Consider the following 288,358-nt stretch of genomic DNA (forward strand, 5'->3'; position numbering starts at 1 on the left):
GAAAATTTATTAAGTACATATATATGTTTATCACCTCATGTCCTGAACTTATAAAATATATCTACATATAAAGTGACTTTCAACCATTTTAGTAAGTCATTTTTAGCCCTATATATTTTTTGTTTACTGTAACCTAGTAACTCAGATCTGTGTTTCATAACAAACCATAATTTATTCTTTTGAAAATGTTCAAGTAGGGTACATGAATAGAATACATTAAATCCTTTGTTATACTCTCTATAGAAAATCTATAGTGGTGCATGCAAAATACCTACCATGATATGACACTGAATAAATTAAATAAACACTTATACAATGGATGCATAGTCATTAGTTGTTAGGAGAAGAAAAGGCTATTAGGTCACCGTATGTCAGGTTATAGGTCAATTGGTTCAGGTCAAATTTAAGCATCAATTTTGAATACACATGTGAGAGTCTGTGATATCATATGAGGCATAATTTTGATATTCTGTCTTTAACTGGATATATATCGAGAAGTGCATGGTGGATATACTAATATACCTTGGGATGTAAATGGTGAGTACAATTTAGAATGCCTAGTTGAGACGGATTTCACAAATAAATATAAAATAGTTACCAAAATCACAAAAGTTAAGCTTACGGAAAACTACCCAATATGGTTGTATAGGTGACAAGAAATACAATTTTTTCATCATTGCTGTAGTATGGTTGTTGTAACCTGTTACCTATGGCTTAATTAAGTTTCAGTGCAATAATGTCGCAAGTTAAAAATACAAAATATAGCTCAACATTGAAAATAGAAGCATTTTAACCAGTTCCTTTTTGATAGTTGTGGAGCACCAAGTTCATGAAGTCATAAAAGAAATCAGGAACCACTTATTCCCATTTTACATATCAACTTTATTTCCCTAATGTGTTAGCAACACATATCCAAAATTTTAACGAAATCCGTTGATAGTAAGCTTTCCAAAATGAAGTGAATTTAAATCATCAGTGATGTACCTCCTTTTGGCTTCTATCTGTAAAAGCATGTAAGCTACATTGATACCGATACCACCAATAAAACGAGAAGATATGCCCCTTCATTTTGCATACCACTTTGTCCAATTTTTTTTTGTAATTTCTTCACAAAATGCAAAAAAAAAAAAAAAAAAAATCAATGGGTGTAGTACCCCCTTAAGGGAAGAATTCATGAAACTGCGGTGCCCCCGGGTTGACATTTTCGGTGATATATAGCCCATAACACAGGTAACGTAAACAACTCGATCTGATCACAGATTTTGGAAGGTTGTCTGATTTTCAATACATTCATCACAGAAAACCCAATCTCCTTATTAAATCGACATTAGACCATAACAGGTAAACTTTTATTATTGAGATATCTAATCCGTTTATGCTTTTGTTATAATAGTTATAATTCATAATGCATTAGAGCGTTGGGGATAGGTTTAAGATAATTGGACCTTGTCCATTGTCATAGCGAAATTTTAAGCCCGTTGATCTCTTAAATATAGTTTACTTCAAACGAATGTAGAATATAATAATATAATAACACTTGTTATAATACAAACTTCAGTTGCTACCTTCGTTCATTATTGCATGATGTATTTCCGCTAGTCCATAATGTTTTGTTTTATACTGTGGTAGTTTCTGTAATAAAATAGATATTTTTTAAAGGTATAAAGGTAGTTTTTATTGCAAACATTGTATTTTCTTCTCAGAATACATATAACTTACGATGGCCAAGGAATTCCCTTCATATAACTACGTGGTAATAGGTGGCGGCAGTGCTGGATGCGTTGTAGCTGCTAGACTTAGCGAGGATCGAACCAAGACCGTGTTACTTCTGGAAGCGGGACCAACGGATTCGGACATGCGCATTGATATTCCTGCTGCTGCACCTGTGTTACATGGGACTCGCTTTGATTGGGCATATAAGGTAGGTATTCTGTTTTATTTATTTATTTATTTATTTATTTATTTATTTATTTATTTATTTATTTATTTATTTATTTATTTATTTATTTATTTATTTATTTATTTATTTATTTTTTTTTTTATTGGGGCTTACGCTGAAAAACCTAGACGAGGAGATTATCAAACTGATCAAAATATCACAGCAGGTACAATATGCCAAGGTCATATAAAAACAAAGCAAAAACACAATTTTCAGTAAATATGTAAACTAAGATCTGTAACGTACCTCGGGAAGACGCGGAACTCGGGAAGCTTGTTGCTGTTAGGCCGTATAAAATTAATGTTTTGGTTCTCGTCCAGAGGATTTTCATGAATTGATGAGGGAGGAGGTGTTTTTTTTTTTTTTTTTTTTTTCAATGTAAATTTAGCATTGTCAGTAGTTTTCGGTTTTCTCCAACAGTGCTCGTGGAATCGATGAGGCCCTTTTTTTTTTTTTCAAATGTGAGATTCTGAAGGATAAACCCCCTAGAGTACCACAAAAAGACTTGGAAGTGATGCTTGTTCTCTAATAAACTTATTTATATGTATGAAGATTTCATAAATCATTCCAAAGTCTAAAAAATTGAAAAATCTAAAAAAAAAAAAAAAATCTGACAAATCCCAGAAATTGAGGAGGGAGGGACGAGAACCAAAATATTAATTTTACACGGCCTTATTGTTGTTGTTCTTGTTGTGAGTTTTTTGATATACAAAATAAAAACATAACAAAGCAATTGAAGAAAATACCTCCAATACCAAATCGGAATCAACCACAACAAAAATACAAACATCCTTTCACAAAATGTATAACCATCAAATTTATTTGCCCTAAGGGATACATTTCATTGCAGAGAGGCGACCTGAAAACACACGACCTAGGAAGAAATTTAGTAGTAGCGAGTGATGATATTTTTATCAACACATGTTTTGATTTAATCGACTTGTTCAGTTAATATGTGTATCTTATATTACGTGTCATTCTCCTCTGTGTTAATTAAGGTGTCACTTAGTCTTAACGGTCATTTTGACAGCTTTTGAAATTATATGTCCCGTTCGCACAAAACCTAGAAATTATCGGCAGATCTACTTTTGAGATAAATGATGTATATCCTAAAAATGTCAAATTTCAGAAATTTAGTTCTTTTTTTAGATGTGATATCATATTACTTATCATATAATATACAGCCTTTAATATCACGAGTTTAACCCCAGACAAAATAATGAAATTGGAAGCAATGATTTGCGTCTTTGTCAGACGTTCAACAGACATATATGATTTATTTGCAATAAGTATGTAACACAAATATATAGCATGCATATAAGGAATCAGCACCCAAAACCTGGACTTATTAGCAAAACGATATTTAGATTTACAAAGGACCCTGATGACCTATCAAAAGTCACCACCCCAGTGACCTACACAGTAAGGGCTTATAAATATCTTAAAATAAACAAGAATATTTTAGAGGACCTAGATGAAACCTATCTTAAGTCACCACCCTCGTGACCCCTACAGAGGAGCTGAATAATATCTTGTTAATAGAAAATATAAATATAAAATAAGGAATATTTAATATAGCACCCCAGATGACCTATCTGCAATCACATCCCCAGTGAACTACAAAAAGGGGAGATTATAAATATCCAAACAAAGAGCACAGCCAGTAATATAAAATGATATGGGCTGAAACCTTTAACAATATTTGTGCATGCAAAATATATAATATATATTCCTGTAAGATGGTTTCCAGGAATCGTACATTCATATATATAGGGAAATCCCTGACAGGTTAAATTGGATACTTGATCCATACTAAAATGTCTACATACTTTAATTTGTGTGCATTTCTTATCCATACTTAAATAGATATATGTTTCAAATTAGAAAATCTCTGCCAGCGGATTTTAAATTTGTTTAAATTGATGCTAATGCTTTAGCATTGCTCACTTCAAATGACATGGTTAGACATGTGTGTATTTTTAATCAACTACAGCTATCTCGTCCTTTTCTTTTAAATTTTTGTTTGAAAAGCTATAACATATGAGATAACATTTAACTATATGCTTATTAGCCCAAGGAGAGAGATTCCGCCGAGATGTACATTTTACACGATGAAGTTCAACTATCCGCAGGAAGTTCTTGATTGATATAGCAAAGGAAGGCACCTATCAAGAGTTTCATGATTTGAGCAATTTACCGCTCTCAAAAGGAATTAGACGACTGCACCAAACCAATCATCAAATCACGAATATCGTGACCCAATCTTTGCTCTATCAATTACGTTAGAATTGCTTCTTTAACTTTAATATAGAAACTTAAAATTTTCTTTATACATTTTTCCGCACCACCACTACCATACTCTCAATATGAAAAATTGCAAAGGGAGTGGTGGGTGGGAAAGAAAGTTTTTAAACACAACCTAGTCTTGTTGAATCTGACAAAATAATGACGAAACAAGAAATGGTCGGAATGCAAAACATTGCCTGTGTACCACGTGACTTGGCAACAGTACACAAATTCACACAATAGGCCTTACCAACGGGCCGGACCACAGCATTTATTCTGCAGGGGTTAAATTGGTTTTCAATTGATGGGATTGAAAACGTTATTAACCCCAGACAAAATAATGAAATTGGAAGCAATGATTTGCGTCTTTGTCAGACGTTCAACAGACATATATGATTTATTTGCAATAAGTATGTAACACAAATATATAGCATGCATATAAGGAATCAGCACCCAAAACCTGGACTTATTAGCAAAACGATATTTAGATTTACAAAGGACCCTGATGACCTATCAAAAGTCACCACCCCAGTGACCTACACAGTAAGGGCTTATAAATATCTTAAAATAAACAAGAATATTTTAGAGGACCTAGATGAAACCTATCTTAAGTCACCACCCTCGTGACCCCTACAGAGGAGCTGAATAATATCTTGTTAATAGAAAATATAAATATAAAATAAGGAATATTTAATATAGCACCCCAGATGACCTATCTGCAATCACATCCCCAGTGAACTACAAAAGGGAGATTATAAATATCCAAACAAAGAGCACAGCCAGTAATATAAAATGATATGGGCTGAAACCTTTAACAATATTTGTGCATGCAAAATATATAATATATATTCCTGTAAGATGGTTTCCAGGAATCGTACATTCATATATATAGGGAAATCCCTGACAGGTTAAATTGGATACTTGATCCATACTAAAATGTCTACATACTTTAATTTGTGTGCATTTCTTATCCATACTTAAATAGATATATGTTTCAAATTAGAAAATCTCTGCCAAAGAAGTTAATGGATCATGCAAGAACTGAATGAGAAATAAACTTCCCAATCCCCCCCCCCCCAGATTTTTAAACATATTCTATTTATTCTTTAATTTTCATCAGTTAAGCCTGGGGGGTATGGGAAGCTCTCTGGATGTTCTTTTGCCTGATATATAGGAGACCAAACGGTGACTGTGAGTGTAATCCCCTACCCATAGTGGTTTTGTCAATATTACGCATATCTGTGGGTAATGACACGTTAACTCTGCTCTACAAATTTTGTGTGCCACTTGTTTATATTTCTGGTACATCTAAGCCCCGCACCATGTTTGTTATCATCAAACGAGAAGTGTGCCATGCTATAAAAGTGTACAGAGAACTAGGATAACATGCCTATTCCATAATACAATAGGTCAACATACTTTTTGAATCAACGTGATAACTAGGCGGCTGCGCAACCTCACGAAAAAACTTGAACACATTTTTTTTTTTTTTTTTTGAATTTTGTTGAACAAGAAAAATTTGAGGGCATAGTACTTGGCCCCTGCCTAGGCTATCCCATGCCAACCTGGAGTTGATTCCTTCCTTAGTATTAACAAACTTGACCGATCAAATCCCACATGCTAGACCGGCTTTCAATAAATATTTATTAAATAAAATACAATAGGGCAATTCATGGTTCTGAACAAGATGATCGTTTAAAACAATACAAAACAATACAAAACAAACATTCATGCTTCTGAAGCAGCAACTTGACACATTCCTTGCTTATTAACTTATACAATCTGACAATTGAATTCTTAAGTGTTCTTGTACTTAAATTTACATCTCCTTAATCCACTATATCATGTGCACATATTCAGTGTGCATTCCAAATGTTATGCATACTTTCATTAAACAATTTTGAGAACGTAACAACTGAAAGTATAATTGATGACGCTGTACAAGTGTACATACCTGTCAAATGTTCAGAATGTCAGAAGATTGATTGCAGCAACTGCAGGACTTTGGGAACAGAGGTCTATTGGTCAGATGACATTCAAAAACCAAATAGACTGTCCCTTGTGAATGCTCAACATCTTGGATGGACAGGCAGAGTTGAAACAACACTCTTAAATCACAATACCAGGTCAGTCATATTACTTAAGACCCACAAGACAACGACGACGTACAATTGTAACGGATTTGTGATTCTTACCAGATTGTACACCATTTTATGTTTTTTAAAGCACTTGACATGATTCTTCCATTTTACGTAGTTCGTAGATAGAGCAACGTGCAACATTCAGTGTTAATTCAAAATGTGCAAATATAAGTCATTGATTGCTGCAATGTAGCTGCTACGTGGCTCCATGTCTAACTGAAGTAAACCCATTATCATGATTATAGGTAAATGCTTGATGAAGAGATCACCGTCAAATATTATTGTGGTCATAAACAAATCTCCAGTCTCACGACAAGCAAGTTGAAGCAACACGTCTTTCATCCTGTTACCTGATATAATCTGCAATGAAGAAAACAGAAAAAGGGAAGCAAATTGTGCAAGCAAAGGCTTTTGCATATATATACAAGCCTGATTATTAATAAAACTACCTTACTATATACTAAGGAGTTAAAAATTGAATTGATCTTGAACATGATTGTTTTTCCATTTATTTTGTTTATTTATTTACCTCTTTATTTACTTTTCAACTTTTTAAATATGCCAGAAGGTCCAAGTGGAAAGGCAGTGTGCTCTGTTCCCACTATCTAGGCGAGCTTCACAAAGATGCTGCCAAGTAGTAAAACCAAATCTAGTAAAAACTATGCCGAGTTAATTTGGGCAAGTAAAAGGAATCGTACCAAGATCTACCAAACTTGTTTAGTTGTTTTACATCAGATGACTCTACAATTTTGCTTTCCTGATGATACATCTTCTATGAATTCCTTAAATGCCAAGACCTATGCATATGTCAGAAAAACCCATAAAACGATCTTCCAATTGTTAAATTATAGGGCTGCTACTCACTGTTAATATTTTCTGTAATTTACATACGAAGGACTCTTAACTTTGACCTTCACCGATTGCCTTGAATGACCAAAATGCAACAACCTTTGCATATGTCAGAAGAACGACCTCCTTTCATCAAAATCCAACCAAAATTTGACTTCCAGTAATTCAAGCTTTTCCAAGAGCCACTATCATTCTTTAATCAGACTAAATGATTCACGAATATCCCATTTGTAATATCAGGATATCATATACCGCGCATCACTAATGCACCGTAAGCGATGTTACTATATTGCATATCGCCCAACACTTGTTTACGATCTCTTGGCCATATCTTGGCTAGATTTTATCTTATTTTATTATTATTTTCAACTTCGGATGGGAATACAAACTGCTTGTAAATTTTCCCGACACTAACTACCGAAAATACGCCAACGCCCCAAAAGCGCGGCCTGTGAATGACTCCTGTCCCACGATTGGACAAAGCAGGGGCATTATGCAAAGCAGGAGTCACAGCACATCTCGCATGGTTCCGCCTCTTTACCTTTTCAGGACTGAAACCCTGGGATTATTTTATAATCCCTGCAATGCCCTGGAATTTATTGCAGCAACAACAATAGAGTTTGTTTTAAAACCCATATCCCATGGTTGCTGTTTCTGATCCATGTGTTTTTAACCAGGCATTGATCTTTCCCGTCCATGGATTCGATAAATCAAGCATGTCGAATTCTGCAACCTATACCACGCGCCTATTTCATCCTGCAGAAGTCCGATGTTTTTCTCTCAAATAAGTTGATACATTATGTGAACGATGCAAATTATATGTGAAAACCCATATAATTAAACTAAATAATAAACATTTTAATCATAACTGCTCCTTATTGGCACTCAAATTTCGTTTCGGACACAACTTGCACGAGCTTACGTTTCCATTGAGCAACCAGCGTCTTTATGAACGGCATTGTCCGTGTTTCATCGTTAGGAGGCGCTGCATATTCTATTTTTTCCCCTGGGCAATCGCGTCCCCCGAAATTGGCTTGGTCACGTGACTCAGTTGTTAAGGGAATTGGTAACTGATATTTGGACTCTATCGATGCGAATATAGGCGTGTTTTATTGCGTGAATGACAGCCTTGTTTCTAATCTAGACAACATTGAAGAAATCATGAAAATCGAGCAAGAAATGACCAAAATATGCCGTTTTTTCGAGGCGCCTATCAAAAGTTGTAGAATTTTCGGTCATCAAACTTGCACTCTTAGTAAAAAAATAATTTTGAGCTTAATAGACAAACAACCAAAGAAATTCAAACTAATTTAGGTATTTTGGATGTATTTCTAGGTGTAAAGTTTATTTATTTTGAAGAAAGTATTGATTAAATCACTACTTGAAGCAATCAAAATGTTGCTCCGGAGAAGCGAAATTTCGTCTTCGACGCCATTTTTGGTCAAAAACAGATGACGAACGAGTCGATTAAATTCCATTTTTCTGCATATTTGCGAGTCCTTTAACAAAATTAACAGTTTAAACCAGTAACTAATTTGGTATTTGTTTAAAAAAACAGAGCTTTAATAAATTTGGATCACCAGTTCATAACTTTTTTACCCCATTTGTTGGGTCTACTCTGCGACATGGACACGGCAGGAAAAAAACAACGTGGACCGGGCGAAATTAACCTGTTGTGAAAGTACGCGATCCGACACGCCCAATTAAAAAATTAATTAAAAAAAAACTAGATAAACAACCAACAAATCTTAGCCAGCAACCAAAACTACAATAAATTACCTTTCATATGATGTGTTCAAAATTGAATGAAGTATTGCCTAAATAGTATAAATTTGGGACACAAACATGGGAAATTTTTGTAAACAAACTTCCGGTACGAACTGGCGATCAACAGCGCCGGTGCAAAATTCTGCAGTTGTGCACTGCTGTTGTTGATTGCCCTATGTACATGTTACAGCACGGGACAATGGGGACATCAATGTTATTGATGCATATGCTATATTGTTAGTGGATATTTTCGAATTTTCTTTTGAGTTATTTTGAAAGGATAAAATAGAGATGTAAAACTTTGCATTTATATTTAGGAAATTTCATGATTATTTCTGATTTCATTCTGACAAAGCCCAGGAAATTATTGTTTTGACTGACACCATGATTGATGATTGCCCGAAACTTGCTCTTTTTTAATATTCCATTTTTCACCTGATGTGGCAGGGATGTTGGTGCACATTTCATTGGGAGTAGTCTGGTGTTCACTTCATGGCGTACACACGCTTATTAAAAGATGCCCGCATAAATGCGCAAGCGAAACGGTGGTAATGCATTGACGTCGCTGTCATATCGGGCTGAAAAATGGTTTAGTACTGGTATGTTTTGTTGAGCAAATCAAAATTTGATCATGGCACACTTTTCCTTGGGAGTCCTTACTTCTATCCCTCCCTTTCATTTGATTAAATAGAATACAATTCAAACATTGTGAAATCAAATGCATATTTATACGCTTGTACGATTGCTCTCTTAAAATGAATTGTGTCAAAACTAAAATCACACAGACACAAGAAGATTTACTATTGCAGGTAACTTATTTTTAATTTCATCACCATCAAATCATCAATGTTATTGTCACAGACCACCCAGCCATCATTACTAGTACATTCATTGACGTGTCCTAGTCTACTTATTGTCACTCGCTCCTGCCGAGACTCGAACCCACGATCATTGAAAACATCGTGGTAAAAAGGCGAGTGACAAATACCCATGCGTCACACAGCGTGCTCGCCTTTTCACCATGAGGTTGTTAATGATTGTGGGTTCAAGTCTCAGCAGGAGCAATTGACTGGAAGATAACACAGAATATTTCAACAAATTAACAGACGCAGTCCATGACATTATTTACAATATTGGTACGAGTGAACATAGGTCAAACAATTGGTATGCCAGTGACAATCTTTATCACACACAATGTAAATCGTATTCATTATTTCATTATAATTGAAGACCGAATTAAAAAGACTAGTTCGCGTATGACGTCCTGTCAAGTAGACCAAAAATGCTGTACTGTGCAGGTCAGCAATCAATCACGTTGCGCCTTTGCTCTGCCGTCAGACGCAAACTAGTCTTTTTAATTCGGTCTTTAATTATAACAATATTGGTATATAGATGGACGACCGACAAAAACACAATTTGGTATCGCCGGTGATCACAAGTCATCACACAAAATGAAAATTGCATTTAAAATCTGCCGTCTAATTATTTTATTAACAAAATAAGCAGTTTTTGGCACAGACGAACGATATATACAGGTGATAACAAGTCATCACACAGGATGTAAATTCATTTCAAATCTGCCGTCTAATTATTTTATTTACAATATTGGTAATAGACGGACAATATTTAAGCAAATAATTTGGTACGCCGGTGATCACAAGTCATCTTACATTGTAATTCATTTTAAATCTGCCGTCTAATTATTTTATTTACAATATTGGTATAGACAGATGATAAAAAGCAAACGATTTGGTATCGGCGGCGAGTCATCACACAGAGTGTAAATTGAAATTCATTTCAAATCTGCCGTGTAATTGTTTTATTTACAATATTGGTAATAGACGGACAATATTTAAGCAAATAATTTGGTACGCCGGTGATCACAAGTCATCTTACATTGTAATTCATTTTAAATCTGCCGTCTAATTATTTTATTTACAATATTGGTATAGACGGATGATAAAAAGCAAACGAGTTGGTATCGGCGGCGAGTCATCACACAGAGTGTAAATTGAAATTCATTTCAAATCTGCCATGTAATTGTTTATTTACAATATTGGTAATAGACGGACAATATTTAAGCAAATAATATGGTACGCCGGTAATCACAAGTCATCTTACATTGCAATTCATTTTAAATCTGCCGTCTAAATATTTTATTTACAATATTGGTATAGACTGATGATAAAAAGCAAACGATTTGGTATCGGCGGCGAGTCATCACACAGAGTGTAAATTGAAATTCATTTCAAATCTGCCGTGTAATTGTTTTATTTACAATATTGGTAATAGACGGACAATATTTAAGCAAATAATTTGGTACGCCGGTGATCACAAGTCATCTTACATTGTAATTCATTTTAAATCTGCCGTCTAATTATTTTATTTACAATATTGGTATAGACGGATGATAAAAAGCAAACGAGTTGGTATCGGCGGCGAGTCATCTTACATTGAAATTCATTTCAAATCTGCCATGTAATTGTTTATTTACAATATTGGTAATAGACGGACAATATTTAAGCAAATAATATGGTACGCCGGTAATCACAAGTCATCTTACATTGCAATTCATTTTAAATCTGCCGTCTAAATATTTTATTTACAATATTGGTATAGACTGATGATAAAAAGCAAACGATTTGGTATCGGCGGCGAGTCATCACACAGAGTGTAAATTGAAATTCATTTCAAATCTGCCGTGTAATTGTTTTATTTACAATATCCATGAGGCAGCTATTTCTATCAACTTTCTTTGTACATAAAAATAATAGCTGCCATGTGACTTCCATGTGTTCTGATAGCTTACAATCTGCATCAGAGAATATATACACCAAAAATGTCCATAAGGCAGCTATTTCTATCAACTTACTTTGTACATTAAATAATAGCTGACATGTGACTTCCATGTGTTTTGATAGCTTACAATCTGCATCAGAGAATATATAAACCAAAATGTCCATGAGGCAGCAATTTCTATCAACTAACTTTGTACATTAAATAATAGCTGCCATGTGACTTCCATGTGTTTTGATAAGCTTATAATCTGCATCAGAGAATATATACACCAAAATGTCCATGAGGCAGCTATTTCTATCAACTAATCAAGTAAATTTTTAACATGTTTAAGTTTCATCGGTTCAAACAGGTGGTGGCCGCATTGCATTCTCTAAATTCAGTAAATTTTCATTGTCAACCGTGTAATTGAATGGGATTATTTTGAAATTTTAAAACGCTTGAAATATCACAGACAAATGGGCCTATGTTAATAAGCTTGTATATAAATACAAGCTAAAACTGTTGGGGTTCGATAATGAACCCCACAAAACTAACCAAGTATATTGAAAATGCCATACGGCCGGGCGGTTTCACAAGTTGCCGGCTCGATCATGTCATCCACCACCTGGGTTCAAACAAACATGTCAAGATTGTACAAAATGTATTTACATTTTGAATTAACTGAATAAATGCATTCTCGACCGGAGTCACAGGCGTACTTTTATGTCAACATTTTGTCAACAAGTCGATAGTTCTTTCTGACATGTCGACAAGTAAAAACATTCAATGACAGCTCTAGTATTATTGCTATTTCATCATGTAAAGACTAAAAAATCAAACACAGTAAATATGTGGAAATTTTTGCACAACAGTAATTTTCACACTGCAAGCTGTGCAGCTACTGTAAAATAGAAACATAAATAATGAAATAATAGCTGCCATGTGACTTGTTTTGAGTTGATCAGTACTAGTGAATATGTGCACCAAAATGTCCACAAGGCAGCTACTTTTATCAACCAAATTTGTGTATGAATTAATAGCTGCCTTTTGTTACCCATGTAATGTGGCAGCAATTACATGAACGGAATCAAACAAGTAAATTTTTGGTACGTTTGGTCTGTACCAAAAAAAAGAAAAAATTTCCACATCTGCAGTACATGCTACATCACACATTATGACATTATAATAAATAATAATTGCAGCATGATAAAGAGTCAATATTGCATTGTACCTTACACTTTAGCTCATTAAAGTCAAAATTGCAATCGTTCCATGGGTCGATACGCAGCAGTGAGACTTGGGAGTTTGTTAAAAGCTATTTTAGCTGTGGAAGAGTTGGAGCGCTGAATATATTGTGCTGACGACAAATAAGTTTTGCTTTTGCAGTTTTGTTTTGCACAGTACAAAACATGCGGTCTAACTTATTAATGTACGGATGGAGCGATTCTATCGCCTGTTCAGTCAGCATGCCTATAGTAAGCAGTCGCTTACTTGTCGCGAACTTCAACTGTAAGATTGTGTAGCTTGCGTTCATGTTCGCTTGTGGAAAATTAACCGGAAACCAGTTTCCGTAACTAACACATCGCATCACGAGTATTTCCACCTCATGTGCACAGAGAGTTCTGTTCTTGTTATAAAGCTCATAACACTGTCCAAACTTTGTCAGCAGAGTTATCATCTTGACTCGTAGACTATCCGAACTGAATTTCTTTGCACCATTTGGAGTGTCTATCTCAGTTACTTTGAAGATGGATGCAAATTTGTGCACATTATGATAGGATGCAAGTTTTTTGACATCCGGTCCAATAAGACACCCACTGTGATACACAGCTCGCTTCAAAGAAAGACTATCCAGGACTTCATCGAACTTTGTCTTAAAGGGTCCTTTTATGCGATCCAACTCAGCCGTCGTTGCCTGCAACTCTTTCTCCTGTTTTTTCAGAGTCTGTTTTGTTTTGGCTATGTCAGCTTCATGATCTTTGATGGTTTTGCCGAGTTTCTCAAACTGGTCTCTGACACCCTTGGCGAGATCACTTCCGTACGTATATGAACCGTTGGAATTCTTCTTGAAGAATTTGGCACGTTCCTTTATGATGTCAATCTTGTTCTTCTTGGCTACTGAAATCTTTTCCTGAATTCCTTCAATCTTGTTATTGAGATTCTGACACTTCTTAAGAATGACTTTTTCATGATTAAAAACAGTTTCAAATGGAGAATAGTCTCCATGCGCTTCTTTAACTTCTTGATCCAGAGCTATTGCAGTATTTTCTACAATGTTCAAAACCTGAAGGCCAAGGCCAAGGCTGATGTGAAGGGACTAGTGCTGATGGTATCTACCGTGAATTCTGGTCCTCTAATGAGCGGCGGATGGATGCAATTATTAAACTTCTGGGCATGCTTTTTGTTTTCACCAGCCGCGACATACTCCTCGTATTTGACATGACATGCATCGAAAGTCCTCAGAAAGTCACTGTCATCTGGTAGGACTTTGCTTCTACCTTGAGTCTTATCCTGATATTTGGGAAATATGTGCATAGCATGTGGTACACTCTTGGGCATGTCTGTGGTAACAGCAAGACATGAGTTACAGAAGTATTTCCCATTCGGCCCACTGACGCCTAGAAACTTCGCCACCCATTCCCAGTCTCCGCCAACAGTTAATCTACCTTTGGTGAAAATCAGATCTATAAATAGGGAAACAGAAACAGAACATACAAAATAAGCTTTACATGGAAATTACAATTTAAAAAGAAGTTATAGGCCCTATAAATTACTTGTTATTCAAGGTTGGAAACCGGAGAAATACTGCTACCAAAAAAATGCTATTTTTGGATCAAGTTGTACATTATTAATGGACAGGAACTTGGATACTCTATGTGCTATCAGTAATCACGCTTCAAGTTTTTAAAAAAAAAGTCAGAAAAAAATCATCGACCGACCTTATTTTTGTCCAAGAAAAAAAGACAAACTTTCTTGTTAGTGGCATATTCTCAGGTAGGACAGGTGACAGGTGACGAAAAAAATTAACCCTGTTCTACGGGCCCGACCGCCCCAGACTTTGAACTAATGGGGAAACAAATTTTTCCTGTATAATGAATGCCGACCCAAATTTTTGAAATTTCAGGAACAATTTTTTTTGTATTTTCTGAAATTGCAAATTATTTACAGATTGTGGTGATTTTTAGGGTTATTAAAAAAAACAAAAACGACCGACCCTACTTGAAAGGTCCGTCCACCTGTAGAACAGGGTTTCTTTTTTCCTTCGCCTTACTGTCGATTAGCCATTACATCTGTTAACATGGTTAATACACAGGGTGCAACAGGAATGGAATGCTATGTGCTACAAGTCTAACATCTATAATGATCACTGAATTTCTAATGTTAATAATTTTGTACTGTGCATGTACATGTATGGTACTATAAGCTATTATATCCACCAGATTTTGAAATCGGGATCTTTAAAACAGTCGATATTAAACATGAAACTTCTAGTATCTCAATTTTGACTCACAATCACAAATGTCGTAAACACAAATTCCTGAAAAATAATAGCTTATTTTACCATACATGTACAATGCATCACAAACACACTGTACCTTTTTCTGTATGGTACCCCCAACATGATGATGAATTTGAGGGTAATTTGAATTCACAACTCCAAAGTAGAAGAATCAACTCATTGGTATCCATTTTAAAACATTAAAGGCTACAATACAACAAGATATGTGAACAAAAAATGGTTTAAACACTAATTACAAATTACATGAATAATGTACAAGATTTGTTATCTGTGCAATGTTTATCTGTGCAAACTTTACAATGTGTAGTATTATTTTTTTTTTAATGTAAACCTTACAACCCAAACAGGTGATAAATTTAGGCGTAAAAAAGTATTTTTGCCGTAACTTTACCAACCCTTCAAAGTAAAAAAACAAAAGAAAAATTCATCCCAGTTTTCAAAGAATTTTTTGGCCAGTTACGTCAAACAAATCTTTTTTTACGCCTTACGGTGTACCAAAATAACAAGATCATAGTGAAATTATCCCGGAAATTATACAATGAGCACAGTTTTTGACAATTTACAATTAAATGACGGTGCTGTATTACTGTACTTTTCCCCTTGCAGTGCCGCCGAGAGCCATTACGGGGCCTCTTTTAAGATAAACAAGCAGGATAAAATAATAAATACTAGTAATCAAAAATGAAATCCCACCTGATGGTTCAGTAATGGCTGCAGAGGGTACACATTCCACATCACACTCTGTTGGTTTCTCTCGTGTGCCATGTTGACTTGCTCCATCTGCATTAGAAAATGAATATTTTTATTTTAAATAAAGTTTATGATAGTGCACTCTTTCATGTTAAAGTCTAAATCTCAATTTACTTCATCACAATTCAGATTTTATGCAATGCAGAATTTACAAAAACAATTAAATATTGTTCATGTTGTTCAAAACTGTAAGAAATGTTTCAAAGTGCCTAAGTTTAATTTGTACAGAACATGTAAAGTAAATGCAAAAAATAATGTTAAGCATGAACTGTTTGCGTGCACGAACAATTTACAAATTACGCGAGTGCAGGTGATGTGGGAATTTTCATGCACGCTTAGGTAACAAATTTCTTCTTACTTCACTAAATAACCGTCAAATAGTGAGTTTACTTTTGGTTTTGTTTCAATGAAATCTTCTATAATAATAATAATAATAAAATTTCTTCTTATAGACCTGTAAGGAAATAATTCACATTAGGCCTAAAAAAATTGTTTGATTGGTATATCGTAACATAAAAAAATATAGGGTAGGTCAGTCGGCAATTTTTTTTTTTTTTTTTTTTTTTTTTTTAAAGACCTTTTTTTTTTTCTTTTTTATTTTAATTTTTTTTAAATGTTTTTTTTAAATATTTTTTGCAAAAAAAATAAGAAAAAAGTATTGAGTCGGGCCTATTTTTAGGGTCGTTGGGTTACACCAATCAAACAATTTTTTTAGGCCTTAGCAAAAATGTCGCAGAAACATGAAATGTCAAAGCATGAAATTTCAATGCCACGAAAACATCATGTATATAATGTCATACCTGTGCCATCCTGTTCATGATGTGGAGTTTTTCCTGCTTCCTGATGCTTCGTCAGCCTTCTTGCACACAGTCGCCTCTTTTTCTTGGGCCCTGGTGATGTCATGTTTTTCTTGCAGTGCTGGCATTCAGAGCTTACTTTGTCATTCTTCACATTTAGTGGCTGCAGTGGAGTGAAGTTCAGGTCATCTGATTGAAATAAAAGCAAAACAGGGAGCAACAGTTTAGTAAGGACTTCATTCTTTTCATTTTTGTACAAAGTCTGATGGTAACAGTGAACCGTTGACAAAGATACTAGTACTATTTAAGGCTGTGGTCTTGTTTTGAAAATATTTTTAAAAAATGACCAGCCCTATTTTAAAGGGTTTTTTTTCCCTCGGATAGGATGGGTAACTATTAAAACAACATAATTATTGTCGAGTATAAAGGCAAAAAAAAAAAAAAAAAAACAAAACCTTGACTGACTGACTTGATTTTTTAGCCCATTACGGTAAACAAACAAGTTTTGTTTACTCCTAACATGCGGATGGACATTTTAAGTAGGGTCAGTCATTTTCTGTTTTTTTTTAATAATTATTATTAAATTTCTCGTTGATTGTCCATGATTTTAGCAAAAAATAAAACACCATTATCAAAAATGCAAATTCTGGAAATTTTGGTCGGCGGGCCCGTAGTAGTTTACTGTGTGACGCCTTTTTTTGACATTTACTGGAAACATTATTGTTAGGCCCTGAAGCGACAAAAAAACAAAAACATGTTCTATAAAGCGGACAGAAGTACATAATTTCTGGAGGCTAAAATCCGCTAAAATAACCCTAAAATTATCGCCAAAATCTCGAAAGAATTTTTACAAATATTTACCAAAAATTTCAGCCAAAAAAACAGCCCATTTCACATGATTTTTGAAAAATTAAAAAAAAAATTCTCAAGTCAAAAACAGAAATTCTGGGTCGGTCGGGACTGTAGAACAACAAAAAAACCTGTCCTATGTGCGAACAAAAGTACATACACATGTAGGGGGTTGTTTTGGTTTTATTTTGGTTTTTTCCTGGAGGCTAAAATATCACTAAAATCTGGAAAAAATCTGACGAATTTTTACAAGCATATTTTCCAAAAATAAAAAACCAGCTGATTTTAAATGATATTTGACAAATAGAAAAAAAAAAAACATTTTCAAAAATGGAAATTCTGGGTCAGTCCAACAATCGGGCCTATAGCGCGTAGAATTTTTTTTCCATCACATACAGGGCTAAGGATAGAATTTTATTGCAGACTTAACAAAAAAGTTTGCTTACCTGGAGCAGGTTTCCGTTTTGATGGCAGTTGGGTGAAGTTAGGGCGATGTAGTTTCAGCTCTCCTATTTTGCTGCACATTTCATTCAGTTGCTGTAAAATGGGTCCAAACACTTCTTCTATATTTTGACGATTGTCTTTTCCTTCAAAAAATGCTAAGAGTTTACATTGTTTTATGGAATGCCTGCTTCCCTCACCAACGTTTATAACTTGCAATATGAGTTTTGTGCTTTTCCCCCTTGTCAGCTGATATGTGGAGCCAGAGCGTGTCCTGCGGCACATTTTCAAGCAGCTTGAGTAACCCAGCACTATGTAAATCATTTACTGTTTTCTTCACCACTTCCTCAATATTAGCAACACGCACAAACTGGATTTCATCCCCTGATGATGACGTAAAAGTACCACATTCATATTCAACTCCATGTTCAATTTCTTGTTTTAACTGTCCTTCAGTCATGAAGACGTCGTGGCCTACTTCTACTTTTTAAAGTTTTGGATTAACCTCCACATAGTTTGAGTCATCATTGACCGCCAAAGCGAGTACCGTTTCTTTATTGAAGCGTCCAATTATGTTAAGTCCAGCTTCTTTTGCCGCTTCAGTAAATCCAGCCTTATCGCGTTTTATGACGGCCACATTTTGTGAATGTACATCTTTGTTATAATTATCGGCACTTAAATTAGTAGCAGGTGCTGTATCGCCACGTACCTCGGCTAAAATTTTAACGAGTCTCTCAATGAGCTTTGCTCGTCTTGCCTTTGTGGATTCTGCGGCCTTCGAGCTTGATGTTTGGGTGCTTGGAACCTCAAGCAGTTTGGTGGGTTTCCCACGAGGATGGTTGACTATGAGTAGTCCATCTTTGTCAACATTTGATTGCTTATTCCGTACAAGTTTACTAAACAGTTCCTTTTGCGGCTGGGACAGTGGTCCACTCAACGGCACATCAAATCTTTTTTCAAGATTGTCCAATTTTCCTTGTATTTGGTCATACTTGAACGACAAGTCATTTATGAAGAGTTTAAAGTCTGTACGTCCCAGCGTATGTGCATGCATTAAATTAATTACACTTTCCTTTCCACAATATCGCAATATTTTAACAACTACTATTTTGGGCAGCTTGTGATTCAGGAAGTCAGTTGTATCAGTGGACTTGACATCAGCAGCTTTCTTTTTCTTTCGCTTTGCTAGGTATGTTCATAAAATTTTGAAGTTCAATATTTTTAGCTGAAAGTTCTTTCATTTGAAAGAGAATCAAATTACCTAAACAATAAGGGGTCAATCATGTTTCTAGTGCATATACTTTTGAAGTTACAGACAAAAATAGTGTCACCAAATTGTCCGAAATTTTGTGTGTGAAATTGTGACAGCAGGCACATGTACAATGTACACTACTGTATGTGACCCCAGATGACCTCCTATTCTTTACTGTAAGAAAGCTGTTTTGGATGGTCTTGATTTACACACAAATTGCTTTTGCGCTTTAACGAGCGTCCACTTGGTGGAACATAGATTGCACTATGTGATAGCTTATGAATCCATTATTATGCCAGTACCAACATAAGTCAACATCACTTAGGTTTTGGTTGTCAAAATTAATTTTTAGTAATTTTTTCCATTGAGCCCCACAGTAAAGCCATTTTTTGACTGTACAGGCACATTCCACTTCCCTATGGACGAATAGCGCCACCTATAATGTGTGATGTGAGCCTGACTAGCTTTGCCTTTGACGCTGTTGTTGGTATGCACGAATCTGACACTGACAGTCGTTTTCTAGTGTTTGAAAGAGTTGATGATCTCGGTCTAGCTGGCGTTTCATTTACTTGTACATTCATTGGCGCAACAATAGGGCGAAGTTGATTGTACGAGTGATCATGTCTATTGGCACTGGTGGTAGAGCTATATGGTGGTGGTGTAAATAGTACTGTACTTGCGTGCTTACCCTGCGAGTGCGATGATGGCGTAGAATAATTACATGATAGTGGTGAAAGTACCTTCTGATTCGGTCGAATACCGTGTTTTGAATGTCCCATGTGGCCTGTTTTTCCTTTACTATCAAGTAAATCATGAAACGTTTTGTCGCGATTGTTTCTGTATTTCGTTGCTACGGCATCCTTGCATGTTGGACAAAGCCAGCCTCGTCGATTTTCAGCGGCTGCACCGAAGCAACATTCAAAGTCCGATTCATATGGTATAGACTTTCGAAAGGAGCCTGGACTTTTCCTGGCACTACGACCGCATATACAACAAATTTTTGGAGCCATAATAAACCTAAAACTATTGCGATTTACGATCGAAAACAGGCCATTACTTGTACACTACGGCCGCGAAATCGTAGTCATGCGAGCCGCCATTTTCCAATCGATCATCGACAATACATCGATATCGCCGCCCACAATGCTTTGCGGGCGTTGGATTTTGGAGTTTGACCTTGGTGACCCCAATCATTGGCCGAAAATCGCCGTACGTGGCGACGTCAATAAGTGGAGGGTCCGTACGCTCGTGCTTGATATCGCAATTTCAACAATGTAAATATCTTTGTTTATGTGATACATGTTCGAATGACGTCATTCCATTAATAAATAACTTATGTAATTTCTCGTAAATGGGTTGATCAATAATCTGTTGATAGCACGCCACAGCAATTGGCTATTTGCAAAATCCCAGGACTGATTGACGGTAAACAATTTACGCAATCATCGAGACCGCCATTTAGTATTGCCAAACCCGCGATTTTGGTAGCCCAATTGGGCGAATTTCGATTTTTATTTATTTATTTATTTATTGCGACTTTTGACAATTTCCAAGCCTCAAAAAACCAATGATTAAGGAAACTGTTTGCAGCTTTTTAACATTTGGCTCCCATAAAGTTAAACCAAATTAAAACATTTTTGGAGACTTTTTGATTATTTGGCCAGCAATTCAAGCAGAAATTATTTGGCAACCTGGTTTTGCGTTCTGCTTGTGTGAATATCACAGTTTGAAAAACTTAAAACCGTGTCAAGTGAAATTATAAATAAATCGCACTCGACCCAATGTTATTTATACTTCCAATGCCCATTTTTTACAAACGTGTTCTACCTTTAGGCTTTAGGCCTAGGCCTGCTACTAAAACCCGGGAATGATTATAAAAGCAAATTTCTCACCGAATCAACTCATCATCTTGACTGCTCTCAACACCGCTGCCGGATAACGCCCGACGCTGGGTGACCCGTTCACGTAACATTCTGCATTTAAAATACCAGCAACTTCGCCTCTCTATCACTCGGGTTAGTTTTGTCCAACTATTTGTATTATTTTATAAAATATTTAAGAGAATCCCAGACAATGTCACAATTTCCACTTGCCGCAGTACCATCACTATGATAATATTGACGACTTTACTTGATTGCTGCAGCTAGTTGTTTCGTGCGTAAATTCAACAACGATTTTCCGTTCATGTAAAAAAGACTTTGGAATCGTAAGGGAACCAAACTGGAATTATATCATTAGCCTATGATCGCACTTGTACTTTCATAACTGATGAATTATCAGCTATGCACCTGGCGAGATGCTCTCGGTGATAGCGCAAATAGACATAAAATTCGATCCAGCTGGTGGTATAGGCTCCTTTTCTCCCAATGTTCCACTCAAAGTTCTTGAAATTCCAAACCGCCGCACATATTTTGTTGTATTTTTCCGACGAAAACCATCAATGAAAACATGGTCCACGCCACGAAATATTGTTGTAAATACACTTCCAAATTAATATATAAAGCTACTGGGATTACTACTTATGAACGATGGTTAAATTGTAAAATATGCAAACTAAAAAACTTCCGAAAGAAATTTTTTTAAACACAACCTAGTCTTGTTGAATCTGACAAAATAATGACGAAACAAGAAATGGTCGGAATGCAAAACATTGCCTGTGTACCACGTGACTTGGCAACAGTACACAAATTCACACAATAGGCCTTACCAACGGGCCGGACCACAGCATTTATTCTGCAGGGGTTAAATTGGTTTTCAATTGATGGGATTGAAAACGTTATTATATTAAAGAAAGAATGATATCTTGACTTTGTGTGTTTTCTTTGTGAAAATTTCCATCAAGTTAACTTAATTTGTATAATAACCTTACCCAACCGGTTTCTTACCCAGTGTTCTAACAGTGTAAAATGGGTTTGAGACAAAGTGGTGTCTTGGTTAGATGTGTAACAACGGCATTTCATGTTTATTCATTTTCTAGATAGAACCTCAGAAAAATGCGTGTTTAGGATTTGTCAACAACAGTTTCCCGTGGGTTAAAGGAAAGGTAGGTCGACTATTGTTTGGACACATAGATTTTAGCTCAATTGAAATGTATACAGTCTATCCACATAGAAGTACAAACCAAATTTGTGGCATCGGGGGTCGATGCTATGCGTCACACGCGAACGCGTCGCGTATAGAGCGCGGTGCGCTCGGCAAGTACAAATCGCGCAGCAGTTGGCGCGCCAAAGAAGCATTGAACTGAAATGACTATTCTCATACCTCTAGTTGCCGAGGTCTATTTACTTTGTACTTCTATGTGGACAGACTGTAGTATCTGCTTCGTTAAAGGCACTACCATATCAGTGATTAGTTAAGGGTGCACGATGTATTGTTGGTCGAAGCAGCCCCAAACAAAAATGGATTTTCATTAATTAAATCAATATATTATTGAAAAATAACACTTTGATGTTTTGCAAAAGTTCATTCTACAAATCATAATACTTTGAAAACTGGCTTGATTTATTGTTAATGTTGTTGTTATGTACGTTTTACAAAAGTGTTGTTGTTTCAGCTCTCTTTACAACAGAACTCAAGAACTACATGACCTACAAAAGTATATATGTTAAATTTGAATTCTTCTACACGCTCGCTATGAAATGACCGTTGTCATGGAAATGGAATATAACTCGCGGGTTGCAAATTTGGCAACATGGCAGAAAAGATTCTCCAGACTCTTCTGAACATTTTGATATATGATTTGTCCATTTGAAACTTCTGTCCAACGACACGGAAATTTCAGGGGTCTGACCCCTATAATACTGTATAGGCATAACACAGAATATATTGCACTATAGAAATCGTTATCATTTTTGTGGTTATATTTTAGGTTCTTGGTGGAAGTAGCAGTATCAATTATCAAGGCTACGTTCGAGGCCACGCTGCTGACTTTGACTCGTGGGAGTCTCAGGGATGTACAGGATGGGCATGGAAAGATGTACTACAACATTTTATCAAAAGCGAGAAAAATCAAAGGTTTGTTTAGTATCAATATAATCAATTCATATCTAACATGTCCAATTTAAGGAGAAAGGCGGATGTCGTCAAATGCACTATGAAGTCATTTTTTATTTTCTAGGAAAATATGTGGCTATGAATGTGTTCACAGATGGTTTCATACCAACAACGTCTTATGCATATACTCTTCCTATGATCTTTCATGGATAAATTCTTTTAACAGACAATTTAGACACAAAATATCATGAACGTGATCAAATATCACAAACATATTAGGTAAAAAATAAACCTAAGGACTTCTTTTAAAATGACGATAAGCCATAATGTAACTGAAATGCATTTGCATGTTCAGCGTTATATGTTGGCGCCACTACGTCCGAATCTACCTATATGCGGCACGAAGTCACCAACGTTACCAACGTTAAATTGATCCAAATACCATGAATACAGGGGCGTATACAAGCGGGTGGACACGGTGGACGAAGTCTAGGGGCCCAGACGGCTCATGGATTCCAAAATGATTAAGGAGATCATGTTAACGGGCCCCGCACTGTCTATGGGCCCCGAGGCTTTTGCTACGCCCTTGTCCAAATATTTCTGAATTTGATCATAACTTCCCAGCAAACACAAAAACGTTTTTAAAACATTTATATTTTGGATTTTGGTTTAGACAAAACGTTTTAATAACATTAAATGTCGGGTTATGTATAGGTCATGGAAACGTTTAAAAATGTTTTGTATGAAAACATACTAAAACAATATTTTAAAAATGTTTTAAAAATGTTATTTTAAAATATATTTTGCAAAAATTTTTTGCTAAATAATTTGTCAACACACAAATAACATTATGTTAGAATATTTGCAGTAGGTTATCAACAAATGCTTTTTAATGTTATGATAACGTTTTACTCTCTTTATATATCCTTTATATAACCCGGGCTTTTTTTTACCCGGCATTTAAACGTTTTCTGGCAACATTTTCTAACCTTTTGCGTATGATGCTGAACACGCTTTGCTGGTTGATACCCAAATATGCGACGGCATTTTAAAGCTCTAAATAATTACATACATGTAAATTATATTTTTACTACGTAACTTTCTTCTACTGAGTAGGCATGTTATTATTTTATTACATATTATATAATATTATATTTTAGTAGTCTTTCCTTCAGCGTTATTTTTCTTTCTGTCTTTCGTTTGTATTCAAAGACCAGAGTATTCAGAATCGAAATTCCACGGTACAGATGGACCACTTTCGGTGACCGACCAAATCGTACGAACTCCTTTTGCGAGAGCTTTCGTGGATGCCGGTACGTAAAGCACAAGTTTAATGAAGAAAAGTATTAGTATTATAATAATAAGTATTATTTAATATCATTAACACTAACACTAATAATAAAAATAATAATAATAATAATAATAATAATAATAATAATAATAATAATAATAATAATAATAATAATAATAATAATAATAATAAACAATAATAATAATAATAATAATAATAATAATAATAATAATAATAACACTAATAATAATAATAATAATAATAATAATAATAATAATAATAATAATAATAATAACACTAATAATAATAATAATAATAATAACACTAACACTAACAATAATAATAATAATAATAATAATAATAATAATAATAGCACTAACAATAATAATAATAATAATAATAATAATAATAATAATAATAATAATAACACTAACAATAATAATAATAATAATAATAACACTAATAATAATAATAATAACACTAACACTAATAATAATAATAATAACACTAATAATAATAATAATAATAATAATAATAATAATAATAATAATAATAATAATAATAATAATAATAAAAATAATAATAATAATAATAAATAAATAATAATAATAATCTTATTTTACCAAGCGTTCTGACATACATAACTACAAGACACGATATGTAAATGACCTAAATCTAACCAAAAATAAGAAAGTCTTTTCTGATCATGCCATACGTACAAGAGGTCCATTCTTTGGAATTCTTTAGATAAAAATCTGAAAGCTTCAAAATCTGTTAAACATTTCCTTAATCAATTCAAAACAAAACTGATCTCTATATATAATTAATCTTTTCCGTGAGCACCCCCCCCCCCTTCCCTTGTCTTTTGGCTATGTTATGTGATGTTGATTTATTTTGTTAATTTCATTTGATTTCAGGGAAAGGCTAACTTTCAGACCTTTTTGGTCTTCCAGCCTTTTCCTCCATATGTACCGTGTTTATATATTATTTTTTATGTAATGTCTTTGATTTTTATGGAAATAAAATATGAATGAATGAATGAATGAATGAATGAATAAAGGTGATAACAATAATTATAATGAAGGTGGCAAAACTTTCAACGAGTCTCCATATAAAATTTAAAGAAACACTAATGAATCGGAAGCAATTGTAAAACTCCAAATAAATTAATCATAACAAAATCTTTAGCAAAGCTTCAACGACTACCATAAAATTCTTTTATATAAATTCGTTTTATAGATGCATGTACATGTACGACTAACACGGCAAGTTATTAATGCAAATAATGTTTGGCCTTTTTTGGAGGGCGCACTTCATATTCGAGCTCATCGAGCTAAATTTGTCCGAGCAATTCGCTTATTTAACAGCCCTGCTTATAAACGATTTTTTACGGTACCGTAAAATTTCGTCTACAAGCTTATAGAGTAATTTTGTGAAAGATAAATTAATCCAGGTGCCATCCATAAACAAAATTATAACATTGTGGACTTTGAGCAAATAAATTACAAGTATTATTATAAGACATAGTATTGGCATATTAAGGCTCTTTCGTATTAATTTAGCTTTTACCAAAACCATTCTATATGCTTGCAGACGAGGTTTTACGGTAATGTTAAGATGATCGGAACATTATATATTTATATATTTATTTTCCCAGGAATAGAACTTGGATACAATGAGATTGACATCAACGACGGAAAAAGTGTAACGTATACAGTGAATCATTTTTCTCTTTAATAAACAGTCATACACTGTAAATCCAAGTGTTTAGGGTTTCTATAACACTTTTTAAACACTGCAAGGTGTTTAATTTTTCATTTACACAGTAAAGGTATAGGACACCTAAACACCAAAGTAAACACATAAACACAAAGAGTAAACACATGAGAGTATTTAGATTCTAAACATTCAACATGTTTACTTTCATATTGTTCGGAAAGTAAATGCACATGTGTTTACTTTGTAAACATTTGGTGCGTCTACTTTCTAAACTTACAAAGTAAACACATGTGCATTTACTTTCCGAACAATATGAAAGTAAACATGTTGAATGTTTAGAATCTAAATACTCGCATATGTTTACTCTTTGTGTTTATGTGTTTACTTTGTGTTTACTTTGGTGTTTAGGTGTCCTATACCTTTACTATGTAAATGAAAAATTAAACACCTTGCAGTGTTCAAAAAGTGTTATAGAAACCCTAAACACTTGGATTTACTGTGCATACATTGACAGCCCTTAACATTATTATTTGAATGGTTACCTAATTAGTTTTGATCAGTCTGGAACGAATATAATTATACCATATAGAGCGTAAAAGTTTCCTTTATCAATGACAATTCTCATATGCTTATCTCTCTTCACGCGGGTGTCGACTGCAGACGACATGTTTCAAATTTTTTTTTTAATTCAAAAATTTCAGAAATGTAAATTTTCGTGACCATATTTGGAATCAACATGCAAATTGCATTAAAATGAGGACAAACAAGCCTAGTATTAGTTGATAGCTCTTGATATTTTGAGAAAAAATTTCAAAACTTTAAATTTTTCCGTTGAAGCGCATGGCTAGCAGGCAGAGCATTTAACTAATACATACGACCTCGGCGTTTAACTTGAATTTGGTATCATGTTCTTATTCTAGACTGGCTTTGGATTCATGCAAGCGACAATTAACCAAGGAAAAAGATGCAGCACATCAAAGGCATTCCTAACACCTGCTAAGAAGAGGAAAAACTTGACCGTTAGAACTAACGCACTTGTTACAAAGGTTTGTTTTCATTTTTATGTATTTTTTGAAATAAGTGACGTATGTTTAATGTTCCTTATAAGTTATAGCATATACTTTAAATGAAACGGTTGTACGCCACCACTTTGTACGCAATTGAATATCAAATAACTGCATAGAGGGCGTTTTGAAGTTCGAAGCAAAAACAGACTCGAGTTAATACAAAATGCACCACAATTCAATGTCGATAGCAGTGTGCGTTTACCATATCATGCATTGTTTTGAATAAACGATTTTGAAGAATTTGAAGAACTTGAGAATTTGGAGCAGTTGTAAAAGTCGAAGAAGAATTTGAAGACGTAAAGACTCGAGTTAATACAAAATGCACCACATTCAAAGTCGATAGCAGTGTACGTTTACCATATCATGCATTGTTTTGAATGAACGATTTTGAAGAATTTGAAGAAGAATTTGGAGCAGTTGTAAAAGTTGAAGAAGAATTTGAAGAAGTAAAGACTCGAGTTAATACAAAATGCACCACATTCAAAGTCGATAGCAGTGTGCGTTTACCATATCATGCATTGTTTTGAATGAACGATTTTGAAGAATTTGAAGAACTTGAGAATTTGGAGCAGTTGTAAAAGTCGAAGAAGAATTTGAAGACGTAAAGAGTCGAGTTAATACAAAATGCACCACATTCAAAGTCGATAACAGTGTGCGTTTACCATATCATGCATTGTTTTGAATGAACGATTTTGAAGAAATTGAAGAAGAATTTGGAGCAGTTGTAAAAGTTCAAGAATTTGAAGAAGTAAAGACTCGAGTTAATACAAAATGCACCACAATTCAAAGTCTATAGCAATGTGCGTTTACCATATCATGCATGGTTTTGAATGAACGAATTTGAAGAATTTGAAGAAGAATTTGGAGCAGTTGTAAAAGTCGAAGAAGAATTTGAAGAAGTAAAGACTCGAGTTAATACAAAATGCACCACAATTCGAAGTCGATAGCAGTATGCGTTTACAATATCATGCATTGTTTTGAATGAACGATTTTGAAGAATTTGAAGAATTTGGAGCAGTTGTAAAAGTTGAAGTAGAATTTGAAGAAGTAAAGACTCGAGTTAATACAAAATGCACCACAATTCAAAGTCGATAGCAGTGTGCGTTTACCATATCATGCATTGTTTTGAATGAACGATTTTGAATAATTTGAAGAAGAATTTGGAGCAGTTGTAAAAGTTAAAGTAGAATTTGAAGAAGTAAAGACTCGAGCTAATACAAAATGCACCACAATTCGAAGTCGATAGCAGTATGCGTTTACAATATCATGCATGGTTTTGAATGAACGATTTTGAAGAATTTGAAGAATTTGGAGCAGTTGTAAAAGTCGAAGAAGAATTCGAAAAAGTAAAGACTCGAGTTAATACAAAATGCACCACAATTCAAAGTCGATAGCAGTGTGCGTTTACCATATCATGCATGGTTTTGAATGAACGAATTTGAAGAATTTGGAGCAGTTGTAAAAGTCGAAGAAGAATTTGAAGAAGTAAAGACTCGAGTTAATACAAAATGCACCACAATTCAAAGTCTATAGCAGTGTGCGTTTACCATATCATGCATTGTTTTGAATGAACGATTTTGAAGAATTTGGAGCAGTTGTAAAAGTTGAAGTAGAATTTGAAGAAGTAAAGACTCGAGTTAATACAAAATGCACCACAATTCGAAGTCGATAGCAGTGTGCGTTTACCATATCATGCATGGTTTTGAATGAACGAATTTGAAGAATTTGGAGCAGTTGTAAAAGTCGAAGAAGAATTTGAAAAAGTAAAGACTCGAGTTAATACAAAATGCACCACAATTCGAAGTCGATAGCAGTATGCGTTTACAATATCATGCATTGTTTTGAATGAACGATTTTGAAGAATTTGGAGCAGTTGTAAAAGTTGAAGTAGAATTTGAAGAAGTAAAGACTCGAGTTAATACAAAATGCACCACAATTCGAAGTCGATAGCAGTATGCGTTTACAATATCATGCATTGTTTTGAATGAACGATTTTGAAGAATTTGAAGAATTCGGAGCAGTTGTAAAAGTTGAAGTAGAATTTGAAGAAGTAAAGACTCGAGTTAATACAAAATGCACCACAATTCAAAGTCGATAGCAGTATGCGTTTACAATATCATGCATTGTTTTGAATGAACGATTTTGAAGAATTTGAAGAATTTGGAGCAGTTGTAAAAGTCGAAGAAGAATTCGAAAAGTAAAGACTCGAGTTAATACAAAATGCACCACAATTCAAAGTCGATAGCAGTGTGCGTTTACCATATCATGCATTGTTTTGAATGAACGATTTTGAAGAATTTGAAGAAGAATTCGGAGCAGTTGTAAAAGTTAAAGTAGAATTTGAAGAAGTAAAGACTCGAGTTAATACAAAATGCACCACAATTCAAAGTCGATAGCAGTGTGCGTTTACCGTATCATGCATTGCTAGGAGGGCGGGTTAGTGTAGTGGTCTTCTCACTAGCTTCTCACCACTGTGGCCCGGGTTCAATTCCCCGCGGTGCCACATGTGAGTTTGGTTGCCGATCCATGCTCGTCCTCGCAGGTTTTTCTCCGGGTGCTCCGGTTTTCCTCCTGCTTCTAAAATCGGACCTCTTCCCATATCCCTGTCCCGTCATATCTGGAGGCATCCCTTGAATTTAGTAGCCTCTGAGCACTATTGGGTTTAGCCTGGCTTCGGCCGAATGTTATAAATAAATAAATAAAAAAAGTTTTGAATGAACGATTTTGAAGAATTTGAAGAAGAATTTGGAGCAGTTGTAAAAGTTGAAGAAGAATTTGAAGAAGTAAAGACTCGAGTTAATACAAAATGCACCACAATTCAAAGTCGATAGCAGTGTGCGTTTACCATATCATGCATGGTTTTGAATGAACGAATTTGAAGAAGAATTTGGAGCAGTTGTAAAAGTTGAAGAAGAATTTGAAGAAGTAAAGACTCGAGCTAATACAAAATGCACCACAATTCAAAGTCGATAGCAGTGTGCGTTTACCATATCATGCATTGTTTTGAATGAACGATTTTGAAGAATTTGGAGCAGTTGTAAAAGTTCAAGAAGAATTTGAAGAAGTAAAGACTCGAGTTAATACAAAATGCACCACAATTCAAAGTCGATAGCAGTGTGCGTTTACCATATCATGCATGGTTTTGAATGAACGATTTTGAAGAATTTGAAGATGAATTTAAAGATGAATTTGAAGAAGGAGAAGAAGAAGAAGAAGAATTCGATGAAGAAAAAGAAAAGGAAAAGAAAAAGGAAGAAGAAGAAGAAGAAAGGAGGAGAATGAGGAGGTATAATAATACGAATACTTGTAATCACGACATGCTTTTTTTTAAATTTCATTAATATAAAAATGTTTTATTCAATTATAACAACAAATTACCAACAGATCGACATTGTTGACAAGAAAGCAGTCGGGGTGTACTTTCAACATCAAGGGAAAGAATACAGGGTGAAAGTTGAACGTGAAGTAATTCTATCAGCAGGAACGGTAGCATCGCCACAGGTAAACCACAGGGCCTACATAATAATATGACTTAATCTCATATGACTTAAGACGAGTCTGAAGGAACATGATCTAGCGGTGATGGCATGGGCTCAATAAAGGAGATCACAAGGCTTGAAAAAAAAGAGGTGTCATTTCCGCCCCATGTGCACGATTTTTCTCAAGAGGGGGAACACCTACAACGTTTGTTTTGATAATTATGTTATTAAACTTAACTCAAGAACCACAAGATCTATGGAAATTTATGCGATTATTGTCCTCCTTGACCCATTTTCTATACAATCAACCCAACAAACACAAAAATGTTCTTCATGTAAAATGTATATGTGACGTGGCATGTCACTTTTGAGCAGGTTATCAATTTTGAGGTTTTTACATATCTTAAATAATTAGATATTTTGCTCCACAACGCCGTTTTCCCCAATGAAATTGGACATTCCCAAGCGAAGATATTGAGTTCGTAAGTAATGGTATTATAAAATTGGAAATTGAGATATCGGTCCTTGAAAAATGTCTCAAAAAATACAAGATGCCATTTATATTCCGATCTGAAACTCAATATTTTAAACATTAATAACATCATAAATTCGCAACAAACCCAAATTGTGAAAAAGCATCCCCGGGCAGATTTTGGCTATTTCTTCATTTACGATCCTGCCCGAAAGTGTCTTCTTTTGACATGGGACGTCACATATTCAAAACGTTTTTTTAAATAGCATTTAAAGCTGGGAATATGAAGAAGTACACTGCTGTTTTTACCCGGTGTTTTTAGTTACAGTGTAAATTGCTAAAATTGCGACAATATGGCTCCTGACATCCCTCTCGCCTTATACGCTTAGTTTTAGTTAATCACACGCCGTGTAATATTTTGTATAGACGGTACGATGAAAAATGTTTCTGCATTAAAATGATATCCATGCCTTTTTTCCCTCTGCAGATTCTCTTGTTGTCCGGGATTGGTCCTAAGGAGCAATTGAAACAACACGGTATTGACTGCATTGCCGACCTTCCTGTCGGCAAAAATTTACAGGTACACCGTAATATGGCTTGATAAGCCCCCGGGGAAAGTATTGAACACACCCTAGTAGCGTAGCCAGCGGGGCGGCAGGGGGCAGACTGCCCCCTCGGACACCTAAAATGGGGACGAAGAAGCGGAAAAAATAGGGACGGGAAGAATGGGAGAAAAGAGAGAAAGAAGGGGAAGTAGAGGGAGAAAGAGAAGAGAAAGGGGCGGAGAGGAAGAAAGAGAGGGGGAAGGGGAGCTAAAACGAAAAGGGAAAGGGAGAAGAGGGAGAGTAAAAATAGGTACGATACTGACGTTCCCCCCCGAATGACAATGCTGGCTACGTGCCTGACACACCCCGTAAGATCCATGCATTTAGCATGACAGAGACCCTTGATTCTGATTATTTCGACTCTAAAAGACCTCAGTCTTGACATTTCTATTTTTAAATTTAACATAACATAACCCACCAAAAATAATTATTTGTTTGGTCTTATTTCTCACTTGTCATTTTTATAATGGTATATTACAACTGAAGGGTTAATTTTATTTGGCAAAACAAAACTATTGTTTTAAATCCCTGGAATTTTAAATTCTGGAATCAGGCCTAAGTCACATTATGATACTTTAGTATAATAACCCATATTTTCCTTTAGGATCATGTGTTTGCAATGATGAGTGCTAGATGTAAACCAGGCAGTGGTCTTTCTACACTCAAATCTGTCGGGTCTTTATTGGCAAAGATGAAGTATATATTCTTGAAGAAGGTAGGTGACATTATGTGTGGTGTGGTGGGTATGGTAATGGTATCATAGGACAATGAGTTCTCAAAAACTAATAACACAATGGTAACAAAAGTTATGTATATTATAGGGGCAAGGAATCCAATTACTACACTGGAATTTCAGTGACCCAAGACAAGCAGTTCGTTATTTATGATAAGAAATGAGGTACCGCTAGGATGTACCTCATTTACTATCATATCTACTGTACCGCTAGTATCGATTAACTGATTTTTCAGTGTAGTAATTGCTTTCCTTGCCCCAATAATATACATAACTTTTGTTACCAGTGTGTTATTATTTTTTGAGAAAATGCAAAACTAGTCACAAATTTACCACAGGGGTGTAGTACCCCCTTAATTAATCTTTACGATTAAATAGCGAAGGACTCGGTGAACTGAAGCCAAAAACGTCCAAAATTATAAAAGATAAGGCCGTGCTGGAAATTGAGAAAACATCAATGGAAAATGGTTACTTCTAAATATACAGGACCAAAATCTTTGACTTTTTTCAACTTTTTGTAAAATTATAGTTTTTGTTTTGTTTGTTTTAATTTTAGGGTCCATTATCTAGTAATGGATTAGAGGCAACAGCATTCATCACGGAGGAGGGGACCAAAGTAAGATGACAATTATACCTAAAACTCTTTTAGCATTTCAAAATAAATGTTGATCATTTATTATGTATTTTAGCATTATTTGTGAGTTGTATTAAATATGTTTTGTAATTTTATTTTTGGCAACCAAAATTTTATTTTTGATAAATTAATGTTCCTGTACTTAATTATTGTATGAACAACTGATCATCTGACTGAAACTGCCATATTTAAAACTTTAAAACCACATGTTTTGTTTTCTTGTTAGGATACCAGTGTAGTGCCTGATATTCAGATAATGTACTTACCATTTTTGATTCCAATGGACACTACCAAAGAAGAAATGGCGGGTTTCAAATCAGAAGAGTAAGCAAGTTATAATGAAAGACAGAGATAAAAAAAAGACTATTCCGGCAGGTCGGCAACCAATCACATCGCGCCTTTGCTATGACGTCAGACGCGATTTAGTGTAACAGTTTTTATCTCTGTCTTTCATTATGAAATAATGATCATTTTGGTAAATCCTGAAAGCATTACGTTTGTAATTTTAAATTTACGGATACGGTACTGCGTATACTGAACTGCGCAATAACGATATGCGCATCGGCATCAGGCGTAAATCGCAAAATAATGCTTTCCAGAGATACCGAATTGTCAATTTGATCATGTTGTTGATTCAGAAATGTTACAGAATCTGATCAGACGTTCAACTTCATTTTGCCCTCTCAATTAACTTTCTCCACGCGGGTAGACGACAATTTCCAATTTTCTAATTTTTTAAAAGTTTCAGAATTATAAATTTTCATGACCATATTTGGAATCAGCATGTAAAAAACGTCAGGTTGAAGCAACACTAATCTCATAAATCTTAGTTTCAAGTGACTCAAATAGTCCGTTGTGAGTGGTAAGTAGAACATGCAAATTGGAAAAAGTGTTCGAACACATTTCTGAGACGGTAAATCTTATCCAAAACATTTTGATTCCAGATTACAACGTTGCTTCCTCGGCTTGGACTCCATAACAGAGGATGTGACTGATGTTGAAGGTGTAACCTTGCTTCCAGTACTTCTGCATCCAAAGAGTCGAGGTGAAATCAGACTACGTAGCACCGATCCTGAAGACCATCCAATAATCGATCCTTCCTTCTTAGATGATCCATCGGATACTGATGTCCTGGTGAAGGTATCGTGTTAGAATGCAATTCTTGCTTGTGATTGTTTTGAAAGACATGAGGGGGTTCACAAACTTCGTGTGATATGATTTTACAGCATCTTTTTTCTATTTTTCCTATTCTTTAAGGGTCTACAACAACTGAGAAAGTTGATGGAAACCGAAGCTATGAGGCCTTTTGAGTAAGTATTGTTTTGTATTGTGTTTCGTGTTATAAAATCTGTCTTGAAAAAATAAAGTGACCATTATACAGAATAAAGAATACAGTATAATGTACTTGTATAAAATAAATATCGCCTGCCTTTGTTTGCTATCCAAATAAGAGCTCAGCAGGTTGCAAGGATGAATCATCCTAACCTCAAACCCTAATCATTAACCCTGCGTTTAACTCCTTACCTAACCCTTAATCACAGCATACTGGCATTAAGGTTATACGAGGTATTGTTGGTCGAAGCAGCGAAAAATCGATTTTCATTATCTGAATCAATATATTATTGAAAAATAACACTTTGGTGTTTTGCAAAAGTTCATTCTACAAATCATATACTTTGAAAACTTGCTTAATTTATTGTAGTTAATGAGTTATGTACGTTTTACAAAAGGTTTGTTGTTTCAGCCCTCTTTACAATATAACTCAAGAACCATAGGACCTACAAAAGTATATCTGAGATATTTGAATTCTTCTACACGCTCGCTATGAATTGAGCAATGCAATTTTTGCTAAAGCTCACTACCATTCGCAAGATGCTGTAAACTACATTTTTTTTGCTGCTTCGACCAACAATACAACGTATACCCTTAAAGTTATCATTGCCATACCTCATACGAGACATACAAGAATATACGTTAAGAGTGTCATTTTACAGGTTTTTTAGGCACAACATCGTATTTGGTCCTATAGCGCTATGGGTGCCGCGATATGTACCGAAGGCCTCTTTCTATCGTACCCTAAACATTTACACAGTGCCGTCTTTTTTAAATTTAAATCAAAAATAATAACATAAACAAATGTTAACTATTATCCTTAATACAATTTATTACATCACCAGGGTATGACAAAAAGAGTCATCGGCACCTATTCGGACACCGGTAGTGCTATAGGACCAAATAAGACGTGGTGCCTTAGTTTCTGATGTCGCTTATTTTTTCGAATAACTTTTTTTATTCCAAATATCAGGTTTAAGCTCCAAAATATGCAAATTCCTGGAGTTCCAAATGAAGAGATTGAAAATCTAGCAGAATACGTCCGTCATTTTACAACTTGTGTATATCATTGTGTTGGTACATGTAAAATGGGCGCTAAAGATGATCCAACGGCGGTTGTTGATCCGGACCTAAGGTGAGATTTCTTGATTTTTACAAGTTAAAAGCTTTGATTTACAGTGTGATACGTACAGACATAAACTCAAAAGCCTCAGCACACAAAGCCAAAAGTTCAAAACTGCAAACATTTGAAACGTTACCGATAATGATCCTAAGAAAATTATCATTCTAAATCATTAACACTAAGATCAAATTGAACTTTGTTTTCACAGAGTAAATGGTATTGACGGTTTACGAGTTATCGATGCATCGATTATGCCAACGATTACTTCCGGGAATACTAATGCTCCCACGATTATGATAGCAGAAAAAGGTGTGCACATGATTATCAATCAATAGCAAATACATCGGAAGATATCATTATTGTCAAGACATTTTTTAGTATCAAGCTTACAGCATTATGAACCCAGCAAACACAAAACGTTTTCGACATTCGCAAATGTCGGGTTATATAAAGGGTATAGAAAGGGTATAAAACGTTTTCATAACATTCAAAAGCGTTTTTTGATAACTGCAAATATTCTAATATAATGTTATTTAAGTGTTGACAAAATATTTGGCAAAAAATGTTTGCAAAAAATATCTTATTAAAACATTTTGAAAACATTTCAAAAACATATTTGTAGTGTGTTTTCATACAAAATGTTTAAAACGTTTTCATGACCTTTATATAACCCGACATTTAATGTTATTAAAACGTTTTTACTAAAACAAAAAAAACACTAAAATATAACCTGTTAAAAACGTTTGTGCTTGCTGGGAAGGAAGTGAACATGATAATCAATTGTCTATTTGTCGGATGCAGATATGACGTCTAATATGGCTTCAGACACTTCAGAAAGTGATACAGACAGACGTGGACCTATTACCTGCCAGCCACGCCACGTTGTTACGTAATCGATCAGCAACTCTATTTATTTAAACTAGTTCACCCGTAGCTGTGAGAGTAATTTCGCACATATATTCCCCTCATATCAAGGATTCCACCCACCAAGTTTGAGTCCAATTGGACAAAGTTTGAAATTTGAACCCTCCGTGATGATCTTTGACTTCGGTTGACCTCAATTTTATTTCGGGCATGTATTCCCCTCGTATCAATGATTCCACCCACCAAGTTTGAGCCCGATCGGAGAAAGTTTGAAATATGACCCTCCGTAATGACCTTTGACCTAGGTTGACCTCAAATTTTATTTCGCCCATATATTCCCCTCGTATCAAGGATTCCACCCACCAAGTTTGAGCCCGATCGGACAAAGTTTGAAATTTGAACCCTCCGTGATGACCTTTGACCTTGGTTGACCGCAATTTTATTTCGGGTATGTATTCCCCTCCTATCAAGGATTCCACCCACCAAGTTTGAGCCCGATCGGACAAAGTTTGAAATTTTGACCTTTGACCTTGACCGCCGATGACCACGAAAACCACACGGTCAACATGCTTTTTCTGATACCTATCCATATCCGAAATATCGGATCGATGCGTCGAAGCACGGTGAAACGCATAGCCGGACAGACAGAGAGACAGACACACACACAGACTTCGCTCATTATTTTAGTATAGTAGATGATGCACCTCAAGGGTGCACACCAGTAAATAGCCCCCATTGACTTTGTGTACAAACAGGGTCTGGGAAAACGTCATTTTCTTGACTCCAGAGCGTTTCAGTTCTTCAAAACTTCCCCTTTCTGCAAGTCGAAGGTCAGATGAAGACATCCACTGTAGAAATTATATACGGAGTCCAGCATTTTTTCGCAGAAAATGCCGACTAGATCACCCTATAGCCCAGACAGCTTACGCCACCTAACGAATAGCTTGGTGTTTCTGAAATGTAACACATTTTTTTAAGTTTAGCCAAATTTTCATAAAAAGTCAGATCCTGCTCATTTTTCACAGACAATCTATTTCCTAGGCCTAAATGAGGATTAACTATGAATCAGGGCCTAATAGTTGGGTTTTAAGCCTTTTCTAATGTATTAGATTAACTCGTGTTGCACGTTTCCTCGTTTGAAACACTGATTTTTTTCCTCCCAGGGTGTAGGAGACTTGTATTTACTGGTGTGCACTCTAAAATAAGATGGGTGGTTAATAACTGCACATCGACGGCTAAAGTGTGCCTCTTTATGCTTGCGACTACTCATCACATCCGTGGGCTGTATGAGAACAAAATGTACGGCAAATCAAATCGGCACAAAACAAAGGAACAATGCGTTACGTAATCTATTGGATCTGATTATTAAGTCCTCCATGGTTGACAGGATGTTATATCTGTAAATGATTTGTAAATCTGAATAGATGATATAATAATGTATGACAGGTCTTACGTAAGCTGACAAGCACAGTTGAAGTACATTGAATAGAATTACGATCTAAAACTAAATCAGACATTTGAACCGACCCATTGTCTCTGTTTGTAATATTCTTTTATTTTACTGTGTTTTGATATAAACCCATGGAGTTACCATCCAGAACCAACTAGTCCGTCGAGAGGGTCCAACGACTAAGGTTTAGCGTCGTCAGACGGCGCTACATGTCATATTAAACCTCCATTCATTGGATCTTCTGATCGGACTATAATCAACCGGTTACAAGGAAGACCATTGCCCTCCAAGGGAAAACTGGAAGTACTTTGAAATGATAAAAGTAATTCACGTTATGACTACACTCTTAAAAATACGGGGTCAAATATGCAAATATGCAAAAAACCACCCCACACAGGGCCAAAAAAAAACACACCCAAAAGTGGTTGTTTGCAATGACACGGGGTCAATATATTTTTAGTCGGTGCATATTTGACCCTGTATTTTTAAGTGTGTACAACTTGTCTTAGTTTCTTTTTTGTTTGTGGTTTGTATATATTTTGAGTTTGTATTTATTGTCTTTTTTTTTTGTCTGCTCTTTTTCTCTGATATTAAATAATTACACCTTGACACTTCTAATCTTTTTATTTTTGTTCGATGCTTTGAAACCTTGTAATGAAAAATATGGAAAGACAAGAATAAAACTTATGCCTACAAAAATAGAATAAGTGATGTCAGTGCGATTACAGAAAAAAGTGCTTTCTAAAATGTTTTTAGCATATCTTGGTTTCTATAATTTCCGGGTATGTTCTTATTTGTTCCTATTTTTTTATTGATCTGTGTTACATTATTGTCGCTACTCACAGCAATATTACTACTACTATTACTACTACTATTACTGGAACATATCCTCTGCCAAAAATGCACAATTTACAAATGAAAATGCATTATTAATATTACATTTTGGGTCTCATTGACTAAAATGCATGTACTCGTACATTGTAAAGAACCTGTGTATAGAAGTGATGCGCAGTAAATATTAGTCTTTTATCTATTCAATTAGCGCCCTCTGTTGTTTGTAAGTAGAGCGGCAGTAGTAGTAGTAGTAGTAGTAGTAGTAGTAGTAGTAGTAGTAGTAGTAGTAGTAGTAGTAGTAGTAGTAGTAGTAGTAGTAGTAGTAGTAGTAGTAGTAGTAGTAGTAGGTAGTAGTAGTAGTAGTAGTAGTAGGGTAGGTAATATGGGACAGCAGGTAATATGGGACACCTGTTTTCATTTTAACAAAAAGTAGCTTAGAGAAGGTAAACACTTTAAGTTGATTTGTTAAGTGTTTAGAGACATCAATTGTGCTTCTAGAAATGCAGTTTTGGAGTCTGTGGATCAAACTCTTGGAAATCAATGCCAAAAAGAGTGAAATTGCCCAAAAAATTATGTCGTTTTTTTGGCCTGATATAAAATCAATGACGTCACATTTTATGATTGTGTATCCAAAAACTCTGGTACTGATGGGGCATTTGTCATTTTTTATGATCTTTAGGTGATGGGTTAAGCTTATCAGCAGGTAAAATTCCACTGACAAGTGGCACTTTCCTTTTATAAATGATTATTTTCTCTGATTTTCAACTGAATGGGTGCAGGTAATATGGGACACATAGGAAACTGTGTGCATTGTCAATGCGAAAAGCAAAACTATTTAGAAAATTGAATTTTCTTGTAGAAATTTGCATTTAACATTCAAAATCATGTAACAAAAATGTTTTTAGAACAAAAGAGTGATTTTCTGAACTTTTTGATTTTCACCATAGAGATAACACAGTGTCCCATATTACCTGCACATGCAGGTAATATGGGACACTTGACGATGACGTCATTTTGACGTCATAGCGTCCAAACAAACATAAAAACAAGGTAACATTGCCTGTTTTATTAATCTTAAAGGACAGGTTGTTCATCATAACAATCTCTTGTGGGCATATCTTCTTTAGTTTTTATGCAAATAAGCTAAACGTCCTTAATGGTCCCATATTACCTGCAGGTACCCTAGTAGTAATAGCAGTAGCAGTAGCGGTAGTAGTAGTAACAACAACAACAAATCATAATAATAATAATAACGTTAAAATCCACTAAACATGTAAAAGGGGAAGTGTTAAAAACGCAGTATATGGCGAAGTTTTTGTTTGCTTGCTCATAAATCTGATGTTTATTGTTTTTATCTTATTGTCTATTTTAATTTAATTTAATGTATTTTTAAAGAGTTTTTTTACAATGTTTGATAGTATTTTGATTTACAAATGATCTTCTAAAACTCTTAGAAAAGAATAATCCGTATCGAATTAAATAAATATATCCCTTTTTGGCCTAATATTAACCAATTTTGTCATTTTGAAATAATAGAGACCCCAAAAAACAAATATTATTTACATCTGAGAATATTTATTAACTAGAAAATTTCAACCAAAAATTAAATAAATAAATAAATAAACATTATTTATACATTATGTACAAATAAACTAATACATTTACATGTATAACCAAATAAAAAGCAGTAACACTAAACGTGTTTTTACGGGTGTACTACACCCTTCGATAAACTTTTGACTATTTTTGCATTTTTCTCAAAAACTAATAACACACTGGTAAACAAAGGTTATGCATATCATAGGGGCAAGGAATCCATTTACTACACTGGAATTTCAGTGACCCAAGACAAGCGGTTCGTTATTTATGATAAGAAATGAGGTACCGCTAGGATGTACCTCATTTCCTATCATATATACTGAACCGCTTGTCTTGAGTAACTGAAATTTCAGTGTAGCAATTGGATTCCTTGCCCCAATAATATACATAACTTTTGTTACCAGTGTGTTATTCGTTTTTGAGAAAAATGCAAAAACAGTCACACATTTACCACAGGGGTGTAGTACCCCCTTAAAGCAATAATACAAGTAATGTCATATAAACATATAAAACATCAGTTCTCATGTCTTAAGAGCATTCTTAAAACAATAGATATGCAGTCAGGTGCAGCAGGTGCAAGAGACCGTTTTCCCCAATATCTATTAGTCCGTATTTCCGTGTAAAGAAGTTTATTATTTAATCTCATCAACTCGCGACTTGGTTGATATGGTCACGTCAGACAGATATATTGGACAAAAATCAATAGAATTGCGAAAAACTAACATTCAAAATTTGAAAACAATCATGTGTTTAATTGGTAACCAATTATTATGTAAACTCTCAAAATAGGTGTTTGTGTTCTCTGGGTTTTGTTCGTGTGCCAATTCCAGTACCAATGTTTTGTTAACGAGACAGGCGAATGATTTGTGTATCTGGTAAACCATTATGAAGACATTAAGTTATAAAGCATGAATAAGTTGTTCTGTAACATCTTTAGAAACACGTGTTCTAATGAGACCAATGTTGCGAAGATAAAGGGCTGATTTTGCAGATAGATAAGAGCATGATCATTGAGTGACATATCCGACATATCAAAATTTGTCCCAAGATTGCGTATATAATTTATTCTATTAGTTTTCCCGCAGTCATAACCATGTCCCGTGGTCAGGAGGGATAATGTCACTGTGTGCATTGGTATCCCTGGTATCGTCATTACTGATCTCAGATCTTGATGATTGGCTCACCGCAGAGACCACTGCGTCATACGAAGGAGGTGGTGGTTCCGATTCTTCAGATTCACGAGACTCTTGATTGGAAAACATCGATTCGTATGAAGGCGGTAGGTCATTACTTGGGGTTGGTGGTTTGCTGGCAGGTAAACTGTCTTTGCGGCATATTGCGCATCCAATACAACTAAGGATAGCAATCAACAGAACGATAAGAGTTAAGTAGCCAAATATTGATGCACAAAAACCACCACATGAAATAACTTCGGATTCATCATGTTCATTGCAGGTAATTCCCAAGCATCTTGAACAGAACTGTTTTTCGAAATTATCCATCATACAGTTACTGATGTCACCAGAGTATCCAATGCAAGATATATTAAACAATGAGACCATCTCGCTGGTTGTACACTCAGTATCGGATACCGATGACTCCAGATATACTGATTCATCGTACTTGTAGCCCGACTTGTAGCAAATAATATTACTATCTAGCAAAATTTCAAGTTCAGATTCATAACAAACACTACGCCAAGTACCATTATGGCACAATTTAACTTCATATTCGTCGTCCCGTGATATTAAACTGACTCTTTTTAGTTTTCTCCCAGTCATAACCATGTCCCGTAATCAGGAGGAATAATGTCACTGTGTGCATTGGTATCACTGGTATTGTCATTACTGATCTCAGATCTTGATGATTGGCTCACCGCAGAGACCACTGCGTCATACGAAGGAGGTGGTGGTTCCGATTCTTCAGATTCACGAGACTCTTGATTGGAAAATATTGATTCGTATGAAGGCGGTAGGTCATTATTTGGAGTTGGTGGTTTGCTGGCAGGTAAACTGTCTTTGCGGCATCTTGCGCATCCGATACAACTAAGGATAGCAAGCAACAGAACGATAAGAGTTAAGTAGCCAAATATTGATGCACAAAAACCACCACATGAAATAACTTCGGATTCATCATGTTCATTGCAAGTAATTCCCAAGCATCTTGAACAGAACTGTTTTCGAAATTATCCATCATACAGTTACTGATGTCACCAGAGTATCCAATGCAAGATATATTAAACAATGAGACCATCTCGCTGGTTGTACATTCAGTATCGGATACCGATGACTCCAGATATACTGATTCATCGTACTTGTAGCCCGACTTGTAGCAAATAATATTACTATCTAGCAAAATTTCAAGTTCAGATTCATAACAAACACTACGCCAGTTACCATTATGGTACAATTTAACTTCATATTCGTCGTCCCGTGATATTAAACTGACTCTTTTAGTTTTCTCCCAGTCATAACCATGTCCCGTAATCAGGAGGAATAATGTCACTGTGTGCATTGGTATCACTGGTATCGTCATTACTGATCTCAGATCGTGATGATTGGCTCACCGCAGAGACCACTGCGTCATACGAAGGAGGTGGTGGTTCCGATTCTTCAGATTCACGAGACTCTTGATTGGAAAACATTGATTCGTATGAAGGCGGTAGGTCATTATTTGGAGTTGGTGGTTTGCTGGCAGGTAAACTGTCTTTGCGGCATCTTGCGCATCCGATACAACTAAGGATAGCAAGCAACAGAACGATAAGAGTTAAGTAGCCAAATATTGATGCACAAAAACCACCACACGAAATAACTTCGGATTCATCATGTTCATTGCAGGTAATTCCCAAGCATCTTGAACAGAACTGTTTTTCGAAATAATCCATCATACAGTTACTGATGTCACCAGAGTATCCAATGCAAGTTATATTAAACAATGAGACCATCTCGCTGGTTGTACATTCAGTATCGGATACCGATGACTCCAGATATACTGATTCATCGTACTTGTAGCCCGACTTGTAGCAAATAATATTACTATCTAGCAAGCTTTCCAGTACATAGTCATAACAAACACTACGCCAAGTACCGTTATGATATAATTTAACTTCGTATTCATCGCCCCGTGATAACTGACGCTTTTTATCGAACCGATACTCGCCATTTTGTGGTTCGATTGTAGTCATTTTGTTTCCGTCTTCGTACATGTCGTAAGTATTAACAGTTGTACTTTCATTGCCGCTGCCGTAAACATTGACAGTTGCTGTCGAAAGAAGAGCCAATATGAGTAGTTCTTCACTCCGAATTAACTTCATCGTTGTAAGCATTCAGTGCTCTCGTATGGTTCTTGGACTATCGGGAACTAATTCTATAGTTAAAACCCAGACTTACATAGCTTTTTCTGTTAGCGTATACGCACTTACACATTTACAATTTGTTTTGGTACTACTACTACTAGTATTGTGCTGGCAATTGTTGCGGAACTATATACAGGTATAACAATACACTGACAAATTGAACACCAATGATAATGATATTGAGATCGGTGACCCGAAAATTTCCTAATTTAAATATTTACCTGGCCACATACCACGGTACGTTGCAGACGTGACAGAATATTGCCAATATTAAAAAGCATGTTTTCTGTACATGTATCGAAAAACGTTTATTAAATCGCGGTTTATACCAAGATAATAAACAGACGTTTATCAAAGATATATGTATAAGTTAACAAAATCCAAATCTTTTATGAAAAGTAGAAAATGACGAGACAATAATTTCTTGTAAATAAACAGGAATGCATATACACAATAATTAACCAAAAAGTTAACCAAATTTCAATCGTTTATAAAAAATATAGTATGATGTGACAATATTCTTGCATATAAACATAAAGTTTTTCTCCGAGTGCTCACGTTTTCCCCCTGTATCTAAAATCGGACCTCTTCCCATATCCCTGTCCCGTAAAGTCCGGTTGGCTTCCATTGAATTGAGTAGCCTCTGAGCATTATTTGGCTTTGGCTGGCTTCGACCGAATGTTATAAATAATAAAAAAAGTTATGTTGCACTCAATGTTCCCGACGGATAATATCCAGTTCCACCTTTGTAATTTTTGATTCAAACTTGTTAAGTGAACACCACTGTCAACTTACGTAGTATCACCAGGATCTGCGGTAATTATATCATTTGCGCATAATATCCTTGCACAGATGATAATTTCCAAAACTGTTTTCACCATTCAATCACTTCCTTCATCAGGATTATTTTAGGCTTTTTCCGCAAAGTGAAACTTAATTCATTGAGATGTGTTGTTTAATAAACCAGACTACCCCCTGGTAATATATATAATTTAACACAAATTAGTTTTACATTGTTTTCTTGCATGAATTGTGGACAAATTAATTTTTGCTTATTATTCCATCCTCACTTGTTTAAAATGTTTAAACCCGAAACGTGTTCCAAACATGTCAACATAAGGCCGAAAAATATTAATGTTTAGGTTCTCGTCCCATCCCTCCTCAATTTCTGGGATTTGTCAGATTTTATTCTTATTATTCAAAACAGACTTTGAAATGCTTTAGGAAAGCTTCATACATATTATATAAATAAGTTTATTAGGTCTTTTGTGGTACTCTAGGGGGTTTTATCTCCTAGAATCTCATATTTGGAAAAAAGAAAAGAAAAAAAGGCCACCTCCTTTCCTCGAGCACTGTTGGAAAAGACCAACAATGCTAATTTTACATTGAATAAAGAAATGCTACTAACATTGCTACTAACAATGTTAATTTTACATTGAAAAACACCTCCCTCTCATCAATCAAAACATTAATTTTATACGGCCTAATAGCACTGTACCTAAGATTGATTTTTACAACATTATTTCGCCGCTATTGATTTCAAAAGACAATGATAAATCCATTTTTATAAACACATTTTTCATTATGTCGTTTAAAATTTTATATTGCAGCAACCATTTTAATTAGAGCGAAACTGCTTATTGGTTCACTGATTAAATAATTAATAAATGAATCAATCATGGCTAGGGACATAAGCGAAGACTTTGACGGAATTTTAAAAAGCGGACGCCCTAACAAACCATCACACTTTGGGTGGTGCGTTTGGACAATATGCTCTAGCAATCCAGCACAACGCAGAAATTCAACTCGATAAAGGCATTTTAATCACACCATTGCCGTCTAAATGAAACCATCCAATACATGTATCGCAACCGATCTCACAGACGAGCTATATACTACAAACATTCAACAGTTGTGATGTCAAACAATTCCATCCAATATAGAGGGCATCTTGCAATTTGGCGCGCTTTATTACCGTCTGCCAGGCCATTTGATCACGACAGCGCGCGCTTTTTTTCTTCATCTCGATTGACTCATAAACCCACAACTTTTAAGTCTAGGACAGTGAAGGAACAATTTCACCATCCTCCGCTTTGCTTCCGGCAGTTGCCATCAAGTCATGCCTGTAACATTAGTGGAAAGTGAAGGTAGATACCGCGACTGACGGAGTCAGAGAACGATTTTTTTTTACTTATCACATCTCATAGAGCAGTACATCTGTCTTCGTGTAGACATAGACTCGTTGAGTGGTATTATATTGTTGGTTAGCGCAGTAAAGGAATGTCGGCTTTGCATTGGAAGTAGTGCTTTACGGGGAAAGAGATTATCGAGAGAGTTGGCGTAGTTTTTTTGGTATTTTTTGTATGGTGTTGATTCGAGAAGAACAGTGGAGTCTTAATTATTGCAAAAGATCTACAGATGAACAGGAGTTGTCATGTACTAATTGTTTCCCAAGTACTGGTTACAGGAATGAAAGGAATTTTCGTTGGATTATTTAGAAGTTAAACAGCTTTAGAACGGGTAAGTTTCGGTATCTGAATTATTTTGATCATTCTGATCTCTGTTTCTTAGGGCATATTGTTAATGAGACTTATGATGCATATAAAATAATATTATAAACAATAGATTAAAAATTGAGACCGTTCAAGACTGATGAACCAAAAAAATGTTTACACTATTATAACGGGTATTTTAAAGAAAACTTTAAAGAAAATGTTTCTCCGGGCTATTGCTAATGAGACTTATGATACATATAAAATTAAAATATAAACAAAAGATTAAAAATTGAGACAGTTAAAGATTGATGAAACCAAAAAAATGTTTACACTATTATAGGTATTTTAAACAAAAATTTTAAGAAAATGGAAGTATGGTAAGTGAAACAATACACTACTCATAGTTAGGATGGTCAAAAATGTGGATACAAGTTTGTCTCGTCTAATTTATAATCTTTCTAATATATTTGGTATTTAACTTTTCGCCTGTTGCTTAAAGATTTTAAAACCATTTTGGCATGCTTGTTTCAGCTGCTGCCATTTTTAGTTCTAACTCAGATGTCGAATGTAGCGATTTGACCGAGTATCTGTTACGGTGTAATCTGAAAAGTGAATTTGTAAATCACACCTAAGCTAAACTTGTCTAAGAAACTTTTGAAAGGCTATGGCTATTTTCTATTTCATTCGTCACGTTTCTCATGCAAAATCAAGAAAATAATGTTTTTGCTCAGAGATTGTTTTTAGTAAAGGGTCTCTTACGACATTTTTGTCGTCATCTTGGTTTATTTCAAGTTGTAAAAAGGCAACGATTCAGTGACACCTAACCGTAGAGCTCGGAATACAATTCTTTAATACGACTCGAAAATGACAACATTTAATATTTCTAAAAAAAGACAGCCATATACTGCAATATTTCTTAAGTTAAATGTTCTTAACCTCTGAACATTCTCAATCCCAGTGTCAACTTGTCAGTACTACGATTTAAAACTTATTTTTTTCGTTGAAATGTATGACATTGTCAACCTGTATACCTGTATTTTAACGTATCTTTATTCTCATGCTTACACAACACTGTTAAATTTGGTGGTAACATAGGTTATTTTCCAAAAACTAAAGAATTTTGCTCCAGTTTAACAGAATTATACCACGATTGTCCCAACAGTTACTGTATTTTACAATATTATGTCAGCTTTACAGATATTGGTAGGCAAATTACTTCCTAACATTTTAATGTCAAGTACGGTGAAGTACCTCTTTGTTTTTTAAAAATGTGCATTCCAAAACATATATATTCTTATTGTAAATTGACAAACAAATCTCCCTTAACAGATCATAACTTTACTCTTTCAGGAAGTTGATCCTCACATCAATACAAACATGACAATAAGTTAATGTTCTGCATGCTAGCCATAGGCTTTAACATAAAAAGTCCCAAGTTTGGAGATCTTTTCTCAAAATATCACGAGCTACCTTCAGAACCATTTCACCAATACCAGGCTTGTTTGTACTCATTTTAATGCATTTTTCATGCTGATTCCAAATATGGTCATGACAATTTACAATTCTGAAATTTTTGATTTTTTAAAAAATATTTGAAACTTGTCGCCTGTAGTCGACACCCGCATGGAGAGCTTTAACTTTGTATCATTGATCATCTAGAGAACATCAAGAGGAATAAACTCTGATTGATACCTGGCTTTCCCGCCATATTTTACCGCGCTTTTATTCAGGCGCCATTTTCTATATTAAATCATAATGAAATATTGATGCCTGTTATAGAGGAATGATTACAACGCATCTTTAGGTATGATAGAATGTAGAATGTTTTAAAAAATAATTGAAAGGGAGGTAAAACATAGAGAGGTCTGAATAATGTATACATCTGAACAATGTAACTGCCGTTCATGTTCGTTTTTTTGTAAGTAAAATGATTATGTTTTTCATTTGACCTTGAATTTCGCTTACACAATCAAGATGTTGTGGTCTAAAATATCTTCATTGTCTTTTATTTTACTTTGGTTACATTTTTGTTCGTTATTTTGTTAGTTTAAATAAATGTCACCATACTTTTCCGTGTCTTTATCATTGTTTTAAATTAATATAAGAATTGCTATATACCTCCTTTAATCTTAGGCGCAAAGCAAGTTTGTATCAAAATTTCAAGACTGTTTGATTATATTTCGCTTTTTATGTCCGTTATATAGACTACGTAGAATTTAGTATACAGTGGTGGCGCTACGGAGGTGGGGCAAGGAGGGAATTCCCCCCCCCAATATCTTTCTACCCCCCCCCCATTTCCCCCGCCACACACACACCCCACCCCCTTTTGAGGCAAAACCCTAAATATTTTCGATTTTGCCCCCCTAAAAATCACTTTTACCCCATGCCTCCCCCACCACCCCCCCCCCCCGAAAACAAATCCTGGTGCCGCCACTGCTAGTATAGCGTTACGGTACCAGGTTATTTATAGGTAAATCGTTATTTTATACCATTTTTATATTATTTCGATACAAATACTTACTAAATAATGTACAGATATTGTGTACATGATGCAGCAGCATCTGTACAGTGAGAGTGAGGCACTTTTCTCTATTCAATTATATGACTCTGTCTTAACAAAGAACGTGTCTTAATTGATTTAACTTAATGGCTAAAAATGGGAATAAAACACCGGGTTGGTGTTGTACAATTAGGTTTGCTGGTATGTCGTTGATGATATAAATAGCGTCCAAAAACATAGGAATGTATGTGAGCGTGTGAGGTGGTATGGGGGTGGAATGTGTGTGGGGTGTGTGGGGGTGTATCATGTTGGGGGTGTGGGGTGTGTTAGCGTGTCTTCAAGAACCGGTAACCGGTTTCGTTGTAGTTAATGGTTTTACTGAAAATGGTAAAACATTACTTCGGTTGCCACTTTATAAAGACATGAGGTACGATCGTTTTTAGTGATTTTGTGGGTTTTTAGTAAGTGGTTTTTTGTTGTTGTTGTTGTTTTTGTTGTTGTTGTTTTGTTTGTTTGTTTTTTCATTTCACTGCTTAAAAACTAGAAAACCTTCCTGCTAGTTGCAATACTTATTTTTGCCCAAGAATAACATAGTTACCTTTGACCGAAATGGTAACCTATATTATTATTATATTATATGGGGTGCATGTGGGTATGTATGGTGGTCTTACGCGTGTGTAAGCGAAGGTATGTAGGGATGGGGTGTTTGCACGCATTATGGACGGGGGTGTGGTGGTGGGGTGTGTATGCACGATTTGTGGAATTGTGTGCATATTCTTTATAGTTGGCGGTACTACCGTCCAGGTTATTAATATATGAGGACATTTTGCCTTTGGAATATTCATTTATTACGCATTATAGATTATATAACTCATCAATTATTTATAAAATTCTGCCAAAATAAACGTTAATAATGATATAAAGACGCATAGGGAATTAAGTTATTGCTAACCGTTTTGAATATTATTTTTTAAACCACGGACCATGGCGTTTCAATACACATCCAAATCTGCTAGACCTGACTTTGAAGATATATAAAAAGACATCCTTAAATTTTACTTTACCAATATTGTTTATTGTATTCCCGATAAAAAATTGTCAACATATATAATAATACGTGCGTATTGTTGGGCATACAATGCGCTCGGTTGAACGTGTCATTTTCTAAATTGAATTTATCCTTCTTCGTCGCTCACCACCCTACATCCTAGGTCGTTGTAAATAACCACAAAAGGAATATAACAAAATTAATTTTACGGCCACACTTATAATTTTATGTCACTCTTCATAATTTAACATAAAATTGTGAGAGCAAGAAAATACTTGTAAAAATGGAGCGAACCATGCAGCAAATATAATTTTATCACGCATATTTGGCTATTTAGATTATGGTGGAACTATCGATATGAAACATGCATGTAAGTTATTTATATATATATATTCTTTACAGTTGCCTAATCTAAGTGTTATTTTTTGTTTACATTATCTTTAGATATTAGAATTTAGCAGAACATTAATATCTTTTACGTAATGGTAAATTAAAAGATACTATGCTGCTCTTCGTCTGGTTATTTTTTCTGTTTTTTTTCATCCGGATTCTGTATCTTCATTGCTTTGTAATTCTGCTTTCATTGTTCGATCGCATTTTCTCTTTATTTCGACTCCCTCATATTATTATATACCCAAATAATTCTTAAAGTTCCCAATTGGAAAACCTCATTTCCCAGGGAAATATCGGACAGCAGTAAGAGAAAGAGTAAGGGTTTATTTGATCTTGAAGGCATGGGTAGTCTTGCAAATATGGGCTAACTTTCTCCTGGCCCATACCTATACGTACCACGAATGAATAGGACTACTACTGGTATCTACTGGTCACTTTATACTCTCATTTCCACCTCTCTTGTTTAAAGGTATATAAGTATTATAGCAAAGAGAATTCTGATGGCATGTGCTTAGAAAGATTACTACCGGTCTTGGTTTTTTTAGTCTAGTAATCCTTCTGATAACAGAAACTGCCTTTTAAAAGGAAGGAATATATTGACAATTAACCGAGGTAATACTTTTAACATTGGTGTGTCATCTTTTTTCAATTTGGCTAATTTTTTAGCCAAATTACGTATATCAACAGCTATACCTTTTAGATATAAATTATGCCCTACGACAAAAGGGCATAAGTGAGATTTTTTTCCGGAAGTGAGTGTCTTGTAAAATGGTTTCAGGTAGCTGGTATCTACCAAAATAACCCGTTAATTTGAAACCCTTTATAAATCAAACCACTTTAATTTGATGTCCATGAACAAAACAAACTAAGCATATTTGTTCAAACAAGGGAAGTGGCCTTCGCATCATACACTGGAACATAGAAACATTCAAACATTACAAACTAGCGCACGAGATTAAATAATTGATGCTTAATCGTTTTTCTTAATATATCAATATACATGGGAAAGAAGAATCACGCATCGCACACTAAAGTTGTTTTCTTTAAACTTCCGTGGTCGTGCCTGTGCGTATCGCGTACACGAGCGTAAACACAAAAGCAATAAACATTCACACTGATTGGCTGATCAATGCACTTGACAACAAGCCGGCTGACCCATTGGTCTTCGGCGCGGCGCGTAGTAGGCGACCTTGTCACTTCTACGCGATCGCAATTCACCAGCGCGTACCCGGACCACGGAAGTTTAAAGAAAACAACTTTAGCATAATTAAACATGAAATTACAAGTGCAAATACAACATACATAGGCAGATAAAGCAGAGTAAAAACTTCGGACATACCTGCCTGTGCGGGGACATGAACCCTCAACCTCTTGATTGCGGGGCGAGCGCTCTAACCAATGAGCTACGCAGACTGTCCGTGATAAACAGGACTCATGTCTGGTACTAATAATTAAGAGCAGTCAGGGTAAACAGTACAAACAACACATAGCACACCAGTGTATCAATTAATGATGCTTACCAGCCAGCTTCATATAATCATACAAACAAGGGAAGAGGCTTACTTAGTATGCATTTACACTGGAACATAAAAACATTCAAATATTTAAATTAAATTAAATTTTGAATTTTGAATATTACAAACTAGTAGAAACACAACATGCATAGGCAGATTAACCAGAGTAAAAACTCCGGACATACTTGTTCATTTTCTCATAATAATGTCAGGGTTTGTTCCCTTTCATTGTGCAGTGCATTGTGGGACGCCCTAAACCAATTTTTGTTCTTTTAAGGATACTGGTCATCCATCCATCAGAAACAATGGCGGTGATGTGTATACAAGCAGAATTACCCCAAAGCGGAATCTATTTACTGCATTTCAACAGACTTGTTCATTAAAATGCACACACAATACGGTGCACACAAATGCCGATGTTTATCTAAAATAGTGTTGTTAATACATGAACTTAATGCATTAAAGGTCTTTTAATGGAAGCCTTTTTGTGGCTACTACCGTAGTTTGAAATCACCGTGTAGTCTTGTCAGGCCATACAATACCATTGTGTCGAAGTAACCTACAGAAATGGTATCTTTTGATGGAGAGTTTTGGCCTATATTACTTGGGTTTGCCTGTGGCTCATTTGAACGAATATACACATACAATTCTAAACAAAGTCATGTTGGAAGTAAGATAGTAGTATGATGCATATCACAGGTACAAATACGAAGAATTCCATTGCATTTAATAATACGAAGGGGTGGGTGTAATAAAGTCCGAACCCACCTAAAACACATGTTACTGGTTTCGCGATAAGTTGTTTTTGATCAAGTACATGAGAATTTCCATAAGTAAAGTATACAAGCATAGAGTATAAGAGTTCTTCAACAGACTAACTGTTTTGTAGAAATCATTCGTACAATTTTTACACACAAACCGATCACTTACCGGCTAGGACTTTTTGTCCCCAAGAATTCCACACTAGTTTATAGAACTACTTATGAGATGGATATTTCTTTGGAAAAAATATCGAATCTAGTCGTTGTTGATGTAAGAAACACGTTCTCAATGATTCCAGATCAAAATTTTTGCTCATAAACCCCAGGTTTAAAGTCGGTGACAATATAGTGCTAACCCACATTTCTTTTTTGAAGAAAAATAGGAAACATAATACAGCTGTAATCATGCCAATAAGTTCATATTGGTGCAAAAATTACACATTATTTTAATAAGTTCAATATAATGATTACTTTTTATAAAAATGGATTTTAATCCATTGTAAATAAGGGTGGGTGTAATAAAGTCCTAACCCTCACCCTTTTTTTCGGTGCACTTGTTACTGGTTTCGAATCAATTGCAGTTAAAACATTTAGATTGACAACTAATTAAAAGTAGTTGTCCAATCTAAATGTTTTAAGTAGTTGTCCAATCTAAATGTTTTAACTGCAATTGATTCGAAACCAGTAACAAGTGCACCGAAAAAAAGGGTGAGGGTTAGGACTTTATTACACCCACCCTTATTTACAATAAGCTACAATAGGCATATGTTTCTTGAGTTATGGTCAAACGTACTTCCCTCCATTTTGACAAATAAAACAAGAACTACAAAACGTTAACCAGTGTTAACTACGGACAAAACCTCTGTACTTATATAACATTTCTTAACACCGCGAATCCGCGATTTGGATAAACGGACAGGTGATTTTATAGGCTGAAACTTGATTGAGTTATTCCAATTAAAATTCATACACCCCCTTATGGAAGACATAATCTTCCACAGAAGGAGTGTGAATTTCAAATTGGGTTACCTGAAAGGGGTGACCAAGGAGTAAGGCTCACTCACACACACTGAGCTCCCACGAGTCCGCTAGCAACATGAAATCAATCTGCATAGTCTGCACATTTTCATGTGCCATATCTAGCGCTCGACTGAATAACGTGGTTTTTTTTTACAAATTTTCGCATTACTTGCGTGCAGCATGGTCATCAATCAGAAACAATGGCGTTGATGCGTATAAAGGCTTTATAAGTATAATCTATCTACTGGATTTCAAACGAGACATGTTCATTAACATACACAAAGCGGTACACAGGAACGTCGATGTTTATCGAAAATAAAGTTGTATATACAAATGGATGAACTTTAAAATGTATTAATGGGTCTTTGGGCACGTAACTAAATGGGTAGACCCTCCCTCGGGTCCATGGAGAACGACTGGTAATGTAGATTACATAGCATTAAAAATCAACCCAATACATGGACCCTCCCAGTCTGTAAGCAATTTGACTTCCAGTTCCCACAAAATGCTGGGAGTTCACTTTTACGGATTTGGAGTCACGCAATCTTTCTATATACCACGTCCATGTTTTCACTACATTAACGTTTGTGTAAGCGACTAAACAACGATATTGTATCCGACCAATCAACGCAGCTTGGCAGCGCGGGGATATTTGAAAAGGCTTCCCTAGCTAAATAATGTGCAAACATTTGCAAACCGCACGCGATAATATACGCAATATGGACAATAGGCCTAAGTCCGAGTCGAGTGGTTGCCTTTTATTATTGCGAGTACCATGGGTCTATCAGACGCGTGCCACTTGAGCTCAATACCTCTCAGTTGTTGACAAGTGTCCCATCCGATCTTGCGTCACATCCCGCGGCATAGCTTTGTGCTACCATATTTGAATTGAAACTGGGGCGGGGCTTTCGTAATTGACATCGGAATCACCGTGCTTCGTTGAACGAATATTTGGAAGTGAGATCTCTAACAGATTGGACCAGTCTCGGAATCAGCGCTCAATGGACTTTCGCGTTCACTTATAATACGAGTATATTTCTATATTGCTGCATGGTTGACTGTGGTGGGTGTAATTAGTGGCGTCGATTTGTGGATGAAGAGGAATGGGTTTTGGCATTGAAGAAAATAAGGGGGGGTGGCATTTTTTTTCATAGGGCATTACGTAATTATTTATTGTTACATTATCCAGAGATGGAACCGAACCGAGACTGGGGGCCAGTCTACTAAATGGGTAGACCCTCCCTCGGGTCCATGGAGAACGACTGGTAATGTAGATTACATAGCATTAAAAATCAACCCAATACATGGACCCTCCCAGTCTGTAAGCAATTTGACTTCCAGTTCCCACAAAATGCTGGGAGTTCACTTTTACGGATTTGGAGTCACGCAATCTTTCTATATACCACGTCCATGTTTTCACTACATTAACGTTTGTGTAAGCGACTAAACAACGATATTGTATCCGACCAATCAACGCAGCTTGGCAGCGCGGGGATATTTGAAAAGGCTTCCCTAGCTAAATAATGTGCAAACATTTGCAAACCGCACGCGATAATATACGCAATATGGACAATAGGCCTAAGTCCGAGTCGAGTGGTTGCCTTTTATTATTGCGAGTACCATGGGTCTATCAGACGCGTGCCACTTGAGCTCAATACCTCTCAGTTGTTGACAAGTGTCCCATCCGATCTTGCGTCACATCCCGCGGCATAGCTTTGTGCTACCATATTTGAATTGAAACTGGGGCGGGGCTTTCGTAATTGACATCGGAATCACCGTGCTTCGTTGAACGAATATTTGGAAGTGAGATCTCTAACAGATTGGACCAGTCTCGGAATCAGCGCTCAATGGACTTTCGCGTTCACTTATAATACGAGTATATTTCTATATTGCTGCATGGTTGACTGTGGTGGGTGTAATTAGTGGCGTCGATTTGTGGATGAAGAGGAATGGGTTTTGGCATTGAAGAAAATAAGGGGGGGGGTGGCATTTTTTTTCATAGGGCATTACGTAATTATTTATTGTTACATTATCCAGAGATGGAACCGAACCGAGACTGGGGGCCAGTCTACTAAATGGGCAGCTAAATACTTCATAAATTGAACATATTTTGCAATGTAGGGGGCCTACCATTAAATTACAGTCAGTCTACTCTGAAGTACAAAGTAGCGACGCGGACGCACACATTGTGCCGACTTTGAAGGCACGCATACATGCAGCAGAGACGCATAACTGCGCACTGTTAACGCGCTGTATACGCTTGCGTTGTCACTTTGTACTTCAGAGTGGACAAACTGTATGTTGTGCTTCGTTTCAAGTTTGGACATTCCCTCGTCTTATTATTTTATTAATTTTATTACATTTTATTTTGACTGGGGAACAAAACTCAGTGGTCAACACTGTTGTCAAGTTTGGCCCAGTGGAGGTTTGTTCCAACTCCCTTACTTAACAGATTTTCCCAATCAAGGACCTTTCCTTGCGCTCATTTTAGCGGCTAAAAAATTCGTGCTAACCATAGACTTCAACATAAAAAGTCCAAGTTTTGAGATGTTTTCTCAAAATATCAAGAGCTATCTTAAGAACCACTGTACCAATACTAGCCTTGTTTGTACTCATTTTAATGCATTTTTCATGCTGATTCCAAATATAGTCGTGAAAATTTACAATTATGAAATTTTTGAATTTTTAAAAAAATGTTTGAAACTTGTCGTCTGCAGTCGACACCCGCGTGGACAGAGTTTACCACAATTAGAGTAGACAATCAAGGATATGGGTTTTGGTGATATTGATTTTTGTTCTTAAAGAAATACGGTATTATATTCGTCACGGTAATGTTTTACTTAATATTTAGATTAGATTAATGATTTCAGACAAATCACAAATATTCAGTAATTTCGACAAGAGAGCACAGGTGTTCGGTACAACAATTACCTGTTATTTAACCCCAAGTTATGTTGAAATAACTACCCCTACAAACGTCAACACGGGCGCAAACATAGTAACATTGAACTCCTCTTATTTCATTAGCAACGACCGTGTATATTTTTGCACCAATTTTTATCAATTTGAAGTTTTTTCAATAGCTGTATTGCATGCATGACTAACATAAATATTGATTAATTTAATTTTTTTTTAAATCTGTGATGTGTATTAAGAAAATAAATTGTCGCCACCCTTTGGTAAACGCTACCCAATTTGCAATTTCCGCCTATATATTAATACACGCATTTGGTTTTTCATAAATTGTAATGCTCGGATATTTTTCTAATGTAAATGTACCTTTCCTCAACATTAACTTAAAGGAGTATTTCGTGATCCTAGCATCCTCTATTTATGTCATTTTTCATTAGATATCCACAAAAAAACCTATTCCCAAAATTTCAGTTGATTCCGATTTTGCGTTCGCGAGTTATGCATGATTATGTGTATTACACTGCTCCATAGACAATGTGTTGTAATTTCGTTCTGGTGCACCAGAACGAAATTCAAATTTGGCGATATTTTTGCTAAACGAATTAATCTGCAAGAAATATTTGGTACATAAACATTATGTAGCCAGTGGTGTAAAAATCTTAACTTTTTTTGGGAATAGTGGGGGGATGAGGCTGTGGATCACGAAATGCCCCTTTAACTTACATATCAAAATCATTGGGCAAAATTGAGATATTTCGGTTGAAATGTGTATTATCTGCTTTGAACTTCTTCAAAAACACTGCCTATTACGTATTCTGTGTCTCTACTGTATAATGTCTTATGAAATGTCTAATTAAATTTTCAGGAGAGCCATTGTTTTTATCATGATCATCAATCAGAAACAATGGCGTTGATGCGTATAAAGGCCTTATAAGTATACTGCGCCAATAAAGTATCCTTACACTTGGAAATATAATCACAATTTCCAAACTGAACAATATCGGGGTAAATGTTATTTTAATAGATGCACTGTCTAATCCTGCACATTATGACACCACAATGAATCCAATGTGACTTCAAGAAGCAAAGTTACAAGCATTTGATTAGACGAAGGTCCGGTGACAAACTGGCCTATTCAAAACTCCACAGACTAGACATCTGTTTTGAGAGTAGTGAATGGCTAATTTATGCGTTTGGCTTTAATTTAAAACAAAAGGAACAAAAGAAAACTGAAACAAAAGAACTGAAAAATAAAATGAAAGTTATGAAAAGTACAGAGAAGCAAAACTTAAATAAAAACTGCTTTAAATAATGCTTCATTGAAGAAACTGTGTTGTCTCTTTGTTTCACTTGTTGGAATCTTTTTTGCACCTTGAATAGGCCAGTTTGTCACTTTTAAAACTGGACCTTCGTCTATTCAATTGCTTGTAACTTTACTTCTTGAGGTCACATTGGATTCAATGTGGTGTCATAATGTGCAGGATTATATAATATCTATTAACATTCCCCAATATTGTTCAGTTTTAAAATTGAGATTATTTTTCCAAGTGTAAGGATACTTTATTGGCGCAGTATATAATCTATATATCTACTGCTTTCAATGAGATTTATTCATTACAATGCACACACAAAGCGGTACACAGGAATGTCGATGTTTATCGAAAACAAAGTTGTACAAATGGATGAACTTAATGTATTAATGGGTCTTTGGAAGCGTAACTAAATAGGCTGCCTAGATAGGTCATAAATTGAACATATCTTGCTGTATACCGTGGAATATTATGTTGTGTTTTTAGACAATCCCTCCTCTTAAGGTTAGCCGAGAGTTTTTCATGCGCTTGATTTCAGAGGGGCGTAAGTTCATAACAGAAACAGCCATGCAGAAAATGAACAAGCGTACTGGGACGCAGGCCTACTTTACAATAGAATATTGATCCACGGTCAAGACATGAAACTTGGCTTAGCTCGTGCCCGGAGCTCGTGAGTCGGGGCGGGCGGGGGTGTCATGAGGGGCGGCATGCCGGGTCGGATGCCGAGGGAGGGGCACAAGCCGTTTTCGGCAATTTTCATAAGGATTTTATAAATTTTAAATATAACATCAACAACAGTATCAAAAAGCAATTATTTGCAAATCGAATTTGGGAAGAATATTCAAAAAGACAGACTTAGCAGGCCTACAAATTTCTGAATTATATAAAGTGAAAAACAATCAATCACGATTCACTGCAGTCAGCGAATCAATCAAATAAAACTAAAAAGAAAGGAGCAAGAAAGAATAAATAAATAGTGAAAAAGAGAAAGAAAGAGAGAGAGAGAGAAAGAAAAAGAACGACAAAGAAAGGAAGAAAGAGAGAAAGAAATTTAAAAAAATGAAAAAAAGAAAAGAGAAAGAAAAGAGGAAAGAAAGAAAGTAAAAATGAGAAAAGAGAAAAAAAGGAAAGAAAATTCAGCCACACGGGGACTCGAACCCACAAAAATTGTTCATAACAGATTCCCAGTCCAACGCCCTATCCACTCGACCATACATCAGCTTACGAAATTTCTTGTTCTCGAAGCGGATATGTAACTATTGATGCAATTACTTAATGATTACAATCGCGTCCGCACAATGGCTCTTAGAATAAACACGCATGTCGGCGCTGAAATTTTGAACGAAGTGATGGAGGAAAAACCTCGTTTTTTGTAATACTAGCTTCAATTTGGAGTGAAAATCAAATGGGATAGCAATTGGCAGAATGTTGAGAAATAATGTAGGTATTCAGATGTCTAAATTAACGCCCCGTTATCAAGATATCGATAATTTCACAAAACAGTTTTTTTTTTTTTAAGATTCTCGAAAATGTTCCCCAAAAACGGGCTTTTTAAATTTAATCGGTACTGTATTTGGTTCTTCCCCATGGCAACATTATTTCTTTAATCGATTTGTAGTACAATACAAAAAAAGAGAAAACAATCACTCGGCGTGGTTTTATACGGAGCGAACATTTGAAAAAAACTGCTTGGAACGTGTTTTTGATCTTGTGAAGATGGTGCGTAAAAATGATTTAAACGAAGGATTTTCAAACGGATTCTAAATTTTTTTATAAACACACAAAAATAATGTAAAGATACATCCATGCACCAACATTTGACTCACTGCGATATTTGATTGCTGAGAAAACGCGGTTTTAGAGAACAACTTTATACGTCTTTTATACGTTTTTTTATACGTTTCTTCGTGTAACCTTAATAGGGAATGATGTTCCAACTGACTTCCTAATAGATTTCTCGGTGCACTAACGCCCAAATAAACTAATATGACTATGGATAATCAAGGACCATTCCTTGCGCTACGTTTAGCAGTTAAAATATTCGACTGTACCTCTGCATGCTAGCCGTAAACTTCAACATAAAAAGTTTTGAGATATTTTGTCAAAATATCAAGAGCTATCTTAAGAACCACTGAACCAATACAAGGCTTGTTTGTACTCATTTTAATGCATTTTTCATGCTGATTCCAAATATGGTCATGAAAATTTACAATTCTGAAATTTTTGAGTTTTTAAAAAATTTTTGGAAACTTGTCGTCTGCAGTCGACACCCGCGTGGAAAGAGTTAATATTTAGATTAGATTAGTGATTTTGTTTCATATTCAGTCAATATACAGTGAAAATCGCATTTTGTACAATTTTTAAGTCATAAATCAATAATGTTAGTCTATGTTTTGTACTTGTTTTGTTTTGGGAGGGTGTGCTTACATTATTACTTCATATGGAAAGTGCCCTAACCGTATCAGGGGCGTTATTCTGACTTTTCTCAATTCGGAATAACCCCTTCGAAAATAACATGGAAAACGCTTTATGAGAACTTATTTGGTAATACTGGATAAAGGCGACCCATAGCTACCTATCCATTGGAACTTAGGGGATTAGTATATAAATCCAAGAATAATTGTACCACTATCAATGCAGACATTGCCTTGACAGAAAAATCCGCACTAGAAATGTGAGAAAAATAAAGCCAAAACATTTCAGCTCGTTGCTGTTCAGCCACTATGATTATGTTGATGGTTGATACCTGTGCAATGATGCAGTTCAAGACCTCATACATTGATATTGGTAAAGAAATAAAAACACGGTGATCCAATATCTCAAGGAAGATGCCAATTTAAATGCTACAGATTGGTCCATTGGATGCTCTTTTGATTTGTACAAAATCGTTCTCGAGCAAGAGAATTAACGCATGCTTTCCATTAACAAAATGATTGATATTAGAACACTTTAAAGCATTTGATTTCGTTCCTGTCCGGTGTTTTCGATCACCGTGTCTTAAATTCTAAACCGATTTCAACAAATTATATCTTAAATTAGAGCTGAAGGGTACAGGTATTGGCTGCTGCTGGTTTTACATATATATTTTTTAGGATGTACATGTACAGGGGTGACTATAACTGGGGTCTCCTCGTCAGTCCGAACCACCGCTAGTCCGATTTTAAGGGTTATTCTTGAGTTAGGGTTGTGTTTAGGGTTTTGTTTAGGGTTAGCATTAGGTTTAGGGTTAGTTTTAGGGTAAGGGTTAGCGTTAGGTAAGCTTAAAATGCGGACTAGCGGTGGTTCGGACTGACGGGGTTTCGGACTGACGGGGTGTGACACCTGAATTCTTTTGCTGTCTGCAGTTCAAAGAAAGATATATCAAGTTAAACATAAAATTGGGATTTTTTGGACCATTTCGTGTCCATCATATGCAGACAACAAATCACATCATGGACTACAATTAACATAGCGACAATCGTGATAACCTTATTATTCACAAAAATGATATGTTTACTTGTAACATCAGATCTCTCAATGTAAATGTGACGTGTCATGTCAAAAGGAGACACTTTTGGGCAGGTTATCAATTTCGAGGTTTTTACATATCTTAAATAAAGAGATATTTTGCTCCACAACGCCGTTTCCCCCAATGAAATCGGACATTCCTAAGCGAAGATATTGAGTTCGTAAGCTATATGGTATTATAAAATTGGAAATTGAGATATCTGCCTTTAAAAATATTATTGACAATGTTGAGAGTAGGAATTACCTTGAAAAATGTCTCAAAAAATGCAAGATGCCAGTTATATTCCGGTCTGAAACTATCAGACAATACTTTTAACATTAATAACATTACAAATTCACAACAAACCCAAATTGTTAAAAAATCACCCCGGCAGATTTTTGGCTATTCTCCATTTACGATCCTGCCCAAAAGTGTCTGCTTTTGACATGACAAAATGTCACAAATGTATTTGTACAGACCCAGCAAACACAAAAACGTTTTAAAAACGTTTTAAATAAGCTATATTTTGGCTTTTGGTTTAGGTAAAAACGTTTTAATAACATTAAAATGTCGGGTTATATAAAGGTCATGATAACGTTTTAAAACGTTTTGCATGAAAACACACTACAACAATATTTTTAGATGTTTTCAAAAAATGTTATTGCAAACTATTTTTGCAAAATATTGTGTCAATACTTAAATAACATTATGTTAAAATATTTGAACCCAGCAAACACAGAAATGTTCTTAAAATGTTTTTTTCAAAACCTTTTAATAACATTTCAATGTCGGGTTATATAAAGGTCATGAAAACGTTTTTAAAACGTTATTGAAAATATTTCGGGCAAACATTTTTCGCAAAATATTTTTCAACTCCCAAAATAACATTCTGTTTAGAATGTTTTGTATCAAGTTTTCAAGAATGTTTTTGGAATGTTATTAAAACGTTTTTATACCCTTTATATAACCCGACATTTAAACGTTTTCTGTAAAACATTTTTGTTTGCTGAGCAGTAGATTATCAAAAATGTTTTTAAGGTTATGAAAACGTTTTATACTCTTAATATACCCTTTATATAACCCGACATTTAAACGTTTTCTGACAACCTTTTATAACCTTTTGCGAATGATGTCGAAAACGTTTTGTGTTTGCTGGGAGTCTCTTTTCAGTTGTCCGTACCATATAAACTCAGAATTGGATACAATCATTTATAATTCAACAGCCACTTTATTCTTCAAGATATTGTAAGCACAGAACTACAAAATACAGAAGAGTATGATGATTGAATTGATTGATGTGTATGGTGGGAGAGACAGCAGTATCTGAAACAGCCATAAGATTTCGACAAGAGAACACAGGTGTTCGGTACAACCAATACCTGTTATTTAACCCCAAGTTATGTTGACATAACCAACCCCTACAAACGTCAACACGGGCGTCAACATAGTAACATTTAACTCCTTTTATTTCATTAGCAACGACCGTGTATATTTTTGCACCAATTTTACAAATTTTGACTTTTTTTTCTATATGATAGCTGCAACGACTAGCATATTGATTAATCTGAAAAGTAAAAAGGAACAATTAATTGTGATGTGTATTTTAAAGAACGTGTTTGGGGCTCAAGCACTGACTCGAATCTAAATATTTTGGTTGAAACATGTTGCTTTGAACTGCAACAAATTTAAAAGAATATTACAAATAGTCGTTACCCCTTGGTAAAGCAACTCAGTTTGCAAAACATTTAGTAACATTTCCGTCTTTACATTAATAAAGGCACTGTGTTTTTCATGATGCTCAGACATATGTAATACAATGTAAATTTACCTTTGCACAACAACATTGACTCAAATTTAACTATTTTTGTTGAAACGTGCTCCTTTGAACTACAGCGCCTCTTTCGTATTATGTATATCTTTATTTTATGTCGTCTAAGCGAAACATTTCCAGTGGAGCCATTCTTTTTAATGTGACTTATATTTTATTGATAATATCTGTTAATGAAGGGCGAGGATATAAAACATTTTCATAGTGAAATGCTTAGTTTGATCGATTGTGGTATCATTGGCTTTTGCTCCCACAAGTCAAATGCTAAACCCTATACCGGAATCTGATTTAAAGATAGACAACAGATTAAGGCTGTAACATGAGGACAGGTGCAGTCGGAGTATCCATATCCACATAACTAATAGCTGCCATTTTCTATTTTACTATGAACCAACTTCATTTTAATCCCGGGATTTTAATACAAACAAGGATCCACGAATTTATTTTCTCTTAGCGTATACAAACATTTCTACAACTAAAATGTTAGCTAAAAGTTACAACTTGGAATGTAGCCTAATACTTGCTGCAATCAGACATGAAGAAAGTCAACAGTGAGTGCACTGGGTGTGCAACAGAAAGAATGCATTTTATATGAAGCAGCTGTTCAAGTCAATTTTACATAACATGTTCTTACGCTCACAGGACTAAGTGAAAGTAGGTCAACTTGAGGTCATCTTTTAAGCTATGCATGTTGAATGATTGTTATTGAACTTTGCCATCTGTGATGAGTTCATGTTTACTCATAGTAATGTATAAACTAATAAACTTCAGACCATTCACCGACTGGCAAAGTCCCAACATCACCTGTTAATGAGGGCCAATTCGGAGTGCGACATACAAAACTATATTTACTGTCTTTCGCGTAAAACGCGAAGACACACAGCGCTCTATTGCATAAACGCGAAGGCAAGCAATACGTATGTATACGTGAGCGATTTTTTAGACAGTCAATCGAACGATCGGCCCTCATACGCGAAAACACAGTGACTTTGCTGGTTGGTGAATGGTCAGCATCTCTTTAGTATAGTGTGTTCCCATTATGATGTGCAAGAGCATACGCGAAACATCGCTTTATATCAGATTAAATCAGGAAATCACACCTGTGCATATGTTATATAATATTACTTACTTTTATTGCTATTTTGTGTTGTCATTGTTGTCGTTAAAATGTTTTGCCACGTCCTTTTTAAGTCATCGCGTATAGACCTTTTTCCCTCTATCCCACAATGCACTATTCCAGGGGGGTATGACGTAGTTCATCAACCTCATAGATCGTGTGCATCCGATGGTCTTTGCCAGGCCGTTGCAATTATTTTGTCTTAATATGGGCATACTGATTCCATATATGCGGATTATCGTAAAGACCATCGATGTTACTAATTATGCAATTATTGAATACACGAGTGCTGCAGTTACGAAGCGATGCAGAACATCTGTGTAAGAGATTTTGTGTTCGTTTTATTTTCAACTCCGAAAAAAAAGTGAAACGGATGCCGCCGGTAAAATACCACTGCGTGTCCCGTCATCAGTTTTTCACCATTAGGTCTATAAAATGTATACAAAGTTAGGTTTCAATAACGGGAAACTTTTTTGGGTGAATACACCATGTCCATAAGGCATAGAAATGTTGTTTTTTGCCCCCGAAAGGTATCAGTGATCGTGGCGCCATTGTCATCATTATCGGGGATTCCTTTTTTGTGATGAAGGCACCAGTCGAAATGTCCGTATTCCAGACTGTAATGAACATAACTCTGTACTCCCCCGGGGAGATGATGTATTTTGCGACACTCATACCCCCCTGGAATAGTGCATGATGGGAAAGAGGGAAAAAGGTCTATACATACAAGCGCGACGTCAAGGTTGAGCATAGGACCTTGTGCAAATTGAAACGCGCTGGATGGTAAGTAGTACGCTTATCTATAAAAAGAATTTGGCAAAATGTTGATGCCTATTTGTTCGGTTTTGTTGTAGAGCAATTTGCTATTTTCCCGCGCAATTCATTTTTATCGTAAATCACCTGACACTGTTTACACACTGTGAAACGGTTCTTATTTTCAATAGACCTACATCGGAGTAAAAATGCGTAAGTGGCTCGTCACGTACAACTGCGTATTAGTTGAAGCGGATCTAATCAGTCTAAATTAAAATGGATCTAAAAGGATAATGCCATTAGGAAAGCTAAAGGCTGCTGCAACTGTAACAGCAACCAATGCTTGCATGAGTTTGTTGGAATTACATAGGACTTTCAATTTTCGGAAGATAACCTTTTTATGTTTTTGTCCAAAAGGCTAAATGCGGTATATGCTGTATAAGTAATCTAAGAACTATTATCATCGATTGAAGACCTGAGCGCAAGAAGACCGTAAGTCCACTTGGTCCCTCAACATGTATACACTAAAGTTACGTATAGTTTCTTAGGGTTTTATAATGTTTAATACAATATTCCAGGGTGAAAACATCATGAAAGGTTGTGAAAGATTTGTTTTGGCCCATGAACGTGTATAAAATATTACCAAACCATACGCAACTTTAGTGTATACAGGTCTTCAATTACGTTTGCACTAATTTGAGTATACTGTCTCAGATTGCCAAATCAAAATAAAACGGCTCTAAGTATTAAAACAAAAAAGTAGCGAGTCTTTGGTTTGAGGGGTAATTAGATCAATATATAAATAAATAAACAAACGAACAAGCAAACAAACAAACAAATAAATAAATAAATAAATAAATAAATAAATAAATAAATAAATAAATAAATAAATAAATAAATATATATATATAACAGATTGATATTCACGGCTAGTAACTAGCACAAAATGTCATATAACCTTATCAAAACGTTGTCACAAAGTCGTTTAGTTGTAACATCGATCCTACAACGTTTGCACAACGTTGTCATGGTATACTTTGGTTGTAGTGTTAGCAGAAATATAGTCCATTTGCCTTTCTTGAGACAGCAGCGTCTGTGTGTGATGCACGTGCAATCAAAGGTTGTGCACAGATACACCGCCTTTGATCTCGCGTGTATCACACGCGGACGTTACCGTCTCGTGGAAGCCAAATGGGCTATATAATGCTTACTTTCTTTTTAGCATGGGCATATAAGGAAGAAAACAATACTCTACTGTTCCTCTGATCGTAACGGTCTTCAATGTAATCGTTTTTGTTTAGTTTGCTTTGGTTCAGTTTTAGTGCTCATGTAGCTCATTTGTTTGTTTGTTTTTAGGCTAATCAGTAATTTTACCTTAAAAAATTTGACAGAGAATTCGAAACGAGCTAATAAAATAGAATATAGTCATTAATGTTAAATATTAACCGTACACCACGAATGAGCCGTAAATGTCATAAACTCTGAGTTACAGTGTAAAATGTACATGAAAGTCGTATTCATAGGTAACTCATGTTAGTGCCACATGTATCTCATTTTGAAAGTCCTAGTTAAACACCTTTTAAACCAATCAATAATCCTATTGTTGAAGAGGATAATAAGCTTACCTATGTCTTTAGAATTTTTAAATATCTCTAGTCTTCGTTTGCTTTGGCTAAATCATGTTCAAGTGGTGGGTTACAAAGCATCGTATGTTGTCTAGGTATGTATAACCAACAATGATAGGACATTCCTGAATCTCGATGACTTGGGGATGATTTGAAATGACCGCCAATTATGACTGTTTGATATTTATTTCCAGCAATGTGGGAAAAGAGACACATGTAGAACCGAAAAAGGTATACCATTTTGTTGAAGGAGCAAAGTTCAACAAACCGTAACTTCTGGATATCGTTTGAAGTCAAATGATATACCATTTTAAAGCGTATGATATATATGTTTTAAACATGAAAACGAAATTGACCGGGCGGACTTTACGGCTCATTCGTGGTATAAATAAATAAATAAATAAATAAATAAATAAATAAATAAATAAATAAATAAATAACCAAACAAACAAACAAACAAACAAACAAACAAACAAACAAACAAATAAATAAATAAATAAATAAATAAATAAATAAATAAGAAAGATTGATATTCACGGCTAGTAACTAGCACAAAACGTCATATACCTTATTAAAACGTTGCCACAAAGTCGTTTAGTTGTAACATCGATCCTACAACGTTTGCACAACATCATGGTTGTGGTGTTAGCAGAAATATAGTCCATTTGTCTTTCTTAAGACGGTAGCGTCTGTGTGTGATGCACGTGCGATCAAAGGTGGTGCATCTGTGGCACGCAATGTGGTGCGAAGTGCCTGCGCGCTACAGATACACCGCCTTTGATCAGGCGTGTATCACACGCGGACGCTACCGTCTCGAGGTAGCCAAATGGGCTATATAATGCTTACTTTCTTTTTAGCATGGGCATGTACTCTACTGTTACTCTGATCGGTCGTATGATTTGGGTTAGTTTTCTTGCCAATGTAGTTCATTTGTTTGTTTGTTTGTTTGTTTGTTTTTAGGCTAATCAGTAACTTTACCGTGAAGAATTTGACAGAGAATTGGAAACAAGCTAATAAAAAAATATAGTCATTAATGCATGAAATATTTATGACCGTACACCACGAATGAGCCGTAAATGTCATAATTGTATTCTGAGCATTGTATTTTGTCTAGGTGTGTATAACCAACAATTAACAATGGGAAGACATTCCTGAAACTCGTCGACTTAGGGATGATTTGAAATGACCGCCAATTATGATTGTGTGATATTTATTACCAGCAATGTGGGAACAGAGACACATGTAGAACCGAAAAAGGTATACCATATTGTTGAAGAAGCAAAGTTTAACAAACCATAACTCCGCTTCTGGATATCGTTTGAAGTCAAATGATATATACCATTTTAAAGCTGATGATTATATGTTTTAAACACGGAAACAAAATTCACCGGGCATATGAACATATGAACCAAAATTAACTAAAATTAATAGCCTCATTTCCTATGGCAATAGTTTGATAACCCCATTCAACAATAATCGCTCAAAGTTTGACCTTAAGGTGTGGGTTATGAGTCTTTGTACCCTAGGTCGCTCTATGAATGTACACACATAGAACTGCTGGATCCTAGAAGATGCGCGTGTTTGAAATCCTAGTGCGACGTGATGGCTTGTTATGCGCTAGACAGTACAATCTATCATTCTATATTACATTAAAGGCACATTCAGTGATTTGCTCATTATGATGATCGTAAAAATTATCAAAATTCAGATTTTGGTACCTTTGTCATTGTCATAGATGTGTTAACATAACCTGTGAGTGGTTCAGCTGAAAGCTCTGTATTTAAGACAAAATAAGACATTTTACACAAATCTGTAATTTAGATACTGACAGTATCTAAATTAGCTACATGTATTTGAATGGGGCTTCAACTTCGTCAGTACTGCTGTTTTCTTCGTTTTTGCCAAATTTGTCATTTCAAAAATACCAAATGACAATTTAAATGACTTGTCCTTCACTTTAAAGCAATTTATAAACAATTTTAATTTTTACACTTGCGCTGGGATCACTGAATGGGTCTTTAATTACTTATTCATACACTTTTTTAATTGCAGCATAACTATAAAGATGATTAGATTAAGACGAAACCAAACCTGTATTTTTTATGAAAATCTCAGGTCATCGACTAGGCCTACTTTAAAAAAAATAGTCGTTAACATTTGAAATTAGGTCGTTGCAAACTAATTCGCGGTTTATTAAAAACATGACAAAGCGAATATGACAATGGGCATTAATGAAATTGAAAGTGGTAATAGAAAAAAGGCTGATTCATACTCCATATATTCGACGTCCAATATCCGTTCAACAAGTGTTCGTTGTTCAATATGTTTCAATTCGTTTTTATATTATAACGAATGTTTGTTGACGATTTACCTTTTCGGTAAATCCATAAACCTTTGCGAGTACACCTGAGATGTCGTCATTTGACGTCACGCCGATCTGCGCACATCGTTTAGCGAACATCGTTACTGCGCATTGCAAGTCGGCGTGACGTCATATGACGACTTCTCAGGTGTACTCGCAAAGGCTTATGGGATTTACCGAAAAGGTCAATTATATTGAATATTTCGTCGAATATCTGTTGGAAATACTTTATCGATTTTAAGTTACCAAACATCATTAGACGTAAAACATCACTCTAAATAGAATGGAATTTGGTTGAATAACGAAGTTTTACATTGAATATTCGACATTAAATAAAACCAATGCTCAGATTTGAATCGCAAATGTTTTGTATTTCATGATGGCATGACTATTATTGAATTCTAAACTTGCTAAACTTGTTCTACTGAAGAGATCAACAGCCCAAATCTATTAAAAACTGAATACATTACGCGCGAGCGTAAAATAGTTTGTCAAATCCGAATTTAATAACTGTTGATTTAATCTCATGCCATCACGCTAATGCGAACATTGTTACTGAGCACTTTTGAAATGTGCAGCACATCGGCGTGACGTCAAATGACGACATCTCGCAAAGGTTTATGGGATTTATCGAAAAGGCGAATTGTAAACCAGTATTTACTTGAAAGTCCTGTTGTGGGACACGGAATGCATTACAAAAAAAACTGTAATGCTTAAGTTATCGAACATTTGAACAGAGTCACTGCTTTGAACATGACTTTACCGCTCAAAAGTCCATAACATGGCTGACCTTGAATATCAAAAAACGATACATATAAAGCTCATGCTTGTGCAATATACCTAATCCAGTAATTGAATAATTTCTTTACAACCCAAGCAGTGTAAAAACTATCTGTACTCTCTACTATCTTCAAAATTTACTTTGACATCCGTGACCAATGCCCTGCTTATATCCAATTACGCACTGAAGAAGAAGAAGAAGAAGAAGAAGAAGAAGAAGAAGAAGAAGAAGAAGAAGAAGAAGAAGAAGAAGAAGAAGAAGAAGAAGAAGAAGAAGAAGAACAAGAAGAAGAAGAAGAAGAAGAAGAAGAAGAAGAGATAAAGAAGAAGAAAAAGGAAAAGAAGAAGAAGAAAAGGACGCAACGAAGAAAAAAAGGCGCTTTGCACAACGATAACGCTACAATACACTAATGCGATCAAAAATGAATATTACAACGTCAAAATGAATATTAGAACGTCAAAATTGAATATTACAACGTCAACAATTAATATTGCAACGTCAAAAATGAATATTACACCGTCAAATGAATATAACAACGTCAAAAATGAATATTACACCGTCAAATGAATATAACAACGTCAAAAATGAATATTACAACGTCAAAAATGAATATAACAACGTCAAAAATTAATATTACAACGTCAAAAATGATATTACAACGTCAAAAATGAATATTGCAACGTCAAAACTGACAATTATGGAAGAAAAAAAAAACATTGTGTTGATGCTGAAGTGCTTACACGGTAAATGTTTAATAGCATACTTTATTGTATATCTTAAAACATATCTTTGTAGACATTGTGCATTCAAATTTCTATCCTTTTAACATATGCTTGACCTACTTGAGATTGCTACGTAATAGCACTTAACTTGCTTACTTTCTCTGATACAGATCAAACGTAATGATAACAACTACAAATCTGCATCAATTCTGGCAAAATTTCTCTAAAAATATTTCTTAATAACCGTTGGGAGATCCGTGAACTGTTTTTCTCTTGGTTTTGGTTACACAGAAACTGCTCTGCTCATGTCGCAATTTGATCTGTTGCTCCTATAAGGTTGTTTTCTTTACCACCATTTTGTTATGTTGCATGTATGTTATTATGTATAAGGTCTTCCACCAAAATATTTATGACAGTATGGACCAAAACACAGCCACGGGTATGACTCGCCAATGAATATAAACTAAATGATGGTGGACACAAGAACACAAACTAGGCACATCAAAGTATAATATCTGTCACTGAGTGTTTTCACGGTCACGGTTCACGTATTTTTATGGATTGCGATTCAAAGTTGATAGCAGTGTGCGTTTACCATGCCATGCATTAACTTGAATGAACGATTTTTAAAATATTAAGCTCATTCTAACGGTTGTGGTTTTGAAAAATACTTGTTAAATTCCATTCAAGAAGACAAAGAAGAAGAAGAATATACTGTCTTATGCAAATGCTTCTAAGTGCGTAACACCACTTTATGACTAAAATACATTAATGCGATGAAGAATTTTAAAGATTAAAAGGAACAAAAATGAATATTGCAGCATCAAGACTGAAAATACTGTGTAAAAAAATACATCTTGAGACGTGATTTAAAGGTACTCAGCGACGAAACTTGACATAATTATGTGGAGACTATTCCAGAGCCGAGTTGCTGCAAAGCCATAAGATATATCTCCATAGAACTTTGTTGAAGAGTGGATAAGAATGTAAACTTAGCTCAAAAAGCAACTTATAATTTTTTACAACTTGTGAATCACAAGGTCATATCTTAAAATACTGTCAATTAAAATGAACCAAAATTACACACAGGATTACCTTAATACTCTACTCAAAACACATGTCAGTAACCAAGCAGTTGTCCAACTGACACAACAGCAAAATGCACTGTCATGGGATAGCTTCCTGGACTTCCTTCACTTTCAAAGCCCAACATTTGGCACCCAGGACAAAAAATCTGTAAGAATGCACAAAAGATCCTTGCACAGATGATAAAACAGTGCTGCTTTCTGCTTTTCATACACTTTTTTCATGAAACAGGGCTGGGCTGTGAATGTGGTCCAGGAAGCTGTCCCATGTCAGTCCATTTTGCTGTTGTGTCAGTTGGATAACTGCTTGGTTACTGACATGTGTTAAGAGTAGAGTATTGAAGTAAATCTGTGTGTAATTTTGGTTCAATTTGATGGACAGGATTTCAAGTTATGACCTTGTGAAAAATTATAAATTTCTTTTTGAGCTCAGTTTACTTCAATATGCGTGTTTGAGTGCTTGGGGTGTAAAGATTCATGTTCTACAACTGCTGGTCAACTTTTTAGCACTGATTGTTAAATAGGGATTATCAAACTATATCAATAGGAGTGAGACCATTTTCATTGACATATAGAGCATGTTTATTATAATAGTGGCTGTATATGGAAATATTATACTGCAATATCCATGATTTCGCAGTACTTATACGCTAATTTGCGGATAAACTGGCTCATTATAAACGCGCACTTTGATAGGGTATGATGTAACCACGAGATGACATAAGGATCTCAGACATGCTCATCAGTCACGACCCAGTTCGTTAACCCCAATATGCTTGCACACTCATAGAGTGACCTTTACATGCGTTAGGTACACAAATATCGTATACTATATTTCGGGTAAGCTTTTGAGTTACCATTGTTTTATAGAGGTTCATTGAGCTGTGCTATTGTATCATATGATATCATTTTGGCTCTTAGTGTAAGCTTTGGAAGCCCTGAAGCTTACCATTGTCGAAGTACCCGGCGCGGCAACAGATTTTATATACGACTTTATTTATTAAATATTAAGTAGAGGCTTTTGGTAGTCATATTTAACCCAACGCAGCACGTGCATTATAATTGTATACCAATATTAATTTTGTCTCAAAATTAATAATAATCGTTTTGGCATCTCGGTATGGATCAACAGTTATGCGTACTATTATAAATAAACTAAGGTCAATAATCCAGATTTGGATGTCCAAAATTGATAATAAACCAGCTGATTTACGCTCGTATTTGTATCATTTCGTTAGGCGATGCAAAACAGCAAAACAGGTATAGTGTGTACGTCTATGGGTTTTTGTGATCATGGGTCTTATCTACAGAGAATAATGAGGGAATATTCATTCATGCTTTGTGGCATATGATGGATGATGCATCCACTTATTCTTTCATAGGATCAACAGACTGTTGGCAATTGAGCTGGCACACTTTGCATGCTGGAGATAGGCATCAACTCGTTAAGTCCAACTTTTAATATATTTCTCAAAAAATATCAAGAGCTATATCAAGAACTACTGAACCAATACCGGGCTTGTTTGTACTCATTTTAATACATTTTTTATAATCATTCCAAATATGATCATGAAAATGTAAAATTCTGACATTTTTTTAAATTTTAAAGATATTTTTAACTTGTCGTCTGCAGTCAACACCCGTGTGAAATGGGTTAAGAAATTGCTGCTCGCCAAACAATTATACTACATTTTATATACACCACTCAACATATCCAATATAGAACCCATACTAATTCAAGAACTCCTGACCAAGACTAGGTATGTTTATACCAATACAAATGTATTATTTCAAGTAAATTCAAAACATATTCATATAATTTTATGAAAATCTTGAAAACAATTTTTCAGAGCGCGCCATTTTGCAAATGAAAATAGCGGATAAATGGTTAAAGAAGATGCACTTATTTTATGCTATGACGCTTACGGTTTAAACAAAATTATTTTACGTACGAAAATGGGTCGTCCTTTTGTGGTGTTGTAAATAGCATCCCAATCGATAACTTTTTGCTTTTTTTAATTATAGTTTTTCATATTTTTAGATGGGAAGTGCAAGAGAATTGCCTCCTTTGCTCTTGTTTCATACCCTATGCTTGTATATCGTGAAAGCTACTCGGGGTTAGTTTATTGTGGCAATAGACCGTCATCATCTGTACACAATCTATTTTATACATGGTAACTTTTCTCAGCGTTGTATCAAACTATATCATGTATTTTAGTTTTGTCTTTAAATCCAACTGATCAATCACTTCATTTATCTACTATTACTAAACCTATGTTTTATATCCAGATAATCCAAATATGCCAAAGCGTAATCTATAGGTATTCCTTAGCCCTACATCTCAATGAAGGATATCCTACTGTATAGTCTGGTGCTGTGTTAATGGTGTGTTAAGGTGATACAGACTTGGTCTCTAATTTTACCAAGTTATTCTATGTTTATACCACACATACTCTATTACGATTTCAATCATAATAGAAGTAATTTTGTATAAAAATCTTTAAATATTTTCATATTAATTTGAATGCAGTATTTGGAATCTGACATTCGAACGCATTTACGGCGGAAGTACCCTATAGAGTGGTGCATTGTAGGATATAGAAAAGTAAATTCTGTCCGTGATATATAAATAGCTGACAATGTTTAGTATTCGCCATAGAAGTGACGTAATTAATCGGATTAACTACCAAAGGAATACAATTTTGAATATATCGCCCTGCACTACAACATTTACGCGGTACCTATGCATTGAACCATAGATGTCAAAGAAAGGCTGATCACAGGTGATTAGTGCAATCTGCTTGTAGAGTGATCTACTCAAAAATTGTATTCCTCTATTGCTATGGTAGTTAATCTGATTATAACGTCACTTCTACGGTGAAGAGTTATTTGCCGTACGTCTAGCGTATAACGAGCATGTACGCCATCGTCTGCGACATTTTGTTCTTTTTCGTTTACAACGGGTACGTCACCGTATGTGTACGGACGTGTTGTACATGTACATCGCGCTTAAGGCACGCATTTGTGATTACAAAGCGCAGAATTCTGAACATTTGTGATACCGAGTTTACACTCCGTTTTGTTTCCATCCAAAATATTTTCTCACATGGTGTTTTGGAGATTTCCCGCCAAAAATCAACCCAGTCAGCGTAACCTGAAGTTGGTTATCAGTTCACATCTGAAAACACATGCATCTGCATAGCTTCTGTGTACTTGCTTACTGATTATTTCAATAGCTTTTCATGACTACTACTAAGTGTTCTTCTATGGTGATAATTGGTCGTTGATGAGTCTGCGATAAGTGGATAAATAAATCAATTGATAAAGAACTCTTAAATGACAACATGTGACAAACTGATGGTATAGCGTGTACAGTCATTGCTGCAGCTTACTATCGTTGTGTTAATTAGGGCAAAGTATGATCAGAGAGTCTAATAATAAACATCGTGAATTGTGCGCATTTCGCCATATCAAAAAGCACGCGAGTTTGAATTTTCAACAAAAAACAACAACGCAAAACGTTTTTCATCAGAAAGGATGCCAAATAATGTTTAAAATCGTTATCAAAGATATATAACAAATTTGAACTCAATTCTGAAAACATTTTAAAACTTGCTGAAAAACATTAACCTACTGTTATTTAAGCGATGACAAAATGTTTTAGTAAAATGTGTGCAAAATAAATACTTGGCTGGATTTCACTTGGAATGGCCCATTAGAATTGTCCATTAGAAATCTTATGTCACATCACATTCTATTGATTTCATATAATTATTTTGTATTCAGGTTAAATACTAATTGGTATAAACTACGTGTACGTGTACATCAAATTTTGGTATCGGAATTCAGAAGTTTAGAATCGAATCTTGTATTGAATTGTTTGATCACCGTTTCTCTACATTTCTCTTAATTTTGGTGTTGCTGCAGAATAAAAGACGAAAATCTAAGTATTTTGTTGATGCTGAAGTGCCTATAGACATGGTAAATAGTATATATCTAGCATACTTTGATGTGGTATCTTAAAACATACTCGTATCTTGGTATATACATTGTGCATTCAAATTTCTATCCTTTTAACATACGCTTGACCTACTTGAGATTGCTACGTAATAGCACTTAACTTGCTTACTTTCTCTGATACAGATCAAACGTAATGATAACAACTACAAATCTGCATCAATTCTGGCAAAATTTCTCAAAAAATATTTCTTAATAACCGTTGGGAGATCCGTGAACTGTTTTTCTCTTGGTTTTGGTTACACAGAAACTGCTCTGCTCATGTCGCAATTTGATCTGTTGCTCCTATAAGGTTGTTTTCTTTACCACCATTTTGTTATGTTGTATGTATGTTATTATGTATAAGGTCTTCCACCAAAATATTTATGACAGTATGGACCAAAACACAGCCACGGGTATGACTCGCCAATGAATATAAAATAAATGATAGTGGACGCAAGAACACAAACTAGGCACACCAAAGTATAATATCTGTATGTGAGTGTTTTCACGGGCACGGTTCACGTATTGTTATGGATTGCGATACAAAGTTGATAGCAGTGTGCGTTTACCATGTTATGCATTAACTTGAATGAACAATTTTTAAAATGTTAAGCTCATTCTAACGGTTGTGGTTTTGAAAAATACTTGTTAAATTCCATTCAAGAAGACAAAGAAGAAGAAGAATATACTGTCTTATGCAAATGCTTCTAAGTGCGTAACACCACTTTATGACTAAAATACATTAATGCGATGAAGAATTTTAAAGATTAAAAGGAACAAAAATGAATATTGCAGCATCAAGACTGAAAAAACTGTGTTAAAAAATACATCTTGAGACGTGATTTAAAGGTACTCAGCGACGAAACTTGACATAATTATGTGGAGACTATTCCAGAGCCGAGTTGCTGCAAAGCCATAAGATATATCTCCATAGAACTTTGTTGAAGAGTGGATAAGAATGTAAACTTAGCTCAAAAAGAAACTTATAATTTTTACAACTTGTGAATCAAAAGGTCATATCTTAAAATACTGTCAATTAAAATGAACCAAAATTACACACAGGATTACCTTAATACTCTACTCAAAACACATGTCAGTAACCAAGCAGTTGTCCAACTGACACAACAGCAAAATGCACTGTCATGGGATAGCTTCCTGGACTTCCTTCACTTTCAAAGCCCAACATTTGGCACCCAGGACAAAAAATCTGTAAGAATGCACAAAAGATCCTTGCACAGATGATAAAACAGTGCTGTTTTCTGCTTTTCATACACTTTTTTCATGAAACAGGGCTGGGCTGTGAATGTGGTCCAGGAAGCTGTCCCATGTCAGTCCATTTTGCTGTAGTGTCAGTTGGATAACTGCTTGGTTACTGACATGTGTTAAGAGTAGAGTATTGAAGTAAATCTGTGTGTAATTTTGGTTCAATTTGATGGACAGGATTTCAAGTTATGACCTTGTGAAAAATTATAAGTTTCTTTTTGAGCTCAGTTTACTTCAATATGCGTGTTTGAGTGCTTGGGGTGTAAAGATTCATGTTCTACAACTGCTGGTCAACTTTTTAGCACAAACTATATCAATAGGAGTGAGACCATTTTCATTGACATAGAGCATGTTTATTATAATAGTGGCTGTATACGGAAATAGTATACTGCAATATCCATGATTTCGCAGTACTTATACGCTAATTTGCGGATAAACTGGCTCATTATAAACGCGCACTTTGATAGGGTATGATGTAACCACGAGATGACATAAGGATCTCAGACGTGCTCATAAGTCACGACCCAGTTCGTTAACCCCAATATGCTTGCACACTCATAGAGTGACCTTTACATGCGTTAGGTACACAAATATCGTATACTATATTTCGGGTAAGCTTTTGAGTTACCATTGTTTTATAGAGGTTTATTCATGTGCTATTGTATCATATGATATCATTTTGGCTCTTAGTGTAAGCTTTGGAAGCCCTGAAGCTTACCATTGTCGAAGTACCCGGCGCGGCAACAGATTTTATATACGACTTTATTTATTAAATATTAAGTAGAGGCTTTTGGTAGTCATATTTAACCCAACGCAGCACGTGCATTATAATTGTATACCAATATTAATTTTGTCTCAAAATTAATAATAATCGTTTTGGCATCTCGGTATGGATCAACAGTTATGCGTACTATTATAAATAAACTAAGGTCAATAATCCTGATTTGGATGTCCAAAATTGATAATAAACCAGCTGATTTACGCTCGTATTTGTATCATTTCGTTAGGCGATGCAAAACAGCAAAACAGGTATAGTGTGTACGTCTATGGGTTTTTGTGATCATGGGTCTTATCTACAGAGAATAATGAGTGAATATTCATTCATGCTTTGTGGCATATGATGGATGATGCATCCACTTATTCTTTCATAGGATCAACAGACTGTTGGCAATTGAGCTGGCACACTTTGCATGCTGGAGATAGGCATCAACTCGTTAAGTCCAACTTTTAATATATTTCTCAAAAAATATCAAGAGCTACTGAACCAATACCGGGCTTGTTTGTACTCATTTTAATACATTTTTTATAATCATTCCAAATATGATCATGAAAATGTAAAATTCTGACATTTTTTTAAATTTTAAAGATATTTTTAACTTGTCGTCTGCAGTCAACACCCGTGTGAAATGGGTTAAGAAATTGCTGCTCGCCAAACAATTATACTACATTTTATATACACCACTCAACATATCCAATATAGAACCCATACTAATTCAAGAACTCCTGACCAAGACTAGGTATGTTTATACCAATACAAATGTATTATTTCAAGTAAATTCAAAACATATTCATATAATTTTATGAAAATCTTGAAAAACAATTTTTCAGAGCGCGCCATTTTGCAAATGAAAATAGCGGATAAATGGTTAAAGAAGATGCACTTATTTTATGCTATGACGCTTACGGTTTAAACAAAATTATTTTACGTACGAAAATGGGTCGTCCTTTTGTGGTGTTGTAAATAGCATCCCAATCGATAACTTTTTGCTTTTTTTTAATTATAGTTTTTCATATTTTTAGATGGGAAGTGCAAGAGAATTGCCTCCTTTGCTCTTGTTTCATACCCTATGCTTGTATATCGTGAAAGCTACGCGGGGTTAGTTTATTGTGGGAATAGACCGTCATCATTGGAACACAATCTATTTTATGCATTGTAACTTTTCTCAGTGTTGTATCAAACTATATCATGTATTTTAGTTTTGTCTTTAAATCCAACTGATCAATCACTTCATTTATCTACTATTACTAAACCTATGTTTTATATCCAGATAATCCAAATATGCCAAAGCGTAATCTATAGGTATTCCTTAGCCCTACATCTCAATGAAGGATATCCTACTGTAGTCTGGTGCTGTGTTAATGGTGTGTTAAGGTGATACAGACTTGGTCTCTAATCTTACCAAGTTATTCTATGTTTATACCACACATACTCTATTACGATTTCAATCATAATAGAAGTAATTTTGTATAAAAATCTTTAAATATTTTCATATTAATTTGAATGCAGTATTTGGAATCTGACATTCGAACGCATTTACGGCGGAAGTACCCTATAGAGTGGTGCATTGTAGGATATAGAAAAGTAAATTCTGTCCGTGATATATAAATAGCTGACAATGTTTGTATTCGCCATAGAAGTGACGTAATTAATCGGATTAACTACCAAAGGAATACAATTTTGAATATATCGCCCTGCACTACAACATTTACGCGGTACCTATGCATTGAACCATAGATGTCAAAGAAAGGCTGATCACTCGCACCTGTAAGACTAGTATCTTTGAAAAGAGCGGTATTGTATTCAATCTGTTTGGTTACATGCACAGGTGATTAGTGCAATCTGCTTGTAGGGTGAAATAAAAAAAAATTGTATTCCTCTATTGCTATGGTAGTTAATCTGATTATAACGTCACTTCTACGGCGAAGAGTTATTTGCCGTACGTCTAGCGTATAACGAGCATGTACGCGATCGTCTGCGACATTTTGTTCTTTTTCGTTTACAACGGGTACGTCACCGTACGTGTACGGACGTGTTGTACATGTACATCGCGCTTAAGGCACGCATTTGTGATTACAAAGCGCAGAATTCTGAACATTTGTGATACCGAGTTTACACTCTGTTTTGTTTCCATCCAAAATATTTTCTCACATGGTGTTATGGAGATTTCCCGCCAAAAATCAACCCAGTCAGCGTAACCTGAAGTTGGTTATCAGTTCACATCTGAAAACACATGCATCTGCATAGCTTCTGTGTACTTGCTTACTGATTATTTCAATAGCTTTTCATGACTACTACTAAGTGTTCTTCTATGGTGATAATTGGTCGTTGATGAGTCTGCGATAAGTGGATAAATAAATCAATTGATAAAGAACTCTTAAATGACAACATGTGACAAACTGAGGGTATAGCGTGTACAGTCATTGCTGCAGCTTACTATCGTTCTGTTAATTAGGGCAAAGTATGATCAGAGAGTTGTAATAATAAACATGGCGAATTGTGCGCATCTCGCCATATCAAAAAGCACGCGAGTTTGTTATTAAAATGCAAAATTTTCAACCAAAACGTTTTTCATAAGAAAGGTTGCCAGATAATGTTTAAATGTCATGTTATATCAAAGATATATTAAAAAAATTAAAAGTTGCTGAAAAATAGCATACTGTTATTTAAGTGATAACAAAATGTTTTGGTAAAACGTGTGCAAAATAAATACTTGGCTGGATTTCAATTGGAATGGCTCATTAGAACTGCCCATTCACTAGGATCCACAACATAAGCTCATCTATCAAGGCTCAGTTCTTTAACCCCAATACATTTGCACATTCATTGAATGGCCTTTGAAAATTTGGGTACAAAAATTCATACTCTGAAACTTGAGGACAAATTTTTGCACTATGATTGTTTAATTGAGGTTATTGGATGGACTATGCCATTGGGTTGAGGCCATTGTGGTCCATAGTGATTAGAAATCTTCTGACATATCGCAACGTGTTGATATTGCTGAATTGCATTATATTTTGTATTCAGGTAAATACTAAATGGTATAAATTACGTGTACGTGTTTAGAATCGAATCTAATATTGAATTGTTTGATCACCGTATATACGTTTCTCTACATTTCTCTTAATTTTAGTGTTTCTGCAGAAAAAAGGGAAGAAAATCTAAGTACTCTGTTGATGCTGAAGTGCTTATAGACATGGTAAATAGTAAATGTATCTAGCATACTTTGGTGTGGTATCTTAAAACATACTCGTATCTTAGTATACATTGTGCATTAAAATTTCTATCCTTTTAACACACGCTTGGCCTATTTGAGATAGCTAGGTAATAGCACTTAACTTGCTTACTTTCTCCGATACAGATCAAACGTAATAACACAAGAACTACAAATCTGCATCAATTCTGGCAACATTTCTCTAAAAATATTTCTTAATAACCTTTGGGAGAACCGTAAACTGTTATTCTCTTTGTTTTGGTTACACAGAAAATGCTCTGCTCATGTCGCAATTTGATCTGTTGCTCCTGTAAGGTTGTTTTCTTTACCACCATTTTGTTATGTTGCATGTATGTTATTATGTATAAGGTCTTCCACCAAAATATTTATGACAGTATGGACCAAAATACAGCCACGGGTATGAATCGCCAGTGAATATAAACTAAATGATGGTGGACGCAAGAACACAAACTAGGCACATCAAAGTATAATATCTGTCACTGAGCGTTTTCACGGGCACGGTTCACGTATTTTTATGGATTGCGATTCTAAGTTGATAGCAGTGTGCGTTTACCATGCCATGCATTAACTTGAATGAACGATTTTGTTAATATTAAGCTCATTCTAAGTGTAGGTTAACGGTTGTGGTTTTGAAAAATACTTGTTAAAATCCATTCAAGAAGACGACTAAGAAAAAGAATATACTGTCTAATGCAAATGCTTCTAAGCGCGTAACACCACTTTATGACTAAAATACATAATGCGATGAAGAATCTAAACGATTAAAATGAACAAAAATATATTATATTAATATTACAGCATCAAGACTGAAAATACTGTGTAAAAAGATACATCTTGAGATGTGGTTTAAAGGTACTCAGCGACAAAACTTTACATTTATGTGAAGGCTATTCCAGAGGTGAGTTCCTGCAAAACCAAAAGATCTCCATAGAACTTTGTTGAAGAGGGATAAGTAGGTACTTCAATGTGCGTGTTTGAATGCTTGGGGTACAAAGATTCATGTTCTACAACAGTTACTGCTGGTCAAATGTTTAGCACTGATTGTTAAATAGGGATTATCAAACTATATCAATAGGAGTGAGACCATTTTCATTGACATAGAGCGTGTTTATTATAACAGTGGCTGTATACGGAAATAGTATACTGCAATATCCACGATTTCGCAGTACTTATACGCTAATTTACGGATAAACTGGCTTATAAACGCGCTCTTTGGTAGGGTATGATGTAACCAAGAGATGACATAAGGATCTCAGACGCGCTCATAAGTCGCGACCCAGTTCGTTAACCCCAATATGCTTGCACACTCATAGAATGACCTTTACATGCGTTAGGTACACAAATATCGTATACTATATTTCGGGTAAGCTTTTGAGTTACTATTGTTTTATAGAGGTTTATTGAGCTGTGCTATTGTATCATATGATATCATTTTGGCTCTTAGTGCAAGCTTTGGAAGCCCTGAAGCTTACCATTGTCGAAGTACCCGGCGCGGCAACAGATTGTAGCCTATATACGACTTTATTTATTAAATATTAAGTAGAGGCTTTTGGTAGTCATATTTAACCCAACGCAGCACGTACATTATAATTGTATACCAATATTAATTGTGTCTCAAAATTAATAATAATCGTTTTGGCATCTCAGTATGGATCAACAGTTATGCGTACTATTATAAATAAACTAAGGTCAATTAATAATCCTGAGATGGATGTCCAAAATTGATAATAAACCAGCTGATTTATTTGTATCATTTCGTTAGGCGATGCAAGACAGCAAAACAGGTATAGTTTGTACGTCTATGGGTTTTTTGTGATCATGGGTCTTATCTACACTGAAAACATAATGTCGTAAGTTCTACTAAGTAAAAGTTAGTAAAAACGATGTCTCGTTCTACTAATCAATGATTTGTACGGCATGACAAGCGATGCTATATATTGGTTAGGCATGCTTAACTAACGTGCCTTACCAACGAAATGATTAGTACGGCATGGGTTTTACGAATTTCAAACCTGCCGTACTAACCTATAGGATCGTAAAAACGATGTCCCATCCTACTAATATTGGTTAGTTGGACAGGCTCAACTAACTAATATTGGTTAGTTGGACAGGCTCAACAAAGATTAGAACTCGTTTGACTGGCGGAACGAATCAGTTGTACAAATGTGATGTACGATGGTTGTGAAGGTGGAAAGAGTATGCATACAGGTAATATTTCAAGTTATTTCTCTCAAAATGAGCACTAGATATTGTATTGATGGTGTAAGCTTCTTTTCTGTATGATCAGAATGCTGTGCACATGTGCGTAGAGACTAAAAAGTCATAACTGCGTCACATCGCATGTAGCTTTAAGCTTACATGCGATGTGACACAGCATCGTGACTTTTAGTCTTTACGACCACAATGTACATGTGGCACAGCATTTCTGATCATACAGAAAAGAAGCTTACACCATCAATACAATATCTAGTGCTCATTTTGAAAGAAATACCTTGAAATATTACCTGTTAGCATAGTTTTTCACCTTCAAGTTTGTCGTTGCACAACCGCTACTCGGTCAGTCGTCTGCAAGCGTGGTCGAGTGCAGAACACATGATCGAAACAGCGGGAATGTTTAAAACATCGTAAAACCACCAGAGCTTTGTAAAACCAAATGGTACAACGAGTTCGTAAATGCTGCGATGACAGGGTTTACGAATTATCGATGCTGTACTAAATGTTGCATTGTCGTAGAACTTCCAAATCCAATTGGTAGGACCCACTCAACAACTATTATTCCTTCATTTACGAGTCTTGCATACGTCCGCTTAGTTACATATATCGTAAGACATCGTAAAAATTGGTAGAATGCGCTCAAGCAGTTTATTTTACTAATTTAAATTAGTAGAACACAACGAAAAACAAGCTTTTGTTTTCAGTGTACAGAGAATAATGAGGGAATATTCATTCATGCTTTGTGGCATATGATGGATGATGCATCCACTTATTCTTTCATAGCATCAACAGACTGTTGGCAATTGAGCTGGCACACTTTGCATGCTGGTGATAGGCATCAACTCATTAAGTTCAACTTTCAATATATTTCTCAAAATATCACGAGCTATATCAAGAACTACTGAACCAATACCGGGCTTGTTTGTACTCATTTTAATGCATTTTTCATAATCATTCAAAATATGGTCATGTTAATGTAAAATTATGACATTTTTGAAATTTGAAAGACGACACCCGTGTGAAATGGGTTAAGAAATTGCTGCGCGCCAAACAATTATACTACATTTTATATACACCACTCAACATATCCAATATAGAACCCATACTAATTCAAGAACTCCTGGCCAAGACTAGGTATGTTTATACCAATACAAATGTATTATTTCAAGTGAATTTAAAACATATTCATATAATTTTATGAAAGTCCTGAAAAACAATTTTTCAGAGCGCGCCATTTTGCAAATGAAAATAGCGGATAAATGGTTAAAGAAGATGCACTTATTTTATGCTATGACGCTTACGGTTTAAACAAAATTATTTTACGTAGGAAAATGGGTTGTCCTTTTGTGGTGTTGTAAATAGCATCCCAATCGATAACTTTTTGCTTTTTTTAATTATAGCTTTTCATATTTTTAGATGGGAAGTGCAAGAGAATTGCCTCCTTTGCTCTTGTTTCATACCCTATGCTTGTATATCGTGAAAGCTACGCGGGGTTAGTTTATTGTGGCAATAGACCGTCATCATTGGTACACAATCTATTTTATGCATTGTAACTTTTCTCAGTGTTGTATCAAACTATATCATGTATTTTAGTTTTGTCTTTAAATCCAACTGATCAATCACTTCATTTATCTACTATTACTAAACCTATGTTTTATATCCAGATAATCCAAATATGCCAAAGCGTAATCTATAGGTATTCCGTAGCCCTACATCTCAATGAAGGATATCCTACTGTAGTCTGGTGCTGTGTTAATGGTGTGTTAAGGTGATACAGACTTGGTCTCTAATTTTACCAAGTTATTCTATGTTTATACCACATATGTGACGTGTCATGTCAAAAGGAGACACTTTTGGGCAGGTCATCAATTTTGAGGTTTGTACATACCTTAAATACAGAGATATTTTGCTCCACAATGCCTTTTTCCCCAGTGGAATCGGACATTCCTAAGCGAAGATATTGAGTTCGTAAGTTATAGTATTTTAAAATTGGAAATTGAGATATCGGCCTTTAAAAATACCATTGACAATGTTGAGAGTAGGAATTACCTTGACAAATGTCTAAAAAAATACAAGATGCCAGTTTTATTCTGGTCTGAAACTATCAGACAATATTTTTAACATTAATAACATCACAAATTCGCAACAAACCCAAATTGTGAAAAAATCACCCCGGACAGATTTTTGGCTTTTTCTCCAATTACGATCCTGCCCAAAAGTGTCTCCTTTTGACATGACACGTCACATATACTCTATTACGATTTCAATCATAATAGAAGTAATTTTGTATAAAAATCTTTAAATATTTTCATATTAATTTGAATGCAGTATTTGGAATCTGACATTCGAACGCATTTACGGCGGAAGTACCCTATAGAGTGGTGCATTGTAGGATATAGAAAAGTAAATTCTGTCCGTGATATATAAATAGCTGACAATGTTTGTATTCGCCATAGAAGTGACGTAATTAATCGGATTAACTACCAAAGGAATACAATTTTGAATATATCGCCCTGCACTACAACATTTACGCGGTACCTATGCATTGAACCATAGATGTCAAAGAAAGGCTGATCACTCGCACCTGTAAGACTAGTATCTTTGAAAAGAGCGGTATTGTATTCAATCTGTTTGGTTACATGCACAGGTGATTAGTGCAATCTGCTTGTAGGGTGATCTACTCAAAAATTGTATTCCTCTATTGCTATGGTAGTTAATCTGATTATAACGTCACTTCTACGGCGAAGAGTTATTTGCCGTACGTCTAGCGTATAACGAGCATGTACGCGATCGTCTGCGACATTTTGTTCTTTTTCGTTTACAACGGGTACGTCACCGTACGTGTACGGACGTGTTGTACATGTACATCGCGCTTTTAAAGGCACGCATTTGTGATTACAAAGCGCAGAATTCTGAACATTTGTGATACCGAGTTTACACTCCGTTTTGTTTCCATCCAAAATATTTTCTCACATGGTGTTTTGGAGATTTCCCGCCAAAAATCAACCCAGTCAGCGTAACCTGAAGTTGGTTATCAGTTCACATCTGAAAACACATGCATCTGCATAGCTTCTGTGTACTTGCTTACTGATTGTTTCAATAGCTTTTCATGACTACTACTAAGTGTTCTTCTATGGTGATAATTGGCGGGGATAATTGGTCGTTGATGAGTCTGCGATAAGTGGATAAATAAATCAATTGATAAAGAACTCTTAAATGACAACATGTGACAAACTGATGGTATAGCGTGTACAGTCATTGCTGCAGCTTACTATCGTTGTGTTAATTAGGGCAAAGTATAATCAGAGAGTTGTAATAATAAACATGGCGAATTGTGCGCATCTCGCCATATCAAAAAGCACGCGAGTTTGTTATTAAAATGCAAAATTTTCAACCAAAAATTTTCAACGCGGCAAAACGTTTTTCATAAGAAAGGTTGCCAGATAATGTTTAAATGTCATGTTATATCAAAGATATATAAAAATTAAAAGTTGCTGAAAAATAGCAAAATGTTTTGGTAAAACGTGTGCAAAATAAATACTTGGCTGGATTTCACTTGGAATGGCTCATTAGAACTGCCCATTCACTAGGATCCACAACATGCTCATCTATCAAGGCTCAGTTCTTTAACCCCAATACATTTGCACATTCATTGAATGGCCTTTGAAAATTTGGGTACAAAAATTCATACTCTGAAACTTGAGGACAAATTTTGCACTATGATTGTTTAATTGAGGTTATTGGATGGACTATGCCATTGGGTTGAGGCCATTGTGGTCCATAGTGATTAGAAATCTTCTGACATATCGCATCCTGTTGATATTGCTGAATTGCATTATATTTTGTATTCAGGTAAATACTAAATGGTATAAATTACGTGTACGTGTTTAGAATCGAATCTAATATTGAATTATTTGATCACCGTATATACGTTTCTCTACATTTCTCTTAATTTTGGTGTTTCTGCAGAAAAAGTGAAGAAAATCTAAGTATTTTGTTGATGCTGAAGTGCCTATAGACATGGTAAATAGTATATATATCTAGCATACTTTGATGTGGTATCTTAAAACATACTCGTATCTTGGTATATACATTGTGCATTCAAATTTCTATCCTTTTAACATACGCTTGACCTACTTGAGATTGCTACGTAATAGCACTTAACTTGCTTACTTTCTGCGATACAGATCAAACGTAATAACACAACAACTACAAATCTGCATCAATTCTGGCAAAATTTCTCTAAAAATATTTCTTAATAACCTTTGGGAGAACCGTAAACTGTTATTCTCTTTGTTTTGGTTACACAGAAAATGCTCTGCTCATGTCGCAATTTGATATGTTGCTCCTGTAAGGTTGTTTTCTTTACCACCATTTTGTTATGTTGCATGTATGTTATTATGTATGAGGTCTTCCACCAAAATATTTATGACAGTATGGACCAAAACACAGCCACGGGTATGACTCGCCAATGAATATAAAATAAATGATGGTGGACGCAAGAACACAAACTAGGCACATCAAAGTATAATATCTGTCACTGAGCGTTTTCACGGGCACGGTTCACGTATTGTTATGGATTGCGATTCTAAGTTGATAGCAGTGTGCGTTTACCATGTCATGCATTAACTTGAATGAACGATTTTGTTAAATATTAAGTTCATTCTAAATGTGGGTTAATGAAGACGACGACGAAGAAGCAGAAGAAGAAGAATAAGAAGAAGAAGCAGAAGAAGAAGAAGAAGAAGAAGAAGAAGAAGAAGAAGAAGAAGAAAAAGAAGAAGAAGCACAGAAGTTTCGTCAGCGTTATCTCCTAAATATCAGTTGTTAATGCCTAGATATGCTCGACATAAAAAAAGAATGATAAGAAGGAGAAGAAGAAGGAGAAGAAGAAGAAGAAGAAGAAGAAGAAGAAGAAGAAGAAGAAAAAGATGATGAAGAAGAAGAAGAAGAAATAGAAGAAGAAGAAGTTTCGTCAGCGTTATGTCCTAGAAATCAGCTGTTAATGCCTAGATATGCTCGACATAAAAAGAAGGCGAAGAAGGAGCAGAAGAAAAAGAAGAAGAAGAAGAAGTTTCGTCAGCGTTATGTCCTAGATATCAGCTGTTAATGCCTAGATATGTTCGACATAAAAAAGAATGATAAAAAGGAGAAGAAGAAGAAGAAGAAAATAAAGAAGATTGTTAAGAAGCAAATAGAACAACAAGAAGAGTTGATGAAGAGGACAAGAAGAGGTGAAAGAAGATAATGATACTAGTATTTACTTGAGCAATTATAAAACTGCTAATCCAATCGACCCTATCTAATCTGATCAAACATCAACTTTATCGACTTCATAATCCTTGCAAATCCCCCCCAATAAACCCCAATAACCTCTGCCTGTGTCTTAACATTACAAATTAATACATTAAAACAACTGTCAAGCAGGTAATAATGACGTGTGGTGAATTTATTTTCCCTTGCCAACATACCGTCACTAAGCAGACGACATCAAAATATTGGCGGGAAGAAAAATTGGTAGAATTTAAATTTTCAACCCATATTTGATATCTTTATAAAAAAAATCACAAACAATTGAGTACAAACATGCCTAGTATTGATGATTTGTTAAGATATACTTTGTAATCTTAAGAGTAAAAGCATGTGTCAGGCGACTTTCATGTGGCTAAAACCAACACGCCGTGCGCACAGTATTAATTCACAGTCTCTTGCCAATAGGGATTATTCTACCATAGAGCAACAGTAAGCTATAACAAGGTTTATCAATAACGCCTATCTGTTATCATGGTTATACAAGTGTTCCTTGCGGATTCCCTCTTCACACTTGCCAGCATTTAACCGTGAAGGACATTTATTTCGTATTGACCTTAATACTGTGATAGAGTCTCTCTTGGTCTTTTAACCTTCTGAGAACTGCTGCCTTTTTTAAACAGCGTTTCTGATTGGTTCATTACGCAATTTATTCATCTGAGTGACCAATTAAAGTACAGCTTCTAAATATTTAAGCTAAATCCTCTTAGCCTCCTCTTTAGCTCTACCACCAGTCCTACTATACTATGTCGCTGATTGGGTTAATAAATCATGATGGTCTTCATGTAACCAGGGATACCCCACCAGCAGATAGTACTCATGGTGTTAATACTTTTCATAGCAAGCAAAGTATCAATATATTTTACCTGAAGATGTTCGTATTGATGTGTGTAGTTGGTAAGTTTTAACCCGCGTTTTCTAGCCAATACTGTCCCCGGGAAATATTTGATACTTGCCACGCCAGAAACAGCCCAAGGTATTCAAAACATCCAAAAAGCTTAAATTCCAATGCATTTTCTAGATTACTTTGGTTTAAAACAATGTCGCTTCATGGACAAGTGGCGCGAGTTGAACTGAATTAATATTTTCTTAGTTACAGCTACACATGTTTATACATTCCTATCTGGTTCTGGTTCTGGTAATATACTTCTCAACGCTTCCTACGAAGCCAGGCGAGAAGGATAATGACGCGCAGAACGTCAGATGCTTAGTTGTTTCGAGCTGTGTTTTGGTAGCGTCTTAAAACTTCTCTCTTGAATGCTTTGGTTTTTTTAATGTCAACAATGGTTTGTGGAAGATGGTTCCAGTTTCAAACAGTTCGAAAATATTAATTTTGTTTCAGCATCATACCGTAAAACCCCGTCTACAAGCATATATAGTGTCTTTGATGAAAGTTAAATTAATACGATACTTACGTAAATATACCAATACAATGGATTGGTCTTACAATAATACTTGCTTGTATGTGCTTGGATATATTAATTTATTTGCTCTAATTCCATAATTACACCTGGATTAATTTAGCTTTTATCAGAAGCACTATATATGCTTGTAGACGAGGTTTTACGGTATTGGCAATATTTGTGTTTCTTGTATACATCTCTGACATTTTCATGAATATTACTTTAATCTTTATTTGAAAGCATTTCAAATGCTTAGTGTTCTTGTTAATCTAAAAGGCCATAGTAATTCCGAACATACACTTGACCAATTGTCATCAATTTAATAAATGCATTCATAACCTCAACTACATTACTAGTTCATTTTGCATTATGCATGCCCATTTAGCTAAAAATCAAAAATGGTCATGAATTATTTTTAATATTGTGACAAGTAAAAACGAACTAATTGATGACTCAGTTTCATTCATGCTTTAGTGTTAATACGTAATTTCTATATCCATTGTTATCTCAAGGATAGAAGTTAGTACATGAAAGAAAAGTAGAGAACTAACTTAAAGCCATATTGTAACACTTCCATAACCCATAGAATTGTATTTTTTCCACAAAATGATAGTTTTTACTGTCAGATAATGTCCTCTTTTAATTTTGGCCCAAACAGATGAGGCAAAACAAAGAAAATTGCTATTAAATACCAGCCCATGTCGGTAATGCGAGCTACTCTGTCGAACATGGTTCAGGTCGGTTCTTTTGACGTTCTTTTGGATTTTGTCACAACTACAGCACAGCCTTGATTTTTGCAGGTTATATTAGTTTACTAAAGGACATTGCAATCGTGTAAAAAACGATTTTTAATCTACTAGTTTTAGTCTACAGAGGTAGAGCTTAGCATCTTTCTATTGAGAAGTTACAGGAATGTAAAAAAGGTTAAGCATTCCTAATCTAATTGTAATAATTATTCATACGTTATATTTTTTCCACAGATATAGAGTCTGTAAGGAATACAATGTTATACAATTTATCGTTCAAGTTAAGGGCTAAGCATATTGAAAAAAAACCTAACAAAACCCTGAAGATAAAAACAATCTTGAAGCAAAGTATCAAAAATATCAAGCAAATATGAGACAACTAATTCCTTACCAGAGTATAGACTGCGCACCAATCCCCTACTTGAACTCTAACTTGTGCCCACAAAATTATTTTAAAAAGATATGTTCTTACTAAAATAAAAGTAGTACATTAGCTCTCAAGATATCATACATTTTATTTAACTGTAAATTTACATACTTGAGATACATGAGCAATAAACATGCCTATCTTATGTGGTTCTTATTTTACACCGTGACATTATTTTGTGCGAGTAAATCTTGGTCCAACATTTTATAATTGTACGCATTTAAAAGGATATGACACCTGGCAGCTATTGGAGGTGGGTCATTCTTGTACTAATAAATATGACGCGTCGCGAAACCAACAACACCAATAGCGACGTACACAAAATATGGCACCTGGCAGCTATCGCAGATAGATCCTCCTTGCGCTAATAAACATGACGCATCGCGAAACCAACAACACTAACAGCGACGTACACAAAATATGGCACCTGGCAGCTATCAAAGATAGATCCTCCTTGCGCTAATAAACATGGCGCATCGCGAAACCAACAACACCAATAGCGACGTACACAAAATATGGCACCTGGCAGCTATCGCAGATAATGTAGATCCTCCTTGCGCTAATAAACATGGCGCATCACGAAACCAACAACACCAACAGCGACGTACACAAAATATGGCACCTGGCAGCTATCAAAGATAGATCCTCCTTGCGCTAATAAACATGGCGCATCGCGAAACCAACAACACCAACAGCGACGTACACAAAATATGGCACCTGGCAGATATCGCAGATAGATCCTCCTTGCGCTAATAAACATGACGCATCGCGAAACCAACAACAACACGCCGAGTAATAACCAAACGGGTTACCTCTTGAATGTAATTTTAGTTGTTAGTTTAATACACCGTGAAACACACAACATGTGGGTAAGCTGTCGAGGTAAAGTATATCTCTCCATCGTATCGTGAAACAGGATTGAAAAAAGAGGGGCTTTAAAGATCAGTAAAAATAAAAGAAAATGTGCTAATTCATCGCGGAACTTCTTCCGTATTTAACGAAGCTTTTATACGAAAAAAAAATCCATTAACTGAATATTGGTATCATCTTTACACTACATTGATTCTAAACACAGTTTTGTTTTTTATAGTTATTTTATGTGACTTATTATTTTTCATCAACCTTTTTTCTGATATTTGACGAACCTTGACTCAAACTTGAATCATCTAGTAAGTTTTGAAACGATGATTCAATAGCGGCTTCGCTAATTTGAACAGACTAGTTCCTATGACTAGTCATATCATGATATAGTTCAAACAATAGTGGTCATCCGTAACTTAAGGGTAGACGAGGTATTGTTGGTCGAAGCAACCTAAAAATCGATTTTCATTATCTAGATCAATATATTATTGAAAATTAACACCTTGATTGTTTGCACAAGTTCATTCTACAAATCGTATACTTTGCAAACTTGCTTAATTTATTGTTGTTAATGAGTTATGTACGTTTTACAAAAGTGTTGTTGTTTCAGTCCTCTTTACAACGTAACTCAAGAACCGCAGCACCTATAAAAGTATATCTGTGATATTTTAATCCTTCTACACGCTCGCTATGAATTGAGCACTGCAATTTTTGCCAAAGCTCACTACCATTCGTAAGATGCTGTGAACTACCAAATCACAACAGTTTAAAATAATTAATAATCTTAACTGTGCACTTTCATATACTTGGAACAATAACCATGATAACCTTAATCTCATCGTAGCATTCTCCAGTCTGCGATTAGTGTGTTCGCACTCCCTGTCCCCCATTGTGCTCAGTAGCGAGGTGACCGTATTTGATGGAACGGGTTATAGGATTAGAGTTAGGGCTAGGGTTAGTGCTAGGGTCAGGGTTAAAGTTTGTGCGGTTTATATAAGGCGGAAATTATTCGGCTTTTGTTACTGCGGGCGTCAATAAAGTCCCAACTCCCTTCCGACAAATACCCCGCCCGGCAAATACGGTCATCGTCACTCTCCATAATAGCTCATTTGGCATGTTTGTTACAGTGACTCTGCGCGTGTGCAGAAGTACCGCCTTTGATCTCACGTGTAAACACGCCAGGATTTGAGTCGCGCGCGATTTAATACTAGAGCAATATAGAGCATTTGCCGAGGTTACTGTGTCGAGGAATCCAAATGGACTTTAGTGTATTTGATCCTGACCTTGTGGTCGTAAAATGTAGAGTAATTAGTAGTGTATAATACTAAACTGAGTAATGTGCTTCTCATACAAGGCATATCACGCAATACAGCAAACTATGTGATCTTACTGTGTTACACATATCACTCACTTATTTCGGCCCAATAATTGAGCAATTTGTCCATCCCCATAAATATATCACGCAAAGAGCACTCCAATTTGAAGTGGTACAAATAAGCAAGCAGAGTGCTCACTGCACATACTATTTATGTAGAGCATCCGTTCTTTGTCGTTGTACAATTGAGCAAACAATGTGCTCTTGCCATGTTGCGTAATAGAACACCCGCATCTTCTGTTTAAATACAATTTTTTCTTGCGCAATAATACACCCACATTTTGTATAGTAGTCGTACAATCGAGCAACTTGAGCAAATTGTGCTTTTACCAATCAGACAATAGACCAACGCATCGTGTACTTGTACAAATAAGCAAGTAATGTGCTCTTACCATGTTACGCAATATACATGATAGAGCACTTTGTGGTTGTACAATAGAGCACGCAATGTGCTCTTACCGTGCTGTGCAATAGAGCTCTCATATAAGTGACCGTTCACCACAAACCAGCCGTAAAGTATGCCCGGTCAATTTTGTTTTATTTTGTGTTTAGAAAATATATATCATAAGCTTTAAAATGGTATATCATTTGACTTCAAGCGATATCCAGAAGCGGTGTTATGGTTTGTTGAACTTTGCTCCTTCAACAAAAATTTCCGTGTCTCTTTTTCCACATTGCTGGTAATAAATATCAAACCGTCATAATTGGCGGGCATTTCAAATCATCCCCGATCAACGAGGTTCAGGAATGTCCTCTCATTGTTAATTGTTGGTTATACATACCTAGAAAAAATAAAATGCTTTGTAACCCACCACTTGAACAGGATTTAGCCACAGCAAACCAAGACTAGAGCTATTTAAGAATTCTACAGACATGGGGCACCCCCTATAGGTAGAAGCTTATTATCCTCTTCAACAATAGGATTATTGATTCTTGGTTTAAAAGGTATTTGACTAGCTCTAGCAAAATGAGATAAATCCACCACCAACTTGACGTACCTATGAATACGACCTTCATGCACATTTTACACTGTAACTCAGAATACAATTTGCCAACTTTACGGCTGGTTTGTGGTGGACTACCAATCACATATTGTGATCTTGAGGTTGTACAGTACAGCAAGCAGTATGTTCTTGCCATATCAGGCAATAATCACACCTTATGGCTGTACAATCGAGCAAGCAATGTGCTCTTATAATAACATGTGTAGAGCACCTGAACTTTGTGGTGGTGTCAAACCATATTGTGCAATAATGATACACACATTTCGAGTAAACATTCAAGCAATGCATATCATAAAATATCATGTAATAGTCCAGCCATATTTTGAGGTCGCCCAACAGAGTGCTTTTAACCATATCATGCAATAGCTTGCAATATATAGCTCACTAACAACTTGTGTTTGTGCACTGGGGTGTGGTCTTAGTTGCGCAATAGAGCACCCATATCTTGTGGCCGTACAATTGAGCAAGCTCTGCTAGCTTACCAATTAATTTTGCAACAGTGCACTCACATCGGTTGAAAATAATTCAACAAGCAATTTACTTCTATCATATCAGAAAGCGAACCGACAAATTGTATGAATACAATGCAGCAAGTAATGTGCACGTATCACATTCAGTATATTGAATTAATTAAACGTATAAATATGAACATGCCTGGAACATTACAATTTCATTACAAATTTATATATGAATGCTTTTATGAAGTTTGAACATTATGTAACCAAATAAAATGACAATAGGATTATTAAGTTACTCCAAATCTTTTTGAAAACGTTCTATACAATGTGACAAGGTTCTTCTGTTACATTCTGGTATATTTATCTTTATGTTTTCTTCAGCATGCTTCTATATATATATCTATATATATTTACCTGAAACACATTGGGCTATTCCATGAAATACGTACACCCCTATGGAAAATATGACCTTAATCCTCCACACAGGGAGTGTGATTCATTCAAATGGGGTTATATGAATGAGTGACTCCATTTGAAATCTATACACCCCCTGTGTGGGATTAAGGTCATGTCTTCCATAGGGGTGTATGGATTCCAACTGGAATGTCCAGTTATAAAATCACTTTAGTACACCTCTATGGAATTACGTCATCGGATCCTGTCCTCGTTCTATCTCCCTTGTAGATCATCAATGCGTATAATTCACTGTGAGTCAAAATGGTCTCATCTCAGAGGCATAGTTCAGTGATTTCCAGTCAACATATCACAGCGTAAAAGTTAACCGTCAGTTGTTGGGTATGAGTTTTAATACCCAACATAATCAAAGGTCGTTCCGTGAATGTAAAAGCATATTGGGGTTAAAGAACTGTGTACTGACAGATGCACATGTTCATGATCTTAAGTACCAGCCGCTCTCTCTCCCTCTCCTCTCTCTGGTTTTCCGGTTTAATGTTCTAGGACTGTGCCAGATCGGGCGTTACAAAGATGGCTCTAGGACATGTAGGGAACCTTTATCAGCATTCTCTTGCATATCGGCTACAGATCACATAATGGTTAGTTGGAACTACTTGTTTGGTAAAAAGTGATGCTACAGGCTTTGTCAAAATGATTTATACCCATCTGATTTTTGTCATGTTTATTGTCTAATAAAAAAGAGTCTGCTTTTTCCACATTCGACATTTGATCCTTTTGAAATGATTACAAATCAGTTATTGTTTAATGACCATTTATGACATACATCTACAAATTAGGTGGCTGCTATGATGCATTTTGGTGTGGCAGTCTTAGCCATGTTCACTGGATATTGATGGGTACCAATCATTTTGATACACCCTATATAGGTGATTAGGTTCTTTTCGCTAGTGGGATGAACTCCACTTTTGTAATTATTTGTTCATGCCGTACATGGGGTAGCTGCCTTCATAGGGGCACGGGGGACAATCGATATTAAAAATTTAGAAAATCCCATAGGAAAATTGCAAAAAACCCGGCTTGTCCCCCGAGGCTCGCCCTATCAAGATTGATTGCTTGATTGATTGATTGCTTGATTGATTGATTGCTTGATTGATTGATTGATTGATTGATTGATTGATTGATTGATTGATTGATTGATTGATTGATTGATTGATTGATTGATTTTTAGTACCATTCAATCAACATAAGTTCCAAGACATTTTGTTTAAACATGCTTAGACACGTGGTGCAATTAAGTGTTTAAAATAGTGTTAGAGTAAAGACTGGTTTTTTTTACATTGTAAGCCAATATGACCATTGGTTCTGTTTCAATGTTAAAGTCTTAATGTACGATTTTGGTAAAATTTTAATTTAGTTATTCTTTGCCAAATACTATAAAATATATTGTTAGTAACATCTGTCAGGGAAGTTTTCTGGTCATTTTAAGCCAAACTAATGATGGGGAATTTAAGTGATAGGACTTGCTCTGTTGTCCTAAATAGTACAATGAATTTGGTTGAATCAATGTGTATGTTGGAACATGTGCAAGCATTACAAATACATGTAGGCTTATGCAAAAAAAAAATCAGGTTTGAAAAAATTGACCAAACTCATTTTAATGATCATACATTATGGCTACAATGTCGTAATATTGTACGTGCATCGGTAGAATTTTTCCTTCAAAAAGTCACCTATTTCAAATGTTACAATGCTTTGTGATCGACAATATAATGTACATGCATGAGAGACCCAATTACATTCAAATATGATTAACACTAAACTCGAATATTTCATTTTCATAATTCCAATTTTATCACCTTTATATGGGTCAATGCAATTAATGTGAAGAAGAAAATTCACAAGATATTTGGAAAAATATGTTAATTTTATTTTACTATGTTTCTACTTTAAATCAAAAATAATTCAGATGAGAACGAATAGGTTGCCCAACCCCCAATTTGGTAGCCCAATTGGGCGACTTTGGGAGATTTTCCCCACGACTTATAACCATTTCTTGCATGTCACATATTTAAACATGGAAACCAATGGTTATGAAAATAATCGGGAAACTTTTCACTAGTGGGTCCAGCGATGGGACACTTAACGCTCCGACTCATAATCGGAAGGTTGCGAGTTCGAGCCCCGGCGGTGCCATCGTGTTGTGCCCTTGAGCAAGGTACTTTATCTCGATTTCTCCTTTCCACTCAAACGTTATTGCATTTTCGACATGGAGACTCATGACCATGCACATTCAACAAATTTAGTAAAATACTCTAAACTACAAAGATCTTGTATACTTTGTTGTAATTTATAATTACTTTAGAAATTAATTTAAGCATACAAGCAATTTATTTTGATAAAATTAATTATATTTCTATGGTTAACTTCGCAGTGCTTTTTGAAACGTATAAAACCTGTACTTTCTGAATTTCTTTATTAAATACCGCCTTTTGAATTAATAATTCACAATATAAGTTTGCATGCAATCGTGAAAAAGCATTTCTCTTCACACCCGAATAAAAATCTTAAATTTTTATAATTCCAATTGCATCACCTTCATGTAGGTCAATGTCATTTGAGTAGAAATAATGCATTAATACGTGTGTGTTGAGTAGATTCGAAGCAAGGCTACGATACAACAATTATAAATATTTCAGAAAAAATGTTAAAAAAATTTTTAACCGTATTTGAAATTTTCCAGAAGAAATATATTAAAACGAGAGCATAAAAACTCAGTATTCATGATATTGGCTGGGTTGTTGTAATAATATTCGTTTGATTGTTTTGAGCGAGTATTGGTATTAAATCCTTATAACATACTTAAGTTACTGGTGGGGGATACGACCCGGATGTGACAAGGAGAATAACGGCCTATATCGCAATTTTGTTGAAATAGGGATTTACTACAGGGACCCTTCATAAACTTACGTCTTTGGGTATTTGTAACTTTACCAATGGTTATACTCGAGTTACAAAGGGTTTAGTTTAGTGAATCGAACCAAGGACCTCAGGTTTACAATACCTGTGCCACGGGAGCTTCATGATTAGGCTGGTTAAAAATTCGAACATATATGGGTCAATGCAATTAATGTGAAGAAGAAAATTCACAAGATATTTGGAAAAATATGTTAATTTTATTTTATTATGTTTCTACTTTAAATCAAAATTAATTCAGATGAGGTTGCCCAACCTCCAATTTGGTAGCCCAATTGGGCGACTTTGGGAGATTACGGTCACTTAAACGTACCTCTTTCACAAATATTTATTATATTATTTATATAATTCCCGTCGATCGTGCCACTGTTTTTCCATGTCTGACAACGTAAATTCATCAAAATTTAATTCGACTTCGTAACATGTTTAAATATAACAACGAAGACCAATTAATGAATTGGCATTTAATCGATGAACAAGGTCAGTATGTTCCATTTGCAAATCGTTCTGTTAAGGTTAAATACACATGGACTACATTTTATATTATTTTATTCACTTTAATTATTTTATTTTATTAGACTATTTGTCTTAGAGAATTTTAATGGACCATTTTTGGTAACGTATGTGACATATAAACGGGCTCGTCTAATTGTTGAGGATTTGCTGGTCTTTATCTATAACTGCATGGTATATTATTTTCGCTAATATGCCAAGTTATTATTTTAATTCTATACATAATAATACTGTTTCTATTTCACATAATTGTTTCAATATTTTGGGCCATGTGTGTGATATCAGACAAATTGTTACGTTTGATTGATTTACCACCAAAACTAAATTGGCCTGTTTCAGATGAAATTCATACATGGAAGACATGCCCTTAATCTCCCACACAGAGGGGAGTATAGATTTCAAATGGAGTCACCCATTCAGGTAACCCTATTTGAAATTCACCCTCCCTGTGTCAAAGATTAAGGTAATTTCTTCCATAGGGGGTATATGAATTTCAACGAGAGTAGCCCATTTATGGTATTGATCCAAATGTCATTCAAACAAAAGAATAACAAAATTTTCATGATATTTTCTATGGCCAATTTGATATCGATCACGTGTGTGACATTTTGGTTGGTCACGTGTATCACATTTTCCATTCAAATTTATACGACTGAAAAATACGAAATTTTGAAACTTGTGTGTGAAAAATTATGTCCTTACTTATAGTCAGAACATATCAGTGAATAGAATCTTTTTTATGAATCCAGTTCCTTTACTTTCCATCTTATTTGAATGATATTGTTTACTCCTCAACGTTGTCTGTCTCATGAGTCCTGTCCGGCCTTTGTCTGCACATAATTATGTCTTGATACGTCTTTTGATTGTGTTTCGTCCTGAATGTGTAACTTATTGTAGAGGGTGACCAAAATTGTTCTAACTCTGCTCTGTTAAGTCTGTTTGGCCTCCCACCACATGATTTTGCTTTACCGACGTAGAAGTTGTTTAATGGTGTAATAAACTAAATTAATGAATATACAGAAAGCTTATAATGTTGTTCAAGAAAATTCTTTAGATTCGATTACTAAAGAAGCTATATAACTCAAGAATTTAAAGACTATAGTGGAAAAATACCTTGTTATAAAACAGTTCTAAGAAACAGATTGTTTAATCTTTGATCTTTGAACCATTTCTAGAGGTATACATTAATGTTTTCAACCCGGCTTATTAATGAAAATGATGCACGAATCTAAGCTGTAATGTATAGCATATACTCATTAGGTGAACACTTATCTAAACGATTAATTGCACCATATTTCTAATCAAGTTAAAAAGCTATAGCCATGTTTGTTTAGGAATTTCATGGCTTTGTGTTTATGAATTAAACATGAAGTCTTGGAATTTGACATAAGCGTTTAGACATTAAACATGTTTATAAACGTGTTTAAAGTGCAAATACTGAATATAACCTGGGCCAATCATTCAATATCAGACACTGTTCTGAAGTCAAGTTCTCCCATGATGACCAGTGTAGAGTTGTTAATCAGTCAGGCGTTACCCTGAACCCCGGCCCTGAACGGAACCAGTTGCGAGGTTTTAGTTATTCACTGTATATGCCTTACTATTCAAATGCAGTAGTGGAGAAGGCAGAGAAGTAGTTTTTTATTTGCCTCCACCTTCAAAGTCGTCACTTAGACAGCTCTTCCAAGGTCACTTATCATGCTTATGTTATCCAAATTATATAATTATGCTTTCATCACGTTTACACCATGTTTTCTGTTTGTGTATGTTGCCAAATAGAGCTAAACAAAGTCACGAAACGGTCCCATGGAAAATCCCACGTTAAAAAAAAAACAATATTATGTTGATCTGAAACCCACCTTTGCATTGCATTTTTGAAAATGAGGAATGTCCTGATATCAAATATTTTTGATTTTTAAATTCGCGATATAATAAATAATTGTATGGTAAACTATTAAAAATGGATATTTTTGACATACAACAGTCCTCGATGGTAACTTCATGAGCCATGAGAATATTTTGACTAAACGTGATGAGAAAACATGGGAATCAGTTGTTTTTTAATTATTTAGCATCACTGCAGAGGATGATTTAAGCACTTCCCAGCACTCCACTGGGGTCAACTTGCGGTTAGCAGCTGTGTGAGTGAACATGACACCACTACCCGGGACCACTGCATAAACGTGTATGGTTAAATTTGAATTTGGACTGATATATTTACAATAAAAACACATTCAAAATGTCGGTCGATTTCACATTTTATTTTATCTACAGAAGGTGTGAATTATCCTTCATGCATACATCACTTTAGATCTGAAATCGACTGAGTAATAATGACACACGGGCAATTCTAAAACAACATCTTTTGCACAGACTTCAATGGGATTTGAGAAGTTAAGTGGCAGTTGAAACTCGCGTGATAACACTTTTACAGTGCATGATGGGGCTTCCTTAAATCATCCTCTGGCATCACTGTAATTATTTTGTAACTGATGGTACTGAATTAATGGATAACTTTTTGTGCAATTTGCACAACATTAGGATCCTAATATGTAACACGTACAAAATGAATCAAACGCGTAAACTATTAGTTGGCGCTGAACATGAAATTAGAAACTGAATATGATCACAACATAAAAAATAATCATTAATTTAAACTAGTTACACTACGTTCTTTTATAAAGTTTGAGTTTATGAGATAATGCACTGTTCGTTATTTTCCTTATGGTCACAGTGTTTTAAGTAAGTCAATTTTACGTTATTAAACACTGTAAAACTTTGACCGTATTTTTTAAGGTAGAATACCTGGCAACTCAGTTGCCAGCATTCTACCGTAAAAAAGACGATTTTACTCATATTTCGCCGTATAATTGGCATATACGGTATACGGGAAAGTGCCGTAAAATAACGGTAATATTTTACAGTGTATGTCTCAACAAAGTTGTTGATGTGTTTGAAATAAAATCAACCTTGAAGATACTTCAACGTAAATGATACAACATAAGAGAATAGATGTTTTGTTAGGAAACAATAAGTATTGTAACCCACATGCATGCATGGAATAAAAGTGTTGCCTTAAAATTTAACAACACTTCGTGTTTCTATTTATAATAAATTTCAATCAAAATTATGTTGTCCTTTGTGGTTCACTTTCTCTGTCATTGTTCTTCTAATTAAGGTTCATTACAAACACAGTGAAGGCGTGCAGTGAGTAATTTAAATGCACTTCAAAATAGCAACACGCAATGAAATATCTATTGATTTCTTGACTTCGGCACTGAGTGATCAATATGCTGAAATGCCCAATGGATAAATGGATATAAGAACCCAGGCAAGATGTCTATTGTTAGTCAAACTGGACATTAAAATTCATTACCTGTTTCTGTCTGAAGTGTAACCTAATTCAGGGTTGCCATAGGTGGTTGTTTAGTCTTACAATTGGGCTGTTTTGGAAATGAAAGTGGTGCTTTTCGCTGCCTGCATAAAACACATTTTCATTGATCATGTCTATTGCATCGCGCGACATATACATTTCTTATGCATCTTCTTCTTTCACTGTTTAAATATTAATAATTTTATATTATATTTCTCGCATTATCTTACGCCTCCTTCTTCATTGTTTAAATATTTGATATTTAATACAAAAACACACTGTAAAAACTGTTTAAACACTAAATTGCACGACGTTTTTAAATATGTTTAAGTGCCAAACATGTTTAGGAATTTGATAACTAAGCACATGAAAAGTCTCGACTTTGTAATGTCTCGAGAGTTAACATGTTTAGAAACGTGGTGTTATTAAGTGTTTTGAAAAGTACCAAATTTAAACGCTGTTTTTACAGCGTAGCGACAAAACATGTATTGAACTAAAATTGAATTTTATAGCTTACTAGCTTAGATCTTTTTTGTTGATTTTGTTATGTTAAGCGGATGAGTTTCTAAACAAGAAGTAATATATATGCAGTCTATAAGAACATTATATTAATAGTTCTAAGAACATTTAAGGTATGTTTTGAAATTAAAGGTTTGGATCAGAAACGTCACTCTTTTTCGTTTAAAAGTTGTGGTGTTTTCTGAACAGGAATAGAATGTACTACAGTCAAAGAACATCTTTTAGTTCTAAGAACATCTTTTAGTTTTAAGAACATCTTTTAGTTCTAAGAACATCTTTTAGTTCTAAGAGAACTACGAACATGGACGAAATGGACAAAATAGCTCAATAAACTTTATGTTGTTTTTTTGTTCTTCAAAGCCATTGGCAAATGCCCACTATTATATAAAAAGGTATGCATGGTTAACTAATACATAATAATAAATAAATAAATAAGCATTTATAATGCGCCATTTATCTAGAAAATTAAATCTAATCCAAGGCATTTATCTAAAAGAGTTTAAGAAAAAAAACCGGAGATCATTAAAAAACTGAATTGTGAAATTTAAGCAGCAGAATGGTTATGTTGAATTTTTAAGACAAAATGGGTCATCAGATAACGTATCTCAAATTTGATCAGGAATTCAGAAATGTTTTGAAAAGGTTATAGCAAAATGGTGTCACCCACTGGGTGAGTTATGGGTTTAAAATGGTGAATATCTCTGCAACTTATGGTTTTTTTTAACAAGCAATAATTTCTTCATTGTCATGTCAAAAGTGTATGGCTGTTGCGTAAAGTTCTGCTCATAATGACCCGTTTGCCGCGGCCAGTAGGCCTATGATGTTTGCCGCGCCCTGACCTGGTGAAATAATTGGCAACCATTATATTTATCATGTTTATTTAGTTTGAGGACTGCATGAGGTACGCCACCGAATCATGTTGTAGCCTAGACAGGTGTTTTCGTACCCACGCTTGCCCGTTTCTACACTTTTTTCTTTGAAAAAGTGCCAATAAAAAGGGTTTAACCATGCTCAATCGCTAGCCTATAATGGATTTGTCTTGGGTTACCATAGTAACCGGTGAATTTGTTTGAATAAGTTTTGTTGGAATAAAGACAAGCCGATGTTACCACATTCAAAGATGCCTACCGAGGACTATAACAACCCTGGGGTAAGAGGAAATCTATTTATTTATGGGATCTTTGATCTTGCTGATGTTGTTGTGCTTTGTGTTTTTTGTGTTGTTTTTTTTTGGGGGGGGGGTTTAATTTTTAATTTTTTCAGGTCTTCACTGCATGGGACAGCTTGGGAACAGTCAGAGGTTAACACCCTTATCTTCTCAAACTTCTCAAACAACATGTACATGTACGAGACTGGCAGTTTTATGTCCTCTCCGAGGGACGGGGTTCTCCCATGGTTCACATACCCAACTCTAAATACACGATGGGGAGAGCGGAATTCTAAATTCAATTTACAGATGTTGCCAATCATATTTTCTGGGTTAATATTCCAGCAGTTTCCATCTCCAGGAATTGAACCTGGGACCTCAAGCACCAGGTGCGAACGTATACCACTGGACCACGCTCTCCCTGTTACCCTTGGGTAATCTTGCCCATTTTAATTTAGCCTTTTTTACTTTCCTCAACATAACTGCATAATTTTGTCCGGATATGAAAGACCAACGAATTTCGAGTACATTCAATCACAGATCCTGTAGGACGGTGATTCAAGGGATTGCCGGCTCGTTTACCTCTTCATAACAAAAAAAAATGTTTAGATTTGATTTCGAAACGTTATATTTCGTTATCAACTCAATATAAGATTTCATTTTGTGTAAGATTCCAGATTCTACTTATTTCACGTTTTGTGCTTTGAATATTCCCAATCAAAAATTGATCACTATGTTTATCATTTTGCTTAGGCCTATATTACGCCAGGCCCAACAACGGGCCATGACACATGCAAGACATATCGATCTTCATTCTTATTTTTAGACGATTCTATTGAATTATTGGATATTTTAAACTACGTGCATACAGATTCCTATGACTGGACGAAACTGCAATACATCAATTACACTGTGCACTAAAAGTATCTTTACACTTGGAAAAGAGTCAATAGTTTTAACACTAAACAATAATTAGGCACCTTCGTGTGTTTTTAATAGATATTCGTACAATATCTTATTTTGCACATTTTGACATCTCTTTGGATCTGCTGAGGCATCTAGATGCCAAGTTACAAGCATCTAAATATTCGTGGGTCGAATTGTAAAAATGGCAAACTGGCCTATATACAACGAGCAAACGTAACAAAAAACGTAACAAAAAGACAACACATTTTGCTCGCTCAATTTTTATTTAGGAGATATCAGACGCATGCCATGTAAATGCCCGGTACATGCAACATCATCGATGTACTAGTACAGCAAATAATGGTGGCCACACAAAATACTGAAGGAACTAAAAGAACTTAAACAAAAAACTAAAGAAATCTGAAAATAAAAATCTGAAAAAAGTCGTTTTTCAAAATTGAAACCAAAATATACTGCTTCAATAAAGATTGACTAAAAAAATGTGTTATGTTTTTTTTCCGCGGGATTCTTTAACGCAAATTCAAATGCTTGCAACTTTACTTGTATACCGGTATGTCACCGCAGGTCCAAAGAGGTATCAAAATGTGCAGAATAAAATATATTGCATCTATTGAAAACATATTGTTTAGTTTGTAAATTATTGATATTTTTGTACGTAGTTCATATAGTTCCTTGTTGGATAACCTCTTTGGGTATATAAAAAAACAAAACAGGGATGCTTCGATGTCTGCTATATTACCATGGTTACTCTGTGACCAATATAGGACCCCGTTGAACATTTTACAACATTTGATGTAAAAAAAAGAACATTCTGCAAAAACAAACAAATACTAAACTGATGCCAGCAATGTAGCAGTTTTTCAATAATAATGTTAACAGTATCGTCAACAACCAATTGTGGCGTCACGATCGCCTAACCACCCGCTGGTCGCAAACTAGCGAATGTTTCATTATTTTTCATTAACGACTAGCTCGTTACAAGGCTTTTTTGTTTAGGGTAAAAAAGACAACGTATTTCCGTGGTGGAAATAAAGCCCTAAGGCTGTAAAGTGGAAATTAATTATTGTAGAAATGTTACATACAATATGGTGGATTTTAAATAAAATTATGATATACATGTATGCGTAGCTGGTAGCTACTGACATTAAAGTTGTAAACATGAAAAATGTACATTATTAGAATATTGTTTGTTGCTCCCTGTTAGCGATTTAGCCTGCACTGTTAAGGTTGGCCTTAACCATGGAATTAGGGAAACTTTTGGGCCTCGATAACTGCTAAATTGTTGGTCTAAATTATATAAAAGTATATATATTTGGAATGGAAAATATTTGACTAAACCATCTGTGAGGGCAAATGCGGGCAATATGAATTTGTGTTTCTTTGCCAATGAAAAATAAATATGTTGTGCTGTTTTATGAAGAATAAAAATTGGCTACCTGACAGCCGGAAAAAATGGGATAAAATGCTCAGTTTTGAAGAGTTTTCAACAAAGGGAGTGTACATTTTTAATTTGGTTACTTAAATGGGTTGTTCCATTTGACTATATACCCCTATGTATGAATTTGAAACATCGTGTGGAACAATATTTTTAATATTATAATAGATAACATTAACAAAGTGCCAACAGGACCACAAAATGCAAGGTCTATCCAGTAGGCTTTTAGACCTTCCACAATTATCTTTGCTATTATGCAATTCAACTTTTTTATACCTAATGCTTCTTGTTCATAGTTTTTAATTTAATATGGAAATAAATTTTGAATTTAATTTGAATTGAACCTGCACCGTGAATTGATTTTGAATCCGTACCATACACCGAATCCTACATTCCAATACAGGTACACGAGATGTTTCTCCGGAATGTCCAATTAAACGATGATATATCATTGTTGACGTGCTTATTCGTCAATACTTGCACATCCCCACACCCACTTAAGCCATACTGACTCGAGTCAACTATACTCATGTACATATAAATCTTCCAAAAATAAATCTGACATGTTATGTAAGCACAAACCTACACAAATTATTAACAGTTATCGTCTTTATTCAGTATTACTCGTTTGCAAAATACAATACTGGACTGGTCATCCCATGAAAGCGATAGTAATAAGTCTACTTAATTGGTGCAATTCAAAGTTGATAGTAGCCTGCGTTTACCATATCACGCATTACCGTGAATGAGATATTTATTAATTGCTCACGTTCTTTGCGCATTAAGCATAGGCCCTACATGTAGTGATGGTGAGTTTTGAGTATATGTTTTACACAAAATTAAAAATGCAGAAAAAGAAGATCAAGATACACACATGGGCCTCACCCACGTAGCCCACATATAATTAATTGGGGACCAATCGTTTTCGGTCGGGTGAATTTTTTCAGTGATTCTCAATCTTTTAGCGATTAAAGTTAGGGTAAATCTTTTTCGATTGAATTTTCAGTAGAAAGGATTGATCTTTATTACTTTTCAATCTTTTGCTGTCTCGAATTATAGGACAAATCTTTTCCAGATGTCTCATTCTTAGGTACTTTGTCCTGAAGAAGTCAGAGCTACTCCTGACGAAAGCTTGACAGTTATAAACTTGTCCGACGGCGAGCCCGCTAAAAACCCACTAATTGTTATGAATCCCCGTCGTAAAAGCCTATCCCACAATTTCATTATTCATAGTTGTTACTCAGTTACATAATATTTTTACTTTGATTGATTTTAAATATCATCTTTAATTCGTTGGAAGAAAATGCACAATCCGATATTTTCTGCACATGAGTATATTGGTACCCCATCATTTTCATGGTCTTACCATGAGGTAGTGATATGGGCTCCGTAATCACAGTATAACACTACACATGCATACAGCAGCTCGCTTGCAGCCCGGCTCAGTCTGCGCTGTGTTCAACGCCGAAAGAGGAAATGATATTGGAAGCGGAATTATTATCGCATGGCGAAGCTGGACTGCAATAATAGGCAACGGTCTGGAACGCTCTACAACGCTTTCCATCAATTTAACTAAATTTTATCCTTTTTTCAACCACCATTTAAACCCGCATTTAAAGGGGAAGTGCTTCGAATGATAAAACCCTTTAAAAAAAGTACCATTCCTTGAATGCGTGCGTATGACACGTGCATGCATCGTCGTGAAAATGTGATTATTTGATTCGCATTTTCTATACTTATAAACTGTTGAAAATAAATCACAATTTGTAATTGTTTCTCGAAATACAAATGGTTAAATACCACCAATTTTATTACACAGTTTTCAATGGAAAATGTGTGATTTCAAGCACAGTTTTGTTCTATTCTCTTAGTGAAAGACATTATTATCCATTAAAAGCACAAGGTTGAATCTCCAAATGACCAAAAGTTGAAGCCTATGGCTAGCATGCAGAGCATATCTGAAGTTGTCATCTTACAATCAGGACGCGCTCCAGTAGCTGTTACTCAAACCAAACTTTATCCGATTTGTTGCTAATAACAGGAATAAGGAAAAACAAAGCAAGAACATACATGTGCGTAATTCCATGATTAGATCTTAAAATTTAAGTTAAAGATACTTTAAGATACTTTCCGTTAAATGTTAGCTTTATTAGAATGACTAGTTCATACTTTCACAATCATGAAAAGTTTCAAATAAAAAAGTTCCGTTTTCTCTTGTCAATTTATTGTTAATGAAATGCTCAATGCAATCCACACACACACACAAAAAGGTGTTCGTCATGTTTTATACTTGCCTTTACCAATGTTTACCATGAGTTCTATTACGAAAGTTGAAGGCAAATTAAGTAATACAAACCTCCATTAATTAAAAGTAATTAATTCATAATCAATATAACGTAAATGTATTTAAATAGATATTACTTTAGCTCTATCCACGCTGGTATCGATTGCAGGCGATAAGTTTCTTAATGTTTTTAACAAATTCAAAAATTTCAGAATTGTAAATGTTCATGACCATATTTGGCATCAGCATGAATTATGCATTAAAATGAGTACAAACAAGCCTAGTATTGGTTCAGTGTATAGTTATTAAGATGGCTCTGGATATTTTGAGATAATGTCTCAAAAGTTATACATTTCACGTGCAAAAGTAAACTAAATTTCGTTTGGTACACTGTAAATTGGCCAGAACACATGGAACGCGTTCATTAATGTAACGGTTTTCTAACACATGACACGTGTTCAACTTATTTAGAGAACACTAGTGTTAATGTAGAGAACACATGTGTTATTACCTCAGAACACTAGTGTAACATGTTCTAATCCTTTAAACTCTGGTGTTCAAAATTACTATCTATGAACACCTCGGACACATGAAAGAAATGTAACGGTTTTTTAACACATGACACGTGTTCAAACATTGATTTTCAGAATGCTGGTGTTCAACCTTTATTTATACATTTTCAAAATCTCATTACTCGACAATAAACAAATGCATGGTAGTATAAACAAGATAATGGTGGTGTTCCGAAGAATTCCGATGAAATCGGAGAGTTTTCACCCAAGGCAAGCCCAAGGCTCGAACCCTCGCCGATCGTATCTCCCGGCTGACAGCGCAACGCATTTTAATGCGATTAAAATCGCTCGGCCATAGTCACCCGCTTGTGTCTCTCCTATGCTTGTTCATCGCTGTCAACAGATATACGGGCTCCGAGTCGCTCCCAAAGTTGCCCTGAATTTCATTCTTCTCTAAATCCTTCGAATTTACTCTCACTATCATCCCATTTGTCTTGGAAAAGACAGTTTGTTATAGCGTTTCCCGGAAGCGTTTTCACGTTGCATCGCCATTGTTGTTGTTGTTGTTACTTATATCCCTCCTTCAAAGGAGCACCGTGTATTTCTCGCTGACACGTCGCAGCTCTCCAACGCCTCTATCTGCTCATGCGTTCCATTTTTGAACACCAGTATTCAATATAATCATTCAGAACACTTGTGACACGTCTGATCAATACTATGTGTTCTACATTATACTAAAAGAACACTAATGTGCAAGGCTTATCATATTTTCAAATACACTAGTGTTCTAAAGAGACAATTATGAACACCTCGGACGCGTCTGAGAGGCGTCACGTGTTCGGGAACATTTGCAGTGTAGACACTTGTGCAATTTGATACATATTGGTGTCTAATAAAAAAAAAAACCCGCCAACAATTTTGATTTGAATGTTCGTATTTAGAATACATTTTTGTCCGATGATAATCACAACTCATTTTCCCGCCTTTTTTCATCTGCTTACATGTATACCAGCAGGACATGTCTTTCTTTACTCTATTTATTACTCTAAATATTAGTTGTACGCCGTGATGCCCGAAGACACCAAACGATAATGTTTTTTCTCAACAAAGCTATAAAACGTTTTTTCCTTCATATAAGTGTGTCGAACACATTTCCCATCTCGTTCCATATTATAAATTGCTTTCAATCCCACGCGTTTAAAACGTTGAAGGGAGTACCTAGTACCTTCGCGTGTTTTTTGTTCCGTCATCATTCATCCTCGTTCAATGTTAACTCGCCCACTCCCTAAAATCATGAAAATGTTATTTTCAAAATTTAAACATAATAAACTTGGATTCGCTTATTAAAAATCACCTAACAATTAGCCAACAAATTCAATTCTTCAGATCTATGGCATGTTTGTGTTCATTTTCCATATGACAGTATTCACGTTCGTCATACTAATTGAAAGTAGAATTGGACTATTCCAGTTGAAATCTATATAAACTCCTACAGAAGACATGACCTTAATTTTCCACAGACGGAGTGTAAATTTCAAATGGAGTCAGTGGCGTAGCGTCATAGGGGGCACGGGGGCATGTGCCCCCCCCCTCATTAATTAGAAAATGGCATGTGCCCTCCAATCAGGCCCGGTGCCCCCTATCAATCATGCCCCAGGATGACTCACGCTACGCCACGAAATGGAGTTCTGAATGGATGACTCCATTTTGAAATCTACACCCCATGTCTTCCACAGAGGGTATGTAGATTGTAACTGGAATAGCCCATTCCATCACAATTTAAACATAATTATGAAAAAAAAATGCGAAAGTGATCAAACTGTAAGTTTATGGAGTTAGACAAGCTAATTATAGGTATGCCTAACTCAACACTTGAATCTATTATTTAAAGCGAAACATCATCACCATCTTCTTCTTGATAGATTTTACGATAAGGTTTGCTCCACAAAACGTTCAACCGTCAACATTTGTTCATAACGACAGTAACTTGATCAAGATCGACTAGCATAATACATTGAAACTTCAAGCAAGACAACTGCTTAAATTACAAAGTTGTAACCCATGTACAATCGACAGTGTAAATTGAAAATAAAAAAAAGAGAGAAAGAAAGAAATTCACAGAATGACTCGTACTTTAATTCTCTTCACGCGGGTGTCGACTGCAGACGACATGTTTCAAAAAAAATTCAAAATTTCTGAATTATAAATTTTCTTGACCATATTTGAAATCAGCATGAAAAATGCATTAAAATGAGTACAAACAAGCCTAGTATTGGTTCAGTAGTTCTTAAGATAGCTCTTGATATTTTGAGAAAATATTTCGAAACTTGAACCTTTTCCGTTGAAGCGCATGGCGAGCACGCAGAGCATTAACACTCTCACAGCATGACTGTTGGATCATCGGGAAAATAGGCCCAATCACTGCCTCTCCTATCAAATGTGAATGTATTTATTCGCAAATTAAAGTAGACAGCTTTGCGTAGCCCAATATCGTAGTACTTAGTTGATTTACAGTTTGACAGAAACAAACGGAAACGGGACACTGGTTGGTCACGGTATCTGCTTATTGGTTTTTCTAGGCAGTTGATATACGGTACATGGACAAGAGCTTTACATGGACGTTCAATTTGAAATTTGAAGACAGTTGTAACAATAAAAATTATACAATTGCAATTTGGCTTTTTAGAACAAAATAAAAGGAACAATGACAACAATGTTATTCGCAGTGGAATCAGTAATATCTTGGCTAACAGAAAAACTTTGCTTAGTTTCTTTACTAGTTTGGTCTCAAACGCTATGTTCAATTAACTAAATCGTCCAGAAAACGAGTTGGGTCACTTCTGTCATTTTCACGCATGGTGGCGCAAAAATTATCTACTTTCATGATTAGCAATTACACTTTAATGTGTTTAAAAAGTGTGTAGATGTTTTAAAAGCGTATCAAAACATTACTTATAATATTTACGCCAAAGATCACTGGGTATATGACACATACACATGCATATGTTCCACTACATTGCTCGACGCGTCACAATCTCGACTCTTTGCACTAATTAAAACCGAAAGGACAATTTAAACACCAAATTAATCGCTCAAGGACAAAAACATCGCTCATTTATATTGCGAACAAATGGTAACCAATGAAATGTGGTTAAATATTGTGTAGCAACTGCTCATATCACAATTTTGGCTCAGCGCATACGGTATATCAAATGATCAACAAGGTAAGGGTAAAAAGAATCACATCAGTAAAACAAAATTACTTGAATTTTCGCGACTTCTTAAACTCCACACGAAAATGCATTTGAATCCATGTGAGGCTTTTGCTTTTCAAAAGTTGTGAGTTTAAAAACTCTCTGCTTTTGTTGCTAAAATGTGCTGTGTACTTCGAAACCTACTCCGCATTGAATCCTTAAAACTGTTCATAAACTGAAGAGCTTTGTTGCAAAACCCCTTACTTGCCCAATTTTGAGAACACGTCAAAAAAATCATTAAAAAAATCACTGATATATGAGGGTTTGCACCCGGGGGTTTGCAACAAAATCAGTTTTTGGCGGGATGCTTGGATAGGATGAACATCCCGCCAAAAACTTCTTTAGTTGAAAACTCTCATATAATAGTGATTTTTTGATGATTTTTGATGTGTTCTCAAAATTGGGCAAGTGGATGTAAGGGTTTTGCAACAAAGCTCTTCAACTGTTGAATGGACTATATCTACAGCAATATTGGCGGAATAAAATTATTATAATCATGAAAATACAAAATTCTTGTATTTTTTGTTCAAAATTTTAACGTACCGCCTGCTTTTTGCTATACATGTAAATGCAGACGAACAAACAGACATTTCTTCCAAATTTTGTTTTGCAGTTCTAGGTTGTTGAAAATGTGTATTAATGTTTAATGACTTTTGCGCGGGAAATCTTTAGACGTCTGCAAGGCATTATTTTTTACATAATTACAATATGTAAAATATTTACATAACTATTCGTTACTGACGTCATCATAAGTCGCCCTTGGGGCACATCCATTGACACATTGATTATTTGTTTATGTCATTGCAGCCGCAACCTATAAAATAGACCTTTCTGTGTTATATTGGACTATTCCAATTGAAATCCATACACCCCCTGTGGAAGACAGGTGTGTGAATTTCAAATGGAGTCACCTGTGTGGGAGATTAATAAGGTCATAAGGTCATGACTTCCATAGGGGGTGTATGGATTTCAACTAAAATAGCACATTTGTCTATTATTATATACCTTATCAATTATTTCTATTCATATCGTAATGGCACAATAATTATTATTGATTATAATGTTCTTGACTGTTACACGCACAATTTTGAATCGAAGGCTTTCGCGTCCTGGTTATAAAATGTTTTAAAATGTGTAATTTTCACCCATGCACACGATATAAATATTGATTTTGGACCTGTTGAGGCTTATAACTTGGTAACTCTATGTTCTATTCATTCATTCATCTTTATTTAGGGCACGGTGGCTCAGTGGATACGGCCTTGGACTCATAATCTGAGAGCTTGCTCGACGTGCGTGGGTTCGATTCCCCGTCCCACCACCGTGTTGCGCCCTTGGGCAAGGCGCTTTGCCCCGCTTGCCACACACCCAGGTGCAATGGGAAACTGTTTGCGCCACTTGTAGGCTGCAAACGTGGTTCCGACATAATGACGGCGGGATAAATGTAAAGCGCTTTGAGGCTGTTTACGGCATAAAGCGCTATATAAATATCTGCATTTATTTATTTTCATTCAAATATAAAATATAACAGCACAACAATTAAACACATACATTGAATGAGGAAGTTCTCGGAAGGCCGGATGGCCTGTATTAAGAACCCCCTGTCCTAACCTAAAAAAAAGTTTCAAAATAACAACAACAACAACAACAATATGGTAAATTTTTGTGATCCATTGATATGCTTTTTATTGAATTTGGAGCACGTTCAATTTTTAACCCCGTGTATGATCAGGGTTTTTGCATGGTTTTTGGTGGTCTTTTTTAGGGTCACGGTTTTCAAATACAACTTGGCAGACAAAATGTTTGAATTCAGCATACCCGAATTAACCAAAATAATTTGGTTGCCATCTTTTACGCAAACTTGGCGCTTGATGCTTAAATAAGCACATATTTCCAAAATCGAACTAGTCTATTGCATCGATGCTGAATTCAATGCAGACGATATGGTACAACGATGCGTACCAACCGAAACGATTTTTACAGGTTTGTCCCAAAAGGATTCAGAAAGCGAATAATGAATAGGCATAATATGGAAATAGTTTCAAAGATATAGACGTAGATGCAAACAAAAACAAACGTTGTTAAACTGTTGCATTGGATTATATTACATCTAGGAAGTTATGTGTCAAATGAATGGACACAATGTGTCACTGATGCATTCCATGTCAGAGTAAACATAATATTAAAACGTTATTGGAGTTTTCCCTCACGAAATGCATTGTGGGACAGTTTTGGTACAGCTTAAATTCCGACTTGTCGCCAGGGTCAGGAAAATTGCTTTAATAATTAAAGTATTGTAATATTATCATTAAAATATTATAAATAATCGATTTGCAAGATTATAATTAATTTTATTTTATGAACGTACCACAATGTATATCCAAAATAATTTTTAATTTGTCAAAACCAATCGAAGAAACTTACAATTTTCTTGCTGACAGTTTCGCCAGTGAACCACTGACATTTTACCAAAGCTTGTTGATGTTGTGATCCAACAGCTGATGACTGGCGGGAAGTTATGTCACTTCGGAAGTGACATCATACAAGCTTCGATAAAGTCAGTGGTTCACTGACGAAACTGATAGCAAGAAAATTGCCCGGGAAAATTGTAAGTTTCCCACCTATACATCGAACACACTGTACACACACCTACCCCCAAATGGCTAGTGCGCGTACACACCCCTACCCTGGTTCTACAGTGTTTCGGATGTAAACATGGTAAATGCATAAGATATAGGCTATCTTTAGCCATAAAATTCACGCAAGCGGCCTTGAAATTATAAAAAAATACATTCAAAACTGCGACTAATAAAATTGTTTGACATTCCGTTTTTGAATGGGATTGCTCTTGTCCTTCACTTCTGATTAGGCTACAATAATTGCAGTCATGCTTTTAGAAATTTGCAAAGACACTGCACGTAAAATATAGAATAAAATTACGAAGCTTTTATTTTACCATCGTAACGGCCATTTACTACATTAACTTGGGACCCTGGGGCAATTGTCTTCCTTTGGTGATTTATGACACACATATTCAAACAAAGGAATATAAAGGTCCTCTTGAGACCACAAAGACAATTGTGTTTTGAAACTGGTTTGAATGTATTGTTTCATAGATTCTGGCAAAAAAAATGATTTGGTTTAAAGCATTAACAATTGGGGCAATATATGATTTGGTTTAGACCATTAAAACATTTTTCAGGATAGTCTATAAAGAGGATTCTTTTCTTTCCGTAACCATGGTAACAAAGCGGTAGCTATAAAAAATAAGGGACATACCGTATAACTTGAAAATCGAGATTGTGTCTATCAAAATTATTTGTTTGTTTTTACAATTCGTCATTTATTTTAACTCTGAGCACTTTTGTAAAATATGAGTGAGGGCAAAGCATAGCTAGCTCATAGCTAGCCAACTCCCCGTGTTAATTGAATGGAGATTTGACCGAAAATATTGAGCTATATTGGTAACGGACCGCTCCGTTCTGAAGGATGCCACAAAAAACGGTACAAGCTACATTTAAACTATTCTAAATAGGTTCTAGAAAATATAGTTTTGTAACATGTCCTAAATTTTTAGCTAATTTAGATGTTTGTAGAGGGTCGCACTTTTGTGTTTTAGGAAGGATATGTAAACGACAGATAACACCAAAAATATGAAGAAATTATTTCCAAACCGTGTTAAGTCAACAATCATTATGTTGCTCATTTTGAAGAATGCTGGTTAACAAAAAGCAGGTCTTTGTCTCATTTTGTGAACAAAGGTACACATACCATTGTTTCCTTTCGTTTCCTTTATAATCGGTTACCCAACTGAAGCTATAATACCAGCTTTATTGCGATGTCGCACATGTAAAACAGACACTTGTGCACAACCAGAGAAGATCTGATTTAATCAGTTGAGCTGCTTCAATGAGTGTTATCTTGGTTTAATCGCTTTTAATGGGGTTTAAGTCCTGCAAAGGTCGAGATGAATTCTACAGTAGACATGACTGCATCATGATGACAACACTCGGGAGTTGCAACAATTTTACCTCAACTACAAGATATGCTGTTACAGAATATCTAAACTATGTGGAGCGCGTGCATCGTGTCCTTAAAGCATTGTGATCACAACCGTTTTAAAGTTCTTGATCCTCAAAAATAAATAAATAAATAAATCATAATAGACTTGTGTTGAAACAGTGATCATCCCTTTCAAACACAATTTTGCTCATGATAAAATGTTGAGGAGTTAAAAGCATCATAATATAACCTGCCTTGTTTTACGTTTGTTTTGAAATTTCAAAAGCTTATTTTGGGCAAAATGGACTATTCCAGTTGAAATCCATACACCCCCTATGGAAGGCATGATCTTTATCTCCCATACAGTGCACAGTGTGAATTTCAAATGGAGTTACTTGAATGTTTTGTGGTTTTTTTTATTTCAAAAGCTTAATATTTTGGACAAAGTGGGCTATTCCAGTTGAAATCCATACACCCCCTATAATGAAATGCATAAGCTTAATCTCTCACACAGGGAGGACGAATTTCAAATGGTGTTACCTGAATGGGTGACTTCGTTTGAAATCTACACCCCCTATGTTGGAGATTAAGGTCATGTCTTCCATAAAGGGTGCAAGGATTGCAACTGGAATACCTCAATGTTCAACTTTAGATTTCAACTGAACAATGTGCGGATTAACCTTCCCTGTGCGTATAGACAAAGAGGTTTAGAAGATATTAGAACTATAATCATGATTATCAATTATCTTTGCAGATTTGAATCTATAGTGAAGTTCGCATTCAAATAAGCACTAACCTAATGATATATCGGCATGTTTCATTTGAGTGCTTATGAATGAGAAAAGAAACATAATTATATTAACCCCTTTTTGTACAGTTGGCCGGCTCTGAGACTAGTATCTTTAGTTTGAAGAGATCAACACTTCCAAAGCTGTCATTAGGGAAGATATTTTTTTATTTAAGGAAAAGGTTGATGATTACATAAGTGACAATCTTTCCTCACAGCAGTAATTCCTGTGAAAATAACTTTTAACAAAAAAATGAAACTCTTGTGTAATGTATCGCACATACTGATCGCTATATCTGTGAAAATTTGTTCTTGCATTGACCTAGTTTGTCAGTTTTCATTAAAATACACTTCATTCAAAATGTGTAATGGTACTTCCGCTTTTAAATATTCAATCAATAACCCATAGCTTTTGCTAATGATGTTTGATAAAAGGGAGTAATCAATGAAATTTAACAAAGTATACGGTATATAATATAGGGAAAATTATTGGTTGATGATATCCAACTTTAAGAATTTTTGCCCACTGTGTGTATCATCGATTTTATGTGTACTTGTCGAATTTGTCATAGATAGCCTAAGTTTAGTGATAACGGAAATATACCTGTCGATGATGAGGGAATTAATTTTTGTACTATACAATACGATGAAATACACGAGAAAAATTACGCAGAACGGAGGCAGTATAATACTCAACCACTTGAATCAGTTTGTAAAATTATTTAGTGTCTTTAACCACAACTGTCCAGCAGACACTCCCATATACCATTCGTAGAGTTAAACGGACTCACTGTTGTACATATTATTTTTAAATTTTTGCCACAGATAATAAAATAGGTAATATTAAACTGTCAGCAAGTTAAAAGGTAGTACTTCTACTAGTACATACCAATAAAACTGTTGGTACTCATGAAGAAATATTTCAATATATACTTTTTGATCACTCAGTGAATGCTCCTGACACGAGTCCGGTTCAATTTTGTTACGTGTGGTATACGCGAGTGTCAGCTACACAGTGGTAGTTTATGTTACTAAATAGTTCTACAAAATTGTAAGTAACATACTCCCTCTCTTATATTTTCCACCTGAATAACTACAACCTACTTTGATGAACATGGAACGATATCAGTCTGTCTCAATTTTTTCAATTCCTATATTTTCGAAATAAAAACTAATTTTATCTTAGTGCGATTGGCAGTCCGTGCTAATTTCAGCGTCAAATACATTCATTAGTATTGTGTACAACCTCAGAAAAGATTTTATCTGTTGGTATATATCACAGTGTAGAATTAATACAAAACCATAACACAGTAGTTTAACCAGACTATGCAATCCTATAGACATTTCAAGTCGTGAATTTCTCCAGTGACAGTATAATTTGGTATAAATAAATTTGCACCAAACCTTGTCAACACTAAAAATAACCCTCCTTTCTACAAATGAACCAGTTAACATTAACAAGCATTTATTTACCTAAAATAGCACTATGTTAATCAAATGAGTTGGAATGCAACATAAAAGACGTTGAATCCAACTCTTTCGTGCACTTTTAAAAAATTTCCCCAACATTCACCTCGCACTTCTTGATTGTTTTAAACACTTGGCATGGCAATTTTAATTTGTGTACGTCATAATTGATAATTAAGAAAGGTCAGATGCGGTTACCTTATTTGGTACATTCGGTTGATTTCGTGTCTCGCAGCCCTGGTACCTTAAAACAAGGCTTTAAAATCTGATTATATGCCAAACATTTCTACTTGATTTGAGTTCACATTGTTCATTCAACTAGAGCGCACATCGCTGACACACATCTATGATTTTTACTTTGCAGACCAAATTATGAAAATTTCCAAGAAGTTCTGAAGAGAGCAAATATATTCAGTTTGTGCTAATAGGCCATGTGTTGTTTATTTATTTATTTATTCATTTATTCATTTATTCATTTATTTATTTATTTATTTGTTTGTTTGTTTGTTTGTTTATTTATTTATTTATTTATTTATTTATTTATTTATTTATTTATTTGTTTGTTTGTTTGTTTGTTTGTTTATTTGTTTGTTTGTTTATTTACTTATTTATTTATTTATTTATTTATTTATTTGTTTGTTTGTTTGTTTGTTTATTTATTTATTTATTTGTTTGTTTGTTTGTTTATTTATTTATTTATTTATTTATTTGTTTATTTATTTATTTATTTATTTATTTATTTATTTATTTATTTATTTGTTTGTTTGTTTGTTTGTTTATTTATTTATTCATTTATATGATATGATAATTTCTACAATGCATAACTACAGGATTTGTCAGAGAAAAACGGCACTTGTTTACATTTCAGGAGCATGCAGAGCGTAAACCCAGAAGTGGGGTTCTGATTGGCTGAATCAAGTCTGACAATCATAGCAAAAGACCGATACTCTGATTGGCCGATTATGCGTCAAATCGTCGTCGACGCAGATCCGCGCCCTTGAAGTGAACACAAAGCTCCGCGTATGTCGCTCATTAACAGGGCGCTCGCGTCAATCTGAGCAAGGGACTGCCGTTCTTCTCTGAAACCCAGTGTAAACCTTTGACCGTTTCCTTATTACCACTCTGAAAGTGCACTTGCTTTTAGTTTATTTCGTTACCCACTCTTCATAACATTTACCACAGTTTATGACCTGTGTTCTATTCCAAATTAACCATAGAAAGGTCAAGGTACTTCCGTGTAATATTGTTTGTATGAAAAGGCAGATTGCTTTTACAATAAATAAAACAATAGTGCAATACTACAGTATCAATATATTTTAAACGTTTGATATTACCTTATATTAATATTATGATCAAAATTCTGAACAAATTTAATGTATTGGTCAATGTTTTTGAAAATGTGTGATTTTGTTGTCTGCAACCAAAAATAATTATACAAACGCGGGAAATGACTAAGCGAATTGTTTGCTGCAAATTAAGAGCACACACCACGCCGCTTAAATTTATAATAAATAAACCAATAGTACAATAGTAATATTAGTACTTCTTTGAACGTTTGATTTTATATGATGATCAAAATTGTGAAAATGTAAACAGTTTTGGTCAATCTTTTGAAAATATAAGACACTGTCGTCTGCAACCAACAACTTACAAAGGCGGGAAAAGGATTAACACACTCGAGCGAGTTTTTTGAAGCAAAGAGCGCACACCACGCCGCTAATTGGAAGTACTATATGGTAGGAAGCTTACTTCCTTGGTCTATGACGTCATAGAGGAATGCTCTTCATCGTGTTAAATTTGCTGTGATTTGGTATGACTTGTGGTTGGCTCACCGAGTTGGCTCATTTGATTCGCCCATGACTAACTGATCTGCACAGACCTCTAAGTGATCGCAGACTTCTACTTTTTTTGTCTTAAGCTTGTTAAAGTGATTGCAGACTTTCTTCTGTGCATGCGTGTTAAGGGTAGCAGGAGAATAAGCGCCTTGTAAAAGGCAAACTGGAACATTATTGTGTGTTCATTGCCCGGGTTCATTGCATACACTGTTTTGATAGAACACTGGGTAAAAAACATTGGGTAAATTTTACCCAACATTGGGTTATTTTCAGTAATTTACCAACATTGGGTTACAATTCACCCAATATTGGGGAAAGACCCTTAATATGTGACCGTCCACCACAAACCAGCCGTAAAGTCAGCCAATTGTATTCTGAGTTACAATGTAAAATGTGCATGAAGGTCGTATTCATAAGTACCTCAAGTTGGTGCTACATGTATCTCATTTTGCTAGTGCCAGTCAAACACCTTTTAAACCAATCAGTAATCCTATTGTTGAAGAGGATAATAAGCTTCCTCCTTTGTCTATTGAATTCTAAATAGCTCTAGTCTTTAATGATTTTGATTTAAACTTTTGATCCAAACACAAGGAAATAATTCCTACCTCGGAATTTTCAGATAGTACTCCATCTTTCATCAGCGAGTGAGTGACTGTATCAGGTCGTGATTTTCTTGACCTTTGACCTGATAACAGACTCGTAGACTCCTGAAAGCTTGAACCGAAAGCTCTAGTCTTTGTTTGCTTTGGCTAAATCCTGTTCAAGTGGTGGGTTACAAAGCATTGTATTTTGTCTAGCTATGCATAACCAACAATTAACAATGAGAGGACATTCCTGAACCTCGTTGACTTGGGGATGATTTGAAATGACCGCCAATTATGACTGTTTGGTATTTATTACTAGCAATGTGGAAAAAGAGACACATGTAGAACCGAAATAAGGTACCATTTTGTTGAAGGAGCAAACTTCAACAATAACCCCGCTTCTGGATATCGTTTGAAGTCAAATGATATACCGTTTTAAAGCTTATATGATATATTTTCTAAACACGAAGCAAAACAACATTGACCGGGCCGACTTTACGGCTGGTTTGTGGTGGATGGTCACATTATGGTTGGGTAAAATGGTAATTTTACTCAATTTGGGTATATGTTAAATTGTGTAAAACCTTACCCAATCGGGTTTTTACCCATTGTTCTAACAACGTACAGTTCATGATATGTCGAAAAAGAAATCCATACACCCCCTATGGAAAACATGATCGTAATCTCCCACGCAGGGAGTGTATATTTCAAATGTAATCACCCACATGTAAACCCATTTGAAATTCACACCCCCTGTGTGGAAGATTCCCGTGGAAGATTTAGATGATATCTTACGTAGAGGGATTTCAACTGGAATAGCATATTTTGTATGTTATTTTCGATGTTCTTCGAAGTTGCCCGAAAATCTAGGAATAATTATCTGTCAATGTCACCTGTGGTAAAGAGGGTTGCAGTTACGATTCGAAATGAAAAATCATATTGCTCAGAATTGACACAAAGGGCTGTACTCCTCTATATCTTAGGTCAGTAAACATGAATATGATTTCTACAATATTTCCCCAGAGAAGTATATATCAGATGGTTACAGATCAGTATTTAGATATGACATCCACTCGGGAAAGATTAAAAACACACATAGATGGCATTATGTTTAAATTACATAAGACAGAAAATGATACCTATTGTTCAGAGGATGATTTAAGTACTACCCATCACCCTACTGGTTTTGCTATGCAGCAGGCGAGCAGTGTGAGTAACATGACACCACTGCTTTGCTATGCAGCATATAGTGCATGGTTAAATTTGAATTTGGACAGTTATATTTACATAAAAAACACTGTGAAGATGCTGGTCGTTTTCACATTTTATGTTATCTACAGAAGGTGTGAATTATCCTTTAAACACACATCACTTTTGTTCTGAAATCGACCAAGTCATAATGACACAGGCACAATTCTAAAACAACATCTTTTGCACTGTAGAATTCAATGGGATTTGAAAAGTAAAGTGGCCGTTGAAACTCTAGTGATAACACTTTCGCAGTGCATGATGGGGCTTCCTTAAATCATCCTCTGCCTATTGTTTGTGTATGGTAGAATAACTGTATTTGATACATCCTACTACCGATTCCAAAAACAAACAAAAAAACAGCACATTTTTTTGTGGATTAATAAAATATTATCATGTATTGCCATTACGTTATAACAGGCAATAAAAGCCCAATTTTAATATTTTGGCAATTTGATGGATTACTATGATTAGTCTCTGTATGTCTTTGGACTTGATTGCCACATACAAACACACTCTGAAAACGCATGTTTTTGGACCCCATTTCCAAAAACTGACCAAATATTAAACTTTGTTTTCATTGCCAGTTAGTTCTTACTAAAGGGTTAGATTATAGATGTATATTTCCTTTGACTGAATAGGGTAATGTTTTTTAATTTAAAAAAAATGATTGTTGTATTTATCTGGAATCTGGAAACTGTATGGGCTATAGAATCCTTGGATAAGTTAATTTATTTTCAACTTAAACAATAAAAATAAATAAACAGGTTACAACAATGTACATCTACACGATCTTACAGAATCTTATAAAGATATAGCTCTTTATGCATACTCATGCATAAACACTCATTCATAAACATGATAAACAAATCACCATGTCATACTTGCATTTTGCACAATAATAGGAAGGCTTATGGTTACATACCACTAATAGGCCTGGACGATACATGGAAATACGACGAGTAACTATCTATTTGCATGGCATCTGAAAAGACTGCATTAAAATCGCTGAAATTGATCAAGTTATATAGCCAAAAAAGTACTTTTTAGGGTTTGATGCTTCAAAATGGTATATTTTCTCTCATTATATGACATTTTTGTTGTAATAGTACCAAAATTCATACGCACGGCTTCGGTTTTTAGTAAATATTCGCCCTACCATATTGTAACTTTCAACTTCGAGGGCGCACTGTCATTTTAAGGTGTTTACGGTTCAGTGCGTTAAAACAAAAAAAGTCTCAGGTCAACCTATGTTGAGTTTTTGATCATTTGGCATCTAAATCATATAGTTTCACCTGATATTAGTGGCATTTAACTGTGAGAGTTCTGAATATGAGAAAATTCCACCCGAAATGCGCCATTTTCCCATTGAAACCCGTGTAATACATAATTAGTGGTATTTAACCTTATTATTACCTGAAATCATTGAAGAGCATGTTCTCCGAGAGTCACATCATATCTGTATGTTTTTTAAAAAGTACAATAACCACGTCATTTTATTAAAACCACTGCTCTTCTCCATCTGATTCATTAATTCAGCTGGTAGAGCATCGGTCCGGTGATCCGAAGGTCCCAGGTTCAAATCCTGGATGGTCAGTAACATTTTTCACTGGCTGTCATTTATGTATGTGGAGACTTGTGTTAAAAACCTTTTTCATGTGTCATTGTTTTAATTTATGCCTCTTACCATACAATATAGTTTAAAGACAGAAAGCGTTCGGAAAACTCTGTGCATACGCAAAGCACTTAACTACAAAGTAATCGATATTAGCAGCTTCTGTCGCTTAATTAATTTCAAGACAAAATAAAACTATCGTACAATCTCAACTTATTATATATACACAGTGCATTCAAAATTATTTTACGCGTTCCATAATTTACACATGCTCACACAGAAAGCCATCCATCTAAAAGCACAAATATCCCAATCTAAGCAATCACCTTTGGTGTGTTTCATCAGTACTTTATTAGTGACCCTGAGTCTGACTAAATTGCGTGATATTAATGCTCTGCGTGCTAATCATAAGCTTCAACATAAAAAGACCAAGTTTTGAGAAATTTTCTCAAAATATCAAAAGCTATCTTAAGAACCACTGAACCAATACTAGGCTTGTTTGTACTCATTTTAATGCATTTTTCATGCTGATTTCAAATATGGTCATGAAAATTTACAATTCTGAAATTTTTGAAAAATTCAAATAAAATTCGACAGTCGACACCCGCGTGGAGAGAGTTAAAGGGTGAATTCTGTCTGCCATTTTGTGACGCACTCTTGTTAACTTAATGTATTCCCGCTTAATGTTTAGTCACGTGATCAAGGTGAACACCACTATGTGTATGTCACACTTGATAATAGGAATCACCTTGATTGTTCCATCTACAATCTCTGGTTTGATATCAAACTCTTAAAATGTGGCTTTTTTTGGAAGTTTTTTTTAAAAAATTTACAATGATCATGCGCAGAATCCCTCTCTGTAATTTTTACTGCTAAATGATTTTAAAACTTTATAGTTTTTCAAAACAAATCAAGAAAATATTGCCTAAAAAGGAAAATGTAGAATACCATATCTGAAAGATAAGTTAAAAATTAGGTACGTGGGGCAGGGTTTTCTTTAAGCATTTTGCCAAAGAGGTATTTTTAAAAAATTTGGACATTTTCAATTGCGAATTTGTCCTTAAAAAACGCGTGTGTTTACCCCCAAATGGCCTAAGCTAATTGTAGATCCATCCTTTGCGCTAATTTCAGTAATAAAACCTTTACCCCAGCACCATACCCAAGGGTAGGACCGGCCATCAAAAATGACCATAGGGAGGTTGGTGAGGCCCACCATTGGTTTTTACAACAAATCCATGATTTTCATTTCGCTCTTGTAAAATTTCACCTTTGAGGGTTTATTGTTGCATGGGGTGTAGGGTGTGTTTGTGGGTGGGGTGTGTTTATCTTTGTACAACACTTACAAACTGCATTTATAATAACGGGAACTGGTATATTGTTCAGTAAAGTCAGTTACTAATGTGAATTGGAACGATTTGAAATTTGTTTTCTTTTCTATATAAAGAATGAAAAGTATGATAGATTCGTTTATTTTGCTTTGCAACAGTGGGCTTTAACAGGCCCCAAACCATACCAATAACACTGCGTTCAGTATCCGCGTACTTACATGTTTATCTCCCACAGCATATACCTTCGCTTACCCAACCACTAATAGGTCCATGGTCAAATGCATGTCGTGTAGATTGCAAAAAGGCCTGTTTAGAGTTCAAACGTCCCGTTTCATTAGTGACTCAGATCATCTGAAGACCCATTTATAATATCCCGAATTTCGCCCCTTATATTACTTGCTAAAATCGGAATTACGTAAGATTGAAATATCTTACACATACGCTCTCAAAAGATTATTCTATTAAAGTTTTAATACAATATTCGATTAATTGCATGACACAAGTCGTGTAAACCGGGTGTCACCTTTCAAGGCATACACACGGCATTTGCACAGGGGTGCACACGACTTACCACTTCCGAGGGAGGAAGAATTTTATTGCAAGATCCATTGACCAATATTTGGCATATTTGTACCAAATTGAAACTGAGTATCATGTAGATTTTAGTGTATCGCTGCATTCTGAAAATTTTGAAACTTGATAAACTTGAAATTCTTCTCATAATATCATCAGTATGAATTATGGTAAATTGCATCATAAATGGGATATTCCAATTAAAATCCATACACCCTATGGAAGACACGACCTTTAATACATGTATTCTTCCATATATACAACTTAGGAGTGTAAATTTCAAATGATGGGTGACTACAAATGAAATCTATATATGCCGGAGATCAAGGTCTGAAGGTCATGTCTTCCATTGGGGTGTATGGATTTCAACTGAATAGCCCACTGGACCTGTGTTAACACATTTTTTCTTAACGAAATGCGCCTTGAACAAATTTGGCGCATTCGTCGTATCAACAATTTTATTTCTCTTTTAACCCATATCATATTATTTCTCGCTATGAGACAAAATACTCTCAATGCCACTGGCACGGTTGGGTAACCTACAACCAACAGCCAAGCCTCACACTTTGACCTCAAGTTGTAGAGTATGAGTTTTTGTACCCATCAGAGCTAAAGGTCATTCTGCGCAATACAAATATATTGGTATATAGAACTGTGTACTGACAGTTGAGGATACTTAAGATCACAGTGTCTCGTAGAAACTCGAGTAGTATTGAATTTCGTCATAAATTGAACTCAGGTAAAATAGTAATGAATGATCACTCACGTTTTTTGGTAGAGTGCTACTCGATGCCCAATATACGACGCGTATTACTAAAGACTATAGCAATTTCAACGATGTGATGATAGTGACTTACAAACTATATCTTGTATTGGTTATTTTATCACCGTGTTTATAATATGAATTTATACATAAGGTTAATAATTTAATGGAATAAATATTTATTTCAACCATGACTTCTGCTTTTATTTATTTTCTTGAATTATTTGGAATAAAGAATGAATAAATTGACTTATAATTATTATACATTGATATGGTGTACGAGTGTACGTTGCTTGCCCGAGAGTCTAGTTGTCACATCACATATGCATAATATTATTTGGGTAAAATCTCACCTTAAGAGTAGACATTAATAGAACAACACTTTAATAATGATGTTTAATTGTTGGTATTATACGGGCAAGTTGAAGCGCCTGAGTGCTACTTGCAAAGTACATGAAACGGTCCAGTCTGAGCAAATGACCAAGTTGTTAAGTGTAAGCATTGCTATAGCAAGCTCCTAAAATATGAGGTGTTTTTAGGTTCGTTTTACAAATATACGCAATTTAGGTGGAAAATTAGGGTCATCTATATTGATGCTGCTGATTGGTTGGTCCTATTTTAGTCATCCTCTGTCATTTTTACTACTTTAAATGATTTTAAAACTAATACCCCAATACATTAGTACATGCATCGACTGACATTTGAAAATGTGAGCACAAAAACTCATACTCTGCAACTTGAGGTCAAATTTTGCCCTATGATTGTTTTATTGAGGTTGTTGACTTTGCCATAGGAGATGGGATCATTTGGCTCATAGTGCCTGTTTAGAGTTCATACGTCCCGTTTCATTAATGATTCAGATCATCTGAAGACCCATTTATAATATCCCAAATTTCGCCCCTTATATCACTTGCTAAAATTGGAATTACGTAAGATTGAAACATCTTACACTAAGTACGCTCTCAAAAGATTATTCTATTAAAGTTATAATGCAATATTCGATTAATTGCATGACACAAGTCGTGTAAAACCTGGTGTCACCTTACAAGACAACGCACGACATTTGCACACGGGTGTACACGACTTACCATTTCCGAGGGAGGAGGAATTTCATCGTAAGACCCACTGACCAATAAAATTGGATCGATTGAGCCCATATTTATTGGTCGAGCTATGCATTTAAAAATATTGGACGAGTAATAGTCGAGTCCAATATTTTTAATTCATAGCGAGACCAATAAATAATGGGCGTAAAGCATCCAATTTTATCGTTATTATGTGTTGGATCCAATATTTTCACACACTTGGATCCATCAAAACATAATAATGGGCATATTTGTACCAAATTGAAACTGAGTACATGCATAGATTTGAATGTATCGCTGTTCAGAAAATTTGTTAAACTTTAAATTCTTCTCATAATATCATCAGTATGAATTATGGTAAATTGCATAAATGGGATATTCCAATTTAAATCCATACTCCCTATGAAATTCACGACCTTATTCTTCCATACAACCTGGGAGTGTAAATTTCAAATGGGGTTTACAAGCTGTATCAAAATGATTAGTACATCAATTTTGATGGGTGACTGCATTTGAAATCTATATATTCCGGAGATCAAGGTCTGAAGGTCATGTCTTCCATTGGGGGTGTATGGATTTCAACTGGAATAGCCCACTGGACCTGTGTTAACACATTTTTTTCTTAACGAAATGCGCCTTGAACAAAATTGGCGCATTCGTCGTATCAACAATTTTATTTCTCTTTTAACCCATATCATATTATTTCTCGCTATGAGACAAAATACTCTCAATGCCACTGGCAAGGTTGGATAACCTACAACCAACAGCCAAGCCTCACATTTTGACCTCAAATTGTAGAGTATGAGTTTTTGTACCCATCAGATCTAAAGGTCATTCTGCGCAATACAAATATATTGGTATATAGAACTGTGTACTGACAGGTGAGGATGCTTACGATCATAGTGTCTCGTACAAACTCGAGTAGTATTGAATTTCGTCATAAATTGAACTCAGGTAAAATAGTAATGAATGATCACTCACGTTTTTTGGTAGAGTGCTACTCGATGCCCAATATACGATGCGTATTACTAAAGACTATAGCAATTTCAACGATGTGATGATAGTGACTTATAGACTATATCTTGTATTAGTTATTTTATCACCGTGTTTATAATATGAATTTATACATAAGGTTAATAATTTAATGGAATAAATATTTATTTCAACAATGACTTCTGCTTTTATTTATTTTCTTGAATTATTTGGAATAAAGAATGAATAAATTGACTTATAAATTATTATACATTGATATGGTGTACGAGTGTACGTTGCTTGCCCGAGAGTCTACTTGTCACATCACATATGCATAATATATTTGGGTAAAATCTCACCTTAAGAGTAGACATTAATAGAACAACACTTTAATAATGATGTTTACTTGTTGGTATTATACGGGCAAATTGAAGCGCTTGAGTGCTACTTGCAAAGTACATGAAACGGTCTAGCCTGAGCAAATGAACAAGTTGTTAAGTGTATACATTGCTATAGCAAGCTCCTAAAATATGAGGTGTTTTTAGGTTCGTTTTACAATTATACGCAATTTAGGTGGAAAATTAGGGTCATCTATATTGATGCTGCTGATTTGTTGGTCCTATTTTAGTCATCCTCTGTCATTTTTACTACTTTAAATGATTTTAAAACTATATATATTAATAAATCATGGAAAATTGTCTCAAAATGACGAATCATATCTGAAAGTTAAGTGAAATATTCAAGCGTGCATACGTGTTCACTAGGATCCACAACATGCTCATCTACTCATCTATCAGGGGCACAGACGGCACAGTTTTTTTAACCCCAATACATGCATTGCTTGACATTTGAAAATTTGAGTACAAAACCTCATACATGTGTCATACTCTGCAACTTGAGGTCAAATTTTGCCCTATGATTGTTTTATTGAGGTTGTTGACTTTGCCATAGGAGTTGAGATCATTTGGCTCATAGTGCCTGTTTAGAGTTCATACGTCCCGTTTCATTAATGATTCAGATCACCTGAAAACCCATTTATAATATCCCGAATTTCGCCCCTTATATCACTCACTAAAATCGGAATTACGTAAGATTGAAACATCTTACACTTGTACGCTCTCAAAAGATTATTCTATTAAAGTTATAATACAATATTCGATTAATTGCATGACACAAGTCGTGTAAACCAGGTGTCACCTTACAGGGCAAAGCACGACATTTGCACACGGGTGTACACGACTTACCACTTCCGAGGGAGGAAGAATTTTATTGCAAGACGCGTTAGACGGTTGTAAGACCCACTGACCAATAATACTGGGCCTATTTGTGCCAAATTGAAACTAAGTACCATGTAGATTTGAATGTATCGCTGTTCTGAAAATTTTGAAATTTGATAAACTTGAAATTCTTCTCCTAATATCATCAGTATGAATTATGGTAAATTGCACCATCAATGCCAATGGGATATTCCAATTAAAATCCATACACCCTATGGAAGACACGACCTTTAATATTCTTCCATATATACAACCTAGGAGTGTAAATTTCAAATGGGGTTTACAAGCTGTATCAAAATGATTAGTACATCAATTTTGATGGGTGACTACAAATGAAATCTATATATGCAGGAGATCAAGGTCTGAAGATCATGTCTTCCATTGGGGGTGTATGGATTTCAACTGGAATAGCCCACTGGACCTCTGTTAACACAGTTTTTTCTCAGTGAAATGCGCCTTGAACAAAATTGGCGCATTCGTCGTATCAACAATTTTATTTCTCTTTTCACCCATATCGTATTATTTCTCGCTATGAGACAATTAATGGTCTCAATGCCACTGGCATGGTTGGATAACTTACATCCAACAATCAAGGCTCACATTTTTGACCTCAAGCTGTGGAGTATGAGTTTTTGTACCTAACACATCTAAAGGTCATTCTTCGCAATACATATATATTGGTATATAGAACTGTGTACTGACAGGTGAGGATACTTAAGATCATAGTGTCTCGTACAAACTCGAGTAGTATTGAATTTCGTCATAAATTGAACTCAGGTACAATGGTAATGAATGATCACTCACGTTTTTGGTAGAGTGCTACTCGATGCCCAATATACGATGCGTATTACTAAAGACTATAGCAATTTCAACGATGTGATGATAGTGACTTACAAACTATATCTTGTATTGGTTATTTTTATCACCGTGTTTATAATATGAATTTATACATAAGGTTAATAATTTAATGGAATAAATATTTATTTCAACCATGACTTCTGCTTTTATTTATTTTCTTGAATTATTTGGAATAAAGAATGAATAAATTGACTTATAATTATTATACATTGATATTGTGTACGAGTGTACGTTACTTGCCCGAGAGTCTAGTTGTAGTCGTAATTGTTGTCACGCATCCATAATATATATTGTATATGCATCAAGTCTCACCTTAAGAGTATATACACTAATGTTTATTCAAATAAAGCGCCTAAGGTAGAGTCTTTAAGTGTGACCACTAACCCACTTGACCAAACAAAAGGGAGTAGTCGCTTACACATGCCCTTCTTTTGATCACCCATTGATCCGAGCAAGTTGAAGCGCTCGAATGCTAGTTGTAAAGTACATCAAACGGTCCTATCTGAGCAAATTAACAAAAGGTGTAAGCATTGCTAAGTATTGTAGGTAAAGAGAGTATCATTTGACTTTATGAGCGGGCTTTTTGAGAAGTGCTTTTCAATGAGTTTCGAGCACACACGCAAGCACGGACAGATACCACCTGTAAAGTTCACAAGATTATTTTCCTTCTCTGCGAATGACAAGTGCAATTTCAAAGTCTAAAAAATCTTTGATTCCTTGGCATGAACAATACATGTTGGTACAAACATGCTTAGTATTTGTAAATTGATTCCAGAGATGGTGACTTCAAAAACATCAGCGTGGTATAGAGATTGTATCATTGTGTCTGTGATATTAATTTGGTGTGTTATCCCCTGAGATAAAGAGAATGGTATAATAATTGTATGCCTTTCCCATTCTGCTCCATCACGAAGGACATAACTGACGTTGAACTGATGTTGAATTTAACGTCTGAAGCATCACAATAAGCCCAATCGCCATTGTAACTTCGGGCTATTTTGGGACACTTTGACCTCTGACATATCGGGGAAATTGATGTAATTATTATTAATTTATTTATTATTGTCATAATGCTATCATTAAAAATATTTAAATAATTAATTTATACAATAATAATATTTTTTGGGTGTGTTTTCATTCTTGTTAAACATTTAGATTATATTTTGTACGCACAAAAACCATTTTTTCTTAATTTTCCCAATAGGTCAGAGGGCAAAGTGTCCCAAAACTGCAAAAACTGTCCCACAATGCATTGCAAACTTCTTATTCCGATTGGGCTTATTTCAAAGTTCAAACATAACCCAAAATTAAACCCTTTAGAATTGGTGTGCATGTACCAGTTTGAACAATAAGCACAGTCTATTCGTCTATTCTCTCAAAATAATGTGTTGTGTATATCATGACAGTATTTCTTACAATATGCTATGTCTTGGTATGAGGATTAAGATTTAAGATTCTCAGACGCGGTTGTTAAAAATATATATTTTAGACCATCAAACCGCATAATATCATTACAGGCCAAACGTGAAAACAATCACTGAGTATTGGTTAACCACTCCTTTAATGTTCAACCTTTTCTCATCTAATGTTGTAATGAAAAGTGAAACATATTACTTTTACATGTTACTGAAACATGTTGCAATACTTAGTTCTGGGAAAGTACAGACTACCGTAGTACTCATGCTTTCCCATTTATGCATTGTCAGAACTAAACATCTCAAAAAAGTAACTAACCCCCTTAAATAATGACCATTATTCAACAACGGATGATTGTATTACAAATCTGTAAAATGCGTTGGAAGCAGAATTTATTTCTGCACATTTTGAGATCTCATTTGTAGCAATTGACCAAATATTGACGTCACAGCGTACATTTAAATCAATGTAGCCCAAGATTTGAAAGTTGCAGTAAATTCTATTGATTTTGCATTCACTGTAATGGAAGGAAATCTGTGTAATGATATCTGAGTGTTTTTGTATTGTAAAATTTGTATGTAAGTGCAACTTTCAAATCTGGACCTCACTACATTAAATTGACCGGTGTTTTATTGTTTTCTGGGCTGTCGTATCAAATGAGGTGTCAAAATGCGCAGATATAAATTCTGCTTCCAACACATTTTACAGATTTGTAATACAACCACCCGTTTTTGAATAATGGTCATTATTTAAGGGGGGTTAGTTACTTTTTTTTAACATGTTTATATCGTCATTAAAAAGCACCTGGATTGCCGTCCAAGAGGATACTCAACTCAGTGACCTCCTTATTATGACCCATATCGATGATGTCCAGACAGGGGATTTCCATTGCGAACGCATAGGATCTTTTCAATTTTTTTTTTTGGACTTTGCTTCACGATGCTCTATGACGTTTATGTTTCTATTATTATATTAAGTCTCGCATGTAATGTTCAATTAATAGGAAAGTTCAGGTGTGAAAAAACATTTGTGGCGTTGAGAAACCAAAAAAGCTTAAGGATTTGTATTTTCGTAATTGTGCGGAAAATTCTTTAATTTGATTAGTTTAATTGCGTGGCAATCCGTCATGAGACTAAAATCAATAAGAATTACAATTCGAGCATGACATATTAATGATGATGAGAAACTGAACAATTAAAAGTACCCAGTGTCTCTCTAAAGCTATAATGATTGTTTTATTTGTCTTCTTTGTAATTGAAGAGGCTTGGTTTTTTGAGGGGTTTTTGGTAACAGATCAATTTGTTTGAATCAAAATGCATTTATTTAGTTTTATTTCATGAAATGAATGATTATGACTAGGCAAAGCAGAAAAATGTCTTGTGTCCCAATAAAAGACAAGCATTAAAATATATTATTTTGTCTACTCTATCTCTTCGATATTTGCAAAAATGTGTTCACATTTCCATTGCCGCAGAATAAACGGCTGTTTTCAGAGCCACCAAAAATAATGAAATGATTGGTATAATATTTTGCTTTAGATCAGCATAGTGTTGAATATCATAATGCAAAACCAAGAAGTAAAAATTTGGTTTTAAATGGGATATTTTAAGATAGAACCCATGATAAAGTCTCACCAGTAACTATATTGATCAGAGCTTTAAAAATTACGCATAAAGCATATTTTCAACAACAGGCAGAATAACAGTATAATTGTTGGCAGTTTTTTTAAAATATTATTATTATATAATTGAAAGTTTCTCAGAACTAAAACTTATGGGGTTTAGTTCTATTTCTGCATGCAGGTATCATCTGTGCCCTTTTTCAGTTCAACAAGAGAAACGAGAACTTGCACATATTATATCGGTTTTTGACATTCGTTGAGTATTTTGTCTTTTATTTAATTTACGACTGTGATGTGTAACAGTACGCCCCTTCTACTTTGCTATTCAATATCACCTAACCCAATGAGAACTACCTGCGGATTGGCCAAAATGAATATGAACGGCTACGGTGTCATGCTCAGATTTGCTTGAAAATTATACAGAATGTGGAGATGGGTGAGAAAAACTCACCTGCCAATTTTTAATTTTTTCCAAAAGAGGGTTTTTGACTTATGTAATTTTTTGTGATTGGAAAACCCCATAGACTTTACACACAGCATGTTTTTGGCATGTTGCCAAGTTCTTCAAATCAGCTAAATTTTTGAAAACAAGTAATTTGTTTAAATGTGATTTTCTCTCCTTTATACCCACTGCATAAATCTGGTTTTTAATTTATTTTATTGCAAAAATACTAATTAATAAAGGACAGCAATTTGTTCTAAGATATTGGCTTTAACAAAGGAGATATAAAATGGTAATGTTAGTACTTTTTTCAATTTTCTTGACTTTTTCTAGAAACACTAAATTACCTAAATTCTAGAATTTTTTTGAGCTAACTATAGTTCCAATTTCAACAAACAAGGTGTCATATGAAAGGTAATCAAATTTAGAAAATTCTCTCGCCAGCTTTTTTTAATTAAGTGTTTCTATTTTAAGTTATAGGTGTTTCTAAATTTCCCTAAAATCAACAATTAAAAAATTAATTTTCTAAAAAATTAAACACTTTATCCAAAAAAGCTGGCGAGAGAATTTAGATATTAAGCTTATACACCATCCCTGAAAGTTTGGAAACCATATCACACTCCATGTTGGTAAAAAAAATTATAATGTGGAAAAATTTAGGTAATTTTCAAAAAAAAAAGAAATACATAAGAAATGGTAAATTTTTTACGAAACTCTAAAAATAGGTGGAGTGAAGACTTATCTTTAGTTTGCTCTAAGTTTTAAATTAATACACAATTCCTTTTTGCTATTGTGGCTATTTTGCTGCAAGCTTGATTAGCCGTTCATACTACCTTAACCAATCAAGGACGGTATTAGTAAGATCATCTGCAAATGCAAGTTTGACCATAAATAGTTTAAAGCCTAGTCATAATTGAAAGGAGCATTTTAAGTTAGCAACCAATCAGAAATGCTGTTAGATGACCAGTAGTGTCCAAGGGATTAATGTTGTGTATGTCTGTCTCTTTACAGGACTCTACAAATACCAGTGGTACACCACTGATACCAACCTGTCAATCATCAACATCAGATTCCCGTGATCGTCTGACCATCAACCTTGACATCGATCTTCCGGTGATGAGGCCACCTATGTCCGACTCGTCTGAGAAGCTCCCTATCACAGAACCAGCTAGAGATTCATTTCGTCACGGTACCTTTCGTGGCTTCAATAGGCGAGGATGGCTCATTGTTGTAGCGGGGTTTATCCTGGACATTCCGTTCATGGGGATGGTCATGAGCTTCGGGGAGCTGCTTCTACCCTTGCTAGACACGTTTGGCGGAAGTACGGCTGCAATCAGTAAGTGCATGATGTAAAATTTTATTTTGTTAAAAACAAAACAACACAAAAAAACCTGAGAATTGAAAATCCGGATGTGGACCCACAATTATTTGACCAATTTCTATACATGAAGCCCAGATTTTGGCCAAATTTAGGAAAAAATTTTCCCGAAAAATCTGGAAACAATTTGATACCAAAATTTACCTAGAAAGAGGGGCCATTATTATACTAGAGGCCCGAAAATGAGGAAGGTTAGGAAGGTTTTATTTCAAACTCGAATGGTGACCCGCAGGTCAAATTGCTAGAATTGTACATTAAACACAACTAAACGGACACAATGCAATTTGCAGGCAGCAGCTTAATCAGCGCCAATATTCCAACATTGAAACATTGAAAATGAGACCCATTATGCAAATGAGACCCATATTCGGGCATTTGTATACTGAGCCGTCTGGGATACAGACACACAAACAGCTAAGTAGAAATAGCCAGACTCACAAACTGTAAGGCCAGACAGACAATACCAAACAGACAGTTATACTATTGCACAAAACGACTGACGTTTGTTACTCAATGGTTTATATCAGGTGGTGGCCGCATTGCATTCTCTAAATTCAGTAAATTTTCATCGTCAACCGTGTAATTGAATGGGATTATTTTGAAATTTTAAAACGCTTGAAATATCACAAACAAATGGGCCTATGTTAATAAGTAATATAAATACAAGCTAAAACCGTTGGGGTTCGATAATGAACCCCACAAAACTAACCAAGTATATTGGAAAATGCCATACGGCCGGGCGGTTTCACAAGTTGCCGGCTCGATCATGTCATCCACCACCTGGTTTATATGGTGTGTCTTGAAGCACAATGGTCAACGAATTGTTGTAAAGTGTGCTGAGGCTTGTGGGTTATGCCTGCGTATATAAATCATTGCACTTTTTAGCATAAAACTGTATTTAGTATTTTAAGCCTTTTAATACACATCTGTAAATGTTGAATTTCGTGAAAATTACATTCATATTCTAAAGCATGACTATGATGATGCTATACTTACTACATGTGAAGGGGTAAAATGAGTATTCCAATTGAAATCCATACACCCACCTATGGAAGACATGACCTTGAGCTTCCACATAGAGAGTACGAATTTAACATGTGGTTTACCTGAATGGGTGGTGACTCCATTTGAAATCTACACCCTTTAAGTCATGTATTCCGTAGGGGAGAATGCATTTTAATTGGAATAGCCAAATGCTAACAAGAGAATTACTGACCAATTACAATAATTGAAATCACATAACAATACATGACATGATTCAAGGACAATTAAGATACCAGTGTACGCGTTCCTTATCGTGAATGCTATATATACACAGCAAATGAACAAACTGCGTCCAGTAAAGTGTCTGCAAACCGGTTGTCATTAGCTAAATGGTGCAGATGTAATATTCTTATAGACTTCGAAAAGTTCATGCGATTTCATTGGTAAATTAGTTGACCGTGTTATTTGAGTAGTTTTAAAGCGCAGCTGCAATGAGGTGATTGATCGAGTCAGAGTTTGGGTTATAATCATGGTAAAACCTTTATCAAAGTTATATTTTATTTTTGCTTCATTTCATTTCATTTCATTTCATTTCATTTCATTTCATTTCATTTCATTTCATTTCATTTCATTTCATTTCATTTCATTTCATTTCATTTATGATTTCATTTCGTTTCATTTTTTTTATTATCTTTCAAGTTAAATGATGTTCCCCTCAACATACATGACTGTCATTTAATTAAAATGTTATCGCTCATGTTATATACAATAATTTATAATGTATCAGACAATATTAAAGCATTTTTTATTCCAAATATTAATAATGATGCACTCAAAGCATAATTATTTTCAAGCAAATGCGATCAACCAGAAGGTAGCAATATTCACCTTTTCACGATGTAACCAAATTGATATTTTGTTCTTTTTCATTTCGGATAATTTCGAATATTGAATCGAAAACTTCAAATATTATATTATCTGGAAAAGTTGTTGGTTCTTATGAAACAAATGCATTCTCAACCCTACCATCTATAAATCGATGGTAAAGGGAAGAGTACCGATCATATAATAATAATAGAAGAATGCATTGGAATAAGTCTAAACGTAACAAGTATCGGTCTTGTACACCATAGGAAAACTCATTGCATTTTGAGATTAATTTATAAGGTTTATAATCCAATGTTAAGAAGTAAGAATGGGGTCATTGATCAGGAATGTACTGTGCAGTAAGCATTCAGTTAGCCGGTGACAGAGCATTTTTGATAACATTCAGCAATTTCGAATGATAATGGTTCTGCTCTGAACCCATAGGGGACTGAATGTATTGAGTCATGTATTAAGACCAATGTGAAAAGGTCTATTTGATATAGAGGTGCTGAACGGGTTTTAGATAATGGCATTTCTATCTTCAATTCAAATCAATTTATGGAAAATAACATACGTGGTGACTCACAAATAGAGTGCTGTAAGTTCGTTTTATTTTGCCGTTTGTGATATTTGATCACAAGACGTAAGGTATTAAATGTGCTTGATTTACAATAAGCCCAATCGGCATTGGCATTGGCATTGTAGGACAGTTTTTGCAGTTTTAGGACACTTTGTCCTTTGACCTTTCAGAAAATTCAGAAATATTGGGTTTTTGTACGTTCAAAATATAATCTAAAATGTTTTACAATATTCAAAACAAATATAAAAAATATTAGTGTTTTATAAATTAATTATTTGGTATTTTTAATGATCAAAATTGTGACAATAATAAGAAAATTAATAATAATTACATAAATTTTCCCGATATGTCAGAGGTGTCCCAAAACTGCTCTCTCAAAAAAAAAAAGTTAGAATGGCGATTGGGCTTATTCTGTTCTTGGTATACTTTTGGCCTAGATCCATTGACCAAATTGTTGTCTAAAAAATGGTAATATTAATTTACCTAAACAGATTGCAACAAACCAATGAATTCTTTACACAATGAATGATAAGAATAACTTTGAAGTCGTATGTAAATAACTTACTTTCAAATTAGCGATACTAGCAAAAGAAGTAATTTTGTCTTTCAAAATGCGTACCTTGCGAGTGTGGTTAACCAAAAATATATGCGTACTTGTATGTGAACAGAGTGTAATCTCGAAATGATCCAGTATAGTGACGCAAGTAACATAACCAAAATTACATCATTCTTAAAAAGGCTCGCGCAAACCAAAACAGACAAGAATAATAATTATAAAATCCGACTATTACTCGATAAATGATGAGTCAATCTCGTGTTTCATGAAGCGTATACTGTGTAAAATGATGTCAAGGTTAAGCTGGTTGAAAGAGTGCGAGGTTTATCACTTGTCGGTATCATTGACATTTATCTGGTGTTCGGGGTAATTTATTTCGTTACTTAAAATTTTGTGTCAAAACATAATTATAAAAGTCGGACTTTTCAGTATAAGAATTAGAAGCGTTGACCTTTCATAGCTTATCTTGTATATGTGGGAGAAATGCAAGGACGTTTCTGTTACACTTTACTATTTGTGAAACGATCTTTATTCTAATTTCTGACATTCATGTAAAGGCGCTCTAGAAAACAATAGAGACCATTCAGATATACCTTTTACATCGACTTTTTTTTTATTGTTGTTTATGTTTACATTATTGTTGTTGCGTTGTATTGTTGGTGTAGTTATCGTCGTCGTTTTAATTTTCTTTGTGTTTTTATCACAATTATGTCTTGACATTATTGTAAGTTGCATTATATGTAGATCTCAGTGGTTTGTAGTATCGGCGATAAAATAAGAGAATTCGGTTACTTATGATTCTTAACAAAGGCTTCGAAACAGACTAGAGGCGTTAATTAGGGAAATACATAATCTTAGAAATAATAGATTTATTCTAAAAAACAAATATATACTGCTCCAAGACAGTATCCTTACACTTGGAAAAATAATCACAATTTCAAAACTGAACAATATTGGGGTAAATTTGTTTTTTTAATAGCACCCCATTGAATCCAATGGACTAGACATCTGGTTTGAGAGTGGTAAATGGCTAATTTGTGTGTGCCTTTGATTAAAAACAAAAGGAACAAAAGAAAACTGAAACAAAAGAGCTGACAAATAAAATGCAAGTTATGAAAGGTACAGATAACTAAAAACTGAAATAAATATTGCTTTAAATAAAGCTTCATTGTAGACTCTGTGTAGTCTCTTTGTACGGTTGTTGGAATCTTTTTGTCACTTTTAAAACTGGACCTTCGTCTATTCAATTGCTTGTAACTTTACTTCTTGAGGTCACATTGGATTCAATGTGGTGTCAAAATGTGCAGGATTAGATAGTGCATCTATTACAAAAACAAATTTATCCCAATATGGTTCAGTTTTGAAAGTGAAGGATACTTTCTTGGCGCAGTATATATAAAGAGGGACACTTCTATAATAAGTTCAACTCTGGTAGACTGCGATGCGTGGATGTTATTGTACTGTATGTACAAATTTACTAATGGTGTACCCCAGGGGTACATATTTGTCACCAATACTTAAGTGTAGTAGCTATGGTAGTACCTTCCAATGTTCGCCGCTGAAAGTGTTCAATATATGACCCAGGGGCATATAGGAGGGGGCTCAGGTGTGATCTACCAGTAAATATTATTATTATCACTATCATATCACAAAGCTCAAACCCGACCTACTGATTTTTCTCAACATTATACAACCTTTTAGTCAAATAAATTAGTGGTCTCTTTAAGTGTATGTAGTTTTTATCATTCTGCATATGTTATTAAATCGATCAACGAAATAAACAAATTTAAATGAAGTGTCGCTCTCAAGTATTTACTGACCATCTCAATTCGCTGAGAAAACGAAGGTAATATAGAAAATAAGTTCGGGCTTGATCCATCCTCGAAGATTTTCTTGTTTAATATGTTGGTAAGGTACAGAACAATCAATCATTCAATCAATCAATCAATCAATCAATTAATGAAATAAATAATTTAAAGGATGATTAAGGTACAAAAAAGCAACTTATTTCTGATGTATTGTGTGGTATCCGATTGTAATATAACCATTCATGTAATTTAAAACATAACAGTCTGCCGCCTGGACAACCAATTCTTTAGAAATGCTTAGTCGCGCTAAAAGTCGATCGATACATGTAAAAATCAGCACAATTCAGAGATACACCTTTTGCTATGAAATTAATTTTCTCGGTCAAATATAAAGCAATATTTTTTTTTCTTCAGTAATGTCAGTTAAAAACTTGGTGCTTGAATATACATTTTTTTTAAAATCCTGGTGTTAAAATTAAGCATCAAATTGTGTCTTTTAGTGTGATATTTTTGATTTGTATAGGCCTTGAATTCGCCTGCGAGCTTTTTACGGAATTCATGTTTTAGCGTCTCAAACTAACATAGTTTGCTAAAGAAAGATATTTCCCACCTCTGTAAAGCACATCGTGTGGTCTATATGTTATAGTTTTGTCAGAATTTCCGTTTTTGTTTTACCCTTTTTCGATTTATGCTCCGAAAATGTCAAACTAAGTAAAAGTAGGCAATGGTGAGTACTTTTATCTCGAGAGCAACCAGTAGAAATAGTCGATATTTCCTTTGTTGTTATCCAGGTCAATTTTTCATTGAAAGCAAATTGCCCGACCAGCGATTAAATCCCCAATTGGGTGTTCTGGTTAAACATGATCAGTAGGAGCGCTATAGGTCTGGGAATTTCTTTGCTATATTGAAGTTCTGGCAACACTATACCCATGCCGGTATTCCTATTAAACCCAGGGATATCGATCCAAAATGCTAGTACTAGCCTTTAGATTTCACGTGTTGATTTAGAAATTTTGTCAGCCGACAGTGAAAGATGGTGAAATCAAACGGAAATTCTGACAAAACTATGATATATAGCTCACGGTGATGTGCTTTAGAAAGTTGGGGAAAATCCTTCATTAGCGAACTATATTACTTTGAAAAGCTAAAAGGTTGATCCAAGAAAAAGCTCGCGGGCCGAGCTGAAGCCTATAAAAATCGAATATCTTACACTAAATGATTGAATTTCAGGCCTAAGTTTAACACCAGGATTTTTATAAAAAATCAGTATCAAGCATTATAGTTTTTCCAGCCATTTACTGAAAAAATGAAAATTATTGCTTTTCATGTGGCTGAGAAAAAATTTTACACTGAAAAGGTGTAACTCAAAATTTTGCTCATTTCAACACCAATTTCGATCGTTTGTATTGCCTCATTAAATGACTGAGTGAGCCTTGCAGAACAAAAGAATCCGTTGTCCAGGTTGCTAACTGATAACAACACAAAGAATTGACAAATGTTATCTTCTGAAGTGATCACAACTGCACAACTCATCGGAGGACAACCATTGTACGTCTCTATCTAAATATATCCATTTAGAATCATAGTAAACTTCGGCTTTCTTTATTGATTAAAATTAAATTCAAATTTGAATGCCTCAACAACGTTGCCTAATGATAAAATGTTTTATTGATAAAATTGTATTCTGCATATGTTATGAAATAAAATTAATAAGAAAGTAACAAGCGGCAAATGGATGAAAAGAATAAATCAGTCTATTTGGATTGAAATCATGTCTTTACAGAAATCGCTGTTTAGAGCATTGCAAATTTTCAGATTTTACAATACATTAATTGGTTATTCCAGTTGAAGTCCATACACCCCTATGGAAAAAATGGCCCTGTGTGTGAGAATAATATCATGTCTTCCATAGAAGGGGTATGGATTTTAACTGGAATAGACCATTTATGATATTGGGCGCAGTTGCAACCATTGAAGTAAATCGAGGGTGAATAAATCTTTTCATTTTTGAAACGATGCTCACAATCATTATGTAAATCGATTTAAAAAGCACAATAAGACATTTGTATTTCCATCCTTTTGGTTAAAAGTGACACGCGCTTGTATAAATCATTGAAGATCACAATATATCACTAAAACTCTTACACTATAATGGTGCTCTAATGGGAGATGAAAATGCAAAACATTCTACATACAAGCTAATTATTTACATATATCAATTTATAAAATAATTAGTCTTTTCATTCGGAGAATGTTTCATCTTAAAAAGGTTATGGCTAATCGTAAAGCCGCAATGAGCAAACATTTTACGGTACTATTCGTGTTTTCAATATCGGGTTTCAAGTACGTGTGTAAAAACATGTAAAATGTATGTAGCTATTAGAGACGATAGTGATGACAATTTAGGTTGGATAGTCTACACACTAAGTTTCAAGGCCAAATACACATGTATATATGTGACGTGTCATATCAAAAGGAGACACTTTTGGGCAGGATCGTAAATGGAGAAATAGCCAAAAATCTGCTCGAGGAGATTTTTTCAAAATTTGGGTTTGTTGCGAATTTGTGATGTTATTAATGTTTAAAATATTGTCTGATAGTTTCAGACCAGAATATAACTGGCATCTTGTATTTTTGGAGGCATTTTTCAAGGTAATTCATACTCTCAACATTGTCAATAATATTTTTAAAGGTCGATATCTCAATTTCCAATTTTATAATATCATAACTTACAAACTCAATATCTTCGCTTAGGAATTTCCGATTTCATTGGGGAAAACGGTGTTGTGAAGCAAAATATCTCTATATTTAAGATATGTAAAAACCTCAAAATTGATAACCTGCCCAAAAGTGTCTCCTTTTGACATGACACGTCACATATATATATGCAAAGATTACGTTGAATCAAGTTTGTTCTCCTTGAGATTTCAATAGTGAAATTCAGAAGAGCTGAAATTCAGATCATTTAATATTATAGGATCAACATATGACACCCGATTTCATGACATCTTTCACAGCCACGTTCTAATAACATTCCCGTAAGAAACCACCGAATTTATTTGCCTAAAATGTTAAATATGTTGATAAAAATCAGTTGGTTTGGTTTAAGCTTTGTAATAGTGATAAAATAGTAATAATAATAGTAATGTTTTTAACTTATTTTACTGGTATATCACACCTGACTGCTATATGCCCCTGGGTCATATATTGAACACTTTAAGAGGCTAACACTGCAAGGTGCTACCGTTGCTACTACACAAAAGTATTGGTGTAAAATATGTACCTCTGAGGTACACCGCCGTAAGTTCGTATATACAATGTACAAAATACGCAGCAAACATGCATCACATATTATTTAAGTATCCCTCGTTGTACATGCATATTTGTTTTTTAGGATAAATCAATTATTTTCATGACTATGTTTTCCTAATTAATGCCTTTAGTCTGTTTCGAAGTATTTTCTCCACACACATACATGGAAGGTCAACACGTCAAATATTTGTAGTCTGACTTATATAATTATGTTATGACACAACATGTAAAGAAGTAAATTAGCCCGAACACCAGAAAAATGTGAATGCCTATGGAACGACACAGACCTGTGTTAAACCTCGCGCTGTTTCAACCAGCTTTGACTTGACATCATTTTACACAGTAGGTTATACGCTTCATGAACAAGAGATTGACTCATCATTTATCGAATAATAGTCGGATTCTATTAGGCTATTATTATTATTTGATGTCTGCTTTTTTTGTTTTTTGTTTTTTGTTTTACGATTATGACGACAGTACAGTCTGTTCAGATATAGGCTACACTAGTACGCATATTTCGAATTTAGGAACCGTTCAATATTCATTGGAATTTGTATAGGTAAATTAATATTACCATTTTTAGACAATAAATTATTTTAGTCAATGGATCAAGGCCAAGATTATACCAAGAACAAAACTGCTGACCGAGCACATTTATTAGCTTATGTCGTGATCAAATATCACTTGAACGGCAAAATAAAATGAACTGAGAGCACATTATTTGTGAATCACCACTTATGTTATTTCCCATAAATTGATTTGAATTGAAGATAGAAATGCCATTATCTAAAACCCGTTCAGCACCTCTATATCAAATAGACCTTTTCACATTGGTCTTAATACATGACTCAATACATTCAGTCCCCTACATTGGATTTTAAACCTTCTTATGAATTAATAACAAAATACTAACGACTGTCCTTTGGTGTATAAGACCGATACTACATGTAGTAATGCTTGGGACTTTTTCAATGTATTCTTCTCATATTATATGATCAATACTCTTTCCTTGTTTCTCTTGTTTCCGATATTACCGACGCCGGGTATGATTGCTTGTTAATTAAAATTAAATTATATTTGGGTTATATTACATAACATAACATAACATAACATAACAAAACATTACATAACATAACATAACATAACATAACATAACATAACATAACATAACATTATATAACATAACATAACATAACATAACAAAACATAACATAACATAACATAACACAACGCCATATAACATAAAACTTTGATAGATGTTTACCATAATTTACAACCCAAACTCTGACTCGATCCATCACCTCGTTGCAGCTGAGTTAACTTATACCTACTCAAATAACACGGTCACCTTAATATTGCTGATAAAATTGTATGAACTTATCTAAGTCTGTAGACGAATCCAATTTCACGCATTCCTATACCTCAATGGCTGCCAAAGTTGGGTCCCCGTCGGCTCAATCTCACCTAAAATGTGAAATAATGCGGCCTTGGAGGGTATTTTAAACTGCATTATATCACCCGTGTTACACATAGACAAAAAAATTTAGACAGTTTACAACACAAAAGAATCTAACATCGATTTTTAAGCGTGTTTTTGGTGTTGCGGGGACCCAAAGATGGCCGACCAAATCCTGACCATGACTTGGCTCGTTGGATTCGTCTATAAGAATGTTACATCTGCACCATTGTAGCTAATGTCAACCGATTTGCAGACACGTTAGTGGACGCATGTTTTCAACAAGAATATGTACATTACTTTTTGAAATGTCTCAATGTCTCTATTTTAAGTTGAATGCATTGCGCAACTCTGCTACATAACTACTGGAGATGAAAATGGAGATTTAAACACTAGGATAAACTGCTGATTTTAGCTTTAAAATGACACCTTACTTGTTGAAATCAGATAAAATAAATAATGGGAGATGACAATGCTAAATATTCTACAAACAAGATAATTATTAGTATATGGCAATTCATAATAATTAGTCTTTTTCATTGGGAGAATGTTTCATCTTTTAAAGGTTGTAGCTAATCGTTAAGCCGCAATGAGCAAACATTTTACGGCACAATTTTCAATATCGGGTTTCAAGTACGTGTGTAAAACATGTAAAATGTATGTAGCTATTAGAGAAGATAGTCATGACAATTTGACTGCTTTCAAAAATGAAAAGATTTATTCACCCTGGATTTGCAACTGCGCCTAATATTATAAAATGGTCTATTCTAGATGGAATCCATACACCCTCTATGGAAGACATGACATTAGTCTCTCAATATGGTGTGTGAATTTCAAATGGTGTTAAGTGAACAGGTGACTCCATTTGAAATCTACCCCTCCCCGTGTGAAAATATAAGGTCATGTCTTCCATAGGGGTGTATGGATTCAAATGGAATAGCCAATTATTGTATTGTAAAATGGAATATTGTGCAATGCTCTAAACAGCGATTTCTGAAAAGACATGGTTTCAATAACAAATAGACTGTTTTATTATTTACATCAATTTGCTGCTTGTTACTTTCTTATTTATTCAATAAAATTTGGAGAATGACAAAAAATACATACAATTTTAATAATAAAAAGGCAACGTTGGTGAGGCGTTTCAAATTTTGAATTTAATTTTAAACAATAAAGCATGGATCAAGCTGGAACTCGAATATGATTCTTAATGCAGATATTTAATTAGATACGTGCAATAGTTGTCCTCCGATGAGTTGTGCAGTTGTAATCACTTTAAAAGATAACCTTTTGTTGATTCTTTGTGTAGTTATGTTTTGAACACATAACATGAATGATTATATTACAATCAGATACTACATAAGAATAGATATCCTACATAGAATGCACTAGAAATAAGTTACGTTTGGTGCACTTCATTCAAATTTGTTTTGTTTTTTATTGATTGATTGATTGATTGATTGATTGATTGATTGATTGATTGATTGATTGATTGATTGATTGATTGATTGATTGATGGATGGATGGATGGATGGATGGATTGATTGATTGTTCTATACCGTATCAACACCTCAAATAAGAAAATACTCGAGGATGGATCAAGCTCGAACTGAAGACTTCTCTGTTCTATAATTACTTTCTATTCATTGTCTCACATCAGACACAATTGGTAGACAAAATATCCAGACATCGAATTTGATGCATGGTAGATTCCTGTAATATTGATAGTTTTATGCGGTTCTCATCATTAATAATTTTAGCTTTTAAAATGAAAGTTATACTGCAACAGAAATTTTACCTATTGGGTTTGGAACAAGGATAATAGCCTTTGTTTGACTTTGATCGGCTTCATTCTTAATTTGATAGCTATTTCGTCGATCATCTTTTCATGTCAAACGTTTGATGGTAAAATTCTAATTATAATAATACCAAGCAGGGTTCAGTCATCACTCAAAATGTTTACCAACTTTTAACACACAATATTCGATGTACAAAGGCTAATGCACACGCCTTTCATGTCATTATTCCGTTTTTACATTCAAATTCTAGACAAGGAAGGAAAAGTAGTTCCTGCCGATGTAGTTAGCTTTTAATTCAAGGTAATACTATTGTCACGTATCTTCAGATGTTAAGATATCGCCCTTTGTCGCACAAAAATATTAGTATTTGTCCCATAAATGACTGAATTTGTTTCTGCATTTTTGACAGTTACAAACATTATGATAGCATATTTTCAAAAATATTTGTGTAGTTGAGTTGCATAATGTATTGAACTTAAAATAGAGACATTGAGTGGTTAGTTGTCAAAAAGTAATATTCCTATTCTTGTTGAAAACATGCGTCCAGAAAAGTGTCTGCTAACTGGTTGACATTAGCTATAATGGTGCAGATATAACATTCTTATAGACTTAGATAAGTTCATGCAATTTTATTTAATTTTATGTTATGTTATGTTATGTTATGTTGTGTTGTGTTGTGTTGTGTTTTATTTAATTCAATTTAATGTTATGTTATGTTATGTTATGTTATGTTATGTTATGTTATGTTATGTTATGTTATGTTATGTTGTGTTATGTTGTGTTGTGTTGTGTTGTGTTGTGTTGTGTTGTGTTGTGTTGTGTTATGTAATATAACACAGATATACAGCCTGTCTCAAAAAAAATTGTGCAAGTGAAAAGCGCCCTCTGTGACAATTAGAAAATACCGTTGTGACATAATGCTTACATCAACGTCAAGGGCATAGACTTAGCTCTAAAATGCCGTTTAGTCTGTTCAATTTGCTTGTTTTAATCTTGAGATATGCTTACTTAACAACTAAAGGGTAAAATCACAATTGTGCCACTTTTACTAGGAATAGGGCTGTACATGTAAATCAATGATAGCATCAAGTTTATCAAGAGTTCCTTCGTGAAATCAAAAGAATGCATCAATTACACGACAATACAAAATTGTTTGTAATGTTTTATCATGATAAAGGTATAATGGTTCTCTTTTTCCACTTACGACAAATTAAACGATAACTAAATATTTCAAATTTTGCTGTCAAATTAAATACATCACTGCATGTCAATGATTTTACCATGGTATACTGTTCTCATTTGTCATTCAAGACATGTTAAAAGACAAACAAATATTGCACACTTATGGTTAATGAACTTTGACAAGTTCATAAAATTAGACAAATTAATGAAATTAGACAAAACAATGCACTCGCGCTGGTGTTGATGCGTCTAATGCGAACGGGGGTGCATTCATAAAGGCGCTGGAACTGACAATAGCGATATTAACACAGAATAGCAACACTGACTGCTAATATGCAATTATCAATGTGAGGCTTTGAAATTAGCGCAATTATGATAAGAATTTGTTGAAATTAGCGCAATTATCAACCATCTTTTGAAATTAGCGCAATTATGAATTAAACGTTGCAATTATGAAACTTTCAAAATGCTCCATGAAAATAGCGCAATTATGATAATAACTTTTCCAAATTAGCGCAATTATCAACCCCATTTTGAAATTAGCGCAATTTTGTTGCAATTATGAATCTTTCACAATGCTCAATGAAAATAGCGCAATTATGACAATAACTTGTGCGCAATTTTGCGCTAAATTGCGCAATTTTCAGATTTTCACTTTACCTCTTCATTGAAGTGATAATTGCGCTATTTCGCTATTTTCAAAAAATTGCGCTAAATTGCGCAATTTTGCGCTAATTTGCGCAATTTTCAAATTTCCAGATTTTCACTTTACCTCTTCATTCAAGTGATAATTGCGCTATTCCGCTATTTTCAAAAAATTGCGCAATTTTGCGCTAAATTGCGCAATTAAATTGCGCAATTTCCAGATTTTCACTTTACCTCTTCATTCAAGTGATAATTGCGCTATTCCGCTATTTTCAAAAAATTGTGCAATTTTGCGCTAAATTGCGCAATTTTCAAATTTTCACTTTACCTCTTTATTGAAGTGATAATTGCGCTATTCCGCTATTTTCAAAAAAATTGCGCAATTTTGCCCTACATTTTGCAATTTCCAGATTCTAATTTCCTTAATAACATACACCCAGCAGCCCAAACGTTTCGGGAACATGCTCCAAGTGGGACCAGAACGGAAGGGCCCTGCAGAGCAAGAAATAAACTGTGAACTGCTAATTTTTTCATAACATACACGCAGCAGCCCAAACGTTTCGAGAACATGCTCCAAGTGGGACCAGAACGGAAGAACCCCGCAGGGCAAGAAAGAAACTGTGAACTGCTAATTTTTTTTAATAACATGCATGCAGCAGCCCAAACGTTTCGAGAACATGCTCCAAGTGGGACCACAACGGAAGAGCCCCGCAGGGCAAGTAAGGAAGTGTGAACTGTTAGGTCTGATGTGTTAGGTCTTTCTTAAGAAATTGATGTTTATGCAGTTTAAGTGCGAACTGTTATTGAGAAATTTTGAGAATTTAACTTTACCTCTTCATTCTACTGTTCAACGTTTACGCATACACGCAGCAGCCCAAACGTTTCGAGAACATACTCCCAGTGGGACCAGAACGGAAGAGCCCTGCAGGGTAAGAAAGAAACTGAACTGCTCATTTCTTTAATAACATACACGCAGCAGCGGAAACGTTTCGAGAACGTGCTCCAAGTGGGACCAAAACGGAAGAGTTTTCGCAGGGCAAGTAAGAAAGTGTGAACTCTTAGGTCTGACGTGTTAGGTCTGATGGTTACGCATTTCCTTCACATCTGGGGATTTACGGCCAAAATGTGTTTCTATTTGCTCCAAGTGGGACCAGAACGGAAGGGCCCTGCAGAGCAAGAAATAAACTGTGAACTGCTAATTTTTTCATAACATACACGCAGCAGCCCAAACGTTTCGAGAACATGCTCCAAGTGGGACCAGAACGGAAGAGCCCCGCAGGGCAAGAAAGAAACTGTGAACTGCTAATTTTTTAATAACATGCACGCAGCAGCCCAAACGTTTCGAGAACATGCTCCCAGTGGGACCACAACGGAAGAGCCCCGCAGGGCAAGTAAGGAAGTGTGAACTGTTAGGTCTGATGTGTTAGGTCTTTCTTAAGAAATTGATGTTTATGCATTGCCGATTCGAAATTCTGGACCATCGCAAGGGTGCAGAACTGTTACGTCTAATGTTTACGCATTTCGATTCCGCTACGTGTTAGGTCAGACAGATACGCATTTTCGACTTTTGAAAATAGCGGAATAGCGCTATTATCACTTGAGTGGTGCGGTAATGTGAAAAATTCAAAATTGCGCAATTTTGTCTAAAGGCCATTTTGAAAATAGCGAAATAGCGCTATTATCACTTGAGTGGTGGGTAAAGTGAAAATTGCATAATTGCGCAATTTTGTCTAAAGGCCATTTTTGAAAATAGCGAAATAGCGCTATTATCACTTGAGTGGTGGGGTAAAGTGAAAATTGCAAAATTGCGCAATTTTGTCTAAAGGCCATTTTTGAAAATAGCGAAATAGCGCTATTATCACTTGAGTGGTGGGGTAAAGTGAAAATTGCAAAATTGCGCAATTTTGTCTAAAGGCCATTTTTGAAAATAGCGAAATAGCGCTATTATCACTTGAGTGGTGATGTAAAGTGAAAATGGCAAAATTGCGCAATTTTGTCTAAAGGCCATTTTTGAAAATAGCGAAATAGCGCTATTATCACTTGAGTGGTGGGGTAAAGTGAAAATTGCAAAATTGAGCAATTTTGTCTATAGGCCATTTTGAAAATAGCGAAATAGCGCTATTATCACTTGAGTGGTGGGGTAAAGTGAAAATTGCATAATTGCGCAATTTTGTCTAAAGGCCATTTTTGAAAATAGCGAAATAGCGCTATTATCACTTGAGTGGTGGGGTAAAGTGAAAATTGCATAATTGCGCAATTTTGTTTAAAGGCCATTTTTGAAAATAGCGAAATAGCGCTATTATCACTTGAGTGGTGGGGTAAAGTGAAAATTGCAAAATTGCGCAATTTTGTCTAAAGGCCATTTTTGAAAATAGCGAAATAGCGCTATTATCAATTGAGTGGTGGGGTAAAGTGAAAATTGCAAAATTGCGCAATTTTGTCTAAAGGCCATTTTTGAAAATAGCGAAATAGCGCTATTATCACTTGAGTGGTGGGGTAAAGTGAAAATTGCAAGTGAAAATTGCATAATTGCGCAATTTTGTCTAAGAGCCATTTTCACCAAACTGATTTTCTTCTAAGTCTAAAAATACACTGATAATAGCGAAATTAGCACTTTTGATAATAGCAGTGCTATTATCGCAATTATGTGTAGAAACGAATGACAAAATAGCGCAATTGCGTCTAGTATAAAAAAGAGCGCTAATATCGCTATTATCAGTTATAGCGCCTTTCTCGGTGCATTAGACGCATCAACATCAGCTATCATTGATTTACATGTACCAGCCCTATCCCCTAGTAAAAGTGGCACAATTGTGATTTTACCGTTTCGTTGTTAACTAAACATATCTCGAGATTAAAAAGAGCAAATTGAACAGAACAAACGGTATTTGAGAGCTAAGACTGTGCCCTTGACGTTGATGTAAGCATTATGTCACAATGGTATTTTCTAATTGCCAAAGAGGGCGCTTTTCACTTGCACAATTTTTTTTGAGACAGGCTGTAGGGGTTTTGTCCTTATAATTTGTATTTACGACCAATCGTACCCCGCGTCGTTAATGTCGGAAATAAGGGAAGAGTACCGATATAATACGAGAAGAATGCATTGAAATAAGTCCAAACATATCAAGTATCGGTCTTGTACACAATAGGAAAACTCTTAGCATTTTGAGATTAAGGCTAGCTTCAGACTCCGTATTGTACGTACAATATTGTATGTACAATACTTTTCGTGACGTCAAAAAGTATTACACGTGCAATAAATATACGTGCCACGACGAGTTGAATCAGATTAAATAACGCGCTATAACCCTGACGGTTCATTGTTTGCTAAATCCAAGCGAGGTCACCAGAAAATCTATGCAAGAGAAATTTCTACTGCTGCTGATGAAAAATCCTAGAGTGCGTTTGGAGGTTCTTTCTGCACTTTACCAGTAGCCTAATAAATTCATAAAACAATAAAAATCAAATAAAGATTTAGGGCAAATGTTTTTACTCACTGCTCATCTGATCCACTTTCCCAGGAAACTAAATACCGATACTCCTTAGTTTTTCCCTGACTTTCCAGACATAATTATGAGTAAACATCAAATTTAATGTTTACAAAACAATCAAATATATACATTCTTTTGCATTTTGTACATAAATATTGATATCAATAATGTAGGCCTACAAACATTAAAAAAGGGGGCCTAAGAGTATGTCTATTTTTAATCATATACTAATTCCGCCATGCCCAAACATATCTTATTATAAAATCGTGTAATGGAAGTGGAACCCAAATTCCAATCAAAAATAAAAACAAATTTGTTATCAAATACACTAGGCCTATACATTGTATTATAGGAATTTAATAGATGGTTCATTTTAATAAATAAATAGATTAACACGGGTAATGGACAAGAAATAGTTGGCAATACCGGATTTACCAGAGAGCCAGTGGATAAAGAAATTAATTAAAATTAAAACAAATTAAATGAGAAAGGAGTCCTAAATGTTATCCTGGCCCCAGGACACTGATTAATGTAAATTCGACCCATAGTTATTTTATCTACTTTTGCCAGCATTCAACCTGTTCAATGTGATTTATGCCTATTTTTAATAAAATTCCGAAATCTGACGTATCAACGTTGTATCGTGCACAAATTATGATTCGAGACTATTTCATTTGACACGGTTGTATGGATTTCAGAAGATCGGTCCTATAATAGATATCGATTAGAGAATTACAGCAAGAGGCTTTGAGGATGCCGTAATCCTCTTGACCATCAACCAATCAGAGAGACATATTTCAGAATTATGTTCGTAATTGAAACTCTTTCAACTCTGAAATATATATTTCAAGTAATCTCGTTTCACATTAACACGTTTATGGATGTATTGGGATGATCATAAGTAGGTCTATAACATATACCATCATAACATGCCTCAACGATATCAACATGTAAAAAGCTGTTGCAAATTCATAACACAACGTGTTATAATGTATAATGTTATATGCCAAAACTTTAAAAAACAATGAAAATATCAGTATCAATCAAATCAAAACCAGAATAAATACATAGGCCTACAAATAATACTTGAGAAACTGACTAAATCAATATATGACTAAATGTCAGTATAAATGAATCGCTAAATCAATTAATCAATCAATCAATCAATAAATAAATAAATAAACAAATAAATAAATAAACAAATAGGCCTAAATAAATAAATAAATAAGAACTGAATGTGCCATTTATATTATTATTACAATTTTAATATTATTAATATCGTTAGTATTAATAGGCCTTTTAATATTAAGTACAGTTGAATACAAAAAGACATGAAAAGATGTTCATCATTCCGTGCACGAACACTCACTAAATTTACCACTCTTAGAAATTTGGCAACTACGTATCAATTAAGCAACCAATGATTGTAGCACAATATATATTTTCCCGGTACATACTATTTATTGCACGTGTAATACTTTTTGTCGTCACGAAAAGTATTGTACATACAATATTGTACGTACAATATGGAGTCTGAAGCGCGCTTAAGGCTAACTTCAGACATACAATATTGTACGTACAATACTTTTCGTGACGTCAAAAAGTATTACACGTGCAATAAATGAAGAGCTGAGTTGCAAAAGGGTGTACATCCAAAAGCTGCTTTGAGTTGAATTTATTAGTTGCTATTAGCTGCATTGAGTTGAAATTTGCTATAAAGCGATCTTTAGGATATTTTATTGATAACAGCATCAACATTGTTTGAGGGTGGTTCTGTTATCATTAAATTATCCTAAAGTACGCTTTCAACTCAAGGCAGCTAATAGTAACTAATAAATTCAACTCAAGGCAGCTATTGGATGTAAGCCGTTTTGCAACTCAGCTCTTCAAATATACGTGCCACGACGAGTTGAATCAGATTAAATAACGCGCTATAACCCTGACGGTTCATTGTTTGCTAAATCCAAGCGAGGTCACCAGAAAATCTATGCAAGAGAAATTTCTACTGCTGCTGATGAAAAAATCCTAGAGTGCGTTTGGAGGTTTTTTCTGCACTTTACCAGTAGCCCTAATAAATTCATAAAACAATAAAAATCAAATAAAGATTTAGGGCAAATGTTTTTACTCACTGCTCATCTGATCCACTTTCCCAGGAAACTAAATACCGATACTCCTTAGTTTTTCCCTGACTTTCCAGACATAATTATGAGTAAACATCAAATTTAATGTTTACAAAACAATCAAATATATATACATTCTTTTGCATTTTGTACATAAATATTGATATCAATAAAGTAGGCCTACAAACATTAAAAAAGAGGGCCTAAGAGTATGTCTATTTTTAATCATATACTAATTCCGCCATGCCCAAACATATCTTATTATGAAATCGTGTAATGGAACCCAAATTCCAATCAAAAATAAAAACAAATTTGTTATCAAATACACTAGGCCTATACATTGTATTATAGGAATTTAATAGATGGTTCATTTTAATAAATAAATAGATTAACACGGGTAATGGACAAGAAATATTTGGCAATACCGGATACCAGCGAGCCAGTGGATAAAGAAATTAATTAAAAGTAAAACAAATTAAATGAGAAAATGAAAGCAAGGACATTTGGCGAAGTATTGTTTTAGAATGCAAAGGAGTCCTAAATGTTATCCTGGCCCCAGGACACTGATTAATGTAAATTCGACCCATAGTTATTTTATCTACTTTTGCCAGCATTCAACCTGTTCAATGTGATTTATGCCTATTTTTAATAAAATTCCGAAATCTGATGTATCAACGTTGTATCGTGCACAAATTATGATTCGAGACTATTTCATTTGACACGGTTGTATGGATTTCAGAAGATATCGATTAGAGAATTACAGCAAGAGGCTTTGAGGATGCCGTAATCCTCTTGACCATCAACCAATCAGAGAGACATATTTCAGAAATATATTCGTAGGGTTGAAACTCTTTCAACACTGAAATATATATTTCAAGTAATCTCGTTTCACACTTTGGCTTGCAATAAAGCCGCGAAGGGGCGGTAATGTTAATATACGATTTCAGTCAAATATTGGTGCAAATATACGATTTCGGTCAACTATTTGGCTATCCTTTGCCCAAAATTATGAAATGTTTATTAGTAACAACAACTCTTAGGAGGGTTTTCGAGTAATTTTAGCGAAATAATGAGGTTAACTGTGGTGTTCTAGGGGAATTAAAATATCACAATTAACATGTTTAATTCAAAATCGTTGTCCTACAAGCACATGTTCAGATTGTGTGAACATTACAAATACAAACAATAAGGTTGAAAAATAAATAAAAAAATATTTTAAAATTATTTTAAAAGATCGTCTATTTTGTAGCGTTATGACACTGAATAGGCCAAATATCTGCCTCTGACGAAAAAAATGTTTTCCATGCTGATTTGTTTTTGTAACAAGTACCGTATGTCATTTCAAAAAGAAAGAAAAAAAGGCGGATATTACTTTTTAAAAACTCAACGCATTACTATTAATACGCCTATAATTAATGAATGAAAAAGTATAGAAGGCGTTGCATCCGGTTCTGATGAGGGGGGAGGGGCACAAGCCGTTTTCGGCAGTTTTCCTATGGGATTTTCTAATATTTCAGATCAATGGGGGGGGGGGGGGGCTTCCGGGCCCCTAACGCTACGGTTACTGCATTAACACACGTTTATGGATGTATTGTGATGATCATAAGTAGGCCTATCATAACATGCCTCAACGATATCAATATGTAAAAAGGTGTTGCAAATTCATAACACAGCGTGCTATAATGTAACGAATGCTATGCCAAAACTTTAAAAATTAACAAAAATATCAGTATCAATAAAATCAGAACCAGAATAAATACAAAGGCCTACAAATAATACTTTTAAACTTTCTAAATCAATATATGACTAAATATCAGTATAAACGAATCTCTAAATCAATTAATCAATCAGTTATCAATCAATCAATCAATAAATAAATAAATAAATAAATAAATAAATAAATAAATAAATAAATAAATAAATAAATAAATAAATAAATAAATAAATAAGATCTGAATGTGCCATTTATATTATTATTACAATTTTAATATTATTAATATTAGTATTAATACGACGTATTATTAACTTTAAAAAAGGGTGCCCATTGATTATATAATAATTCAAGTACAGTTGAATCATGGTAGGTATTATGATACCTACCATGGTTGAATACAAGAAGACATTAAAACCTATGATTGTAGCAAAATATATATTTTCCCGGTACATACTATTTATTGCACGTGTAATACTTTTTGACGTCACGAAAAGTATTGTACATACAATATTGTACGTACAATACGGAGTCTGAAGCGCGCTTAATTTATAAGGTTTATAATCCAATGTTAAGAAGTAAGAATGGGGGTCATTGATCAGGAATGTACTGTGTAGTAAGCATTCAGTTAGCCGGTGACAGAGCATTTTTGATAACATTCAGCAATTTCGAATGATAATGGTTCTGCTATGAACCCATAGGGGACTGAATGAATTGAGTCATGTATGAAGACCAATGTGAAAAGGTCTATTTGATATAGAGGTGCTGAACGGGTTTTAGATAATGGCATTTCTATCTTCAATTCAAATCAATTTATGGAATACTTGATGATTCACAAATAATGTGCTCTCAGTTCATTCTATTTTGCCGTTCGTATGATATTTGATCACGAGACGTAAGCTAATTAAATGTGCTTGATCTTCAATTTTGTTCTTTGTATACTTTTGGCCTTGATCCATTGAACAAAATATTGTCTAAAAAAGTAATATTAATTTACCTAAACAAATTCCAATGAACCAATGAATTCCTTACATAATGAATGATAAGAATAAATGTGAGGTCGTACGGAACCATGCTTAAGGCATCTGTGTATTCTAGACATTGTTTCTTTCGCAAAATTGAGTTTTTTTGATATGTTTGTACTTTGTTATGTTTTTTATAAATACAAGGAATGAAAATCCAGATTTGTAAACTCCAACTGCAATATTTTAAGGATAATATTTCACTATTCCACTCGTGTTTGAAATTGAAAAGGAAAGAAAATCTTTGTTGTACCAGCAGGGTACACGCGCGCAAAAACGCATCGCGTTGCGTATCGCGCAATTTGTTAACGCACAAATACGCTACGCATACGCGACGCTTATCTGCATGCGCGGCGCATCTTATGGAAACACCACGGAAGCACAAAAACCTAGTGGTCAAATGGCTCCGTTTTAGCTGATAAAATGTGGGTTTTTTCAAGTTCTTTCCCCGATTTAAATATCAAGGTATGAATGGATTTCGCTCAAACTTCTCAAGGGGCCGTGGATTTACCCGATGTTTATGTAATGTAAGGTAGAAAAATAAAAACTGCCGCATTCTCCTGCGAGATTCGATGAAAGTGCAAAATATGACCACTTTAAACTTCAACGGCTATTATTTCAATGTTCATTTTCTCGGTAAAATGACGATTTAGGTACACGATAACTCAATAAATACAGCATCTATAGGTAAGCAAATAATATTATGGTCATCGTAAAAAGCATGATCGACTCAAGAAACGATTTTCTCATTTTTTTATATTTTGGTCTATTTCCGATTTTAGGCATCATTTTGTGCAAATAGGCGTTTGTGAAATTGAAAAAGTTCAATTTGATGCCTTATATGGTCAATATCAAAAAAAATAAGGCCAATATCAAAAAAATAAAAAACCGTTTTTGGAATGGAGCCTCAAGATTGAGCTAAAAACAAAATAAAATATTTTGGAAAGAGTGTTTTTTGTTATGATGTACCTAACAAATATTGCCAAAAACTCACTTTTTGTGATTTTCTTCATAATTGTTGTTTTTACCCCAAATCTGTATTTATATTAAGATTTATTGATGTCTTGCCTTCATAAAAATGTATACTTTTATAAGTCTTGCGCGAATAATTACAAAGTTATTGCACTTTTACTACATGCATGTCTGAGAGTACACAGCCTCCTTAAAGCCATATTATAACATTTTCATACAAAATATATTAGCATTTCTTTGCCATAAAATGGTAGCTTTTACTGTCAGATGTATCCCCTTTTATTTTCGAGCCTAACAACTAAGGCAAAACATAGAAAATTGGAATTTACTACCAGCGCCGATGTTGCCAATTCGTATCACTCCTTCGGTCGTGTTATGGTACGATCCTTTGTTTCGTAGATCACCGTCCCGCACGCCATGTCCGTACTGTGTTATGAACATCGTGTATGCGTTCGACTAATAATTTCATTGTTGGTTAAAGACCACCACTAATAGGCCTGGGCGATACATTGAAATACGACGAGGAACTATTTGTTTTCATGGCATCGAAAAGACTGCATTAAAATCGCTGAAATTGATCAAGTCATATAGCCAAAAAAGTACTTTTTAGAGTTTGATGCTTCAAAATGGTACATTTTCTCTCATTATATGACATTTTTGATGTAATAGTACCAAAATTCATACGCACGGCTTCGGTTTTTAGTAAATAGTCGCCCTATCATATTGTAACTTTCAGCTTCGAGGGCGCACTGTCATTTTAAGGTGTTTACGGTTCAGTGCGTTGAAACAAGAAAAGTCTCAGGTCAACCTATGTTGAATTTTTGATCATTTGGCATCTAAATCATATAGTTTCACCTGATATTGGTGACATTGAACTGTGAGAGTTCTGAATATGAGAAAATTCCACCCGAAATTAGGCATTTTCCCATTGAAACACGTGTAATACATAATTAGTGGTATTTAACCTGTTATAATAAAACGACGGTTCCTGCGTTTTATTAAAAATCTCGAACTTTGACAAAACTACAGGACCTAGAATCTTGATTTTTGTAGGATATGTTGGTTTAATAAAGTACAATTTTGAATAATATTGAGGGCGTCCTCCTCAGCAAATGTTATAATATGGCTCTAAACAATGTTTGACGAAGAAGGCATCAAATAATAATAATAATAATAATAATAGCCTAATAGCACCAGACTATTACTCGATAATTGATGAGTCAATCTCGTGTTCGTGAAGCGTATACTGTGTAAAATGATGTCAAGTTACAGCTGGTTGAAACAGCGTGAGGTTTAACACTTCTCTGTATCGTTCCATAGGCATTCACATTTATCTGGTGTTCGGACCAATTTGTATATACTGAAGAAATCTCTGTTGTAGGCTATAATTATACCTTCTATTCTTTTTCTCACATCAGACACAATTGGTAGACAAAATATCCAGACTTCGAATTTGATGCATGGTAGATTCCAGTAATATTGATAGTTTTATGCAGTTCTCATCATTATTAATTTTAGCCGCAACAGAAATTTTACCTATTGGGTTTGGAACAAGGATAATAGCCTTTATTTGACTTTGATCGACTTCATTCTTAATTTGTTAGCTATATCGTCGATCATCATTTCACATCAGACGTTTGATGGTAAAATTGTAATTATGATAATACCAAGCAGGGTTCAGTCATCACTCAAAATGTTTACCTATTAAATCAACTTTTAACACGCAATATTCGATGTACAAAGGCTAATGCACACGCCTTTCATGTCATTATACCGTTTTTGTATTCAAATTCTAGACAAGGAAGGAATACTAGTTTCCTGCCGATCTTATTAGCTATAAATTCAAGGTAATACTATTGCCACGTATCTTCAGATGTTAAGATAGCGCCTTTTTTCGTAAAAAAATATTGGTATTTGTGTCAAAGTCCCAAATACCCCAAATATGAATGAATTAGTTTCGATGATTTTTTTGACAGTTCTAAACATTATGATAGCATATTTTCAGAAGTATTTATGTAGTTGTATAATGTATTTTAACTTAAAATGGAGACATTGAGTAGTTAATACAAGGATGCTTTATCGGAAATAGCTGCTAGGTGTCAGATATGTTGTAAAATACAGAATTAGAATGCCGAAATTACCAAATGAGTTTGAGCAGCTATTGCAGATATAGCCTTCTTACTCTAACCCTGTACCCTTTTATTTAATGATTAAAATCAATTATTAAAGTAATATTCAGATTTCCTTTTACAAATTAAGCGTACTGCTAGCCGTCCAGCGCGTATTATTTTGCACATGGTCCAATGCACACGCTTGACGTCGCGCACGTATACGCGATGGTTAATTTGTAAAAGGAAATCTGAATAATACTTTAAAGTATAATTTTAAATGACATTGCTCTGTTACCCTAAATGCTTACTTTGGAATGAAAGTATCTGAAAAGGTTTAAATATCGGGTTACATAAAGGGTATAGAAATATGTCAATAACATTCATGAAACATTTTTGAAAACGTGGTGCTAAACATTCTAACAGAATGTTAGTTAACTGTTAACAAAATATTTTGCCAGAATGCTTGCCAACAATATTTTACAATCGATTTTCATTATCTGAATCAATATATTATTGAAATATAACACTTTGGTGTTTTGCATTCTACAAATCATATACTTTGAAAACCTGCTTAATTTATTGTTGTTAATGAGTTGTGTACGTTTTACAAAAGTGTTGTTGTTCCAGCCCTCTTTACAACATAACTCAAGAACCACAGGACATACGAAATTATAATATTTTAAATCTTCTACACGCTCGCTATGAATTGAGCAATGCAATTTTTGCTAAAGCTCACTACCATTCGCAAGATGCTGTGAACTACATTTTTGTTGCTGCTTCGCCCAACAATACATCGTATACCCTTAAATGTTATTAAAACGTTTTGAATAACGTTTTAAGGTTATCAACTATTTTCAACTGTTGCGATTTGGTTGCATCTTGCGAATGGTACCGAGCTTTGGCAAAAATTGCATTGATCATTTCATAGCGAGCGTGTAGAAGAATTCAAATATCACCGATATACTTTTGTAGGTCATGTGGGTCTTGAGTTATGTTGTAAAGAGGGCTGAAACAACAACACTTACGCGTTATGTACGTAACTCATTAACAAAAATAAATCAAGCAACTTTTCAAAGTATAAGATTTGAAGAATGAAGTTTTGCAAAACATCAAAGTGTTATTTTTCAATATTATATTGATTTAGATAATGAATAAAGAATTTTTGGCTGCTTCGACCAACAATACCGAGTCTACCTTTGAGAACATTTTTATGTTTGCTGGGTATAATGTCAACCATATAGGAGTAACCTTGGAATATGGAATCATCCGGTATCGAATGCATTTGTAGATGCAGAGCACTCAACTATTTACTAGTTAACTTTCCACTTCGTTAACTAGATCAGGAGAGGACATATATCGGCGGTTTCAAAGAGTAAAGATGTTCTCATTTCCAAAACAAATGCTGAACCCGGTTACGGATAATATCTGTTATAGTCTACTTTCGATATCTAATCACATGAACATTGGAATAAGGCTGTACTATTAAAGCGCATCTCTTAGTGCTTTGACCTTACGTTCAACAGTTTTAATCCCCTGAGCACTACCTGCCTATCTAACATTTCCTCTGATTGGTCAGTTACATGATATCTTCACTTTAATCACCAATCAGAATGGAGTTTTGCAAATAATTCACCCCAATATTTTTGTGTGGTGAAATTATTCTAACAATATTACCGATTGGGCCAATTGATTATGTAAACTTGTTTTTGGCCAATCGGCAGGTAGTTCTCATGGGGGTTAGGACATGAAGAAACCTTTTAAACAAACATTCAAGTAGCTGGTTTAGCTTTTATAATAGTTTTCTTTATGACCAGAGGATGTAAGATCAGCGAGTCGTCGGTTACCGATTGTGACACAGCAAGTGATATAACCTTACAGCGATAAGGGTACGTGTAGACAGTTAGATACTGCTGTAGCATAATATACCCGTAATCGCAGAATGAACATCACCGGCTAGGTCAATAGGGAGAATACTTAGGAGGAAAATGTCTAGTAGATCACATAAAACCCTAAAGTTGTTAATAGTTTATTGTAACAACACTAAGTGGGTGTTAAAATGGCAAATAATTATGTTGATGCCATGATATTATTGGTATTACAATACATTTGTATAACCTTATGTGTTTGGTTGTCCTTTACTGTTTTTCTTTATTTGTTTTATGTGTTTGTTTTGGTTTTTTCGTACACACTATATAAAATTACAAAAAAGTACACATTATGATATGAAGACCTGAGCGCAAGAAAACCATAAGTCACTTGGCCCCTCAACATGTATACACTAAAGTTGCGTATAGTTTGGTAATGTTTTATACATGTTCAGGGGCCAAAACAAATCTTTCACAACCTTTCATGATGTTTTCACCCTGGAACATGTATTAAACATTATAAAACCCTGAGAAACTATACGTATTTTTAGTGTACATGTTGAGGGGCCAAGTGGACTTACGGTCTTCTTGCGCTCAGGTCTTCATATGCAATAGGATGGATTGAGAATAATACCAACATTTATTGGTCAGGCGATGAGTTTTAAAATATTTGCCTCGAAAGTAGGATTCTGAAAACATGTGGCCAATAACGTAGCCTTTAATATGTTGTGTTTTACTTAAACGCAAAAGGTTGCCAATTATGTCCTGGATGCATGTGCGTCACTTAAACGCCCAATCATCAAAGATGTCTCAGTGCAAAATTTCACAATAGAAGTACATCTAAATATTTATTTTAATCTCATAAATCAACGTGAAAAATTAGTTGAAATAGATACAAACTTAGTATTGGTTCCTAAAAAATGTTACTGATGTAGTATGCTAGCGGTACGTGCTAGGTATTTCTTGTCGGGAAAACCGGGCGAGAAAACCACCTTGCGAAAAGACGATATACGATATGAGGCAATGACGACCCCATGCGTCAAATAGGATTATTTCGAGGTAATTCGAGCGAGAATATCTTTCAATACATAGGTATTACCGTGGCTGTAGTGTATCATGAAGATCTCTGTGTAATTCAAAGGGTTCCCTTGACTTAACCTTTTTAAATCCATGTTTGCGAATCATGGAGCAAAATTGTCGTATATTTGTATGAAAATGCGTTGTCATTGAAGAGGAGGGGACGTTTCGAGTTCCAATAGGAAGTGTTGTTTTTTACCCATTCTTAGCTAATGCGAGAAAAATAATTTGTAATCACACCATTTGTTTTTTGGTGTTTGGGGCTGTGGTTGAAGTTACTCTTTGAAAAGAAACATTTCATTATAGTATCCAAATTAGCCATAATTGCATAGCAATGAATAACAATAGATTTGTATCGGTTTTATTATTATACTGCTTCTAAAAAATATTTTGTAAAACAGTTTGAAACATAGAAGCATTCGTGCAGTTTATAAGAGCAGGATTCGACGTCCTTGAAGATTTATGATTACAAATGAATTAAAGTAAATAATGCAATAAATCAATAAATTAAATTACACTGAGAATTACATATCATAGAAAACAACAACGATAGAAGAGCAGTTACCTTTCAGGGAAAATAAATTACTGAACTTGTGTTAACTTTGGATGGGCTTTAACAATCTGAGACCAAACATGCTGATCCTAAGAACAGTTTTGTTTCAATAGTATCTTGCTTAAGCGTCTTGCTTAATATTATATTCGAAGTTACTAAACTAAAACAACCCAACTTTCTCAATATTAATTATTACTAATGATCTTATTCTACATGTATGTCGTACATACATATCATTTGAATCAATAGTTATTAATTTAGATGTTTTGTTTTATTTTATTTTCCAGGCTGGGTCGGTTCAATCGGCTTTGGAATGGCGTATGTCATGAACCCCATCTCAACACCACTCTACAATCGCTTCGGCTGCCAACCTGTCTCAATGTTTGGCGTAATCCTCGGCGCAGTTGCGCTCTTTCTCTGTTCCTTCGTCAAGAAATTCTGGTTCATGTTTTTTACTTATAGCCTGATGTTTGGATTTGCCACCAATCTCTGCTACAATCCTCCATTAATATTAACAGGAGCTTGGTTTCCGACCAGGCATCATGTACTGGCTACGTGTACGCTGGTGGCTGGTATCCCGTTTGGTAAGTTTAGCTAATGTAATACAATAATGATCAGTCTTATTTCCATTGACAGACATTACTCAAAAAACTAAATCTCCGTTAGAATTCAAGAAGAGCTGAGTGCAGGCCCGTAACTAGGCGGGACTTTTTTACTCAAAAAAGTCTCATGTGCGACCGTAGCGAGCAAAAAATAGAGGTTTTTTATGCATTTTTGGTCAAATTTTGAAAAAAAAGGTCCACATTTTCAAAATCCGCCCACCCCAAAATAAATCCAGGTTACGGGCCTGGCTGACTGATATCCAATAGGTATATACAATTTTGACAGCCTAACATTCCAAAATTTTCAAAATACTACTGTAAAATTATCGTACCAACCGTATACGGTAGATCTGGTTATTTTAATGCTACGGTGATGTTGCTAGATTGCAACAAACAGCATATTGACAGGAAATATTGAAACTATGAATTGAGTCCAAATGCTTACAGCTAGAAAATAAAGAATGAAATTTGGGTTATCATGACAGGCACGTATTTAAACCGTTTAAGTTAAAGGAAGGTGACCTGATATATTTGGAAAATCAAATTCTTTTAAACTTACATATAACATAAAATGTCATCCCTTTCAAGCACCCATGCAAAAAGAACATGTAAATGCGACTAATTCCTAATGGAATGGACATTTATACACCGTGATATTGTTAGTCTACAGTGTTTTATTAATGATAATCATCATGATCATGTAATATATTGATTTCAAGTGAAAGGCCATATTTTTCTCATAAACATATTGAAATTAGAAGTTCCAACTCAGTGTATTTCCGAAAATATCATCAAAAAACTGCCTAATTAGTCTCAAATATGGTATACCATATTTGAGACTAATTCGGCAGTTTTTTGATGATTTCTTCGAAATATACCGATTTGAATGCCAAAATTCAATATGTTTATCAGAAACATATGAACTTTCATCTTATACCAAAATCAGCATTTTGATGAGGTAAAGTGGGGGATGGGATTGTCAATCAGGTTACCCACCTTTAAAGAAAATAACCATAATATTATAAGGAGCTTAATCTATGTGATTAAAGATCACCCCAAAAATCTGTCCTACTAACCGAAGTATACGACTGAAATCAATGCTGTTTATATTCCCCATCGTTTATCCTCGTTCAAGCATATACAAATCACTCCACGTCGAGCCTTGTAAAGCGTCACCGCTGTTTATTTCGGTTAGTGGACAATTTGAGGGGTTGATTGAGTTACCATCGATCGCACGTGGTGTCTTTTTTCTTGCGCGGGAACAGTCAGGCGTCAAATTTTACTTCTGGGGCAGATCGCGGCAGTACTTATAGAGAGCCGGTGACCCTTGTAATAATACCGCCATGGTACACGAGATTAGGTTATCAATCTCATGTACTTGTATGCAGTAATAAAAGACAAAAGATCTAGAATTGTTATTCATTGTTTCGTTAACCACCCTAAATTTGTCTAGAGGCGCAAGCCTTATGTAGGTGCTTCTTACCACCCTTGTATAATCAAATCGGTGTAAACCGTAAAGCGTGAAGTAGAAAGGCTATAAATAGAAAACTAAAAGAAGGACTAGAAATTAAAGAAATAAAAAATCTTCCGGAAATGTCATGGTGTAGTTGATTTATGCCTGAATAAATTTACAATGTGCAAACATACTGAAAATAAAATTAGTGGCGGATAATTACTATCAAATTAAGTTAACGCATCAGACATCATTGATGGTATATTTGATTTTATAAAGGCATCATATATACTTGATTATAATAATATTCAGACATCTACCTTGTGTCCCATGTAATGAAAACGAGTCCTAAATTTTTAAAAATTGCTTTGTTGTTGTTTTTGGTTGCTGCTAAAGTATTCGGCGCGGCATGGTCTTTCAGCAGTCTTCGGATTTGGCGCTGTTTACAGTGCAACCACAAAAGTGGGGTTATAATTGGCTGATTGAAACATGTCATCGTCACATCGGCACATCATTCGCCAAACAAGCTTCGTAGCATAGCGTGACCCAGTCGTGACCTTGTTCTTTTTACGCGATAATCCAGGTGGTGTATGACGTGCAGTCCCTAAATTCAGTAAATTTTCATCGTCAACCGTGTAATTGAATGGGATTATTTTGAAATTTTAAAACGCTTGAATTATCACAAACAAATAGGCCTATGTTGATAAATAATATAATTACAAGCTAAAACCGTTGGGGTTCGATAATGAACCCCACAAAACTAACCGAGTACATGGAAAATGCCATACGACCGGGCGGTTTCACGAGTTGCCGGCTCGATCATGTCATCCGCCGCCTGCGATAATCAGGAAGAGCACTTGTCGACAATGTTTTGGTTCTCGCCCAGACGATTTTCATCATTAATGAGGGAGGTCGGGGAGGGTTTTTTTCTTATTCAATGTCAAATTAGCGTTATTATGGTAGTATTCGGTCTTTTCCAACAGTGCTTGAGGAAAGAAGGAGACACTTTTTTCTTTTTTCAAATGTGACATTCTGAGGGATAAACCCCCTACAGTAGGGCCTACCACGAAAAGACTTGGATATGATCCTTGTTCTGCAATAAACTTATTTACATGTATAAAATTTTCCTAAAGCATTCCAAAGTCTTATATTTTTTCATTTTTTGAAAAATTTATAAAAACACATTGAGGCGGGAGGGGACGAGAACCAAAACATTAAGTCCTTTTCGGCCTTTGGAATAATAGCTAAAATATGCACTGATAAAACACATAATAGTTACATGTCATACATGTATGTTGGATCTGCTTTCATTGTGATACCATGTCAAGGTTTCACCCAAGCATTCTGATGGCTTTATAAAAACCACTCTATTATAAAATATACTTCTAAAATTGTTTAAAATGTTAAAATATAAAAAAGCAGTCTATTCAGTTTGCAATTAAATTAAGAAAAACGTCTTTTTCATGAAATATATTCCAAACCAATAGCACTACCACTCGCTTTTTATAACCCAACAGTTATATACCCGCGCCCTTTTATTGCATTTTAAAAAACCGAGTCGTTATGCACTACATATGGTTATATTGTGCAGAGAGTAGACTCTTACATTAAAAACCAGTTTAAGTCATTTCCTACAAGAAGATTGTCTCTTCCGATGCCTATTCAGCCAGAGTATTCATACATTAGTACACCCGTGATCTTTCTGTTATTTCATCAGGCATAAAAGCTAGCGAACAATTTTGTATCGTTTCAACGTTTTCTTCAATAAAAATGCGTCATTTCTTTCTATTGTAGTCCAATTTGTGCACTGGAGTTTGAATTATCGCTGGTGATTATACTCAATTACAGAAAAAAGTCTCACCCAATGTACCCCCAATATTTATTTTATTTTCTTCTATAGAATGATACAAGATAAGATAAGATAATTTATTTTTTCCATAATTCACAAGAAATCACACAAGTATAAATTTTAAATGTTAAACTGTTAGCTTTGTGATATGGTCTGCCTTTTTGTTTCGCTTTGTTTAAAATAATACATAAAGGCGACTGCTACAGCCTACAATTACTCTTAATAAAATTATTTCTAACAAAAATATTTGTGTCGACAATGCAGAATTCATTCTTCATATACAAAACAAATGGCAAAATATGATACAATAAATAAAAAAATTAAAAAAAAAATAAATAAATAAATAAATAAATAAATAAATAAATAAATAAATAAATAAATAAATAAATAAATAAATAAATAAATAAATAAATAATGGAAAAGATTATAACTATTGACCTCACAAACAGCATCGTGCATTCCTACCCTTTTGTCTGATTAGAAATACATGCCTGCACGTAATTTGACAAAGTTATAGAATTCAATACGCTTCATATTATTTGGTTAACTTTCCAACCATTATTTGAATTCACTTCCACATATGGGTATAGAGATTATTTGCACTTGATTATATTTCATTTATCAACTTCCTGGGTGATAAATTGAATTTAAAATGTTTCTTTCTATATCTGTTAGTGATTATTAAATAAAACCCGACGTTATTGTGTGCACGATGTAATATCAGAAAACTGTTAGGTTTAGGGGCAATTCATGAATATCAATGGCCCCAAAAGGATAGTATTAGTAAATTCACGCATTTCTTATTAAACGTGCCGATTTATAATGATATGCGTCACCCTTAACATAGCATGTTTTGATATATATTTAAAAAAAAGGACAATTCTGCGTAAAAAGGACAGTTCCGCAGTTTTTCCTCCTTTCTGTAAACCCATTGGCTAAACGTATGTAAATGTAAGCGCATGCGCATATCGACAATCTTTTCCAAAAACATACATAATCACCATCTCATATAAACAAACCAACAATTCGGTAAAACTTGTTCACGTATTGAAACGAACATTAAAAACAATTGGTTAGAGCACAGAGTAGGCCATTATATAATTCAAAGTAGATTTTCCATTTCTCGAGATTCCATAGAATATGTACACGTTGGCTAACAGACAAAATATACACTACAGACACGCCCCTACTCTCATACAACCTCACGCACACCCAAAGGCTAAGCACCCACGATCATCAACATATAATACACCCAATCCCCCCACACACCCCCACACCCCTACAAACAATACAAACAGACACAAACTAACCTAAACAATCACTCACATACACCCCGTACAAACACCCAACCAAGACCTCACTTCAGTAAAACAAATACACAAACCCCATCAACAGGGGTGTACGCGGATGTATGCATTTAGGGGGCAAAACTTTTCAAATATTAAAGCTTTAAAAATGTATTTATCAGAATTGGTCAAAGTGTACATATTGTACATGTTTAAACGCAAGTATTAAAAAAAACCAATGTTGTTTGATTTAACGTGCGCTTCAGCTAGGCATGGCCCAATTATCAGCACACTTCAACAATTATTCCGCTGCCATTAGGATATATCAGAATCATTTCCGCTTCACCAAGTCCGCAACTGATGCGCAGGTACTCTCAGCGACTTAGATTGTGATTACCCCAGCAGCTCCCCATTTTACACCTGGGTGGAGTGAAGCAATTGGGAATTAAGCTATCTTGCTCAAGGACGCAACACACTGGCCGTGGTGGGGCTCGAACCCGCAACCTTCCGATCATGAAGCTCGCGCCCTAACCATTGGACCACCGTGCTTCCCAGTATTAATAGCTTCACTACCAGTCGGGTGTTAGAATTTGTCAAATTATGCAAACTTCAATGCAAGGTAGTTTTACCACCACTCGGATTACCATTAATAAATTAAAACTTACACAGTACCTTACAAGCACACCCCTATGTACCTAGAAATACCGACCTACTCACCAAACACCCACCAAACCTACATACACCCACCCCACACACCCCCACCCCACCCCTACACACCCCCACCACTAGCTTCACTTCTTACCACACGTTCTCATAAGTGTTCTTACATTAAAGCCATATTATAACATTTCTGTAAAAATAGATTAGTATTTATTTTCCATAAAATGTTAGCTTTTACTGTCAGATATGTCCCTTTTAATTTTGAGCCGAACAAGTGAGGTAAAGCATAGAAAATTGGAATTTACTACTAGCGCCCATGCATGTTACTCCCGCAGTTGTAATACGGTACGACCCTCGGGGTGTGTGTGCGTTTGTAAATGCCGTCTAACGAGGACCTACATATGGATACACACCGTAAAACGAGGACACACCTCAAACGAGGACGTCCTCGTTTTGAAACTATGCCCAGGATGACGTAAATGATGCAAATATGCATATAAGATAGCATATAAGATAGGTCCCCTCATAGCGGGTATAGGACGGGTCTCAGTTGGATAGTAAGTTGCCTGGTGTGTTTGCGTGAGGTCCACGGTGTGTCGATTAAAAACGGGTGTGTAAGTCCTCGGTTAGATCCTTCTAAAGTCGAGGTCCTCGTTTGAACGTATTTACAAACAGGGTGTGTGTGTATGTGTATCCCGCACGCACGTGTACGTACTGTGCATACGTGTTCGACTAATATTTCCATCGTAATAATAAAATGCCGGTTCCATCGTTTTATTCAAAATCTCGGATTTTGACAAAACTACAGCACCTAAAGTCTTGATTTTTGCAGAGTATCTTTATCTATCTTGTACATTACAATCGTGTAAAAAACCAGAATTTAAAAAAAAATGGAGGGCGTTCTCCTCAGCAAATGTTATAATATGGCTTTAATATGTTGACCTTGAAACCATATACCACCCAATACATAATGTCTGCTGTATACCTATTTTTGTGATCAAGTTATGCATTTTATTCAATTAAATTACCAGTTCTTTGTCAAAAACATTTTGCTGTAAAAACGTGTCAGTCTCTGTGGTTTTATTCAATATCGAATATGCGACCGTACAGCACGAATGAGCCGTAAATTTCCTAAATTGTATTCTGAGTTACAGTGTAAAATGTGTACGAAGGTCGTATTCATCGGTAACTTAAGCTGGCGCGACATCTATCTCATTTTTATAGTCAAACACCAATCAATAATCCTATGGTTGAAGTGGATAATAAGCTTCTACCTTAGATGGCTATAGACATTTTAATAGCTCTGGTCTTTGTTTGCCTTGGCTAAATCCTGTTCAAGTGGTGGGTTACCAGGCATTGTATTTTGTATCCAGGTATGTATAACCAACAATTAACAATGAGAGAACTTTCTTAAACCTCGTTGACTTGGGGATGATTTGAAATGACCGCCAATTATGACTGTTTGATATTTATTGCCAGCAATGTGGAAAAAGTGACACATGTAGAAACGAAAAAAGCTATAATTTTGTTGAAGGAGCAAAGTTTAACAAACCATAACCCCGCTTCTGGATATCGTTTGAAGTCAAATGATACACCATTTTAAAGCTTATGATGTATATTAATTTTTCTAAACACGAAATAAAACTAAATTGACTGGGGAGGAATTTACGGCTCATTCGCCGTGAACGGTCACATATGTTGTCTAATATCTAACAAACCGGAAAATATTGAATAAAGCAATATGAATACATGTTTGTAATAGAATTTATTTTGACCTAGTATGAAAAATAGATTGAAACATTAAAGCCTTAATTATGTAAAAATGTGACGACATATTGGCGCCAAAAATGCTTTTGCAGACTACATTACGCGATATTCTAGATTGCAAATGACAATACAAAAAATAACGTTAAAAAGTTGATATTTTAATAAAAATATAAAAATTTATATTTCAAAGCAGCAAAAAGTAAATTTTTAAATAAAAAAACAAATACCTCGCCTGAAAATTCAAACAGAAAATTAAAATTTGAATTCCAAGATCCAATAACATACATTAAATTTTATCCAAACAAGTCATCATATAAAAACAGTATTGATTGATATCACATGACATCATTCATGAACAAATAAGTAAAATGTTATTAAATAAAAATCAAATCGTTTAAGTATTTGTGACATTTCAAAGTCATTGGCATAGATACTGAAATGAAACTTTAAACCTAAAATGCCGCATGTACCACTACCACTGGCGACAAAAACAATTATGTTTGACCAATGAGATCATTCGTTTTTTAGAAAGCAACAAGGAAGGAAAACGTTCATTGGAGAAACCTTGTGGCGAAAATTAAACTGTTGCCAATCAGTTAGAAAACCCGTTTCCAAAGTAATTGGCATAGATATCAAAATCACATTTTAAACTTGACTTTACACATATCGCTGACGACAACTGATTTATTTCTGATCAATGAAAGTAGTCGTTTTTTACGCGCAACAAGAAAGGGTCAAGTTGATTGGTCAGATCTTCTTGACAGCATCCCGTGTTTAGAATCATTGCAGAATATCATCATTCCCGTATTCTCTACGCAATACACAACATTGTGGTTTTTCTGGAATGGGGTTTAAAGATTAAAGCCATATTATAACATTTGCTGAGGAGTACGCCCTCAATTTTTTTTAAATTCTGGTTTTTACACGATTGTAATGTACTTTAGTCAATAAACATTGCAAATATCAAGACTTTAGGTGCTGTAGTTTTGTCAAAATCTGAGATTTTGAATAAAACGATGGAACCGGCGTTTTATTATTACGGTGGAAATGCACAGTATGTACACGGCGTGCGGGATACACATACACACACACCCCGAGAATCGTACCGTATTACAACCGCTGGAGTAACATGCATGGGCGCTAGTAGTAAATTCCAATTTTCTATGCTTTACCTCACTTGTCCGGCTCAAAATTAAAAGGGAACATGTCTGACAGTAAAAGCCAACATTTTATGGAAAATAAATACTAATCTATTTTTACAGAAATGTTATAATATGGAAAAAACACAAAAGCTCAACTTTGGACGAGTATACATTATGTAACTTATGGGTCATTTTCTCCAAAATGGTGGTTGTGATACAAATCTGTGTTTATTTTTAGATTTCTTGATTCTTTCCTTTTCGAAAAATGTTCATTACCTCTGGGCATGCTCAGTTCGTACATCAACGCGTTGCGCCTTTACATTCACAACTTCTTTTCTCTTTTCTTGCAGGATCGCTAGTTATGAATCCTGTATGTCAAAGTTTGGTGGAAGCTATAGGACTCAGCAATACATACCGAACTTTGTCGGCGCTTACTCTAATAATAGGAATACCGTGCTGTCTTGTGTTAAAACAACCCGTAGTTTATGGCGATGAGGACACTTTGATTGACGATGCAGAAGACACGCCCATTGAAGAACAAAATGAAAGTTATCCAGCAACCAGTTATACGTCATCGCAGCAGTTTTCAACAAATCCATCGCATAATAATTTTTCACGTGTCAGGGATTATTTTCTGAGTATATTTAAACCGCAACCACCTGTGGTTGCTGAAACTGATATAACCACAGATACTTTATTGTGTGGCTGTAGACGCGCACTTTGGACAGATAAAGTATTTTTACTTTATATGTTTGGACAATTAATGAAAGGAATAGGCTATGTGTTCCCATTTATTCACTTGGTGAGTATTTATAGTAAGGTATAGAAGTGTATCTTAATCGACCATTTTCGTATTCACCGAAATGTTTTGCGGCAAGATTGAAAATACGTCATCAAAGTTTAAAGCGCATGCTTGACGAGACTGTGAATACTCAAAATTGCGTTTCTTGTCATTATGTCAAGATCCAAAATACGAAATAACAATAAATTGCGGGAAATACGAAATGTTCTATATATTTATATTTTTAATTTGTGTTGCTTTTTTTTAAATTTTTTGATTTGCAGTGTTTTTAAATCAGGAATGCGTATTGTGCTTTAAGAGCTCAGGCTGGGAGATACGATGTAAATCGATCCCAGAGTAATTGTCTTGAGCTACAAGAGTCCTCGTGTTAGTGGCTGCAGCAATACAATCCTGACCATAACGCTACTCTGCCTGACACAAAGGTTTCATTTTCACTTCGTTCCCTGATATTTGCTCTTTGTCACGGAGGTGAACAGGTTGCCATTAAACAGAGTCACGCATGCAGATGAGTGTCTATAAGTTACAAATACCCATGTGCAGTCATGTAGTCGCTAACAGAGATAACCTATTTGAGTTTAATCGCTTTGAGGAATTTTTGGATCAGTCAATATAATCCGGCAAAGAATGTATATCGATCATATGTTCATCAGCTCACTCAAGGACACTAATTAGGGTATTGTTGTCAAGTGTTATAATCCGGTTGCGTGAAATGTAGGAGTGAAGCCGATGAAGGCACGTGGCTTTTGATCGGCAGGCACACATTTCGTTATTGCATATCGCAATAGTAGTTTTATTTCTCAGCATAGTTGCGTCGTCTTGGGTCAGCGTCTTGGGTTCCGGGCAGCAATATTTTTTCCACAGTTAACATTTGAATAAGAGAAACTTATAAATATATAAGTTTCATACCCCTAACCGTAAACCCTAACCCTAACCCTAATAGGTTGTGCGGGACACCACGTATACAGTTGCTTAAATGGGCTCCCTATTCAGATGTTAACTACGGAAAAATAATTCGCTTCCGGATCCTAAGCAACTTGTAACCTAATGGAACGATGAATTTCTAGAAAAGCCATTGTTTTACTAGTCCATATGACAGCCTATTATCAATCCTCAAATCAGATCGTAACTCGCTTCATCTCCCTTTTCCCAAGGTCTTTGCCCCGGACGACAAGCCACATTTTATATGACATTGTTTTGGATACAGCAGAAATTGGCCCTTTTGTCAAGGGTACGATATGGGGCGACGTTTCAACAAATATACTGGCCAGAATGTAACGAGTCGAGTCATTTTATGGTCGGCTCTAGACATTTCTAGCCATTTTTCGAGTCGAGTCCAGATAAAAGACTCGAGTCACTGTGGGAAAAATCTGAGTTGAGCCATTTCATTTCTGAAAAGGCGAGTCTAGAGTCTTGACTCGTTAGTAATACTGGCAACAGTGAACAAGCATCAACGGTCATGATTATTTTTGTGTTATTAATGCAAGTCTCTGGCAATCACAAGAATATGTCTTATATGTTAGAAAAATACTCATCAAGCACAAATCACTTTATTTTATTTAAAACAAACTTTGACCTTTTAAACGCGTAAAACATCCGTCTCTCAACACGCGATATTCAAAATTCCCGGGCGCCGAAATTGTTCAAACAATGACGTCATGATTATTTGTGCTCAATTGTCGTCAGCTTTTATTGTAGTTACTGGGACGTCATTGCCCGAAACAGTTGTGGTGCCCGGGAAGTTTTAATATCACGTTTTGAAAGACGGTTGTTTTATTCGTTTTTATGATCAATATGAGTTTGTTCAAAACCATGTGATTCCCATTTGATAATTATTTTTCTAACATAATAAGGCATAATATTGTGATTGCCGGAGACTTCCTTTAAGAATAATAAATCATGTTCTTATACATATCATCATTATTGATATTTTATCGTGTACTTGAACCAACAGGTCAGTTTTATGAATAGTATTGGCATAGAACCTTCAGCTGGCTCACTCATTATGACCGTGAAAGGTGCTGCTGACATGTGCGGTAGACTAACATCCGGGGTACTTGGAGAGCGGGTTCCATTTCAACTCATCCATATATATGTGGCATGTACTGGCATCATGGCGGCGACAACTTATTGCGCTACATTTGCCAGGACTTTTGCCCATATGTTTTTCTATGCCGTATGTAAGTAGATTCAATGTTTTCGTAAGTATTATAGTATGAATAAAACAGTGGATATGTGCAAAATTTCTCATGGAAACAAAAACATTCAATGCAGATGGCAGACTATTATCTACAGACTGAACTACTTTCTGAGCTTAAAGAAAGTGTTGGTATTAAACAAACGCATTAAAAACAAAACACGTCATGAAACTAGTGCTAAATGCATATAATCTAGAAAAGACTTTTGCTATTGCCAGGAGGAATGAATTTAGGAACTTGCTAAGCTTTGTATGGGCTGGAAAACCAAACCCCTGTGGCTTACTCTACCAAACCCCTTGTATTGATTTAATTGGTACCAAATGATAGTTATATGTCTCCTCTATACAGTGATAACAAAATAAGTACCAGAATTCTCCACATGACGTCACTATGGCGCAATAAAGTTAGCGCTCGCACAAAATTGAAAGATTTTGGATGTACAAAACAACCCAGAAATTGATTATTGGCCAGGGCCGTAGCCAGCTTTCTTGGTCAGGGGTGGCAAAATTAAATTTCGGGGGCACAGACGAAAAAAAATGTAGTTGCATCATACAATACATAGGCCCCCTATGCCGGTTTTGTTTTTGATAAAGACTGTACGTGTCTTCGAGCTTCCCAAAAGCCTTTATTGGGGTAATGTGCGGGCGTAGCGCGCAAAAAAAGTTTACACTATTTTCGCCCATTATCAGGATAAAAAGGGCTTTATAATGACAATGTTTTTTGTATTTTACACTGTTTTGGCCCATGATTGGGGTGAATGTTGGTGGAAAAGGGCCTCCTAGCACTTTGCCCCTGCCCCCCCTGCGCTGGCTACGCTACTGTTATTGGCTAAAAATTTAACAAACGTGCCATTTTCATCGGATTGTGGCTCAATATGAAAAGACACTACCATGACTATACTATTCTAATATAAATGTCATGTTTGAACCCAATATCGCTTATTATTTTTGTAAGAGCTGGACCTCAGAAACCCCTCACTTGAAGTGTGATCGCCCACCTTATGCGCTGTAGATCGAGCAACTTGTTAGCTAAAACATGTAAAATGAGAGCATTGTGTTTACACAGTATTTGTTGTGGGACCTGAGAGCACATCAGACACACTAAATTGCATTATGTAACAGTCCTGGAAGTAAACTTTATTATTAATCTAATGATAATTATGTAGTTAAATTGTATGTAGCTGGGAAGAAAAGCCGCCCATCATTTGCAAATGTTGACCTATCGAATTGAAGATATACATTTTTTCCCAAAAAGACTTTATTATTTTTAGTTCCTTTCGGGAAATTTTCAATTTTTAATAATTTGCTATAAAATGTTTATTATATCGCGAATATCAAAACGTCTAACGTATTTGATATCAGAAGGACATTCCTCTTATTCAGAATGGAATTTACTGTGCAAACATTGATATCCGATCTCGTATTAAAGATTAACGTCATTCGGGCGTTTTAATGCACTGAAAAAAATCTGTTTGCGGGGTTGCTACAATAAAGTACGACATGGGATAGTGGTTTAAAAATCATAATGTAAATAGATTGGTCAAAATTGCACGCTTACAAAATGTCCCGATCTTAACACAACTTTTGTACTAATAAAACCATGCCTTCTGGAGTTTTAGAAGTAAACATTCACAATCAAAGAATGATTACTATCGGCACTGCACTGTTCCAATCATGTTTGACGTGTCTCACCAAATCGCCATGAAAGAAACTTAAATTTATACTCTATGTCGCTGGCGAAGAGCAATTGCGTTCCCTGTCAATTGGAATGTTGCATCCAAAGCTAATTAAAACATCCCAGCCTATTTGTCAGATCGTGAGCGACTGGATTATAAACTCTATATTGTGTGTCACTTCTCGCCAATGTTTCAGGTTTGCCAGAACCCTCGCTTTCGCTAATTTAACTTTATTGAATTCTTACCGAATACATTGGACTATTCCGGTTGATATCCATACTCCCCTATGGAAGACATGACCTTAATCTCCCACACAGGTAACCCCATTTGAAATTCACACTCCCTCTGTGGAAGATTAAGGGCACTCCTTCCACAGGGTGTGTGTGTGGATTTTAACTGGAATAACTCATTGCAACAAGTGTCTGTTTCAATAACTTTGGCAATACATAGTGCTTTCCACACTCGCCCAAAATTGACATAGCAGTATAATTTTTAAATATTTTTCTTAAGTTTTAGGACATCTCATGCACCATGAAACCAATACTAGGCATGTTTGTACTTGTTTGTATGCGTTTGTTCGTGTAAATTACATACATACGTGGCTATGATTCTGACATGTTTGAAAAATAGGTAAAATTTTCCAATTGAATGCAAGCGAATGGTTGATCCTGTATGCAGAGGATAAGATGCCCTAAAATCCGCCAGAAGCACAAAGTTTACTTCATTTATTGGTGTATTCATTGCATTCGTCTATGTGACCTGATTTCGACGATTCTAAACGATTTCACAGAATGTGGACTAATTTTCTTTTGTGAAATGAAACGGTTTGATAAAGAAAGTGTCATTGAAACGTATAAAGTAAAACATTTCTAATACAGACGGCAAAAGAAGGTACCAGTTATGTTCACCCCTGTACAATAGAGCATTCGATGAAGCAAACTATTCAATTTTTGAATTTGCATCTTCCTTGGGATTTTGGATCATCGTGTCTTTACTTCTTGACTGATTTCAACTAATGAGGTCTTAAAGTAGAGCTAAAAGATACGGCTATATTGGCTGCTGGTATGACATAATCTGTCTTCATTTATGATACGCATCGGTGAAAATAACTGGAACCTTAATTTTTTTGCGGTCTGTTGCAAAGTGAAGGACTACGCGGTGGTGTTGGGTGTGTGTTTGTGTCCAGAGGTGCTTATAGGGTTATAGAGCGTGTGATTATTTGCATCAAATGTTACTTAAGGTATCTCCGGAGAGTATTTTCATGATGGGGCTAATCTTTGTCCAAATTAAGACCAAGGGCTCTAAACTTTATTTTTTCGAGGGCTATGCTGAATTAATATTGACGTTATTCTAATCGAAAAATGCAAGATGATCGTAAGTGCCAATAGCATTAAGGGCATTTACGATCTTCATAATACATACAACGATATTGTGTTTCCTATATTAACTCTCTTCACGCGGGTGTCGACTGCAGACGACATGTTTCAATTTTTTTTTAATTCAACAATTTCATAAATGTAAATTTTGGTGACCATATTTGGAATAAGCATGAAAATTGCATTAAAATGAGTACAAACAAGCCTAGTATTGGTTGAGTATTTCTTAAGATAGCTCTTGATATTTTGAGAAAATGTGTCAAAACTTTTCAAAATTGATTTGAGTACAGCAATTTCTATGAACAACCTGTTCCCTACTTTTCACCATCAAAATGAAGATTTTGGCCTCATTGGAATGCCTATGATATTTCTTATTGACCTTGCAAAATGTTTTGATGAGTTTGTAAGACAAAATGGTTTTTCACACAGTATTCTAAGATGCCTTAAAATTCACGCTTTTGGCTCTCATATAAGGGATTGAAGTATATTATATAAATGTGACCTGCTACTACGAAATGAGCGTAAAGTCGCAAGTTGGTAGTTTCAAAACACCCTGGCTAACTGGGTTGAAGTTCTTTGTTTGCCGCGCACCTGTACAAGCCTTCGTTACTGGCCCATTCACAAAGGACATACAGAAATACTACTAGCTTGAACAGGTGTGTGTGAAACAAAGAACACCAACGTAGTAGCCAGGGCGTCTCGAAACCGTCAACCTGCGACTTTATGCTCATTTCGTGGTCTCATATATATGTAATGGAGCTCAATGTCTTTCAACAGAGGTCGAAATACTACGTGATCAAACAGGACCATCCTTTGATGCGTTTATTTTGTTCTTGTTTTCCAGTCATAGGTTTCTTCAATGGTGTATTCAATTCACTTCTGTTTCCAACTACAACATCCCTATTCCAGCGTGATTTAGCGCGAGAGGCATGGGCGTTTTGTCAAGTACCACCTGGTATCGCTATCATCATTGGACCGGGTATTGCAGGTACGTAAGCCATCTTGGTTTCTTCTACTTAAACGTACTTTTTCCGAGATTGAATGTGTCACAAAAAAAATAAACAAAAACTACATTTTGTTGTCATGAGCAGATAAGGCTGGATACTGCCACACAGTGCACACACTCACAAAATGACATCATTGTCATGGTTGTAGCACTTTTTATTATTTTTTCGCTCATTGACAAGTGACGGTCCAGATCACTCGGATTTGGCCCTTATTAAGAGTAGGAGCAAAGAGCATTTTATTGCTCTTTCTTGGACACTTCTCTTGAGACGTACGCCGACATATCCGCGTGATTACTTTCATAATCAAGTACCAGCCAGCTTAATGTAATTAGGTCCAGTTTTACTGTTATCAACTGAAATGAGCGATACTGGTGTTTGTTTGTCTGTTTGCTGTTTTATTTATCTTTTTTTTTTTTTTTCTCTTTTAGGTTTAATATATGACTCAACAAAATCATACATCGTAGATTTTTATGTAAATACCGGTATCTTTGAAGTTGCCATGGTTATCTTTCTGTGTATACCGGGGATGCACCTTTATAGAAGATTAAAGGATGCCAGAGAAGGTTTGCCGCCAGGAGGGTCTAGACGGAAGTCTAACGTCGTTGAAATGACAAAACTGTATAATGTAGGCAACGGTGGCACAGACCACCATCAAGTGACGACAACGAACATGAACTCAACGGTGTATCCGATGCCTAATGGCTATCAAACTATGGGACAATGATATCGATTAATAATCGATATCGAATATGAACCTCGAGGAAACGGTAACACTGAATATGCTAATTATTCACGAGGAATGGAGACGAGGGAGCCTATGGTTCGTTAAACTCGCGTCGACTCCTGTAAATGATGCAAGAATATGCTATTGTTATGCTGCATGCTTCCCTTGGGGTTCTCCAAATGTGTTATTGCTCCAGATATAGTTGATGTATAAATACGGTGTTTAAATGTGATCGAGAAAATCCAGAAAACCAAGACCCTTGATATTGTATAGTATATAAACAGTAGCCTATTATGCAATTGCTATATGTTAAGTTTGCTCGGAGTATTGTACACTCTCTTGAGGTTTAGTCAGTATGATATTAGATGTGGACCATCTTAGAGGTATGGATCCGGGGTATGGATATTTAGTGCGGTGAAGAGCGATCCATCACTCTTCTGAGAACGATAAATGACTCTTCTGAAGAGGTCAAGTCAACCTGGAATACCTAGGATATGTCGAGGGTTGACAAACAGAAGGCCTTAACTCAAAAAGTGCCCCTTTGAGAAAAATGAGTAAAATCATATTTTTCATTGAGATGTGACCAAGTATTATTGTGCTATACATGTAGATGCAATAGGAAGTTGAATTGAGTTAAGGCTTTATGATTTTAAGAATCTGTGGGTATTACAGATTATTTTGGTACCAAAATCTCAAAATGGCCAAAAGTGAGTTAAGGCCTTCTGTTTGTCAACCCTCGATGTTGATGATTGATTAACATTCTCTTTGGGACGGCTTCATAATTTAACCGCTGGTTCTGCCCAGTTCTGTCCGATTGGAGACGTTTCTATTGTTCTAAACATCCGCCGGATGATTTTTGAAGCCACCCCTTATCAAAATTGCCAACTGCAATGGCTAATGTTCCAAGAAGAGATACACGCGATGATTCACTATAAAATAGAGGGCCTGCGTGTGGGCAATATTCTGTGTAGAATTCCATACCCAGGTGAATGTAATGTACTTCAAGTATTTGGTTGAATACATGTACCAATAAGATGTCGAAGCGTAAGAACATGGTTTAACCCCATAAGAACTACCTGCCGATTGGTCAAAGCTCCATTCTGATTGGTGATTAAAGTGAAGATATCATGTAATTGACCAATCAGAGGCAATGTTACATCAGTAGGTAGTGATCAGGGGGTTAAGGTCTTCTCATAGCCGATTGCGTCACCGAACTGCCAACGCATTTAGTCTTCCCAAGTACTATTACGTTAAAGTTCAACAAAATGTGTAACGGGTTTTCTTTTCAGGACCAATTCGCCGTAGAAGTAGTGGTGATGTAACATGATTAATTACCGTAGCAATAGGGGAAAACAGTTTTTGAATGTATTGCCCTGCACTAGACGTACCCTGTAACTCTGCATTACACCATTGATTAGCAAAGAATGCAGAGTACACAATACGTTTTACTGCATCTGTACGATTGGTGTCTTTGAGAAGAGTGGTATTGTATTCAATGATTGCACACATACACAGACATGGCAGGTGTCGGAATACAACCTACTTGTAGTGCAGGGCAATACATTCAAAATTGTATTCACTTATTGCTACTATGTAGAGCGTGTCCTAATAGTTAAGGTACTTGCCTTTAGTACATGAGGTCCCGGGTTCGATCCCCGGCGGTGGAGATTTGTTGAGATATTGGCTTGGGAAAAATATGTCTGAAATTGATTGGCAACCTCTGTAGATTAAATTTAGACTTCCGCTCTCCCCGTGGTTCATTTAGAATTGGGTAAATGAAATTAATCATAAAAGTACTCTGTCCTTCGCAGGGGACGTTAAGCTGTCGGTCCCGTGTACAGAGAGCCATACCTGTATATACCTGTATCTCGCAGCCAGTTTCGAAAAGAGTAGGGTATTAACCCCTAACTGTTCCCAACCCGTCTCGGTGTTCAAATGGAACCCAGTGGAAATAAGCTTCAATAGAGGATTTCTTGGGTTATCCAGGGTTGTCAAAACCCGAACAAATCAAATAAAAAAATGCTATAGTAATTAATCCTGTTACGTCACTACTTCTACGGCGAAAAGCTACCAAATGTCGAATAAATTATACATACCCTTATAAAGACAGTTTGACATACCAATATTTCTTTCCTGGCTAGGGAAGGACATCATGTTCCTTGACCAGGGTTTGACCGGGATCTCCTGGACAAGTAAACCAGTTTTCTTCCTTTCCATTTCTTGGCAGACTCGAAAGAAATGATTATTTGTGATCATAACATTAAACTCGAGAACAAAAAAGAATGACACTCTGTAAATGTAATTATTACAGACTTAAAATATCACCTAGGGATGAAATCAAAACTCGACCGGTTTCCATTGTTTGGAAAAATAGAAACCGGACGAGTTTTGATTTCATCCCCTATATGATATAAACTATGTTCTTCTTCAAATCTTTTCTACCAGACTGTCTGTTGTCTGTATAAAACGTGTTGACGGATTGATCTGGCTAAAAAAACGACGCAAAGGATTATGGGAAACCTAAAACCATGCTCCGATAAAAAGCTGACGACCTCTATGTTCAGCAAATTATCTTACTATGCAGATGGATGCAGAGTCGTTGAGTCGTTTTTATTTTACATTATTGTTAATGTCCTCAGGATGGTGTCATGCTCAATATTTCGAAAAAGATAGGGGCTATATAGATGAAGTGACATGTGATGTCATCCCAGGGCAAAGGGCAAATGTGCTTTTAAGTGAGGTGGTCGTTTGCTATTCCCTCAACCATATCGACAGACCAGTCCCTTGCTTTTGTTTGTAAACATTACTGTCACCTCATCTCTATGTATTATTTGTGATTAACGCATAGTGTCGAATAGAATCCTAGTACAAACCGTCTGTATTAATTTATTATATCAATAGAGGGCGACGTTACTGATATTTTAACAGTGGAAAGCCGGTCTTGTCTCGTGCTCATAGAATCTCCCAAAGCATTTCATGTGATCATCTAGGGATGGTTTATAGTAAATCGGCTTGCTACAAAAATCATATTAAACGATACTATTAATGACACTGTGCCCATCTAAGTTTTCCGGATTTTGTGAAGGTATGATAACATTGGGTGACTCTAAAAAAGTCCGAATCCGCATTAAATGCATTCCTGGGATGCCTTTCAATGTGATCTCCTCTGAAAAAATGTTCTGAAAGTAGATATAAAAAAGCATTACTTGAAATATGAAGTTCTAGAAGTTTAACAAGTTTTAATAAGAGGAGGGTGTGGAGTGCTGTTCGGTTGTGATGCGCAGATTGTGTTTACGTTGATTGAGTGACAGATCGAGTCTACTGCCGGCTGTCCGGCGGTTGAACCGCGTTCCATTGTTTAGAACAGTAGAAACCGGCTCCAACCAGACGGAACCGGCGCGGCGGTCAACCGCACTCTGTACAGAAGCGGCACCGGAAATTTATTCCGGGGGATATAGGGGAGTAAAATCTTGGGTATAAATGGTGAAATTTACCTAAAATGTGGCATTCCCATGAAGTGGGAATTTCAATGATTTTTGTTATTATGACTAGGGTTAAACTGTGATGAAGGAAAACTCAAGTTTGTGGGGAAATGCCCATTGATTCTACGCATAATAACTACATAGCACACCACATCCACCTCTTTACTAAACTTCGTTATTCAGTTAATAAATGAGTTGCTCCATGAAGTACTTTCCCGGCTAGCCTCAGGCGATGATCGGTCTAACCCTACGCACTGGTCATTATAAATCCAGTCGTTCGGAAGTCAATGCTTTGGTTGGAACATCTCTTTCTTCATCCAATGAGAATGTGAGTTGTGGTTGATAAGAATGTTTGATTTTCGCTTGAATCAGGCGACGAAAAAAACCCACTGTTCTACGGGCGGACTTGCAAAGTAGGGTCAGTCGGTCCCCGAAACACAAAATCTGTGTCGGTCGGTACAGACGAATCCAACGAGCCAAGTCATGGTCAGGATTTGGTCGGCCATTTTGGGTCCCCGCATGCACCAAACAGGTGTTGTGAGTGCCCAATTGGGTGGATTAAATCCGCTTAAAGATTCTTTTGTGTTGTAAACTGTCATCATTCTTTTGTCTACGTGTAACACGGGTGATAGAATGCAGTTTAAAATACCCTCCAAGGCCGCGTCATTTCACATTTTAGGTGAGATAGAGCCGACGGGGACCCGGCTAATGGCTGCCATTGAGGTGTAGGAATGCGTGAAATTGGATTCGTCTATAGACAGGGAGTTTCTTTTTTGTCGTCTCATCGTTATTGTTTTACATGGCAGCGAAGCCTCAAATGAAGACCTGAGCGCAAGAAGACCGTAAGTCCACTTGGCCCCTCAACATGTTAAAGTTACGTATAGTTTCTTAGGGTTTTATCATGTTTAATACATATTCCAGGGTGAAAACATTATGAAAGGTTGTGAAAGATTTGTTTTCGCCCCTTAACATATATAAAACATTACCAAACTATACGAAATTATACGCAACTTTTAGTGTATACATGTCCAAATACTGACGGGCTATAGAACTAAATAGATGTACACAGAGTCCAGTAGAAACATGGACCATAAGATTCTGTAGCCACTTTGTTCAAAGTAACTTCTATAAAATGAAAAAACATTCTTAAAACAAGAGATATATCGGAGAACGGGGATAGTTTGAACCGCTTGTCTTTGTATTTTTGGTCAGGATTTATCAAATAAGGGCCGACACCTTTAGGCTTTAGGATTAGGTTAAAGGTAGAGATTAGAATTATGTAGATGGGTCACAGGAAGTTGCAGATGTTTCGATATATGTGGTGTGATCAAGCAAAACCAGTCTGAAGTCTGTCATGTTCTATTTTCGGGAGTATTGGATTGTAACAAGCATTTGCAAAGCAAACCCATTGGAATTGGACAATTAAAGGGGCATTTCGTGATCCACAGCCTCATCCCCCACTTTTCTAAAAAAAGTTGAGATTTTTATATCACTGGAAACCTCTGGCTACATAATGTTTATGTACAAAATATTTCTTGCAGATTAATTCGTTTTGCAAAGATATCGTGAAATTCGAATTTCGTTCTGGTGCACCAGAACGAAATTACAACGCATTGTCTATGGAGCAGTGTAATACACATACCGTAAAACCCCGTCTACAAGGATATACCTAAGAAACGCCCTCAATAAAATTGGTTGCTTGTTGTATTTGGAGTTTGATCAAATATATACTGGCACTGGGTGGCTATGCCTTCCATCTAAGTATGTTGTAACACCAATCAATTGTATTGACATAATAACGACTGTTTCGTATATCAGGATCGTATAGCTCAATTGATAGAGCGTCAGACTTTGGAACTGAAGACATGCTGAAGAGAGCATGGTCCGGGCACCGGTTCCGTTTTTTCATTCTCGTTTAATTTTAACTTTTTGACATGTTCTTTTTATCTTTCTTCAAATCTACTTTTCTACTTTTAATTTTAGGTGCGTTTTTTTTTTATAGTTTTTTTTATAGTTTTTTTAGTAATTTTGTGGTTTTATAGAAACTAGTAAAAGCATTTATTCTAAATAATAGCGAAACCCACGGTTAGACAGATGTGTTGTAACTACTTGTCTGTCCTCGTCTTTGCAATAAAAACCTATGTTGCACCTTTGTGCCATCCCAATTCTTGAGGTAGGGTGCGTTTTTGGCTTAAGCACGATTTTGTTTCTACTTGAAATGAAATCAAAATAAATATTGTTCTGTTGCCACAATTGCAGTTTTTTCAATAAAAAAAATAGATGAGGAATAATAATTATTCCATATTTGAATCTATTGTCCCATCAAGAATAGAGTGTCTTCAAAAACTTCAATCAATTCATCTGACAAAGGAAACTATTCTGGTCATTCAATTTTGTTTCGCTTTCACCTGTTATATCACAGGCGTTGGTAGAGAAGGCACACTTCTCTTGTCTTCAACGAAGTAGTGATGTAAACACTAACATGATTAATTACCATAGCTAGCAATGGACATACACTATTTTTTGTTCCACTTGAACCCATACTATAGGCTATTCGCTGTCGATGTGACGTAATTAATCGGATTAACTACCATAGCAATTGATGAATACAATTTCGAATATATAGCCCTGCACTTCATCGTTCACGTGGTACCTATGCATTAAACCATAGTTGTCAAAGAAATGCTAATCACTCGCCATGTAAGATTAGTATTTATGAAAAGAGTGGTATTCAATCTATGTTTGGTGACATACGCGGGTGATTAGTGCAATCTGCTTGATGGTAGTTATTGCGATTATTACGTCACTTCGACAGCGAATTGTAGTATAGACGAATCCAACAAGCCAAGTGATGGTCAGAATTTATTCGGCCATTATACGCTGGTGAAGTTGCGTAATTAATCGGATTAATTACCATATAGCAATAGGTGAAAACAATTTTGAACATATCGCGCTGCGCTACAAGCAGGTTACACTCATCACCTGTACTGTGTATGTCTGCAATCATAGATTGAATACAATACTGGTCTTTTCAAAGATCTTACAGGTGCAGCATGATATGGTTCAATGAAGAGGTACCGCCTGAACGTATCAGTGTATAACGCGGTATATTCAAAATTGTTTTCACCTATTGCTATGGTAGTTAATCCGATTATTACGTAACTTCGCCAGCGTATTGAATAAAACAGGAGGATGTGAGTTCATAAGGGCAATGTCGGGGATAGGTCACAATCGATGTGGAGAGATGAGAGGTCCGACCAACAGCCATAGCGATTCAACTAATTCCAGCGGACGGTCTGTGGCTAGTAAGGAATCGTCTTTGACCACATGCGCAGATCTGTCTCGTCAGGAAGATATTTAATATCCCGAATTTATAATAGGCCTATGCCTACCAGTTCCATCGTATAACCGATCTGCTAGAGAATATTTGTTACCATGTTTAATAAATTCGTATTTATCGTATAATAAAATGTAGCCAAATGTATATTATGTGTCACACGGTTTTCTGCTGAACCACTAGCAGGCTATGTTACCACATCTATGACAATGACAAAGGTGAATTTTGATGATTTTTACGATCGTCCGGATGAGCAAATCACTGAATGGGTCTTTAGTTCCCTCCTCTCCTTATCCTGCCAATATTATATGAATCAAAGAAAATAAAGAAAAATAAAATTAAACAAGAAAAAAAGACAAAGAAAAGAAACAATAAAAGAAAAACAATAGAATAAATTAAACTAAATATGAAAAAAAATGATCACGAAAGGAGTCTTTAGAAAATGCAAGAAAATATAAATGAAAAGTTTGAACAATATTTTGTTTATAAAAGTTTGTGTGACCGTGATGAGGCTCGAACTCACCATCTTCCGATCTAAAGAACCAAAGTCTTATGCCTTGCCAAGTGAGCTATGCTCGTGAGATGCGAAATAAAGATAAAATAATACATTGTATACCTGCTTGTGTCGGTAAATGATTTGCTCAAATTCCATAATGATATAATATTGTGGAGGGCGCTAGCGTGAAATATGCTATCATCACAGTCGCTTCTATTCCTTATAGACGGGTTTCTACGGTATTCATGCATAACTCGCAAACGCAAAATCGGAATCAACTGAAATTTTGGGAATAGGCTTTTTTCGTGGATAGGATCACGAAACACTCCTTTAATTCAAAAGATATGAACAGTTATAGAGTTTCCAAAACAATAAGAAAGAAAAGGAAATATTTCCTTTGTTTGGCTATATCTTAATATCAATATTTCCGACTTCCGACTGATTTTCCTTGATCACATCACATAGTCTTACCTGAATATGTTAGATTTGAAAGTAGGATCTCGGGTGGCTTTCCTTATTAAAATTGTTTCCAAAAACTCATTGATTAGGCAAAAGAATGCAAGTTATGCGTGTTATTATTTAAGTAAAGAAGCAAGTGTGGACCTGGAGCGTGGATTTGGATGTCATGCCCAAAACGTGGTCGTCGTGTTTAGCCCGTGTCGTATTTAGCCCCACTTGGTAGACAACGAGAGAATGTCCTGTGACGTCATCCACACAAAGTAATTACATTTAAGCCTTCTTGAAGTAGGCGGGCACAAAAGGAAAGGGTGTATTTTGGTTTGGGTAATCTTTTGTATGCTTCTCAGCTGACAAAAGATTACCCAAATCAAAGTACGCCCTCTCCTTTTGTGCACGCCATATTTCAAAAGGGCTTATTGCACTGCAAAAAAATGCAAGTGTGGAATATGTTTCAGTCAAACAGAGCTTTTTTTTAACTCGAGCTTATTTTTTAGCGTTTTAGGGAATGAACAGGACATGAATTCGGAATTACTTAGAATTCGCATTTTTACAATAGTTATGTCTGTAACTGATGAATTAAGCTGAGTCGTATGTATGTGTACGTATACATGTTGTTGATGTTATTATTGGATAATTTCGTACAGAAATGTAAGTTTATAAGTATGTATATTATGAATATAATTCATATTAATTTAAAAATAATAGTTTATATTATACAAAGTGTACCATAAAACTATATGTTAGATTTGACCAGGAGATTGTATGATCCCTGTTGCCATGGTTACAATAGAATATGCAAATGTAAAGAGTAAGAAAAACGATAAAATAAAACACATTCCAGATGTTAGTATACTAGTACGTAGTAAGAGTCGTCAATTAATTAGATAATAAAGGTATTGTTTTTAGCCGCTGGAGTGCATCTATCGTCTCATATAACACGGGCGACATCATTATTTTAAGTAAGTTTTACGCCAAATCAAACAAAAATATTATAAGTATTACGCATTTTAATCAAATTAAATCCTACATTTTGCAAGGAATTACCTAGGGCTTAAAATGGATTAGTCCCGTTGTTGCTATGCCCCTCCGATTGGTTCAAATAGCGAGTACGCGTATTGCTTCGATGCACACTCGCTGGCCCGTGTCATATCGTGTCATATCACACGGGTAAGAACCAATAAGACTGCAGGAACGTTATCAAGTGTTAAATTGATAAAGAATGCATCATTATAAACTGAAAACAAGAAAACAGATGTCTTGAAGATAAAATGTTCTGCAGATTGCCAGATTTGTCATGCGCATAATTTTAATATCCCACTTAATTCAATACGACTTTAGAAAGGCAAAGATTAGGTATTTAAACTGAGCGGAACAAATTTGCCTGCCAGTACTTATCTAATATCTGGTGGCTCAGTTCACCTTTGCATCAGGAAGGTGATCTACTGTTCGTCTGACAGTTCATGATCATCTTTGCATCATGAAGATGATACGCTGTTCGTCCTGTTACCAAGAGCTTACAGTTAGATAATAAAAGATAGGATTTTGTCTTTTGCCTATCCAATATCGTGTCATAATGGATGGACTGGCCAATATTTTTATCGTAGTTATAAACATAAACATAAACATAAACAATGCGATTTATAAAGCGCCTTTTACAAAAGTAGGCAAAGCGCTACAAGAGAAAAAAGAGTAAGAAAGGAAAAAGAGCTAATCAGTGGGAAAGAGGTGGGTTTTAAGAAGATTCTTGAACGTGGTAATATTTTCTTGCCCTCGGACAGTGGTGGGCAACTCGTTCCAAAGGCGCGGCCCCACTGTTGAAAAGGCGCGATCGCCAGCTTGTTTCTTGAACGAGGCACTTCAAATGTGACAGCAGCGTCAGATCGAAGCACACTAAGATGTTTTGTGGGTCCGAGGTTGAAAATAAGAAGAGATGTAATCAGGTGATTGAGTGTGAAATGCTTTGAATGTCTGGAGAAGACTCTTGAACTGTATTCTTTGGGCAACAGGCAACCAGTGGAGAGATTGGAGAAGAGGAGATGCATGACTGCGACTCGGTTGCCTGAAGATAAGACGGGCAGACTTATTTTGGAGGACTTGAAGACGGTTTAGGTGTTTTTATCTATACCATTGAAGAGTAAGTTACAATAGTCCAGTTTGGATAAAATGAGAGTGCGGACAATGTTATGACAAGTGTCGGTATCTAAGTATTTACGGATACGATTGAGATTTCGCAGCTGCCAGTTAATGGTACGAGACAAATTGGTAGTGTGATCAGCCATTGTCATGGAGTAATCAAAAATAACACCCAGGTTACGGATGCTAGGGGAAGATGGAATTTCCTGATTACCAAGATGAAGGGTGAGATATTGCAGGGTCTTATAGTGGTGAGCAGATGAAGCAATAAAAAACTCAGTCTTAGATTGATTGAGTTTCAATCTATTTCTGAGCATCCAAGCCTGCAGATCATTAACACACTGGCTCAACTTAAATAACGCGCAAGCAGCATCACCGTGACAATTCGGATCAAAGATCGTATAAATCTGAACGTCATCAGCATAAATGTGGTAGGTTATGGCTCTCAATGATTTGACCAACTCTCCGGGTGTAGTACGTAAAAGCCTGGGGCCGATGACTGAGCCCTGGGGGACCCCATAAATGAGGTTTTTTTTCGTCAGAAAAAACACCATCTATATGAACTCTCCCAGTCCTACCCTCAAGGTAGGTCTTGAACCAGTTTTGCACCTTACCCTTGATACCGAAATCATCATCGAGCCGTTCCAGAAGGATACCGTGATTCACGGTAGAACGGCTCGCTGGTTGTCGATAGCCCTAAGAATGTCATTCTGGACACAGGTAAGCACAGTCTCGGTACTGTGAGAAACTTTGTAGGCTGACTGGTACGGATCCGACAACTCATAGACATTGATGTAATTGGAGACCTGAGTAGAAACCACTTTCTCAATAAGTTTGCCCACAAACGGCAAATTTGAGACGGAGCGATAATTGCTTAACAGGTTCCTATCAAGAGAGGGCTTCTTCAGGACTGGTGTTATTACTGCTTTACTAAGCTCTGCAGGAAAAACACCTGAAGAGAGGGAAACATTGACAATGGCATTCAGAATGGGAGCAAGGGTCTCAAGATGTTGTTTGCCCAACCATGTGGGCATGGGATCCAGAGGACAACTCTTGGTTGGACACTTCCCAATGATTTTACACAGATCGTCTTCAGTAATAGGTTGGAAAACATGAAACAACATATTGATTTTCAATACATGATACAACAGATTGATTCTCATGAGATGTGGTAGAGTTACTGCTACATGGATCATACATATCAAGTTCACACCTTATCTTATTTACCTTAACAACAAAATAATCACAAAAATTATTAGCAAGTTCAGCAAATGTGTCACTATCAGGGAGAACATTTCCACTACATTAAGCAGCTCATTTACTGTTTTGTAAATGTCCTTAGAGCTACATGTACAGTCTGCAAATTTATTTTTGTAGAAATTTGATTTTTCCCTAACAATAACATCAGCAGCAGTACTCTTTGTATCGATGTAGATTTGATAGTCGGCATCCAAGCCGGTCTTTCTCCAACGTCTTTCGTAGTAGGGTTTACATCCCATTCGCTAACCAATGTCTCATCGTCCTTAACTATAAGCAGATCTAAGGTGCGGAGAAGTCTATGCGTTGGAACATCAACGAGCTGACGATACCCCATGGAAGAGAGAATGGTGCCGAACTGTTTCACTTCAGGCTTTGAGGGCAGGTCACAATGGATGTTAAAGTCCCCGAGGACCAGAGTTCTACCAGACAGAAGATCCACGTTACTAAGGAACTCTTCGAATTCACTGAGGAAATGAGATGTATTAACTCCAGAGGGATCTGGTCGATAGACAACCACAAAATTTAGAGTGCGGGAGGAGTTGGATATAAGGACATACTCAAAAGTCTTAGTTTCTTGAAATGTTCTATTTTCCAGCTTGAGGTGAGATTTGTGAAAGATACCGATTCCACCACCGCGGGTACCACGAGGAAAATTCATAAATGAATATTCAGGATGAGTGAGTTCTCCTAACATCATTACTGTGGAATAACCAAGTTTCAATAAGAAACACAATGTCTTGATCACCCTCCAAAACAAGGTCGCAAAGAAGATCAGTTTTATTACAGATAGATTGAGAGTTCCATAGGCTGATCTTCATGAGATTGCTATCTGTTTGAAGAGAAGATCCAATGTTGCTATCATGGGTGTTATCATTGGTGTTGTTTGGAAGAAAAGGGCAGTGGTCCAGTGATGGTCGAGCAACATCAAGTGTCAGATTGCTCAAATAACGGCGCTTTATATGTAAACCAGCTCGGGTGCCTCTGTGAGTAATGGGATTGCTGTTGATTCCAAGATCCACAACAGTTATTCTCATTCTAATTCAGTTCAAGTATAATTTTTATAAGTAAAAGTGGGTTTTTTACAGAAAAAAATCACGCTACTTTTGTGAGTACATCCCCGATGTTTTAAATGAACGAAACCGTTACGAACATCAAAGCCGCCGAATTGCGTTCTTATTTCGGGCACGTGTATTACGCGAACGCATTATCGCGCGACCATTGAGGATCTACACCCGTGCCGCCATTGCGTGTCGGCGCGCTCACTGTCTTATATGACTATCCACTATCGTGTCATAATGGATAGGTGAAAACCAATCAAATTGCGTGTATTCTTGACAAGACGCAGCAACTGAATTAGAATGCATGATTATCTTTGCTTCAGGATGAGGTGATATACTGTTTGTCTTGTTACCAAGAGCTGACAGTGCATAATCACATTTGCATCAGAAAGATGATGTACTGTTTGTCTTGTTGCCATGACCTGACGGCTCGTTTTTCGCCAATTTGTAAAAAAATTGTCAAAATCCCCTTAAATTTCTTCTTCTTAGAGGTGGGGTGGACAGGGCTTCCGGATTCGCCCTTGTTGAATTGACTGCATGTATAGAAAGCCAACATTAATCTCTTATCTTATTTATCTCCTCATAAAACTTAGCTACAATGAGTTCTGTTTCAGTAGCTGCTTTTCGGGCCAGGTCGCGAACGACAAAACATTCATAGTTGAAATCGGGATGTTTGTCTGCAGCAGTTTCTGCTCCTTGTCCACAAATCGCATTGCCTACCGGTATAACACGTTCTAATCCAGTTGATCCTTCTTCGGCTCTGTCGACTAGAACGGGAATGTCATATGCGGCGTGTTTCAGTTCATTACCAGTGCAGTGCTTTGCATAATTGTCTAGTTTCACAACAGCTATGTACCAGTTGTTGGTAGAATTAAAGGCTGGTTGTACCTAGGAAGAAGAAAGGAAGACAAAGAACAAGAAGACGCAGAAGATTACGTGTGCAGAATACGACAATAGTAAACCCACCTTTGTGTTTTACCCTTGGTGGCTCCCAAACTGTGATACTCTTAAAATGTTTTAAGAGTATGTTGACGGAATCATGTTTGGTGTTCGTTTAATATACAAATCATTATATTATGTAGTACAAGCAACAAAGCAGTCTCAAAGGGTTTGACATATAACAGTAATGAAAGTATCTTAGGAGTTAACATATAATGATAACATACCCTAACAATGTAATCCAAAAGGCCAGGAAACCTAGCTTCAAACTCCGTCCACTTGTATGGTCTGTCTTTACCCCTGACCGTTATCATAGACCCATCAAGACGTTTTAAGATCGCTGTCTTTATCTCTTCGTACGTCATCGAAGTGTGTCTGCCTCGAATGTAGAAATATGGACAACGGTTGTTGCACTGGGAGTAAAACTTGTCTTTGAATGCAACCATGGCATGATCGAGTAATGCATGTGCATTGATCAAGATATCTCTTTCGGTGTTCAGCGTTTCCGGAGTTTCGTCATCACTATGCAGAAGACATTGCTCCATACGCAGGTGGGCTTTGCGTAAGTTTCCACACATGACATCGTCTAACTTCAACATTGAGGCAATGCGCTCTGGTAACGTCTGCTGATGCTCATCGTTACCATCTTCTAAACTCACTGCAGCGGTTCTTTCAACCAAGGCTTGAAGATCATCGGGATGGGCGTTGTCATAGCAGTGTAAAATATGGGCACATTGGGCACGGAATTTCCAATTTGTACGCTCTTTCGGATCAGATCTGTGCATAACACCCAATAATTTTTCGCATGCTTCTAGGCTCCCGATATCTATAGCTTGCGTAAATAGTGTTCTAGCTTTGACGTCATCACCGTTACTTAATGCCATATCTCCTGCGAGTATCCGAGATTGTATTTTAAGCTTACTGGCTTCTTCATGGTTCAGCTCTATCAAAGTGACAATATATGGCTCAGCTTCATCAACCATGTCAACGCGCTTCAAAGACAGTAGACTCTTTACTAGTCCTTTCAGTGCTTTCGTATCAGTCGCGTTGTCAGCGATTTGGAGACATCCTTTGTACAGATCGCAGGAAGCAGCAAATTTCTCTTGCAGGAAATTGATCTTTGCAAGGCATCTATAACCTATAATTCGTTGTTGACGTGTTTCCGGTTGGTTTCCAGGATCTGTGGCCATTCTTTGTGCGATTTCTTTGCAGCATGCTACTGCTTTTTCACCTTCTTTTCGAATTTGGTATCCAGGCTTTTTGCTTCCTTTGGTGCTATCGTTTTCGTCAAGCTGCATTACCATTTGGATATGTTTCTTGGCAGCCTCTTGATACTGTTCCAGAATTTCTAATGCAGAGCTTCCTGATTTTTTGAGAAAATTTCCATAGTTGTAATGGACTGCGATAAAATCGGTGGGTGATAAGTTTTCCAGAGTTACAAGAGTTTCATAATCTATTCGTGCCTTTTCAGTATCTTGTAGTTGCCAACAGTATACAAAAGCCCTGTCGAGACGCGCCATACAATTCATCAGGTCATAGTCCAGAGCTTTTGTAAAACAGTCAATGGCTTCGTGGAGAAGCACTTGTGAAGAAGCTTGCGATCTTGGGAGGCCTCTATCATATCTATCTGCTCTGCTACGCTCCCATTTCCGTTCTCTATCATCTTCCCCTGCCTCATCTTGATTTCGTCTCTCATTTTCTCTTGCTTATATTTGTCTCGATATACTAGACCCCACTGATGATAGTAAAACGAATTGCTAGCACCCTGTTTGTGACATTGTTCAAACATCTGCATCGCTTCATCAATGCACTTCACTTTACGCAAAGCTTTTCCAACAATGCGCAGAACTGATGGATTTTCTTGTCCGTGTTCTACGGCTGAATGGCTATGATGCTTTACTTTGTCAACATTTCTTTGAAGGCTATAGCATTGCGCTAAATGAGCATCTGCTAAAGCGTAAGTTGGATCTAACTTAAGAATCTTTTGATACAACACGATTTCTTCTTTGATTCTTGCTGGTTTTAATACAACTCCTCCATCGCCCTTTCTTGCAAGACGCCCTATCATAAGAGCTAGAGCAAACAGCCAGTGTATGTTTTCAGGTTCAAATTTCACAGCGTCACGATACAGGACTTCCGCTTCTTTGTATTTGCACATGCCCAAACGCGATAGAGCAAATGCCCGTACAACATTCACATAGATTTGCGATTTTTCCGTCTTAAGAGATATCAGCCTTTGTAATTCTTTTCCTAGCTCCTGACTCTTGTGACGTTTTGACCTCATATTTTCTATGATAGCTTCATTCGCAATTGCTACAGTCATATAACCTATCTGTGCTGGGGAATCTTTAGCAGTATAGTAGATCTCAGTATTTCAGTTTTTGCCCGATTCAAGTATTCACAAGCAGAAACTGATTCCTTTTCTCTCTCCTTATACTCAGACATAAAAAGATAACTCATAAACAAGTAAGACTCAATCGTTCGCTGTCCTGGGTTTTGTTTTAGATGTTCATCAAGTCGATGTTTCAAGGAATCAAAAGTTGTTGTAGTATCTTTGTACAGATCCCAATTAAAATGCGATGGTGCATCTGTCAGGAATTTGGGTGTAGACCTACTTCCAGCCATGATGACATATCACTAAATTAACACACACCTATATGAACAGCAATCAGTCAGAAAAGAAAAATAGCGAAAATATAATGAAATGGTAAGTATATCCAACAACGTATGTCATCTGCGTACTCACATAAATAAAGTCCGTACTTATGTAACCCGTCCTACGTCCACCACAACCTGATCTTGTTACGACAATTTGATTATAAGGTCGTGTGCAAAGTTTTGTCAGCTCCAATGTGATAAAAAATTGATACCAGAAGCGCGCACTTGAGATAGTCGACAGGGGCCTATCATGGGCAAGAAAGCTTGACCACATTGCCACGCTCACAGTGTCATCGACCCTATATCTTCATGGGAGAAATCGCCATGGTAGGTTGAATCCACAGCCACGATTGGCCATTTGGTTCGGACCTTTGAAGCTCTTTGAGACGAATAATTAGTCGAGGGACATGACTAAGGCTACTCACAATAGCCGGGTAATTGATCTTGGTTGTGCGTGAATAAGCTTGTATACACCATTGAAGTCAATGGTCATCGACTTTTATAGTAGTAGTGAGTGCAGCTGTAGGGCCTACTACACGATGTAGTCCATACAGGACCAACGCAATATAAAATAGAGTTTTGGTCCGATTTTGAGTTCAAAGCGCACGGCCAATTTTCAAAGCGCATTCTAGCGACCATCATATCTGTTCAACACGTATTTTCAAGTGTATGAGACCACATCTGGTTTCTTGAGAAAAATTCATTTACGGAGATATTCATCATTTTCTAACCCGGTATCCGAAGATTTTCGTCTGATATCAAAATCGTGCATAGCAATTCACGTGTATCGATCCCGTGTATTCATTTTAGTGTCTCTGCTACACCAAATAATTATTAGCCAGGCGGTGTCGGTGTGCGCTAAGCAATTTCGACTGCGTGCATCGTTTTGATTTGCAACTTTTGAAAATGTACCAAATTTCATTATTGGTATCAAACTTTGTTACTTTAGAGTGTTTGGTAGCAATGTTGGTATCAAATTGAGCTAACAGGATTCTGCACACGACCTTATCAATCAAATTGTCATAACATCAGGTTTTGGTGTGGGACGAAGTACGTAAGTGCGGACTTTCTTTAAGTGAGTAGTTTATATCACACACAATATAATTTATCAGAACAATTAGTACTATAGCATTTCTTTTACAGACGTGCAAAGTCCCTTCTGTACTATTTTATGTTATACATTTGCTTAATCATCATGATCATGATGATACGGTTTAATTAATTAATTAATTGATTAATTAATGCGTCATACTTCATACAAATCTTGATAGCGCTTGTTTTACTCTACGAACAATCCTACAAATAAAAATAGCAATATCCGAATTAGAGTCATGCGGTAGCATGACCAGCAAGTTTTAAAAAACGACTGATAAAGAAGAATAAACAGATGCACCGCGGGACTATATTTACACGGAACAAAACGTTATTGTTCTATGATATTTTCGCTGGGTACAAAATTTATCTAAAACCATGCTAAATCTTATTTACTGTCCAAAGTGTAATATTTTAATAACTCATTAATTCCAAAAGTTACACCAATCTTATAGTCAATCCGATTGTTTGATAATAAACAAACATTCTTGCTTCATTTCACGCGGTATTTTATAGCCAAAATTAGTGGCAAATCATAGCTAATCATACTGATATCCAGAATCTTTCGACACTGCTACAGCCATACATGGCTGTCACTGTCGCACTACTTTTGAGATTCACTTCCAAATATACCCTAGCATTTTCCTGGATACCCTCCATACAAATTCTGGATCCCATTCGCCAAAAAATCAAATTCTTCACTATTCTTTTATTCTTTCCGGACCACAGCATACATTCATATTAATAAATACTCCACTTTTACACGTCGTTATATCGAGACGTCCCCGTGACGAAGCGGTTAAGGCCATGGACTTCTAATCCATTTATGAGTTTTTGCTCAAGTTCGAAACTTCCCACCACTTTTTTCTTCAATGTTTTATTAACCAATTTATTGTCATAAATCAAGAATAACACCATTTTGAACACCCATTGCTATGGTGATATTATTTTTTTTCATCAAACAAACAATTTATCAGTGGCTCTGTTCACAGCTCAGACTGAAATTATATTTGGAATAAGTATTATAAATTGTCATAAATTAAAATCACAAACCGCGAAAGATCGCCAACAACTGCCGCTAAATATTGATATCCAACTAGATTTCCCCACAGGGCTATAAAGAACCACAAACCGCGAAATTTGGATATCCAACTAGATTGCCCCGCAGGGCTACAAAGAATCACACACCACGAAATGTGGATATATCCAACAAGCTTAAATTATAAATTAGCTCCCGATAGAGGGCAGGGCTTGATAAGGGAAATTCAAACCGCGAAAGATCGCCGACAACCGCCTTTTAATAGGGATATCCAACTATATTGCCCCGCAGGGCTACAAAGAACCACAAACCGCGAAATTTGGATATCCAACCAGATTGCCCGTAGGCCTATCGATTATAAAGAACCACAAACCGTGAAATATGGATATCCAACAAATTAAGACCACAAACCGCGAAAGATCGCCAACAACTGCCGCTCAATATTGATATCCAACTAGATTGCCCGGCAGGGCTATAAAGAACCACAAACCACGAAATATGGATATCCAACATTTAAACCACAAATCACAAAAAATCGCCTATAACCGCCGCTTAATAGGGATATCCAACTAGCCCCGCATGGCTACAAAGAACCACAAACCGCGAAATTTGGATATCCAACTACATTGCCCGCAGGCCTATCGATTATAAAGAACCACAATCCGTGAAATATGGATATCCAACAAATTAAGACCACAAACCGCGAAAGATCAACAATATTGATATCCAACTAGATTTCCCGCAGGGATATAAAGAACCACAAACCGCAAAAGTTGGATATGCAACTAGATTGCCCCGTAGGGCTACAAAGAACCACAAACCGCAAAATTTGGATATCCAACAAGCTTAAACTATAAATTAGCTCCCGATAGAGGGCAGGGCTTGCTGAAAACAACAAACCACGAAAGATCGCCGACAACCGCCGCTTAATAAGAATATCCAACTAGGTTGCCCCGAAGGGCTATACAAAGAACCACAAACCGCGAAATTCGGATAGCTAAGTAAATCGCCCGCAGGGCTACAAAGAACCACAAACATTAAAACACGATTATCTTGCCTAGTCGGGGCATTTAGACGCTTCCGTAGTATAGGCTTAAATATATGCGCATTAACCAGTTCCGACTTGACGTAGGCCTAAATCGGACTTACTCTCTGTGTCTCTCTGGCATTGTCAACATTGGGTGTGTGTTGTTCATATACATTTTCTTTACATATTTACGTTGCCTTGAATAATTAAAGTGTAATAAAATGTATATTAACATTACAGTCACGCGTGACGAGCAAGTTTGAAAAATAAACGACTGATAAAGTTTTGTTGAATTTATTTGTTATTGTCATGAATCAAGAATAGCAATCTCAAACATCTAGTTTTCGTTTTATTCGTTTTATGGAGCACTTCGTAACCTAATGACTTTCCAAGCTTGGGGCTGATTGGCTACATTCATAAAAAGAAAAGAAATCTACCAAAAAAACGTAAAGGACAGAAGGGACTTTGCACGTTTGTGAAAGAAATGCTAGTACTAATTGTTCTGATATATGTAATTATATTGTGTTATTACATATCTACCAAAAAAACGTTGACAACGTAAAGAAATCAGCAAGTTTAAAAAAACCCACCTCGGCTCACTTTTTGAAACTTGGTCCCATTTTGAACACCAACAGCAAATCAGTGTTTTTATTTTATTTCAACAGAATACAGCGTTTCCAACAAGATTACAAGCCTACTTGTTATTCGTTTAATTCAATCATTAATCATGATTATTATAAATCAAAACACAATAGGATATTGGTTTACCATGCAATAACCTTTCAGGTCGTTTCAGAAAGCTTACAAATTAATATCGCATTTGCACATTAAAGATACACAACACTTCTGGAAATGTTTTAAATTTATATAAATATGATAAAGTTTAAATCAGTATCTTTTATTAAATGGGACCAAGTTTCAAAAATGAGCCGAGGTGGGTTTTTTAAACTTGCTGATTTCTTTACGTTGTCAACGTTTTTTTGGTAGATATGTAATAACACAATATAATTACATATATCAGAACAATTAGTACTAGCATTTCTTTCACAAACGTGCAAAGTCCCTTCTGTACTATTTTATGTTATACATTTGCTTAATCATCATGATCATGATGATACGGTTTAATTAATTAATTAATTGATTAATTAATGCGTCATACTTCATACAAATCTTGATAGCGCTTGTTTTACTCTACGAACAATCCTATAAAAGTAGCAATATCCGAATATGTAATAACTGACACAAAATACTATTACTAGTAATTATATTAAAGCTACAGCGTGATTTTTTTTTAAAAGTTGCGAGTAAAATAAACTTAGTTTGGTAGCGCTGTCGTGGAACTTGAAGTATTACCGTAATGTGACACGTCTTGTTTATTTTGTAAGTATGGAACTTGTCCGGTCCAAAGATTAGAATTTTAGGTACACAAAACAAGTTAGACCTGGTTTATATGGATGTTATATATATACAGACTTGACATTTAATATGGAATATTTTCGCAAAATTCCAAGACTGGTTTGGACGGAGTCTGCACGGGCTAAATGGTAATTGGGGTGTGTCGGGGGATGGTGAAAAATGATAGAAAATGTACTTTCCATATGTTTACATTATGGTGCTCATAATGTAGCGAATTTGCCTAAAATGGCGGAATTAGGGAGGCTGAATTTGAGCGTTGTGGGGGGACACAATTTCAGACTTTATGCAACATGGCTTTGTTATTATCAAATTCATAGGGGTTTGAGGTGATATTTCTTAAACTTCGTGGCAGCAACTGGCATTCATCACAGCTGAAATACACATACAATGTACCAAGTTTTTGAACAGGGGAGGAGCTTAAAATGGGGCTCTTAGAAGCTGTGCGTACTCAGAAAGTTTGAATGGCCCCCTGGGGTCAAATGTTATAAACTTACGGTACAAAAACAACTGTGTGGATTCCTGGTTGTCCAATGAACTCACACTGTTTCTTTGTGTACAGTAAGTTTATAACTTTTGGTCCCAGGGTACCATTCAAACTTTCTGAGTGCGTATCAGTTTTAAGAGCCATATTTTTTAAAGCTCCTCCCACTTTCAAAAGTGGTAGATCACAGGTGCATTTCAGTTCAGACGAACACTTATTGGTATTCAGGTTCAGTAAAATCGCCTCAAACCCCAATGAATTTGATAATATCAGAATAATGTTGGTCAAATTCAGAAATTTTACCCCACAAAAATCACATTCAGTGTCCTTAAATCCGACATTTTAGGCTAATTCACTACATTAAAAGCGCCATAATGTAAACTAATGGAAAGCACATTTTCTGTCATACAACTATTTTACGCCATTTCCCGACACACCCCAATTAATATTTAGCCCGTGCCGTTTATGCAGAAAAATATTAAATATTAAATGTCAGTTACCAGTTACCTTGCAATCTCCCAAATCTTTGGAGGTGACGCGGATGTAGGGCTGTTAAGACCCCCTTTTTCAGCATCGCTGTCACCCGAAGACCCACTATTTTTCCATTTGATCTGTCACCCAAAGATCCTTACAAGTTCAATTTGAACAGCAACTTTCATTTTTTACTGATTTTGTTACTTATTTTGAAAAATTTGAAGCCATGATTCGATTTTTGATGTTTTTGTGGCGCTGTTTCGGATCTCACCCAAGATTCCATTTAAAAGAAAGGTCATGTTCTCACCCAATGACCCCATATTTTTTACATTTTGCTCTCACCGAATGCCCCGTGAGTGTGAAAGTGCCAGCCCTACACCTATATCCATTTCATATTGAAGTGCACCCCCCCCCCTATTAACCGTTTTCGGAGAATGAAGTATAATTCATACCTATGTGATTTGAAAGATAAAGGTAGTTCATTCTTCAAAAAACTACCCAAGTCCAGCATTTAAAATGAACCCCACGAAGTCCATGAAATGCTATAAATCGCCATACCTAATACAGTTTAACCCACTCATTTGATCGCAAAACTTACCATATTGACCAGGTAAATCTAACTGAAGGAATTAAAATAATACACAGGTTTTTTTTCTCTAAATCACTTCCCATGGACTGGGTGGGTTTTGAATTCATGTATTCAATTATCAAGGAGTCCCAATGATTATTAGGGTTCCAATTATTGACAGAAAAGATAAGGGGTGGTGCAATAATTATGTGTACCCGGGGGGGGGGTGAATTCTCAAAATGGTCTGCCAAAAAACGCTTGCCGCCCCCCCTTTGGCCATGCCAAAAAATCTTTGCCCCCCCTTTCGACGTGCCAAAAAACCTTTGCCCCCCCCCCTTTTGACGTGCCAAAAAATCTTTGCCCCCCCTTACACATGCAAGATTTTGGGGAACCCGAATTTAAAACCTTAAATTGTCTTATCATATAATGCGAGCGCAGCGAGCAGGAAATTTTGCATATTTGAATGTGTTCCTAACGTTTTCCTATGCCTTTTTAGGGCGTAATGTAGAAACGGTACCCAAAATATCTGTGCCAAAAATTGCTTGCCCCCCCCTTTCGACCTGCCAAAAATCGCTTGACCCCCCCTTTTGACCTGCCAAAAATGCTTGCCCCCCCTTTCTGGCCTGCCAAAAATCTTTGCCCCCCTATAATCCCCCCCCGTACACATAATTATTGCACCACCCCTAAGCAAACATTATTGGGTAGATAACTGGAACTAAGTTTCGACAGTTGGGAGTAAAACGGTTGTGTGATACCCAGCGTATTTTTCCTATATGCTCAGCCTTATCACTAAGTAAACAATTACATTGACTTTACTCACCAATCAGCAAAGCCTAATATAATCATGCGATGGCTCAATCCAATAGTAAACTTGCCTAGAAAAAGGCAAAAAAAGTTCTGACTGCACTGTCTCATTGCAAGATTAAGGGTAGACGCGGTATTGTTGGTCGAAGCAGCCAAAAACCGATTTTCATTGCCTAAATCAATGTTATTAAAAAATAACACTTTGATGTTTTGCCAAAGGTCATTCTACAAAGCATTGACTTTGAAAACTTACTTGATTTATTGTTGTTAATGAGTTATGCATGTTTTATAAAAGTGTTATTGTTTCAGCCCTCTTTACAACATAACTCAAGAACCACGTGTATATGTTATGGTCGTGTGTCTTGAGCTCGCCACCAAAAAAAGGTGGCGACGTTACATTTTGTCAAAGTCGACTCAAAACAAATGATGATATCTCTGTCAAGCAAGAAGTTATTGTCATGCTTGTGGTCTCATTTTATTGCTAAATAAAATGCACTTTCAACCCTGTAAAAATAAATACTTGAACCTTTTTAATACTGACACTGTGCTTCATAGAATTCAGAATGGGCAGGGTGGGGGGTGGGGGATGTGGTGGTGGGGGATGTGGTACACACAAACTCTATGGGATTGGTATTTTTAGTGCGTAATCTGCTTCTGTAAAGGCTGTAAATTGGATTGAGACTCTATTTAGCATCTAAAAGACTCATGGCCTTACAGCTAAACAATTCTACTAATTTTTTTAATCATTTATGATTGGTTTAGTCTAGAAAACACAAACTTTTCCATACAAAACTACCCGTTGTCATATTAAACACTGTAGTAAGTAATGCAGATGTCTTCAAAATCTAAAAGTTACTGTAAAATTTTAATTACTTATCCTATCATAGTCAAAGTATAGATTTTCTGAAGGGAAATTTGACGAGGAATCTAAATATGGACATATTTTTCTGTATGGGTTAGGGGGAAAATGTTTAGGTTCAAAATATGTTGAATTGTAAAAGAATCTAACATACTTCGGGACACCCTATATTCCTATATTACCAAACAGCTGTGATTTTGGTTTCTTCCAAAGTAGGTTGGCTCTCCATATCCTCTAACCAAATGAATGTTGTTTACTTCCAGTTTATTACTGTAAGTTGGTAATAAGCAATGCATTGAGTGACCCATTTTTTATCAAAATCTTTTTTATTCCACCCTGTATAACTTGCAGGTCACCCTGTATAATGAGTTGAAATGTATATATTTGTATTGCTTATGCCTTCAGCTTTCCAGAAATGTATACTTTTGCTAGTTTAGGGTTGATGATAGTCAAGATAATCTAATTAGAAACCCGGTTGGTGTAAAAATTCATACTATTTGTCATGTAACGCTAAGGGTGGCGAGTTCAGGACACACGGCCTTATATTAATATTTGATATAATTTGGTATATGCTACAATAGCTATTCAAGATACAGGGTTTGTAACCCGGAGGGGGTTCTCCCTGGTTGAAGGTATACGGGGATGTGCCACGGTTTTGGGGTACCTTTTAAGCAATTTTGGTATATCGATGGGTGGGTTTTCGGTGGAGACCGATGCGCCCAATTGGGCGGATTTTGGCAAAAGTGCCCTTAAAAGCGCCCAAATAGGGCAAATTTGGGTGATTTTTGGGTGCTTTTTGTTGAAAATTGATATATTGATGGGTAGCAAAAAGAGCAAAAAGTAGGTATAGAGAAAGTCAGCATCCAAAAGTCTGCGTGGCACATCCCCGTACAAAATTTTTCGAAGAACCCCCCCCCCCCCGGGGTTTGTAAGGATAAACTGTGCACGTGTAAACTGTGCATATGAGATATGGGTTCAAGCGGTTCACTCAGTGAACCGCAAAAATGAATGTGTGGCATGGCACTCAGGGTAACTTTTAAACCCAAAACCTTGTCATAGTATTTAAAGTTCCCTGGCCTGGCCTTTGTACTTTTGACTCTGCTAGAAGTGTAATAGAAGTCCAATCTAACAATATGGCTGCTTGCGATAAACTCAAACAAGTTCGAGTGATTTTATGGGGTGTACCACGCTCCGTGTCCACAACATTTCTGAAATGTTTAACATTTGTTGAGGATTCTGTCTGCTGGCATGAGCCATATCTTTATGCTAACATGGTTGGGACGGACGGAACCAACACGGCATATACAGCTGAAGTCTACCAATCCCTAACGGCAAGTATAGGCCTAATATAGGTATATACACCAGTCTGCTGGTTGCTAGGGCAATTTCCTATTGTTAAATTGTCTTTTTTTTAATGGAAAGCGTCTAGAATAACCGTTACACGATGTAAACACCATCAACATGATCAAGGTCGTTTTCGTTTTTTTGGGTTCTTTTTTTGGGGGGGGGGGGTTGGCTTAATTTTAAACAAATTTCTCCAGTTTTTTAGATTAGAATTGGTTTCATATAGGTGAAATATCCTGTAAGATTTACACCCAAACGGTGGTCGAATTTTAAAGAAGATTAAAATCTGACAAGGGAGCCAGAAACCTGCTTCGCACATTTTCGCAAAACTCCCGTCACTCAAAATCCAGGAATTCTAAAGGGTTCAGACCACATTTATACATAGCCTACATATACATAGGCCTATACATATATTTTATACATCTCGCTTGTTGTGTGGCGGAATTTGTAATGGGCCCAGATTTCCCATAGCGACAGTAAAACGTGCTTCTGTTTTGTTGGCAATTTCGCATCGTCATGCAATTTTCTGTGAATTTCTAGAAAACATGTCTCAACTGCTGTTGATAATCAAAATTTCAAGGAACTTTTTATCACAATTGGATTGCTTTTTATTAACTTAATTTAGTCCCCAAAATGTGTTGTTTAATGCACTAGGTCAATTAAAATGTGCTTAATATATACGCACTGATATTGCGCACAAAAGTGCCCGAAACACTAAACTAAATAGCAAAATAAAGTAGTCAATAGATCAAGAATTTTGTCTTGCGTACTTTGATACCTCATTCGACACGTTGTGACTTTATTCCACTAAGCTATAGGCCTATGCATTTGAGTGACAAGTTTCAAAAGTGACAATTTGGATATTTTCTCCTTACAGACGATTTTTGCTGCCTTTTTTACGGCCTCATTACAGCCTGACAGTATTTTTTATGAAATGCCCTTTGTCCTCTACTACCAAAAATGAAAACATCAGGGTACTTTCCTGACTTTGGATGCTTTTACAAAACAACCTTTCATCAACAGTATTATTAACACCAACTCGTCACAACTGCACTCTACAAGACGCACTCTCCATCCCATCCAACCACACCGACATGAAGAATCAAGTATGCAAAGCTTGTGTTTGTCCCACTGTCCTCTACCAACAATAAAAACATCAAGGTAGACTTTCTGAACTTTGGATGCTGTTTCATTAAATACCAACTCACCCCAATCTACTCAAATTATATAACACACACACAAATTAATAATTGTACACAAATTATACACTCACCACCCACGGACATAAATAAAGAAATATACAAGAATGTATTTATCCCATTGTCCTCTACTACCAGCAATGAAAACATTAAGGTAGACTTTCCTGACTTTGGATGCTCTTACAAAACAACCTTTCATCAACATTAACACCAACTCGTCCCAACCGCACTCTACACACGCACCCTCCACCCCCCCCCCACCCCCCACACATCGACATGAAGAATCAAGTATGCAAAGCTTGTGTTTTAACCACTGTCATCTACCAACAATAAAAACATCAAGGTAGACTTTCTTGAGTTTGGATGCTGTTACAACAATTTCCCTTAGCATCAATTATCATTAAATACAAACTCATCCCAATTTACTCAAATTATATAACACGCACACAAATTAATATAATAATTGTACACAAATTATACACTCACCACCCCACGGACATAAATAAAGAAATATAAATATACAAGAATGTGTTCCCAGCAAACACAAAAACGTTTTTAAAACGTTTTAAATAAGTTATATTTTGGCTTTTGGTTTAGGTAAAAACGTTTTAATAACATTAAAATGTCGGGTTATATAAAGGTCATGATAACGTTTTAAAACGTTTTGTATGAAAACACACTGCAACAATATTTTTAAATGTTTTCAAAAATTGTTATTGTAAACTATTTTTGCAAACATTTTTGTCAAATATTGTGTCAATACTTAAATAACATTATGTTAAAATATTTGAACCAAGCAAACACAGAAATGTTCTTAAAATGTTTTTTTCAAAACCTTTTAATAACATTTAAATGTCGGGTTATATAAAGGTCATGAAAACGTTTTAAAACGTTATTGAAAATAATTTATTATTTTCAACCCCAAAATAACATTCTGTTTAGAATGTTTTGTATCAAGTTTTCAAGAATGTTTTTGGAATGTTATTTAAACGTTTTTATACCCTTTATATAACCCGACATTTAAACGTTTTCTGTAAAACATTTTTGTTTGATGAGCAGTAGATGATCAAAAATGTTTTTTAAGGTTATGAAAACGTTTTATACTCTTAATATACCCTTTATATAACCCGACATTTAAACGTTTTCTGACAACCTTTTATAACCTTTTGCGAATGATGTCGAAAACGTTTTGTGTTTGCTGGGTTTATCCTATTGTCCTCTACTACCAGCAATGAAACCATTAAGGTAAAGCCAAGAATTTTCTGCTTTACCAATGCTAAATTCCGCTTTTCTCCGCTTTGTAATTTTAGCACATTTCTGACATAATAAAATTTCACAGGAATCTGTGAAAATGACGCATTGCAGCATGTTTGCAGCCTGGCCAATGTGACGATCATTGCGATGTTGCAAAGTTGGGATTGGTGATTGGGTATCATGGCTGCTATGGGAGGTAGGACAGGCGTTGTACGGTAAATCTATGACGGATTTTAATTTATTTTGATGAATTTTGAAGACCCATTTCATTTAGTATTTTATTTATTTATTTTCAAATGCATTTTTTTCTTTTTTTAGGTCATTTTTGCTAATGTTTTTTTTATTTTTTTCTCAGAAATGCGTTTTCCACTTTACCTCCGAATTCCGCGATTTTCGCGGAATTTCCGCAACGCGGAGAATTCTTGGCTTTACATTAAGGTAGATTTTCCTGACTTTGGATGCTCTTACAATTTGTTTTAAGTTAGCATCCCTAATATCAAACACCTACTCACCATATCACCGGGGGGGGGGGAGCACTCCAACTTTGGAGGTGACGTGTATGGGCTGTTAAGACCTCCTATTTCAGCATCGCTCTTACCCAAAGACCCCATATTTTTTGATGAGCACATGCTTTCTCACCCAAAGACCCAATATCATTTCTTTAGATCTGTAACTCAAAGACCCTTTTATTTCCATTTGAACAGCAACGAGTCATCTATAGTGATTTTGGTACTTGTTGAAGCCATTTAGAACTCAAAATTCAATTTTCGAGGCTTCTTTTGGCTCTCACGTGTCACCCAAAGACCCCATTTAAAAAGGTCATATTCTTACTAAATACCCCCCTAATTTAGACCCAAATGGTCCGTCTCTCACCCAATGACCCTCATATTTTGTACATTTTGCTCTCACCGAATGCCAAAAAACATGCTCTCACCCATTGACCCTATATTGTTGACATTTTGCTCTCACCTAATGCCCCTTACTGCGAAAGTGCCAGCCCTACACCTATATCCATTTCATATTGAAGTGCCCCCGAACCATATCCCACCACGCTAACATAATTACCCACCTTTCCACGTGTATTTGCCAGCAAACGGGGACTCTGAACTGAAATATCCTGGTCAATGGCGTACCGTGGCCGCTCCTACCCCGGGGGCTAAAGAAAATGTAAATTTTGCCGCCCCTTGCAACAAAAGCCCGAAAAGGTTAACCCAATTTTTTTCCAGCCAGGACCGCTCTCCAAAGCCCCTTCAGTCCCGCCATTTTTTTAAAGATAATTTTTCCTTTCCGCCCTTCATCTTCCACCACCGCCCTTCTTTTTTGCCACCTTGCTTTTACCCTGGGGGCTCAGGCCCCAAAGCACCCCCCAAAAAAAAAACTCGCACTGCTGGTACTACTCTCCAAACGAGGACGTGTTTTTCTGATTTTTTGCCCCTAACAAAGGACTTTGACCCATTTTACGCTAATCATGCACAATTTCTTTTAGATTTTAACCTATGGACAGGAACTGATTTTTATATTAACAATAGAGGACGCACTCTCAAATGCATTTTTAGGTTGTTTACAGTCAATAACTACACATCTCTGTTAAATGAGGACGGTCCCCGGTTGCCGTCCGAGACGAATATTCGTCTCAGGTTGCAGTAACGTCCACAGTTAGAAGTGGATTTTGACCCTAAGTCCAACTTAGGATGTTATTTAGGTGTACCAAGCATTCCAACATTGGACAAGAAAATTCAATTTTGGACATCAAAATTCCACTTTTGTGGTGCTGTCGTGCGATAGTGTCAACTTTTCTCAACGTCAGCGCATACTCTCAAAATCAAATTCTGCTATCATATGGGCCTACTCTATATCCTCCTTTACAGTTCGTAGCCACATCCCTGTGTCGTCCACACTGTCGGAAATTCAGAATTGTGATGTTTGACAGAGTTGTTGAGATGAAGACCTGTGGAAGTCTCATCTTTTTCTATTAGAGTCTCTAATATAATACATCTTTTAAAAACATGTGTTTGTTTTGTTGTTGTTGGTTTTCCTATGTTATCGTCAATAAAGATGCATAGCAAATAATGGTGTTTTTCTACTCTTAAACTTAAACAGGACCACATGATGCAGATGTCTGGCAGAGAACCAATTCCATCAGCCCATACTGAGCCTAAATTTGGCGATAATGTTTACGATGCTTCCAAGATCAGTTTTTCCTGGGTAAAAGAACGCCTGGAAGAGGAATACCCTGGAAAGAAACTAATCTTCAACAAGGATATGTTTCAAGGCATAGATGGCCATTACGAAGCCATTCCCGAAGGGTTTCGTCATACCTTCATAATTCGACACCCTTTGAAGGTATTCGCATCCCTTAAAATGATGACTCTGAAATATCCCGGCCCAGAAACTAAACTCCAAAATTGGACACCACACATGATCCCAGCTGGGTACAATTTCAAAGAAATGTATGATTTTGTGGAGTATATTAAGAAGGAATTAGAGCCAGAGCCGATCATTATAGATGCTGATGATCTACTGGCCAACCCTCAAGGAATGCTAAAAGCTTACTGTGATGCATTAGGCATTCCATACAATAACTCCTTACTAACTTGGCCTGCTGGTGATGAAGTTATGTTGAATAAATGGTACATACAGAAGGAAGTTGTCACAGGTGCTCGATTTGCTCATGAATGTACATTTGCAAGTACAGGATTTGGGAAACCGTCACCGATTCCAAACCGAGACGAGTTACCAGAAGATGTAATAGAAGCAGTAGACGCGTCATTGCAATACTATGATAAGCTCTATGAACAACGTTTCAAATGCTGAAAGTTTCCCACTATGTCCTCATCCCAATGGCATAGTTCAATAACCTCAATTAAACACTTGTAGTGTACAATTTGACCTAAAGTTGCAGAGTATTAGTTTTCGTACCCAAATTTTCAAAGGTCTTTCAATGAATGTACAAATATATTGGGGTTAAAGAACTGTGCATTGATAGATGAGCATGTTGTGGATCCTAGTGTCCATAAAGCCCAGGCCTATGATAAGTATGACGTTTTTCGTAAGACATCCGACTATATCGCAGTCTTAAAAATTTAAAATATAGACGGACGTCTTGCGGGCATTTTGACGTTGCGACAGACGAAGTGGTTAATTTTCCGTAGCGTTATCCCCAACGGGTACAATTAATAAGAGTGCCTTCCGTTGCGGAAGACGTCAATAAGAATAACAAAGCTGATCATTTGAACAGAAACAACCGAAGGTCGCTGTGTGAGACGGAAAATCGCGACAAGCAACGGATGACTAAATTAAAGATTGGCCTTTATATTTAGTGTTTATTTATATAAAACCAATTATATTACTCATGCATAAATTCTAGGCAACTGATAGGTTGATTGCCATTCAATATTTTTATTAAGTTAATACCCCAGTATTACAGTTTGATAAATTTGTATGATCCCAATGATGCCTATATGACAAGCACAAAGGGCAATTTAGTTGAAATCCATACACCCTTTATTTAAGACATGACCTTAAGCTCCCACACAGGGATAGTATACAGTAGAATTCCGTCTACAAGCATATAGCCTCTAAATGAGGATTTTTTTTATGAAAGACGAAAGGAAGAAACCCTCCACGAAAACATCCCTGGAGTCTCTGTCTCTGCACCATCTTATAATTACTTACTTCTTTATCTAAGGGGGTGGCCATAGTTGCTTCGAGCTTTGATCTGTTATAGCAGACGGCAGACCTGCCAACCTGCCGAAGTCAGAATGAGGGACATTGAGGCCAAAACCTTGTACATGTACACAAACCAGGTACCGACAAATTCAAACACTTGAGGTGTGCAATACTTTCTGAGGTTTTGCAGGTCTTAATTTATCACAATTGACTAAAGAGAATGCTATAGCAAAATTTTAAAGTGAAATTTGCATCCTTTCTGCTGTTCTTACATTTAAATTTGCCATCATTGAAATTTTCAGAAAACAGGACTATCCCTCATTTTCACTTTGGAAAACCCCAAATGAGGGACAGTCCCTCAAAATGAGGGACAGTTGGCAGGTCTGTTATGGCCATCCTTCTATTTTATTGACCAATTTATTGTACTCTAAATTGATTTTATCATGGAAAATAAAATCTGAATCTGAAAACATTACAATAGATTGGCCTTGCTTGTACTTGTAATGTTTTTTGACGGGTGTCTGCCTTTCATCTCTTTCACCATAAATACCCTCATGTAGTATACAAATACAACATGCTTTGAGGGGAAGTAGTCAAAACTACTGGTCCCGAGGTGTTGGATGATTTGACTACTTCCCGATGCGTCAGCGGAGGGAAGTAATCAAATCATCCAACACCGAGGGACCAGTAGTTTTGACTACTTCACCGAAAAGACACATGTTGTATTTGTTTTACTATACCTCATAAATATCAGTAAAATCGTGAACAAAAGTCAAAACGCACACCAGTCAATGTGCCGGTCGGCATGGTAAATAAGCTTAATATTTTGCTTACCTGATTTTATTGCAGGATTTCCGTTCAATCAATATTTACATTTTGACCTATATTATTCAAATTTTTCTTTTTAACTTTCCATAAATAACATTTTGTTTCATAAAACGTCAAATTCGTGTGTTATTATCCATCATTAATCTCGGCAAAATAACTGCAGCAGACGCCATTTTCACGATAAACGCATCTGCAGAATCGCCGTTGTGTAGCATAATGCTACGCCTGAAGGAACGGCGACGCGGGTCGAGACACCGTGTGGTAGTAGGGGTGCGGAAGTTTTACTACTTCCTCAGCGTGCGCGTAATTGTACAGGCGGCGGGAAGTAGTCAAAATACTCGTACTCGGACGCTAGCGTTATTAACCAATAAGATGTCTGGATTACCTAATAAATATTTATGAGGTATAGTAAAGGCATATATATGCTTGCAGACAGAATTCTACAGTATGTCAAATGAACTCGTTCATTCGGGTAACCCCATTTGACCCTCGTTGCATGGAAGATTATAGGGCAAGTCTTCCATACAGGGGTATGGATTCCAACTAAACACATCAAAAGAAATAAGTCCCCCTCTGAAAATTTCATCATAACATCGTAGAGTAAAACTTTCTACCAATAAAACTAACTTAGAAATAATTATATGATTGTTTACTAAGTGTTTTGTGAAAATGAAAGATGTCCATGACTTCATGGCTAAATGAACCCAAATTAAAGACAAAAACTGCCCTTTCCAAAAGTCACAAAGTAGGCCTATGCTTGTTAACTGCAAGGCTTTTTGGGACAAGGAATGGAACTGGCCATCTTACAACTCACTGTGCTGAACTCTGCACCAAGGGGATTTGCATGGCTGAATGATCAAGAATCGATACACATTACAGTAAATGTTCACTTGGTGAGGATTTTAAACTGCACTCAAACACATGGGGTTTTCCATTAGTAACAAGCCATGAATCAACTTTTGTGACAAGCCTAGGCCTACTTTGTGACTTTTGAAAAGGGCAGTTTTTGCCTTCAATTTAGGCTCATTCAGCCCTGAAGTCATGGAAATCTCTCATTTTCACACAACACTTAGTAAACAGTCATATAAATATACACAAATAAGTCATATAATTATTTCAAAGTTAGTTTTATTGGTACAAAAGGAAACCTTACAATGTTATGATGACATGTCCAGAGGGGGACTTATTTCTTTTGATGTGTTTAGAAAAGCCCAAATATGTTGTGACCCATCCCATTTAATTGAATGCAGCATGTACCAGGGCATATCCAAAAGTTTTTGAAATCACCCAAAAGTGAGAGAGCTATATCGATGTAATTTTGTTAGTGTAATTAGTACTGGTCCTTATATACATTATGGTCCAAAAATGGTCTCATAAGTATGTTTACTTTCTTTACATGTGGCGCTAGATGGGCAGTAGGCGCATAACCTTTTCATGATAAGATCCTCCTCTTTCTTGAGTTTCTTCACTGTAGCAGCATCATCCGTAACTGATGGACGTCCACTTCATGGCTCATCTGTGAGGGACATGTGGCCAGTTTGGAAATTCCTTTTTCAAAAAGCAACAGTGCCATTGGATCACTGTAGATAGCTTTCATTTCATCATATATTTTCTGAGCATTGTAGGCCTAATCCTTCAAATGCAGGAACTTAATCTCGCTGTATGCCTCAATTTTCAACATCTTGCAGGTTATACACCTACTGCCCATCTAAAGAAAGTAAACATACTTATGAGACCATTTTTGGATCATAATGTACTTAAGGACCAGTGAATACACTGACAAAATTTCATCGATATAGCTCCTTTACTTCTGGGTGATTTCAAAAACTTTGGGATACCCCCTTGTATGTTGTGCACATCACGGAAGAGGCTATCAAGGTTAAGTTTTCTATGCACCACTATTCTCAATGTAATGTATGTATGTAGCAACACACAAGCTAGACTGAACACCGGGAACAAGTTCCTGGTTTATCAGCTAAAGTATAGCAAGATAGACGCATGCTAGACGATAAAGTTACAATACCAGGAATCATGCAGTTTCATGGTAGTTTACATTGACTACTATCTGAATAGCACTCCACATAGCACATGGAAAACTTGATTTCACTACTCATTTTTCTGTGCGCAGAGCGTTATTCAGGTGGTTTCAATGTAAAGTATTGCAAGATGCATGTTAGATGATGAAGTTACAACATGGAACCAGGTCCCGGTTTATTGTTGAGCATACAATCTCGCTAGTTTACAATGACAACCATCCAAATAACACTCCACATAGCACATGGCAGCCCTCAAATTAAATGATGGCAATTCTTAATTTGGGGGCTGGCACATGGAAAACTTGACCTCAACAATCATTTTTCTATGTACAGATCATGCTGAGTGCTAATTCAGATGGTTTTCAATGTAAAGTATAGCAGGACGCGTGTTAGAAGTTGAAGTAACAACACCAGGAGCCAGTTCTTGGTTTATCGGCTAGCTTGCGATCTCCCTAGTTTACATCGAGAACCATCTTAATAGTACTCCATTTACATCGAGAACCATCTTAATAGCACTCCATATAGCGCATGAAAAACTTGACCTCAATACAAATATTTCTGTGCACCGAACGTGCAGAGTGCTATTCAGATGGCTTTCAATCCAGAGTATAGAAAGACGCATGCTAAACGTTGAAGTTACAACACAGGGAACCAGTTCCTGGTTTGTCGTCTAGCATGAAATCTCCCTAGTTTACATCGAGAACCATCTTAATAGCACTCCACATAGCGCATGAAAAACTTGACCTCATACTAATATTTCTGTGCACAGAGCATGCAGTAGTACTATTACGATGATTTTCAATGTAAAGTATACGAGATGCACGTTAGACAATAAAGTTACAACACTGGGAACCAGTTCCTGGTAGTTTACATTGAGAACCATCTGAATAGCATTCCACACAGCACATGGAAAACATGACCTCAATACTAATATTTCTGTTTACAGAGCGTGCAGAGTGCTATTCAGATCGGGGCCGGATTTCCCTTTTGGGGGGCCCTGGGCCAGGCCAAAATTTGGAGGCCCCAAACGCACCTTGAGGAAGGCATGTGCACTCAAGTGGCAACTTTTTTAGATCTTACTAGGACATTTGTGCGCGAAGCGCGTGAAAATATTTAAATTTAAGACTATATTGAAGCTGATTTTGCTATATGGTCATTTTCACAGTAAAGGGTGTAACTTTTGATTTTTTGGGTCAAAATTTCAAACCACTTAAATATGTTTCTGTTTACTGAAATCATGCATAGAAGCAACTTAAATTCCAGTAAAATAATGTTTCAAGGCTTAAACCTTTTGATTTCTAATAAAAAATTTGACATTTCCATAACATTTTGGTTAAAATCTAAGAAAAATGTATTTTACATAACCTCAGAAAATTATGACATGAAAGCTGGAATACATGTGAAATCCCATTCAAAAGTAAGTCAACAGATATAAGTTAAATTTTATACCATGTTTTGCTATGTTTGTAATTGCAGTTTTGAAAATTTTTAACATCAAGTGTCATTTACAATGGAAATTTCCAAACCTTAAACATATTTTTTAAGTTTTAATTGGGTTCCTAAAATAATTTGAATGTCTAACTTCATGTACAAATACTACTTGATGAAAGGAACCTCCCAGCCAAGTTTCACAGAAATTGGAGTTATTTTTTAGAATTGGCAATTCAAACGATTTGCGTTTCGGAGGCTTCAGTTAACAACACAGGTGATCATAAAAGTAAAATATTTGGCTAACCACTACAAGTTGACATAAAAAATAGGTAAAAAATATCACAATTACCAATTTTCATGCTTTGCTTCTAAGTATTGAATTTCAGTTGTGACAAAATTAAATTATCACAGCAAGTCATTTTTATGTTTCGGAGGCTTCATGTTAACAATTGTTAAACATTGCAGAAGTAGTTTTTTTGAAAACAACAGTGTTGGGATCATCTAAGCTGTTATTTTCTTGTGTATATTGAATCAATGATTCTATGCGGCAGATATTGTAGATTTATGACATGTTAATTTTTTCACCCATTTGTTAAGTATGGTGTTTTTTGCATGTGAAGCCTCCGAAACAGGCTTTTTTGGGTATCAGTATATTTTTCAAACATTAACCATAATGTCAATTTTTTTAAATTTATGACATTCTGCACATATCAAGTAATAATTACAATGCAGATATCAGTATGAAACACACCAATTTAGATATGCATAGATGATAATTAATCTTATTGTTGTTTCGGAGGCTTCATTTGTTTCGGAGGCTTCAATTGTTAACGGAAAGTTTGTATTGGGTCCCATTTTCAAACGGTGATATATATCTCCACGATTTAAAAACATGTGACTTGAGGATCTACTTTGCTACATTTTGATAAATAGATTGGATGAGCTCTTTTATTTATATTTGCACAAGCTTGCTGAACAGTTTGTTTCGAGGGCTTCAAAAAGTTAACGGAAAAACGGCTCTTTGAAGTCAAGATTTTATAAAAATTTTAAAAGCTTGCAAATCGACTAATTTTTGTTACCCATTTCAAGTTAAGATAACAACTGTTATGAATCAAGAAGAAGTGAAGAAATAACCAAGAATTATGAACCAAAGCTACACCCACAAAGTTTGTTAACAATTGTTAACGGAAAATGAAGCCTCGAAACAACAAATATCAAGTCCGGTTCTCAAAAATACAGGGCTGTTCACAATTAAATCTAATGTGGCAGTGTTTACTGAACATATGACTGTACTTTCAGGATAAGAAAAATTATCCATGAACTAACTGAAGAAAACACAGGGTTTTACAAAATGTTACTGTTTTTATAGTTTTTCAAAATGGCAATATTAAGTACATTTAAGCCTGCTAAAACTGAATGCAGTAACTCCCAAAGCTGATTATGCTACCCAAAGTAGCTGCTAACTAGATGACTTATGTGGCCAAAAATCATGGAATTCTGTGGCTTTATTAGAACACTACGGATTAAAATGTTAAAAATCCAAAGTTACACCCTTTACCGTGAAAATGACCATATATTATAGGCCAGTGCGTGCGAAATTTTTGTAGGCTATTTTGGCTCAAAACATGGTGTTTTTCGGCTAAAATGGAAGATGCACACTGCACAGGCCAATTTTTGGGGCCCAAAAATTTGGGGGCCCGGGCCCATCTGGCCCTATGGTAAATCCGGCCCTGATTCAGATGGTTTTCAATCTAAAGTATAGCAAGACCCATGCTAGACGATAAAGTTACAACACAGGGAACCAGTTCCCGGTAGTTTACTTTGAGAACCATCTCAATATCACTCCACACAGCACATGGAAAACCTGACCTCAATACTAACATTTCTGTTCGCAGAGCGTGCAGAGTGCTATTCAGATGGTTTCCAATCTAAAGTATAGCAAGATGCATGCTATACGATAAAGTTACAGCACAGGGAACCTGGGCCTCAAGGAAGAACAGATGGTTAATTGTGTTTTCAACTGATTGAGTGTCCCAGGTTTTAAAGAAGAAATAACAAAAAAAAACAATTCCTGGTTTATCATCTAGCATGTGATCTCGCTAGTTTACATCAAGAACCATCTCTATATCACTCCACATAGCACAGTATGGAAAACATGACCTCATTATACTCATTTTTCTGTGCACAGTGCATGCAAAGTGCTATTCAGATGGTTTTCAATGTAAAGTAAAGCAAAACGCATACTAACAGATAAAGTCACAACACCGGGAACCAGTTCCAGGTAGTTTACTTTGAGAACCATCTCAATATCACTCCACACAGCACATGGAAAACATGACCTCATACTCATTTTTCTGTGCGCAGAGCATGCAAAGTGCTAATCAGATGGTTTTCATTGTAAAGTATAGCAAGACGCATGCTAGCCAATAAAAGTTACAATACAGGGAACCAGCTCCCGGTTTATCGTCTAACATGCGATATTGCTATCAGAACCATCTGAATACCACTCCACAAAGCGCTGAGACTGCCAATTTAGTTATGGGTAAATTACTGAAAAATAATATGAATTGTGTCACAGCAAACTTACAGTTACATTGACAAATTAGTAGGCCTAATAGCATATTCTAGAAAATTAATGGCATTCATGTACAAGTGATGCAAAACAAATATTAAAAGGGCATTTCGTGATCCACAGCATCATCCCCCCACTTTTCTCAAAAAAAGTTGAGATTTTTATATCACTGGAAACCTCTTGCTACATAAGTGATAGTCGCCCAACTCTATTATGTACAAAATATTTCTTGCAGAATAATTCTTTTTGCAAAGATATTGTGAAATTTGAATTTCGTTCTGGTATACCAGAACAAAATTACAACACATTGTCTATGGAGCAGTGTAATACACATAATCATGCATAACTTGCAAACGTAAAATCGGAATCCACTGAAATTTTTGGGAATAAGCATTTTTCGCGGATATCTACTGAAAAATGTCATAAAAGAGGATGTTAGGATCATGAAATACTCCTTTAACTGTCTCAAATGTTTATGATGGTAACAATGTAAACACTTCCCAGCAAACACAAAAAGTTTTACAGAAAACGTTTTTTTGTCAGGTTATATAATTTAATGGGTATAAAATGTTCTAATAATATTTTTTTTTAAATTTGAAAACTTTATGCAAAAACATTCAAACATAATGTTTTTTAAGAGTTAACAAAATATTTTGGAAAAATATTTTACAATAACATTTTAACAACATTTAAAAATGTTGTTGTACTATTTTAAAACATCTTAAAAACATTTTCATGACCTGTATATAACCCAAAATTAAAACATTTTTAATATAACCAAAACCCGTTTATAACACATTTATAATGTTTAGGACAATTTTTGTGTTTGCTGGGTTAGTGAATGAAGTATTGTCCCAATTCACTTACATACATGCACTGTCATGTCGAAAGACCGCTACCCTCCGGTGATTGGGTGTTGTACACTATGAGTTGACCTACGACGTCACATGTTTACATTCATGATGTCCAAGACAAATGTGACACGATCTGGTCCATGGGGGCAAAGGAGGCATTTTTGAAAATTGAGTTACTGTAATTATTAGTATTACATTATACATACAATAGGCTATCATTTACTGAAAACACCAAAGGTCTAGCATACTTGGTTCTAAAGTTATGAAGTTTTCTGATGTGTATTTTCTTATGTATTTTATTGTTTTTTACTCCATATTTTTACCTTTATCTCAGTATCAAATTTGCCGCCTTTGGCCCCCATGGACCAGATCGTTTCACAAATAATACACAGTGTTTATGGCAGATCAAAATATTTTCAAACCCAAATTTGCAAAACCTTTGTTTTCATTTTGTAATTTAAGTACTTTGTAGCACCTATAAGCAGTTTGATAAAGTTGTGCCAAAGTCAATGCAAAAAGTTCAGACCAACAGAGGGTGTACTAGGCCTGTTATTGACATATGATTTCTAATTCAACACTTCGTCGGGGAAAAAAATATGACAATCGACATGCGTCTAAACTAGTAGTGAGATATTAAAATGCTGAAAAAAGTCGATAGATAAGCTTAAAATCACGCCGATATGAGTTACGTTGTTGACTTCAGGTGTACATGTAAACATACTTCCTGGTTTGTTCTACTTCCAGGTTCGGGTCAAATTCGGGAGGTAATTTTCGACTTTCCAATGAAAACATGATCGTACGGTAGGCCTAAGCTTATTCTCACAATATAGCATGGAAATTTCATTTTTTCCCTTTTTGATATGTGTCGTAAAGTGTCGAAAATGGACAATTTATTTTGACATGTCGGATTTAGGGTCATATCGACGATAATACGACACATACACAGTCGATAACAGGCCTAGGGTGTACTAATTATAAACACATGTTGACTCATCTCTACAATAATTCACTTAGACATCTAGAATCCTTATAAAAATAGGCTATTCCATTTAAAATCCACACTCCCCCTATGGAAGACATGACCTTAATCTCCACATAGGGGGTGTAGAATTCAAATGGAGTCACCCATTCAGGTATCCCCATTTGAAACACTCCTTGTGTGAAAGATTTAAATGTTGTGTCTTCCATTGGGGGTGTATGGATTGCAACTAAAATAGCCTGATGGCAAAAAAACAACTTAGTATCAATAGAATCTTCATTCTGGCTTCAGATAGCCTTTCTTTATCCACTCTTTCCTCTTCTTTTTCCCCTGTAATATCGCCGTCTTAAACAATGAACAGTACAGTTCTATCGCTGTCGGCGTATCGTCATTTCCTGGTATGGGATACGTTATCAACTTTGGATTACAATTTGAGTCTAAAATCCCAATGGTGGGAATGTTCATTTTAGCCGCTTCAACGACCCCCATGTGCGGTTTAAATGATGTATCTAAAGTATGTAGAAATATCATCAGATCTGGCAACCTCACGTCCAAAGCAGCGTTAGTGAAAGTTCCCATCTTCCAATGCCTCGTATGAGCATATTCCTTGCACTCTGCCGCCAGTGTTTCGATGGTAGGCACATGCTGATGTAAGCTGCCTATGAACAGGATGATTCCGTTACGGAAGGCGACGTGAGCGGTGAAGTTGAGAGCGTCTTGTAAGAGTGTCTTGGTCTGGTCCAGGTCGATGATGAGCTGCTTTTGTCGCGATCCATAGATGTATCTCTTCATTCTTTCATCTAACATACCTGTTGAGTAAATAAATAAAGTTTTGCCAATATTTTACCCAAGTCAACAATTCAAAAGAACCTGCCCAAACGAACTTTCACAAAGCAATTGAATACCTAAGTGGAAGAAGGGCCCAACTCCAATTTTTTACAAAAATGATTTAGGCACAGCATTTTATCGCCAACAGACTGTTCTTCCTTGTGTGTGAAAGATGAGCCAAAATCCACTCTCTAAATAGTCTTCCACATACACTTAATCATGGTTTTCATGGAAGAAAGGCCCAACTCCATGGAGTTGGGCCCTTCTTCCACAAATATTGGGTTAAAGAGGATTTTTTTTTCATCTATGAAATCTGCTTTTCACTACAAAGAACTTTCTTGCTTTACATATTACTTGCTTCTATTTATGCAATTAGTGGATAATTATCAAATTTCTGTAGCTATTTATAACACATCTGCTTACGGAACTGGCACTTGCAGTATATTAGTGGAAGAAGGGCCCAACTCCAGCTTGTATTAAGACCTGTACCGTTGCCATGGAAACATCATATATAATTTTGAATGTATGTGATATTGTATGGTCATGTATTAAAGGTCCCCTGAAGATGAAAACATTCTGTCTATAAAACTTTTCCAAATATTAAGTTTTTTCTTAATATCTCAAAAACAGTTTTGATGGAGTTGGGCCCTTCTTCCACTCAGGTATTCAATTTTTCCCCAAGGTGGCCCACTTTGTGACACCCACAGGTCCAGATATATAATGGTAATTAAAATGAGCCTGTAGCCAAGCTGATCCATTGGACACCAAAACATGGAAACAGAAAACCTGGTAGACCCCCTCTAACATACATGGATGTATTGATCAGGACACTGGACTGGATGTTACATGTATGGATTTGGGAACGGCCATGCAGGACAGAAGGGTTTGGCGTGCTGTTGTAGTTCGAGGACACCACTCATCTTAAGCAAGTAAGCAATTCTAAGAAGGCCTTTTCTGTTTCTTTAATGTGATCTAATCAAGCAAAATGTAGGCAATGTAGTGAAGGTTTTTTTCCAGTTATGAACTGATTTATCACTCAAATTTTCATGAATGTTTTTTTTTAATACTGGATGCTTTCTACTATAACTGGGCATTCATTCTTACAGCATAATATAGCTGTAAAAGGTCTTTCTCATACAAAAATCTGAAAATTTAACTTTTTAACCACATTGGCCTCCTTCTGTTTGATTAGGGTAAATGTCACTAAAATTTAGAATGCTTCAAAAGTCATTACCCATTTGGCTAGTCTATTTGATATCAGCAATACCCCTGTGGAAGATTTAAGAAACATCTTCCACAGAGGGAGTATGTTTTTCAAATGGAACTGGCAAGGGTAAATTATTATTATGAAACCCATACTCCCCTGTATAATGGCTTTATCTAGATATCTTCCACAACTGGAGTGAATATTAAAAATGGAAGATATCCAATACGCGAAATTAGGGTTTCTCTACAGGAAGTCAATTTGTGCCGAAATTCCTTCCCACAATGCAATAAGCGTTTTGCATAACAATAGATACAGTTCGGAGGTTAATCAATATTCTTTGTTATGCAACACGCATATTGCATTGTGGGAAGGAATTTCGGCACAAATTGACTTCCGGTAAAAAAAACCCTAAATCCGCGTATTGTCTGTTCTATTTAAAATTCATACTCCCTCTGTGGAAGACTTCAGCTAAGTATTCCAAAGGCGGAGTGTGGAATAGATGGAATAGCCCATTGCAAGTCCAAACCCATGGCAACTCTAATATAAATCCTATGGAAGATTTGCAATTATGATGTGTTATAAATGTTAATGAAAGGCACCCCTGATCACATATAAATGCTTAGAAATTGCCATCATACAATGTATACCGAATCACCACCATTCATATATCAGAGCTGCCAACTCTCCCTCTTTTCGCAGGAGACTCCCTACTTTTAACCCTTCAGAACCCTTAATTTTGGTCATCTCCTGAAAAGGAAATGGTTTTAGCCCATTAAGATGTACACATTTTGACAAATCTCCCTGATTGCAACAGGAAATCTCCCTTTTTTCAAGATTCAAATGTTGGCAGCTCTGATATATATTCGCAATATAAAAATGGTGACTGCTGTACTACATTCAGACTACTGATAATGCAAATGGTATTATCTCATCAAGGATTTTTGCCTGGGTTAAGCATTTTAATTGCTTGTCCAAAAGTGCCTGTCCATCAGGATTTTCTTTACGCTTAAAAGTGTGGGTTTTTTACCGCTTAAGCTACCAACTTACCCCCTCAAATACACTTTACATATATGTGACACAATCAAGGGGAATGAGTCGGATGTCGCTAATAATGATTTTGAGATATTGGCAAAGAAGGTGTCAAAATTCTTTTGTTTTATGTTGTTTTCAGCAATTGATAAATTTATGTAACTTTGCAAAGAAAACTCATATCAACATGGGGTTTTCAGTTTCTGAAAGCTCTAAATGTCCTCTTCGTAACATAAGTAAAACCCATTTTCGACCAAGGTCGACATGTGACTCATTCCCCTTGATCATGTCACATATGTTAAACATCATGAAAGGTATTATATTAGATATTTTTTTACCCCTTAATGTGTAACATAAACTTGTCAGCATCCAAAAGTCTGCTTAGCATATTCCTGTACAAAATTTTGCAAAGACCCCCCCCCCTCGGATTTTCATTATTAAAAGTCATCAATAGCAACTAGAAAATTCAACATCGCAGAGGAAAACCAAAATTTGAAGCTGGTCCCAGCCAAAAATCACCCAGAAAAAAGTCCCAATATATATTGGCCTTAAAAGACTAGGAAAATTTCTTAGTTTTAAAAAATCGCAATCAGAAAATATAGCCAGGCCAATTTTGGAATCCAAAACCTATAATCAGTATAACCAAGTAATTTGTTAGCCACTAGTCATGTACCCCAAATACAGGTTATACTGCCAACCGGCCATCCCTGCACTACATGTAGGGCAGGCACCAGCTCACTTCATTTCACACAAGTACACATACCTTCTTTGTGGCCAAGATGTACTCTTGCATTGAAGAGGTTACGCAAAGTCACAAGATCTCTCACTCCAAAGAAATCGGGATGATCTAGGGGATCCTCTGGAGGAGAAAGATTCTGTGCATCTGAAAAATGACATAAAAAAAAAAGAGTATAAAATATATGTCAGTAAATGATCAAATGCTTATGCAGCTCATCAGTCAGGGTTGGGAGAAGTGTGCCAGTTCTTGATCCTTCAGTTTTTGTTATTCAAAGGTGGGTGGTCTATCAAGTCCGATTGAAACACATTATGTTTTCTACCTCACATTGCAGTCTGTCCATCGGGCAAGTCATTTTACTGTTATGGCTGCCAGATTGGGCAATTGAAAAAAAATTGTCGCGGCCTGCCCCAAGCATTCCTATTCCAAGTTCTGAGTTGAATCGTCCATGCTGTTTGTTTTTTAGAAGCAAAAATATATAGCACTAGCAACTGATCTTGTTCGACATCGAGCCTATACGAACATATTGTAGGCCTAAATTTTACTGCTACAATGTATGAGATACACCAAAACCTGCTTATTGATGAGATAATATAGAATTAAACATGAGGTTGTCAATCAGTGCAAGCAATTCATTCAGGACAAACAAACAAACAAACAAACAAACAAACAAACAAAAGAGAGATAGAAAGAAAACCAGAAAAATAGTAGTAAAGAGGTCGAAAAAAAAAAGGATAATGATGATCTACCAATGAGGGAAAGAAATTATGTACAGCTCAACTGATCATACTTTTCCTACATTCGACCTTGCATGATTTTTGAGTTGACACAGTCATGAAAATAGCTATAGATACTTGACAGACCATTAGTAGCCCAGTTCTGAACCTTTTCATTGATCATTCATAACAATAGGTATCTGATGGATCAGTGAAGATAAGAAGGGATTATAATATATCCGTAACCTTGATATTATAGTACATCTCGAGGAAAAAGTGCAATGGACATGTTTTCATTTTATGTTTCAAATATCCAGCATGAAAATTGAGTATTTAACCCAAAATGGAAAATGGAACAATTTATTGGAAATCTGTTTTAACAGATTTTTTTGACATCTTTTTCTGCACTGTATTATACCTAAATTAAAAAATTTGATAAATATTCAAAGAAAATATAGGTCAAAAAAAAAATGTTGATTTTTACACATTTTGGGGCAAAAAAGGAAAAATAAGGAAAAATATCAAAATCTGTTTTAACAACTTCATTCATCAAGTCATAACAAACAGCCTACATGCTTAATTTCTAATAAAATATTGAAATTGTGAAAAATATAGGTATTTATTGATTTTCATGTTTTTTCTTGCAAATATGCTAATAATATGCAAATTATGAAATTGCAAAATAAAGTTTCTACATAGCATACATCTTTCAAGTGTGATGTTCAAAATGACAGACATCAAAAAGAGATTTGATGAAAAGTAAAGGTGTAGTAACAATTTTGGCATGGACTGTCTGGTTAGGCAAAGCACGGGAAGTTGAGCTGTACCAGTACCTTTTTGTGATGTTAATACAGAGGACACATTGCCGATATCACTTGTGACTGGAGCAGATGCTTGATAGGAAGATGTTAGGAAACCTCTTGTAAGAATGCATTTGTCACCAGCACATCTTCTTGAAACTGAAAAAACAAAAACAAAATCATGAAATATTTAAACCATTGAATATGAATACATGAAACGCACAGAAACAACTGCCAAAACCTAGTGCCATACTATTACGCTGACTTTCGTATTCGGCGAGGAGGACGATTTCAACCTCCTGGTTTGTTTACAAACAGAGAGGTAGAGAAAAGACTGTTCCGCTTGTCCAAACACTCAAGTATCAGAAGGATGGTCCACAATAGCATGATTCATGTAACATGAATAGGGATTAAAAAGCTGTCAAGTAGAATCATGTGCTTCTTTTGTCCTATTTGCCATCAAGATTTCATATGGAAACAGTTCAGACCCAGAACAGGATCATGTCAGAAATATTTTGTTCTGGGTCTGATTATTCGGACTATGACAAACCATCTGTGTACACTCTGCAATTATCTTTACACGTGCAATTCGACACTGCAATAATATGTCACTACAGAACTTGAGACTAAGTTGACTAACCAATGAACAAGAATAAATAAAGCAGATACTTGCAACCAACCCAGCAAACATAAAATCGATATAGAGGAAACATTTATTTGTCCGGATGTATAAAACATTTAAATAACATTCAAAAAACATTTTTTGAAAATTTTCTGCAAAATATTTTTCGAAAATGTAAATTCCCAAATAACATTTGGACAACTTTCATATATTTTAAAACGTTTTCATGACCTTAAGGGCTCGGATAGCAACATTTGCACAGTATTTTTTGTGGGACATGGAGTGCACATCAGACATATCAAATTGCATTCTGAATATGAAGAATGTCCTTCTGATATCAAATAATTTTGAATTGATGCTAGAGTGTGTTGCTATCATTTTTCGGTCGGACAGCGGTGCAATTATTTGCACCGGAGGTTATTTATTCTGTTAATGTTGAAATTTTGAATGAAAGTTATTTCGATGAGTCAACTGTATCTTTTAAGCAAGACTTGCCTATTTTGGACAGTCGTAAAATTTTGCTGAAGTGTAATTTTTGCAACATATTTGATGCAATCACCTGTCATGATCAGCTGTGTTTACTTCTGAACTTCCATTGCTTTGCTTTACACGGTGTCATGCTTCAGCGAATCCGACTAGATTTTGAATGCAATGGTCTCTAGCCTAGAATGTGAAGCTATCGGTGACAGGGTTGTAGCTACGCTGGGCGGTGGCGGGCGGCCCTGCCCGGCACTCAAGTTAATTTTGAGCCCAAATACTCGGCACTCCAGTCTCAAAATCAATGAACAACCAGTATAAAAATTAGCAATTCTTATCAAAATTTCAATTTTTTTACCATTTCATATAAATTTTACCCGGCACTAAAATTTGCCTAGGCTATAACCCTGATCGGTGAACAAATTCTTGGCTAGACTTCTCGAGGAAGGTGTTGTGGATGGGCAATACCATTTCTCACTATTTGGTGAATTCGCCTATTTTGGGGTTGGGACTCTACTGCTGGGGGAAATCAGTTCTGACTGGGGGAAGTTCCACCCATGCCCCCCCGGTCATTGCTGGTTTCGTTTAGGCTATTGAAACTTGATGTTGAGTTTAGCGTCATATTTTTTTCAGCTCATAATGAGGCAACTATTTCATTATTCATTATTTTCAGGGTTTCATTATCAGCGGCCTTTTACCAATGCTTATGCACTTTTGTTCATTCTAATTGGGTATCGCCTTTCGCAATATGTCAAAAACACACATTATAAAAGTATTTATCTTGCTTTTTGTTTTTCAAGTTTTAAAACAAACTAAATGTACAAACCAAGTATACCATGCCACTTTGCCAGTCTTCTTCACTCCAATTTGTACTAACCTCTCCGTGAAATGGGGGGATACAAAAATAACAATCATGCAGAACATTATGAAATAAATTTTGGCACCAATTTGTCAAAACTAGGTCTTGTAAATTATTTACAATATCAACAATGTCCATCTGGTAAAAACATTTTGGCTAGGTCGATTTCTCTTCTAGTCTACCCTGGTATCCCAAAGGTATAATTGAAATAATTGGATAGAGCAAGGGTCAAAAACCTGTATATTTTTAATGCTAAAATATTTAGATGGATTCATCTGATAGTTCTCAAGGCTTTCTATAGATTTTGAAGGGTTCAAATACAAAAAAAAAAAGGGTTTAAAAATTTTGCACAACAAATTTTCTTTCAATGCTTTCTGGTTTAGTAGTAATTTGCACAATAATTAATTATTTTCAGATTTTACATCTCAAACGCAGCACAAAATTCATAACGCGGGCGGTGGACGCTAAACTCAGAATCAAGTTTCAAGTTAGTCCGAATAATCAGACACAGAACAAAATATTAATTTCTGACATGATCCTGTTCTGGGCCAGAGCCAAAAATGGTCATCACTCAACCTAAAATTTAGAAATTGTCACAGGAGTGAATTTCTCCTCTGGTTTGATAGACTACTTACCAAAGATTACGAAACGGCAAAAAAAAAGTAAAATTTGCCCGTCAATTTCGGAATGCAAGCAATAAAATACACACGTAGCGCCCTCTCGGTGTGGCGGGACGGAATTGTGAAATTTGATGTTACAACACATTTTAAAAATATTTTAATTTTTTTGTTATATGGTATTATAAAGGTCTTCTGTATGGACAATTTCAGCACTAAAAAAATGTCAGTGGACTTTGCAAAAATAAAGAAATAAATTAAAATATGTGTAAAATTCCGTCCCGCCACATTTTGAGGTGATTTTTTTACGTTCCGGAAGAAAAAAAAAAAAAATTTGGGTCAAAACTTTCCAAAATATCAACTATTATCCTAATAAACATTCCTGAGTACACAAAAATTTAATTCATCAACTTTGCTAGACTCAGAGCCATTTTAACTTCTTCTTTTTCAGGCCTTTTGTGGTAGGATGCCAGCAATAATTCTATTTTAAGGGTCTATGATGTAAAACATGGCCCCGCCACATTTTGAGATGATTTTTTTAAGTTCAGGAAAGGATGAAAAATTTCTTTCTCAGTCAATATTTTGCAATAATTTTTCATTGGAAGTGAAAGAAAAGACAATTTTGTCAGTTTTAAAGTGAATCAATTGCTTTTTTTCTTGATTTTGACATGGTGGACAAAATTCCGTCCCGCCACATTCCGTCCCGCCACATTGACATGATTTTTAAAAATTAATGAACGTACTATAAAGAGGGGGGTGAATTTTATAATTTCTTCCATAACAAAAGAAGGATAGTTGAAGTTAATACCAATGTTAGAAACAAATGTTTTATCCCAGTACTTTTGATAAAAATTCAACAAATGTACTGTGTTCACAAATACGGTACGGTACATGAAGTTTATCAATCCGTCCCGCCACATCAGTGAAGTTGTGTTACCGTGGCAACTGAATCTGAATCTGATAGGTACTCTCAACACCTCCTTCGGAGGTCAGGCGAGAGGATGTAGAGGGGTGCTTTCGGTTACTTATTCTCGTTGGGTGCTTTCTTCCTGGCTGAAGATGTGCTCAGCCACGGCTGTCTTGAATTATGTAGATGGTTTAATGTCCACTAGTTGTTGCGGTAGGTTGTTCCAACTCTTGGTTGTGAGTGGGAAATATGAGTTCATGTATTGATCAGTTCTTCCTGTTAGTCTACTGTAAGATTGATTATGGCTGAGGCGTGAAGATTTGCGCGTTTGGACCGGCTGCACGAATTGCAGTGCGGGATGGCTACCTGATTGTTGACAATTTTATGAAACATAGATACACATGCGACTTTCCTCCGCAGGCGGCGTGGGTTCCAGGCTAGTTTCTTCAGCATGGTGGTAGCGCTGCTGGTACGCCTGTAATCACTGAATACTGAATCTTGCTCCTCTTCTCTGGATGGTTTCAATTTTATCAGTCAACTCTTTGGTATGAGGATTCCACACTGTTGAGCAATATTCTAAGTGGGGACGGACCAGTGTCTGGAAAGCTTTTGATCTTAAATTGCTTGGACAAGATCTCAGGTTCCTTTTGATGAAACCGAGAACCCTACTAGACTTAGCGGTAATCTTGTTGATATGATTATTCCACTTAAGGTCTTCAGATATCTCAACACCTAGGTCCGTGTGTGATGATGTTTGAGCTAATGTGGTGTTACCTAATTTATATTGATGAGTCTTTGGTTTCTTTGAACGGGATATCTTAAGCACATAACATTTGTCAGGGTTGAACCTGAGTTGCCAGTTGTCTTGCCATACAGAAAGGGTGTCAAGATCATTCTGTAGTGTTTGTGCGTCTGTGTGTCATTTTTAATGTTCCTATACATCACATAATCGTCAGCAAAAAGTCTAATTGTTGACTTTGTGTTCAGAGGAGGTCGTTGATAAAGAGCAGGAAGAGTAATGGGCCTAACACGGTGCCCTGTGGCACGCCCAACGCACATCAACATAATTTGAATGCTCTCCATCAACAACCACCCTCTGTTTACGTTTTGTCAAGAAATTTTTACCCAAGTATGCGTATTCGGTTATTCCATATCTGTCCATCTTCAGTAATAGCCTATTGTGGGGTACCGAGTCGAAGGCTTTGCTAAAATCCATTATTATTGCATCTGTTTGTGTGTTTTTGTCAAGTGAAGTAGAGAAATCATGCACTGTTTGGAGTAATTGTGTCTCACATGAATGTTTAGCCCTAAAGCCGTGTTGGCAACTCGTTAGTATTGAGTGTCTATCCAGATGTTTCATTGTGTTGCTGTGGATGATGTGTTCTAAGATTTTGCATGGTATTGATGTGATTGACACTGGTCTATAATTAGCAGGTGTTGTTTTGTTACCTTTTTTGTATATGGGTGTTATATTAGCTGTTAACCAATCCTGAGGCAGGTTACCAGTAGATAAAGATTTGTTAAACACCAGTGTGAGTCCTGGGGCAAGCTCTTGTGCTGCCATTTGTAATATTCTCCCTGAAACTCCATCGGACATGTTGATTCTTTGGACTATTTTTCTTGTGTGCGAATGTAGTCTGTAACAGTACAGTATTTACATGTATGGACAATTTATTGGCAGATATGATGGTGTTTGAATTAAGCTTAAGTATATGCGCTGGCAATCATGTATGTCAAAATTGTCATGTCTGCCGAATTCACTGACACTGTTTATACACGAGTCGTAAGCTTATGATCGCAGTATCCGTTCTGTCAATACCATATCTATCACTGAAAATTAAAGCCAAATTTAGGATACTGTACCATAGCAAATTTATGAATTACTCAACCTGTATTTAAAGTCAAAAACGGCCGTTGTAAACTCCTCGACAGTCCCACAATCTTGCTAATGTAAGTTGCCATTGCGATTTGCATATTAAACGAATCATAAATTCCTTTTATGAAAGGAGCACCGTCCGTTCCCCTGATGTATGGTTGGCGATAACGGTCATAACCACAAGATCACTTTACTTTTTTCATGGCCTAAGTAGGAGGCCTACATGCCACTGGGTGATGCAAGAAATTGAAACATTCAGTTAAGTTATTTAAAGTAAAACGCCAACCATGATGGATATTCAATATTTTGTGAATGTTATCAATAGGCCTATAGACCAAAAATCTATAATATTATAGGTACAGAACCAGGGCTAGAACCCGGGGTTCTTGGACTGGTCGGTAACCCATGAGCTCCCATGCTTGATCCGTTTTAGGGAAACTAGCGAGTAATTAAAAGAGACTCCCACAAGGGGAATCAAATCCAACAAATGAAGGATATCAAATCCCAAAAGTCTCTCCTGCTACGGTGCTATAGGACTATCAAATTCACCTCTTCTAGGCCTAGAGCCTAAGTCTGAAAAGGGTATCATATTTTCTGATTTCATGCCCACGTATCTATTTAAAAAAAATGGAACAAAGTGTGAATTAAACGTCATTTTTGGTACATTTCTGGTATAATAATTGTCATATAGGCCTACCCACTTGGTCTTATAGGGGGAACTTTGATCACCGAAATTTCCGGCGAAAACTAGTCCCATCATAGGCTTACACGTATAAAGGTCTATGCCCTATGACGTTTTTTATGGAAATCAGGTCCGCTTATAGGGGTATAGGCCTAAATAGTCCCAGAAGCAGTGTCGGCACCAGGAATTTTTTTCGGGGTGGGGGCCGGGGAGGGGAAATGGGGGAAAGTTAATTTTAGGGGGGCTAAATCAACAAGTTTTCTCGGGGCTAAATCAAACATGAAGTCATCCTCGCGCAAAAACAACGCTAAAAAGAGTAGGGTTTTCAGCCCCCTTTTTGACCCGTGTCGATCTCATTTGCAAGCTTAGCGAGCAAAAAATATATCTTTTTAATGCTTTTTTGGTCAAAAAAGGTCCAAATTTTGACAAAAGACCGTCCCAGTCCACATTAAAAATCAGCACCCACCCTCCTCAATTTCTGGGATTTGTCAGATTTTTTTTTAGATTTGTCAAAATTTTTTAGACTTAAGAATACTTGATGAAATTTTTTTTTTTTTTTTTTGAAGTTTTTTATTCCCTGTTCTTGGAACTGGTGGAGGGAGAAAAAACATACACAATGGGCCACCAGTTCCCAACGATCATGAATTAAAACATAATATTATAGTCAAATTTTTTAAGAACAGGTACAAAGGACAATCACAAAAGAGACAAAGACGATGGACAAAGAGAACATTCACTCTTACAAACAAAACACAAGCACCAGTCTTGTGTCAAACAAGTGCACACATTACTTGCATGGTTACACCCATCTCGATCCTGCCATAATCAGTTTGAAAAATAATTGAAGAAAAGGACAACAATTTAAGATGCTTCAAGATCAATGGTCCATTTTTTTAAATGGAGCCGCAGATTACCTTTACTTTCAGCAATTTTATACTCAATTTTCTGCTTCAATTTGACCATATTCAGAAAAGCATTGAAACTAAGGTTAGTCTGTTTAAATCTGCACTTATGAATGTAAAATTTAAGGCACGTGCACAGAAAAAGGAAATTAATACACAGGTCATGTTCTGAGGTATCCCTGATACCAAACATTTTATCAAATTTGGAAAATGTAAAAGAATCCCCAGTGACACTGTTGATATAAAAACATAGTTCATCCCACATGGGAGACACATTCTTGCATTCACAAAATAAATGCAAAATTGTTTCGGGCAATTCATTACAAAAGTAACAATTTGGTGAATCCACCCTACCAATTCTGTGAAGAAAATTATTTGTACAAATTGCCCTATGAAAAACTTTAAAATAAAAAGAACGTAACTGGGTTACTTGATGAAAATTTTACACATTATAAATAAGTTTGTTAGAGTAGTATATAAGAGAACATGGATCACTTCCAAGACTTTTTGCCCGGCTTATTTGTTCCTCAGAATCTCACGTTTGAGAAAAAAAGGAAAGCTCCTTTCCTATAGCTTTTCCTCTTCGAGCACTGTTGGAAAACTATACTAACAATGATAATGGGCTAATCCAGAAAATAGATGCACACGGTCCTATACGGCCACGCGTTTTGAACTCGCCATCCAAAAATGGTGGTTTTGTTACGCTTTTCCAAATCGAGACTCGTTCTAATTGTTATATCTCTGCTTAAACAAAAGGTATTGAAATGTGTTTGGTGTCATTTTGTAGCTAAATGAGTGCCCTAACAGACCTCCAAAGGAGAATTGTTTATCAGCTACACTGCAAAAACAAGTGTTTATATTTAAACACAATATTGTGTTTATCAGAGCAACACTTAATAAACACATAATTCATGTTAATGGTCTAACACTAATGTTAATTTTTCTAACACTAATGTTCATAAATTAACACTTGGTGTTATATTACAAACATTAGTGTTTGTAATATAACACCAAGTGTTTATGGTGTTTAAATATAAACACTTGTTTTTGCAGTGTAAGATAGCAGAGTTAGAGTTGTTTGAGTTCAGAATGACCGAGGTGGGGGATGAGGCGGTGGCGGATGAGGCGGTGGCGGTATGTGCAAAGTCTATGGGAAATAAAGATTTTGTGTGTGCGTGTTGAATCAACTGATCATATCTTTGCACCCATATGGGCTACAGACATGGTTAAGAGCTCTTTTGAAAGATTATTAATTCTGCTAATTGTTTTTAATTATTTTGAACTCTTTATGATTGGTTAATTTGGTTTAGTTTATAAAATGCAAACTTTTATGTACAAAACTACCCGTTTTCATGCATATTAAACACTGTAGTAAGCAATGCGGATGTCTTCAAAATCTAAAAGTTGCTTTAACGCGGCTGTGTACTCTAGCCATTGTTTCTTTCTCAAAATTGAGTTTTTATGATATGTTTGTACCTTGTTATGTTTTTTATAAATACAAGGAATGAAAATCCAGATTTGTAAACTCCAACTGCAATATTTTAAGGATTTTATTTCACTATTCCACTCGTGTTTGAAATTGAAAAGGAAAGAAAATCTTTGTTGTACCAGCAAGGTACACGCACGCAACAACTCATCGCGTTATGTATCGCGCAATTTGTTAACGCACACATACGCCAGACGATGGTGGACTACATTATTCATTGTGGCAACAGCCAATATCGTAAACAAAACAGACAATATGACGGCAACACTGCCTGGACATTGGACGCCCCGTGCTGAGTTGTGTTTTTAGCTCTATTGGCCCCGTTACAGAAAAAAAAAATGCACAAAATATATTTCTCAGTGAATGTATAAATTTTCACATAAAAATAAATATTTTTGGATTCAAAATAAATGTGAAGAAAAAAAAATTATAGCCGGGAGTGAGCGGGACTCGATCTCGGGACCCTATGCACCGCAGGCGAGACCTAGACTGGATCCTTCAGTCTTTCAACAACTACGCACGGTCATCGGGTTGTGCTGTTGAATAAGGCAACGTGAAGGATTGTGGATAAATAAAAGGCGCCGCCATTAGAGGCCAGATGGATTCAGGCTAGGCGAGACCCGTTACCATTAGACCAAGCGAACCGTGATACACAATGGGGGAAATTTTAGGTATATATCATAAACATACCGTGCGTTATTCATACAAAACATTCAAAAAACAGTACTTGCAATGAGGTTCACTGGCGAACCTCAACGGATCTAGACTGATAAAATAGTGCTTAATAACATACGTACAGTTTTGGAATAATTTGAGACATTTTTGTGTTTACGTGTAAAACCAATGACAACGTCAAAATTCAGCCAATCTTGGCCGGCCCCCCCCCTGCAAATACGCGACGCATACGCGACGCTTATCTGCATGCGCGGCACATCTTATGGAAACACCACGGAAGCACTGATTTCACAAAAACCTAGTGGTCAAATGGCTCCGTTTTAGCTGATAAAATGTGGGTTTTTTTCAAGTTCTTTCCCCCGATTTAAATATCAAGTTATGAATGGATTTCGCTCAAACTTCTCAAGGGGCTGTGGATTTACCCGATGTTCACGTAATATAAGTTTCAAAAACGAAAACTGTCGCATTCTCCCGGTCCCCGCACTCCGTGCATCCGCGGGTATTCATGCTCGTCGAAAATTTCGCGAAATAAGGGGTGTTTTCAGATGAAGAAACGCGATTCGCGAAACACACAAAAAAGAGGTGTTTTTTAAAACCACGTGTTCGCGAAATTGAAAAAAAAGGGTATTTTCATCGAGCAGCCTACGCGTTTGTGCCAGAAAAGGGTATATTAGAAATATCGTTCGCGTTTTAGCGAAAATAGGGGTATTGTCGAAGGGCAAATAATTCGCGAAATCGCTAAAAAAAGGTGTATTTTTCCCCTAAAACGAAATGAGATGCAAAAGGGGGTGTTTTTAAAGTTCACCGACAAGCATGAATACCCGCGGATGCACGGAGTGCGGGGACCGGGCGCATTCTCCTGTGAGATTCGATGAAAGTGCAAAATGTGACCACTTTAAACTTCAACGGCCATTATTTCAATGTTCATTTTCTCGGTAAAATGACGATTTAGGTACACGCTAACCCAATAAATACAGCATCTATAGGTATAAGCAAATATGATCATCGTAAAAAGCATGATCGACTCAAGAAACGGTTTTCTCATTTTTTTATATTTTGGTCTATTTCCGATTTTGGACATCATTTTGTGCAAATAGGCGTTTTTGAATTTTAAAAAGTTCATTTTGATGCCTTATATGGTCAATATCTCAAAAAATAAGGCCAATATCAAAAAAATAAATAAACCGTTTTTGGAATGGAGCCTCAAGATTGAGCTAAAAACAAAATAAAATATTTTGGAAAGAGTGTTTTTTTGTTATGATGAACCTAACAAATATTGCCAAAAACTCACTTTTTTGTGATTTTCTTCAAAATTGTTGTTTTTACCCCAAATCTGTATTTATATTAAGATTTATTGATGTCTTGCCTTCATAAAAATGTATACTTTTATATGTTTTGCGCGAATAATTACAAAGTTATTGCACTTTTACTACATGCATGTCTGAGAGTACACAGCCACCTTAAATTAAAATTACTTATCCTATCATAGTCAACGTTTACATTTTCTGAGAGGAAATTTGATGAGGAATCTAAATATGGACTTACTTTTTTGTATGGGTTAGGGGTAAAATGTTTCAGTTCAAAATATGTTGAATTGTAAAAAAATTTGAACATATTTTGGGACACCCTGTATTCCGAGATTACCAAACAGCTCTGAATTTTTTTCTTCCAAAGTCAGTAGGCTCCTCCTAACTTCTAACCAAATCAATGTTATTTACTTTCAGTTTATAACTGCAAGTTAGTAATAAGCAATGCATTAAGTGACCCATTTTTTATTTGGATTTTTTTATTCCACCCTGTATAACTTCAAGGTCACCCTATACCAGGCCTTCTCAACTAGTTTATTTGAAGCGCCAACTGGAAAATTTCTGTGATCATGAAATGCCAAAATGTTTAAGGGCGCCTGAGGACTTTGTGAGTTAGAGTGGGCGCATAGCGGGTACGGAATAGTGCTGAAGTTTTATCGGGGGTCCAGGGGGCAGCGCCCCGGAAGCTCATGGATTTTAAGGTTTTTTAAAGGCCCAGATTTAGTTTTCACCTCTTTTTTGTTCAAGATTTATGTGAAAAAAATATTAAAATTACCGTGCGCCACTTTGTGCGCCACTTCGACTGACTCCAAGCGCCACAAGTGGCGCGCGCGCCGCCAGTTGAGAAGGCCTGCCCTATGTACAATGAGTTGAAATGTGTTTTTTTTAATTGCTTTTGCCTTCAGCTTTCCTAAAATGTATACTTTTGCTAGTTTAGGGTTGATAGTTGTGGAGATATTCTAATTTGAAACTTGATTGGTGTAAAAATTCATAATAGGGCCTATATGTGATGTAACGCCAAGGGTGGCGAGTTCAAAACACATGGCCATAGAGGAGTTCGGATTTCCGGACTTTTTGTACAGTCGTGATTGTTGGAAGTATCCAAAGGCGAATAAATCCATCAGAAAAATAGTTCAAAATCAGAAATCCTTATTATTTGAGAGCTCATTTTGGACATTTCCGAGATTTTTCCTTCATTAAATTGGATTTCCAAGTTTTTTCAAGTGACATATAGTCCTAACAACTGGAATTCTAGTCGCTTTCAGAAAGCAGACTTGGAATCCAGACATTTCTTTGATTGAAAATTTACTCCTCTATAGGGGGTGTGCAATAATTATCCGCCCAATTTTACATTGAAAAAAAACCTCCCTCCCTTATCAATTCATGAAAATCCTCTGTAGGACGAGAACCAACACATTTAGTTAATTTTAGAGGCCATAGGCCTACATGCAGCCTTACGGGCCCATGCAAAAAGTATTTTCAAGACATTTTTTAACCAATGGCACGCGTACACGCGAGTGGCGCAGCGCAGAACAATAAACAAAAGTATCGCCCAGCACTAAATTTTGATTGATTGAAATTTGTGGCCCGGGCAGACGAGAATCAAGAAAGTGGTAGCATGGATGGTCGAATTTCATGATTTGGTAAACATTTAAGAAATAAATAATATCACCAATATTATTGGGTAAAGTAACCGATGAGCCTGAGCTAAATTAGTTTTTTGTTAAGTGGGGCCGCTGGCCAAGCCCAAGATAATCATGCATGGGCATGGCTAGCCTAGCCTACATACATGCATACAATCATGTATTCATGACAATGTACATGATGTATGGCATGTATGGACTCATTTTAACAGGAAGCTTCGTCAATTGATCATGACCAATGCATTCATGGCATTTGCCTGCATGTCAAAGCTTTCATTTTCATGCTTCAATGAAATATGGAAATCATGAAATATGGAAATCACTATTGTTTTGTACACTGAGGGCCTTACAGTTCCAGCCATTATTCTCTGCAGAGAAAACCAACACCGTTTGGCGTTTGCTTTTGTTGTACCATAATTATTCATCATGTTTTGGGTTTTGGCATGCATGCTTATATGTTGTCTGATGTGGGACTGGTCTGGGAGGTTATTTGGCTATATTCTCAGTCAGATTATATGCATGCACATGAAGTCTGAGATGATACCGGTACCGTACAGCTGAATATATACTCCATCGCTGAGTATATTTTTGGTCTAAATATTCTATTGCCCCCCCCCCCAGTATATTTGCATTTGGGACCCACCCCTTCTGAAGAAAATGCCAGCGCCCTTGGCCTTGCTATATAAACATACGTGTGCGCATGCGACAGAGTGCAGTATTTTGTTTTTGTACATAAGGGCATAAGCATGGGTAGTATAGACATGGAGCTTTATATAATATAAAGCTCCCAAGGTATAGGCCTAATATTTTGACAAGAGCATATTTTAAGCTTACATCGTGTATTTACTGCGTTGAACGCACTTGTGTCTCTGATTGGCTGCTGAGGCTATAGATCTGCTGTTGCCGAGTGGAAATGTATGAATGAACTTTGCGTCGTACGCGCGTTGTTAGCTTTGACTTTGCAACATCACAGTAGTATATGCGCTCGTGACAAAGGTGTACTGAAAATTTTAGAGTAGGCCTACTCATACTTGGCTGTGGGGTTTGACCCCCACCCTTTTTATTTTACCCCACCCTTTTTATTGAGGCACCCTTAATATATTGAAAATTCCTGACCCCCACGCTTTATACTGAGGCACCCTTTACACTGAAAATTCCTGACCCCCACCACTTTTTGCTTTGTATACATTGATGAAGTCACAGGCAATTTGGTTCAAAGTAAATTAAGTACACCAAGTTCTGCACCTATCATCACACAATAGCCTAGTGGATGTAAACATGCATCAAATGAAATTTTGGTTGGGCACTTTTTGTGGTTTGGCACTTGGAAACTACATGTAGGATGATTTTATCATTCAATGAAAATATATTGTAGGTGGCACTCCCACCCTTTTTATTTTACTCCCACCCTTTATATCAATCCACCCTTTTTACCAACAAAGTTTAAACCCCCACCCTTTTAAGGATTTTCCAAATTTCCAAGTGGCACCCTTTAAAAAGGGTGCCCTGCCAACAGTGTACTGCAATAAAAATATGCATGGGGGAATAATTTAACAAGCATGAACATTGCACTTTTGCAGATTGGAATTAGCGCTGTACTTTAAAAAAAATAATAGTAGGCCTAAGCTTTTTCAACAAATTCCTTCAGCGGTGTCCATATGTCACACAATGCACGGATCAAAATACAAGGGGGCAAAGGCGATTCACCCCCAATTTTCAAAAAATAGCCCCATGGATAAAAATTGTCCATTGCAAAATACACACATGAGGGCTATTTTTGACAGATTCCATGAAAATAATAATCAAAAAAGTATTTTGAGGCCTGTCACACAATGCCGCTAGTATCACCGCTATGGAGCTTGAGTGCTTGACCATGCATAGCCAGTGGATGAGGTGCCAATGTGATGATAACATGTGTTTCAAATTCATGAATTAGCCAATCAAAACCCCATTTCCATTGAATAATACACCATAAACAGCAGTTACATCAGCACCAAATCGGCATACCGCTGAAGAGCCTTGCTGAAAACAACCACTGCCATTGATGTGATAATGAACTACTACGCAGCAATCCTATAGGCTTAGGAACCGGGGGCTCAGCCCCCTCAATAATTTTGGTGCAGGGGCTGGAATACCTTTCAGCCCCCCAATAATCCTAGGTGAAGTTAAAAAATTGTGATAAAATAGAGGGAAAATGGGTGTTTCCAAATTACCCCCCCCCCCTGACCTGACCCTACTTCATGACTTACCACATGTTGACTTAATGACACCCTTGCTAATAGTAATAAGGACAAAAATTTTACTTTTGCATCAGGGTTTTGGTTTGCATCAGGGTCTTTGCCAAACATGTTGGAATCAAGAGCACTTTATTAGAAGGGTAGTGCTTAATAACTCATGAATTGAGGGAAATTATGAGATTAAAAAAAGGTACAACTTTTTAAGTTACAAGTGAAAATGGATTTTTTTATATATCTTAGAATTAGATCCTTTTTTATTTGGGGGAGGGGAGGCACCCCATAGATCTACCCTGGTACCTAACCAAATCAATTCACACTCACAGTTAATTGCACTCACAGTTAAATTTTGCTTCATTTCAGAGTTTCATTTTTCAGATTCATTCATGTACCAGTAATATAACAGATTGTGCAGGGCAAGATGAGTTCATCAGGAGAAGACAACCATGGAATTGAAGTTTATTTTACTGCAGCAGAGTTTGCAAAGTTCTCTGAGTATGAGAGACTCAGAATGAGGAATATGAAACAGAACTATGAAATGATGATCAAAGTTGGTAAGAGTTTGTTTTGGCTCAAGTTACTAATAAAATGTTCCTTTTTGCTTTTAAGCTGTTGACTGAGATTGTGCTCTTTTTTATCAGGGTCAGAATTTTGATCAAGAATCCGAGAATCAATTATCCCAGTGATTCTTGTAAACAGATTTGCGCGAATCCTAGTTGATTCTTGCAAACTTTTGTAGTTTACAAGTTAATTTGCAAGAATCAAAATGATTCCCGCAAATTTCCCAGCAAACACAAAACGTTTTCGACATCATTTGCAAAAGGTTATAAAAGGTTGTTAGAAAACGTTTAAATGTCGGGTTATATAAAGGGTATATTAAGGGTATAAAACGTTTTCACAACAATAAAAAACATTTCTTGATAATCAACTGCTCAGCAAGCACAAAATGTTTTATAGAAAACGTTTAAATGTCTGGTTATATAAAGGGTATAAAAACGTTTTTATAACGTTCCAAAAACATTTTTGAAAACTTGATACAAAACATTCTAAACAGAATGTTATTTTGGGGTTGACAAAATATTTTGCGAAAAATGTTTGCCCAAAATATTTGCAAAAACGTTTTAAAAAACGTTTTTATGACCTTTATATAACCCGACATTTAAATGTTATTAAAACGCTTTGAAAAATACATTTTAAGAGCATTTGGAAAAAATGTTTGCAAAAATAGTTTACATTAACATTTTGAAAACATTTTAAAAATATTGTTGTAGTGTATTTTCATACCAAACGCTTTAAAACGTTTTCATGACCTTTATATAACCCGACATTTTAATGTTATTAAAACGTTTTACCAAAACCAAAAGCCAAAATATAACTTATTTAAAACGTTTTTAAAACGTTTTTGTGTTTGTTGGTTATTCTGCAAAAATCAAGATTGATTTTTGCACTGCAAAACAAAAGTCTGACCCTGCTTTATTCCTTTTCAACTACCCAGCAAACACAAAACGGTTTGCAGAAAATATTTCAATGTCGGGTTACTTACAATGAAAGGATATAAAAAATGCTTAAAATAACATTCAGAAACATTTTTAGAAAACTTGATGCAAAACATTATAAACAGAATGTTGACATTGACAAATATTTTGCAAACTTAAACTGAGCCTGTTTGAGGGGGCACTGGCCATTTTTAGCAATTTTCGGAGAGATTTTTCAAAAATAATGTCCACTTCAATTTGGGACATGGGGCATGTGCCACTGGGCCTATAGTACTAATAATGCAATACTTTCTGAATGGTTTCCACACATCTAGAGCAGCTCAGAGCTGCCAACTTCCTCATTTGCTGACACTCTTCTGTCTTCTGCAAAACATATTAAATCTTTTGCATTTACAGCCATATGGCTAAATCTTCTGCATTTACAGCTATCTGGCTAAAAAATCAAAACAAAATCAACGCCCACTGCCCTGTTCTTTAAAAAACAAAAACGGTTGAGAGCCTTGGAAAGGCATTTTTAAGGGTCTTAAAAAGCAAACATCCAGGAGCTTTCAGGGGCGCTGATCCCACGCAAGGAGCGCCACATCCTAAGCTTTTTTTGCACTTCGCAGAATTCTTCTACATTACATTCAAATGTTAGCAGCTCTGCACATCTGTGTAAATAAAAAATAAATAAAATAAATGTAGCATTTTTTTTTATACTTTAAAGTAAATCAAGTTTAATTTTGAAAATTGAATTTTGAAACAAAATTCTAATATTTTTGGTCAATTGTTTGCTATTTTGATTTTCTCAGGTTTGAATGTCCCACCACCTGATTTCATGAGATCGTCTGGAAGAAAAAAAAACAAGATTTCATATGATGACAGTGATGAAGATGCTGACAACTGGCAGCCTGGAGGAAGCAGATGTAAGTATTAAAGCAATTATGTAAGATTTGCTCATCAGGCCAAAAATGGTGAAATTTGGAAAAAAAGGCACTTGATATAAACATCTAGTTTACAAACCTGATTTTTGGTATATATACTTGTCCACTCCCAAAATGGAATCAATCAAATTTGTTGTACAGAGTTAAACACAGCAATTGTGACAAAAAATAACCTAGTGGGTTTCTTTCACTTTACCTCATTATCAGTGGCATAACTAGACAATTTCATTTGGGGGGCAAGAGGAGGCAAATATAATAAATAAATGAGGGGCCAGGCATTGTTCATGATGGTTAGGTTTGTAAACTGCACCAACAGCCTTGTCGCACTTGCCGACCAGGGTCAGAAATTTGCAACCAAGTGCAATTAAGAATCCATTTAGATTCTTGTATTTATAAATTTTGTTGACCCTGCCGACAGGGGGTGGGGGGAATAAGTATAGTGAATCCAGCACCTTTTGGCAACAAAAGAAGTTTATGGTACAAATGGCATATTGAAGCTAAACTGGTGACATAATTATATGGTACAAAAGTTGAATAAATTTGACACAAAAATTGGGTTTTGTTTAGGTTATATGACTAAATGTGAGGTTAATTAGTACTAGTAACTCTCAGAAGTAGGCCTACTTTACCTAAAAGTTTCATTTGGTACCCATTGATTTTGGTGTTTACTGAAAAGCCCAAATGCAACATAGGATGCATCATAGCACTACCGCAGGAACCGTTGTTTTATTATTACGATGGAATATTAGTCGAACACGCATACGATGTGCATAACAGGATAACACAGTACGTATATGGTGTACGGGCTGGCAGTCGTGACATATCAAAAGAGCCAACAAGACTCGTGTTCAAATGATTGCTTGACCGTCACTGCTCGCATCAATTGGCGACATGAGCTGGTATTAAATAGCGATTTTCTTTGTATTGCCTCGTCTGTTTGGGCCCAAATTAAAAGAGGACATATATATCTGACAGTGAAAACTAACATTTTATTCCAAAAAAATACAACTTCTTATGGAAATGCTATAATATGGCTTTTATTCAACTGATTAAATTAAGTTTGTGTAAAACAATTTCTATTCACATAAAGTTCAATGAAATTGCACCCCTGGATGGACATTTTAATAACAGTTCACTTATTTTTTCATGTTTTATTCTATCCAGCTCGTAAGAAGAATTTTAAAGTACCCTTGAAAAACAGAGGACAAAAGAGAGAAATGGTAAGTAATGATGACAAAGTGAGCTCAAAATTACTTAGAGAACCATTTCACCAGTAGCGTAACCAGGGGGGCAAAAAAATGAAAGAAAAAGTGCCCCTCTGACAAAAAATGAAAGAGAAAATCAGAAGGGCAAAGGAAAAGAAAAAGGGCAAGGAACCCCTTTTCTAGCAAAATTCAGGGCCAAAATAGTGTAAAATACAAAATTGTTACGCGATACATGCGCACACCCCAACAATAAAGCCCTTTTAGCTGGATAATGGGCAAAAATAGTGTAAAATACCATTTTTTTCATGCTGCGCACGCACATCTTCCCAATAAGGCCCTTTTCGGGAAGCTCGAAGACATACAGTCTCTATGTATTGTATGATACAACTGCAATTTTTTTCGTCTGTGCCCCAAAACTTTTATTTTGCCCCCCCTGACCAAGAAAGCTGGCTACGCCCCTACATTTCACAGCGTTTAAGAAGAGCAACTATGTGTTTTGGACAGGGGGTGAGGGTATAGTGTTTTGGATGATTTCCATTTTCTCTTTCATATATTTTGATTAACCTTCCAAATAAAATTGCGGAATATGATATCATTTTAAATAGGGAGTAACTGTTCATCCTCAAATGAAGCCATTCTTTCCTAAAAGAGGTTATTCCTTAGGAGTGACAGAAATGAGATTTTGTTTTTTATAGCTACCCAAGTACCACTTTCTCATAATTTTACCCTGATAAAATCTAAGTGTTTGAAGATTTGTTAATGGCATGATAAAAAAATTGAAAATAATTGTCTTGTTTAGTAAATGCTCCGGGAAAATGCTGGGTGTTCTATACCATGTTTAAAATCTAATGTCAAGTCATGATTGTGACAACTCCTTCAAATGCTCAACTTTTAAAAATATTATTTAACTCAGAAAAAGCCAGAAACATTCTCCAGACCACCTATGTATGACAGCGATGATGCATTTGAACAACTTGCTAATATTAACATAAGTGACTTTGAAGATGACGAGGCTGTATGTACTGTTGAACAAGCACCTCCTAAGAAGAGAAAGACAACCATGGAAATGCAGAATGAGACAGGTACAACATAGAATTTAGTGTTTAGTGTTTGAGCATTAATTGTTGGCCTATGAACCAGGGTTGTCACTACGCTGGACGGCGCTGGAAGTGGATGATGATATTTCATCAGGGGGGGTGGTACCCTCAAAGCCTATTCCCTGACCCCTAGTGTTACTAAAGCTACGCTTCGCCTTCAATATTTTAACCAGTACTTTTTGGTCCTGGTGACAACCCTGCTATAAACCATGTTACCAATTGTTATATAGATCATATCTGGAGGACACTTGAAATCTTTATCTATAAAGATATGGTTATGTGCTTCTGAAGAGTGAGGCCCTGTGGCCTTACGAAACAGATTTGTAAAGCATTATGTAGCTGTATCAAATCCAATTAATTAATTATCTATAAACATCTAACTTTCTCAGAGCCACAAACAAAATTCTGACCCTGCACCATCAGATTGTTTTACAGTGACTTTTAAGCATCATGTTTACACCGTAACCATGCTAGCACGAACATGACTCATATCAGTCATCAATTTCTTTTTTAAAATTATAAATGTCATTTTGGTCCAATAAATGTGACATAATCAAGACCACTTTAAATTTATGTTCAATAAAGTACTGATTGAGGGGTCATGTGATCATGATGTCATCCCAAACAGTTGGCAGTATGCACTTGGAATCTTTATGTAACATCTAACCTTCTTAGAGCCACCACTATCAGACCGGGCTATCAGATTGTTTCACAATATAGTTATGACTTTTAAGCATCATGTTTACACATGCCTATCATAATGAAATTATTAGTTTCCCGTCACCCGCCTGCATCACTTTTTTCAATTTGACCAAAACTTTCATTATTTTCATAAAAAGTCAATTATCTGAAAATTGAGATGGAAATAATCAAAATTGAAACTGATCATAATCAGCAGATTTCTTAGTTGTAGGGTAGTGGATGTGGTAAATAATGGAAATTTAAGGATTACCTCATCATGTTTCTAGTGATTACAAAAATTGCAATTTGTTTTTCATTTTAATAAAAACAAAATCTTTTCTCAATCTGTTGCAAAATGTCTGTAATGATGATCATGATGATCTTAGCATTATAACCTGTTTTGAGATGGCCTTTCATCAACAATATAGGTAATAGCCCTTTAAATGAAAGTTTTGACAATAATGAAAATTTCCAAAATAATGAATCATGAAATCATGACCTCATATTTCACTGAGCAAAATGTGACGGGAAACTAATCATTTCATTTCATTAGCCTAACCATGTTAACACGAACATGACTCATATCAGTCATCACTTTCCTTATCATAAATGGCATTTTGGTCCAATAAATGTGACATAATCAAGACCACTTTAAATTTATGTTCAATAAAGTATATAGTATTAGTATATAATTGAGGACACATGTGATCATGATGACATCCCAAACAGTTGACTGGAATTGTTCTTTGCCTGCCTGTTTTGTTGAGGATTACAGTGTTGTAAACTTGCACACAATTGGGTAAGGGGCAAAAAAGGCTATGTAAAGTGAAGTGATTATAAGTGAGCATACTGATAAACCAGTCCTTTGCCTTTGTTTATGAACATTGCTGTCAGCTTGTTGTCACCTTACCTGTGCACTTTTATTGTAATTAGAAACATGTTAAGTATTAGCTATCAGAGTCAGTATGTAAATTAATTGTTTACATTTATTAACATGACAGGTACAAGACGTTACTCCTTAAGAGAAGGAACAAGAAAATCCTACAAAGACCTAGAAGCAGCAGAAGACGATATCTATGTTTGTGAGTATTTGATACAGTGAGAGCAAAGTTTGAATTTGGCACTATACCTGTTGTCAACTGCATAGAGTTGTAAATGCAGTTACTAATTGCACCTTCAGGGGTGTAAGTTACTAGGGTCAAGTGCCCGGGTGCTGGACCAATTTTGTAGGGCCTGCATAAATCAATTGATTCAGGACCCCCTCCAAACTGACAGTCAAAATTTTTGCGTGCTTTGCTCACATTTCAACACAGTTAGTAATTATGAGAGACCATTCAAGGCCAAAATTCCCCTTTATTATGACCAAATTAGTAATATTTAGTGCAAATTTATGTGGGTTCCATGCACAATTTTGTGTACAAAATTGTATTTATTTGCAATTTGTACCCTCTTGTTTGCAAATGATCTGATTAGGAAATATCCTTATCATGGACACCACAAAACTATGCCCCCTGAACAACTGTTTATTTACGTATGTAAACCTTTTGTTGTAGGACGCCTCAGTCATACATTGTCAAATTAACATCAAATCATGTAACAAAATTCAAAGTTGTTGAATTGATCCCCTTACCTGTGATAGGAATGGATGTATATGAATCCTGCTGCCACTAAATGATGTCCCCAAAGCTCTATCGGATGTAATGTTCCGGATTTGTTCTTTGTTCCGTTTTGTGGGAGCAGGTCTTATTTATCAAACTGAGTGTGCATAATATGTTGAAATCTTTATGATTTTGAAAATGGAAATATGAAAGTACACTTTAGCAATCTGGCATCTGCACTACTGACATGTCGCTTGTTTTTTAATAATGCATTATTGTTGTTACACATTTTATGCAGTTTGTGAAGACTGTCATGAGCTGTATGAAGATGATTGTCCAACTCACCCTCTGACTGTCATTGAAGACACTCCAGTACCATCTAAATGTAAGAACCGTGCTCAACTCAGTCTACCACCTGGGTTGGTTGTTAAGGAGGCTGGTATTGAAGGAGCTGGTGTTGGAGTATGGACAGAGAAGTTTATTCCAAAAGGAGTGCGATTTGGTCCCTATGGAGGGGAGATTGTTGTCAACGAAAGAGTTGGAAGAGAAAGTGGATATGCTTGGGAGGTAAGCTAAGTTTTATAAAAAGTGCATTGGATCAGTGGTAATATAAAATGTGAAAACAGCAATGATCAGTCTATAATATCGAATTGATTAATTCGAATTAAACAATTCATCGAGTGGCCATGAGCAGCGCCATTAGACATGTTACAAGACTACCAAGTGACAGGTGATGGACCATACACACACAAAAGTATAGGCACTTTTTTGATAATTTTCATCAATGTTACTCAAAACTTACCTAGCTAATTTATTATACATCAGGGGTCTCTGCCTTTTTAATATGTTATGAAAAACTAAATTTGAAACATATCTAGCGACGGAAATAAAAATCCATCGACGGATAGTCTTGTTATGCTCTCACAAACTTTTAAAAAAATCTGAAAGAGCCAAAATTTTGGTCTAAAAAATGCCCAAGGTTACTGCTGTCCCATTTAAAAGTACAGGAAGACCACCTACAGCGTTGAGGTCAACTTTCTAGACTTCCTGTCTACTGGCAGTAATGGCTACTACCCAGTGCTAACATCAATGAATTGTTTAATTTGAATTAATCAATTCGATATTATAGACTGATGATGCAAGGCTTACATCTCCGTTCATTGGTAAAAACTCAACAGACCTTGAATTCTAATCTAAAAGGTCTTAAAGCGCGCTTCAGACTCCGTATTGTACGTACAATATTGTATGTACAATACTTTTCGTGACGTCAAAAAGTATTACACGTGCAATAAATAGTATGTACCGGGAAAATATATATTTTGCTACAATCATAGGTTGCTTAATTTCTAAGAGTTCTAAATTTAGTGAGTGCACGGAATGATGAACATCTTTTAATGTCTTCTTGTATTCAACCATATAGGTATCATAATACCTACCATGATTCAACTGTACTTGAATTATTATATAATCAATGGGCACCTTTTTAAAGTTAATAATACGTCGTATTAATACTAATATTTATAATAGTAAAATTGTAATAATAATATAAATGGCACATTCAGATCTTATTTATTTATTTATAGATTTATCTATTTAGGCCTATTTATTTATTTATTTATTTATTTATTTATTGATTGCTTGCTTGCTTGCTTGCTTGCTTGATTGATTGATTGATTGATTGATTGATAACTGATTGATTAATTGATTTAGAGATTCATTTATCTTGATATTTAGTCATATATTGATTTAGAAAGTTTAAAAGTATTATTTGTAGGCCTTTGTATTGATTCTGGTTCTGATTTTATTGATACTGATATTTTTGTTAATTTTTAAAGTTTTGGCATAGCATTCGTTACATTATAACACGCTGTGTTATGAATTTGCAACACCTTTTTACATATTGATATCGTTGAGGCATGTTATGATAGGCCTACTTATGATCATCACAATACATCCATAAACGTGTTAATGCAGTAACCGTGGCGTTAGGGGCACGAAGCCCCCCATTGATCTGAAACATTAGAAAATCCCATAGGAAAACTGCGAAAGCGGCTTGTGCCCCTCCCCTCATCAGAACCGGATGCAACGCCTTCTATACTTTTTCATTCATTAATTATAGGCGTATTAATAGTAATGCGTTGAGTTTTTTAAAAGTAATATCCGCCTTTTTTTCTTTCTTTTTGAAATGACATACGGTACTTGTTACAAAAACAAATCAGCATGGAAAACATTTTTTTTTCGTCAGAGGCAGATATTTGGCCTATTCAGTGTCATAAAGCTACAAAATAGACGATCTTTTAAAATCATTTTTAAATGGCTATTTATTTTTCAACCTCATTGTTTGTATTTGTAATGTTCACACAATCTGAACATGTGCTTATAGGACAACGATTTTGAATTAAACATGTTAATTGTGATATTTTAATTCCCCTAGAACACCACAGTTAAGCGTCCAAAATTGTAAGTGGGTTTTCTTTTATTTAGGCCTAACCTCATTATTTCGCTAAAATTACTCAAATCCCTCCTAAGAGTTGTTGTTACTAATAAACATTTCATAATTTTGGGCAAAGGATAGCCAAATAGTTAATTGACCGAAATCGTATATTTGCACCAATATTTGACTGAAATCATATATTAACATTACCGCCCCTTCGTGGCTTTATTGCAAGCCAAAGTGTGAAACGAGATTACTTGAAATATATATTTCAGAGTTGAAAGAGTTTCAATCCTACGAATATATTTCTGAAATATGTCTCTCTGATTGATTGATGGTCAAGAGGATTACGGCATCCTCAAAGCCTCTTGCTGTAATTCTCTAATCGATATCTATTATAGGACCGATCTTCTGAAATCCATACAACCGTGTCAAATGAAATAGTCTCGAATCATAATTTGTGCACGATACAGGGTGTCCCAGAATGATTTGTACCGTGTTTGCAAAAATAACTAAAAATAGAAGACGGGCAGTGTATCTATTTTTGATACCAGCATTATAATGTTGGATATGTCTCCTACCTATTCTGTTAATTTCAGCACGCTACCTTTATTTGTTTTGGGGTGGCATGCAATAATGTAAAATCGATGAAAAACGACTTCGCATACCTTTGAAAAATGGCACGATACGATGAAATGAAGAACGTGGGATGTTTGGCACAGCATTTCGACGACAACTACTGTTGGGGTTGCGCCTTAAAGCTTGCCGGACAGCTGCAATGTTCGCTCTAGTTCTTACAGTCTTACGAGCACCTGAAGCTTCACTCTGCCGATTCCTGACAGTTCCGTGCTCGTCAAACTTCTTTCGTTATACACTATCGTCTAATGAATCTTCTTTGCGTCTCAACATAGCTGCGGTTTGCCAGTAAGTTTTGAAAGAAATCCACGCTGCTGTACAGTAAATTGAGGAGCCGACTTTTCTGTACCACAACCAATTCGATCTCTGCAAGCATTTCAAATGACATGGACCTCACACCACAATAACTATATTTAAAACTACCGCCAAAGAGAGAATTGGATTAGGCCACAAATCCTTAATTCCATATAATGATTGCTTCAGTAACGTCATAAATAATAGATAGATATCGGCTATTTAGTGGAAATATGAACAGGGCACAACTAAAATACCTGCATAACTTTTTCCAAATAACTTTGTGCTGAACGGTTAGTAATGTTACAGATTTTCAAAATAGGTTGCGTTGTCAAAACTTAGAATTCATCATTTTTACGCAATCTTCTATAACTTCTACTAGAAACGTCAAATTTTTAAAAACTAAAAAATCTGAGAAAGCTAACTATATGTAGAACTTAAAATGCAAAACAATATAACCATTCAACATGTCCTTCATACCTAAAAAATTCCATCTTTCCCGGTACAGATCATTCTGGGACACCCTGTACAACGTCAGATTTCGGAATTTTATTAAAAATAGGCATACATCACATTGAACAGGTTGAATGCTGGCAAAAGTAGATAAAATAACTATGGGTCAAATTTACATTAATCAGTGTCCTGGGGCCAGGATAACATTTAGGTCTCCTTCGAATTCTAAAACAATACTCGCCAAATGTCCTTGCTTTCATTTTCTCATTTAATTTGTTTTAATTTTAATTAATTTCTTTATCCACTGGCTCTCTGGTAAATCCGGTATTGCCAAATATTTCTTGTCCATTACCCGTGTTAATCTATTTATTTATTAAAATGAACCATCTATTAAATTCCTATAATACAATGTATAGGCCTAGTGTATTTGATTACAAATTTGTTTTTATTTTTGATTGGAATTTGGGTTCCATTACACGATTTCATAATAAGATATGTTTGGGCATGGCGGAATTAGTATATGATTAAAAATAGACATACTCTTAGGCCCCCTTTTTAATGTTTGTAGGCCTACATTATTGATATCAATATTTATGTACAAAATGCAAAAGAATGTATATATATTTGATTGTTTTGTAAACATTAAATTTGATGTTTACTCATAATTATGTCTGGAAAGTCAGGGAAAAACTAAGGAGTATCGGTATTTAGTTTCCTGGGAATGTGGATCAGATGAGCAGTGAGTAAAAACATTTGCCCTAAATCTTTATTTGATTTTTATTGTTTTATGAATTTATTAGGGCTACTGGTAAAGTGCAGAAAAAACCTCCAAACGCACTTTAGGATTTTTCATCAGCAGCAGTAGAAATTTCTCTTGCATAGATTTTCTGGTGACCTCGCTTGGATTTAGCAAACAATGAACCGTCAGGGTTATAGCGCGTTATTTAATCTGATTCAACTCGTAGCGTGGCACGTATATTTATTGCACGTGTAATACTTTTTGACGTCACGAAAAGTATTGTACATACAATATTGTACGTACAATACGGAGTCTGAAGCTAGCCTAAAACCTGCTTCTGGAAACGAGTACACTCATCCAGGACTTTAATAAGCAGCAATGAGAATTTTCAGGAAATTTCCTGAATTGGAATCTTTAGGAAATGCATCCAAATAAAATGATGCCAACACATCTGATTCATGACCATTTTGAAGGTTTCATTTGGCAGTTGCATCTGTATTAGCAAGAAATTGTGCTCTTTTGTTGACTTTTCCTTCTGGGAACAAACACAAACAATCAAACAAAACAGATCATCAGGACCATAATGCCCTACATTATTGTTTGTTTGATATTCATTAATTTTGTACTTTGACTTCAGATTTTTAATGACAAGAAGAGAACACACTACATCAATGGAAGAAACAAGCACAAAGCCAATTGGATGCGCTATGTCAATTGTGCCAGAAATGAATCGGAGCAGAACCTGATAGCATACCAGTACCGTGGTCAGATTTATTATAGAAGCTTTAAACCAATCTATGCAGGAAAAGAACTGCTGGTGTATTATGGAGAAGAGTATGCAAAAGAGTTGGGGATAGAAGAAGAAAAGTTCAAAAATGGTAAGCAAGTGAAATATGTGCTCTGGACCCAATTACCTATAGCTAGCAAGACTACCTGTATGTTAGGCTAAGGCTGGCATTGGTCGCCAATGTTGCAGTTGAGCAAATGTCATTTTGGTTGGTGGATCAATGTTGGTATTACAAGCAAATGCCAGAAGATTGATATTCATAATAATTATTTGGTAGTTATTAGGGTTCGCAGATTTTTGCAGCAGATGGAAAAAACCATGGTTTTAACCGCAGTTTTAACCACTTGGCAGAAACAGGTTTTTGTCAGTTTTTGCCACTTTGTCGGCAAAAACCAAACCCTGGTATTCAATAATAATAGTTCTTTCACAGTTGAAGGTCAATGTCTTCCCCAGACATATTTGGGACCAATTAATATTGAACAACCCTTCTAATAGAGTCCTACCTACGCTTCTGGTACGTGCCATCACAGCCAGAAAATGGTCACTTTTATTATACCATTTTCCAAATTGTGTGTGCTCAAACATGTCAAAAGGACATGCCTTAGGCCAAAAAAAAAAAGTTGTTTGCTTGCCCTCAACCGACCGACCCTAATTTTGGAAATCAGATCCAAAAAAGTTTGTTTTTTCTATTTACTGTACAAAAGAATACCGACCCTATTTTTGGAAATTCCTGAAAAAGTTTTTTTTTATTTTCAAATTTTTGCATTCTGAAGATGTAAAAAAAAAATGTATTTTAGAGCTTGTGTTCAACATTTAAGTTGTTTTCTAATATTAGTTGATTCATTTTGACACCAAAATTGTCTGATTTTTCATATTTTGAGCCTTAATTAATACAAACATTAGAGTTTCCTAGTAATTAAAAAAAAAGGAAAAAAAAAAGAAATCCCGACCGACCTACCCAATTGTTAAAATTCAATTGAGGGCAAGCAAACAATTTTTTTTTCTTGGCCTTATGTGGATGAGTGATTAAACAAAAGGGGAGAAGATATGGATTTAACATCTGGACATCAGTCTGGTCCCAAATGAGAACTTTATAGACCCCATTTCATACGCCTATTCCATTTTAAATCCGTATACCTTCTATGGAAGATGTGCCCTATAGTGTCACCCATTCATGTAACCTCATCTGAAAATCTGGATTAGCCCTTTCCTTGACATCTGGATTCCCTACTATATGTATTTACCCCAATAATACAATGACATTTTATCTTCTATTTCCACAGATGGTACTTTTCATCAATGCGAGATTTGCAGCATAGCTTTCACAGGTCGGTTATTTCTTCTGAAGCATCTGAAGTATCGGCACCGTCAACATGTTGATCTAACTATGTACCAATCAAGATCATCTCCAATGCTAGGCAGAACTTTGTGCAAAGTGGTGTCATCCCAACAGGGCAAACATAATGCAACAACAATCCCAAGATCAAAAAGTGTTACATTTCATCATCTAGCAAGTAAGCAAAAGGAAAGTAAAGGAGAAATAACTTATTGTGATTTGCAGAGCAGTCATGGTACATCATCTCAATCTGTGAATAGTCATCAACATGTGAATGGCAGTGATAAAGTATCTAATGTTAAGATGCATGACAGAACATCACATCATCAGGGGAATGTGAATGGCAACGGAATACAAAAAGACTTACAGCATTCTACTGATAGGCCATACAAGTGTAACATGTGTGGTATGAGATGTAAATCAAATGCTCACTTGACAACACACATGAGAATTCATACAGGTGAAAGGCCTTATAAGTGTCCTACATGTGGGAAAGGGTTCACCCAACAGAGTAACCTCAATTTACATGTAAGGTTACATGAAGGAATCAAACCATACCTGTGTATGCAGTGTAAGAAGACTTTTACACGTAAAGATTATCTGCAATATCATATGAGAATTCATACAGGAGAGACACCATATAAGTGTGATACATGTGGAAAGGGTTTCAACCAAAAGAGCAATCTCAAAGTACATATACGGACACACACAGGAATAAAACCATACCAATGTATTCATTGTTACAAGACGTTTAATGAAAAGGCTAAACTGATAAATCACATGAGAATTCATACTGGAGAGAAACCATTTAAGTGTCAGACATGTGACAAGGCATTTACAAGAAAAGACTCTTTAAATATACATAAAAGAATTCACTCAAAGATCAAACCATAAAGGTAGTCTCTACTAAGTCCATGCATGGTCAAACCATAAACAAGCTGTATCAAAATGATTGGTTTTGAAAAGTCTGTTTCCATATGCAAAGTTTGGTTCCCTTAAAATAGTCATAATTTATTGTACGGTATGATTGTTAATCAATAAATTGTATGCAGATGCAGATTGTTTGTTGTATTTTGATGGGGCAGTCATGTTCATAACCACTGAAAACTGATGGGTACCAATCATTTTGATATATTATTACAGCTTGTAAGAAGATGGTTTTATGAATAGAGGCAACTTGATGAGCCATCTAAGATGTCTGGATAGAGACATTTTAAGTATGGTATGTGAAAGGATCTATATAAATCGCCATGTCATGTGGCATGAAAGACAGAAATTCAAAAATGCATGTACAGAACCAGGCTCTTGAAACTATTAACTATTACTATTGATTTATGTTTAAAAGAACACATAGCTTCTCAAACATTCAGACCCAAATTAGTTCAGACCCAAATGCATAAAGGAAAACCATTTCACATTCCAATTCAGTTGGTGCGTCTTGTCAAGAATACACGAAATGTCCATTATGACACGATAGTGCATAGTCATATAAGGCAGTGAGCGCACCGACACGCAATAGTGGCACGCTTGTAGATCCTCAATAATTGCGCGATAATGCATTCGCGTAAAACACATGCCCGAATTGAGAACGCGATTCGGCGGCTTAGATGTGTACCAGTTTCGTTCATTTAAAACAATGGGGATGTACTCGCAAAAGTAACATGATTTTTTTCTGGAAAAAGGCACTTTCACTTATAAAAATTATACTTTTAAGTTTAAAAACTGAATTAGAATGAGAACTAGAAGGCTATATATTTGTACACAAATACGGCTATACCCGCATGTTATCGGTGTACCCAAACTTACAGTCCTTATTTGCTGAGGACTTAAAATAAAGAAATTGTAAAAGTCACCCAATTGGGCAGGAAATGTGTGAAAAGTGAAAGTCCAAGTCACAAGCTTTAATTGAATGTAGGTTGCACTGTCGTAGCACTTAAAATAAAGAAATTGTAAAAAGTCCCCTCCCAGGGTAGTTGTCTCTCTTACTCTCCATAGGTTGCTGTTGTCAGTGTCTCTTACTCACAGTGAGGTTATGCAATATGATTAAGGGGAAACTATTCCAGAGGGAGTATGTAAATTAAATGGAACCGCCATTTCAGAGGGAGTATGTAAATTATATGGAACAGCCTTTTTTGAGGCCATTTCAGAGGGAGTATGTAAATTATATGGAACAGCCAATGGGTATATAATTTAACTGGAACAGCCTTAACGCTTCACGCTGGTATTTCCAATTATGATATAATACGATCTGTTTAGTCCTACGTGTGTGGGGTGGATGAGTGTGTGGGTGTTTGTAACAATATAATTCTCAGGTGCTATCTGTGTACATATTCTGAGCCCGAAAGCTGCTTTCTTTGATGAGAAACGGCCTGCCCTTTGTTTTAAAATTTGGGGCCCTGGGGCCCATAATATTTGACTTATGAGGCCCATGTACATAATTATGTTGAAGTATATTTCTCTAGTGCTATCAGTAGACTCAAGCTGGCCACTGTAGCTACTTTATTTACTGAGTAACGGCCGGCCCTATGTTTTAGCGTTTGGGGCCCTGGGGCCAATATTATGTGATATATGGGGCTCATATGTACATATAATAATGTAATTTTCAAGTGCAATCTGTGTACAAACTCTGAGCCATAAAGCTGCTTTATATGATGAGAAACGGCCGGCCCTTTGTTTTACCATTTGGGGCCCAATTTATATGACTTATGGGGCTCATGTACATATGTTAAAGTATGATTCTCAAGTGCTATCAGTAGACTCAAGCTGGGCATTGTAGCTGCTTTATTTACTGAGTAACGGCCGGCCCTATGTTTTAGCGTTTGGGGCCCTGGGGCCCATATTATGTGACATATGGGGGTTTTATATACATATTACAATATAATACTAAAAGACCTATCTGTGTACCAAATCTGAACCCTGTAGCTACTTTATTTGCTGAGAAACGGCCGGCCCTTTGTTTTAACATTAGGGCCCCTGGGGCCCCCAACCTTCTACATCTGGGGCCAAAATGGGCAAAAGGCACATCTACAACTTAGGGCCCATACATATGCCACATATGAGCCCTAGTGATCTTGTAATTTTAGAGCTAGGCTTGTCAATCTGTTGCACCATATCTTAACATTTGGGCCCCTGGGGCCCATAATATATAACATATGGGGCTCTTGTATATTTGTAAATATAGAGTATCCCTAGGGCTATCAGTGTACCAACTCAGGGCCCTGAGGCTGCTTCATTTGATGAGAAATGGCGTGCTTTGTATTTTCACATTTGGGCCCCTGGGGCCCGTGACCTTTGACCTATGGGGCCAAGATGGGCAAAAGGCACTTCTACGGGGTAGGGCCCATAAGTGTACCAGCCCAATAAGTACATTATATGGGCCCCAGGGCCCCAAACGTTCTAGTTCTATCAGTAGACTCAAGCTGGGCATTGTAGCTGCTTAATTTACAGAGTAACGGCCGGCCTTATGTTTTAGCGTTTGGGGCCCTGAGGCCCATATTATATGTCATATGGGGTTCATATATACACAGGACAATATAATACTAAAAGACCTATCTGTGTACCAAATCTGAGCCCTGTAGCTTCCTTATTTGCTGAGAAACGGCCGGCCCTTTGTTTTAACATTTGGGCCCCTGGGGCCCCTAGCATTGTACATATGGGGCCAAAATGGGCAAAAGGCATCTACAAGTTAGGGCCCATACATATGCCACATATGAGCCCTAGTGATCTTGTACTTTTAGAGCTAGGCTTGTCAATCTGTTGCACCATATTTTAACATTTGGGCCCCTGGGGCCCATAATATATAACATATGGGGCTCTTGAATATTTGTAATCATAGAGTACCCCTAGGGCTATCAGTGTACCAACTCAGGGTCCTGAGGCTGCTTCATTGGATGAGAAATGGCGTGCTTTGTATTTTCACAATTGGGGCCCGTGACCTTTGACCTCTGGGGCCAAGATGGGCAAAAGGCACTTCTACGGGGTAGGGCCCATAAGTGTACCACATATGGGCCCCAGGGACTTTGTAGTTTTGACAGAATGATGTGTTTGATGGAGAAGGAGGAGGAGAAGAAGAAACCACAGGATAACAATATACCCGTCCATGCTTCGCATGCGGGTATAAATATACCCGTCCATGCTTCGCATGCGGGTATAAATATACCCGTCCATGCTTCGCATGCGGGTATAATAAAAGATAGAATTTTGTCTTTTGCCTATCCAATATCGTGTCATAATGGATGCGCCAGCATCCACTACTCAAAATATTGGCCAGCCCATCCATTATGACACGATATTGGATAGGCAAAAGACAAAATCCTATCTTTTATTCTCTAATAGTTAAACAAGACAACAAAGAAATTAATTGGAATGGGTGTGAGTTCAGCCTTGCAATCTCTAAATCTATTGAACGTTTCTGTGAAGTTAATGTTTCTTTACGCAAGTTACGCAAAAGCAGCTTAGATCATCATGCTCAGGTGGTACCTCTCTTGTTGAGCCTAGAACACAATGTGTTTCTATTGGTGACCGTTGAACATTTTGAAATGATTTTGGCGCAATGACATAAATGTAACTGGTTGATTGATTGAATCAAAAAAGTTTGCCAGGTGGATTGAAATAACAAGTAGATATAATTTTTCTCATTTGATGGGAATACATAATAAGTCTTTGACATGATGAATTGATGATGTTGTTGGGAGTTACCAGTAATAACTTTTAATCACATTTTCAACCAATATTGACAATGACCATGTGCCTTGAAAAAAGTATCACCCCCACAAACAGCATCAGTGTTGGGTGATACTATTGTAAATAACTGTTCTGTATCCTGATTCTAAACGATTTGGAATAGTGTAAAACAGTGTCAATATGTGATATGTCATAAGGTACTTTTTGATATGATTTGTCACATAATGGAATAACAAGACTCCACAGTAAGGTTGTCTTTTCCTGTAAAACAAAATGCAGAAAAGCAAAATGATATTGTAAGTAAATTAGTCTCATTTTGAAGATTGAAAAACAAGCTTGTATTTCATACCATTGTGTTGCTTTTCAATATATACAATTAGTTTGATAAATATAATAAATTGTATAGATTCAGTATTTAGTATCAGGCTAAAAAAATCACAAGTTTGTTTCTCATGGGCCGTGTACATTTCGTTTTTTTGAACAATTTTACTGCATTTCATGTTTTTTATTTGAGAAATCCAGAGGAAAAAAATCAAGCAAAAAAAAAAAAAAAATATTTAAGGCCAAAAAAGAAAAAGGTTGCGCGCGCGTTTGTAAAATCCCACGATTTGACAAAAAACAAATGCGAAATTTTTTTTATAATTTCAAAAAATTTTTTTATAGTTTTTCCAGAAAAAGCTTCTTTTTTTTACCTAATAACAACATTTTTCAAAAGATTTTTTCCTCATACATTTTGTTTTACAAGCAATATATAATCAATAAATCCTGTTGAAATCACTTTAATTTTCCTCAAACTGATAACCTACTCTGCAGTGATTTTACATTAGATGTAATTTGAGGCATATGTTATCATAAATCCTATAATTCTAAAAAAAACCTTTGCATTTTGGTTTTCAGGCTACCTACTGGAAACAAGCATTTTGTAAAAAGAAATTAATTTTGAAAACAAAACTAGGTTTTAAAATACCGTAAAGCTTCGCCTAATGGTGCTATGGGCTCCATTGACATACGGTAGTAGAATGTTAGACACAACCCAAAAGTGCCCTCCAGTAAAATTTCATGTTGGGATTTTAGAGGAGGGTGCTCTCTATTTGCACATGAAATTTACCCCCAAGGCAAAGGAGCTCAAGTGCGCCATTAGGCGAATCTTTACAGTATGTTTCATTTTCAATGTTATAATATTAATTATTATTAATTTAACTTACAAAAAAGTTTGAGTGATGAAACTGTACAATGAAATCAATAAAATTGTTTCATAAGTTATATAAAGTTCATGTCTGTAATAGTGTTTTTTATTCTGTGATGAGATGTCAACCCTGTGTAGGCATAGCAAAGTGTTCATCTGGACTTGAATACTTACACTGCTACTTTTGTCGTGTTTTAATTTTTATATTTTTCCAAAATTTAACAAATAAATACAGAGATGTTAAAGTAGTAGAGAAAGGTTATAATTTACTTACCTTAAATAAAATATGAATAACACCATTTCCCAAAACTACAAAGTCACACAATTTCTGTACCAATTACAGCCAATACAGTAACCTCAGCTCAAGTCCAAGTAGCGCATGTTGCTTATACTACTGATTAACATTGGTGAAGTAGCATAGTTTGCTGCAAACTGCCGAGTGCTGATATTGACATTGATGAAGTACTATATCTTCCTATCTACTGCTGATATTGGCATTGATGAAGTAATGTTAGCTTGCTATCTAGATATCTACTGCTGATATTGGCGTAGTGAAGAGTGCTACCTACTGCTGATATTGGCATTGATGAAGTAGTGAAGTGTGCTGTCTACTGCTGATATTGGCAATGAAGTAATGTTAGCTTGCTATCTAGATATCTACTGTTGATATTGGCGTAGTGAAGAGTGCTACCTACTGCTGATATTGGCATTGATGAAGTAATTTTAGCTTGCTTTCTAGAATATCTACTGCTGATATTGGCATTGATGAAGTAGTGAAGAGTGCTATCTACTGCTGATATTGGCATTGATGAAGTAATTTTAGCTTGCTTTCTAGAATATCTACTGCTGATATTGGCATTGATGAAGTAATGTTAGCTTGCTATCTAGATATCTACTGTTGATATTGGCGTAGTGAAGAGTGCTACCTACTGCTGATATTGGCATTGATGAAGTAATTTTAGCTTGCTTTCTAGAATATCTACTGCTGATATTGGCATTGATGAAGTAGTGAAGAGTGCTATCTACTGCTGATATTGGCATTGATGAAGTAATTTTAGCTTGCTTTCTAGAATATCTACTGCTGATATTGGCATTGATGAAGTAGTGAAGAGTGCTATCTACTGCTGATATTGGCATTGATGAAGTAATGTTAGCTTGCTTTCTAGAATATCTACTGCTGATATTGGCATTGATGAAGTAGTGAAGAGTGCTATCTACTGCTGATATTGGCATTGATGAAGTAATGTTAGCTTGCTATCTAGAATATCTACTGCTGATATTGGCATTGATGAAGTAGTGACGAGTGCTATCTACTGCTGATGTTGGCATTGATGAAGAAGTGAAGAATGCTATCTACTGCTGATATTGGCATTGATGAAGTAGTGTTAGCTTTATATCTACTTCTGTTATTGGCATTGATGAAGAAGTGACGAGTGCTATCTACTGCTGATATTGGCATTGATGAAGTAGTGACGAGTGCTATCTACTGCTGATATTGGCATTGATGAAGAAGTGAAGAATGCTATCTACTGCTGATATTGGCATTGATGAAGTAGTGAAACGTGTTATCTACTGCTGATATTGGCATTGAAGTAATGTTAGCTTGCTATCTAGAATATCTACTGCTGATATTGGCATTGATGAAGTAGTGACGAGTGCTATCTACTGCTGATATTGGCATTGATGAAGAAGTGAAGAGTGCTATCTACTGCTGATATTGGCATTGATGAAGTAATGTTAGCTTGCTATCTAGAATATCTACTGTTGATATTGGCATTGATGAAGTAGTGAAGAGTGCTATCTACTGCTGATATTGGCATTGATGAAGTAATGTTAGCTTGCTATCTAGAATATCTACTGCTGATATTGGCATTGATGAAGTAGTGACGAGTGCTATCTACTGCTGATATTGGCATTGATGAAGTAGTGAAGTGTGCTATCTACTGCTGATATTGGCATTGATGAAGTAATGTTAGCTTGCTATCTAGAATATCTACTGCTGATATTGGCATTGATGAAGTAGTGACGAGTGCTATCTACTGCTGATATTGGCATTGATGAAGTAGTGAAGTGTGCTATCTACTGCTGATATTGGCATTGATGAAGTAATGTTAGCTTGCTATCTAGAATATCTACTGCTGATATTGGCATTGATGAAGTAGTGACGAGTGCTATCTACTGCTGATGTTGGCATTGATGAAGAAGTGAAGAATGCTATCTACTGCTGATATTGGCATTGATGAAGTAATGTTAGCTTGCTATCTAGAATATCTACTGCTGATATTGGCATTGATGAAGTAGTGAAGAGTGCTATCTACTGCTGATATTGGCATTGATGAAGTAATGTTAGCTTGCTATCTAGAATATCTACTGCTGATATTGGCATTGATGAAGTAGTGACGAGTGCTATCTACTGCTGATATTGGCATTGATGAAGTAGTTAAGTGTGCTAACTACTGCTGATATTGGCATTGATGAAGTAATGTTAGCTTGCTATCTAGAATATCTACTGCTGATATTGGCATTGATGAAGTAGTGACGAGTGCTATCTACTGCTGATATTGGCATTGATGAAGTAATGTTAGCTTGCTATCTAGAATATCTACTGTTGATATTGGCATTGATGAAGTAGTGAAGTGTGCTAACTACTGCTGATATTGGCATTGATGAAGTAATGTTAGCTTGCTATCTAGAATATCTACTGCTGATATTGGCATTGATGAAGTAGTGACGAGTGCTATCTACTGCTGATATTGGCATTGATGAAGTAATGTTAGCTTGCTATCTAGAATATCTACTGTTGATATTGGCATTGATGAAGTAGTAAAGAGTGCTATCTACTGCTGATATTGGCATTGATGAAGTAATGTTAGCTTGCTATCTAGAATATCTACTGCTGATATTGGCATTGATGAAGTAGTGACGAGTGCTAATCTACTGCTGATATTGGCATTGATGAAGAAGTGAAGAATCCTATCTACTGCTGATATTAGCATTGATGAAGTAATTTTAGCTTGCTATCTAGAAAATTTACTGCTGATATTGGCATTGATGAAGTAGTGAAGAGTGCTATCTACTGCTGATATTGGCATTGATGAAGTAGTGAAGAGTGCTATCTACTGCTGATATTGGCATTGATAAAATTTTGTTAGCCTGCTATCTAGAATATCTACTGCTGATATTGGCATTGATGAGGTGGTGAAGAGTGCTATCTATTGCTGATATCAGCATTGATGAAGTAATGTTAACTTGCTATCTAGAATATCTACTGCTGATATTGGCATTGATTAAGTAGTGTTAGTTTGCTATCTACTGCTGATATTGGCATTGATGAAGTAATGTTAGCTTGCTATCTAGAATATCTACTGCTGATATTGACATTGATGAAGTAGTGACGAGTGCTATCTACTGCTGATATTGGCATTGATGAAGTATTGTTAGCCTGCTATCTAGAATATCTACTGCTGATATTCGCATTGATGAGGTGGTGAAGAGTGCTATCTACTGCTGATATCAGCATTGATGAAGTAATGTTAACTTGCTATCTAGAATATCTACTGCTGATATTGGCATTGATGAAGTAGTGTTAGTTTGCTATCTACTGCTGATATTGGCATTGATGAAGTAATGTTAGTTTGCTATCTAGAATATCTACGGTACTACAAAAACAGTGTTTAGAAAGTGAAGGCAAGAATGTATTTAGAAACGGATGTTTAGAATATGGACGTCAGATGTTTAGAAATTGAACACCATCACTGACCAATGTTCAGAAATTTAGCACATGATGTTTAGCTTCTAAACGTGTTTACAAAGTGAAGGCAAAATTGTGTTTAGGAAAGTGTTTAATTTCTAAACACTGTTTTTGCAGTGTGCTGATATTGGCATTGAAGTAGTGAAGAGTGCTATCTACTGCTGATATTGGCATTGATGAAGTAGTGAAAAGTGCTATCTACTGCTGATATTAGCATTGATGAAGTAGTGAAGAATGCCATCTACTGCTGATATTAGCATTGATGAAGTAATGTTAGCTTGCTATCTAGAATATCTACTGTTGATATTGGCATTGATGCAGTGTCGTAACCAGTGAGTGGGGCGGGGGCAAGCTGCTTCCCAAGCTGCCCCCCCCCCCGGAACAAAAAAAAACTGAGGAGAAGAGCAAAAAAATAGGGAAGGAGGAAAATATAAGTAGAGAAAAAGAGGGAAGAAGAAAGGGGAAGGGAGAAGAGAAAAGGGAAAGAAAGAGGGAAGAAGAGAAAGGGGAAGGAAGAAGAAGAAGAAAAAAAAAAGGGATATTGTGGAAGTCTGTATAGTCAGGGGGAATTATTTATTGAGTTGGCACACAGGGGGAAGCCGCATTTCGCATCGATTTCAATCTCTTCGTTAGGTTTAAGACATACTATTTATTGGTCTAATTATTATGTAGGGCCTTGAAAAATACTTTTTATTCGACGTATAGAATAACCGATGCAACATGTCTTCGTAATTGAATATAATTTCCATTCTATTTTCAGTCAGGTTTAAATTGTAACGAATGTTTCATGACGTCGATTCGATAATGTATAGATGAATCCAACGAGCCATGTCATGGTCAGGATTTGGTCGGCCATCTTTGGGACCCCGCATGCACCAAACAGGTGTTGTGAGTGCCCAATTGGGTGGATTAACCCCGCTTAAAATTCGATGTTAGATTCTTTTGTGTTGAAAACTGTCATCTTTCTTTTGTCTACGTGTAACACGGGTGATAGAATGCAGTTTATAATACCCTTCAATGCCGCATCATCTCACGTGAGATAGTTGGGTCCCCGTCGGCTAATGGCTGCCATTGAGGAGTAGGAATGCGTGAAATTGGATTCGTCTATAGGCCTATATCCACGAGACATTCGACATGAAATATACGTAATTGATTTTCCGTCTATAAACATTTGTTATAAGATAAAAACAAATTGAAACAGATTGAATAGCAAATACTTGTTGAAAGAATATTCTACGATGAATATTTGGAATATTATGTGGCCCTAAGGGACCATTCACAAACACTTGTAAAGGGGGCCTGATGCAAAAAGGGGGGTCCTGAAATTGTTTGACCCTCCTAAGGGGGGGGGCCTGAAAAAAATGACCACAAATTTTCCTGGAAAAATTGAGTTTATATGCTTTTCTATGGGGTTGACCCATAATTTTCATATCAAAAAGGGGGGGCTGAAATTTTCGAGGTCTGTAAAGGGGGGCCGAAAAATGTTCGCGATAAAATTTTTTTGCATCAGCCCCCCCCCTTACAAGTGTTTGTGAACGGTCCCTAAACAATATTTTATTATATCACCAGTGGCAGCCCAGGATTTTTTTTTCCGGGGGAGGGGCACTTGGGTTTGGGGCAAAAATAGGAAAATGTGCATAAAGGTATTATGGTGGTACTTTTTGTTGGGGGAGAGGTAACCAGAGGGCAAGTAAAGCAAACGTTAGGGGAATGATAACATCTCACCAGCATGGCACGATACAGAATAAACTACAATGCTCAATGACATTTTATTCAAATACAGCTGCATTTTTATTACCATACAATTATACAATATAAAATTACATAAAAATAGAGAATCTTGGTAAATACTGTTAGAACTGAATTTTAGTTTATTATATTAACCCGACATTTCAATGTTATTTAAAACGTTTTAACCAAAACCAATTAAACGCGTTTATAACAACGTTCATAACGTTTTAAAAACATTTGTGTGTTACCTGGGAAATAGAATGCGTCCATAAATTTGCAGCCTAGTTCAGCTGTACAAGGTCCTTGGTTAGATAAGAAAGACTTGTAGACTTTTTTTTATACAAGTAGGCGTTTGGTATGCATGTGGGTTTGGTATGAAGCGTAGTAAATATGAGTGCGCAGGGGTGTATTGGTATTATTTTTTTTAAATTTTGCAATGCTAGCAAAGTTGAAATTAAGGTTGAGGTAAGTTTGCTGTAATGACAATCAAAATGCACCACTTTCTACCCCAAAGAAACACAAGTAAATAAATTTTTCATTGGTCTACTCTCAAACATGATGACCGTACAAGAAGCGAGTTCGAGGTTAATTTTGACTATTTTGAATAGTAACTTCTGATGGTCCATATCGCCCCTCTGACACGACCTTTCACAACGGAGTGATGCATCTATACTCATACGCACATAATTTACCATGCACACACCCCACCCTCACCCTCACTCTTAAAATGAACTCCTCCAAAATGCATAGAGTAGGCCTATATAAACATTTTTTTCACCAGGTTCGCCGATACGTTTATGTTACCGCAAATGGGTTCGAATTTCAACCAGCTTAAGGCCGTATAAAATAAATGTTTTGGTTCTCGTCCCCTCCCTCCTCAATTTCTGGGATTTGTCAGATTTTTTTTATTTTTAGATTTTTTAATTATTTTAGACTTTGGAATGATTGATGAATTTGTTCATACATAGGCCTATAAATAAGTTTATTAGAGAACAAGGACCACTTCCAAGTCTTTTGTGGTACTCTAGGGGTTTATACCTCAGAATCTCACATTTGAAAAAAAAAAAAGTACCTCATCGTTTCCTCGAGCACTGTTGGAAAAGACCGAAAACTACAGACAATGCTGATTTTACACTGAAAAAAAAAAAAAAAAAAAAAAACCTCCCTCCCTCCCTCATCAATGTTCATGAAAATCCTCTGGACGAGAACCAAAATATTAATTTTATACGGCCTAATCATGAAGCTCCAGTGGCCGAGTGGTTAAGGCACCGGTCTCGAAAACCTGAGGTCGTGGGACTCTCGGGGGGATCACTTTGTCTACTTTTCTGAAAAATTACGTTTACTTTACGAATCGGATATTATCGTCAAAATGACAGGAAACTCGTCCAATTTGATAAGATTCCCTTGTCAAGTTGTCATTAAAAAAAATACTAGATTCTTGTCAAAATGACCAAAAAAATTGAATAGTTTGTCTTGTCCGAGAGGGACAAAACAGAATCTTGTCAAAATGAAATGGATAATCTTATGTTATATATATAATGTTATATATAAGAGTTGATATTTTGAAAAATGTTTGCCAAAATATTTTACAATAACATTTTACAGCATGTTTCAAATGTTGTGGTGTTTTTTCATATAAAACATTTTACAAATGTTTTCAAGTCTTTTAATATAACCCGACATTTAAATGTTATTAAAACTTGTTGAACAAATCGAAATATGTTTATAACACGTTTCTAACGCTTTTAAAACCATTTTAGTGTTGGTGGGAGGCCAACACCGAAATATAAAAACAGAAATGTCATTTTTGCCTATATACTGCATACACGTATACACGTTTCGGCGGCGAGACGATTCATGAAAATAACTGTACGATTATATATCATGCCTGTCAATGCGAACCCCATTGCCAACACCATTGATCAAAAGCACGTAAGATACCCTATAATAAGTAAAATATCGAAATAACTACTTCAGTAGTATAACTTTTTTTTGCGGACTTGTCTAAAAACCGAAAATTGGCATGGACTCTTGCGGCTCGGTGAAACTCTTGCTCCAGCCATTTCGAAGGAGAGCCTAATTAGCCTATATATAAAAAATGGCAACATATCATTTTCACGTTTCGCAATCGCAAGATATAGCTTTTTCTACCAGTATGCACATTGGCTGGCGTTTGACGACGTTTCGGCATTTCGGCGAGTGCGGTGGGTACCGCACCGTACCGGGTACCATCTGAAATTATCGTAGCAGCTGGCAGCCGTGGCAGGTACCGGTACATGACGAGAGTATAAATTAACATCGTGCTGGAACTTAATGTTGCGATGCAATGTAGACTATCTATATGAAAGCAAGTTTTATAGTATATTGTATACATCCAATCTTTAAAAGTGCTCAATTTTTAAACCTCGCCACAATTCTGCAAATCTTAAATCATTTCCGAGCTATTTATTGTCCAGTCAATGTGGTTAGACCTATAGACGTAAATGCAACAGAAATGGCTTTTGTTGTCGTAACTTGTACTTAAAGACCTTCCCGATTAGCAAATATCACATAAGGAGAACAAAAAATAAGCGAGGAAAAATGGGGCAAGGATAACATGGTTAACAGGCAAAACGGGCTTTGACATTGATATTGTTTTTGCTCTGTTACACAGGTAAACATACAACTGTGATAAGGCAAAACTAATCTGTTTGAAACGTTTTTTCTAAGCAGAATAATTTGAAACTATTTTCTATCGAAATTTGAGCCCGCATAAGCGGCCATTTTGGTTCATGTAAATAAGCCATTTGTCCCCAACTTAATTTTCAGCTCTCCTTTTGATATGTTATTCAGGAGGATTTTCATTTCCTCGATCGACCGGACTTAAATGTAATACACAGGAAAAACCAATGTAACAATACAAGACCACATTCATCTAACCCTTCATGATCTTTCTGGAGGGAAACTTCACATAAAGGTTTAATGGTACATAATACACCATTTTGATACCAATCTGTGTAGTACTTTGTGAATTGAATACAGTTTTGACTTCTACACTACACATTTTTTTCGCTCACCTGGAACGTTTTCACTAGATCGACTAGCGTCTTCAGCAGATGGCGATGCTGTGTTGATATCCTGCCTACAATCGGGATATTCATACACAGCATCAGCATCTGCTGAAGACACTAGTCGATCTAGTGAAAACGTTCCAGGTGAGCGAAAAAAATGTGTAGTGTCGAAGTTAAAACTTGATTCATTTAATCTATACTACTACGTATGAATATAATTTGTGAAATGTTTTAAACTTCAGTGCCCCTGTTGTTTTGTCTTCTCTATCAGTTTCACCGCCGTCCAAGTTGACGTTTTGTCTGATTGTTTGATGTATGGTTTTTTGTCCTCGAGAGAATTTTCTGTCGGCATGTTGTCCTTCTTTGAACTCTGCGAGCTCTCCTTATAAATGTCTATTTACTCACGCGAGTATTGTCCGCCTTTATCCTCCGAATTGGTGGGATCGGAAATTCACTTTATCTTCTTCGTGAATGGTTTCGTGATGCATATTATATCATGCAACTCGGGAAGACCCGTAACTTTCCCTGATATTCATGGAAGGTAAACTTGATCAAATCCGTCCTTCGTAGAACCATGCCAGTTCTCACTTGCCGCATCAGGGTAAACGTCAATTTTATTACTCACACGGATATGCACATTGTCCGTCTTTTCCCTCCGAATTGGTACGAAATTTCGTCGAGCATTTCTCTTGATGTATGTTTTCTTGATGTATAAATGAGCTTTGCGAGGTAGATGATGTACTTCACTCTTTTATGCAGGAGCCGTAACCCACCACTTTTCGTCATGGAGGGATAACTCGATAAAAGTTCAGATAAGTCTTGGGCAACTTGAATTTTATACATAGGCCTACACCATTTTATACACCGGTCCGTAAAATACATTATTTTAAAATTCTGTGTCCACTGATCTTCTGTCTTCTCCATCATTTTCATCAGCGTCCGAAGTTGATTGTTTGATGTTTGAGTTTTTGTCATTTTCTGTCGGCATGTTGTCCGTCTTTTTCCTTCGAACTGGTGGAATCGGATGTTTCGTCGAGCCAGAAACCGACGGATGTTCTTTAATGTATTTGTCTTCATCTTCTTCACGGATGGTGTCTTGATGCGTAGATGAGCCGTGTGACACAGATGATGCAACTCCAGAGGATTTTTCAGGGTGGACCCCGCTGTCATAGCCAGCAGAGGACTCCGGTACGATTCCCGAATTTCGCCTCCCATTGGCATCCGTTATTGATGTTTGTGGATAAGTAAAACTTGATGCTATTGATCTTGATCGTGAGGTCATTCGCAACGCACGATGATTATCCGATTTGACAAAATATATGGCGTAGATTTTGGCGGCGTATAAACACAGGAGAGTCACAGTAGCGTTCACGATCAACCCTAATGATGAATACCCGGATCTATAGTACGCATCACCTACGGTAAAATAAGTCGACGAGAATGCAAGGAGAACCACCAAAGAGCAAAAAGAACAGAATGTAATGAATTTAGTCTCGTTATAATTTTCTGGTAGTTTTCTGGTGAGGAACGCAAAAGTGCAACATACGAGGACGATGAAGATATTCCATACCATGACTCTGATTGTTTCTCCTTTACTGAGGATGCAGGTGATTTGGAGGTAGCGCATGTGCCCCTGCGGGAGTTCTTCTGTGACATGTGGCTGTGCATCAGCGACCATCCAGATTATTACCCAGGCAGTCTGTGTGAAAAAGTAAAGGAAGATAAAAGGGAACAAAAAAGATTGATATCAAGTCATTTTAACAAGCAAACGATAAACTATAAATACCTGGTCTTCAGAACTTACTAGATATGGGTACTTTTTCGAGCGTCAGTAAGGCTTCGAAATCGGCCAAACAGGGGGTATTAAAGTCCCATACTCCGTGATAGAAAAGCTCGTTCTACATACATTTAAGGTTACTGTAAAGTTTTTTGGAAGCAGCATTTTAAAAAGTGTAATACTTGAAAAACGCTTGCATAATTTTGCAAAATCTTGCATAATTTTGCATGAAAAATGGGTACACACCGTAAATTTGATGGAAAAAGGAGGTATTGAAAAACGAAACATGTTTATCCACTACCGGGCAGGGTGTGTGTGTTGGGGGGGGGGGGGGGGTGAAAAACTAAATTCGGCTCGTTTCGAGATCTTTTAATGCTCTTGAGATAAAAAATGTCACTTCCCGCGCTCCGTATAGAGGCTTTTCCAGTTAAAATCCATACACCCCTTATGGAAGAGATGACTTTAATCTCACACACAAGGGGTGTATGTTTCAAATGGATTCACCCATTCAGGTAACCATTCACACTCCCTGTGTGGAACTGAGATTTAGGTCATGGGGGGTATGGATTTCAATTTTATTTTTTTATTTCAGTACTCATACGCCAACTTAGGGGGAGCGGGTTATTGTTGAGAGAAGGAAGTGAAGTATTTTTATAGTATTGCACACAATTTAATTCAAGTGTGTCGAAACTGAAATGAAATATATTTAAAAACTTGATTTTGGACAAATTTGGCAACATTTCACAATGGCATCAACGCTTGGCCAAACGGAAGTACGTTCTTGTTAATTGATTAAAATGATAAATTGATGAAGATTAAATTCTGTGAAACTAAAGAAAAACAAAATCACAATTTCAGGGGTTTCTTGGGGAAGTTTTTGGATTTTGCAATTTTTTATGTGTCATTATCATCACGTGACAGATGATGAGCGTATGTCCAGCGGGTTTTTCCCAACTATTCATTTTGACCCATGCAGCATGTAGAGAAACGGTGCATCACATTGGTTCAAAGTTTTGAAATTATTGGATTTAAAGTTGAGAATGCCTTCTTTTCTTGGTGTAATTTGCAAAAAATATCTTGCAGTTTCTGAGTCTCAAGAGGTGGAAAGGAAACGGACATGAAGGTGACGTGGTTGTTCTCCGTTATCCACTTTTTCACAAATTCCGAAAACAAATCTTAATATTTTGCTCTAAGAATATTAGCTCCACAAAATGTAATCTGCAGTAAGTACAAGTGACTCATTTCGGAATGCGATCATGAAATAAAAAAAAAAAAAAGTTTCCACAGGCTTCGTTGGGACTCGAACCAGCGATTCTAAACTTCCTTCGATTACGCGTCTAGCGCTTTACCACTCGGCCACCGTGGCAGTTGAGTAGTAGACTGCGCTGCATTCCTTTTTTTTTTGATAAACAATTCATACGTTTCCATGCATGAAACCATTTAAAATCTATGACGAAACACATCACATCTCCAGTGACTGCCCTGCCCAGTTTTCTCATGGATATCTGAACTGTTGAATCAGTACAGGAATGATGAGTTTTCCATGGTCAGGTCAGAGAGATTAATTTAGGGAATGATAAATTAAACTGGTCTACTACAGTAGACTAGTTGAGTAGATGAGTGTAATGATAAAAGATAAATCTCATAATAGCTCATAATGCCATCTTTAGCCTTTTGTTTACTAAAAAAAAGACGCGTTTTGTAAAGATAGATTAGCCGTTTTGTGCATAAATAGCACGAACGTTTGGGAAAGGTTTCAAACAAATAATAAAGACACTGATGTGATGATGAAATTGCGTAAGTCGGGAATTATCTGCGTCGCAATGTTTTGTTTTGGTTTTAGGAATTTGACCTTAAAATTTACGACTTCATGACATTATCATTTGAAATCAACAAAAAATATTTCAACACTATATGTCCTCATTCTTTCTCTAGACTGTTTTGTACATGTATGTGAAATAGCTTCAACAATGGTTCGCTGCATAATGGTAAAAATAGCCTTGACCTAAAAAAGGGCGAGAGGTACCATATTTACGGATTCAGGCTAAATTTAAAATTGATATAAAACGTTTGTTTTTTGATCGATTACAAAAATTAATTTTTTTCGTATAAAGAAATTGTATCTGACGTGAATTACACTACATTTTTTATTCCTAGGGCTCTTTGACTTCTTAAAATAATTGTTTTAATGATAGAGTGAATCCACAGTGACTGGCCCTCTATAATTACGCACAAAAGATCGACCCCCCTTAACTTACTTTGCAGTTCATGTTTGTTTGTTTGTTTGTTTGTTGGTGTGTGTTTGTTTGTTACTTTGTTTACCCAGGTTGGTTCGTAAAGGGCTTACGCCTGGGTCCAGATAATGCCTCAATGCACTAGCCAGACTAACGTTGGCCCCAATTTGGCCTATTTAAACATGATAAAAGGCATGCTGGTCCTAATAATAATATAAAGCAAGAAATGAGCCCTTGGGTCGAGAGATAGGGAAACTGGGCATTTTTATTCCATGCTTCGCTCCGGCACACTAATAAAAACGTATGTGTTAATTTTTATAAATCTCTTCTGAATCAGTTTACTTTTAGAGTCTTGGTCGCTGTTACTAATCATATTTTGGACTATCTACTGCAGGCAATTTCCCGTGATCGCGACACTTGGTTACTACAGTTCTTAAGACTCGGTGTTCGCCGCTCCAGAGTAAAAGACCCCTTTCAAATCAGTGATAGCATGTTTAGAACCTACATTCAAAAATCGGCGCCGCAGACCTCTGTCAAACTTGAGAGCCTTCACAGAATGACACCCTTTAAAAATTGCTGAATATTTTTAGTTCGACTTCAAGTAGGCCTACTTACCGGAATTAAAGTGATAGTGACGGAAAGAGCAACTTGAAAGTATGGGCTGATGAAATGTGGTCGCTTCACCGACTTCATGCTGGCTCTGAAGATTCGATACAGGCGGATGGTCTTCATGGCTAGCGACACGTAAATGAGAGAGGTCGCTATTGGTGGTCCCAGACGGTGCATGACGCAAATACCGCTGGTTAAACGAAATACGCCAAATAGAAGAGCTGTTACGTAGGCTAAGAAGATACCTGCAAAAATAAAGAAGAAAATATGATTAGCAGAGTAAATGCTGATGTTTTATTTGAGAGGAGAGAAAATGATTAGGCTACAGCGGATTTGCCTTTAGTGCATGAGGTCCCGGGTTCAACCCGGCGGTTAAAATTTCTCCCCATGGTTCATTTAGAATTGGGTAAATGAATCATGAAAGTACTCCGTCCTTCGGAGGGGCGTTAAGCCGTCGCGACGGATACAGAGCCAAACCTGTATCTCGCAGCCAGTTTCGAAAAGAGTAGGGTGTTAACCCCTGACTGTTCCCAACCCGTTCCGGTGTTCAAATGGACCCCAATGGAAATAAACTTCGATAGAGGCTTTCTTGGGTTATCCAGGGTTGTCAAAACCCGAACAAATCAAATAAAATAAAAAATACCATATCTCCATATCTACCAGTATTGTGCATCAACAACACACGATTAATTAGCACGCAGTATGTCGCGTCGAAATATGTAGGCTATACGCCATATTGTGCAACTTTTGAATAAAGGCATTTGCCTGCCAAAACAATTTCAGAATGCTTAGGCAATTCGACACGTATACACAAAATTTCATTTTGCCGAAATGCTGGCATTTTGCCGAGTCTTTGATCAAAATACCAGCATTACGGCAATAACCTTTAATTGTTTCGGCATAACATTATACTTACAGGGCAGAAAAATTGCAAACATAATTATTGAACTGAGCTTGTTAAGGGGTGGGGTATAAATGTTTGGACAGTGTATATTGTGGAGCACATCAGACATATCGAATTGCATTCTGAATACGAAGAATGGCCTTCTGATATCAAATAATTTGGATTTTTTTGAAATTCGCAATGTATTTAATACACATTTTATGCATGGCAAATGATTAAAAATTGATATTTTTGATATTTAACAATACTCGTAGTAAACTTTATAAATCTGATGATCTATAGTTAAAGTGTATGTATAGGTGCGACGAAAAGCCGACGATCAATTGAAAATTGTGACCTTTCGTATTGAAGATATGAATTTTTTTCCCAAAACACCCAAAAGAATTAGGTCATTTGGGAAAAAATCCATATCTTCAATATGAAAGGTCAAAATTCTCAATTGATCGTCGGCTTTTCCTCCCAGCTACATACACTTTAAGAATATATCATTAGATTTATACAATTTATTTCGAGGACTGTTATATATCAAAAATGTGAAAAATATCAAATTTTAATAATTTGTCATAAAATTTGTATTATATCGTGAATTTCAAAAAATTAAAATTATTTGATATCAGAAAGACATTATTCGTATTCAGAATGCAATTCGATACGTCTGATGTGCTCTCATGTCCCACAAAAAATACTGCCGAAACGCTGAAAACGATTCCAGATCCCTTAATGTCATTGAATTATCTCACTGGCAACACAACATCAAATAAAACAAACTGGAAAGGCTACAATCCCGGCCATAAGTCGTTCGAACACTTGTGTAAAAGTAGGATTGTTTTAACCCGTATTTTAGTTATATTTAACATATTGAAATTTAGATTTCTTTGGTGTAAAGTCTGAACCCGTTCCTACTACTACAGCCCTCCCCCTCCCCCACCAATCAATGTTGGATGTCTCTAAGGGTGCATGGCCAAATAAACAACTACCAACATTGTACCAGGGGAATGGGGGCATATTTGCAGTACTCATGTTAAAGTGTTCGAACAATTATGACCGGGATTGTAGCTAATCATATTATCATGGTTCACTTCTCACTAACGAGAATTCCGCGATTTTCCGTGAAATCACAGTATTACATCAATTACCGAAACTTTCTTTTTGTTTTATAGTAACGTTGACAGAATAATCTCTGGCATTCATTTGCAATGTTTCAGATGCACATAGTAGGCCAAATGGTAGTTTGTAATTGGAGGATGTTGATTAAAGTAAAACATCACGATTCGACTCGCATGCCAAAATCAAATCTCAATAAAAATCCGCCGAGTGCCTGAATTCGGCATGCCATCGCTTTGGTTTTTGGAATCACCAGAAAGAGTTGTGAGTTGTCCTACATTTGGGACTACAACAAACCATGCATTGTTTGTCGAAGCAGCCAAAAAAAATCATTAATTCATAATTATTGCAAAATAACACTTTGATGTTTTGCAAAAGTTCTACAAATCATATACTTTGTTTCAGCCCTCTTTACAATATAACCTAACTCAAGAACCACTGGACCTACAAAATATATCTGTAATATTTGAATTCTTCTATACATACTCGTTATGAAATGATCAATGCAATGTTTGCCAAAGCTCACTAGCATTCGAATGCAAGATGCTGTGAACTACCAAATCACAACAGTTTGAAATAGTTGCTATAATACCTTATAGTGAAATTTCGTAATTCATGAAACCAAATAGTGAAAAAAATATATAAGTAATGTATATATCATATCAAAGGTTATAGTATACGCCCTATGTAAGAAATGATATTTAATTTGACCAAATATAAAGGGTTTGTCAGATATAAATAAATATGACTGCAATGTCAGTTTCGGAAGTATACACTCCCAAAACTGTCATATTTAACCTGCTCTAGTTCCTGTTGTTGTTTGAAACAAATAAAATTGGCATATTTTCAAAGATGATGAGTAACAATTTTTGTTTGAAACTTATTCATTCTGAATCTTTGTTCGTTCAGTATTAAACAAAATGACCTCATTTATTGGTTTCGGACGTGCAAAATGTGTACATCCGAAACTAAACAAATGAACGTCCGAAACCGTTGACCATTGATTAATTGCACCTCTGATAAAAGGTATATCTTTTGCCTTTTTTTTTCTCTGGTTGTTTTCTTCAGTTTGTTCCCTTTTACAAACAAACCTGTACCAGTTTCCATCAAGGACCCACCCAAACACTTCGGGGTAATTTGATAGGAAAACAATTAGTAACATAAAATTAAAATGACGATATTTCTGAATACGTCCGAAACCGAGGTGTTTTGTTTTATCTGTCACCCTAATTAATAATGGTAATGGTAATTGAAATGAAATATTCAGGATTTATACTTTTAAGGTTAGCAATTATTTTCAACTGTTGCGATTTGGTAGTTTACAGCATCTTACTAATGGTAGTTAGCTTTGGCAAAAATTCCATTGAGTAGCGAGTGTGTAGAAAACTTCAAATATCACAGATATGCTTTTGTATGTCCTGTTATTTGTAAAGAGGGCTGAAACACCACTTTTGAAAAACGGACATAACTCATTTACAATAATAAATCAAGCAAAATTTCAAAGTATACATGTATGATTTGTAGAATATACTTTTGCAAAACATCAAAGTTTTATTTTTCGATAATTTATTGATTTAGATAATGAAAATACCCCGTCTACCCTTAACCAAGGATGCTTAATGTAAAACACGTGCATGTTCAAACTCAAACCATGTCATGGGCTATTCCATTTAAAATCCACACTCCTCCCCCTGTGGAAGATTTAGCTAAAGTCTGCAAAACATCAAAGTTTTGCAGAGGGAGTATACGTTTTGACTAGAATAGACAATTGGGTTACTTCCATTTGAAATACTCACTCCAATTGTAGAAGGTACATGCAGGTAAAGTCATAATACAGGGAGAGTATGGGTTTCAAAATGATTAACTGTGACCAATTACATTTGAAAAACATACTCCCCCTGCCCCTGTGGAAGATATTTCCAAATTCTTCCACAGGGGTAGTGTGGATTTGAACTGGAATAGCCCAACTGAGACATACTAGGTCCTCAAAGTCTCTGAAATGTTCGTCCGAATGTACGGAACTGCCCATTACTGTTTATGCCTTAATTTTGATTTCGGAACTGGCGGCAGCGAGATCTTCGTTACTTACCTACAAACATCACATAGGATAGCTCTCTACTGGACGCCTTGATCAGTGCTTTCTCTCTGTGATAGACATACAGACTGGTAATAACAATCGCGAAAAGAATCAACAACACAGAAATGGTGATAATAGCTGCAGCCCAACTGTTGCTACGAAGTTCGATATCGAGACACGCCGTAAAGTCCTCATTCGGCATGCCATATGTGCCATTCTCTAAGTCCAAACATGCTAAGCATTCAGTGTTATTGTTAATCACGATTTCAAAAGGCTGACATTTAATGCACTCCCAACAGCATGGGTTATCCGGAATGACGTGGCGTCTTTCGCCTGGTTCACACGGGAGGCTACAGACTGATATTGGCGCTCCTGTGGCGTCATCAACCTCAACGTACCATGGAACTAACTGTCCTATCACAGTCTCACTGGTTACGTCATCGTTCCACTCGCCTACGTCTACAAATTTGTAGCCATCCTCAAATTTCTGGAAATTTCTAATCGAGTATCGACCCGATGCGTCGCCGTTTTTCGTAAAACTAACGCGGCCATTGGCAAGACTCTCAAAACTTGTATTTAAAAGTTGGTCAACAAGTTCATCGCGGTCAAATTCCGCCGATACACCAAAGCAAGCAGCGCAATCATTAACTGAGTCGCCGCATTTAGCGCGGCACATGCTATCTAATGCATACGCAAAAGCGTAGACAGCATCCATGACCAAAGTTTCGTGTGAGGTGACATTGGAATCTATGGCTCTCGGGGTGGCGTTTTCACAAACGTCTGAATCGTTGCATGCTCCATAATATTTGAGAAATTCGGGTAACCATGGATTGTCGCTTGCCGCTGGCGTCAGTGATCTGAAGTATGAATGAAAGTCGGGTAAAGTCTCAGATGAAGGTATCACTGTAAATGAACCTGTAGGTTTGAAAAAATGAAAGAAAAAATGGTAAGGTGGAACATATATTCAAAATGAAACGTTCCAAAAAGTATACAAAATGAGGGGGAGGGAGGGAGTATTTCACATAGCTATATATAAAAATCCATTTCATCTTTGAGCTTTGGGGAAAGATCACAATCAAATAGCATTGGACATCGACCATTAATTTTGGCCTGCATTTGTCCAAAGTAGGGAATGTTATATAATTCCACAGAGAAACGCTTTCAGTGTGAATACTGGCAGAAATGCTTTGCATGCAAGAGATATCTTAAAGTACATATCAGAATTCACACTAAAGAGAAACCGTATCAGTGTGAGTATTGTAAGAAATGCTTTGCACACTGAGCAGCCAACTCAGAGGACACATCAGAACTCACACCAAAGAGAAACCATATCAGTGTGAGTATTGTCAGAAATGCTTTGCAAGTAACACCCAACTCAGACGACACATCAGAACTCATACCAAAAAGAAACCATATCAGTGTGAGTATTGTATTACATTAACTGTAATTAACCATTATTGATCTTTTCCATGGTGGCGGCGACAGGGAGGTATACCTCCCAGTCAGAACCGCCCATATATGCCCAAAGTAAAATATCATAATTACGAACAATTCCACTTTTTGCGGCAATGTTGCGCAAATAATGCAAACAGAGTCGTACCCAGCGTTCTTGGAAGGGGGTTGTAACATTTAAAACAATTGGGCGTTCTCCCCCTAGAAAATTCATGCACACTGGGCAGAAATGACACCCCTTACCATGCTTACACAAAGCGTCGGGATTTCTTTTATAGAACCCAAACCATTCCTCTTGTGTGTCACCTTTATTTGTCTCAAAGTGCACCGTGGCAAGGTCATGCTTCCCCGAAAACACGATAATGTGCGATTGTGCTTTTAAAATATATCTGGTTATATTGTATAGAGTTAGTTATCTGAAGGGGGGAGTGGGGTTATCCCGAACACCTTTTCATTTAAGCCTACACATTAAAACAACAATTCACCCTCTTCATCAATACAATATTTCATAAGCATCTGAAAACCGACCTGACGAAAAAAAGTCAAAAGTGTCTAATTTCGTTTTTAATATTTTTTGAGAAGATCCCCAACATCTTGACCCAAATGTGCATTTTGTGAATGTAGTAGGCTAGCTTTTACTGCAGAGTAGTGTGATAGCGTCACCTTTCTCAGGTTAGCTATATAACAGCACCGTTCGGGATTACCCCGCGTTCGGGATTACCCGCCGTTGACTGGTTCTATTTTGGAAATAAGTGCTGATTTGAGTATCAGACGGCAAGTTCGCGTTAAAGTTGACAACCAAATTATTTTGCTTGATTATGCTAAATTCAAATATTTTGTCTGCCAAGCGATATTGGAACCCCCTGACCCTAAAAAATTATCCCAACCCCCTGCATGTTCATAGGGGGAACAATTTTAAATGCTCCAAATTCACTATAAAACATGTCAAATTATTTGTCTGGGTCAAAGGATCACAAAAATGTAATATATTTTTGCGTACGACATATAATTAGCAAGTTCCAGGGTCAAGGTCAATACAGGAGAACAAATTAAAATTGGTCCTTTTCGTAAAAATGAAGGCAAACTGTTCCGCAAGGGATTCAGGATAATAATAATTTTTACTATATGTGATGTCAAGTTCAGAAGATAGATGATAAATAAATACAAATTCCATTGAATCATATATAGTAATCATATTGTTTAACTCTTTGCTGTGTAACATGCAAACTAGACATCGCAGATAGTGCAAACTATTCTTTTTCTGAAACCTCTTACCTAGGCAAATAATTTTGCCACAACTTTTACGAAAATTTGAGCAACTTTAACTTTTGACCCATACACAATTAAGCAAATCGACCTGTGAACTTTTGTACCCTATAACTTCTTAACGATAGGTCGTACACACAAACATTGCACTTCTAGGATCCATGGGGCCAGATGCGTAATTTGACATGTTTGAAAGTGTTATTGGGAGAAAAATAATTTTTGCCTATGCGATCCTATGGGGGGGGGGGTCTTTTTAAGGGTCTCGGTCTTAAAATATTGCTTGGCAGACAACAGATTCGAGTTCAGCATACCCAAATTAACAAAAATAAGCTTGGTTACAAACTTTTACGGAAATTTGCCGCTAGGAACGTGATTTTTCCAGTCTATAATTAATTACGATACGCTGAAATTGTGCACCTTTCTCACATTGCCCGCTAATTTCTTTTGAGGTCGACATTTCTATTGATGATACATGTGTTTTTTGTTTTCTATTATCAAAACTCGAAATAGAGCGGAACCAGTTCAGAACGTTGCAATTCAGACCAATGTGATCTAAATTTATATTTTGCATTACTGCTATCGTACTTTTTAATAAACTCTCAACCTTGTTGTCAAATTTTAAAAGGCAAAAAAGTCGACAAAAAGCTATTGGCTTTGTACATTACAATCTGTGGTGTCCACAGAAGCTTCGGGGATAAAATGGGGACGACAAAAAGTAAAAAGCCTCATATGGAAAGGTTTCTATACAAAAACGATTCTCTTATAAACCATCATGCGCACAGTTTCCACCTGGATACACCTGAGCACACATTTTCGTCCAAGAGCTTCCAAGCAGAGAACAACAAGCAGTGAATGTCTTTGATTATAATACACGGTTGAGTGCATAGCAATGTAAGAGCTTTGGTGCTTCTAGCTGAAAAATGGGCCTCTTTGATTGGTTTTTGTCGAAACCTCAAGTGTTCTCTTCATCCAATCAGAATTTTTTTTTCATATCAAACGAAAGCTAACACTTCCCCTATACACTTTTCGTCACTAGGTCAACAGATAACGCAATTCAATGTTATAGCAAGTCGAATGTGAAAAAGCTGTTGAAAACTACCTATCCAAGCACATTTTTTGACCAAAATGTAGGTTTTAAAAGTCAAAACCTCAAGTATTCCTTACAATATTTTTCAAATTTTATGTCATTAAATGAAAAAGCACACTTATATTGTCCATATACTAGCGTCACAAGAATGAGCAATGGTCAATTCTCTTTAACTTGCAAATATTGTGCAAAAAGTTACTATTTTCGCCTGTTTTGTCATACTGTTGTAAATTCAATGAATTACGACTTTTAAAAAGAGCGCTTAAAAATTGATATGTTGGGACGAAAATCTATATAAGCTTATAATTTTATAATTAAAAAACAATAAGAAACAAACAGACGAAAATGTGGCAAATGGGAGGGACGGAAATTTGAACTATCGGGACAAAAATTAACACATGTGTCATGGGGACGAACATTTGCCTTTGCTCCCCCTCCCTGAGCGTGGCGCAATGGTTAGGGTACTTGCCTTTAGTGCATGAGGTCCCGGGTTCGATTCCCGGCGGTGGCGATTTGCTGGGATATTGACTTGAAAAAAAAGTCTGAAATTAATTGGCAACTTCTGTATATTAAATTCAGACTTCCGCTCTCCCCATGGTTCATTTAGAATTGGGTAAATGAATCATGAAAGTACTCCGTCCTTCGGAGGGGACGTTAATTAAGCCGTCGGTCCCGTGTACAGAGAGCAATACCTGTACATGTATCTCGCAGCCAGTTTCGAAAAGAGTAGGGTGTTAACCCCTGACCGTCCCGGTGTTCAAATGGACCCCAATGGAAATAAGCTTCAATAGAGGCTTTCTTGGGTTATCCAGGGTTGTCAAAACCCGAACAAATCAAAAAAAAAAAAAAAAAAAAATATAGACTATGGCTAAACGGATGCACAGCATCATGATTAATTATGAAAACGCCCTTGTCCTTTTTGTGCTCCAAAGAAGCAGTCGAAATGGATGGTGTACAGGTGTATGGAATAAGACTCCCGTGCCTTACCTTTCAGTTCATATTAAATTTATGTTTATACTGCACCATAAACACAAATTGTCTACATAAAAATGGTAAATTATTATTTGTATGCATGAAAATAACTTGGAACCAGATTTGCATGACTAACTGTGTGTTGAATATATACTCTTGTGGCAAATACAACTAATAATGGGCATAATAAGCATCCCCCGCAATAAAAACTTCACCTGATAACGAGCCCAACAGTACACTGCAAAAACAGTGTTTCGAAATTATGGACATATTGGTGTTTAGAAATTTAGCATTTGAATACTTTAATGTTTAGATCTTAAACATCTAAATACATAATCATATGAAATATGTTCAGGATCAAAGCAATAAAATGTTTAAATTCTACACATTTAACATGTTTAACATTCTAAACACCAATCTGTCCTTGAATTCTTAATCACTGTTTGCAGTGTTTCGTTTGTCGTTTTAAACCTTAACAAAACCATATACAAATTAATGTAATAGGCCTACCGTGTATATTGTATCAAAATCTGTTTATGTATTAGGTATGGCATCCCAGCAAACACAAAAATGTTTTGATTTTGGTCAAATCGTTTAAATTTAAATGTCGTAGACCTAATATGAAAACGTTTTATTTGAAAAAACAAATGATGGCCGTTGCTCGCTATATTCCATCACCTTTCTTGGGCAAATGTCGAAACTTGTGAGAAATGCCAAAAAATAGTTTTCACGTATTTGTGTTGAGGTATTGTCACCCATTGTTAATCAGCCTATAACATGTATAATATATTATATAGGTGTTACACAGATCGAAGTACGCGGCGAACCTGGGAATGGAAAGAGCACATTGTTCTTGAACAACTCGTGTTTGTCCTTGGTTTAAGTATGAACATGATGAACATGGTATTTTAATATAATGGTTAAAGAAAAACCGCTCACAATGGATCGTGCGTAATCATGTTAATACACACAGCATTATCTGACCCAAGTGTTTGAGATATGTGTTTTGTAACAAATTCAAAGTGCGATATTAACTTGTAAACCGAAGGGACGGTGTTTTTATTTTATTTTGGATTTGTGACGTGTGGGAGAATGAGTTTCAAAATACGAAACCCTTTTCTGAAAAAGTAGGCCTACACGTAGAACGTGTTAAAAAATGTTAGAACTACAGCTATATAGGGATTTACAGTAAAGGGTTCAGGATTTATTAGAAACTACGGGTACATACCTACTGCAACTTCTTCGTTTCCCTTAGTAGCATCCTCCCCATAGTTCCCCCATCCATCACCTCCTATCCAGATAAACGACCTGGTCGCGTTCATCCTGGATGCTGCAGAGAAGATGTTCTGCACCATCTCTAACTGGACAAAGAGTATCACCACCGTGGCGTGTTTGGTTTCTTGTAGGTCCAGTAATTCTTCCATGACATCATCAAAATCACCTTCATCGGCAACCAAGGAGATAGTTCGTGTAATACCGACACATATATCATTTTCCGCAGCGAGTGCCGTGAACTTTTGCTGGGCGCTTTTTCCGTAGGTATCATCCGAGTTCAGAAATGAGATGTACTTCCATTTGTAGTGCAGGATGATATCGATCATGGCTGTTACTTGAAAACTGTCTGGTCCGACTACTCTCAGGAAATACGGGAATGTTTTAGCATTGCTTAATTCATCACTGGTGGATAGGAATGAGACCTGAGGCATATGGTAGAGACCAAACAAGATCGCAGCTTGCCTGCTGGAAGAACTTCTTTGAGCACCAACCACACCAACGACTGGTTTCTTCTCAGGACACGGATCACCCATGCAACATGTTTCTGATGCATGTGATGGTACAAAGTTTAAACTCTCTCCAAGTGCTGCTGCCGTATTTGAACACGTATCCCGTATCTCAAAGCCAATGTTAACGTTGGGCAATACAGTAGAATCTGAGTTAATCTGATCTATTGCATATACCATGGCTTCGACTCTTTTTAGAGAACCGAGGTCCCGAAGAACACCGCAGCTTTGGGATGAAGAGTCGTAGAGGTGAAGAGGAATCAATGCACCTAAGTTTATATCGCCTTCTTTTGTGTAACTTACATCGCTTATGTGGTCCTCGTAAGAGTGAGAGTGACACAAATGTACATCGAATAAGAGAACCAAAATAACAGTTATAAAGGCACATGATCTGGAAGGCCAAATGTTATATGTAGTCCTAGCCGCGTCTTCGCGCAGAATATTCCGAGGAAACATGGTGACGTTATGTTTGTTATCGTAGCCCGTCTGCGTTTAATATTATGCAGAATATTTCTGTTGTTTGGTAGAAGTTTGGTAGAACTGTCGCTTGCCGTGGTAGGTTTACTATTCGATACAGGTAACGATGGCAATCCAATGTTGAAATGATGGTATGTATGTATAGTATAGGTCCTACTTCAAAGTTGTAAATATGACATGCAGCAATATGGTTTGCAGCTTGAGGAAGCTCAGAAAAAATGTCACACCGTAGTCCTGGCCCAGCTTATGAAGGATGCAGAGTATATTGGTATCATCACCTTAATACTTGCAGAATAACTTGCACTAAATGCTCGTCTTTCAACACATTAACGTCAAAGTGAATACATCAAGCTTAGTCGAGTATAGCAAATATTTAAATCCCTTGATCGTGTCCAATATAGTTTTGCACGTAGAGACCTAGGTATGATATACTTTGTGTCCTTATAAGCCTACTTTAAAGGCAAAGTTGAATTACTCTCTATAGCGTATTTCAATCATCCGATTTCCCCGTGATGTTTCCTGGCGCTGCCGAAATGAATACACTCAAGCCCTGATATGACTGTATGCTTGTAATAATGAAGAAATGTCACTTTTAAATCACATGCTGAGTTAGACAACACTTGTAGCAAACAGAATGCAGATACACACTTTGCTGGTGAAACAACTGCTGCGGTTTTGCCGGCGGTATAAAGAATTGTGGAAAAATTGTCACGGGGAACCTGTTTGCGTCAATAGCCGAATCAGCTCTACTCTATTATTTGCAATACAAATGATTATCTTTCAAGTTCATTTAGCCAACTAAAGCGATAAATCATAACCTGCGACCTAGGCCTGCGACTGATTCCCAGACCATAATCTTCCAACAATAACTTCTTTGTCACGTGTGTGGCTAACTATATATAAATATAAGTATGTATTGTTATTGCGAAAACTGGAAATTACAACAAGTCACAAAGTCAAGTAAATTTTACATCCCACGGTTGAATCGGTTTCGTGAATACACAGCTTCCACACGGGTAGCAGGTATAGCAATAGGCACGTGTAAATAGACATTGCCACACAGAATGGTAGTTTCTAGTATCCAATACCATACATTTGGATATGTTTTGAAAGTTGACAATACATAAATACATACACAATAGAGTGTGATAAGATTATATCAATTCAGTTTTTCTACATGTTTCGAACGCACCTGTGTGATAAGGTTTTGAGGAGCAAATTACAAAAGAGAAATTTAAAACACCGCGCAAATTCCATTGAATCCACATTTGTCCAATAATCTATATCTGTTAACCTTTATCATAATCCTAATCTTCTTCCTGGTTCTTAGCTTGAGGCTGCGCCTCGTCACCTTTGATCACCATAATAGTTATAATAAAACGAAATTTTATATAAAGGTGGTTCAACAATCAACATTATACCAATATGAAAACATACCGTAGAATTCCGTCTAGAAGCATATATGCCTCTAAACGAGGGTTTTTTTAAACGAAAGATATGAAAGGCCAATACCCTTCTCAAAACATTGCAATAGATTGGTCTTACATATATACATGTTTGTACAGCCGCATTTATCAGTAATATAGTTGTTCAAACTCCAAATAACGTTTTTGTTGAGAGTCTCTTGTGTCAAAAAAAACCTCGTTTAGAGGCATATATATGCTTGTAGACGGAATTTTACGGTATTCTAGAGTGGCATGATTTTAAGCAACGTGATAAACTATCAACTGTGTAGCACGGTCAAGTAGCACTAATTTGTAAAAAGCAACTAACAAACAAACAAATGACACCATACATTGCTATCTTCAGTAGATAGTACCTATTTATAACAAGCAACTAACATCACACATTGCTATCTTCAGTAGACAGCACCTATTTATAACAAGCAACTAACACCACACATTGCTATCTTCAGTAGATACCACCTATTTATAACAAGCAACTAACATCACACATTGCTATCTTCAGTAGATAGCACCTATCTATACCAAGCAACTAACATCACACATTGTTATCTCCAGTAGATAGCACTTATTTTTAACAAGCAACTAACACCACACATTGCTATCTTCAGTAGATATCACCTATTTATAAGAAGCAACTAACACCACACATTGCTATCTTCAGTAGAAAGCACTTATTTTTAACAAGCAACTAACACCACACATTGCTATCTTCAGTAGATACCACCTATTTATAACAAGCAACTAACACCACACATTGTTATCTTCAGTAGATAGCACTTATTGTTAACAAGCAACTAACACCACACATTGCTATCTTCAGTAGATAGCACCTATTTATAACAAGCAAATAACATCACACATTGTTATCTTCAGTAGATAGCACCTGTTTATAACAAGCAACTAACACCCCACATTGCTATCTTCAGTAGATACCACTTATTTATAACAAGCAGCTAACATCACACATTGCTATCTTCAGTAGATAGCACCTATTTATAAAAAGCAACTAACATCACACATTGCTATCTTCAGTAGATAGCACTTATTTTTAACAAGCAACTAACACCACACATTGCTATCTTCAGTAGATACCACCTATTTATAACAAGCAACTAACACCATACATTGTTATCTTCAGTAGATAGCACCTATTTATAACAAGCAATTAACACCACACATTGCTATCTTCAGTAGATAGCACATATTTATATCAAGCAACTAACACCACACATTGTTATCTTCAGTAGATAGCAGCTATTTGTAACAAGTAACTAACATCACACATTACTATCTTCAGTAGATAGCACCTATTTATAACAAGCAACTAACATCACACATTGCTATCTTCAGTAGATACCACCTATTTATATCAAGCAACTAACACCACACATTGATATCTTCAGTAGATACCACCTATTTGTAACAAGCAACTAACACCACACATTGCTATCTTCAGTAGATACCACCTATTTATATCAAGCAACTTACATAAGACATTGCTATCTTCAGTAGATAGCACCTATTTATATCAAGCAACTAACATCACACATTGCTATCTTCAGTAGATAGCACCTATATCAAGCAACTAACATCACACATTGCTATCTTCAGTAGATAGCACCTATTTATAACAAGCAACTAACATCACACATTGCTATCTTCAGTAGATAGCACCTATTTATAACAAGTAGCTAATACCCCACATTGCTATCTTCAGTAGATACCACCTATTTATAACAAGCAAATAACAATCACACATTGCTATCTTCAGTAGATAGCGCCTATTTATAACAAACAACTAACAATCACACATTATAACACATTATCTTCAGTAGATAGCGCCTATTTATAACGAACAACTAACATCGCACATTGCTATCTTCAGTAGATAGCACCTGTTTATATCAAGCAACTAACACCACACATTGCTATCTTCAGTAGATAGCACCTATTTATATCAAGCAACTAACACCACACATTACTATCTTCAGTAGATAGCACCTATTTATAACAAGCAACTAACATCACACATTGCTACCTTCAGTAGATACCACCTATTTATAACAAGCAAATAACAATCACACATTGCTATCTTCAGTAGATAGTGCCTATTTATAACAAACAACTAACAATCACACATTATCTTCAGTAGATAGCGCCTATTTATAACAAACAACTTACATCGCACATTGCTATCTTCAGTAGATAGCACCTATTTATATCAAGCAACTAACACCACACATTGCTATCTCCAGTAGATAGCACCTATTTATATCAAGCAACTAACACCACACATTACTATCTTCAGTAGATAGCACCTATTTATAACAAGCAACTAACATCACACATTGCTATCTTCAGTAGATAGCACCTATTTATAACAAGTAGCTAATACCCCACATTGCTATCTTCAGTAGATACCACCTATTTATAACAAGCAAATAACAATCACACATTGCTATCTTCAGTAGATAGCGCCTATTTATAACAAACAACTAACAATCACACATTATAACACATTATCTTCAGTAGATAGCGCCTATTTATAACGAACAACTAACATCGCACATTGCTATCTTCAGTAGATAGCACCTATTTATATCAAGCAACTAACACCACACATTACTATCTTCAGTAGATAGCACCTATTTATAACAAGCAACTAACATCACACATTGCTACCTTCAGTAGACATGGTAGATAGCACCTATTTATATCAAGCAACTAACACCACACATTGTTATATTCAGTAGATTGCACCTATTTATAACAAGCAACTAACATCACACATTGCTATCTTCAGTAGATAGCACCTATTTATAACAAGCAACTAATACCCCACATTGCTATCTTCAGTAGATACCACCTATTTATAACAAGCAAATAACAATCACACATTGCTATCTTCAGTAGATAGTGCCTATTTATAACAAACAACTAACAATCACACATTATCTTCAGTAGATAGCGCCTATTTATAACAAACAACTTACATCGCTATCTTCAGTAGATAGCACCTATTTATATCAAGCAACTAACACCACACATTGCTATCTTCAGTAGATAGCACCTATTTATATCAAGCAACTAACACCACACATTACTATCTTCAGTAGATAGCACCTATTTATAACAAGCAACTAATACCACACATTGCTATCTCCCCCACCCCCCTCACCGCCATTTTAGGTCCAAAACACAAAGTTTTAAGCTACGTTTTTGGATTTCCCCCCTAAGAAAATCCTGGTGCCGCTGACTGGACTATACACAAAGTTTTCAATTCTTTTGATACAATTTCAACCTGAAAAAGGGAAGATGGTGAGAATATGTATTTCCCGTGTTAATCATACCTATTACCTTTTTATATTAAACTGAAAAGGTAACAATAATATTGTCATAATGGTCAAATACTAAAGCAAGTATAACAAACAAACCCAAGGTTAATATACTATATTAGACAATAGCATAACTTAATGGGAATTCCCCATTCTTGCAGGGAATCCCCTAACTGTGTATCTATTCATGCATTGTGAAATTCAAGGTCTACATTCCTGCACAAAATGCGTAGTTCATAAGTTTGTTGACCCATAAACTAGGCTGCTAATATTATTACTTTTCTTCATAAGTTCGTATCACACGGTTCATTGATCTCTCAACCACCAAGCATAAAAATCAAGTGCATATTATACTCGCCCATTATGTTTTACACTGTATATAACTAAATACTATGAGTCAAGTTTAAAATACATAGGCCTATAATAATG

General features: G+C 35.8%; 6 protein-coding genes and 2 long non-coding RNA genes across 8 annotated transcripts; 4 read left to right on the plus strand and 4 right to left on the minus strand.

Annotated features, from left to right (window-relative positions):
* Positions 1-1,656: 1,656 nt before the first annotated feature.
* LOC140139604 (alcohol dehydrogenase [acceptor]-like) lies at positions 1,657-36,152 on the plus strand. Its single transcript, XM_072161309.1, has 15 exons — positions 1,657-1,921; positions 22,347-22,412; positions 23,238-23,383; positions 24,575-24,675; positions 26,311-26,357; positions 27,293-27,418; positions 30,824-30,940; positions 31,878-31,970; positions 32,600-32,710; positions 33,285-33,344; positions 33,589-33,686; positions 34,307-34,502; positions 34,620-34,672; positions 35,668-35,829; positions 36,026-36,152. Exons 1-15 carry the CDS (start codon positions 1,721-1,723, stop codon positions 36,150-36,152), a joined length of 1,704 nt encoding a protein of 567 aa, XP_072017410.1. The 5' UTR covers positions 1,657-1,720.
* On the minus strand, positions 14,080-16,032 carry LOC140139442 (uncharacterized). The gene is made up of 3 exons (XR_011857121.1): positions 15,974-16,032; positions 15,357-15,466; positions 14,080-14,444 (listed from the first exon to the last, which is right to left on the minus strand). It is a non-coding gene; the product is annotated as an uncharacterized lncRNA (long non-coding RNA).
* On the plus strand, positions 20,456-36,687 carry LOC140139605 (alcohol dehydrogenase [acceptor]-like). Its single transcript, XM_072161310.1, has 13 exons — positions 20,456-20,578; positions 22,347-22,412; positions 23,238-23,345; positions 27,293-27,418; positions 30,824-30,940; positions 31,878-31,970; positions 32,600-32,710; positions 33,285-33,344; positions 33,589-33,686; positions 34,307-34,502; positions 34,620-34,672; positions 35,668-35,829; positions 36,026-36,687. Exons 1-13 carry the CDS (start codon positions 20,456-20,458, stop codon positions 36,150-36,152), a joined length of 1,440 nt encoding a protein of 479 aa, XP_072017411.1. The 3' UTR covers positions 36,153-36,687.
* Positions 36,688-45,749: 9,062 nt separating this feature from the next.
* LOC140140136 (monocarboxylate transporter 7-like) lies at positions 45,750-180,363 on the plus strand. Its single transcript, XM_072161978.1, has 7 exons — positions 45,750-46,439; positions 134,942-135,266; positions 163,707-164,003; positions 172,529-172,980; positions 174,932-175,157; positions 179,071-179,214; positions 179,662-180,363. The coding sequence occupies exons 2-7, from the start codon at positions 135,047-135,049 to the stop codon at positions 179,955-179,957; spliced, it is 1,635 nt and encodes a 544-aa protein (XP_072018079.1). The 5' UTR covers positions 45,750-46,439; positions 134,942-135,046; the 3' UTR covers positions 179,958-180,363.
* Positions 180,364-218,596: 38,233 nt separating this feature from the next.
* LOC140140139 (small ribosomal subunit protein uS2m-like) lies at positions 218,597-230,475 on the minus strand. The gene is made up of 4 exons (XM_072161979.1): positions 230,393-230,475; positions 225,055-225,180; positions 223,533-223,652; positions 218,597-220,514 (listed from the first exon to the last, which is right to left on the minus strand). Exons 1-4 carry the CDS (start codon positions 230,463-230,465, stop codon positions 219,982-219,984), a joined length of 852 nt encoding a protein of 283 aa, XP_072018080.1. The 5' UTR covers positions 230,466-230,475; the 3' UTR covers positions 218,597-219,981.
* Positions 230,476-233,635: 3,160 nt separating this feature from the next.
* On the minus strand, positions 233,636-234,334 carry LOC140139443 (uncharacterized). Its single transcript, XR_011857122.1, has 2 exons — positions 234,070-234,334; positions 233,636-233,933 (listed from the first exon to the last, which is right to left on the minus strand). It is a non-coding gene; the product is annotated as an uncharacterized lncRNA (long non-coding RNA).
* A 5,362-nt stretch (positions 234,335-239,696) lies between these two features.
* Positions 239,697-253,881, plus strand: LOC140139606 (histone-lysine N-methyltransferase PRDM9-like). Its single transcript, XM_072161311.1, has 8 exons — positions 239,697-239,862; positions 241,596-241,709; positions 242,892-242,965; positions 243,846-244,014; positions 245,712-245,792; positions 246,607-246,875; positions 251,502-251,742; positions 252,935-253,881. The coding sequence occupies exons 1-8, from the start codon at positions 239,730-239,732 to the stop codon at positions 253,879-253,881; spliced, it is 2,028 nt and encodes a 675-aa protein (XP_072017412.1). The 5' UTR covers positions 239,697-239,729.
* Positions 253,882-267,498: 13,617 nt separating this feature from the next.
* Positions 267,499-283,988, minus strand: LOC140140140 (metabotropic glutamate receptor 2-like). Its single transcript, XM_072161980.1, has 4 exons — positions 282,099-283,988; positions 276,106-277,008; positions 272,015-272,253; positions 267,499-269,087 (listed from the first exon to the last, which is right to left on the minus strand). The coding sequence occupies exons 1-4, from the start codon at positions 283,105-283,107 to the stop codon at positions 268,275-268,277; spliced, it is 2,964 nt and encodes a 987-aa protein (XP_072018081.1). The 5' UTR covers positions 283,108-283,988; the 3' UTR covers positions 267,499-268,274.
* Between the last annotated feature and the right edge of the window lie 4,370 nt (positions 283,989-288,358).

Source organism: Amphiura filiformis, chromosome 18 (assembly GCF_039555335.1).
Source record: "Amphiura filiformis chromosome 18, Afil_fr2py, whole genome shotgun sequence".
Classification (NCBI taxonomy): domain Eukaryota; kingdom Metazoa; phylum Echinodermata; class Ophiuroidea; order Amphilepidida; family Amphiuridae; genus Amphiura; species Amphiura filiformis.

Bases quoted from the DNA above. Each gene is read 5' to 3' on its own strand.
- LOC140139604 (XM_072161309.1), top strand. From the start codon at position 1,721: ATGGCCAAGGAATTCCCTTCATATAACTACGTGGTAATAGGTGGCGGC. The intron at 23,384-24,574 runs GTTTGTTTAGTA...TTGTATTCAAAG, and splicing joins AAAAGCGAGAAAAATCAAAG to ACCAGAGTATTCAGAATCGA. The intron at 34,503-34,619 runs GTATCGTGTTAG...CTATTCTTTAAG, and splicing joins ATACTGATGTCCTGGTGAAG to GGTCTACAACAACTGAGAAA.
- LOC140139605 (XM_072161310.1), top strand. From the start codon at position 20,456: ATGCGAGCCGCCATTTTCCAATCGATCATCGACAATACATCGATATCG. The intron at 20,579-22,346 runs GTACGTGGCGAC...TTCATTTTCTAG, and splicing joins ATCATTGGCCGAAAATCGCC to ATAGAACCTCAGAAAAATGC. The intron at 32,711-33,284 runs GTAGGTGACATT...TTTTAATTTTAG, and splicing joins AGTATATATTCTTGAAGAAG to GGTCCATTATCTAGTAATGG.
- LOC140140136 (XM_072161978.1), top strand. From the start codon at position 135,047: ATGAGGCCACCTATGTCCGACTCGTCTGAGAAGCTCCCTATCACAGAA. The intron at 164,004-172,528 runs GTAAGTTTAGCT...CTTTTCTTGCAG, and splicing joins GGTGGCTGGTATCCCGTTTG to GATCGCTAGTTATGAATCCT. The intron at 179,215-179,661 runs GTACGTAAGCCA...TTTCTCTTTTAG, and splicing joins CATTGGACCGGGTATTGCAG to GTTTAATATATGACTCAACA.
- LOC140140139 (XM_072161979.1), bottom strand. From the start codon at position 230,465: ATGGCAACTTACATTAGCAAGATTGTGGGACTGTCGAGGAGTTTACAA. The intron at 223,653-225,054 runs GTACTGGTACAG...GTCATTTTTCAG, and splicing joins TGTATTAACATCACAAAAAG to ATGCACAGAATCTTTCTCCT. The intron at 220,515-223,532 runs GTATGTGTACTT...TTTACTCAACAG, and splicing joins ACATCTTGGCCACAAAGAAG to GTATGTTAGATGAAAGAATG.
- LOC140139606 (XM_072161311.1), top strand. From the start codon at position 239,730: ATGAGTTCATCAGGAGAAGACAACCATGGAATTGAAGTTTATTTTACT. The intron at 242,966-243,845 runs GTGAGCTCAAAA...TATTTAACTCAG, and splicing joins TGGTAAGTAATGATGACAAA to AAAAAGCCAGAAACATTCTC. The intron at 251,743-252,934 runs GTAAGCAAGTGA...CTATTTCCACAG, and splicing joins AGAAGAAAAGTTCAAAAATG to ATGGTACTTTTCATCAATGC.
- LOC140140140 (XM_072161980.1), bottom strand. From the start codon at position 283,107: ATGTTTCCTCGGAATATTCTGCGCGAAGACGCGGCTAGGACTACATAT. The intron at 277,009-282,098 runs GTATGTACCCGT...TCAAACCTACAG, and splicing joins AAACGAAGAAGTTGCAGTAG to GTTCATTTACAGTGATACCT. The intron at 272,254-276,105 runs GTAAGTAACGAA...TTATTTTTGCAG, and splicing joins ATCCTATGTGATGTTTGTAG to GTATCTTCTTAGCCTACGTA.